The 288358-nt window shown below is 40.6% G+C and overlaps 2 protein-coding genes across 3 annotated transcripts; one reads left to right on the forward strand and one right to left on the reverse strand.

The window, feature by feature from the left end:
- Positions 1-13922: 13922 nt before the first annotated feature.
- ARFGEF3 (ARFGEF family member 3) lies at positions 13923-209276 on the reverse strand. Of its 2 annotated transcripts, XM_068551231.1 has the most exons (34): positions 209086-209276; positions 202061-202112; positions 165398-165479; positions 161225-161356; positions 136286-136354; positions 123932-124054; positions 120585-120627; positions 118378-118456; positions 112074-112178; positions 110540-110873; positions 99249-99361; positions 97586-98496; positions 82344-82510; positions 81097-81262; positions 77113-77220; positions 76547-76762; positions 76274-76384; positions 74370-74520; positions 72219-72536; positions 69772-69905; positions 67274-67419; positions 65494-65673; positions 61347-61491; positions 59285-59407; positions 49589-49692; positions 47679-47823; positions 39320-39448; positions 37102-37278; positions 35405-35519; positions 34547-34649; positions 34177-34308; positions 31866-31987; positions 17383-18601; positions 13923-16006 (listed from the first exon to the last, which is right to left on the reverse strand). In XM_068551231.1, the coding sequence occupies exons 1-34, from the start codon at positions 209168-209170 to the stop codon at positions 15815-15817; spliced, it is 6531 nt and encodes a 2176-aa protein (XP_068407332.1). In that variant the 5' UTR covers positions 209171-209276; the 3' UTR covers positions 13923-15814. The 2 variants fall into 2 exon arrangements, with proteins under 2 accessions (XP_068407332.1, XP_068407333.1); XM_068551232.1 differs by lacking the exon at positions 123932-124054.
- A 41245-nt stretch (positions 209277-250521) lies between these two features.
- PERP (p53 apoptosis effector related to PMP22) lies at positions 250522-267456 on the forward strand. The gene is made up of 3 exons (XM_068551387.1): positions 250522-250807; positions 261811-261951; positions 265957-267456. Exons 1-3 carry the CDS (start codon positions 250618-250620, stop codon positions 266181-266183), a joined length of 558 nt encoding a protein of 185 aa, XP_068407488.1. The 5' UTR covers positions 250522-250617; the 3' UTR covers positions 266184-267456.
- Positions 267457-288358: the final 20902 nt, after the last annotated feature.

Raw genomic sequence — 288358 nt, forward strand, 5'->3', positions numbered from 1 at the left:
CTTGCTGGGTTGAGTATTCTTGGTTGTAGGTTTTTCCCTTTCATCACCTTAAATATATCATGCCACTCCCTTCTGTCCTGCAGCCGGTGGTTTTTTTTTTTGTTTTTTGTTTTTTATAATTTTACATTGTCCTAGATGAATTCTTTTTTTAAAAAAATTAATTAATTAATTAATTAATTTTTGGCTGTGTTGGGTCTTCGTTTCTGTGCGTGGGCTTCCTCTAGTTGCGGCAAGCAGGGGCCACTCTTCATTGCGGTGCGCGGGCCTCTCACTATCATGGCCTCTCTTGTTGCGGAGCACAGGCTCCAGACGCGCAGGCTCAGTAGTTGTGGCTCACAGGCCCAGTTGCTCCACGGCATGTGGGATCTTCCCAGACCAGGGCTCGAACCCGTGTTCTCTGCATTGGCAGGAGGATTCTCAACCACTGCACCACCAGGGAAGCCCAGCCGGTGGGTTTTTAACAAGCTATTCCCTTACCCACTGATCTGTAAGACAAGCTCAAGTATTTCTCATAGTCATCAGTTTCTGTTAAGCCTATGGGGCACAGTTTCAGGATGGGCTCTTTAACCCTATGGGGCATGGTTTCAGTTGTATCATAGAGTTAGCTAGATCACATGTTTCTTGGGAAAATATTTTATTTACATGTGATTTATATATTACTTGCTTACAAAAAGGCTTTAAGGTTGTTCATAAATAAAAACAATATAAAACTAAAGGGCAGCGCTTCCCTGGTGGCGCAGTGGTTAAGAATCCGCCTGCCAGTGCAGGGCACACGGGTTCAAGTCCTGGTTCGGGAAGATCCCACATGCCGCAGAGCAACTGAGCCCGTACACCACAACTACTGACCCTGTGCTCTAGAACCCACGAGGCACAACTGCTGAGCCCGTGTGCCTGGAGCCTGTGCTCCACAACAAGAGAAGCCATTGCAATGAGAAGCCCGTGCACCACAGTGAAGAGTAGCCCCCGCTCACTGCAACTAGAGAAAGCCCGCGTGCAGCAACGAAGACCCAACACAGCCAAAAACAAAAAACAAAAAAACCCTAAAGGGCAGGGAAATGGGTACTTCCAGAGGATAAGAGTGAAATAATTCTTTCCACATGGCTGGAGGTAATGAACTTTGAATCAGACCTGGTCTTGAATTCTGACTATTTTCTAGCTGGGCAGGCTTAGGAAAGTTATCTCAGTATACTTTCCTTGCAATAAAGTGACATGAATTGAAAGGACTTTGTTGAATTGTTGTAAAGAGTAAATAAGCTGAGTTAAGATACGCAGTAAATAACATGGGGCTGGTGGGTTGTTCTTCCATTACTCCTTAGCACACTTCTCTGCATGAGCCTGAATTTAGCTCTGAAGTTAAGGTAAAAACTAAAACAAGTAAGCACCCATTTTTTCTGGAAAAGTCAATAGTTAATGCACGATCAGATAATTGTTATCAAAGACTCTGGTTTTGAATTCTGGAAAAATGGGCCTCATGGTTCTTTATATAAGAAAACAAATGAATAATGTAATGGGCACCTGCTATTAATATAGATTTATGGAAGACAAATTTGGCGATTTCTCATATGAGACCCTTTTTAAAAGCTGCGGGCATGACATTAAATCTTAATTCAGTGAAGGCATTTCTAAAGGAAGCTGAGATAATTTGGTCTAAATACGTTGCTTCTCAGCAGCATAACCTAATGCAGGAATAAAATTAGAAATTCTAAAAGTTGTGGATATTTAAAATGACCTTTTAGTTTGTCTTCAGTATTAGCTCCCTCAAGTTTTCCTTTAGCAAATGCTAGATTGTTGGGTTGAATACAACCATCAGTTGAATTTCATGATGCTTATTTTTATAGCAGATGGGTTTATTCTGTATTTCCCATGGTCATGACACCAGGCCAGCTCTCATCGTGAGGACTAGTGTAACACAACTATTTTGAGAGTACAGGTTTTAAGAAAACGTTTGAAATTTAGGTCTGTGGGTGATCTCAACTGATTGAGGTTGGAGATGCTGCACTGGACAGGGTTTTATCCAGATTGTTAATTTCATTTTCATTTTTACCCCAAGCTATCATGTGATGGAGAGAGCATGGCTTTGTGGTTAGGCTGATCTGGGTTCGATCTAGCTCTGCCAGTTGCTAGCCCTGTGACCTTCAGCAACTTATGCCCCCTTCTATTTTTTGGAGCCTTAACTTTCCACCTGTAAAATGTGATCTGAGAAACTTACCTTGCAGTGTTTGGTGAAATGAGAGGACATATTGTAAGTACGTTGTCTAGCACAGTCTGGGTATTGAGATAGTGAGGACGTGGTTTTGGGGGCTTGTTTGGGTTCCTTGCCATCTGATGCTCCATTCAGACAGGAAATATTCTTTCTATGACAAGCTTAAACATAGAGTAGCAGAGACTCCTGTTCCTCTGGAAAGTTCTGTCCTCTTAGTCTCACCTTTCTTAAGAAAATGCTTACTTCAGTGGTCTATAAATTCATTTTAAAAATGAAAATAACAAAAAAAAAAAAATGAAGAAATGATTAAATAGTCAACACTGGCTGCCCATTATTGGTGTTGTAGGTAAAATTCTCCTAGATTTTTTGCATAGTCTGTTGACTAATAGTATGAGACTGTGATAATAAATGAGTTTGACCATTTATCTACCAGGTTTCCCTAGTAAAGTCATTGCCAATATTAGTTATTGAATATTTTAGAATGAATATTAGCTTAGTAATTAGCAGTCAAATAGGTTCCAGACATCTAAGGGTTGGTATATTCATTTATAGGGTGCCAAAGCTGGATAAGAATTTAAAATTCATTCTTTTGATTTATATGTTACCCATTTCATCTTTAAACATTGTTAGGTCTATTTTTATTTTTGAAATGTTCCTAATTCAAAGCAATTTTAAAATTTATTACATGAGACTAGTATTTTTTTTTTAATTTAATGGGCCAATCCTGACATTAAAACATTGAATTTTTCTGTTGTTAAATGTTAAATATTTTTTCTTACAGTGCTTTAAAAACCAGACCAAGTGGAATTTTTTAAAAAATGTATGAAATTTATGACTACATACAGAACTGTATGTAAACTTTATAGTAGGGAGGTACTTCTTAGTAGGAAAAAATCTGTGCACTGTTCCTCATTTGAATATCTTCAAAGCAGGAGCCTTTGTGAGAATTTACAGGAGCTGCCTTTCAGAATTCTGGTCAGGGAAACTGAGTTGTTTATATTTTACCGGATGTTGGCAATCACTTCACGAGCCATGTCACGTAGGAGATGAGGGAATGAGACTCGGAGAGGTAATTTGCTTACAAACACACTGTGTTGATCTAAGACTGGGAGTTAGGGCTCCTGATTCCCAGGTGATCACAATAGAATATAAGGTGACATGAGAGAAAATGCACCTGTCCCAAACATAACTTGATGAGTTTACCCTAGATTTACAGCCATCCTTCATTATGATAATCCTAGGACAGAATTTCTTTCACTGACTATTGTGCCACAGATTCCTTTGCAGTTTGGGGAGGTCTATGAATCCCTTTTGAGAGTAATGTTAAAGATTTGAAATAACTTTAAATGCATAGACTAAAATACATTTTATTACAAAGGAAACCAATGTAGCTGTCAAAATACTCAATTTTTGAAACAGTAATATATAGGTATTCTTCCCCATTAACACATTAAATGACAAGGTTTAGCAGTGGTTCTGCAGTGGTTCTGACAGCAACTCTAGTGCTTCCCAAATAGAATTTTGAGGGACCTGCAATAGGAAAAGATCTGTGACTTCATGGGTAACAAGTCACTGGGCCTGCCATCATCACTGTGGTTTGTTGCCTACATTACAAATTGAAAGACATGTTAAATTTCAGTTAGAAGTAAGTAAAAATAAGGCTATACTTTTTCCCTTTCTTGTTCAAGAATCCCCTAATTCTTTGCACACCCCAGGTCACAAATCTCTGCTTTAAAGTGAACCTGCCTGGGGGGTTAAATGCTTGAACAACTGCTACCCACTTCTGGGCCTCTACCTACACTATTCTTTTGAGGGACCGAACTTACAGCCTTTTAATTTTAGGTCAGATTATACATCAGATTCTTAGAACTAGATTCTTAGAATAAGACTAAACATAGAATAATTTTTGAAGAGTGATCCATAGGAATCCTGTTGAAAGCTTGTCAAAATGCAGATCCCTGAGGCCTGCATCATTCTTACTGTGAGAATTTCTATGGTAAGGCCTGGACACCTGCAAGTTCAACAGTCAATCAAATGGTTCTTATTTACATTACAATTTGAGACTGTCCAGGGTAGCTGAGCTGGTGCAGGTGTATAAGTCAGAGGTACGGGGAGGCATGTTTTTCATAAAGATTGGGTCACTCAGTAAGCTTTTGTCCTGTTACGTTCCTTATGGAGATTATATAAAGAAATAATATACAGTTCTAAGACTGAATTTGGCTACAATCTACATGGAGTGGGCGATGTCTTTTGCTGGTTAACTAAAACATGAAGTGGGACTAATGCAGCCACTGGCAGAAGGGAGGTGAGATGCCCAAGTTTACCTGGAAGCAACTAGAAGGGAGGCTAGGGAATCAGGTGGAGGACACATTTGGTTTACTTACAGCATCTGGGGCCCCCAGATAGGAGGAACCAAACTCTACTCTGTCAAACTAGCTCACACATCTCAGGGGAGAGAATTTGGGACCTCAGTGGAAGATGATCTGATGAGGCAGCCTTATTCCCAAAGAGGCAGAAACCTTTCTGATGCTGCCAAGGGCCAACGGCATTGGACTTGGGAGGGCTCGTCAAGTGCCAACTCTGTCGGCATTTCCTTGGAAATAAATTTGCATTTGTAGGGGCAGCTGTCTCTGCCTCCCCACCCCCCAATTCCAATTGCCTTGCAAAACTAGACATACCGTGATTTTAGATTATTCACTGCAAAAGCTGGTGTAAATCTCAGTCCACAAAGTCCATGTATCACATTTCAATTTTCTTTATTTTCTTCTAACTCACCTAAAAAGTGTTCTGAGCCTCCATTCTGCCAGGGTGGCTGATCACTGTGTTACTTCTACACCATGAATTGGTGTGTGGAGATCTCTCTGCTACTCTGTGACATACCTAGGGATTGGGACGTTTTTCCCAGGGTATCTGGCCTGACTGCAGCCAAGGAATACCATGCAGGAATGCTTTTTCTTATAGTTTTGCCAGTGCAGGGGTCCTTCCTGACCTGCAGCGTTTCTGCTGTTAAACCTGTTCTTCCTCTTCCTTCCAGCCCTGGGAATTCAGCTCTAATCAAAGAGGAAGGATTTCTTTTCCCTCACGTTTCTACCCTAGAGAGTTTGTCTTCATTCTCCCTTTCCATGAAACCCTTCCCTCAAAACCCACAATTAAACTCTCTCTGTCTCTGTCTCTCTCCGCCCCCCTCCCTCTCCCTCTCTCTCTCTTTTGGAATATAAGAGCCAGAGAATCTCACAAGCAACTTTTTGTCATTCTGCCCCATCATATCCCTATCCCTCTCCTGGAACAGTGAAGCCCAAGCCAATCATCTACTTGAATAGATACTGAACAGATGTCAGCTATGCTTGGTTTTCCAAGAAATCTATTTCTAAATGGTTTTGATCTGAGAGGGATTTGTAATAATATATATTCCTTCTACTTCAAAAATGAATCTATTTTAGGGTTTGAGAAGAATGTTATTTTTGTAATTTATTATTAATTAGAAAATTCATTAATACTTACTGATTTGTTGGCCATCTTAGGAGCAGATGAAAACAAACCGTAGAATATTGAACTTTTAACTCTAAGATAGCTAACAGTATCTTTTCCTTTATAATTGGTAAATTAACTTCAATACTCACTTTTTCAAGTTGAGTTATAATGGAGCCTTCTGCATCACAACATTTAACATCTAATTTATTTTCTTTAAGATTATTCTCTGCTGGAGAGACTGGCAGAAGGATGTTGTTTTACTTCCTTATATCATTTGCATTGGTTATAACAATAGCTCAATATAGCAAATAATATATTGATATAAAGACTAGGAAACCATATTAAAATCAATTAAAGTTCAATATTTGAGTTCTCTGCTCTAAACTGTTGTAAATCTGATCCCTTCATCTTGAAATTAATACTTTTTTTGTGATTTAGAAACTGCTTTTACATTTTTCTGGGATTTTATTATGTTGGTACCATCTCTGAGTTTGGATGAGACCATTAAACTAAATAGTTTGTTTCTCTGACAACAAAACATTTTGTGTAACCAAATTAAGTTAGCAGGGCAGACTCAGGGCACAAATGACTTGATGTGGTAACTAGGAATCTATAAATAAAAACAAACAAGGAAGAGCTTAGAGTGCTCTTCCAAAGGCTCGAGATAATAGGAATGTTGGTCAATATGTGAAAGCCACAATATTGCATTATACTTCAATTTTATTTTCACTTACGTATTGAACCTATCTTTAAGCTGGATGGAAAAGTGAATTTTCTAATGAGTGATATAAAATATTTATCAAAGCTAAATCATAATAGAAGTTTTGATCATAAGCCAAATAGTTGAAGCATATCAAGTCTCTAAAGAAATACATATAGATTTATGTACATATTGTATTTATTGCTGGATATTAATAATGGAAGAATTGGTATTGACCTAGAATTTATTTCCAAAGTGTTCGGCTAAAGAGATCTGCATCTGAGCTGCTGACCTCTTCTTATAAGATTGGCACAAGATGTTAAGCTTTCTGTGCTGTAGTGCATTCATGGATGTGAATGTCAAGGATATGTACGCATTAGATCTCAAGTATAAATCATCTTGCAGAATAGTGGGGCTAGTTATGAAATGGGTTATTCTCTAACAAATAGTAGTTAGCACCTATTAGGCATTAGCATTTACAAAGCACTGCAACATCGGGGCTTTCACGTTATCTTTCACGTTACAGAGCAGGAACCTTGAGCTCTGTATGCAAGTGTTGTCTGGTCTTCCTACTCCCAGGAAGGGGCAAAGCGTAGGATGTGAAGTCAGCTTTTCTGGCTAAGGTCCAAGGCCCTCTCTACGCTGCCACAGCTGTCTCTATGAACATGGCTGGTCCCTTGTTGGTGATGTCCTTATGCAAAGTATGTTAGTGTCTATTTTAGATTTATTTTGTTCATACAATGGAAGGGGCTGAGTCTTAGCAGCACAACTGTGCGATTACCAGAGCGTATGACAGAATGATAGAATCATGATTTAAGGTCATATACACAAATTCCATCCATTTTGTACGGCTTTTATCCCTCTAGTGGCCAAATAGCAGTTTTCCACAATTTGGGTATGATGATTCCTAGGCTTATACTATTAATAGGCTTTTGAAAGAGTCAATTTAAAAACTGCAATCCAATAAGATAATGAAGTTAAAAGCGGTTGTATTTTTCTTTTTAATATTACTTTTAATAACAATATTCCTATTTAGGGATTTGGTTGTTTATGAACAATCAAGGTAATACATTCGTTTAGTTCTTTTAAATGAATAAACTACATCAATATCTACTGATAACATGAATTTGATATCCATTCTTATGAAGAAAAACATCAAAATAATACTGTAAAATAAGCCCTCTCTTTAAAAAGGAAACAATGGTATATATGTAGTAGATATATATAGTAAATATTATGTATAATGTAGTATAATACTGTATATAATATATAATACTATGTTATATATATATTTTTCTTCAAATGTATTTTCTAGGCATTCACCAAATTGTCAAGTGACTATCTCTGTATTATAGAATTGGAAGGGGGAGTTTCTTCAGAGTTATGAAACGCCAAGGAAAGGAACCTAGTTCATTTAGCAGAATTCTGTAAACAGGATATTTACATATTTTGATATATTTATTCAGTGAAGAAAATGGTTTCACGTATCAGATTTTTTTGATGCATTTGAATCTTTATTCTACAACACAAGCAACATAAATACAATATCTTTTAAAATATTTTCTCTTTAGAATTTTCATTTTCACCTCAGATAAAATGTACACAAAATACACTTGCAAGCTTGCTTACAGGAACCTGTTAAACAACACAGATTATATCAAATCAAATAGTTATATCAACATATAAAGGATGGTGGTTTTCATTTTTTTTTTTTAAATAAATGTGACCAAACTGACTAAATAAGAAGGCAAAACAAAAACTGTACTTCCTTGACAAGTCCTTTGGAGTAAACAAAATGCTTCAAGGCTCCTGGTGAATAGGGTTGCGGGGATGAGTTTTGCATTCTATGGATAAAATGGTATACGGACTCAAATCATTATGGCTGTACCAAGCTTCATTTATTTATAATTTTCAGTGAAAACAAGTCTAGTCTTTGGCATAATACAAGAAAGGATAAAAGGACCCTTACCACCCGTTGGCTTTACTTAGAGTGGGAGATGGTATCAGGGGAACCAATTATAATGTAATTTATCTAAGTCTATTCCTCTTAGAACAGCAGGAAAATCATCTTGAATCAGTCTTTTGGCATGATTAGGGCAATAAACTTCTTATTCTTGCCCCCATCCCCACCCATCCACTAAAAACAAATTAAGAAACAAAACCAAACAAAACCAGCCTTTCCCTCTAGGCACCTGCTCCTGCCCCATTCATGCCATACCTGGAAATTCTACCACATAGTTTCAATTGAAGTGAAACCAAAAATATCAAAAAGCATTAATCTTTGTCCAGTTTTACCTATTGTGTGGGAAACCAAGTTTTATTAGAGAGAACCACTTCCAACAAAAATTGGATGAAAGAAGAGAGAGGGAGGAACACAAAGTTGCCTGTACCTAGTCACGAGGCAGCCGTGGTGGCCACTGGTGCCTGGTAGAGCCAGGGCCGTGAGCTTCCCAACTTAAGAGAAAACAAACTTTACATGTCAGTTTAAAAGATTGGCTTTTGGATTCCTCCCTCCCCTTTTTGGCACCAGCTGGTAAAACAAAAATAAATTATTACTAGAGATTAATTTTTAAAATTTAACTCAACATCGGTTATTATTAAAAAAACTAAACGCACACATAATTTCCAAAAATGATTAGGGGAAATGAAACTGCAATAGAAAAGCTTCAATTATTCCTGTCTACAGAGGCAAAGACTTGAATCCTTGACATCATTAACACTGATGTGCTTTCTCATCTCACTAATTCTAGTAAATATAGTCATTACTTTCTACTTTACATAACAGTTTAAATAATGAAAGGATACTTAAACAGAAGTCTTTAGAGAAACTTACTGAATCAATAAAAATTTTGTGTAATTAGTATAGTTTATAGAAGGGAGGTGATTTTGAGATACTCAATTTTTTTTCTCTTGAATTATTACCTCTATGGTCCTTATTTTGTTTAATGGAAAAAGAATTTCCAAAACTAATTAACTGAATAAAGAGTTAAGAGATAAACTAAGGCCCCATCTACATTTAACATGATTTCACTGTATTCCCAAAACATACTGATGCGCTTTTACCTTTTTCTCCTCATTTGGAAGATGAGATAATGAATATGGTCTTGATTGTGTAGATATGTGCACAACACAACATATGTAATGAAAAGTCCTTAAAACAGGCACATGTGCTGCTCAAAAGGGAGTTGGTTCCACTTGCAAATTCCCGTGAAGCCATTTGGTAGACTCTTTACAGATATGTAGGAAATTAAAATATTAATTTACACCAGACAGTTAAGTGAAAGATGAAGGCACATCAAGTAGTATAATATCATCTTGATGTGCTGATATTCTGGTGACTAATGAGGGATATAAAACTACTGGCAAGCGAGCAACTACTCAAAAATTTCTGGAAGCCAGGAGCCAAGGTTGTGATGGAATCAACATGGAAACATCTCACCAAAACTGTATGGACAGAAGAAATTAAAACACTACATACTTTAAAATCACCTTCAGTACAAGTCAAAAAGTCAACAGGATACAAAAGGTCATCCATAGAGTTAATGTTTCTAAATACAAAGACGAGAAGCTTACATTGATCTCACGGTTCCATAGAACTTATACATTCATTGTCTTCTACCTTGTAAAAATCAATTGTTGGCATAATAGACCTGGAAACTGGGAAGACTGAACAGCAATGCTGTAGAGAATCCAATTCCAAGTTGTCTGCCCAAGGTGAAGTTCAGTTTTTCTCTAGTGCTTGATAAGTCAGGCTGACCTTAAAGGGAGTAGTTAGAAATTTTTTCCAGGTATTGGTCCTCAAAGTGTGGTCCCCAGACCAGCAGCACTGGCCTCATCTGGGAACTTGTTAGAAATGCAGATTTCTAGGCCTACTGAATCAGATACTCTGGGCTCCGGACCAGCAATCTGTGCCTTAACAAGACCTCCAGGTGACTCTGATATGTGCTGAAGTTTGACAACTACTGTTCTAACGTCAAAAGATACTAGACGACCACTACTTGAACTTCCAGGATAGGAATTAACAGTACAAACACTTTTTGGTAGTTGAAAAGGCTAGAAGGACTGTAATTGGATGGAATTCAGCAGAAGTTGACTGCAGTTGTGTCACTAAGATGGCCAGCTAGCTAGTCTCTCCTCCCTAGACCCCCCTTGCATTATCACACAAAGATAGAGGGGAAAGGTTTTGGATGGTGCTAGCAGTGTGGTAGTGGGTTGTTCTTCAATTGATAAGTACTTCCCCTCTTTACAAGGAAATTAGGCATTGTTCTCAAGTAAGTTTCTCCTACATTATCCCAGGGGATGATTTTTTTTTTTAGTCTATCTTCCCTGAAGTAATAATTGTATTTTGGAAATCTAAATGGTGTTTTAATCCAAAACCTTAATTAAGTTATTAGTTACTTCCACATCAAATACAAATATTACAATACAGCCAGAGGAAAGGGATCTCACGAAAGACAGAGACAAAGTTTTCTAGATTGCTGAACTCGTGAAGGAGAACACATTTTTTTTTGGATGAGGCATAATTATAAATGACTTCTTTACCCAATTTCATAATTCTTGCCATAAACAAGCTCATATATTCAATAAAAAGTGCTTAAAAATAGTCTTTTGCTTTTTTAAGGCCACACTAAATCTTCCTAAATGGTACCCAAGCAGATGTAAGTTCTGTCATTCACTTAATGCATTATGTTGGATTTTTCCTTCTGCCTGTTTCCTTGTCCACAAAGCAAGTAGAAATATTTAGGTGTCATGGCACATGGTTACTATAGATACTGACCTGATGCCCTCAGTACCTGAATCTTTAAGCAATCTTGTCTGACCAGTTGCTTCTTCTTCAGAGAATGTGCATTTTGAAAAATGGTCATTTATTTTGCATATTCCCAAAGTTTGATGATGACCTACAATTTAGTCCTATATACTTCCAGGGGAAGCAAGTAGAGAGGCACTGTTGGCTGCAGGGCACTTTATTCTGAGTGATTAAATGGTAATTGGTAAAGGTCAACAAATTGTTCCTGTCATTCCAGACACAGACTGTCATGTTTTTCCACATAATAGCTGGCCATGGACAATATTATTCCATCATTTCCACCTAATTTGGTGAGTTTCCTAAATTACCACTGAGGATCTGCTTTAAGACTAAAGTTTAGATTTTGTTTTCTTTATTTTCAAACATAAAAATATTATGTTATATATGACCTTACTATGCCTAAACACTATCTTTTTCTTTTAACCCTACTGAAAAATCCCCATAACATTATAGATAGGGACATCAATGTAATATCTTCAACTCATTTTAACTGTTTAATTCCTTGAAACACTGAAGTGTTTACACTGGGCACTTAGACATGGTGTGGTAGAGAGCGCCTGGCCTTTGAATTCAGGAACATCTCTTTTGCAACCAACTTTGCCATTTACGGGTTATCTTGGGCAAGTTTCTGAACCTCTCTGGGTCTGCATCCTCATCTGAAAAAATGAGGACAACAATACCTGTTTCACAATGTTATTGTGGGAATTAAATATGGTAAGTAGGTAAAGGTCCACATTCTCAGAGGCACTCAGTGATGTCACCTTCCCCCCCTGCTGTTTGTAACCTCTTGCTATTGTTATCAGCTCCAAACAGAGGTCTTCATTTTGCTTAGTTTGATAGGACTGACACAAATGGATTTTTCTTTCTGAGAAAGAAAACTTTCCTACATAAGCAATACTATGATGTATTTGGGGAAGTCAAAAATATCTATTATATAATTGCATTACCTTCTTATAGTTAAGGCTATTTGACTGTCTCAACTGACTGTATAAGCCCTCTCCTTGGAACAACAAGAACAGCAACAACAAAGCCTAGTGATCGCTGTACCAAGAAGTTTCAATTTAAAGGTACTTTGGAATTATGATAACATTTTGTCATGTTTGATTAGTCTGAGCTGTTTTATATGTTAGCATCTGTCTTGGTCAGTCATTAAATAGCCTAAAAGTGGTAAAAGTTGCCCTAGTTTTGTATTGATGGAGAAGGCAGGAAAATAATCATAAGGGGAGAGATGACAAGAGGGTGTAAAGAGACAGCCTAAGCATCTGTCAAGGCTGATCAGGAGATGCAAGAGGTGAGAGATCCTATGAACAATTTATTAGCCCTCCATCAAATCTAAGTCCTCCTATGGCAAGGAGAAATCTGTTGCAGAGCGTGGTGTACTTGGCTGGGCTATTCAGTCAGGAATTCTTTTGCACTTTGAGTTTTCTAGGGTGCTTCCTCACTTTGGAAAAGATGAACACTTTACCAAAACATTAGAAAAAGAATAAATCTCAACCAGAGGGTAACACACTTTTGGCAGTAAATACAGGCAACTAAAAGCAATAAAAATCTTATTCTGCTTAGGTCTGAAAATATATGGTAATAGCTATTGTAACTACAAAGGCTTGTCTTGACCCTGGTCTTTCAGAGACCATGGGAGGGAATGAAAGAAGAGATGGGGAAAGGCAGAAACGGACACACCAGGAAGAGTGAGGGACTGATGGGGCAGTGTGGGGAGGGACCACTCATCTACTAAGGGTTTTTACATATGTCCCTTTCTTCTCCACCCCTGGGAAGATTTGACTGACTTCGCTATGGCCTGAAGTGTACTATTCCTCGGAGATTATTTGCATCAAGCAATGTCCTTTTTGAAAACTGCAAATACCTCTGAGAAGTATTACTGTGACTTAGCTAATTTTCCAGCTGAAATCTGACATGGATGTGATGCACAGAGTGTGTTGGGAATGGAGGTGGGTTGAAGACTGCTGTGGGCCGGAGGGGTGGTCTACAGAAAAGATGACGGGAAGGGACCAAAACCCTCTGACAAAATTGTAGGTAAAGAATGATGTACATCCTCTTATCTTTTATTCTTGGGACCCATAATTAGGCTGGTACTAGAGCAGTGTTTGAATACAGAATGGGGTAAACTTGTTTTCATAAGCTAGCCATGAATCCCACAATAGAGAATCTGTCAAGACAATGAATTCTGACTTCTAAACTGTTAACAACTTCCAGGACACGACCTTCATAAATTGAGACTGGCTTCCTTTGAATTTTTATACTTTATAAAAAGTTGCTAGAGGGCTTCCCTGGTGGCACAGTGGTTGAGAATCTGCCTGCCAATGTGGGGGACACGGGTTCGAGCCCTGGTCTGGGAGGATCCCACGTGCCGTGGAGCGGCTGGGCCCGTGAGCCACAACTACTGAGCCTGCGCGTCTGGAGCCGTGCTCCGCAACAAGAGAGGCCGCGATAGTGAGAGGCCCACGCACTGCGATGAAGAGAGGCTCCCGCTTGCCGCAACTGGGGAGAGCCCTCACACAGAAACGAAGACCCAACACAGCCATAAATAAATGAATAAAAAATTAAAAAAAAAAAAAAGTTGCTAGATATAAACATTTTGTAATTACTCTGATTTGATAATACTCTGCTTTGCTGAAGCTCCCCCCACCCCCGTAAATTGTGGAATACTCACAGGCTCAAAAGGAAATGAACCTTAGATGAGCTACAAAAAGAAACAAAACAACAATGGTGTACTGCTTTTGTTTAAAAAAAAAAAAAAAAAAAAAAAGGATCTACCCAACTTTCAATTCTACTTACAAAATATAAAAAATCTAAAGTATAGAACCAACTCATTGCTACCCCAACGATTCATTGCTTGTTAACATCAAATTGTTGATCTGTTTCTAAACTTGCATTATTGTCTAATGAGCAAAAACCGAAGGCAAAGAGTGTTTCGTGGAACTGGAAAAACATCTTCTGAATTCTGTGGTGCTCCGGATGGCATAGCGAATGATAAGGTTCTTTCTTTTAGATTGCCTAAATAAATCAGGGAACCCTGTCTTCCTCTTAACCTTGTAGATAGTTATATATTCCCAAGGAAGACAAAGTTTACAAATACCAGCACTGAATAAAGCTGTCAGTTTTAAATCCTTACTTCCACACTTAAGAATTGATGTTTCAGGGATAATATTTTCAATTACGAACAATTTTTAGGAGCTGGGAAAATTAAAACGTATGTCTTAGCAACTGACTCTTTAGAATGTGTGTGAGTGGGCTTGACTGAGGAGTTTCAGTCATTATTATAATTTAATAAATATTAAATATACTGTAAATAATAAGATAAAGATTCCAAATTAATTTTCTAGTAATAATTAGGAAAATAAATATCTGCTTAAAATATGCCTGAATTAAAAGACCTCAAACAGACGGCAAATCTACTTGCCAGAGAGGAGAAATATTTTAAACTGAAAAACTTTATTTCCTAAACTTCATTCTGTGTCCTTTTCTCCTGTAGTTTTATTTTCTTCTGAGACTAGAGTGTGTATGAACGACACCATAATTTCATACGATTGTTGTCTAATATTTTCAGATTTAAAATGATTTCATCATCACCTCCTTTCCCACCCCTTCCAGCTGTCTCCCTAACCCCACACTTCCTGCTCCCTTCCCTGAGAAGTCTGTTTATTGGACGGTGAATTCTTGAGTTCCTTTCTTCCAAGGGTGTTGATATAAAATGAGTTGTTTTGTTTTCTTAAAGACAAAATGTTATACCTTATGTTCAGATAATTGTGGAGCATAGAAATGTGTGTGCAACAAGGAACTAAGGCACCATTTTTTCTTTCCCTTTTCATTTTTGCGTTGGGAACAAAAGCAAAGACTATTGGGACAGTCAGGGTGGCCGGTCTTAAGTCATTTGGCACTATCTGTATCAGCCAATACCACTGAGTACTATGTGTCAAAGGCTGCCATGCCACAGACTTAAAATCCTGCCATGAAAGAATTTCCTTCCTTTAGAAGTAGGGAAGTGAAGGCACAATAGTACCTTACATAAGGAAGTTGGCAAATACCAACCAGAAAATCTTGACAACTTAGGAACAATTTTGAAATGTTCTGGAATATTTTACAGAGTTACAGAGGAAGTAAGTCATCCCTTTCTTGATTATGACACCCAAGAATACATTTCTCCAACTGTTTTCTTCCCTGCCGAACTCATAATCGTAATATAAATCTTCCTCCAATTAATCATGTCTGGTACTAGATGTCTATGTGTACATCAGCTTGACTTAACCAGCAGATATTTCTTCAGCTATTGCATTTTTTAAAATGATGGATCAATGTAATGTTTTCAAAGGAGTGGCCCTTAAAAGTGACTCATTTGGGGATAATATTGCAGGCAAAAGCATTGGGAAATAAGATTTAGAAATGTGTCAAGGAATGTAGAGCCTTCTGAAATTATGTGCAAATTTAGAGTTTCACTTGTGTCATCCAGATACAACCTTAGTATCCAGAATGGCCCCGATGCTGATTAGTTAGGGAGCAACTGGGTGTTCTCTGAGTCACTGGGGCTGGTGGGGAGGAAAATGCTATCAGCTGGATTGGCAGACATACTCTAAACCCTCCTAGTGTATTTCCTTGGGAATGGAATGTGAGTCTTCTACACAATGATGTCATAGACACGGCCCACTCTGCCGAGCCATTCTCTCACAGCCTGGCGAACTCTGATGTCAGTCACGTGACAGGTCAGCTGGCTGATGCATGGGAACACTGCTGGCTGGAGCGCTGTGAAGGTCTGGTCTGGAAGGATCTGAATCTGATTGAGAACTGTTAGCACCATGTTGGTCCATGCCTAAGAGAAAGGAATTAAGAGAATTAGCAGTTTTCTCCAGTGGTTTCATTTGTACTGTTAAGTGTGGCTAATATGCAAATGAGTTTTCTCAGGCTTTAGGCTTCAATAAATGTAGTCTTTACTAATTTAATGCACTTATAATGAAACATCAGTTTAAGTTCCTATATATATATATATATATATATATATATATATATATGAAAGGACTAGCAGAGACTCATTTCACATTAGGAATACATTATTTCCAACTTTTACAAAATACAAAAATCTTACTCCTCAGATTTTTAAAAACTCTCTTGCCTTCTCAGGATGAGATTTTCACAGGCCATATGACATTTTTAGTCAGCAGTCTCTCTAATGTCTAGAAAACTTGGAATAGGTCTACCTTAATTTAGGGTAACTTTTGAAATCATAAGCAAATCTCCAAGACATGAAAAAGCAATTAAGATTTGTTATTTGTCAAGAAGGTCATCTGTTAAAGAATAACCTTACATCTCAGTTTGACTGGATACTTTTACAAATACAGTCTAAGATGACTTTTGTGGATTCTGAACTATGAAGTTTAGTTCTATGTTCAAGATACATCAGAGGAAAAAAGTATCTTGCAAGATTCATACTAATTCCAAATTTATGTTCATTCTAAGAATACATTCCTGTATAGGTCCATAGAATCCTAGGGCCCAAGAGCTCCTATCTTACTATGCCTGCAACAGGAATCTACAACTTAAAATAAACATCCAGATTACTTTTAAAGGGCTCTCCACGAGTTTAGATCCCTCTATCTTTCTTTTCCCATCTCATCTTTTCTTAAATTGAATGAAACAGTGCCCCTCTTCTTTACTTCTCAAGCTCATTTTTGGGAGGTACCATAGAATTGCAAATATTAATTATATAAAGGAATAGGAACACTCTGAAAATGAGAATTTTTATGTGCTCAGGATGGGCTAGAAAAACAATTCATTGGAATAACCACATAATATGCACTTTGCCTTTTCCCTTTACATAATTCTTCATAACTACAGAATTGCTTCAGGGCTATCTTCAAATGATTAACTGGCATTGAGTCCTGGGTTTAAGTCCATCCATTTTCTAAGCTTTGGCGTCATCTTATTTACACAGGTGGGTTCCTAATTCTCAGTAGTATCTGTTATAACCCATAAAAACAATTCCTGAAATTATATGAGAATACAATTTCAGTTTCACAAGGATACACTGATGGATCCTATGTCTTAGGGGCAGGCAGTCCCCTGACTTTGGAGGCTCATAACGTGTCTGAGTGCTCCCTGAGGGGCACAGGTGCGTCACTGGTACCCAGCTTCCCTCCTGCATGGCCGGCTGTGGACCTCTGCATCCTCCGGCGGGGGGCGGGTACCCACCTGGATCTGGGCTTCGGCGTCCCTTGCGGAGACACTGCGGGAGCTGCCGGTGGAGCCCGAGCGGGGCCTCTTCTCCTGGCGCAGCAGCTCGGGGCCAGCGCTGAAGGAGTGCCGCATCTGCCCCTGGTCCATCAGGTGCTGGGGCCGCTGGAGCAGCGGGGAGCCTTGGCCCCTGGGCCCCAGTGGCTCTCCCTTCTTCTCCACCTTGACCTCTTTGGGGAAGGCGGGCAGGTTATGCTGTTGTTTCCTCTTCTTGTACTCGGTCATCAGCTTTGAGATGGTCTTGTCGGCCGCCATGGTGTAGATTTTGTTGCCGGCGTTCTCCCACCACTCCTTCTTGCGGCTGGGGTCCTTCTTCTCCACCCTGGGGCTCGGGGGCAGCAGCAGCATTTCCCCGCTGGTCCCCCTCAGGCTCAGCGGCTCGCCCGCGTGATCCCGGCTCTGACTGCGGTCATCCTCGGAAGGCGTGTCTTTCCCCGAGAAGCCCCCAGTGGACGGGGTGGATGACTCAGATTGGAAGGAGGGAAGGATGAAGAAAGGGTCGCTCTTGAAGATCGGTGCCTCCTCCATACTGTTTTCCAGGTCCAAGTGCATCTGGATGTAGTTATTACACAGCTCCATGCACAGCTTGTGAAGCCTCTTGACCAGCCACACCCAGTCGGCGTTGCTGACGGGCTGGACACTGAGTGAGGGCATCCGAGCCCTCCACTGCCTCTTCTCCTTGCCTCTAGGGGGGCTCACCTGGGCGGTCTCCTCAAAAATGTCTTCATCTTCTGATGAACACTGCTGGGAGGAATCTGTGCTCCTCTCATCGTCCTCAAAAAGGACCTTCTTCACTTGCTCAGCAGTGATGGTTTCTTGGTTGCTGAGAACAGCACAGACCAGCGCATGGAAATAAATGTTAAAACTCATGGCAGACTGGCGGTAGAGGTTGGCAGCGCCCCCGATGCCAGACACTTTCTTCAGCAGGCACTTCAACCCAGGGCTGGTGTCAAACTCTCTGGCCGTCCTGTAGGAGTCCAACAGCAGGTCAAAGATGACGGCCAAGTTCTGCATGGAGATGTATCTGAGGAAGCCAGCCAGCTTGGTTTCTGGCACTTGGATCTTCTCCTCCCCAGGAGAGGGGCCTTTGACAAACTCTTCTAACAAGATATCATATAAGTTCTGGAGTAACACTTGATGGGATAGTAGACTCACCACAATTTCCCTGAAGGAAACACTTCAAATGAAAAGAAAGGCATTGATTAGTAGCCAGTTGCCTTATATGAGTTACCTTAAAGCAATTCAGACCTTACACAAACAGAATGACTAGGCAAAATTACAAACTAAACTACTTGTATTTTAATGTCTTTCTTCAAAAAGGACAAATTTCTTGGGGCATTACAAGATGACAATTTTAATCATGATTAATGGAATTCCTGACACTTTTAAAATCTGGGAGCTATAGAATTAATATTATGATATTGAGTTAACGATTCTCAACAAGACTTAGGAAACAAATAGAACAATTTTATAAAAAAATTTTTAACGTAGGCACAATTATGGTATATGACCTGTTCTCTTTCGTAGTTATGAGTAATAAAACAAATCAAGAAAGTAACAATTTCTGTTGTTATAGTAATTTTAATTGGCCTTTTTCCTACCCTTTGCCATTCTTCCTTAAACCCAAAGCTTTTACTATTTTTTTTTTAAAGTGATGGCTGAGGAATTTTTAATAAACGGAAAAATTAAAATATAATAATTAACATTATGCTTGGACATTTGAGTTCATTTTGTTTCCCCAGTTTCACTTTTTCCTGCATATCTAGGAATGAAGTCTTTATTTCACTAAGATAGGCTTAAAAGCTTAAAATCTCTCTTCTGCTAGTTATCTAGGGAATCCAAGAAATAGCTAATTGCAAGATTCCATGTTATTCTTTTCTCTAACTGGTTGCATCATTTTATCTTGTGCAAGGATAGCCTCTGAAAGTACAAAGTCAGGATGTGACAGCACGTTGTATAACATACCCAGACAAAGGCAATATTCCATATAGGCTTGGGGGAAGAGAGAGGAAGAAGGAAGTATTTACTGGTCTGCACATTCCAGATATAGGAATTCTGACTACAACTGTCAAGTGTGTCAACTCTGCTAAGACACCTAGCTATGAGAATACCTGGAGAGATTTTTTTTTAAATTTAGAGTATAGTTGATTAACAATGTTGTGTTAGTTTCAGGTGTACAGAGAGTGATTCAGTTATACATATACACGTATCTATTCTTTTTCAAATTCTTTTCCCATTTAGGTTATTACAGAGTGTTGAGCAGAGTTCCTTCCCTGTGTTACACAGTAGGTCCTTGTTGGTTATCTATTTTAAATATAGCAGTGTGTACCAGTCAATCCCAAATTCCCAATCTATCCCTCCCCTCCATACTTCCCCTCTGGTAACCATAAGTTCGTTCACTAAATCTGTGAGTCTGTCTCTGCTTTGTAAGTAAGTTCGTTTGTATCATTTTTTCTGGATTCCGCATATAAGCGACATCATATGATATTTGTCTTTGTCTGACTTACGTCACTTAGTATGATAATCTCCAGGTCCATCCATGTTGCTGCAAATGGCATTATTTCATTCTTTTTAATGGCTGAGTAATATTCCATTGTATATATGTACCACATCTTCTTTATCCACTCATCTGTCAATGCACAGATGAACGTTTCCATGTCTTGGCTATTGTAAACAGCGCTGCAATGAACAAGGGGGTGCATGTATCCTTTCGAACCATTTTTCCCTGGATATATGCCCAGGAGTGGGATTGCTGGATCATATGGTAGCTCTGTTTTCAGTTTCTTAAGGAACCTCCATACTGTTCTCCATAGTGGCTGTACCAATTCACATTCCCACCAACAGTGTAGGAGGGTTCCCTTTTCTCTACACCCTCTCCAGCATTTATTGTTTGTAGACTTTTTGATAATGGCCATTCTGACGGGTGTGAGGTGATATCTCACTGTAGTCTTGATTTGCATTTCTCTAATAATTAGAGATCTTGAGCATCTTTTCATGTGCTTCCTGGCCATCTGTATGTCTTCTTTGGAGAAATGTCTATTTAGGTGTTCTGCCCATTTTATGATTGGGTTGGTTTTTTCAATATTGAGTCGCATGAGCTGTTTGTAAATTTTGGAGATTAATCCCCTTGTTGGTCGCATTGTTTGCAAATATTTTCTCCCATTCTGTGGGTTGTCCTTTTGTTTTGTTTATGGTTTCCTTTGCTGTGCAAAATCTTTTGAGTTTAATTAGGTCCCAGTTGTTTATTTTTGATTTCATTTCCATTATTGTAGGAGACGGAATGAAAAAGATATTGCTGCAATTTATGGCAAAGAGTGTTCTGCCTATATCTTCCTCTAAGAGTTTTATAATATCTGGTCTTAGATTTAGGTCTTTAATCCATTTTGAGTTTATTTTTGTGTATGGTGTTAAAGAATGTTCTAATTTCATTTTTTTTACATGTAGCTGTCCAGTTTCCCCAGCACCATTTTTTGAAGAGATTGTCTTTTCTCAATTATATAGTCTTGCCTCCTTTGTTGTAGATTAATTGACTATAGTTGTGTGGGCTTGTTTCTGGGCTTTCTATCCTGTTCCGTTGATCTATATTTCTGTTTTTGTGCCAGTACCATACTGTTTTGATGACTGTAGCTCTGTAGTATAGTCTGAAGTCTGGGAGCCTGATTCCTCCAGCTCTGTTTATCTTTCTCAAGATTGCTTTGGGGCTTCCCTGGTGGTGCAGTGGTTAAGAATCCGCCTGCCAATGCAGGGGACACAGGTTCGAGCCCTGGTCTGGGAAGATCCCACATGCCATGGAGCAACTAAGCCTGTGTGCCACAACTACTGAGCCTGCGCTCTAGGGCCCGCAAGCCACAACTACTGAAGCCCACGTGCCTAGAGCCTGTGCTCTGCAATGAGAAGCCACCGCAATGAGAAGCCTGTGCACCGCAACGAAGAGTAGTCCCCGCTCTCAGCAACTAGAGAAAACCCGCGTGCAGCAGCGAAGACGCAATGCAGCCAAAAATTGAATAAATGAATAAATTAAAAAGATTGCTTTGGCTATTCAGGGTCTCTTGTGTGTCTATACAAATTTTAAATGTTTTTGTTCTAGTCCTATGAAAAATGCCATTGGTAATCTGATAGGGATTGCACTGAATCTGTAGATTGCCTTGGGTAGTATAGTCATTTTGACACTATTGATTCTTCCAATCCAAGAACATGGTATATCTTTCCATCTGTTTGTGTCATCTTCAATTTCTTTCATCAGTGTCATAGTTTTCAGAGTACAGGTCCTTTGCCTTCTTAGGTAGGTTTATTCCTAGGTATTTTATTCTTTTTGATGTGATGGTAAGTGGGATTGTTTCTTTAATTTCTCTTTCTGACCTTTCATTGTTAGTGTACAGAAATGCATCAGATTTCTCTGTATTTATTTTGTATCCTGCAACTTTACCAATTTCATTGATGAGCTCTAGTAGTTTTCTGGTATCATCTTTAGGATTTTCTATGTATAGTATCATGTTATCTGCAATCAGTGGCAGTTTTACTTCTTTTTTCCAATTTGGATTCCCTTTATTTCTTTTTCTTCTCTGATTGCTGTGGCTAGGACTTCCAAAATTATGTTGAATAAAAGTGAGGAGAGTGGACATCCTTGTCCTGATCTTACAGGAAATGCTTTCAGTTTTTCACTGTTGGGTATGATTTTAGCTGTAGGTTCGTCATATATGGCCTTTATTATGTTGAGGTATGTTCCCTCTATGCCCACTTTCTGGAGATTTTTAAAATCATAAATGGGTATTGAATTTTGTCAAAAGCTTTTTCTGCATCTATTGAGATGATCATGTAGTTTTTATTCTTCAATTTGTTGATGTGGTGTATCACACTGATTGATTTGCTGATATTGAAAAACCCTTGTATCCCTGGGATAAATCCCACTTGATCATGGTGTATGATCCTTTTAATGTATTGTTGGATTTGGTGTGCTAGTATTTTGTGGAGGATTTTTGCATCTACGTTCATCAGTGATATTGGCCTTCAATTTTCTTTCTTTTGTTTTTGTTGTATCTTTGTCTGGTTTTTGTATCAGGGTGATGGTGGCCTCTTAGAATGAGTTTGGGAGTGTTCCTTCCTCCGCAATTTTTGGGAAGAGTTTGAGAACGATGGGTGTTAGCTCTTCTATAAATGTTTGGTAGAATTCACCTGTGAAGCCATCTGGTCCTGGTATTTTGTTGGGAATTTTTTAATCACAGTTTTAATTTCAGTACTTGTGATTGGTCTTTTCATATTTTCTATTTCTTCCTTGTTCAGTCTTGGGAGATTGTACCTTTATAAGAATTTGTCCATTTCTTCCAGGTTGTCCATTTTATTTGCATATAGTTGCTTATAATAGTCTCTTATGGTCCTTTGTATTTCTGTGGTATCCGTTGTAACTTCTCCTTTTTCATTTCTAATTTTATTGACTTGAGCTCTCTTCCCTCTTTTTCTTGATGAGTCTGGCTAAAGGTTTATCAAATTTTTTTATCTTCTCAAAGAACCAGCTTTTAGTTTCATTGATCTTTTTATTGTTTTCTTTGTATCTCATTTATTTCTGCTCTGATGTTTATGATGTCTTTCCTTCTACTAACTTTGGGGTTTTTTTGTTCTTGTTTCTCTAGTTGCTTTAGGTGTAAGGTTAGGTTGTTTATTTGAGATTTTTCTTGTTTCCTGAGGTAAGATTGTATTGCTATAAACTTCCCTGTTAGAACTTGTTTTGCTGTGTCCCATAGGTTTTAGATTATAATGCTTTCATTTTCATTCTTCTCTAGGTCTTTTTTGATTTCCTCTTTGATTTCTTCAGTGATCCATTCGTTGTTTAGTAGCATATTGTTTAGCCTCTATGTGTTTGTGTTTTTTACAGTTTTTTTCTTGTAGTGGATTTCTAATCTCATAGTGTTGTGGTCGGAAAAGATGCTTGATATGACTTCAATTTTCTTAAATTTACCAAGGCTCACTTTGTGGCCCAGCATGTGATCAATCCTGGAGAATGTTCCATGTGCACTTGAAAAGAATGTGTATTCTGTTGCTTTTGGTTGGAATGCTGTATATAAATATCAGTTAAATCCTTGTGGTTTAATGTGTCATTTAAAGCCTGTGTTCCCTTATTTATGTTCTGTCTGGATGATCTGTCCATTGATGTAAGTGGGATGTTAAAGTCCCCCACTATTATTATGTTACTGTTGATTTCTCTTTTATGGCTGTTAGGAGCACCTCAATATATAAGGCAGATACTATGTTGGATGCATATATATTTGCCATTGTTATATGTTCTTCTTGGATTGATCCCTTGATCATTATGTAGTGTCCTTCTTTGTTTCTTGTAACAATCTTTAAAGTCCATTTTGCCTTATATAAATATTGCTACTCCAGCTTTCTTTTGATTTCCATTTGCACAGAATACATTTTGCCATTCACTCACTTTCAGTCTCTATGTGGTCCTAGATCTGAAGTGGGTCTCCTGTAGACAGCGTATATACAGGTGTTGTTTTTGTATCCATTCAGCCAGTCTGTGTCTTTTGGTTGGAGCATTTAATCCTTTTACATTTAAAGTAATTATCGATATGTATATTCTTATTGCCATTTTAATTGTTTTGAATTTGTTTTTGTAGGTGCTTTTTCTTCCCTTCCTCTTTTGTTCTCTTCTCTTGTGATCTGATGACTAACTTCAGTGTTGTGTTTGGATTACTTTTTCTTTTTTGTGTGTGTATCTATTGTAGATTTTTGGTTTGCAGTTACCATGAGGTTTTTGATATAGAAGTCTATATAAAAGCAAGATTGTTTTAAGTTGCCATTCTTTTAATTTCAAGTGCATTTCCAATATCCTGCATTTGTGATCTCCTCTTCTCACAACTGCTGGTTTTCATATCAGATTTGTGTGCAGATTATTTCCTATTTTTACGGTATGTTTGCCTTTACCAGTGAACTTTTCCATTCATAATTTTCTTGTTTCTAGTTGTGGCTTTTTCTTTTCTGCTTAGAGAAGTTCCTTTAGCATTTGTTGCAGAGCTGGTCTGGTGGTGCTGAATTCTCTTAGCTTTTGCTTGTCTGTAAAGCTTTTGATTTCTCTGCCAAATCTGAATGAGAGCCTTGCTGGGTAGAATATTCTTGGTTGTAGGTTTTTCCCTTCCATCACTTTAAATATATAATCCCACTCCCTTCTGCCCTGCAGAGTTTCTGCTGAGAAATCAGCTGATAACCTTATGGGAATTCCCTTGTAGGTTGTTTCTTTTCCCTTGTTGCTTTTAATATTTTTTCTTTATCTTTAATTTTTGTCAGTTTGATTACTATGTGTCTCAGTGTGTTCCTCCTTGGGTTTATCCTGCCTGGGACTCTGCACTTTTTGGACTTGGGTGACTGTTTCTTTTCCCATGTTAGGGAAGTTTTTAGCTTATCTCTTCACATATTTTCTTAGGTCCTTTCTCTTCTCCTTCTGGGGCCCCTATAATGTGAATGTTGGTGCATTTAACGTTGACCCAGAGGTCTCTTAGGCTGTCCTCCTTTCTTTTCATTCTTTTTTCTTTATTCTGTTCCACAGCAGTGATTTCCATCATTCTGTATTCCAGCTCACTTACCTGTTCTTCTGCCTCAGTTATTCTACTATTGATTCCTTCTAGTGTATTTTTCATTTCAGTTATTATATTGTTTGTTTGTTTGTTTGTTCTTTAGTTCTTCTAGGTCTTTGTTTCTTGTATCTACTCGATCTGTGCCTCTATTCTTTTTTCAAGATCTTGGATCATCTTTACTATCATTACTCTGAATTCTTTTTTAGGCAGATTGACTAGCTCCACTTCACTTAGTTGTTCTTCTGGGGTTTTATCTTGTTCTTTCATCTGGGACATATTCCTCTGCCTTATCATTTTGTCTGACTTTCTGTGATTGCAGTTTCCATTCCACAGGCTGCAGGGTTGTAGTCCTTCTTGCTTCTGCAGTCTTCCCCCTGGTGGATGAGGCTGTCTAAGAGACCTGTGCAGGCTTCCTGGTGGGAGGGACTGGTACCTGTCCACTGGTGGGTGGAGCTGGATCTTTTCCCTCTGGTGGGCAGGGCCATGTCAGGGAGTGTGTTTATCGGGCAGCTATTTATTCAGGAAGACTTTAAGCAGCCTGCCTGCTGATGGGTGGGGCTGTGTTCCTTCCCTGTTGGTTGTTTGGCCTGAGGCATCCCAGCACTGGAGCCTACAGGCTGTTGGGTGGGGCCAGGTCTTGGTGAGAAAATGGCAGCCTCCAAGAGTGCTCACGCCAATGAATATTCACCAGAACTGCCGCCACCAGTGTCCTTGTCCCTGCAGTGAGCCACAGCCGCCACCCCCCCCCCCCCGCCACAACCTCTGCAGGAGACCCTCCGATACTAGCAGGTAAGTCTGGCCAGTCTCTTATGAGGTCTCTGCTTTTTTCCCTGGGTACTGTGCATGAGACCCTGTGTGCGCCCTCCAAGAGTGGAGTTTCTGTCTCCCCCAGTCCTGTGGAATTCCTGCGATCAAACCCCGCTGGCCTTCAAAGCCAGATTCTCTGGGGGCTCCTCCTCCTGTTGCCAGACCCCCAGGCTGGGGAGCCTGATGTGGGCCTCAGAACTTTTACTCCTATGGGAGAACTTCTGTGGTATAATTGTTTTTCAGTTTGTGGGCTGCCCACCCAGTGTGTATGGGATTTGATTTTATCACGATTGTGGCCCTCCTACTGTCTCACTGTGGCTTCTTCTTTGTCTTTGGATGTAGGGTGTCTTTTTTGGTAGGTTCCAGCATTTGTTTGTCAGTGGTTGTTCAGCAGTTAGTTGTGATTTTGGTTTTTCCATAAGAAGGGGTGAGCTCATGTCCTTCTACTCCACCATCTTCAAACCCAAAGCTTTTAGAATCTTATTGAAGTTGGTTTATAGGCACCAAACCAGTTTTCCAGGATTAAAAATGTTAATGCTTTAGGTACATATGTATAAAAGCTTTAGTGCTTCCAGTGTGTGAGACGGAGAAGGTCTAAACACTGAAAAGTTTTTTAACTTTAGAGGTATTTATTATGGGGCTAATATTTTCAAAGAAAGAAATTAAAGAAATTGATAATTTAATTTGCAGCCTTCTAAAACAAACCTAGGAGAGAAAACAGCATTCACTCAGCACAGGCTAATTCCTTTCTGCATCCTTTTCTGCCAGCACAGACGTGGGACTTGTTTGTGGGCCTTGGATGCGCATTTGGGGGAGGTGGGAGAGGGTGAATGCTCCCTAGACATCTGGCCAGATCTCCTGGTTGAGAAGCAGGTGCAACCCACCAGTCATGACAACTTCCTAATCAGGGCACAGCCCCGATAAGGCAACATTAGAAGTGAATGCTCACATTTTGGTGATTCGGCCCCTTTTGTTTGGCTGGATTCCTGTACTAAGAAAACATTCTCAATTCCAATTTCAACATTTTAATCCACCAATGTGGTTTTGGGTTTATGGTTTCCCATTCTTTTCACTGCTCTTAGAATTTCATGAAAATAGCTTATGCCATGATGTTGCAAACTAATTCCCATAACTGGATAATGACAAAATTACAACTCATTCATACTACTGATTTCAGAAGTCCAACTGTTACATTAATACTTTAAAAAAATTTTTTTATCGGAGTATAGTTGATTTACAATGTCATGTTAGTTTCAGGTGTACAGCAAAGTGCATCAGTTACTATATCTCATACATATTACATATATACCTATATCTCCTTTTAAGATTCTTTTCCCATATAGGTCATTACAGAGTATTGAGTTCCCTGTGCTATACAGTAGGTTCTTATTAGTTAGTTATCTATTTTATATATAGTAGTGTGTATATGTCAATCCCAATCTCCCAATTTCTCTCTCCCCCTCCCTTTCCCCCCTGGTAACCATTAGTTTGTTTTCTACATCTGTGACTCTATTTCTGTTTTGTAAATAAGTTCATTTGTACCATTTTTTAAGATCATGAATTTAAAAATTACTTTTATAACTAGCAGGAAAAATATTTTAACTAGCAAAAAAGAACAAAAATCCTCCCATACATTTTTTTAAAGGTTGACCTTGACCTTTGTGTAGTGGTATCTCAAAGAAAACATCGTACTTTCAGCAAAAATGGAATAGGTACAAAGAGCTGTCACTCACAAACAGTAACCCCTTCTAACATATCACTTAAGCAACTTTTTTGTGGTAAATTATATATAACCTGATGTTACCATTTTAACCATTTTTAAAAGTTCAATTCAGTAGCATTAAGTACATGCACAATGTTGTGTAACCATCACCACTATCTATTTCTAGAACTTTTTCATCAGCACAAACAGAAACTCTGAACCCATTAAATGGTAACTCCCCAACCCCTCCCAATTCCCCCACCATAGAAGTAACTTTTGATAAGTTACTTGAGGTATTAGGAGACCTAACTATGCACTCTTTTGAAGAAGCAGGCTGTGAAAGCCACCCATTTGGTCTAGCGCTTCACGTCCACAACTACAGGACCCTAACTAAGAAGGGAACTCCTGTCACTTATCACTGGGCTGGCCTCCCCACTATACCATAAACCTTCAAGGGACAGGGCAGTGCTTTACTCATCTTCTTGTCCCAGGGCAAATGTATGCTGAGAGAAGCATTCAAAACAAACCAAAACAACAAAAACCAGATTAGTTCTGAGTGCAGGTGCCTGGAAGAAATGGTCTCCTTGAGCAGTGGCTCTGACACTTCAACCCCATCCTGCTGGCAGCCTGGACTCCTAAAGTAGGAAGCACAACCAGGGGGTGACTTCTGAAGGTTTAAGCAGCCTAGCCCAGGAGGATTTTTTCTATTACCTCCCCTGAGAAATGGAAAGCCTTTTACCAGCAAACACCTAAAGAGAGGGCCAATCAAAGCATCTTGTCAACCAAGGTTATTCCCTTTGATGTTTTAAGATATAAAATTGCTAACTGAGCATGTAAAAAAGGACAGAAAATCCCCTTTAGGTTCAAGCCAAATAATGCAGCAATAAGAAAACATAGGGAAAGAAGCAGCAATACTGAGGAGATCAAACTTTCAGAAATATATTGAAAAAGTGAAGTAACTGCTTATAGATCTGCAACTCTTCACCATAATCTGACAGGAGACGAGAAAGATCTGGAGCAAACAAAAATCAACAGATAATTTGATGTACCCTTTTCAATTTGTTGTACCCTTTTCTCAGCACACCCTTTAAGATGGGGACCTTGAAGTGGAGAAACTTACACCTTCCCTTCCTGCTTCCGATGCAAAGTGCATAGGCAAGGAAGCCTCCAGACGAGATAATTGAGTTAATTGCTTAACAACTGGCTGACTTAAAACATGCTAATGTCGGTATCAGAGGTAAACAGATTCATAGTTTAAAGTACATCGTAAAGCTCTAACTAAGATTATGTGGCTTGCTTGGGCTGTCAATGTCAAAGTGACCTAAAAACAAACCCAGTCCATTCTCTAGTAAGTCTGTGTCTTTATTCCTGTCTTGCCCCTAGGTTCTTCATGACCTTTTTTTTTTTTTTTTTCTTAGATTCCATATATATGTGTTAGCATACGGTATTTGTTTTTCTCTTTCTGACTTACTTCACTCTGTATGACAGACTCTAGGTCCATCCACCTCACTACAAATGACTCAATTTCGTTTCTTTTTATGGCTGAGTAATATTCCATTGTATATATGTGCCACATCTTCTTTATCCATTCATCTGTTGATGGACACTTAGGTTGCTTCCATGTCCTGGCTACTGTAAATAGAGCTGCAATGAACATTTTGGTACATGACTCTTTTTGAATTGTGGTTTTCTCAGGGTATATGCCCAGTAGTGGGATTGCTGGGTCGTATGGTAGTTCTATTTTTAGTTTTTTAAGGAACCTCCATACTGTTCTCCATAGTGGCTGTACCAATTTACATTCCCACCAATAATGCAAGAGGGTTCCCTTTTCTCCACACGCTCTCCAGCATTTATTGTTTGTAGATTTTTTGATGATGGTCATTCTGACTGGTGTGAGGTGATACCTCATTGTAGTTTTGATTTGCATTTCTCTAATGGTTAGTGATGTTGAGCATTCTTTCATGTGTTTGTTGGCAGTCCGTATATCTTCTTTGGAGAAATGCCTATTTAGGTCTTCTGCCCATTTTTGGATTGGGTTGTTTGTTTTTTTGATATTGAGCTGCTTGTAAATTTTTGAGATTAATCCTTTGTCAGTTGTTTCATTTGCAAATATTTTCTCCCATTCTGAGGGTTGCCTTTTGGTCTTGTTTATGGTTTCCTTTGCTGTGCAAAAGCTTTTAAGTTTCATTAGGATATGGGGAGGGAGAAGGGTAAGCTGTGACAAAGTGAGAGAGTGGCATGGACGTATATACACTACCAAACGTAAAATAGCTAGTGGGAAGCAGCCACATAGCACAGGGAGATCAGCTCGGTGCTTTGTGACCACCTAGAGGGGTGGGATAGGGAGGGAGACGCAAGAGGGAAGAGACATGGGGACATATGTATATGTATAGCTGATTCACTTTGTTATAAAGCAGAAACTAACACACCACTGTAAAGCAATTATACTCCAATAAAGATGTTAAAACAAACAAACAAACAAACAAACAAACCCAGATTTCTCTTTACTAAAATGTTGCAATCTGGTTTTAGTTCCAGTCCTTTTTTCCCCATGGGTGATTTTAATGCGGACCTCTGAGGACGCACCTGACCAGCAGATGCACAAACTTTTCTTATGTCTAACTCATCTTCTCCTACCTTCTGTGCTAAGAATTGCCCCTGCGAATGAGTCAAATCCAACAATGCAAGATACTTAAAGAATTTTAGAGGATGTTTTAAGGCATAGTGGCTTCTACTAAAGAATTTGTGCTTTTCCTGTTTTACAGAATTTCATTGAGGGGGTAATTGTCTATTAAAAGTACTAAGTAAACTGAGGAACCATGGTGATAAATTTTTAAATCTTAATCTTTTAAAACCGTTAAACCAGTAACATAGGAATATTATTAGGTCATCCTATTTTTCCTGTGTTTTATTTATAATGTGAATTCAGCTTATTATTCCTTTCCCCCTTTTTCTCCTTTTACTTCAAAAATTGTTTTAGTAGGAATAATTGGCTGAAGGGACTAGAAATATATAAAAAAAAAAAAGGAAAACAGGTAAGAAAAGAACTGCAATTTGAAAGTAGATCAACGCTTAAAGCTGTGGAAAGGAGTGCACAATCATTGGTATGCAGAATAGATAAAACTGCCCAACACTTTTGAGTGATCGGCAGTGGGGGGAAGCAGGGCACGGAATTGGGAGGAATACGGGGGATATTGGTAAAGTTCTACTTCTGAAGTGCAGTGGCAGGTTCATAGTTATTTCACTTTTTATTCATGCTTGATAACCTTTGAACCTTCCACATAGTCTTCTGTATGTACCACACACACTTGACTAAAAAAAATTAGTACCTGGAAATTTCACCCAAATGGGTATATTAATCAAACTGCTATGCTACCTGGTAACTTTTGGAAAAATCACACTCTCTCCCTAAAATGGAAATGGGAAAGGACACAGGCATTGTGCTCAGCTAGACCTGGTTTTGATTCCAGCTCTCCTGATTCGCAGTCACCCTGAATGTTTCCTCATGCACCAGTGGAAGTGGATTACCTACTCCCTGTACTTCATCTATTGCACTCAAATACTTATCATCATTACTATTAGTGTGTCAGAAGTTTTAAAATGGGGAACTTTCAGTCACTGGCTTCATCTTCAACTCTAGGAACAATGTTTTTTTGGCAGGATGATAGTACTTAAAAAGAGCAAGTTTCCTGTGGCATGCACTGAGCTTTCTGTATCCTAACAGCTGTACTGCTCATGAGAAGTTAATGATGTATTTCTCACTGAAACAATATGAATCACGCCTCATATTATTTTTTTTAAAAAGGATTATGATATGTATGATGCTATAGATACAGTGAGTTGTGTCCCCCCCAAATTCATACATGGAAGTCCTAATCCATAGTATCACAGAATGTATACTTGGAAAAAGGGTCTTTAAAGAAATAACTGGGTTAAGGAGGGCATTAGGATGGGCCTTAATCCAGTATGACTGGTGTCCTCCTAAGAGAAAGAAATTTGCACAAAGACATATACAGAGGAAAGACCATGCAAAGACACAGGGAACAGACATTCATCTAGAAGCCAAGGAGGGAGGCCTCAGAAGAAACCAACATGGCTGACACCCTGATCTTGGACTTCTAGGCTCCGGAACTGTGAGAAATTAAATTCCTGTTGTTTAAGCCACCCAGTCTGTGTACTTTGTTATGGCAGCCCTAGCAAAGGAACACATGTGAAATGTGGGAAATTTGGTTAAAATGCTAACAACTTTTTGCTAAGTGACTCCACAACTGTTATCAGTATTCTTGGCTGAAGCTTGAGTTACAATGAGCAAGAGCTGGGAATAAATGAACTTTCCTATTTATAAGCGCTTGGCTGCTTACCTTTTCTTGGTGTGTCCGTTTGGCTTCTCATCAGGAGGCAGTTCAATAATGAGCTGACAGGACTGAGCATGATCAAAGTTGTTTGGAGTCTTTGGGGAGCTCTGGGTGTCCAACATAAACACCTGCACGCGTATACAAAGGTACAGGTCAGAGCACCACCATCCTCGACCGGCCTCCGCCAGGGATCAGCTGGATGGCCTTCGGCAAGTGGCTCGCTCTTTCTACTCATTTTTTCACGTTTAAAATGAGGTTGGTAATGATTTCCTACTGGTATGTTTGTTGAGAGAATTAAATGAATTAATATGTGTGTATTGACATATGCAAAGCATTAGAACAGAAGAGTAAATACTCAATAAAAGTTAGCTGCTGGCACGAATAGTAATGACACTACTGCTTCTGCCACGTGACAAGTCATTACACTCCAAATAGCAAGGACTGACATTTAATGTTAAGAGTAAATAAAAAGGGGCTATGTTTGTAAGAGGTCTCCTCTGCTTTAGACGTCTGTTTGGTACATATTCTAAACCATGCAGGAACAGGAAACTAATTGGGACTTCTCCTGTCAGGGCTGCTGCTGTGGCCATACTGCTCTATTAACAGACAATGGGAGAGGTGACTTTGAAAACAGTAGCCACTTCTCGGATTCCGATCCAAATGATTTCATTTGACATTATTTAATATACCTTCACTACTTCCCTTTGGAAACCTGAGTATTCTTAAGGAATTTTTTCTTTCCAAATCTTGTTAAATTATCAGATAATTGAATACTGGGTTATCTGAAGAGTAAATATGGGAGAAGGTTTGGGACTGAAGAAGAAAGTAATATGAAGAAATGAAAGATTCACTGTTTTCTGCTGTTCTTCTCCATTAACTATTTCAGAACAGGATTCCATTTTCATATTCTTGCTGTGGGTGGGAAGACTGCTGGATGCACATGGAAAAATGCCTCATCTAGTCAGCTGTGAAGGCTTTCTACTTAGAGAAGCCACCCCTTCAGAGGAGGACCACCCTCTTGCCTTCTCTGTTATGGTTCCTGGCCAGAACCCGTGTCCTGGGATGTTAGGAATGTGCTCAGCAGATGTGAGTAGTTGAAGGTGGGAGGTTCTTGTCCCACTCTCTGAGGAGAGCTGGGGAAAGCGCTTCAGAAGCCAGACCTGGCAGGAAACTTCTCAACTAATATGGTGAACGTGACTGAGTTCTTTTTGTTGATAGGGCATCCTGGGTTATCAGTGTGCTAAGGGGAAATTCTATTAAGAATTAAAATAGATTTTGTAGAGAAAGGGAGCCTTTGAAGATAAACCCCAACTCACTTTATTTTCCTGTGCATATTTCTGACAGTGCATATATACATTTATAAAAATTGTTTAATATTTTAAACACATACACATATGTATATGCAAACATCTTCTGCATATGAAACACAATTCAACTATGTCTGTCTGTTGCTGTTAAATGAGAGTGTTTAGCCAGCTAATCAGTGGTGGTTGGGAATTTAGTCCATTTTTGTTTTTCCCCTATTATGAATAGCACTGTTATGAACATATGTGAATTAAGGGACAGTGCTGATAAAAGCCCCATGCAGGGTTTCTTAGAGACAGATTGACAGGTCACTTAAGTGTCTGAGGACATAGCTGTAGCTCAAGCTAAAGCTGTAAGGACTTCTGTAATTTAGTGATTCATTGACTCAACAAATATTTAATAAGTGCCTTCTATCTGCCCTGCTCTAGGACTACCAATATACAGAATATGTTCTCTGCTCCTGACTCATCAGCTTACAACCAACTTTTGTGACTTCTGCCATGTGTCAGAAGAAAAAGTCATTGGTACATGGTGATTCCTGCACAGATAACTAATCTGTAAAATTAAGATGTACTTAACATTCAACTCAAATTTATTACACAACTTGTAAATGTTAAGCTCTTTGCTGTGTATGGGAGATATAGGAAAAAAAATAAGTTTACCATTTTTAGGCACTCATAGTCTAGCATTAACAATAGTATTTCAGTAACTATTTATAACATAAGTAGTGCAAGTCAAGTTATGTATGGAGTGCAGTGGCCGGGTGGAAAAGGACCCTATTTGATCAGGGTACTGGAGGATGCAACAAGCTAGAAATGGTGAGAGGACCATAACGCTGTTGACTAGGTTCAAGTGATTTCTGGAAAAGAACAGCACTGGCCAGAGCTCAGAGCCAGGACGTCTATGTCCCTAAAGGAATGAAAGGCAGTGTGGTGATGCACGGCCTTCAGAAACGACCCCTAGCAATATCTCAAGCTGCCAGAGCCCCTGGGATCAAAAACCCCACCCTTACCTGCTGAGCCATGGCTCGGATGCGCCAGTACTCGGCCTCAGCACTGGGGGAGGAGGAGGGGGCCGCCACCCTCACCTGGCAGCCTTCCCCGCTGAAGCTCTCGGTGCCGCTGTGGAAGCAGCCCAGCAGATCCTGGGGAGAAACACAGCAGTCGTTCGCTGGGTGCAGCTGAGCTCATGGCTCCAGGCCCTGTCTTTGATCTGACATTGTCACTGTGTCTGGGACAAAGTGCTGAGCCAGCTACCTTGTTCCCACCAAGTGACACCGCCTGCTACAAGGAGGGAGGCGGAATCCAGGCGACCCAACTTGAGGAGCACCAGGGAGCTGAGGAAGGCTGGAGGTGCCCTGGTCTCTCCTCCGAGTGACTTACCTTCACCGGCTTGAGCGTGGCCGAGAAGGCGTCCTGCAGGGCACAGCAAGCCAGCCTCCACATCTCCTCCGTGAACACGGGGCCCGCTGTCACGAGGACGTACCTGCCAGGAGAAAAAAGGAAAGAAGTCTTGAATTCATATATTTTATTGTCACAAAAGGTAGGTAGGTCCTTCCGGACGCGTGCCTAGATTTAGTCTATAGTTCCCTTACAAGTCTTGCTGTCTTTTGTCACAAAATGTCCTAACCCACTTAATGTAAAAAAAAATCAATGGATTCCCACTACAATAGGCCGATGTTTAAACTTAGGCTTGCATGTATATATTCTATACTAATTTTTCCCATTCCAGCCCAATTTGCCACTACTCCTCTACACATAACAAGATAAAACCCTCTTGTCACTTGTAACTCTTATCTCCATGTATGTGTTCATGCTGTTCTTCTGCTTACAAAGTCGCCACCTATCGGAAGCTAACCCACCTTGGGAGATCTGACCAAGTATCATTACTACAGAAGGTCTTGCTGACTGCTCTACTCCCCAGGCGTCTCGTCCTTTCGTGGCATTTATAGTTCCTCCTGCCTATTATCACTTTTCCCATGACTCTCTTTGTTCTGTCCTTTAGAACAGGTTGTACGCTCCCTGCGGGTTGGGACCTTGGTCACATCACTTTCTGGGCAGCAGAGCTCCCTATATAATGACTTACACAGTAAAGATTTGCTGACTGGATGAAATGAAGAGTTAGTAGCACAGTCATTTTTATTTATAAGAAGTAGATTGCTACCATCAAAGAATTTAATTCCCCTGGATTTCATCATAAAAACTCCAGTTTTGTGGAGAGCCAGGGAACCTTTATGTCACCTGATACAGGAGCAGCCCACTCGGGAGATGGTTTCTGTGGGCTTGGCCACACACGCCACCAGCAACTCAAAGAGGTCCTTCAGCATGGTGTTGATCATGCTCTCATACCTGATGTCTGCAGGAAAATCAAAGCAAGATGGCACTCAGTGGTATCGCAAAGGAACGGGCTGGGTGGCATCTATACTACAGCAAAAGAGGCAAGGCTAAATGATACAAAAAATATACAAGTATCTGGGAAATAGAACAGTGAGAAAAATGGCCATAACAATAACAACAAAAATAAAACACTCATTACAACAAAAATTATCTTGGTTTTACCTAATTTTAGCTTGTCTCATCCATTTCTAGATATATCAAGATGAAATATGCATGTGGCTCACCTTAATGTGTTGATGTACACTTTTCAAAGTATATAATTCATCTGCTTAAGCAAAATAGAACATATACTATTATATAGCCTGAATACTAGCTAGTAAAAAAATTTAATTCTTAAAGGGAAAGATAAAACAAACATTCCTTATGGCTGATCGTTGAATTAGATTGAATTAAATGCTCTTAGTAAACAAAAAACCTTCTCATACCAACTACCACTTCTTGAACCTTTTCAGTTTGGCTTCAGTCTGCATGCTGTCCCCAGACTAAAGAAAATAAGATCTCCCAAAATCACATTCTGTTTGCCCAGTTCAAGGAATACGCCAGTATTCTTTTCCACAAAGTTCTTGTGATGCCACAGAACCAATTCTCAGTGGAATCCTCAAGGGTCCTGAGCTGTGCAAAGCCAGGACCTGGGCAGAAACTCCACCACTAGGGATGCAGTTAGCGCCTGCACATGGAAATACTCATTTTTCTTCTTTCTCGATCGGTGTGTTTTTTGCAGGACAAATTGTCCTTACTAAGCTTAGTGGAGACCCCCATTTCTTAACTTTGCTTTTTGACTCTTCCTTGGGGTCAGGTTCTCATGAGTTTCTCTAACCTCGCCAACAAGGGAGCCTCTGACCTCACCTCTTCCTTTAAACTTCTGTACGTCTTTCCCTTTTCTTTATAACCTTTAGGGCTAGCAGCAAGATTCCTCCTGCTCCCAAATTTCCAGATCTTTCCATGGCAAGAATCTATTTCACAAATGCTGCTCCACTGGTACCACAGCTGACATACAGCTCCCTCTCCGTCTGCTGACTTCAGCATACTATCCAACCCACACTTCCAAATCTTTTTCAAAGTGCCACAGATATTAAGACCCCTCTCTTCCCCCCTAGTCTGTTAAGTAACCTCTTGACCATAATTTGAGCCTTTTCTAAAACCCTGCCTCTTCCATTTAACCTCCCCAGATGCAGCAGGACAATAGGATACACTCTCTCCCTTACCCCCAGCCTAGAGGGGTATTTCTTCTTTTTTTATTTATTATATACTTGAACTTGCCTCCCCTCTCCTAATGCACAGATATCCTAGACCTCATCAGGTGTTTTATTTTTAGTCACACATGTATTTTAAGCATTCTGTTTGATAATTTTGTAGAGGACACAGGGGTACCAATTTTCTTCTTGACAACCTACTATTAGAAGGCTGGCACTAACCATGTAATTCTATTTTAATAATTCCCAGAACAAAAATCATGCACTGGTATTTACTAAGCACTTCTAGACAACGATGCTGTCTACTAAACAACTACTCAGCATGAGCTGCTCTGGCACCTTAGATACCTGAGTGGATGAAGCTCTGAATGTGCTCCACCACCAGCTCACAGGACAGACCGATGGCATGCTTGAAGTTAGCAGACGCCACGTCCCAGTAAGAATGGTCGTTATGGCTACGGCGAAGCCAAAGGGACATCACAGGAAGGAGAAGGTGAACAACTGCATAGATGCCAAACCCTGGTCCTGAAAAAGAAAGGTCAGCATCAGAATTGTGATCTTAGCACCTCCCCTGCAACAAAAGGGCAGCGCCGAGTGACGGCAGAGAGCTTCCCATCTCTTTCGCGGGAGCTCCCCATTCTGAGAAGGAACAAAGAAAAAGAATTTACCACTGATTGGGAAATATATGGTCTTTGGTGACATTTTTCTTTTTTGTTTCTGCATGATTTTAATTACGTAAGTAATACATAAATATACTCATTAAAAATTCAAACAATACTGATAAAGCTAAAGTATCACTTGATCACTTCCTTAGTCCCCATAAACATACAAATACATATACACATATAAGAAAAAGTTCACCCTTTGAACTGTAAGTATATTTATTTATATGAAACTAAGAGTACATATATTTATATGAAACAAAGAGAAATATATATATATATATATTTTATTACTTTTATATAAATGGGATAAGGTAAACCTTGGTCTGCATGTTGATTTTTTGCCCATAACAGTTACAAGTTTAGAGATCATTCTGTGTCAGCAAATTTAGATATTCCTCATTTTTATTACCACATACTATTCCAAACTATTCAAACTGTATATGCATTAGTTTGTACTTATCCATGTACTTATCCATTCCCTTACTGATGGAAATTTAAGATGTTTCTATATTTTGCTTTATGAACAACACTGTAATAAAAATATTTGTGGAAATGTTGATGGATTTTTAAAATACTGATTACAAAAGCAAGGTATCCCTTTCATAATAAACACAGAAAACACATGAGAATATGAAGAAGAAGAAAATAATATTTTGATGTATTTCCTTCTAGTACTTTTTGAATGTATTATGTTTGGATGTATGTGTATATTTATAAATGCTTCTCAAAAAGTTGAGATTGTACTCCACGCTATATATATTTTAACATAATGCCCTATAAACAATTATTGATGTCATTAAATATTATTCACAGATATTCATTTTAATGCCTGTAGACATTTACATGCTTTTACCATAACTTATTTAACCCATTTAGGGTGTTCATAATTATTTTGGTATTCAAGATGCTTCATCAAACATCATTATACATAGAATGTTATCTTCATTACTGTTAATTTCCTTTGGTTTCTAGGAGTAGAATTATTGGGCTAAAACGCTCTTCATACACACTTAGTAGTAGAAAATGATACTGACCAATAAAACAGATTTAGAAATAGTGGCATATAATTAATTCTATAAGATACCTGCTTATTCTTGGATAGAAAGTCTTTAAATTTTTAATGTGTAGGAGTAGCTATAATGGTGTTCCTGAAAAAAATTCTGATATAAACTTTGCTATGGATCTTAAAACAGTATCACTTATCAAGTCTTCATCAGTTTATATTGAATACAAAACTCCTCTTATTACTCGAGAATTAAACTAGTGGTTTCATTTGTGGTTCTGATTCTGTTAGTGAAAACTAAAATTTCTATAAAAAATTTCTTAGATCTTGGGAAAATTTGGATGAGTAAGTGTGCATGCTAACCTTGACTAATTCAGAACAAGAAATAAATTCCCAAGGGCCATTTCCTGTACTATCAGGAACTCACTAGATGTCTTCCCAAATATAATCACCTATGACCCTTATACAAGTAAGATGTTGCTGTCTTCATACATTTGAGTGGTTGGTTCATGTCAGTGGTAGACCTGTTAAGCCCTACTGACAGCCCTGGGGCCAAGAGTATATGAGACCCAGCCACAGAGGAAGGCTGTAACCACAGAACAGAGCAAAGCCAACTGGTTCAAGGGGACATTGATACCACAGCCTTGGCCTGAATATAGTGGGGTTCTACACATTCACCTACCTGGCCACCACCCATTATTTATAAATGGGCTGGTGGGAAACCCATAAACAATACAAGGACATGTCTTAAATGTTCAACAAATATATATAGAGAGAGCATCTATTATGCTCTCTGGGGTTACATCAGTGAAATAGACACTCATACAGATACCTTCCTGAAAAAAGTTATATCTATAACAAACTCCCTCGAAAGACAGACAGACATAGAAATATTTACCAGGTGTTTTGGTAACATCTCTCAACAGCTCAAAGAGCAAATCTAAGGTCGGGGGTTGGTGCTGACGTGGACAGTTAGACACAGCTGCTGTGAGCTGCTCCAGCAGGATGATCCAGACTTCTATCAGACCTGGAAACCAAAAGCAGACCTCTGTGAAATTCGGTCAAACATAATACAGAATCATCACAAGACCAAACTAAACACTATATATAAAAGGCTTCTGAAAACTACCAAGCGCTATATGGATGTAAGGCATCACCCTGTAAGGTAGCCCTCAGTGCCTATAAGCATGGATAAATTATGATTTACATGTTTTGACAAAGTCAAAGAAAAAAAAATACTGTTCAAGTGTCTTCCTTATTCCCCTTCAGGAAGAAGGTGATGTGGTATGTAAATTCTACTATATGAAATAATTGTTAGATTCATTGGGAGTTGATGATAGCAAAGTAATAATATCCTTTTAGTTCCATCACTTTAATCCTTTTCAAAAAAAATATTATAAATATATATAACAAAAATTTGCCATTTTAACCATTTCTACATGTGTAATTCAGTGGTATTAATTACACATATGATGTTGTGCAACCACCATTACTATTAATTTCCAAAACTTTTTCATTACCTCAAAGAGAAACTATAACCAGTAAGCAACAACTCTGCATTCTCCCCATCACTCCAGCACCTGGTAACCTGTGTCTGGCTTATTTCACTTAGCATAATGTTTTCAAGGTACATCCATGTTGTAGCATGTATCATAACTTCATTCCTTTTTATGGATGAATTATATTCCATTGTATGTATATACCACAGTTTGTTTATTGAGGTACAAAAGTATCTAGAGTAGAATATACAAAATAGCTCACTCTATATCTTATTTTAATACTTCTAATTTTCCAGCAAAAGAAAACTGTATGAGAAGATGCAATGTTGAAATATTCCCATTAAAAAAAAACCTACTTCCCCAATTTTGAATATCCCCATTAATAGGAGCCAAAACCAAAGTCATGGACAATAAATATAAGAAAACCAGGTGACAAGAAATTCTCATGAACCTCAAAATATAAGTGGGGGTGGATAGTATAGTATATGCATGGGAAAGAAAAACATGTTATACACTACTGTAAGGGGAGCAACCAATAAAATCCAAGTGGAAAACTCTACGTGACAAAGAACCTCACTTCTTTAACAAATAAATTGCAAAGACGTAAAAGAGAGTTGGAGAGGAAAATCTATAGATTGACAAGGACTTAAGAGATGGAGCAGCCAAACATGTAGTGTAGATCTTACATGAATCTTGAAAATTAACTGATATGTATAAGAAAACTGGCAAATTGGCTATAAGCTAAAAATAGCTGAAGCGGCCTCAGACGTGAATCCGGGCCTGTCAAGCCCAGGTGGAGCCCCAAGCACTCTAGGCAGCACAGGTGGTGCAAATGGCCTGGCTCTGACCCTGAGGACACCAGGCTGCCCTGTGTACCTGAGGCCACTGCCCTGCCCCTCCTGTGGCTCCGGGTCCCCATTGCCACACACCAGCCAGGCGGTTCCAGGGATTTGGATGTCCATGTCTTTGGGTGACCATTACTTCGCCTGCCACATGCTTGCGGGATCTTGGTTCCCAGGCCAGAGGTCAGGCCCGAGCTCCTGTGGTGGGAGCTCCAAGTCCAAACAGCTGGACTAACAGAGAACCTCAGACCCCAGGGAATATCAATTGGAGTAAGGCTTCGCAGAGGTCCTCATCTCAGCACCAAGACCCAGCTCTATCCAACTGCCTGCAAACTCCAGTGCTGGATGTCTCAGGCCAAACAACCAATAAGACAGGAATACAGAAGCACCCATCAAAAAAAAAAAAAAAAATTAAATGACAAAAAAATATGTTACAGATGAAGAAGCAAGGTAAAAACCTACAAGACCAAATAAATGAAGATGAAATAGGCAAACTACCTGAAAAAGAATTCAGAGTAATGATAGTAAAGATGATCCAAAATCTTAGAAACAGATGGAGAAAATACAAGAAACATTTAACAAGGATCTAGAAGAACTAAAGAGCAACCAAACAGTGGTGAACAACACAGTTACTGAAATTAAAAATAACCTAGAAGGAATCCGTAACAGAATAACTGGGGCAGAAGAACAGATAAGTGAGCTGGAAGATAAAATGGTGGAAATAAGTGCCAGGGAGCAGAATAAAGAAAAAAGAATGGAAAGAATTGAGGACAGTCTCAGAGACCTCTGGGGCAATATTAAATGCACCAACATTCAAATTATAGGGGTTCCAGAAGAAGAGGAGAAAAAGAAAGGGTCTGAGAAAATATTTGAAGAGATTATAGTTGATAACTTCCCTCACATGGGAAAGGAAATAGTCAATCAAGTCCAGGAAGCACAGAAAGTACCATACAGGATAAACCCAAAGAGAAACATGCCGAGACACATATTAAACTATCAAGAATTAAATACAAAGAAAAATATTAAAAGCAGTGAGGGAAAAGCAACAAATAACATACAAGGGAATCTCCATAAGGTTAACAGCTGATCTTTCAGCAGAAACTCTGCAAGCCAGAGGGAGTGACAGGACATATTTAAAGTGATGAAAGGGAAAAACCTACAACCAAGATTACTCTACCCAGCAAGGATCTCATTCAGATTCAATGGAGAAATTAAAACCTTTACAGATAAGCAAAAGTTAAGAGAATTCAGCACCACCAAAGCACCTTTACAACAAATGCTAGAGGAACTTCTCTAGGCAGGAAACACAAGAGAAGGAAAAGACCTACAATAACAAACCCAAAACAATTAAGGAAATGGTAATAGGAACATACATATCAATAACTACCTTAAATGTAAATGGATTAAATGCTTCAACCAAAAGACTGGTTGAATGGATACTAAAACAAGACCCATATACATGCTGTCTACAGGAGACCCATTTGAAACCTAGGGCCAGGTACAGACTGAAAGTGAGGGGATGGAAAAAGATATTCCATGCAAATGGAAATCAAAAGAAAGCTGGAGTAGCAATTCTCATATCAGACAAAATAGACTTTAAAATAAAGACTATTACAAGGGACAAAGAAGGACACTACATAATGATCAAGGGATCAATCCAAGAAGATATAACAATTGTAAATATTTATGCACCCAAAATAGGAGCACCTCAACACATAAGGCAAATGCTAACAGCCATAAAAGGGGAAATCGAAAGTAACACAATCATAGTAGGGGACTTTAACACCCCACTTTCACCAATGGACAGATCATCCAAAATGAAAATAAATAAGGAAACACAAGCTTTAAATGACACATTAAACAAGATGGACTTAATTGATATTTATAGGACATTCCATCCAAAAACAACAGAATACACTTTCTTCTCAAGTGCTCATGGAACATTCTCCAGGATAGACCATATCTTGGGTTACAGATCAAGCCTCGGTAAATTTAAGAAAATTGAAATCATATCAAGTATCTTTTCCAACCACAACGCTATGAGACCAGATATCAAATACAGGAAAAAATCTGTAAAAAATACAAACACATGGAGGCTAAACAATACACTACTAATTACCAAGAGATCACTGAAGAAATCAAACAGGTAATCAAAAAATACCTAGAAACAAATGACAATGAAAACACAACGACCCAAAACCTATGGGATGCACCAAAAGCAGTACTAAGAGGGAAGTTTATAGCAATACAATCCTACCTCAAGAAAGAAGAAAAATCTCAAACAACCTAACCTTACACCTAAAGCAATTAGAGAAAGAAGAACACAAAAAACCCCAAAGTTAGCAGAAGGAATGAACTCATAAAGATCAGATCAGAAATAAATGAAAAAGAAATGAAGGAAACAATAGCAAAGATCAATAAAACTAAAAGCTGCTTCTTTGAGAAGATAAACAAAATTGATAAACCATTAGCCAGACTCATCAAGAAAAAAAGTGAGAAGACTCAAATCAACAGAATTAGAAATGAAAAAGGAGAGGTAACAACCGACACTGCAGAAATACAGAGGATCATGAGAGATTACTACAAGCAACTCTATGCCAATAAAATGGACAACGTGGAAGAAATGGACAAATTCTTAGAAAAGCACAACTTTTCAAGACTGAACCAGGAAGAAATAGAAAATATAAACAGAGCAATTACAAGCACTGAAATTGAAAGTGTGATTAAAAATCTTCCAACAAACAAAAGCCCAGGACCAGATGGCTTCACAGATGAATTCCATCAAACATTTAGAGAAGAGCTAACACCTATCCTTCTCAAACTCTTCCAAAATATAGCAGAGGGAAGAACACTCCCAAACTCATTCTATGAGGCCACCATCACCCTGATACCAAAACCAGACAAAGATGTCACAAAAAAAGAAAACTACAGGCTGATATCTCTTGGTGAACACTGATGCAAAAATCCTCAGCAAAATACTAGCAAACAGAATCCAACAGCACATTAAAAGGATCATACACCATGATCAAGTGGGATTTATCCCAGGGATGCAAGGATTCTTCAATATACGTAAATCAATCAATGTGATACACCATATGAACAAATTGAAGGATAAAAACTATGATAATCTCAAGAGATGCAGAAAAAGCTTTTGACAAAATTCAACACCCATTTATGATTAAAAACTCTCCAGAAAGTAGACATAGAGGGAAGCTACCTCAACATGTTAAAGGCCATATATGACAAACCCACAGCCAACATTGTTCTCAGTGGTGAAAAACTGAAACCATTTCCTCTAAGATCAGGAACAAGACAAAGTTGTCCACTCTCACCACTATTCAACATAGTTTTGGAAGTTTTAGCCACAGCTATCAGAGAAGAAAAAGAAATAAAAGGAATCCAAATAGGAAAAGAAGTAAAAATGTCACTGTTTGCAGATGACATGACACTTTACATAGAGAATCCTAAAGATGCTACCAGAAAACTACTAGAGCTAATCAATGAATTTGGTAGAGTAGAAGGATACAAAATTAATGCACAGAAATCTCTTGCATTCCTATATACTAATGATGAAAAATCTGAAAGAGAAATTAAGGAAACACTCCCATTTACCATTGCAACAAAAAGAATAAAATACCTAGGTATAAACCTATCTAATGAGACAAAAGACCTGTATGCAGAAAACTAGAAGACACTGATGAAAGATATTAAAGATGACACAAACAGATGGAGAGGTATACTATGTTCTTGGATTGGAAGAATCAACATTGTGAAAATGACTATACTACCCAAAGCAATGTACAGATTCAATGCAATCCCTATCAAATTACCAATGGCATTTTTCACAGAACTAGAAAAAATATTTCACAATTTGTATGGAAACACAAAAGACCCCGAATAGCCAAAACAATCTTGAGAAAGAAAAAAGGAGCTGGAGGAATCAGGCTCCCTGACTTCAGACTATACTACAGAGCTACAGTAATCAAGACAGTATGGTACTGGCACAAAAACAGAAATATAGGTCAATGGAACAGGATAGATAGCCCAAAGATAAACCCATGCACGTATGGTCACCTTATCTTTGATAAAGGAGGCAAGAATATACAATGGAGAAAAGACAGCCTCTTTAATAACTGGTGTTGGGAAAAATGGACAGCTACATGTCAAAGAATGAAAGTAGAACACTTCCTAACATCATACACAAAAATACACTCAAAATGGATTAAAGACCTAAATGTAAGGCCAGACACTATAAAACTCTTAGAGGAAAACATAGGCAGAACACTCTATGACATAAATCACAGCAGGATCCTTTGTGACCCACCTCCTAGAGAAATGGAAATAAAAACAAAAATAAACAAATGGGACCTAATGAAACTTAAAAGCTTTTGCACAGCAAAGGAAACTATAAATAAGACGAAAAGACAGCCCTCAGAATGGGAGAAAATATTTGCAAACGAAGCAACTGACAAAGCATTAATCTCCAAAATATACAAGCAGCTCATGCAGCTTAATATTAAAAAAACAAACCACCCAATCCAAAAATGGGCAGAAGACCTAAATAGACATTTCTCCAAAGAAGATATACAGACTGCCAACAAACACATGAAAGGATGCTCAACATCACTAATCATTAGAGAAATGCAAATCAAAACTACAATGAGATGTCACCTCACACTGGTCAGAGTGGCCATCATCAAAAAATCTACAAACAATAATGCTGGAGAGGGTGTGGAGAAAAGGGAACCCTCCTGCACTGTTGGTGGGAATGTAAATTGATACAGCCACTATGGAGAACAGTATGGAGGCTCCTTAAAAAACGAAAAATAGAACTAACATATGACCCAGCAATCCCACTATTGGGCACATACCCTGAAAACCATAATTCAAAAAGAGTCATGTACCACAATGTTCATTGCAGCACTATTTACAATAGCCAGGATATGGAAGCAACCTAAGTGTCCATTGAGAGATGAATGGATAAAGAAGTTGTGGCACATATATACAATGGAATATTACTCAGCCATAAAAAGAAACGAAATTGAGTTATTTGTAGTGAGGTAGATGGACCTAGAGACTGTCATACAGAGTGAAGTAAGTCAGAAGGAGAAAAAACAAATACTGTATGCTAACACATATATATGGAATCTAAAAAAAAAAAAAAAGGTTCTGAAGAACCTACGGGCAGGACAGGAATAAAGATGCAAATGTAGAGAATGGACATGAGGACACGGGGAGGCGGAAGGGTAAGTTGGGCCGAAGTGAGAGAGTATCACTGACATATATGCACTACCAAATGTAAAACAGATAGCTAGTGGCAAGCAGCTGCACAGCACAGGGAGATCAGCTCAGTGCTTTGCAACCACCTAGAGGGGTGGGATAGGGAGGGTGGGAGGGAGACGCAAGAGGGAGAGGATATGGTGATATACATATGCATATAGCTGATTCACTTTGTTATACAGCAGAAACTAACACAACACTTTAAAGCAATTATACTCCAATAAAGATGTTAAAAAAAAAAGTTGAAGCTGGGTGATAGGTACATGAAGGTTCATTATACCATTCTGTCTAGTTTTATATGTGTTTGAAATTTCCATAAGAAAATGGAAAAGCAATTATTTGCCTTCAGAAACCAGAGGAATAATATCTAAGTATATTAGCGATGAGAAGTAATTTTTAATACTAACTTAAAGCTTTTACTTTTATTCTTTTCTCTGATCTAGCTATGTTTCATATATAATTATAACTTTAAAGCCCTCAATGAATTTATACTGTGGGAAACCTCAGATGGGCTGCCTAGAAAAAAAATGGATTAACGATTTGCACAAATGGGCAGGGAATGCTCACTGTTACATATACAAACTGTTTACAAATGTTTTAAAGACTGTATTATAGACAAGCAATATTAGCTTCTGCTTTTAACTGTCTGGGTTGGAGGTTTAAGATGCTATGTAAAAATTCCTATCTAATCATTAAAAATGAAACCTCTATTAGGCAACATCTAGCCAATTTCCAATATTTAATCGTTCTCTACAGTAGATATTTATTCTTTCCTATATTTTTTCCTAAAAACTAATCTGAATTTGTAAGGTTTTACTGTTTATAATCCCTATGGAAAACTGGAAAATTTCTAGATATCCCCGTGAGTTTGTGTCTGAAAAATAAAATAGAAGAACAATTAAAAACGAACAAAAAAGCAAATTAAGAAACCTTCCCCAGAAAGTCCTTTTGCAAGGGTTTGAAACACCTATGCTCAGACATTAGACTTCTTTCAGGATATCATTTCCATTTTTCAGTCTAGAAACAGGACAGGGTCATCTGAATTAGAAGACAGCAAATGTGAACATGAGTGAACCAATCTGAAAATTATCCAAAGTTACTAGATTGAAGTCGAATTCACAGGAAATTACACAGGAACTAATTTGAAACACATTCTTTTAATGAGCCTTCAGCTTCACCAGTCACAAACAGATTCTGTCTTCAGTAATGGCTTAATTTCCCCAGTCTCTTACCAGATAGTCCTACAGGAAGTAATTATATAATGATTGTGTTTCCTAGATGGTATTAAAGACAATTACCAGCCAATTTAAGTATCAATGCACCAAAAGCAACCACAGTCTAATTTGCTACATTCAAAAGAATTTGGAGTTAAAAACTACATTTAGTGGAATCTGAAAATCTACACTGGTTTTAGATGGAGGTATCCATCTAAAAAGCATTGGTTTGGAGGCATTGATGTAAAATGTTTTCGGAGAGTCCATGGAAACTTTAGGTAGGCTTGTTCTGTTAGAATTATAAATAATAACAACATAAATAGATGCTCATTCATGATCTGTAAACTACTGAATTCATGGCTTAGGCTTTTGGGAATACAAACATAGCAAATAACCTGGTTAGGCCCAATCAATTAACTTACCAGTGTCATCATCAAAGTCAGACAAGACTGACTCAATTCCATCCTCACTGCTTGCCGACTGCTCCTGAAGTCTTCGGGGCAAGCTAGCGAGTCGCCCACTAAGGAATATTGGCTTCAAGGGCATTTTGTAGATTTTGGCCAACAACTAAATTAAAAATACCAAATTGCAATTATATATTGGAAAAAGCTGCACTCTATTAAATGACAACAAAACTATATACCGGAAGAGAAGGTGGAGAGAAAACCAGAAAAGCTCCCACTGTAGCAAAGTTTTAAATTTGCTTGTGATTTGGATTCATAAGGCAGTTCACAAGAGGCATTTATCCCATGAAGCAGCTGAAACAGCATTCAGTGGCAACAAAAAGGTAGAGGAAAAGATTCTGTGGATACCTTTTCAGCATCTTAATTGCATAGGAGTTTTATAGACTTTTATAAACCTGTGAAGGGAACCATAAACATGTCAAGAATTTTTGCCTAAGAGAGAGTGTTCTATGGGGATCATTGGGAAGAGAGTCTGTAGGCAAACGAGATACCAGACTCTGATTTCCCTTCCCCTGACTCAACATCAAGGAAACGGGGGTGGGGTGGGGGGGGGAGAGGGAGGGCACATGGGGGATGGAGGAATCCGAGGGCAGGGTGGGTGCCATGAAGGCATGAGAAGCAGAGCTAACAGGCTGCTCGGGCTCTTAACTCCCCTCTCACTGCTACAGCCCAGCCCGCCGGGATCTGTTACTGGGACAGACTCCCAAGGAGCCTTGTACCTTCACGAATTAGAATTGTGCCTGCTGTGCCCCTACTGTTTCAGAAATTAGGGAAACAGCTGGGAGCGAGACAGACAGAAATCCTGCCCTGTGCGTCTTACAGACATACTCTTTTCACAAATAATAAATAAAATTTCTGACAGAAACGTTACAGGAAAAATTAGACAGGCGGTCCTAGAAAGAGCGACCTAGGTGTGTGGGGAGTGCTGGCAGGGAGTTGGTAGATACCTAAGCCCTCGTCTCTCTGAGGAGATGATGTCTCAGATGAGATCTGGACCATAAGGCGTGTCGTACAGAGATCTGAGGAGAGAAACTTCCAGGCCGAGGGAACAGCAAGAGCCCTGAGCAGTAACAAGTAGGGTGTGTTTGAGGGACAGAAAGGGAGCGCGGCGAACACAGTGAGTGAGGGGGGAAAGGTGGCGGGGTCCGGTCATGTGGGCCTTGTGGAAGCGGCTGGAGGAGGAAATCAGGGCTGTGCATCCTTTCTAAAGCCCTGGGGCTTAACGCTGTCAGTGCTATCACCAAGGGAGAGTGAGGAACAGATAGACAACAGGACGCCAGGGACACAACCTTAGAAGACAGGAGAAGAGCTACGGAGAGGGGGTGTCGCTGAAGCCCAGGGAGAAAGGGCTTTGAGAAGGGACCATCATCTTGTTCCACGGGCGTGTGACACGGTAACGACAGAGAGTCACTGGACTTCGCATAAGGAAGGTCACTGTTCACACTGATAAACGATGTTTCATTGGATTTTTTTTTTTTTTTTTTTACTAGATCTTGACTGCATACGACCCTCTTACTTTTTCTAATGTCTCTTTTCACTGTGTGCAGCCCACTGTCCATGTTTTCGTACCATCGGGAGGATTTCCTGTGACCTCTTAGCCTGACACAGATATAGAGATTATGGTAGTTCATGTATCGCGGAGTATGAATGAGACGTTTCAGAGATCTCAAAACCCAATTGTGTGTTTTAGTACATTTTCATTACTTTCTTTCTCTCCTTTGTAGAAGTGGGGGGACAAAAATTTATACTCCAAATCTAAGCCCCAATCTCCTCAGAGACAGCAGAAAGTACTTCTCTCGGGCGTCCACAAAATACCTCCATGCATGTTTTGTAAGCATCTTCTGAGGTGGGTTTCGGGGCCTGCGTACCTGAGAACAGCGCCTGAGGTAATCCAGGGCAGGGAGGCACAGGTCTGGGGACGTGGCTCCGGGTCCTGGGACACAGTCTCCGATTTCTTTACAGTCCACCTCCCCTGGGGGCAGCAGGGGAGACAGAGACAAATATTGTTTATCCCCTTATAACAGAAGACCTACTTAGTCATACAGCATGCGTTCCCCAAACGTTTACTAACATAGAAAAGGAAAAATTACTCCAAATTGTACAACCCTTTCACTCAAATTTCCCCCTACATGTGTACATGTTAAACACATTTGGGATCATGCTGTACATCTTACCTTGTTGAAATTATTCTGTTCTGTAACTCCCCTTTTCACTAAACAATGACCACTTTTTCCATATCCTGCGACAGTACTTTCAGTGGTTGGATGGTGGTTTTTTGTACCTGGACACAATGCAATTTTTCTAATTCACTTCCCTGGGCCCTGCTGTTGATGGTGTGACTCTGAAGCTTTGATGACAGGATGATCCTCGAGACCAGCCATGTGCTGGGCAGAAAGGAAGCACTAGGGCCCTCTCTGTTTGGAAAAGGACCTCCTTCGTTGCCAGGACTCAGCACTAAACAGTGATGATAAAGGAAGACTCTGGGAAGATCTGAAACATCTGGGGTTTGGGGATGGAGACTACTAAATTGAACTGAAATGACTTCTATTTTGTGTGTATATATCTAGAAATTTAACAGATCTCTAGAGGGCATCTAGATAGTCTATAGGCATACAGTAGTTGGAAATTATCATTTTTCTTCTCATGTAAGAATCTACTTCTATACTTTTAATAAAATTATTCCGCAGTACTGTAATTGTTTCTAACTGTCTACAATTGTAGCAACCGGCACCCTTACCTGTGGGTAAACAGACATAATTACTAGGTATTAGTTAAAATTTAGGAGACAAAGAGGCATGTTTCTCCTTAAGAAAGAAAAGATAACCATTTGTATATTTTAGATCAGGGACTGGTAAACTTTTTTTTATACAGGGTCAGACAGTAAATATTTTAGGCTTTGCAGGTCACACTCTCTTTGTTGCAACTTCTCAACTCTGTCACGATAGCACAAAAACAACCACAGACAAATGACCAGGGCTGTGTTCCAATAAAACTTTACTTCTAAAAACTCTGAGTGGGGGGCATTGGCCTGTGGGCCATAGTTTGCCAACCCCTGGTTTAGATTAACACACCTTAGAGTATAAAAACACAGAGCAGTTCAAATTCATGTTGACATAACCAAGTGGGAATAAAAAATAAATCCATTTCCTATCCTGTTAATCACAGTGTTCCAAGTTTTTTACGGAGGCTGCTGTCACACATCAAAGTCTGTGCACGGGGCGGCCCCTGGAGGCGGGCAGGACACAGCCAGCGTGGCTGTGCCCACTGACCCCAAGCCACAGACAAGTAACTCCACCTTATAATTCACAGAAAAAAATGGAATCTTTCTGTTTTAAATATCCTCAGATGCGCACTGATAATTCTGCATCTCCATTTTCAGGCCCCAGCTCCCTCGCTGAGATAAGATCTCAAATTTCTAACATTTCTACCGTGAAAATTTCTAACATCTCCACTTGAATATTTCATAGAAACTCAACATGTCCCAGTGTCCAAAGATAGAATTCATTATTGTTCCTCTCCTCCACTCCTTTTGGATATCCTAATTCTGGGAAACATCAGTCCTGGCAAGGAACTTGGGGAGTCAACCTCAGTTCCACCCTCTCTTAGGCCCCACACCAGAGCAGTCCAAGCCCTCCGGATCCCACCTCTACAATATCCTGAGCTCCATCCTCTCTGCTCTCTCCCAAACTCCTGCACACTGGTCTCTGCCCGTAGCCTCTTGTCCTTACCCACAGGGGCACATGCCTGCTAGTTTAGTTTCTAAGGTCACATGTGATACACCACTCGGTGGCTTCAAAACCTTCCCTGCACGTTCTCGATTTCCCGGTGTGGCATGCAGGGCCCTTTAGAGCCTGGCCCCTTCCTCTCTTTCCAACTCATCACCCAGGATCCCTCCTTTGTGGTACCTCCAACGTACCCTACTCTTAGAAAAGTAAACCTACAGGAGCTCACACCACAAAGTTCAAATGTCACTTTCCCTTTGAAGTCTGCATGGCCCTACTACCAAGCACCCCATCTCAGCTGCTTGTTCATTTCAGTTTAAATGGCTTTTTTTTTTTTCTAGCCTCTATGAAAATATTCATCTTCCTGAACTGTGACTATTGATTTGTGTGTCTGTTTCCCAGAAGAGGCTGAGAGGCTCTCATAGGCAGGAAGCATGTTATATTCATCTGTGTATCCCCATAGTATGTACAGGTCACCATGCCCCCGTAGCAGGCCCTCGACTGTTCACCAAACAATAGAATACCAATAATAATGGTTCTTAAATAAAATATAGGGTTGTGGAATAATGGAAAATACATATGTTGGTCTCCACCTCTGGCTCCTGGCACAGAGCTCCTAAAACCCTAATTTCCCAAATGATAAGACTACTAGGAGCATCTTTGGTGCTAATATTTGATCTTCAACTCTAGTTCCTGATGCAGAGCTCCTAAATCCCTTGGAATTTCCTGGTGATAGAGTCTTTTGTTCTAGTGAGGCAAAGCTTGGTAAGCTCCTGGACGGGGGCTGGTCACCAGAAAGACCATAGGAAGAAGAGGGGGGTTGGAAATTGAGTTAATGATTGATCATGGCCACATGATGAAGCCTCCATAAGAAATCCCCAGAGTATGGCGTTCAGAGAGCTTCTGGGTTGGTGAACACATCTACATGCTGGGAAGAGGGTGTACCCCCAACTCCATGAGGGCAGAAGCTCCTGAGCTTGGGACCCTCCTGGACCTCAACTTATATAATCTCTTGATCTGGCTGTTTATCTGTATCCTTTATCATATCTATTATTATATAATAAGCTGATAAATGTAAGCATTTCCCTGAGTTCTGTGAGCTGTTCTAATGAATCACTGAATCCAAAGGATGGGGGGGGGGTCATGGGAACCTCTGATTTGTAGCCAAGTTAAACAGAAGTTGTGGGTAACTTGGGGACCTTCTACTTGTAATTGTCATTTGAAATGGCGGGGGGCAGTCTCATAGGACTGAGCCCTTCACATGTGGGGTCTGCTGGTCTAACTCTGGTTGGGGTCAGAATTGAATTGACAATAGGACACCCAGCTGATATCACAGAGAACTGCCTGGTGTGGGAACAAAGCCCACACATCTGGTGTCAGAACTCTTGTGAATGAGGTAGTAGTTGAGAGAGTAAAGGAGAAATACAGGAGGAAAGTTTTTTCTAAACAAGGACTGGATTTTTTACTATCTAAGGCAGAGATTCATTACTTTAAGGTATTCTTATGATTAAGATACTAAACTGTTTGGCTTCTATTTAACGTAGAGCAGAGTTTAAAAAGAATAAAATATTACTCTGTCTTTCAAAAGAAACCTTCCTCTGAAGCCCAGTATGTAAAGTGGATAAGTGAGGGGCTTTCATGGTTGCCCCTCAGCTCAGCCCTCTATTTCCCAGGGTATACAGAAGCATAGAATGGGTGTAGGTAAGAATAGAATATAACAAGGATGGTCTGTGGATCAGACTTGTGGCCTCCAGCCTCTGTCTTGAAACTTGCATTTTATTCCTGCTCCAAAATAAGGGGAACATGAATGAAGTCACCTAGCTTCTCTGTGTCCTATTTTCTTTTACAAAGAAATTGTCAGTTATTTTGCAAGAATACAAAAGAATATTATGAACCTTATATTTTCTTTTTTTAAAAGGTTCTCAAGGCTCCAGGTCTCAGAGCACACCAGGGTGAAACTCAAAACTTGAAGGCTTGACCAGAGCCTCCCATCAAGCCTCTTAGATAGCCTCAACCACCAGAGGACAGACAACAGAAGCAAGAAAAACTACAATCCTGCAGCCTGTGGACCAAAAACCACAGTTACAGAAAGATAGAGAAGATGAAAAGGCAGAGGGCTATGTACCAGATGAAGGAACAAGAAAAAACCCCAGAAAAACAACTAAATGAAGTGGAGATAGGCAACCTTCCAGAAAAAGATTTCAGAATAATGATAGTGAAGATGATCCAGGACCTCGGAATAAGAATGGAGGCAAAGATTGAGAAGATGCAAGAAATGATTAACAAAGACCTAGAAGAATTAAAGAACAAACAAACAGAGATGACCAATACAATAACTGAAATGAAAACTACACTAGAAGGAATCAATAGCAGAATAACTGAGGCAGAAGAACGGATAAGTGACCTGGAAGACAGAATGGTGGAATTCACTGCTGCGGAACAGACTAAAGAAAAAAGAATGAAAAGAAATGAAGACAGCCTAAGAGACCTCTGGGACAACATTAAACGCAACAACATTCGCATTATAGGGGTCCCAGAAGGAGAAGAGAGAGAGAAAGGACCAGAGAAAATATGTGAAGAGATTATAGTCGAAAACTTCCCTAACATGGGAAAGGAAATAGCCACCCAAGTCCAGGAAGCGCAGAGAGTCCCATACAGAATAAACCCAAGGAGAAACACGCCGAGACACATAGTAATCAAAGTGGCAAAAATTAAAGACAAAGAAAAATTATTGAAAGCAGCAAGGGAAAAACGACAAATAACATACAAGGGAACTCCCATAAGGTTAACAGCTGATTTCTCAGCAGAAACTCTGCAAGCCAGAAGGGAGTGGCATGATATACTTAAAGTGATGAAAGGGAAGAACCTACAACCAAGATTACTCTACCCGGCAAGGATCTCATTTAGATTTGATGGAGAAATCAAAAGCTTTACAGACAAGCAAAAGCTAAGAGAATTCAGCACCACCAAACCAGCTCTACAACAAATGCTAAAGGAACTTCTCTAAGTGGGAAACACAAGAGAAGTAAAGGACCTACAAAAACAAACCCAAAACAATTAAGAAAATTGTCATAGGAACATACATATCGATAATTACCTTAAACGTGAATGGATTAAATGCCCCAACCAAAAGACATAGACTGGCTGAATGGATACAAAAACAAGACCCATATATATGCTGTCTACAAGAGACCCACTTTAGACCTAGGGACACATACAGACTGAAAGTGAGGGGATGGAAAAAGATATTCCATGCAAAAGGAAATCAAAAGAAAGCTGGAGTAGCTATACTCATATCAGATAAAATAGACTTTAAAATAAAGAATGTTACAAGAGACAAGGAAGGACACTACATAATGATCCAGGGATCAATCCAAGAAGAAGATATAACAATTATAAATATATATGCACCCAACATAGGAGCACCTCAATACATAAGGCAACTGCTAACAGCTATAAAAGAGGAAATCGACAGTAACACTATAATAGTGGGGGACTTTAACACTTCACTTACACCAATGGACAGATCATCCAAAATGAAAATAAATAAGGAAACAGAAGCTTTAAATGACACAATAGACCAGATAGATTTAATTGATATATATATAGGACATTCCATCCAAAAACAGCAGATTACACGTTCTTCTCAAGTGCGCACGGAACATTCTCCAGGATAGATCACATCTTGGGTCACAAATCAAGCCTCAGTAAATTTAAGAAAATTGAAATCATATCAAGCATCTTTTCTGACCACAACGCGATGAGATTAGAAATGAATTACAGGGAAAAAAACGTAAAAAAGACAAACACATGGAGGCTAAACAATACATTACTAAATTACCAAGAGATCACTGAAGAAATCAAAGAGCAAATAAAAAAATACCTAGAGACAAATGACAATGAAAACACGACGACCCAAAACCTATGGGATGCAGCAAAAGCGGTTCTAAGAGGGAAGTTTATAGCTATACAAGCCTACCTCAAGAAACAAGAAAAATCTCAAGTAAACAATCTAACCTTACACCTAAAGAAACTAGAGAAAGAAGAACAAACAAAACCCAAAGTTAGCAGAAGGAAAGAAATCATAAAGATCAGAGCAGAAATAAATGAAATAGAAACAAAGAAAACAATAGCAAAGATCAATAAAACTAAAAGTTGGTTCTTTGAGAAGATAAACAAAATTGATAAGCCATTAGCCAGACTCATCAAGAAAAAGAGGGAGAGGACTCAAATCAATAAAATCAGAAATGAAAAAGGAGAAGTTACAACAGACACCGCAGAAATACAAAGCATCCTAAGAGACTACTACAAGCAACTTTATGCCAATAAAATGGACAACCTGGAAGAAATGGACAAATTCTTAGAAAGGTATAACCTTCCAAGACTGAATCAGGAAGAAACAGAAAATATGAACAGACCAATCACAAGTAATGAAATTGAAACTGTGATTAAAAATCTTCCAACAAACAAAAGTCCAGGACCAGATGGCTTCACAGGTGAATTCTATCAAACATTTAGAGAAGAGCTAACACCCATCCTTCTCAAACTCTTCCAAAAAATTGCAGAGGAAGGAACACTCCCAAACTCATTCTATGAGGCCACCATCACCCTGATACCAAAACCAGACAAAGACACTACAAAAAAAGAAAATTACAGACCAATATCACTGAGGAATATAGATGCAAAAATCCTCAACAAAATACTAGCAAACAGAATCCAACAACACATTAAAAGGATCATACACCACGATCAAGTGGGATTTATCCCAGGGATGCAAGGATTCTTCAATATACGCAAATCAATCAATGTGATACACCATATTAACAAATTGAAGAATAAAAACCATATGATCATCTCAATAGATGCAGAAAAAGCTTTTGACAAAATTCAACACCCATTTCTGATAAAAACTCTCCAGAAAGTGGGCATAGAGGGAACCTACTTCAACATAATAAAGGCCATATATGACAAACCCACAGCAAACATCATTCTCAATGGTGAAAAACTGAAAGCATTTCCTCTAAGATCAGGAACGAGACAAGGATGTCCACTCTCACCACTATTATTCAACATAGTTCTGGAAGTCCTAGCCACGGCAATCAGAGAAGAAAAAGAAATAAAAGGAATACAAATTGGAAAAGAAGAAGTAAAACTGTCACTGTTTGTGGATGACATGATACTATACATAGAGAATCCTAAAACTGCCACCAGAAAACTGCTAGAGCTAATTAATGAATATGGTAAAGTTGCAGGATACAAAATTAATGCACAGAAATCTCTTGCATTCCTATACACTAATGATGAAAAATCTGAAAGAGAAATTATGGAAACACTCCCATTTACCATTGCAACAAAAAGAATAAAATACCTAGGAATAAACCTACCTAGGGAGACAAAAGACCTGTATGCAGAAAACTATAAGACACTGATGAAAGAAATTAAAGATGATACCAACAGATGGAGAGATATACCATGTTCTTGGCTTGGAAGAATCAACATTGTGAAAATGAGTATACTACCCAAAGCAATCTACAGATTCAATGCAATCCCTATCAAATTACCAATGGCATTTTTTACGGAGCTAGAACAAATCATCTTAAAATTTGTATGGAGACACAAAAGACCCCGAATAGCCAAAGCAGTCTTGAGGCAAAAAAATGGAGCTGGAGGAATCAGACTCCCTGACTTCAGACTATACTACAAAGCTACAGTAATCAAGACAATATGGTACTGGCACAAAAACAGAAACATAGATCAATGGAACAAGATAGAAAGCCCAGAGATTAACCCACGCACCTATGGTCAACTAATCTATGACAAAGGAGGCAAAGATATACAATGGAGAAAAGACAGTCTCTTCAATAAGTGGTGCTGGGAAAACTGGACAGCTACATGTAAAAGAATGAAATTAGAATACTCCCTAACATCATACACAAAAATACACTCAAAATGGATTAGAGACCTAAATATAAGACTGGACACTATAAAACTCTTAGAGGAAAACATAGGAAGAACACTCTTTGACATAAATCACAGCAAGATCTTTTTTGATCCACCTCCTAGAGTAATGGAAATAAAAACAAAAATAAACAAGTGGGACCTAATGAAACTTCAAAGCTTTTGCACAGCAAAGGAAACCATAAACAAGACGAAAAGACAACCCTCAGAATGGGAGAAAATATTTGCAAATGAATCAATGGACAAAGGATTAATCTCCAAAATATATAAACAGCTCATTCAGCTCAATATCAAAGAAACAAACACCCCAATCCAAAAATGGGCAGAAGACCTAAACAGACATTTCTCCAAAGAAGACATACAGACGGCCACGAAGCACATGAAAAGATGCTCAACATCACTAATTATTAGAGAAATGCAAATCAAAACTACAATGAGGTATCACCTCACTCCTGTTAGAATGGGCATCATCAGAAAATCTACAAACAATAAATGCTGGAGAGGGTGTGGAGAAAAGGGAACCCTCTTGCACTGTTGGTGGGAATGTAAATTGATACAGCCACTATGGAGAACAATATGGAGGTTCCTTAAAAAACTAAAAATAGAATTACCATATGACCCAGCAATCCCACTACTGGGCATATACCCAGAGAAAACCGTAATTCAAAAAGACATATGCACCCGAATGTTCATTGCGGCACTATTTACAATAGCCAGGTCACGGAAGCAACCTAAATGCCCATCAGCAGACGAATGGATAAAGAAGTTGTGGTACATATATACAATGGAATATTACTCAGCCATAAAAAGGAACAAAATTGAGTCATTTGTTGAGACGTGGATGGATCTAGAGACTGTCATACAGAGTGAAGTAAGTCAGAAAGAGAAAAACAAATATCGTATATTAATGCATGTATGTGGAACCTAGAAAAATGGTACAGATGAGCCAGTTTGCAGGGCAGAAGTTGAGACACAGATGTAGAGAAGGGACATATGGACACCAAGGGGGGAAAACTGCGGTGGGGTGGGGATGGTGGTGTGCTGAATTGGGCGATTGGGATTGACATGTATACACTGATGTGTATAAAATTGATGCCTAATAAGAACCTGCAGTATAAAAAAACAAACAATACAACTAATACTAAACTTTTATTGGGTTATTTGTATGGAAATATGTTAATATAAATGTTTCAGACATTACATAAAAAAAAAAAAAAACAAAAAACTTGAAGGCTTAAGTTCCTTCTAAACTTTGGGTTTAACTAACTGCCACTCCCTTCCATTTCACCCCAGATAAACACGTGTTATACAAACATCTGATCCAGCAGGTTATGCTGTATAGCAAGACTCTACTGTGTTAAAGTATTTCTAAATTAAGCATAAAATCAGCTAGGTAGTTCCTAAAACACACGAAGTCTCAAAGAAGGGTGACTTCTACACCTTCAAAATACGTTTTGTAATCAGTAAGGTCTGGGGGAAGGCATTCTAAATTTTTGCTTAACAGCTGGGAACTCAAACTCTAATTAGGCTAATAGACTAATTAATAGACTTCTAATTATGTGACACTGAGGACAGTAGTTTCCTGTGTGAGGGTAATTACTGAACATAATATTGAATATTTTAAGATTCAAAAAGAAGTTGGAGTAAAATAATATATGAAGACATGTTTCATTATAAAATTATTCCATGAACACAATGAAAAGTATCAACCCTGGACAGGGTCAAAGCCGCGTTTACAGTAAGCTTTGTGCGTCTGAGCGCACAGCATAGCGCCATCTGCCCCTATACCAGGATGCCTGCTTGCCTGCTGCAGCCAGATCACACAGAGCCATCCAGGAGAGGGTCCCCAGCTGTCAGGAGGCAGGAAAGGAGGGCTCCACTTACCCAGTCCTTTGACAAACTTCATAAGGCACATGATGTAACTAGTGGCCGCATTAGCAAAGACCTGGATGTTGTCAGTATTGAGAAAAGCTTCAAATACATCAAACACCGGAGCCTGGCCTTTTCCTGAGGGAGGAAGATTATAGAGTTTTAAGAAAGTTAAGGCTCTACCCTTCAGGTTGCCCATACTCCCAGCACCTTCCACAGAGCCTTAGAAAAGGTCTGTTGGAGAAAAGCCTGGGCCTTTTGACTGGATAACTGGCTTGGCTCCCATGCTGTCCTTCTCAGCTTTGCCTGCAGAGGGAACTGTAGGAAGGCTATGAAGAGAGCTCGGTAGAGGGACCAGGGCAAAGCCGGCTGAACCCAGGGCTGAGGCAATGTGTAGGTCTACATAGGGTGATTAAATATGTGGTCTTTTGGAATTCTCCTCCACACATAATTATAGGGAAGGGAAGGTTTAGATAAACCCCTGATGGCATATACTAATTTATTCATACCTGAGCCGAAAAGAGTTAACATAGAAGGCTTAAGGCTGCTATCCTTAGAAAGGCCTGCTTGCACAGTGGGTCCTGGGCTGGAGTCTGGGAAGCTGGCTCTCAGAATATTCCCAAGCAACAGTTAACTGGATGGTTCACTGTGACTGGATGGTTGGTGCAAACAACGTGGTTTGATCTGAACCTCTGCTTTTTTTCAGGCAGTATGGATTTTGGAATATGCTAGGCAGAGGGTACCTAAGTGACCAGCCCTTAGCTGGGTCTCTAGTGGGCTTCCCTGGGCAGAAAGACCTACACACTGCCCTATGGTCATACATGTTGCTGCATTTTCCCTGCTGGAGGAAGAGTGTGCCCTGTGGGACCCCCTCATGGGATGGTGAGAGCTCAGGGAAGCCTGTGCAGGGATTCTGTGTTTTCCCCTTAGGATCTGGCTTGTCCTTACCATGTTGCCATAATAAATCTTGGCTGTTAGCCATGTAATAAATCTGAGCTATGTAATAAATCTTAGCATAACTACATGCTGAGTCCCAGGAGTCCTTCTGATGGGTCTCTAAGTGCAGGGGTAGTCTTGGGGACCCCTGACACAACACCTCTGGTCACCGGGCCTGCTGTATGGCTGCCCATCTATTTCCAGCCAGACCTGATCTCCCTAATTCGAATTCCCTGTTATTTGGATACTTTTTTGCTTCTTCCTAGCCAAGTGGATAACATTTTTCTTTTGGCTTTACAAAAGAACTCAACACAGATACATATAAGTGAAACAACGGAAGTCTCTCGGCCTTTTGTCCAATCTGTCACTGAGAGCTGGGCCTGATAACGCTCAGTGTTCTTGGTTTGCTGGCAGAACTCAGAACTTGTGTTCCTGATACACCAGCTCATTTCCTGCTGCTAAAACAGCTGAATGCCAGTCTTCCCTATTATCCAACTTCTTTTTTTAAAAATTTATTTATTTTTGGCTGTGTTGGGTCTTCGTTGCTGCACGGGGGCTTTCTCCAGTCATGGTGAGCAGGGGCTACTCTTCGCTGAGGTGTGCGGGCTTCTCATTGCCGTGGCTTCTCTTGTTGTGGAGCACGGGCTCTAGGCACGGGCTTCAGTAGTTGTGGCGCACGGGCTTCAGTAGTTGTGGCACACGGGCTTAGTTGCTCCATGGCATGTGGGATCTTCCTGGACCAGGGCTCGAACCCATGTCCCCTGCACTGGCAGGCGGATTCTTAACCACTGCGCCACCAGGGAAGCCCTATCTGACTTCTTTTGATAGCATGAAGCTTGGCATAAAGAACTAATGCTCCATAGCCAGAATCATCCACACGTTCTTCCCATTATCATCACTCCTATTCAACATAGTACCAGAAGTCCTAGCTGGAGCAATTAGGCAAGAGTAGAAATAAAATACATCCAAACTGGAAAGGAAGAAGCAACACTGCCTCTTTTTGACGACGATGTGACCGTGTATACAGAAAATCTTAAAGATTCCACCAAAAAGATTCCACTCAAAAACCTTAGAGCTATAATAATTACGGTTTAGAACTACTAAACAAGTTTCAGGGTATGAAATCAACACACGGGCTTACCCATGGAGTAGTCACTGACCAGGTACTCCTTCCCCTCAGACTTGTCCCCACTGCGCACTGTTTCCAGGGCACTGAACAAGGGCCTCCATCCCGACTGGATTTGGGTGGAACACACTTCAACCAGCTCACCGATGGATGTGACGACCTGCAGAGGCAAAGGAGGTGGCATTTAACGCCTTTTCCATCTGAGAAGCAGGCGAATTTCTGGGAAGAATGATGTGCTTCTCTGCTCCCTATTTCTGGGTTAATTTTAGTGAAGGATAAAAATCAGAACCTAGAAAAACTCACTGAGAAGTCTTCTAAATAAGCAGCCGTATCACGTTAATTTGCATTTTACTAATGACTAATGTTGCTAAGAGTTTTCACAAGCCATTTTTAAATATTTTGGTGTTTTTGAAGTTAGGTTTTTGTCTTCTCATTATTGTCTTTTTTTATTGCGTTATTAAGAGTTCTTTGTGCATTCCAAATGTAAGCCCTTCCTGAGATACATGATTTGCAAATTTTTTTTTCACAGCTTTGGGCTTCTTCTTTTATTTTTATATGGTGTCTTTTGAAGAGCAAAAGTTTTAAATTTTCATGAAGTCCAAATCATCAATTTTTTTCTTTTTATGGATCCTGTTGGTGTCATTTCTAAAGAATCTTTGCATAACCGAAGGCCTCAAAGATGGTCTCCTATGCTTTCTTGTAGAAACATTTATAGTTTTTGCTCTTATTTAAGCCTATGACCCATTTTGAGTTATTTTTTGTGCATGGTAAGAGGAAGGGTGTAAGTTCATTTTTATTGTATATGTTCAAGCACCATTTGCTAAAAGTAATATCCTCTCTACTGAATTGCAATGACATCTTTGTCAAAAATTGACCATACATGTGAGAATTTATTTCTATACTTTCTATTCAGTTCCACTGATCTATAGGTCTACCTGTACACCAATACCACACTGGATTGATGACTGAAGTTTTAAAATCGGGTAATGTAAATTCTCCAAATTCGTTGTTCTTTTTCAAATGTGTTTTCTCTATTCTAGATCCTTTGAACTTGCATATAAATTTGAGAATCTTCCCAATTTCTTCAAAAAAGTCTGCTGATATTTTGATAGGAATTGCACTGGATCTATATATCAACTTGTGGAAATCTGCCATTTAAAAAATACTGTCTTTCAAGCCATGAACATAGCATATGTCATAATTTATTGGAATATTCTTTATTTTTTTCTCAGCAATGTTTTGTAGCTTTCAGTGTACAGGTATTTCACGTCTTTTACTAAATTTATTCCTAAATATTTTGTTTTTAGTGCTCTTGTGAATGGAATTGTTCTCTTAATTTCAATTTTTGATAGCTTACATCTTGAATATAGGAATTCAATTGATTTTAATACATTGTTTTTGTATCCGGCAGCCTTGCTAAACTCACTATTTTTTTTTTTTGGCTGCGCCGCATGGCATGTGGGATCCTAGTTCCCTGGCCAGGGATTGAACCTGCACCCTCTGCATCGGAAGCGCGGAGTCTTAACCACTAGACTGCCAGGGAAGTCTCGAAACACACTATTAATTCTAGTAACTTTTAAAATAAATTCCTTAGGATTTTCTACATATAAGACCGTGTTGTCTAGGAACTAAGACAGTTTTGCTTTTCAAAATTGGATGCCTTTAATTTTTCGGTACAGTGAGTAAAAGTCATAATGTTGAATACAACTGGTAAAGATGGAAATCTTTGCCTTGCTCCTAATTATTGGGAAAAAGCATTCAGTCCTTGACCATTGTGTAGTGTTTGATGTAAGATTCTCAAATACTCCCTTTATCCAATTAGGAAACTCCCTTCTATTCCTCATTTCTTGAAAGTGTTTTATTTAAAATGAGTGATGGATTTTGTAAAATGTTTTCTCTGTGTCTGTTAAGATGACCATAGGGTTTCAATCCTTTATTCTACTAATAAGATACATGACATTAATTGATTTTTGAGCTGTTAAACCAATCTTACACTGATTCTTTCTTCTGCCATCTCAAATCTTGTTGGTAAGCCCATCTAGTGGATTTTTCATTTGTTATTGTCCTTTTCAACTCTAGAATTTGCATTCTTTCAGTTTCCATTTCTCTACTTAGATCCCCTATTTTTGAGTCATTGTCATCATATTTTCCTTTAATTCTTTGAACCTATTTATGATAGCTGCTTAAAGTCTCTGTTCCCTAATCCAACATCCCAAGCCAGAGCCAGGACCCAGTGAATAGAACCCTCTTCCCACCATGTGCACCAGACTTCTTTGGCTAAATACTTTGTAATTTCTACCACGAGGGCATCATTGGTAGAGGTCACCAGCTCTTCTAGATCCTGTGTCTGCTTGTCTTCCCACCTCCAAATCTGCATTTTGGATATATATAATCCTGGTTTTAGCTTAATCCAACATCTGGTCTCACTCTAAGTCAGTTTCTATTTATTGTTTTTCCCCCAAGTATACATGACTGTTTCTTATTTCTTTGCATATCTCTTTTTTTTTTTTTTTTTGCTGAACATTGGACATTGTAGATAATATATTGTAGCAATGCTGGATTTATTTTTGAGTATTTATTTATTTATTTAACTAAGTTGCTTGGACTTACAATGTAGAATCTGTCTCTACTCTTCCCATGGCATGAGGCACCAATAATGTCTCTACTAAATTTCTTTATTTTGATTTTTCAGCCTGACTTCCTAGTGCTGTCCACGTGTCTGCATAGGTTAGTTGTCACTTGATGAAGTAGGCAGAGATTCTGCTCAAATACCTTGAGCCTTTAAGGCTTCCAATCTGTGTGTGCAGGCTGGGGAGAATATACAAAGTTCAGCCAGTTCCTAAGTCTCTCTGGTCTTTTACTTTCTGATGGGATCTGTACGGTCTATCCTATATATGCCCACATTTCAGTCAGCTAGAGATGCATGACGGACGTACCTAGTCCTTCTATGAAATCTCTGGCTTCCAGAGTCCCACGTTACATTTCTTACTGGTTCACCACTGCAGCCTTAGGCTAGCAAAGTTGTAGTATTATTCTATTGCTCATTTCCTAATGAATTCACCACTTTTAGTTGACAGACCAATGGTCTTTTTTCCTCTTCTTCAAACCAAGTCTGTCTCTTAGCACAGAAAAGCTGATTTTCCCAGTCAGCCCCACACTGGTCAAATTACTATTCTTGCCAACAGCTTGTGAGTTAAGTGATGACTTCCATCTTCAGCAAGAAGGTCACAGACTCCCACTGTTCTTAACCGAAGTTCTGGCAAGAACTATTTTTCACCATAAATGCTACTCAATTTGTTCTCTGCCCTTGGTCAACTGCAAGAGTCCTGAAATGGTTGCTTTTGACAATTTTTTTCTTTTCGTATACTTGATTTTTGTGGAGAGGATTCACTAACTTCTTCATGCCACCATAGTCAAAATTCCTCCTGTCCTAAATCTTTCTAAACATTGTTCAGAACTTAATAAGCATAGTTATTTTAAAGTCAGTCTCTGATAACTCCAATATCTGGATTCCTGGTGGGGAGTTAGGGACAGTGTGTGTGTCTATTTTTATTATTTTATTTCTGTATTCATGACATTCTATTTCCTAATGAGCCAATTATTTTAGATTGAATGCAGACATTCAGCTTCACCTGATGGCCAATTCCCTCATGGCCAATCCAGTCTCAGAGCTCTGCTTACTTCTTTGGGCTTCCCATTGTTACTTAGTTTTGGGCATCGTACTATTCCTTACTTTCTTGCCAGTGTGTACATGATATTTAAAATAAAAATTTTAACCCTTGTTTAACATTTTTAGTAGATTTCAGAGACAGAGAATCTGTCTGTGTTCCTAGCCCACCATCATGCTACGTAAATATGAAGTCTCTAGCTAGTTTCTTTACCATCTGTCTCTCCGTAGAGAATATGATAGTGGTTACGGGTATAGGCTAGGTATGAGAGTATAGACTATTACAGCTAGATTGCCTGGTTCAAATCCCAGTTCCACCAATCACTCATCACGAATCCTTAGCTAAATTGCTTAACCTCTTCTTGTCACAGATTCCATATAGGCTTATTGGAAAGATTAAATATGCAGCACTCACAGAACAGTCCTGCCAGTGCCCTCAACAAGAGCCAGCAGGCTATGGCAATGATGGCAGCACTGCTACCGTGACACACTGACCTGGTCTTGGACATCCTCGTCACACAACTCCAGCTGCATGATACGCTCAAAAGGTCGGAAGAGTGCTTCATTAAAGTGAAAATGAGGTGGCTCACTCCAGTCAGTGAGAACCTCCGTCAGTATATCATGGATGAAGGAAACTGCCTTCTGAGACACATGTCTTTCCTTATGGCAGGCAGCCTGCAAAATTCAGAGAGTCAAACACCCTCAGGACTTCAAGCAACTAAGAATCTGGTTTCTGAAGGTCTTCCTAACACACCTTACTGTAGGGAGGTGGAAGCAGCAATTCTGCTAAAGTAAAAGATTTCAAGGGATAAATATCAATGAACAGCACACAAAATTACATTTTAAATAATTTAACCAACTGATCAGACACATCTCCAATCTCACTTTGAAGTTTCTGGAAAAATAAGAGTTTCTAATAATTTCTTCTTCTTTTTTCCTGTAACGTGACAGTTTTCTTGGGTGGTATAGAACATGCTGACTAAAGACACTGGAACCTAGTCTGGAAACCACCCATGGTCTCACTGTTAGCCATGCCCCAAACATATGAAGATCAGATGCGACATTTGTCCCTCAGGGATGTGGGATGATGGCACCAATACAGCTTTAATTGGCTCACATCTTTGTATCCGTGTCCTTTAGTGGTCCTCTCCCACACTGACCCTGGGCTTGGATGTGTGACTTGCTTTGGATAATGGAACAATAGCAAATATTGCATAAGTAGAGAATTGAAAAGCAATTCTGATTTGGAGTTTGCCCTCTTGCTTTCCTTTGGAATCCTAAGAATGCCATGTGACTGAGCCAGGGCTAGTCTGCTGGAGGAGGAGAGACCACATAGAGAGGACCATCATCTGCCCAGGCTTACCAGTCATGAACCAGCTGGCCCCAGTCTTTGCAGAGGCTGACCACAAGTGAACACATTAAGGCCAGCTGAGATTAGCCAAGCCTGGCCCAGGCTAGAAGAGCCGCACAGCTCAGCTCGAATTTCTGACCCAGAGAATCATGAGCTCAATAAAGTTATTGTTTTAAGTCACTAGGCTTTGGGGGTGGTTTATTATAGTATCATACATACCTGATATACTGTTTCTCCATAACTATTTTTTACCCCCTTTCCTTACTAGAATGTTCTCAGGTTAGTAAATTTACTTCCCAAAAATACTTTATTTTATGACATAGCTCTACCAAGTAAGTGCTAAAGGACTATTTGGAATAGTTATCACTGTGAAACAGGGCAACAATTTCCCCATCATCTTAGAAGTAGCCAGTCATCATGTATTGAGGTGCTTAGATGGAGTTACCATATAATTTATCATATGGACTGCTTTCTTTTGGAGAGTCAAAGGGGTCCTAGTTAATTTTGTTGGGAAAACCAGGATTTATGGTTCCCCTACTTAGAAGGCACTGCCCAGAATATGTTTAGCTATTAGAAAAGAGAGCCTTGCAGGAACAAAAGACATTGTTATATTCATGTATAAAAATGAAACTCCAGACTTAGGTTGATAGCAGACCATGAAGTATAAGAAACCGGCAGTGTGAGGTGTCTACGTGAGTCACATAGTTTTAAAGAAAGAGGGTCAGAGTGATACCAGGGCAGTGCTGCCCTTGGGGCAATTCTTCAGGTGCCATAAGGTATAATCAGAGAACAAAGATGCTTACAACCAGGTGATGGGAACCTTACTGCTGTGGCCACAGTGCCCTTTGTCCCATGCTGACTGGAGACCCCTGTGCTCTCTCTGCTGCAGGAGGCCCCTGGGCTTCCCACTTTCCAGGTGCTCACCTCCACCAGGTGCGGCGCCACAAGACTCCAGCAGCGCATCACGTGGAGCAGGGGCCTCGATTTGCTCCGCACGATCCTCAGCATGGCGTCCCCGAGGCGGAACAGGTGGAGGGCGCTTTTTCGGTCTTGGGTGGATTTCACTTCTCCTACAGGAAGGTAAGACCATGAAAGCCATCAATCCAAAACTCAGAAATAGTTTGACCTGTTCAAGCATGGAGAGAGGATGAAAATCAAAGAGCTGTACTCGGATCAGTGGGATTATTCGGTATGAATTTGCCAAGACAGGAAAGGAGCGTGGATTCAAGAAAGAACAGGTGATTCACTTAACAAAGCCAGGGCCCACCTCTCCTGTTCACTGTAGCATCCCTGACATTTACACTTGTCAGGCAAACAATGCCTGTTGATAAGGAGGAATGATGTCGTGGTTAAGTAGAAGGGCCAGGGAATCGGCTGCCTAGGCCCAAATCCTGGCTCCATCATGTAGTAGTTGGGTTACGATGGACCAGAAGTTTACCTCTCTAATCCACACTTTCTCATTGTAAAAGTGGGGATGATAGTACCTACTTCTTAGTTACTTCAAGGATGAAATGTGATAATGCTCATAAAGTACTTAGCACAGGGCCTGGCATAGACTGCCTACCACACACACTTAGTTATATTGTTACTGTTGTTATCATTCCCATCCACTTGGTCAATGCTTAGTGGTACCTCTGAAGCCCTTGCCAAGCAGGTCAGGCCCCTTTGCACCCAATAACATGTGATCTAACCTCTGTCTTGCTTCCGTACAATCCTTGCCTACTCGGATCTCTTGCTACTTCTCTGCCACTGTCACCTTAGTCTTCTCCACTCTCTTTTTGCTCATGTGCTCCTGCTTCTCTCATACACCTACAAGATACTGATCACGGTCAGCCTCTTCCAACCAGAATGTGCCTTTCTAAGTAGTCTTGCCGTATCAAATAAACTTCAAAATGACAGCAACAAAAATCATTGACATTTACTGATTGTTTACTCTGCATCAGACATTGTGTTGGTTCTTTGTGTCTTTAATCACTTTTATTTTTATTGAAGTATAGTTGATATACAATGTGTTAATTCCTGCTGTACAGCAAAATGATTGAGTTATACACATATATACATTCTTTGTTATAGTCTTTTCCATTATGGATTATCATAGGATATTGAATATAGTTCCCTGTGCTATACAGTAGGACTTTGCTCTTTATCCATCCTATATATAATAGTTTGCATCTGCTAATCCCAAACTCCCACTCCATCCCTCTCCCACCCCCCACCTTGGCAACCACAAGTCTGTTCTCTATGTCTGTAATCACTTTAATTTTAAAAGCAACCCTTAAGAAGTAAATGTAACTACTGCCATGTACGGATTAGAACACTGAAGATCAGAAAGGTGAACCAACTTGCCTAAAATGACGCAGCTGGTAAGTAGTGAAGGCAGCATTTTAACTTGGATCTGATTGATTCCAAAGCCAATGCTTCCTTGCCCTAGGTCTGCTGCCTCTTCCTGACCCTCACTGCTCATGGTTTTTTGTAAGCTCAGAGTCTGCTGACTTCTCCATGCAGAAGACTTTGAAAGTGGTCCCTGGGCTCAGAGATGCTCTGGCAGTTGGCTGGATCTGGGAAGTTGGCTTTATACAGCTAAGGTTTTAAAGTCTATTAAAAACTCACGGGAATGGACTATGGTTCTCAAATTAGAATCTGCAGTAAGAATCAAAATTCCTGATGATGGAAGGACCTCGGAGGTTGTGCACTTCAACCTGCCACCAGTGCGATCCTGGCACACGGCTCTGTGACTCTGCCCTGGGGACAGGGTACTCACTGTTACAGCACAACAACCCTGGCTGCTGATGGACAGCTGCGTTTGTGAGCAACCTGCCACCCACTTGGGACGCTTGGGTGATTCAGTACAACTCTACCCCCTCTTCCACGCGTTGGCCTTCAAGAGGGCCTTCATCTGGCCTCATCCGTGAAGACAGCGATACTGACCCGCTGTTAAAGGGATATGCCCGGAGAGCAGTTTTTCTAAGAGTGGCCTGAGGCTTCTGTCAAGCCTTCCATTTTTCTCTCCCAGGCCCTTCTGAAATTAGAAGCTGCTTCTGCAAGCAGGCTGGACTAAGGCGGGTGTGTGCTTTGTGATATGGAGAGGAGTTCCTACCCTCATGTGAAGCTATCTGCACCCTGAGTAGCCACACCGTTTCTACATCACAAGATTTAGCAGAACACAGTCCGGCTCCAGCGGTAATACCCGCAACAACGGTGGCAGCAACATTTCCATTCACAAAGAATGATACCCCGCCCAAACTGCCAACCCCCATCCGCCACGATCATGCCTCAACACCAGATGACAAATTTTCACTCGAGCCAAGGTGACTGTGTATGAAGGGAATGTGGGTTCAAGTCTTCAGGCAGGCTGTTGGTATCAGAGATCTGGGCTGTTTCCTGTTAACCTCATGGCACGGTTTCTGCCGGGAAAGAATTACCTGGCATTGCCAGTGAGTAATCAACCGTTTCTGTGACGGAATGGAAAAGCTGGAACTGCGATGCTTTCTTCAGTTGGTAAAGAAAACCTCCCAGAGCCATGAGGTTCAACTTATCTGTAGCATCTTCAAAGAGCCTGGATGAAACAAAAAGACTTGTTACTTAGAAACAATTCAGCAAAGTCTTTATGGCAGAATGATTATGGTAATTTTCTTAGATGTGATTAATGAAAATGTGTAAACACTGTAAAGAAATGTACAGTACTATTATATCTCTTATTACTGAGTGCAAGTCTACTCTAAGATTCTAATCTGAAGGGTACAGACCATATTTAAAAAAATAATCTTTGTAGCCCCATGGCCTAGCTCAGCTGAGATGGGCACTCATAAAACATTTGGCAAGAAGTTGAAAGATGGCAAAGCATCACTCCCAGAAACTGAAACACTGGGAATGGAATTCTTACAATTAGCTTCAATCTCATAAGCTATGTTAAAGAAAAAACTCAGCAAATTAATCAAGGCTTTTGTTGGGCTACAATTGGCGAGTTTAATGCTGGGCTTGGCTCTGAGGAGGGTTCAGAAGCAGAGTAAACCTTATCTGTAAGCCCCCCAGGGGCAGGGACTGACCTTCTTACCCTTCTGACTCATACACCCAGAGCCCTGGACGTGGTGAAGCTCAAGTATGTACTGGAATAACGAATATTCCTTAACATAAAGGACTTTGCAGGTTCTTTTTGTTTTCCACTCTGTTGGGCACAGACATTTCTAGAAGGATTAGGGAGAAGGAGGTAAGCACAGGTAGCAGGGCTTAGAGGAGGGTCAGAGGCTCACTGGAACTTGGAATGTTGGGATCAAACACCGGTTTATGTGGCACATGAGGAATGAGGCGAGCCAACCTCCCTCTGCTCTGGGGTCATCCTGATGCCTGCCCTCCAAATCCGTGGTGACCCCAGAAGAGCAAGCAGCCCTATGGGGTGCCATGTTCTGGGTAAGGGAGAGTGTCTCCAATAGGAACTGAATAACAAAGCCCTCGTGAAGGGATACTACAAGGCACACAAGTTTTAAGATGGGAATCAGTGGATTAATCATTCACAAATTATCTAAACAAATATATTTTTCTTGTGTTTTCTAATTTCAATTTCAACACCATTTGGTTTCTGGATCCCATTAATCATTTCTTCTTCCTCTTTCCTAGTAGGAAAAGAGTGGTGAATAGTATATCCCATCTGACACCTGTATGCCACTTTCCAGCTTCCCAAACACTTTCACAGCCACCTTGTTGGATAGACAGGAAAAAGGGATTATTGTACCAGGTTGGTAGCTGAAGAAACTGAATCTCAGTGCAACTATTCACACAGACTCAACCCTGCAGCTGGCTGGTGTCAAAGCCAGGAGTGAACTCGAGTCTTCTGAGCCCAGCCAGTGACGCTCCCCCCACATCTCTACGCCCTTGCGGTCCGTCCTCCCACGTGAACTTCACTGCGCCTGTACTGGGTCGGCTGGGGCACAGCTGCCAGGTGTGGAAGAGTGAAGTGGGATGGTCTCCAGGTGAAGGTGACCAAAGCACTTTCCGCATCAAGAAGGGCCACCTCAATTCAGAAAAGCAGATAACAGGAAAGAGGGGGCTCATTCTTGTCTAGTTTCATGTGCAGCCACAGGAACAAGCAGCCAAATAATCACAATATATTATCATTTGTACATAGCTCACAAATAATAGTACCTTATTGTAATTTTGCACAGGCAGAAAGAAAAACCTTTTTGAAGACAAATTGGGACAACTGTTGATTTTAGCCTTATTATACTAGGGGAACAAATGGTATACATTAGTCTTGCAATAAATTCTTAAATGTTTTAAGATTGCATTTTCTCTAATAAATATGCATATTTTTTTCTAAAAAAAGAAGGAGGACCACCTAACAGTTGGAATTACTGCTGATTCCTCCCTCTACATCTTAATGTGACTTCTGGGTATCAATTTAGATCACACTCCTGGGTGCAGGATTTTAAAATATTACCATAAAAATAGCAAATGTTTACTATTTGCCAAGCTCTGTCCTAACTACTTCCCAGCGAACTAATTAATTTAACCTTATGGCTAGCCTGTGAGAGTTATGATACTTTATGGCCCTATTCTACGATGAGAAAGCAGGGCCTGTGGAAGTTGCCTGTGGTCATAGAGTAAGTGCAGAGCCTTCGCCCCGGGCTGCCTGACCCCGCCCCCGAGCCTCCAGCCTCAGTCACTAGACAAAAGAGTTCATTGTGAGTGTGCAGTGTGATGGCAGACAGAGACGTACTTGAAAAAAATTACAAGAGGCTTCAATGACTGGCTAACAAATCAAGTTGTCCTGGGAATGATTTTGAGAGCAGAAGAGAAGCATGTGGTGTGGCCAGCAGATGATGGGTGCTCTTTGGGGGGCAGCCCCCCGGGGCGTGGTGGGAACAGCGCGCACCTGTCGGCCTGGGTGGAGAGCGTGAGCACGACCTTGGCGGCACTGCTGCCCGTCATGAGGCTGCCCCCACGGAAGTCGGAGGCTCGGCCTCGGCTGCCTTCCCGGACGAGTTCCTGGATGGAGAGGGGCTGGATGACGGGGGCCGCGCTCAGGGAGCTCCCCTGCTCCAGGCTCTGCTCTTGGGGTGAGCCCTCGCTCTCCGGGTCCCCGAGGAGTCCGCCTCTGGGGGCCTTCTGAGGCTGGCTGATGGTCAGCGGGGGCTGAGAGGTGCCGTCGCTGAAGTGGGTATGCTCCAACGTGCCCACATACTCGCACACCCTGGAGAGAGTCACACACAGCAGCCGTTGAAAGTTGCAGCTCAGCCGGGCCTGCTCTGGCGACCCCACAGTGAGATACAAAGGAGCTCAGCCAGCCTTACAGTCCTCCTGAATTGTCCCCCTTCCTCTGGTGATAGCCACCTCTCTCCCCCTCGCGCTCCACTCCCACTCCCTCTCTTCCCGCTATACAGACTTTTATTTGAGTTGGACCAGACAGCCTGGAGGTGGGGTAAGGATTTCTCGGTGAAAGTCTGGGAACAGAGCTCTGTTTATCCAGGTACATCCTGTCCAGCGTGCTGGCTTATCAGGATTTTGGCTGTTTGCGTGAGTTTTCCCAAAGGGTCCTCTTCCCTCTCTCTCGTGCTCTAGTCAGGACTCAGAAAACACCTCCTTAACTTTGAGATCCCAGAATGAGTGCGCATATGGCGGACTGGCCCTCTGGCCACAATGGGCCCTCACTCAGGGGTTCCATCCAGCCATGTCCCACTGGGTCCTGGGTCGTAACCACTACTGGGGCAGGGGGTGGGGTAGTCACCTAATCACGGTAAACTCAGAGAAGAGTCACAACATATGGTACAGCTGCCAGCTTCCAAACTGTTCCCAATAGGACCTGGGACTAGAGACCCCCTCATCCCAGAATAAGTCCAGTTACTAGGAAAGACTATCCTGGATAATCCACTCTGATGTTCCATAATCAGGCCATTTTTTGACTCCATAGAAATTACTTGGGTGCAATTTAAGTCTTTCTCTTTTTCTCTTGCCTGTGAAAGCAATGGAGAGTAGCGGGTCACCAGCCTCCACATTAAAACCCATTGTGCTCCAGGCCGATTCATGCTGGCCCTTTCACATGTCCCTCTCAAGATGAGTTTTTCAACCCTAGAATGATCTTTGAAAGTCGACCAACACTCACTCAAGGCTGTATTTGCTCTGAGGATGATAAACAGAACCGAGATCTGGCCAGTGCTCTGGGCAAGATCTGGATGCCTGAGCCCCGCTGCGGCCACCATCCTGCTCCCGACCGTCCCTCCACCGCTCGGCCAGAACTGAGCTTGTAGAGGATGGGGTGTGTGCTGAGGAGATGGGTAAGAAAGCCACAGCCTCCCTGTGCCTGCTGCGGGTAGACAGTGGTCCTTCCTTTGTCCGAGGTCCACCCGACCGCCAGTGCCAGGGAAGGCAGGCTTTTCTTCTAGATCGTGGGAGGACTGTGGAGCTCTTGCTTTGTTTTTATTTTACAGGTGCTGTGAACCGTGTAACTGATTGGGAGGTTCTTTTTACTTTGATACTACAAAGCTAAGAGCCAAACTTTTGGCTGTCTTTGACACAATGTACTATTCTATTTTTTCCTTTGTCTAGCTAAATTAAAAGTAGGCAAACTGTACTTATTACGTGTCCATGTAAGCTAACAAAAATCCTTCTTTCAATAAAAAGGACATTAATAAACATACAGCCATGTTATGTTGCTGACACATGACCAGCTTTTAGATCTGCCTAGTATTCACCTAACTTATGTGGTCTTTTACCAGCCTCTAGTTAAGAATCAGTTTTTCTTCCCTGGGATAATGTTATCTGCCTCTCACAGACAATGTCAATGATAGTTCACAGTTTCCTAAATTCAGTTCTGTCACTCTGTTCTCTGAGACATACATTCAGTTGGGCCCTTATTCCCTCTTGTCTTTTTAACCTCTCATTTGGGGCTTTTCCAAACTCCGTGAATTACTGTGATCTGTTTACGTGCTGGCAGGTGCAGGGTTCTACCCCTTCCCCACGGCAGGCCCCCTCCCCCCACCCCGGCAGGCGGTGCCAGGCCTGCGGGGGTGGGGATCCGGTCACACACCTGAACACGTGTGGCCAGCAGTCCGGGTTGTGACTGCCCATCTCCAGGCTGACACTGAGGATGGCGTCCATGCACAGGACGTGGGCTGCGTGCAGCCATACCCCCTGCAGCTTCCCGATCTGCTCCAGTTTCTGCTCCACTTTTAGCTTCACTGCGTCAGAAAGACATTCGCTAGAATAACAGTCCAAGTAAGGGAGACAGAAGGCGAGGGAGAAAGGAGGGAAAGGAAAGAATGTGCTCTTGGGCAAGGGCAAGAGGAAACAGGAGATGTCACTGGATGTCACTGGCAGCGAGCTCTTCAATGGCAGGTCCCCGAGGCTCATCATGCAAACTACCCAGCTCACAGGCCCACAGACATTGGTGACCCCAGCCCCGGGGTTTCAGAAGTCCATGGATTCTGAGCTGGTAGGTACAGTTCCTCTGGGCCCACCCCTGGGATCTGGGTCAGTCACAGCAGTGAGGATGGGCTTCAAGGGCCAATCCCAGCTAAAGCCATCTGTGCCCAGACCCATCCTCTGCCCCTGTGTACTCATATTGATAATAAGAAAGAATCCCTGGCCTTCCCAAGTCCTCTCTGAGGTTTATTTAATGTTAGGTGTTCATGATGATCGTGTAAAACAACATATGTATGTACACACTCAGCGCCATGATGACCGCTTTATAACTGAAAATTCCCATATCATTTCACTCCCTGAGTTTATGTTTATACTTGTGATCTTCAAATAATACCTTTTAAATTGTAGATGATGAATGAGAAAGGATGCAGAAGGTGACTTAAGATGTCAATTACGCAAAACGCCAAGGCAAGGCCAAACGACAGCATCCTGCATGAACTGAGGTGTCCAGTCACTGGAAGATGGGTCTAGTGGGGAAACTGAGCAATGGTCCAGAACCCAGAAACACAGCACGCTCACTACAGAGGAATCCGAACCATGCTCCTACTGTGAAGGGCAAACTGATGTTTAGCAAAGCATCATTTGTCTCACGGATGGGATACTGATTTTATTTTTTATTTGTCTATAATTCAAATACTAGCTCTGGTTTAATAGTTTTTGAAGAACTTTAAATTTAAGTATTTTTATGTAACTTATAGTTGTACATTTTAAGTAAAAGTGTGATACCCTTTTGCAGTTAACACTGGGGATGTGTAAGAGTTGCTTTGTTTTCATATGATTCTCTCTATTACTCAAGTTTAAGGAACACCAACCTAACCTGTTTTTCTCAGCTAAAAATGTGCTGACTCTTTCTGTGACTACCTATTTTATATACCTGATACATTGTTAGCACAAGTTGGACCAAGCTTCCAATTTTTCCTTGTTTGCTGTCTGCCATTTATCTTCCATTGCTATTAGAAAGGCCATTCTCTTTCCTTATATCTAGATAACCATCCACTTCATTGACTGACTAATTTTAACAAGTTAAAAATCAACCCTTTCCCAAGTTCACAAAGCTCAGGTTTTTCTCTGACAAGAGCAAAGTCTTCCTGAGCCTCCTCTCAGGGATTCCTCCATCGGTTTGATTCCTCCCTTCAGAACCCTGGCCATTCTATCTTTCCCACTGTAGCCTGAGGGGTCCTCAAATGTGCACCCTGGGAAGCTTCAAAGCCAGTGGCCAGAGGACGCCACAGGTGTGAATAGCTGAGCCAGGTGGGCCTCTGGCTAGCAGCCAAGTGCACTTTCCTAGTCACCAGGAGCCAGTATGTCTCTTGTGTCCAGAGGGACCTATTGTGAGCAGCCTGGAGGGTCAGCCATGTAAAACTGACCCAAGCCTGTTATCCAGCGGGATCTCATCACCAGTGGTATACAATACGCCGTGTATCACACATGCAACAGGGATAAGTGTGTCTGCGGGCATGTGCAAACCTCACACAGGCACCAGGTGGATTCTAGCCCTTCTGCTGTTACCTTGTGCTATGGCATCACCGGGTTCCTGGATTTCCCTTTCCTCTTTCTCTTCCTGGACACAGGAGGCAGCTGCCATCTGGGCGAGGGCTGACGCACAGTTGGCTGCAACTCCTTTAGAGGAAACAAACAATTACCCCTTAACTGAGTCTATTCTCTAACCACTCACCTGGCAGAAGCACTTCTAAAAGACTTGGTGTCCACTAGGGCCGTTCCTAATGTGTTCCTCGGGAACACCCCTTGGGCCACGGGTCAGGGATACCACGTCCACCATACCTAGAGCACAGCTCAGCCGCGCTGCTTTCCGCAGCCCATTGAGGCTCATGCAGATGGCATCGCGTTCTTTTTGGTTCTGTTCTTTGATGCCTTCAGCTCCCAGAATGAAGGCCAGCCCTTTGGAGCTCCCCGCCATTCGGCCAGTCAGGGGGGTTGATAAAGTGTCGATCAAGTTCTTCCAGCAGCCAACCAGAATGTAGCGAGCGAACGCCACACCTAGAACGTGAAGGGCTGTGGGTCACCTTCCGGAGATAAAACAACCTGGCAATGAATGGCCTGGGATTCTCTGACCATCACATTAGCATTATCGAGCCGTGTGCAATTCTACTACAGGAAATACAATGGAAAGGGTTATATCGTATCGTATTGCATTACACTTTGTGCTTATAAATAATGAATGTTGCATCAGCAGCTGGATGATGCTAGTAACGTCCATCAAGTATTTTTCTGCCAAGATGAAATCTTAATTCATTTACGTCAGTACAGAAAGCTACCACATCATAATTTAATTGCTGGTAACACATGCGATGGATGTATATTCATAAACTCAAGACCCAAGTCACTACCTGCCACCGTGGAGTCATCAATTCTCCTGCCCTGGGTGAAAGGAGACTCCATAGAAGCTGAGGTCATCAGCTGCCCTCCAATTGCACTGCTCTCTAAGCCATCGATATCTGTCAAGGAAAAAGGGCAAGGTTTTTTTCTTTCTTTTTAAAGAACACTCCAGTCAAAAACAAACGGCTACCACGATATTCATTTTCTTCCCAACAAATAGTCATGGGATCTGTTATGTACCAAGTATGTAGCAACCTTTTATCAGAATATTAAAATTTTTGTTTTATCCATTCAGTACAGTTTTCTTTCATTGCTAGAGCATTCTTCTGTTAGGCTGATGCATTTTTTTATTTGAGAAAATAAATTCTGATACCTCTGTTGCTAGAAAATCTATTGATTTAGAATATTTTGATCTTTGCATACTCGCTTTTATTCAAAATCGTGGCATTATTCCCACATTTTATATGTACAGGTTACTCCAACATGGATCCGTTTTTCAGAGCTTCCTCAAAAGAATTAAGAGGAGGATAAGCCTCTTTGGTCAGATAATCATATAATCTGATTGGAAAGCACAATACCTTACTAATAATACCTTACAATTTTCAAAGCGTTTTCACGTAACATTTTTTTCATTAGATCTTCCCAACAACTCCAAGTACGTAGGCAGGGTAGGTATTATTTTTCCTTATTTCACAGAGAAAGAAATAAGTATTCAAAGTAGGTAAATCGCCCAAGTCATGAGGCTGGCAAAGGAAGGAATTAGACTTAGTATTCACGTCTTCTGACACCCATCCAGGCCTCCTTCCATGACACCAAACTTCAGCTCAATATGGGATTCTAATTCACCTTGTTTAAATTTTTGTTAAAATATACTCTCATCTACAGAATTAGTTCAATGAACCATTCCTTAACATGCTGGTAAGAAGAGACTGGCCTGGCTTGAGAGGGCTGGGCTTCGATTCAGCCTTGCCTCTGAATTAAGTAGTCTTGTAGCCTTGGGCCAGTATGCCATTCTCTGGGCCCCAAATTCCTCAGTAAAAAGGAAGTAACCATTGGAGGAGTGACCATGGAGTAGAAGCATATGCATTTGAATGCAACTAACATAGGTGAATGCACCACACAGAGGGGACGGGAGAAGAGGGTAACATAAGCTTATTCCCTGACTTTAGAACTTCACCTTCACCCCAATAGGTTGAGACTTGCATGGTGTTTGAAAATTATTTCATTATATCTTTGATTCTTACAGTAACTCCAGGAAGTCTAGAGACTTCTGGTAACACACCTCTTTGAAAGTTGCTCAGAGAATGGATCGTAAAAGTTCTCACCTCAGTGAGAAAAAAATCTGTAACTATGAGAGGTGATTGATGTTAACTAAACTTACTGTGATGGTCATTTTACAATATATGCATATATCAAATCATTATGTTGTACACCTGGGATTAATATGTCAATTACCTCTCAGTAAAACTGGGTGTGGGAGGGAAGGCAGGGAGAAATCTATAGGACTACTACAGTGGGAACAGAGCAGTTTCACTGAAATTAATTTGACTTATGGTCAAATGGTCTAATGACATTTGCCAGAAATTGCCATGTACCAAAGTTTTGTTTCCTATGTGCTAGGTAAAGGACTGACGAATTCAAGTAACACAAAGCTTATCTAAGTGCTAAAATTCCACACTCTGTAGAATACTTTGACATGACATGACATGAGGAATGGCCACAGGTAGTAGTACAGTGTTGATGACCAGGTTACTGCTATTGCTTTTCCTTGCACATAATGAAAAGATTAGATGGACGTTTCCAAGCTCTAGGTTAATTGCTGCTCAAATTCACTTGTCATTTCACACCTGAAATTTGCTACAAAGAATCACAGAACGTAATTCTGTCGAATTCTTATGAAAAGTCTCTGTTTTTCTATCATTAATCTAAAGTTAGATAACTTCCCTATGGATGAAGCAATTGAACTTACTGTTCCATTATAAAAGAGATGGCTGATTAACAGTGATGACTGATGAATATGGCTCCTGTGAATAGCCTGTTATTTGTTCAATTTTTAAAATTAATTAATTAATTAATTAATTTATGGCTGCATTGGGTCTTCATTGCTGTGTGCAGGCTTTCTCTAGTTGCCGCGAGTGGGCTTCTCATTGCAGTGGCTTCTCTTGTTGCGGAGCATGGGATCTAGGTGCATGGGCTTCAGTAGTTGTGGCTCGTGGGCTCTAGAGCACAGGCTCAGTAGTTGTGGCGCACGGGCTTAGTTGCTCCGCGGCACGTGGGATCTTCCCAGACCAGGGCTCGAACCCAGGTCCGCTGCATTGGCAGGTGGATTCTTAACTACTGCGCCACCAGGGAAGTCCCTATTTGTTCATTTTTACATCTACTGTATGACTCCTTGTATTAAGATTCAGGGAGGAAATTCAGAGATTAATTTTGGCAGAAACTATGGTATTGAAATTAAAGCTGGCATGTTTAAGATCTTCATCTAAATTCCAAGGCACTTAGAAGCTCTGGACAGTACCTTTAATCTCAATCTGAAGCCAGTTTGTGCAGAGAGATGGAAATCAAGCAGTGCTTATAGGTAGACTGAATAAATGTCTCATAAATGTCTTCATAAATATGAATTCCTATTTTTCAAATGGATGCAAATATTATCATGATTAATAAAATACTAACTGGTCACTTGTCTGGTGATGATGGTCCGCAAGGCTTGGGACCCAGTCTTGCTTCCCCCAATTCCATCCTAGTTCTGGAACCAACGCTCCAAATGCCAGACAATGACCAAGACGCTGCCTGCTATGGATAGACCTCACTGTATGTCTTGACTCCCTGCCTGATTTCTAAATAGTGCCTTCCCCCAAATTCCTCAGTGTTGATCTCCACCTGCCAGTAGTTCACTCTGCCACCGTTGTAAGAGTGGCAACCACAGGCAATATAACATATCCTTTGGGACAACACAGTCTGCCTCCCAGCTGGACTGCCCCAGGTTCCTGCCAGTGTGCCCCGTCCGGTGCAAAGCCGTGTGGAGCTGTGTGAGGACATACACACCACAGAGAGGGCAGGGAAGGTGTCCATGTAGGGCCGTGCTCTACTTATCACATCAGTGGGAGCCATGAAAAGATCACTCAGACAGAAACCAGTCTGGGAACTCAGATTAAATTTATTAAGGCTCCTGATGACCAGTCCAAACTTTTGAGCACTCCCCGATCTTGACCTGACATTGTAGTTATGCCATGCAAAGCCATGAGTGGCTGCTTTTGCCAAAATGTTGCCTTATGACCACACCCCATACTTCTCTTTATGTTCTCATATGATATTTCCAATAGTTAAATAGGATTTTAAAAACTCGAGACACTAAAGAAAAGATGCTGGGCAAGCTATTTTACATTCTTTCTTTTTTTTTTTGGCCATGTTGCGTGGCTGGTGGGATCTTATTCCCCCGACCAGGGATTGAACCCGGGCCCCCCTGCAGTGGAAGTGCAGAGTCCTAACGCCAGGCAATTCCCTTGCATTCTTTTTCACTCTGGTACAGCTGGGAAGGGAAGGGAGGACCTCTGATATGGACAAGAAATGGGGATTAAGCCAAGTTTAAAATCAATCATTTTACATTACTGGCAAATTCTCAGAAGCACTGAATGATACAGGGTATCTATGAGCGTGTGAGAGTTTCCAGGAATAATTCTGGGCTTTGTGCCCAGACAGTACTTCATATCCCCAGAAGAGGTCTACAGTTTTATCCCAACAGACATAGGTGCTAAATAATTCCTAATCTAATGGGGCACAGTGAGCCTGCAGAGTCCCATGTGGAAAAAGGACAGAAAGTTCTTATGAGGTGAACTCATGACACTTCTCTGGAACTGTCAACAACTGCCAGGGAGGCTTTGTGGGTGCTGTTTCAAAGTCTGCTTGAAACACTACTGCTTCCCTGAAAGGGGCTTTGAAGCGCCGGCCCTCCCCACCCCACCGAGTGCCACGGAGCCGTGCAGGGAGCCACTGACCGGTCAGCATGGTGATGAGGGGAAGGCTGTTGTCCTCGGGGCTGCCCCAGTAGCCGGCTTCTCCGAGCATGTTCCTGTCGAGAACCTGGTGGTAAAGTTCTTCGATCCAGGCCTGGGAGAAGACCATCAGCACCCCGCTGGTCTGCACCTGCTTCATGAACTCTTTCTGCAGAGAAGATCACATGAGAAGGTGACCAAATACGATCCATTGCAAACAAACAGGCTCTCATGTTCCTCTGCCGCCTCTTCACGTCCCGAGTCACTGAGTCACCGTTTATGGGAAAACACAACCTTGTCGACTGGGGGACAGAGGGTGGCGAGGGAAGCAGAAACTGCAATGGAAAAGTCCCAAACTTCATGAAGGTCCTTTCATTTATGTAATCTTTTTAAGAAACCCTGTAGGAGGAGTAGGGATACTACATTTTATATTTGTGCTCTCTGACATGTGGGAGGATTGGAAAATGCACAGAAATGTTTCACAGAGCACCTCCTTCTTAGTGTCCCATCAGCAGCAGAGGTGGCATGTCCTCCCCGAAGGACATACGTGTCTCAAGAGATACTTGACTTACACTCATGAAGCCACCGCTTACCCTCGGAAACATACAATTTGTCAATCATTTATCAAACAAATGACTGCGGATCCCTTAATGTCGCTCCGTGGATTTAGGCTCTCGACCTGGTCCCAGGGTCCGCCACGGAGGGGTCTGCTCACGCCAGGGAGCCAACCACGGAAGAATACTCATCACTGTCATCACCTCACGGGAGGTGTTTTGTTATCGACATTAGTGAGCTTAGCCCTGGGTCCGAGTGGGTCTCGGTATATTTTGGAACTCAGTGAAGGGTTTTTGTAACAGCATGCCTGCATTTTCTGCAAAGGGGACCATTCTCTGCACATCTCCTGCTGTTACTTAACATGCTGATTACGTTTTTGAATATGTCTTACACACGTGTGTTTAATGCCACTGGATGAAGTTACTGGGCCACTGGCAGGCAGCCCTTTGCAGGCACACGGGGTTCTTTACTCCTGGAGCTAGGTGGGTAGCTCTGCGGCTCACCGCGTGTGCAAATTGCACAACGGTTCCTGGGCGTCGCGTCCGTCCACCCTCCACAGCCCCGCGGGCATCACCCATTCCAGATCAGTGTGAGATAGAACACACCGGCCATCCCTCTCGTGGCAATGACGCTCGGGTGTCAGCCCAGAGGCTGCCGCTGGTCCTCGGCGTGGCGGGGCGGAGATGCACACTCACCATGGTGCCTGGCGCCAGGGCGGGCCGCTTCCGGTAGTAGTCGCCGTGGGAGAGCTTCAGGTTGAGCAGCAGGGCGCAGTGCGCGGCCGAGTACAGGCTGTCCGCGTTCATCAGCATCTGCAAGCCCAGGCTGCTGTTCCCGTCGAATCCCGGGGAGTGCATCATGCCTGCGGAGAGAATCCAGAGACCTCAAACGCCACGCCTGGCAAGACCCGCTTAACGTCTGGCTTACCGCTTACGGAGAGTCACGAACCAATCCCAGGGAAGGAGCACCTCATAGGGTACTTCTGTAAAGCAACGACAGCCAGCAAGGAATAGCGCTAGGGCAGAGACGCGCCCTAGACTGGTGGGGAAGAGCATGCACTCTGGAGTGAACCTACTTGGGAAAATCTTCTTTGTTACTCACCGGGTGCTTTGGTAAAATCACTTAAAGCCTTCTCTACCTAGAAATAGGCAGAATAATTGATTGCCTCTGTCTCCTGCTCAAACTCTCCAAATGCCTTCCCATCACAATGTAAAAAAACCCCACCCCACCCCTCCCCTCAGCCACCCCAACCTGTCTGTTGTTCCTTGACCTCACCAAGCCTGGACGTGCCTCAGGGCCTTTGCATTTTTGCCTCTCCCCAGAATCGTCTCCCAAGATCTCTGGATGACTAGCTGCCTCGAATCTTTTTTTAAAATTAATTGATTAATTTATTTATTTTATTTTTGGCTGTGTTGGGTCTTTGTTGCTGTGCACGGGCTTTCTCTAGTAGTGGCGAGATGGGGCTACTCTTCGTTGTGGTGCGCGGGCTTCAGTAGTTGTGGCACGCAGGCTCAGTAGGTGTGGCTTGTGGGCTCTAGAGCACAGGCTCAGTACTTTTGGCACTGCTCCGCGGCATGTGGGATCTTCCCAGACCAGGGCTCGAACCCAGGTCCCCTGCTTTGGCAGGTAGAGTCTTAACGACTGCACCACCAGGGAAGCCCTGCCTCGATTCTTCTAGGGCTCTGCTCAGGTGTCAGCTTTTCACAGACTTTCCCCTTTAATTCCATCTAAAATAGCATCCCTCGTAACTACAACCATCCTCTGCAATATTCCTCCTCACCATGCATTTTTCTTCATTGCCTTAATGGCATTTATTAATATATATATATTTGTTTATTGTCTGCCATTACTACTATTATGTAAGACCTATAAGAGAGTGGAACTTTGTTCACTAGAGAACCTCAGTGCCGAGAACACTGCCTGGTACATAGTAGATCCTTTAAAATTACTTGCTGAGTGAATAAGAATAAATGAAAAAGTTTGCTATGGCAACTAGACGCAATACACATTTAAGATGCTTAGTGCAGTAACTCATAAGTATAAACTTTTCTAAAAGTAATAATGTTCCTCAAAAAGCTGAACATGGAATTACCATATGACCCAGCAATTCTGCACTCTTAGGAGTGTACCCAGAAGAACTGAAAACCGGAATTTGAACAGATACTTGTATGCCAGTGTTCACTGCAGCAACTAAAACAACAGTATAATTAAAAAAAAAAAAAAAAAAACCTTTGAATTGGGCACTTTAACTGGGTGCATTGCATGGTATGTGAATTATATCTCAATAAAAGCTGTTAATAACCAGAGGGCAGACAGCAGAAGCAAGAAAAACTACAATCCTGCAGCCTGTGGAACAAAAACCACATTCACAGAAAGACAGACAAGATGAAAAGGCAGATGGCTATATATCAGATGAAGGAGCAAGAAAAAACCCCAGATAAACAACTAAATGAAGTGGAGATAGGCAACCTTCCAGAAAAAGATTTCAGAATAATGATAGTGAAGATGATCCAGGACCTCGGAATAAGAATGGAGGCAAAGATTGAGAAGATGCAAGAAATGATTAACAAAGACCTAGAAGAATTAAAGGACAAACAAACAGAGATGACCAATACAATAACTGAAATGAAAACTACACTAGAAGGAATCAATAGCAGAATAACTGGGGCAGAAGAACGGATAAGTGACCTGGAAGACAGAATGGTGGAATTCACTGCTGTGGAACACATTAAAGAAAAAAGAATAAAAGAAATGAAGACAGCCTAAGAGACCTCTGGGACAACATTAAACGCAACAACATTCGCATTATAGGTGTCCCAGAAGGAGAAGAGAGGGAGAAAGGACCAGAGAAAATATTTGAAGAGATTATAGTCGAAAACTTCCCTAACATGGGAAAGGAAATAGCCACTCAAGTCCAGGAAGCGCAGAGAGTCCCATACAGGATAAACCCAAGGAGAAACACGCTGAGACACATAGTAATCAAATTGGCAAAAATTAAAGACAAAGAAAAATTATTGAAAGCAGCAAGGGGAAAACGACAAATACCATACAAGGGAACGCCCATAAGCTTAACAGCTGATTTCTCAGCAGAAACTCTACAAGCCAGAAGGGAGTGGCATGATATACTTAAAGTGATGAAAGGGAAGAACCTACAACCAAGATTACTCTACCCGGCAAGGATCTCATTTAGATTTGATGAAGAAATCCAAAGCTTTACAGACAAGCAAAAGCTAAGAGAATTCAGCACCACCAAACCAGCCCTACAACAAATGCTAAAGGAACTTCTCTAAGTGGGAAACACAAGAGAAGAAAAGGACCTACAGAAACAAACCCAAAACAATTAAGAAAATGGTCATAGGAACATACGTATCGATAATTACCTTAAACGTGAATGGATTAAATGCTCCAACCAAAAGACACAGGCTCGCTGAATGGATACAAAAACAAGACCCATATATATGCTGTCTACAAGAGACCCACTTTAGACCTAGGGACACATACAGACTGAAAGTGAGGGGATGGAAAAAGAGATTCCATGCAAATGGAAATCAAAAGAAAGCTGGAGTAGCTATACTCATATCAGATAAAATAGACTTTAAAATAAAGAATGTTACAAGAGACAAGGAAGGACACTACATAATGATCCAGGGATCAATCCAAGAAGAAGATATAACAATTATAAATATATATGCACCCAACATAGGAGCACCTCAATACATAAGGCAACTGCTAACAGCTATAAAAGAGGAAATCGACAGTAACACAGTAATAGTGGGGGACTTTGACACCTCACTTACACCAATGGACAGATCATCCAAAATGAAAATAAATAAGGAAACAGAAGCTTTAAATGACACAATAGACCAGATAGATTTAATTGATATTTATAGGACATTCCATCCAAAAACAGCAGATTACACTTTCTTCTCAAGTGCACATGGAACATTCTCCAGGATAGATCACATCTTGGGTCACAAATCAAACCTCAGTAAATTTAAGAAAATTGAAATCATATCAAGCATCTTTTCTGACCACAACGCTATGAGATTAGAAATGAATTACAGGGAAAAAAACGTAAAAAACACAAACACATGGAGGCTAAACAATACATTACTAAATTACCAAGAGATCACTGAAGAAATCAAAGAGGAAATCAAAAAATACCCAGAGACAAATTACAATGAAAACACGATGACCCAAAACCTATGGGATGCAGCAAAAGCAGTTCTAAGAGGGAAGTTTATAGCTATACAAGCCTACCTCAAGAAACAAGAAAAATCTCAAGTAAACAATCTAACCTTACACCTAAAGAAACTAGAGAAAGAAGAACAAACAAAACCCAAAGTTAGCAGAAGGAAAGAAAGCATAAAGATCAGAGCAGAAATAAATGAAATAGAAACAAAGAAAACAATAGCAAAGATCAATAAAACTAAAAGCTGGTTCTTTGAGAAGATAAACAAAATTGATAAGCCATTAGCCAGACTCATCAAGAAAAAGAGGGAGAGGACTCAAATCAATAAAATCAGAAATGAAAAAGGAGAAGTTACAACAGACACCGCAGAAATACAAAGCATCCTAAGAGACTACTACAAGCAACTCTATGCCAATAAAATGGACAACCTGGAAGAAATGGACAAATTCTTAGAAAGGTATAACCTTCCAAGACTGAACCAGGAAGAAACAGAAAATATGAACAGACCAACCACAAGTAAACTGTGATCATTATGTAGTGAAATTGAAACCGTGACTAAAAATCTTCCAACAAACAAAAGTCCCGGACCAGATGGCTTCACAGGTGAATTCTATCAAACATTTAGAGAAGAGCTAACACCCATCCTTCTCAAACTCTTTCAAAATATAGCAGAGGGAGGAACACTCCCAAACTCATTCTATGAGGCCACCATCACCCTGATACCAAAACCAGACAAAGATGTCACAAAAAAAGAAAACTACAGGCTGATATCTCTTGGTGAACACTGATGCAAAAATCCTCAACAAAATACTAGCAAACAGAATCCAACAACACATTAAAAGGATCATACACCACGATCAAGTGGGATTTATCCCAGGGATGCAAGGATTCTTCAATATATGCAAATCAATCAATGTGATACATCATATTAACAAATTGAAGAATAAAAACCATATGATCATTTCAATAGATGCAGAAAAAGCTTTTGACAAAATTCAACACCCATTTATGATAAAAACTCTCCAGAAAGTGGGCATAGAGGGAACCTACCTTAACATAATAAAGGCCATATACGACAAACCCACAGCAAACATCCTTCTCAATGGTGAAAAACTGAAAGCACTTCCTCTAAGATCAGGAATGAGACAAGGATGTCCACTGTCACCACTATTATACAACATAGTCTTGGAAGTCCTAGCCACAGCAATCAGAGAAGAAAAAGAAATAAAAGGAATAAAAATTGGAAAAGAAGAAGTAAAACTGTCACTGTTTGCAGATGACATGATACTATACATAGAGAATCCTAAAACTGCCACCAGAAAACTACTAGAGCTAATTAATGAATTTGGTAAAGTTGCAGGATACAAAATTAATGCACAGAAATCTCTTGCATTCCTATACACTAATGATGAAAAATCCAAAAGAGAAATTAAGGAAACACTCCCATTTACCATTGCAACAAAAAGAATAAAATACATAGGAATAAACCTACCTACGGAGACAAAAGACCTATATGCAGAAAACTATAAGACACTGATGAAAGAAATTAAAGATGATACCAACAGATGGAGAGATATACCATGTTCTTGGATTGGAAGAATCAATATTGTGAAAATGACTATACTACCCAAAGCACTCTACAGATTCAATGCAATCCCTATCAAATTACCAATGGCATTTTTTACGGAACTAGAACAAATCATCTTAAAATTTGTATGGAGACACAAAAGACCCCAAATAGCCAAAGCAGTCTTGAGGGAAAAAAACGGAGCTGGAGGAATCAGACTCCCTGACTTCAGACTATACTACAAAGCAACAGTAATGAAGACAATATGGTACTGGCACAAAAACAGAAACATAGATCAATGGAACAAGATAGAAAGCCCAGAGATAAACCCACACACAACTATGGTCAACTAATCTATGACAAAGGAGGCAAAGATATACAATGGAGAAAAGACAGCCTCTTCAATAAGTGGTGCTGGGAAAACTAGACAGCTACATGTAAAAGAATGAAATTAGAATACTCCCTAACACCATACACAAAAATAAACTCAAAATGGATTAGAGACCTAAATGTAAGACTGGACACTCTAAACCTCTTAGAGGAAAACATAGGAAGAACACTCTTTGACATAAATCACAGCAAGATCTTTTTTGATCCACCTCCTAGAGTAATGGAAATAAAAACAAAAATAAACAAGTGGGACCTAATGAAACTTCAAAGCTTTTGCACAGCAAAGGAAACCATAAACAAGACGAAAAGACAACCCTCAGAATGGGAGAAAATATTTGCAAATGAATCAACAAAGGATTAGTCTCCAAAATATATAAACAGCTCATTCAGCTCAATATTAAAGAAACAAACAACCCAATCCAAAAATGGGCAGAAGACCTAAACAGACATTTCTCCAAAGAAGACATACAGACGGCCACGAAGCACATGAAAAGATGCTCAACATCACTAATTATTAGAGAAATGCAAATCAAAACTACAATGAGGTATCACCTCATACCAGTGGGAATGGGCATCATCAGAAAATCTACAAACAACAAATGCTGGAGAGGGTGTGGAGAAAAGGGAACCCTCTTGCACTGTTGGTGGGAATGTAAATTGATACAGCCACTATGGAGAACAGTATGGAGGTTCCTTAAAAAACTAAAAATAGAATTACCATATGATCCAGCAATCCCACTACTGGGCATATACCCAGAGAAAACCATAATTCAAAAAGACACATGCACCCCAATGTTCATTGCAGCAGTATTTACAGTAGCCAGGTCATGGAAGCAACCTAAATGCCCATCAGCAGACGAATGGATAAAGAAGTTGTGGTACATAGGTACAATGGAATATTACTCAGCCATAAAAAGGAACGAAATTGAGTCATTTGTTGAGACGTGGATGGATCTAGAGACTGTCATACAGAGTGAAGTAAGTCAGAAAGAGAAAAACAAATATCGTATATTAACGCATGTATGTGGAACCTAGAAAAATGGTACAGATGAACCGGGTTGCAGAGCAGAAGTTGAGACACAGATGTAGAGAACAAACGTATGGACACCAAGGGGGGAAAACTGCGGTGGGGTGGGGATGGTGGTGTGCTGAATTGGGCGATTGGGATTGACATGTATACACTGATGTGTATAAAATTGATGACTGATTAAATAAATAAATTAAATAAATAAATAAATAAATAAAAGCTGTTAATGAGGAAACAGTTTCAAAATATACATAAAAAAATAGTTATTGGTTTCCCCCCAGCTATTGTTTTGAAACATTCTTTTATATTTCATAGTATGGTTTTCACTTTGAAAGGCTCCTGTTTTTTTTCATAAATTAACTAAAAACAAAAACCAGTGATACCTCATGCTCTAAAGATGGCCTCATTCAGCCAGAGAGAGTTGATGCCTAGTTCAAACTTTCACAGACAGCTTGGGGTGACAAAAATTACCCAAGCCTGCTTCTCCTAATCTGGTCCTATGTCCGCCCCAGTGCTACACTTGTTCCTACAAACACTCTGAGGCTGGATGTAGGGATGTTGGTGAAACAGCCCATCCTGAATATGTGCATGCAAACGACACGCACCTATATACTCTTCAGAGCATGTCTAAAATTATCCTTTAATCAAAAATGTGCCTCTTAAAAAAAAAAAATGTGCCTCTTACATGAAGTGCAAAAATTCTCAAAAATTAAAAAAAAAAAAAATTCTCAAAAATTATCGGTCAAATAAGTAGGAAATACAAATGTCTAACTGGAATGGTTACTTATATATCTGTGAACTTCTTAATGAATATGCTGGTAAGAAGATAAGAATCAGAAGAAGCTTTCAAAGCTGAGAAAACGTTAAGACCTCTGCTCTATTTGAGAACAGTGTAAACATTCTTTGGTGGGAGTAAGTATGTCTATTATCCCAACGAAACCACCAAGGCAGGCAAAGATTAGGCATTCCCTTTGCCTTCCGTATAGAGTTCGGTGAGAACTTTGCAGCTGCCTTACGAGATTCTTTTACTGAGAGTACTTTGGAATCATGGGCTGAGGGGCATTTATAAAAGGAAGGTCGAGTTGAGAGTGGGTTTTTAAATGAAATCCTTGGTCAGGACACGGGCAGTGTGTCTTGGCCCTGATGGTCCATAGGAATACTCTACCCTCTTAAGGTCCTGGTGCGTTGGTTCCAGTTCTCTGGAGTAGATTAAGCACAAGAGCAGTCTTCTTCCACAGTACACAGAAAGCAGCACGCAGTGTTGCTGGGTATTTAACTACCCTGGATCACAGGTGAAAGGAATATTGGGGTCTATGAACCAGGGGGGAAAAAAGAAAGAATCCGCAAGTGGCTTTGATCTTAGACATCAGTAATAATTTCTCTTAAAATTTGAAACCAACTATTTACCTTGGAATATGTTTTGGAACCTGAGCACATGCTCAGATGCTGAAAGTGAAAAAAGCTAATGTATCTGCTGGCATGAAGACCCAAATCATTAGCAGAGGTGTGACAAAGCCCTGGAAGTCACCGCTGGTGGCTATGCCGAGTTCTGAAATAATTTGTTAGACGTGTTAGGAGCAATCTGTTGGTACTGGCGTATATCTCTATGCAGATTAATTTCTTACAAAGAACTGGCAAATTTGACAATAAAACAAAAGAAGGTATAATCTATTAATTTAAGGAAGATAATTTTCTTGATTTACCAGATGTAGTTCACTGGTGATATTAATAATGCAAATAACATGATAGGTGCAATTTATTAAATGCTTTCTATTTTCCAGGACCAATCTCTTCTCATACATTATTTCATTTGATATATAATATATATCTATATATATATATATATAAATTTGATATATTATATATCAGATGCCCCACTTTATTTTACCAGTGAGGAAAGTAACTTGAAAATGTTAAGTAGGGCTTCCCTGGTGGCACAGTGGTTGAGAATCTGCCTGCCAATGCAGGGGACACGGGTTCGAGCCCTGGTCTGGGAAGATCCCACATGCCACGGAGCAACTAGGCCCGTGAGCCACAACTACTGAGCCTGTGCGTCTGGAGCCTGTGCTCCGCAACAAGAGAGGCCGCGATAGTGAGAGGCCCGCGCACCGCGATGAAAAGTGGCCCCCGCTTGCCGCAACTAGAGAAAGCCCTCGCACAGAAACGAAGACCCAACACAGCCAAAAATAAATATAAAAATAAATAAATTAATTAAAAAAGAAAATGTTAAGTAATTTGCCCAAAGTTACACAGCTAGAAATTGGCAAAGGTCTTTTGTGCCCAAACTCCAGGCTTTTTGCACTCTGCCACACTGTACTTGCTTCTAATGTTGGGAAAAGATCCCAATCTATCATGTTCCTAACAGATCCTCTATTTTCATTCATCCTTCTGATTGGTCTCATTGAAGTGTTATTGAATTTGGGGTGACAAATTATAGTAACTATGACCTTTAACATATTCTGGCTATTTGGTTTTTTTTCTACTTATCTGTAACTCAAGTTCATTCTCTGTCTATGATTAAGATGTCCTTTACTGTCAGCAACAGGAGGATGGATCACTTGCTTGACTGGTTACCAGTGCAAGACTGGATACAAGATTAGCATAAAATGACCTTGAAAAGTACCTTCCATGTCTAAGATAATTTAATGTTTCTTTTTAAAGTAAACATTAAATACTTGATGTAAAACATTTAACAGTACTGAAGAGTATAAACAATATAAACAATAACCCTGCTTCTCCCAAGCCCCAATGAGGCCCCTCCCAAAAAGACTCACTTTCTTCTGTGTATTATGTGGAAATACAATCACAGACAAGATCATATGACATACATTATACTGCAACTAGGTGTTTTCTAAACAATATACCTTAGACATCTCTTGATATTGGCACTTACAGATCTGCCTCATTCTTTTTTAATAACTGTGCATATACCACTGCATGATTGTATTGTGATTTATTTAATTAATGTTTTATTGGTAGACACTGATATTTTTTCAATTATGAAAAAGGATGAAATGATGAAATAACACTTCCGTAAGAATATCTGTGGGATATGTTCCTAAAAGCAGAATAAATACATATATTAAGTTTGATAGATGTAGCCAAAATATCTTCCAAAGACAAGACGGGCCCGAGTCCCAGAACATCACAGAGCACTGGACGGCCTACCTGAGACTCAATGTAGGGGGAAGTTAATGAATCTTTCTTTCTTAAGTAATTAGTTGAGTTTCCTACTCTATGCAAACAAACCTAATCCTAACTGGTAGAGGCGAGGTTTTCTACCTGTATTTTACCTTCTGTTTTCCACAAAGGTACTGAGATAAATCTGCATTATCACCTTTTGGGGTGTTTAAATCATAGGGCCAAAACCTGAAGCTGGCAACAACATACTTGCCTTCTGGTTCTATATTCACAAAGTCAGAGCTTCTTCCAGAGGCTATGGTCCATTTCCGGAAGGTGATGGGAGGAGGAAGCAATGAGGAAGAGAAGGGAGATGCCCTGGCTGGGCAGGGGATGGAGGTCTGCGGCTCCCTGCTACCTGGCAGCACCTGGAGGGTTGGCAGGACCCCGGAGGAGGACACAGGATGTGCATGGGGGCCCCCAGCCTTGCCAGAACATTCCAGGCCCCACCCTGGCAGGGAGGTAGAAAAATCACGGGACCTCCCAGAAAGGCTGTGAAGTGGGACAACGGGGGCACACTGGTGACGTGAGAGGTGAGGGGCCTCCCTATCCAGATCCCACATAAGCTCCCACTTCTAGTTTTACCCTGGCATGGGGACCTGAGGGCTAGCAAAGATCAAATGTCTGACCAGTTAGGCAGGCTGGAGGTCTGGAGGCAGATTTGTTTTAATTTAAATAAATAGATATTTCTTGCACAATTGAGATTCATACTAGCTCTACTACCTTTTACGAAATTTGGTACTTCATAAATATCAGGTTGCTTGCAATAAGCCTCACACTTGGTCACAGTCAGTCTCAAGATCCTCACCAAACACCACCAGTCTAAGGAACAGCAATCCCAAAGCCACATGCCCGTGCCCCTCTGTCAATGGCTGTGGGAGGTTGGCTCTTGCTTTCTGGTCCCCAAGGAGCACCTTACACAGATGCCACTTTGCTCTATGCAGAATCAGACGCATTGCGGCAGCTATCACAGCTCACATCCAATACCATCTCTATAAAACACATGTTTGTCTGAAGGTTTTCAAACTTCCCCACCAGAAGAAACTTTAATTGCTTTCGAAGAAAAAGCTCCCCTGAATCATGTGGAATTCAGGAGGCTCATTTCAACTGTATGTTAGCTGTTGGGAGGACAGGAGCCCCTGAGAAATACCAAGTGAGGCTGACCTTAGCCAGGAGGGCAGACCCTGCTAACAAGTCAGGGACAAATGCTCGATGGGAGTTTTGGGGAAAATAAGGTTTGAAGCTTTTGACAGAGAAGTTAATAATGAGTAAAATATCTGGGTTATGACTCTGGGAGACTCTTTCTCTTCTCCCCTTCTCCTGTTTTGGCTTTCATAACTTTCTCTTGGGTGAACAAAGGAAATCTGCCATCCCCTTGTCTCACAGGTACAGATGTTTCTCTTTCACTCATCTTTCATCTTGGAGGTGACATGTGCAAGGGAGGGAGAGCTCTGCCTCAGGCCAGACGTGGACCCAGCATCCAGTCGCTTCGGCTGACCCACAGCGACAGTCAGTGTGAGCCACTAAACCACTAAACCATAGTGGTAACTGAAGAGAATCAGCTCATTGGCAGCAGGACCACAGAGTGACGGGTCTGTAATTCAGATACAGAGACCAACTCCTAACTGGTAAAAGCGCTGTGGAGGTCACCAGAATCAAAAAGACAAATGACTAACAATTTGGTTAGAGACAATCACTAAAAACTGCATTTGGAAACAACCGAAAGATTTTGAAGTCTCTTTTCAATGTATTGATTTCTACATGTAAAAATTAGTGTCACAGCATGTTGGGTCTGACGGGACATTTTATAGACCTCTAAAAGTTGAGCAGTTTGCAACATTGATGGGGCCACATTCTGGTCACATAAAACATTCACAAAAGTGCTGTTGTGCACGTGCTACAAATAAGTATTGATTTGAAAGACACAAAAACACAAATGTGAGGCTTTGCTTCAAATTTTGTAAAAAGACTTTGCTAGGATTATGTTTCCTAATTCTCACAGGAAATGAGGCAGGCCCTTTGGAAGTCATTCTTTACCACTGTGACAACTCATTTAATCTGGAATTACTAGGGGATGTTGTTTGTAAACATGAATTTATCTGAGAGCTGAATCTTACATACTTAAATGCTGAAACTTCTGCCGCCGAGTTATTTTGTATGGATAATTTTAACTTTAAATAGAAGGGCCTAAATATAATTTTACCATTTCTTGATGACTCAAGGCCATCATTACTGCAACCAGGGGCAGTGCTGTGATCTGATACACAGCTGTTTTGGGGGATCACTGATGGGTGCCAGACTCTCTGCCTTGGCACCAGGCACATCAAGCTGGTCAGAGCAGGCTGCCAAGCTCCTCCCTGCAAGAATGCTTCCAGCTGGGAAGAGGCACAGGATCAGAGGCCCTACCAAACTCCTTCCAACTCAGGCTTTACCCTTGATTCTTTCAGCATATGAACTATTCATAGCTTTAGGAACCAAAAAGCAAGTTCATCAATCTACAGTCAATAAATATTTATTGAGGATAAATCATGCATATCTTGCACCCTTAGGACATAGCACAGTAAAGTTTCTCTATAAATGTTGACTGAAGAAGCACTTGCGTGTGTGTGTGTGTGTGTGTGTGTGTGTGTGTGAGAGAGAGAGAGAGAGAGAGAGAGGGAGGGAGGGAGGGAGGGAAAGAAACAAAAAAGACATACACAAAATACATACACTGGGAATGTTCAATAAAAGATTATAAAATCTAATGATGGTGGTATAAAAGATATTAGGGAGAAATATAATTTTTAAGAAGAGTATTTATACATTTTTCTAATTTTTCAATGAAACATGATTTTTTGGTGTGTGTGTATATTCCCTCACACAAATCAAATATCCAAACTCTATTTTTTGTATCTAATTCCAAAAAGAAAAATATTGAGAAAAAATGTTGGGTAGCCTTAAAAATTGGTATTTTCATGCCTTAAAAAGAATCACAGTGCAGTTAGGAAAGTTGAGAAATTATATGCATCTCTTCTAACCACTAGGTAGGTCAGAGAGTTACTGAGCAGTCCAGGATTAGAGGTGCTGTATCTCTGCTGGTGCTTGCTGCTACAGTATTGGATCATTCTCATATTAAAAAATGTTCTTCCTTAAATATACCTGGATCAAAGTGTTTTTTTTTGTCCTTTTGACAAAGAACAATCTGATCAGCTTCTTAAAGATACCTAAGCTCCCTTTTAACAACACAGCAGTCCCTTCTACCAAGTTCCAGGAACTGGGCTAGAATTTTTTTTTGTATTTGTGTGTGATGTGTTATTTGTTAGAAGATCAAAAATGGGGTAGACAAATGTAGGAAGTATCACGACAAACACATGTTCAAAGCTCAGTGGTGGGGGGCTTCCCTGGTGGCGCAGTGGTTGAGAATCCGCCTGCCAATGCAGGGGACACGGGTTCGAGCCCTGGTCTGGGAAGATCTCACATGCCGCGGAGCAACTAAGCCCGTGTGCCACAACTACTGAGCTTGCGCGTCTGGAGCCTGTGCTCCACAACAAGAGAGGCTGCGATAGTGAGAGGCCCGCGCACCGCGATGAAGAGTGGGCCCCGCTTGCCGCAACTAGAGAAAGCCCTCGCACAGAAACGAAGACCCAACACAGCCAAAAAATAAATAAATAAATAAGTGAAATTATTAAAAAAAAAAAAAAACTCAGTGGTGGAAGAGCAAGCGGTGATCTTGGCTTTTGACGGTTCTATGTTGGTCCTCAGGGTCAGTCCTTTCTAGTCCTGAGCACAGGCCCAGGGAGGTCCATGCACCTCAATATCCTGTGGTCAAGAGACCCTTGAATTTCAGGGGAAGGCACAGTTGATCACCCTGGGGTCAGGCAATCAATTATTCCTGCCATAAAGTTTTTGCATCCATTAATTGCTTTCTTTCTGTAGCGCTGTGAGATAATAGAAAATATATACATTGGTCTCTGCCCCCAGTTCCTGGCACAGAGCTCCTAAAACCCTTGTGGTTTCCTAAGTGATAAGAACACTAGGAGCATCTCTTGTTCTAATATGTGTCTTTGATCTCAACCATGACCCAGGACTCCTAAAACTCTTGTAAATTCCTAAGCAATAAGAACACGAAGAGCACCTTTTGTTTTAAAGATGTTTTGTTTTAAAGTTTTGAGGCGACTCTGGGTGGGCTCCTGGATGACTCCTCGATGGGAGTAAAGAATTTTTGGTTCCACCCCCATCACCCCATCGTCGAGAAAGGGGCGAGGTGCTGAAAATGGAGTTAATAACTGATCATGCCTGCATGAGGAAGCCTCCATAAAATCCCAATAGTAGGGGCTTCAGGAAGATTCCAGGTTGCTGGACACATCCACACCGGGAGGGTGACACACCCCAACTCTATGGGGACAGAAGCTCTTGCGCTCAGGACCCTCCCAGACCTCACCCTACGTATCTCTTCATCTGGCCGTTCATCTGTATCCTTTATCATATCCTTTTGTAAACTGGTAAATAAAAGTGAGTGTTTCCCTGAGTTCTGTGAGCTATTCTAGCAAATTAAGCAAACCTAAGGAGGGGGTCATGGGAACCTCTGATTTATAGCCAGTCTGTCAGAAGCACAGGTAACTTGTGTTACCTGGCCTTGCAGCTGGTGTCTGTAGTGGGGGTAGCAGGTAGGTAGCGTCAGAACTGAGTTAAATTGTAGGACACCCAGCTGGTGTCAGAGGCTTGCTTGTTGTTTTGGGGGAAAACTTCCACACATTTGATGACCAGAAGCATCAGAAGTACAGTGTTCTGTGCGACCCATAAAAGAGGGAAGAAACACAACAGGAAAGAACTGGGGTTTTCCCTACATAGAAAGGAAAAAGCTGGGTTCTCCCTTTATGAGTACCTTTCAAGAAAACAATCTTTAAATTAATTATTCCCTGTGTGAAATGCTGCTACCCTGTATTCTTTATCTCCTTCCTCCACCAAAATCCTAGGTGACGATCTTCTGCCCTTCAATAAAACTAGTATAACTCTTTGGTATACTTTGGCCAAGATGCCCACGGCACTCCTGTTTAAATTACGGTCTGGGTCACAGTGTTGACATTTGACAGACAGGAAGGGTCTGAGATTGGAGAATGTGATGTTGCCATAGTATACTGGAGTATCACACACACACCGTTTGAAGTTCAAGAACAGCCTGCATCTGCTCCAAGACCTCATTTGAAATAATTTACATGTCAATAAACCAAAAGTGCAGTGCTCTATGATTTGTAGACATCAAGGCGTAGAAGCGTAGGAAGAATTCAGTGTTTTGAGAATCACAGATTGTCATTTTGTTTCAGTCAGCAGCAGCTTTCTAGAATGCAGTTACCTCTTACCCTTTACTCTGCACCATACAACTTTATCAACCTCACAGTGTATTCCAGCCATCAACTGCTGTGCGCTTCAAACAAACCACCACCAGTAAGTTACGTTCCTTTGCTCTCTTTAAATATAAGAAACCCAAAGACTCATTAAGATGCTCTGAGCACTTCAAACTTCACGCACGCTGGTAACGGCCCCTTAAGCAAGATGTTCTGAATATTCTTGTTGACTATGTAGCAAAAAATGATTTACACACCTGAGCAGAAGGTGGAGGCAAAGTTCTGGAGGGCCGCGTCCACCTCTTCCACGCTGGGCAGGGCCAGGAGGCGCGGCAGGAGGCTCTCCAGGGATTGCACGAACAGCCGGGCGCTGTGCTGATCGGCTTCCTGGTTCTTCAGTAGCTTGAGAGACAGAGCCGCAGCCCGCAGGGACCTGTGGCCCAGGCAGTCCCGGGGGGTCTGCTCCTCGTCAACTAGAGAACAGTTGTCGGACCCGATGTCCGACACATCAGACCTCCCCGAGTCCTTTTCTGCTGCCATCGAGTACTGATCACAGGAATCAAATTCTGTCCGAGAGAGGTCTTGGTCGTCTACGCTGAAATTGCTCTCACTGTACCTGGATCCGTAGGACCTCATCCTGCAGTCAACGGACAGGAAGTTAGTTATATCGGGGTAGGCAACCATGTGGCTCCTCTGAACCACATCTGGCTGGTCCGCGGCTTCTGGTTCTGACACTTTACTCAGAGTCTCCTTGCCCTCCTGGATGGCTGGCGACTTGAGGCCATTCTTGTGGTTTTCGGGGTGGTCCTCGGGTGTGGTCTGACCCAACTCTCCTTCCAAAGTGGTTTGACCCGTGTCCGTGGTAACGCTAATGCTGATGTCAGGGCTCCGCTCGTTCCCCGACTCCCAGGGCGTGTGTTCCGAGGACAGGACTCGCCGCTGCCAGCGGAAGTCAGCCTCGTTGATCTCCATGGAGTCTCGGCTCGACTCGGCCCCGTCCTTCAGCTCCTCCAGGCGCAGAAGCAGCAGCTGGACCTGACTTTCGCTCAAGCCCTTGCCCTGGCTGAGCTCTTCTAAGGCCCCAAGCAAGGTGCAGACGCAGGACACGGCAGCATAGCAGGCTTCGATGCCACCCTTGATGCACGCCTCGGTCATGCCATCCATGATGCTGAAAGCGTTCAAAGGAGAAGACGGCGTCAATACACGAAACATAGAAAAATGCTCCAAAATGAGTAAGAATTGTTAGACTGGTGAACAGTCTAGTATTCAAAACAGATACTGTAATTTACATGAAATCTGGGCAAAAAAATAAAATGAACAATAAGTGAAACAAACATGCTAAGGCTGGAAAGTGGCCCACCTTGAAACACACTCTCAGTTGGCTGGTTTATTTGAGTACAAATAAAGATTGTGGATGGGAATTTATAATCTTCACAAGGACAGGCACAGAATCATCTCACTTTTGTATTATGTTCAGTTTTCCAAAGAGAAGACATTTATAATGGCTATGGGATAATATGGACCTTCCTCTATAAAAGAACTGTATTTCTGAAGAGATGCATGTGACTACAACTATTACAAATCAGATAAGATTCCATTTCCTAGAGGGGCTATATGTAAAGGAATCATATAGCTACAGTACTGTAAATCAAACAGTTTTTCCCTAAAATAACCCCTTGAAGAATTTTTGGACATTTCATTTGGTACACTTTTTTCTTGAAGTCAATACGAAAATATGGGAAGTTATATGATTCTAATAAATTGAGATGAGACTTCTCCTATGGCCTGCAGGTACATTATTAGTCTCATTTCATATAATATAGATTCAAACAATTTCAGGGATTTGGAAACAACGTTAAGAATATTCAGAGAAGCAGTCTTCACCAATCAATACAGACCCAAAATGAGAATGCATCTTACAGTTTGAGAAGATCCAGATGAGACTTTCTTTTTGAAATTGATCTTTTTTTGGATTCGGGTTCAGTGGAGCTGGGTCCTGCCAAATCACAGAGACGCTGAGGGCTCCCAAGTAGCTTTAAGAATAAGGAAAAAAGAATAACAGAAAAGTGAATATCATTAAAAAAAGCGAAAGAACCATGAGATCAAAATAAACATGTACATTCTCTATTGCATGATACAGTCTAAGGAGAAACACAACTATTTGGAATTCAAATCTTAATAAATCTGACCTAGGTGTTCTTGACTTGGAATGTACATTGGGTTCCTGGCTCCCCAGTTCAGGACTGGCTTAGACAAAGAGTATCCCCTGAGGGATTGTTTCAAAATTTTTTATAGCACAGAACCAAAAAGCACCTGCATCTATGTTCTTTAGTAAGACTGGCCTGTAATTTAACTTTCTGATCCTCTCCCTGTCTTATTTTGCTATCAAATTGGCTAGCTTCAAAAACTGGGTTGAGAAACCAGTTCCCTTTCTATTCCCTGGAAAAGTTCATGTATTATTAGAACTAACCCATTCTTCGAATGTTGGTATAACTTGTTTCTAAAGCTGTATGGGGCCACTAATTTTTTTTTCTTAATGGAAAGATTTTAACTACTGATTCAATTTCTTTAAAGATGATAGGACTACTTAGGTCCTCAATTTCTTTTTGAACCAATTTTTTAAAGGTTGTGTTATTTCCTAGGGATTTATCTATTTTACCTAAGTTTTCAAATTTACTGGCCTAAAGGTGCCTTACAAGATATCTTCCTTAATTTCTTTAATATTTGCAACATCTATGGTTATATGCTTTTTTTTTTTTTTTTTTTTTTTTTACCATTCTTACTTCTATTTATTTGTTTTTACCTATTCTAGAATTTTCAACTGCTTTTGCCAGGAGTTCTTCGATTTCCTTAGTCTTTTCAGAGTCCTGGTGTTTTTCACTTTATTAATTCACTATATTACATTTGTTTTTTATCACATCAGTACTTACTGCTTTTATGCTTATTTTTCCTCCTTTCTACTTTTTTGAATTTAATCTTCTCTTCCTTTCCAAACTACCTAAGTTGGAGAATTAGAACATTAACTTTAGGCTTTCTGTTTTTTGATGTAAGTCATCGAAACTATAAATATCCTTCTATGCACTGTTTTGGCTGTATCTCACAAGTCTTCATGTATAGAATTTTCATAATTTTTCAGTTCAAACTAATTTTTATTTCCATATGGTAGGCGTCTGTACAGAAAATTTCAATTTGAGACTAAGAAAGACTGATTAATTAAGTATATTGAAGCAGACATCCTACTGCTATGTCCATTATTTTCAAAGTGACTTACACTTGCAAGAAAATGTATATCAAGTAGAAAAAGTTACATGTTTTTCTCTTTCCATATTTCTTTCTTCTGCCAGAAATTGGGAACCTCTGCTCTCTTGGAGGCACAAAGATGAAGCTTCCACTTTTTTTCTTTGACATCAAAAAAGGAGTGATAATGCCAGAGGTCAAGGCAGTCTCTCTGTTTCTCTCCCCCTCTCTCCCTCTGCCTGCCTGCCAGGCCTGCAGCCAAGTGAAGTGGCTACGCCTCTGGGCCTCTAGCTGTCCCATCTCTTGTTAGAAGCACAAGTGCATTTCAGGGCCACAGGAGTGGGAAATCTCACTTTCTCTTGGGATCCCATTACATTCCCTAATCCAACTTTACCAGTAATAAATTAGATGACATATTTGAATTCTCACGTTAATCTTGTGTTTATTTCTCAGGTGCTTCAGAACCTGGAGCAAAAGGAGACTGAGTGGTCAGGCTTCTGAGTACTCTCAACAAATACTTAAAGAAAAGCAAGACATGTTTAACCTCAGCTTCTTCCGGTGGGAATGAGGAACGTGGTGTCAGGGGCTAGGGTGTCACAGGTCTGATAAAGACTAGGGCTTCCTTCTAAAGCCGAAACGTGGGAGAAAGAAAAGGAAGCAAGGTGTTCTTTTTGATGATGGAATGTTTTGGGGGGGAAAGTAGAAGCAAAAAAGAAAATGTACTTTGAAAAGCAAAATGTCCTGTATGCCTTTGATTAATAGGCACAGAACACACATGGCGGAGTGACAAATTAGAGAGAGAACAGGGAAATAACACACCAGGCGTTCAAACTCCAAAAGGGTAAACAAACATGCTGGGCGCCAGTGGTTTTCTCTGTGTGCATAAGCCCTGCACATCTTGGTTTCTAGGTTACCAACCTTCCCAAACTATTGGTATCGCCACAGTAAGTGGAGGCAATGCTTCTGAGAACAACGTGGCCCACGTGAGTCTGCCATGCTCCACGGGGCAGCACGGCCTGGACGTGCTCCCCTGGTGTCACTTCCAGCCTCGCCCTGCAAACTGACCTTGGGAAGCTAGCAAATCTATGAAAAGGGGAAACCACAACTAATTTCCTTGGCAGTACTGAAGAAGTTGTTATTGAAAGTACACTGAGAACTACACACCTTGTAGGCAAAGTATTTACTTGGCATTCGGCTATCAAGTGGCTCTACTGTGGGCAATAATCACTCCAGTGCCTGCCAACTCTGAGGGGGAAAGAAGGGGTGCTGCTGCTTCAAAACACCCTCTTGGCAGATATTCTGTCTTCAGGTTTCTCCGTCATTCAGTCAAAATGTACACTTATTCTCATTCAAGCACTGTAGTGTTAGGTACCGGGGGAAACACACAAAAACAATGTATACAAAACTATATTTAGGGAGACAAGAAGCTTGTTCCACATTGTACTGTGAAGCAGTCAGTGTGATGAGACATATAATCAATGGCTAAATGGTGGGATGGGATTTACAAAAGAGTGAAATCAATGGCCTGAGGAAGCAGAGCCATAAAGAAAGAGGATTTTAACAGAGAGGCAGCTGTAATTAGAACATCTGGGTTTATGTTTTAGTCATACTGCTCACAAGGACTCTGGGCAAGTAAACCTCTCCTCATGTAGCCTCAGTTTCCCCATCTGGAAAATGGGCATAATATTATATCCCTAAAGGAGTTTGTAAATAAGCTAATATGAAGAGCCAGCAGTGTCTGCCTAGCTTATTGTGATCAACCACGTAAATGGGTGAAGTGGAAGTGTGGCCAACGGGCATAGAACAGGGGGAGCTAGAATAGAAGCAGGAAAGTAGAAATTGAACAAAGCAGGGTCAGTTAGATGGAATGAGGGTCCATCCTGGGAAATGACGGGACATGAGAATGATGACAGATCTGGAAACAGGGCAGAGTATTTCAGACTTGATGGGAGAGGCAATAGGCACCATTAAAGAGTGGGAAATTAACAGTGGCGATTTACGAACATAAGTCCAGGAAAATAAAAGGAAGAAACAAAGACAGGCAGGAGACAAGGAAACCAGGTCGAATGGTGCACTGCTTCAGGCAGGAGGTGATGAGGACCAGCTGTTTTCAGCCTTTGCATGTTTTTCTCTTCCTCAGGGTAGCAATAAGTTTACCAGATATTTGTTTATCACTTTAGAGACTCACAAAGTACTTATACAAACTTTACTGCACTTTGAACTGGCAATCTTTGGAATACTGCCACTATGTACAGAAAATAAAATGGTAAGTTCACAGTTAAAGGATTTAGCTACTATAACCTAGCTGATAAGTGAAAGAGAGAGGATTCATACCTTGACTCAGACCCAGTTTCATTAAAGGGGTAGCTGAACAGTGCTAGGAAAGGAGTTGCCAGAATCATCTGCATTGTAATATGAAAATCAAGTCCAGTGAGAAGTGTGTGTAGGGAAGACCATAGGCTTAGGGTCAGATGGAGATCTGCACTCTTTCTCTTTCTTTTGACCCTGGGCAAATCATTTGACCCCTTGAAGTCTTCGTTTCTTTGTGGAAGGGTAAACTCCTTTTCCCTGGCTTCATGTTTCTATGTGCTGGAACCTCCAGTGGAATAAAATTCTGGGTATTCTCCCTTTCACTTCTTCCCCGTGGAGGGAGAGTGGCTGATCTGACTGGTGAATTTAGAAGAGATGAGCATGTGTGGTGGCCCCTGCCACTCTCCTCTTCCTGGAGATCCGCCTATTCAAAGAAAGCCCACCCCTGCTCCTCCAGGCTACAAGTTTCATAGGGGAGGGGCAGGTTCCTGGGGGAGGGCTGTCTGGGTGGTGCCAAAGTCATCCAGTCTCTTTGGGTTCCAAAGCTGTATTGTGTTCACCAACCTAGCAGTGATCAGATATCAAAACTGACCCTTTGATCTCATTGCCTGAAGCTCTGTTGGGGAAAAGTAGTGTTCGTCATTGGTATACCACCAGACAAAGTTATTCTGAATATTAAAGATAATGTATGTGAAATGCCTGGCATTAAGTAGGTAAGAAAAGATGGTCATTATTACTGTGGGCTCAGAGATTTTCTTAATCAGTAATTAAACCTGGATTGCTCCTTCATTTCTGGAAACGCTGGGCAAGAACTTTCTATTATTGATTAGAGTCAAATATCAGGAAAACAACATCAACAAGCAATTCAAATTAAGCTTTTTAGAAACTGGTGAGTAGCAAATATTGCTCAAGGGAATTTGGGGGATTTTTTTGGTGTTAGGTACCAAAAACCAGTGTGATTTGACCTTCATGAATAAGTTCACAGGTACAAAAATGTTGATCACTTTCCTCTTTGGTTGAGAAGAAAGCAGAGAAATCCTTGTTTGAAGTATCTTCAAAATAAATCCAATTCCTCCTCAAAACCATGAAGTAGCACACTGGGACAGCTATTTAGGCTGGATGACTTTTGCCTCATGATGTATGGGAGAAATAAGGCGTAAGAATAAATGGGGAACAGGATCCCTTTTAGCAATCAGAGATGGGTAAAGCTCTTTTTGGGATAATGTACAACCTGAGTATAAAATCATTTTGAAATCCAATTCTGGCAAAAGTGAATAAACATATACATCTGTGGGGGTTTCCGGAGTTTGGAGAAAAAGCTACAAAGATAAAGTACACCAGCAGCGGTATACTGATGCCCTATAATCAAAGTCTACATTTTTGTCAGCACTTAAAAAATTTACAAGAATCTATACACTGATTGGTTCAAGATGCCAGAGTAGAAGGACGTGCTCTCACACCCTCTTGCGACAACACTGGAATCACAACTAAATGCTGAACAATAATCGACAAGAAGACACTGGAACTCACCAAAAATGATACCCCACATCCAAAGACAAAGGAGAAGCCACAATGAGATGGCAGGAGGCGCGCAATCACAATAAAATCAAATCCCATAAATGCTGGGTGGGTGACTCACAAACTGGAGAACAATTATACCACAGAAGTCCACCCACTGGAGTGAAGGTTCTAAGCCCCACATAAGGCTTCCGAAGCTGGGGGTCTGGCAATGGGAGGAGGAACTCCTAGAGAATCAGACTTTGAAGGCTAGCAGGATTTGACTGCAGGACTTCGACAGGACTGGGAGAAACAGAGACTCCACTCTTGGAGGGCACACACAAAGTAGTCTGTGCATCGGGACCCGGGAGAAGGAGCAGTAACCCCATAGGAAACTGAACCAGACCTACCTGCTAGTGTTGGAGGGTCTCCTGCAGAGGCGGGGGGTGGCTGTGTCTCACCGTGAGGACAAGGACACTGGCAGCAGAAGTTCTGGGAAGTACTCCTTGGTGAGAGCCTTCCCAGAGTCCGCCATTAGCCCCACCAAAGAGCCCAGGTAGGCTCCAGTGTTCGGTTGCCTCAGGCCAAACAACCAACAGGGAGGGAACCCAGCCCCACCCATCAGCAGTCAAGCAGATTAAAGTTCTACTGAGCTCTGTCCACCAGAGCAACAGCCAGCTCTACCCACCACCAGTCCCTCCCATCAGGAAACTTGCACAAGCCTCTTAGATAGCCTCATCCACCAGAGGGCAGACAGCAGAAGCAAGAAGAACTACAATCCTGCAGCCTGTGGAACAAAAACCACATTCACAGAAAGACAGACAAAATGAAAAGGCACAGGGCTATGTACCATATGAAGGAACAAGATAAAACCCCAGAAAAACAACTAAATGAAATGGAGATAGGCAACCTTCCAGAAAAAGAATTCAGAATAATGATAGTGATGATGATCCAGGACCTCAGAAAAAGAATGGAGGCAAAGATCGAGAAGATGCAAACATGTTTCACAAAGACCTAGAAGAATTAAAGAACAAACAAACAGAGAAGAACAATACAATAACTGAAATGAAAACTACACTAGAAGGAATCAATAGCAGAATAACTGAGGCAGAAGAACGGATAAGTGACCTGGAAGACAGAATGGTGGAATTCACTGCTGCGGAACACATTAAAGAAAAAAGAATAAAAGAAATGAAGACAGCCTAAGAGACCTCTGGGACAACATTAAACGCAACAACATTCACATTATAGGGGTCCCAGAAGGAGAGGAGAGAGAGAAAGGACCCGAGAAAACATTTGAAGAGATTATAGTCAAAAACTTCCCTAACATGGGAAAGGAAATAGCCACCCAAGTCCAGGAAGTGCAGAGAGTCCCATACAGAATAAACCCAAGGAGAAACACACCGAGACACACAGTAATCAACTTGGCAAAAATTAAAGACAAAGAAAAATTATTGAAAGCAGCAAGGGAAAAACGATAAATAACATACAAGGGAAAGCCCATAAGGTTAACAGCTGATTTCTCAGCAGAAACTCTACAAGCCAGAAGGAAGAGGCATGATTTACTTAAAGTGATGAAAGGGAAGAACCTAGAACCAAGATTACTCTACCCGGCAAGGATCTCATTGGATCCTTGAGAGATCCTCAAGGATCTCTCATTCAATGGAGAAATCCAAAGCTTTACAGACAAGCAAAAGCTAAGAGAATTCAGCACCACCAAACCAGCCCTACACCAAATGCTAAAGGAACTTCGCTAAGTGGGAAACACAAGAGAAGAAAAGGACCTACAAAAACAAACCCAAAACAATTAGCAAAATGGTCACAGGAACATACACATGGATAATTACTGTAAACGTGAATGGATTAAATGCTCCAACCAAAAGACACAGGCTTGCTGAATGGATACAAAAACAAGACCCATATATATGCGGTCTACAAGAGACCCACCTCAGACCTAGGGACACATACAGACTGAAAGTGAGGGGATGGAAAAAGATATTCCATGCAAATGGAAATCAAAAGAAAGCTGGAGTAGCAATTCTCATATCAGATAAAAGAGACTTTAAAATAAAGAATGTTACAAGAGACAAGGAAGGACACTACATAACGATCAAGGGATCAATCCAAGAAGAAGATATAACAATTATAAATATATATGCACCCAACATAGGAGCACCTCAATACATAAGGCAACTCTGCTAACAGCTATAAAAGAGGAAATCGATGGTAACACAATAATAGTGGGGGACTTTAACACCTCACTTACACCAATGGACAGATCTTCCAGACAGAAAATTACTAAGGAAACACAAGCTTTAAATGACACAATAGACCAGATAGATTTAACTGATATTTATAGGACATTCCATCTAAAAACAGCAGATTACAATTTCTTCTCAAGTACACAAGGAACATTCTCCAGGATGGATCACATCTTGGGTCACAAATCAAGCCTCAGTAAATTTAAGAAAATTTAAATCATATCAGGCATCTTTTCTGACCACAACACTATGTCTTTTTCCACAGTGAAAAAAACGTAAAAAACACAAACACATGGAGGCTAAACAATACGTTGCTAAATAACCAAGAGATCACTGAAGAAATCAAAGAGGAAATCAAAAAACCCTAGAGACAACTGACAATGAAAACACGATGACCCAAAACCTATGGGATGCGCAAAAGCAGTTCTAAGAGGGAAGTTTATAGCTATACAAGCTTACCTCAAGAAACAAGAAAAATCTCAAATAAACAATCTAACGTTACACCTAAAGGAACTACAGAAAGAAGAACAAACAAAACCCAAAGTTGGGAGAAGGAAAGAAATCAGAAAGATCAGAGCAGAAATAAATGAAATAGAAACAAAGAAAACAATTGCAAATATCAATACAAATAAAAGCTGGTTCTTTGAGAAGATAAACAAAATTGATAAACCATTAGCCAGACTCATCAAGAAAAAGAGGGAGAGGACTCAAATCAATAAAATCAGAAATGAAAAAGGAGAAGTTACAACAGACACCGCAGAAATACAAAGCATCCTAAGAGACTACTACAAGCAACTCTATGCCAATAAAATGGACAACCTGGAAGAAATGGAAGAATTCTTAGAAAGGTATGACCTTCCAGGACTGAACCAGGAAGAAACAGAAAATATGAACAGACCAATCACAAGCATGAAATTGAAACTGTGATTAAAAATAGTCCAACAAACAAAAGTCCAGGACCAGATGGCTTCACAGGTGAATTCTATCAAACATTTAGAGAAGAGCTAACACCCATCCTTCTCAAACTCTTCCAAAAAACTGCAGAGGAAGGAACACCCCCAAACTCATTCTATGAGGCCACCATCACCCTGATACCAAAACCAGACAAAGACACTACAAAAAAAGAAAATTACAGACCAATATCACTGAGGAATATAGATGCAAAAATCCTCAACAGAGTACTGGCAAACAGAATCCAGCAACACATTAAAAGGATCATATACCATGATCAAGTGGGATTTATTCCAGGGATGCAAGGATTCTTTAATATACGCAAATCAATCAATGTGATACACCATATTAACAAATTGAAGAAGAAAAACCATATGATCATCTCAATAGATGCAGAAAAAGCTTTTGACAAAATTCAACACCCATTTATGATAAAAACTCTCCAGAGAGTGGGCGTAGAGTGAACCTACCTCAACATAATAAAGGCCATATACGACAAACCCACAGCAAACATCATTCTCAATGGTGAAAAACTGAAAGCATTTCCTCTAAGATCAGGAACAAGACAAGGATGTCCACTCTCACCACTATTATTCAACATAGTTTTGGAAGTCCTAGCCACAGCAATCAGAGAAGAAAAAGAAATAAAAGGAACACAAATTGGAAAAGAAGAAGTAAAACTGTCACTGTTTGCAGATGGCATGATACTATACATAGAGAATCCAAAAGATGCCACTAGAAAACTACTAGAGCTAATCAATGAATTTGGTAAAGTTGCAGGATACAAAATTAATGCACAGAAATCTCTTGCATTCCTATATACTAATGATGAAAAATCCAAAAGAGAAATTAAGGAAACACTCCCATTTACCATTGCAACAAAAAGAATAAAATACCTAGGAATAAACCTACCTAGGGAGACAAAAGACCTATATGCAGAAAACTATAAGACACTGATGAAAGAAATTAAAGATGATACCAACAGATGGAGAGATATACCATGTTCTTGGATTGGAAGAATGAATATTGTGAAAATGACTATACTGCCCAAAGCAATCTACAGATTCAATGCAATCCCTATCAAATTACCAAAGGCATTTGTTACAGAACTAGAACAAAAAATCCTAAAATTTGTATGGAGACACAAAAGACCCCAAATAGCCAAAGCAGTCTTAAGGGAAAAAAGCAGAGCTGGAGGAATCAGACTCCCTGACTTCAGACTATACTACAAAGCTACAGTAATGAAGACAATATGGTACTGGCACAAAAACAGAAATATAGATCAATGGAACAGGATAGAAAGCCCAGAGATAAACCCACGCACCTGTGGTCAACTAATCTATGACAAAGGAGGCAAGGATACACAATGGAGAAAAGACAGTCTCTTCAATAAGTGGTGCTGGGAAAACTGGACAGCTACATGTAAAAGATTGAAATTAGAACATTCCCTAACACCATACACAAAAATAAACTCAAAATGGATTAGAGACCTAAATGTAAGACCAGACACTATAACACTCTTAGAGGAAAACATAGGAAGATCACTCTTTGACATAAATCACAGCAAGATCTTTTTTGATCCACCTCCTAGAGTAATGGAAATAAAAGAAAAATAAACAAATGGGACCTAATGAAACTTCAAAGCTTTTGCACAGCAAAGGAAACCATAAACAAGACGAAAAGACAACCCTCAGAATGGGAGAAAATATTCGCAAATGAAGCAACGGACAAAGGATTAATCTCCAAAATATATAAACAGCTCATGCAGCTCAGTATTATAAAAACATACAACCCAATCCAAAAATGCACAGAAGACCTAAATAGACATTTCTCCAAAGAATACATACAGATGGCCAAGAAGCAGATGAAAAGCTGCTCAACATCACTAATTATTAGAGAAATGCAAATCAAAACTACAATGAGGTATCACCTCACACCAGTGGGAATGGGCATCATCAGAAAATCTACAAACAACAAATGCTGGAGAGGGTGTGGAGAAAAGGGAACCCTCTTGCACTGTTGGTGGGAATGTAAATTGATACAGCCACTATGGAGAACAGTAAGGAGGTTCCTTAAAAAACTAAAAATAGAACTACCATATGACCCAGCAACCCCACTACTGGGCATATACCCAGAGAAAACCATAATTCAAAAAGACACATGCACCCCAATGTTCATTGCAGCACTATTTACAATAGCCAGGTCATGGAAGCAACCTAAATGCCCATCAACAGATGAATGGATAAAGAAGATGTGGTAATAGATACAATGGAATATTACTCAGCCATAGAAAGGAACGAAATTGGGTCATTTGTAGAGACGTGGATGGAGCTAGAGACTGTCATACAGAGTGAAGTAAGTCAGAAAGAGAAAAACAAATATCGTATATTAACGCATATATGTGGAACCTAGAAAAATGGTACAGATGAACCGGTTTGCAGGGCAGAAATAGAGACACAGATGTAGAGAACAAATGTATGGACACCCAGGGGGGAAAGCGGCGGGGGGTGTGGGTGGTGGTGGGATGAATTGGGAGATTGGGATTGACATGTATACACTGATGTGTATAAAATGGATGACTAATAAGAACCTGCTGTATAAAAAAATAAATAAAATTTAAAAAAACCCAAAAAACAAATAATATATACATCTGCACAGACAGTACCTGAGGGAGCAAAATGAAAGCTCAGCCTGGGGTCCAGTCAGATGCATGTAGTTAAAATTATCACATGGCTTTGCTTCAGTGAGCACTTATCAACACCGCCTTATCCCAACTCCCAACACATGCACACACCGCCCCCAGTGCTAAAGATACCATTTGTTACTGGATACTGTACAGAAGCAATTAAGTTCCAGCAGGCGATTGACAAACATTTTCTAAGTACTTCCTTTGTGCAAGACACGGTGCTCAGCCCCTCTTGGCAGACCTGGTGGCATCCTTCACTGCCTCCCTACCTCTTTCATTATTTTGATGGCTTCCACCCGGTGCTGGGGTGGGGGATAAAGCAGCACGCGGTGATAGAGCGACTGCAGCACGGGCTTCATGGAGTCCACTGACCCCACCAGCCGGACCAGCTCAGCTGCGATGTAATAGATGGTCCGAGCCACGGGCCCACTGAGGGCTGGTGCGGTGGAGGAGCAGCCTGACCCCCGGCCGTGGTCAGAAACCCCTGGGGATGCAGAGTCCGATTCGATGCTGGTACTCGTGTTGCTGCTATGAGCAGAGGTGATGGTTTTGTCATGAATTGGATTCCCCAGGATCACGATGAGAGCAGGGCAAAGATTTTTCCTGAGAAGAGACGAGAAGAAAGAAAAGTTTCCCTACAAGCCGAATGATAAAATATGAATACTATCCGGAGGGTAAATACCAGGTGCCTTAAAAATGACACATAGGGCTTCCCTGGTGACGCGGTGGTTGAGAATCCGCCTGCCAATGCAGGGACGCGGGTTTGAGCCCTGGTCTGGGAGGATCCCACATGCCATGGAGCAACTGGGCCCGTGAGCCACAACTACTGAGCCTGCGCGTCTGGAGCCTGTGCTCCGCAACAAGAGAGGCCACGATGGTGAGAGGCCCGTGCACCGCGATGAAGAGTGGCCCCCGCTTGCCGCAACTGGAGAAAGCCCTCGCACAGAAACGAAGACCCAACACAGCCAAAAATAAAAATTAATTAATTAATTAATTAATTAAAAAAAATGACACATAAGAGTTGGGCTCTTTACTGCTCCTTCTTCTGGCTACCTTCTGCCCCAGCGTTCCCTGACTCTCCATCACTCCTGCAGATATCAACAGAATACTTTGCCTTATAATTCAAGCTGGGGTTAACTACATAAAATATCAAGAGAAGCATGAGAAATCATCTTATGTGAGGAAAATGGACTCAAAATGCTAACTGACTTAGTTATAAAGTTTCATTTTACTATAAATAACAAAGTTATTTATACTCCTCATTTGGGAAGTTAATTTAAAATTCTGACACATATCATATACATAGCATTCGACTTTCTCCCTGTCAATAAGCCCAGGAACCCAGAGCAACTAGCTGGCTGCCTGAGGGCCCTGTCACTTGTGTGAATCTCTATGATTAAGAGACTAGTATTTAGGTTGAGATGGAGAAAGTACCAGGGTGAGGCTGAGAATAAGGTCCAATTTTGGCGAAGGTGAATTGCCTCGCCTGTGCAACTCTCCGGTGCCTTTATATGATTTAGAACATAGGCTCTCATGATCCTATGACATAAACAAAATGCAAGAGCGCCTTGGGAGGCATAGTTTGTTACAATAATTATCACTTTCTCTCCCCTTTCTCTCTGTAGCTTCGTCTGGTGCATATAAGCAAAGCGATCTCCTTACTTTCCCTCTAATCCGTTTACACATAGATGAAATGACCGGTGAGGCATGGATGCCCTGGGAAGGGACCCACAGACCCAGCTAGAGGGAGCGAGCCCCGCAGGTCGGTGTGGAGCAGGGGTCAGCATCACGATGAGCACTCACCAGATGAGGTCCGTGAAGCCTCTGTGCAGCTGCATGGAGGAGGAGGAGCTGCTGAGCACGGACAGAACGCACTCCAGGTACAGAAGCTGCAGCTGCTGACCGTCACTGCAGAGGGACAGAACCAACATACAAATGCACACAAAGTAAAGGTAAAATTAAAGAGGTGACGTGTGGAAAACACTTGGGAAAATGTTAGGTATCATACATAGGGTGTTAATTTTTGGGTAGGGGGCGTTGGTAGTGTTATGGGTTGACTTGTGCCCCCCCCTTTCATATGCTGAGGTCCTAACCCCTGGCACCTCAGAAATGGTCTTATTTGGAGTTGGGACCTTACACAGGTAACCAAGTTAAAGTGAAGTTATATGGGTAGATCCTAATCCAATACGACTGGTGTCCTTATAAAACAGGGAAATTAGGACACAGAGATACACATGGAAGGAAGACAATGTGAAGAGACATGCAGAGAAGACGGTCGCCTACAAGCCAAAAAGTGAGGCCTCCCAGCCCTGAGAAGGAACCAACTCTGCTGACATCATGATCTCCAATCTCCAGCCTCCAGAAGCGCGAGACAATACATTTCTGTTGTTAAAGCCGCTCAGTTTGTGGTACTTTGTTATGGCGGCCCCAACAAACTAATACAGTTAGGATGATTTTTCTGTAATAAACTTTACTTTTTAGAACAGTTTTAGATTTACAGAAAAACTGAATATGGTATGGAAAGTGACCATATTTTACCCACCCCTGCACATTGTTTATCCGGGTAAAGATGTTATTAACATCTTACCATTAATGAACAAATTAACAGCTACCATTAATGAACAAATATTGATATATTGACTAAAGTCCAGTTTATTCCAGAAATATTAATTTTTAATGTTTAATTGTCTAAATATGTTTCATATGTTTTATTGTACCATGATATCTTTTAGATGATTAATGCTTTACTAACTTGCATTTGGCTTTTCTTCTTTATTTTTTTGAAAACAGCATGTTTTTTCAACAGACAAATTATTTTTCTCATAATTATTACTATGGGGTTCCTCAATAGAACCAGATTAAAAAAAAAACAGATAAATTGATGGGATGCACATTTTTATACCTGGATTAAGTTTTCTGCCTAATCCACCAGAAAGTATTAAAATCCAGGTGGGTGGTCTTTCTGACCAATCACTTGACTCATTATTAAGAAAAATAATTATTAAATGCCCTTATTGAAAAATGTCTCTATCTTTCAAACTGTCAGTCGAACGTCACAAAACTAAAATAACTATAAACAATAAAGAGTCTCAGTTTCTGAAATCACTGGAAATAAACCCAGAGAAAAGCTACAAGCAGTCAAGTTTCCTATGAGTACATATCAGCAAAGCGTGCTGCAGCAATATGGCAACCCAAAGGCATCAGACTTGGTGACAGAGAGAGCTCATTGCCAAGGAAACTGGCCTGGGAGTCTCCTTGGAGACTGAATGCAGCAGCTTTTCTGTGGGCTGCTGCAGTCTGGAAAAATGAGTACTCGTGGCCTGGCACGAGTCATGTCATTAGAGGAGCACCTTCCAGGCATGCCCCTCACTAGATACACACGTGTGTGTGCACCGTGTGTACATTTCATATTTGTCTGACTACAGACAGACGAATCTGTGAGATGCACAGGGCAGAAAGGAGCCTAGAAACTAGCCAACTCTTTCAACACACACTAGGGAACATCTGCCTACTTAGGAGGGCTGTGAGTCGCTTTGTCTGGCCTTTTGTTGGAACAGGTTGAGCATCTGCTGGTCTCACTCTCCGCTCGTCTCTGGACTTCCTCCCGGGCCCACGATCCACAGAGAACAACTCTCGTGGGTGGCCCAGTGGTCCGTGAAGGAGCAGCAGTGCAGCCCTGGCAGGGTTACTGTGACAGCAACCTGGCAGCACATCCTCCATTTCTGGAGTTCTTAAAATTTTGTTTCGCTTTGAACTATTTTGATTTTGCCTCCCTGAGAAACAGATTCAAATTTAGTTAGAAAAAGGAGGGAGGGAGTTAACTGCATAAAGAGTGGAATGGAATTAGAATACACAGTATGAAGGCTCAGCCTCGCCTCATTGATTCCAAGATGCCTCAGTATAGATTCCTCTCCGACATTCTGTACTGAGAAGAGAGGGAAGTGGGGAGAGGGTGGTGGGAAACCAACAGGCAGAGAATGAAAAAATATCTTTCTAATCCTAATTATCCTTCCAAAAATTCTTGGATTTAAACAGCATCATATAACTCAACTTGCCTAATATAGAGCTCTATTAATACCGCATCTCCGAGGCATGTGAGTTAACCTGTGTGCCTGAATGCATTTTCTGATTTCTCCTGAGAGACTGAACATATCATGAGTACATACCCCTACAGAGCTAAAGACCTGTGAGGTATATCGGCATTGATTTTGGGAATGGATGTTGGGTGGGAAGTAATGATCGCGGTGTGATTTCAGAGGAAGAACCTACTTAGAAGGTAGGAGAGGTGTCAAGTTTAGCCAATGCAAATAAAAGGAGTTAAAGTAGTAAAATCAGAAGAAACTATATAGATGTGAAAATTTAAGGAGAATTAACAGAACCACCAGAGCGAGAGCAGCCAAGGGCACGGTATTATCTGACCAGGGGGTGTTAAACGTCTCCCAGTGAAGCTGCACTAAGCCTGCTGCACCCCAGCTTCTGCAGTAATAGAACACCCATCTTAGGGCAATGGAACCATGATGGGAAAGGCCATAATCAAACAAGGAGAAGAGTCTCCAGAGGCAGAATTATGATAAGGAAATTGCTTTGAAAAAACAAGCAAGACTATGAGAATCCTATAAAAATCATTAAGCTCTATAACAATATGCCTAAAGCCATCTTTGATCCAACGTCCAATGAGAAATCCTAGAAAACCATATGCATGTCACATGAGTTATTTTTTTTTCCATTTACAGCCTATCCCTGAATCATATGGTTTAGAAACGTTTTCATTTGTTCAGTGACTGATAGAAATGTATGACCTTTAGCTTCTAATACACATATGTGAGCATTTGTAATGTATGTTTGTGCATTGTATTTTCCCAACAACCTTCAGTCAAATTTCTAATGTAAGAAACTCAGTGTTCCTAAATGTATCACAAACTAGAATTAGCACTGATAATTCTGAAAGCAGACAAGCTATTTTAGAGCTAATATTTATCAAATATTGATTATGTGCTGTGCAGTAAAAAAAAAAAAAAAAATTCCACTTATACCGGTACTTCCTAGAAGATATCGATATGAGTGTCTTTAATAATAATTATACAATAAGCGTAACTTTGGACTGTTTAAGGTAAGCCAAGTTATATGGTTGTCCTACAGGTAGGGGTCCCTGTAGGTGACATTAGAGCCATCCAGGTTTTAAAGAACCATGAACTGAATGAACCCCAGATGCCAGGCAGGTCCTTACTAGACTTTGCTAAAGGCTCTTTCTGGACCAATGAACAGTGGTATCATTTATAGACCTACAGACTTGTTCTAACTTCTCCTGATGGCTATTTTTAAATTATTAATGGCATAATTACCATGAACTATTATTAGCACTTTTGTAGCACTTAAAAATTTTAGATTTTTCCCTTAGCAAACTACTCAGAAAAAAAGGTTAATTTATTAGTTTTCCCTTGTCAGAACAGTAATGAACATAGCCTTTATGTTTTTCAAAATTTCGGTGGTCTTTGTTTTATTCCCCGACAAGGCTAAGACCTGAAGGGGTGGGCCAAGAAGAAGAATCCTTGACAGCTGGCAATAGCCAGCTTGCTAGTTGCTACCAGCCAGCTGTGTGTTCCCCTGGGGAACAGAAACAACTGCACAGAATGTTAACATCAGATGAGGACTCTCCACAATGATGATGTAACAAGATGAAAGCCAATCGACAATCACATCTGAACAGAAATTTTTTTAAAAATCTGTACAATTACAAAAATGACCAAATATTATCCTCCCCTGTAAGTGACTCCTCCTGCTTCTCCAGTGACAACTCTGGCTCCCATCTGGCCCTCTTGTCAGCTAGATGAAAACTAGGATGCTCAATGCTAGAATTGCCCCTTGCTTTCTGACAGTACCCAGTCCTTGAACAGAACCCCCCAATTCCTTTAATCCGCACCAAATTACCTAACTCAGGTTCAAATCCTATAACAATTCCTAACATCCACCCTTTTACTGGATGTCCTATCGTTCCCATAGTGTACAGGCTCCCCTACTGCAGCAAGTTAATAACCCTAATTCTGTTAACCTCAGGTGTTCCTGGTGATCTTGGGTTGGTGGGCACTGACAGTCTTTTAGGTTAATTTTCTCATTCAATCCTTACAAAAACCCTAACATATTTTATATTACTAATATTATATATATTACTATATTATAATGATCATAATGCAAATTAAAAATATTTTGAATAATCATCAAGCATATCAATATTAAAGTTATATTATGAATATAACATTATAATGTTATTTTATTATAAATATTATTATAATATATATTATTAATATAAAATAATGTAACGTGATAATAATAATTAATTATAGGATCAATAAGCTTAGGGTGGTTGAGCTCTTTGCCCAAAGTCAAGAGCTAGTAAGTGGCCTAACAGGGGTTTTAACCCAGGTAATCCAACAAAGATAATGCAGTTGAGCCAATAGTAATTAAACTATGATTGTCTCTCAGGAGAGAACAAGCCAATGAGAAACATTTTCCAGCTCTGATCTAACAGCTGGCTCTGCCAAGATGGAGAGGAACTGGGCAGGGGTGATGAGAAGTTAGCACTGGAAGAGATCTAAACCCCGGGTATGGATGGGTAGAGTGAATATATAACCTATCCCAGCCTAGACACTGTTGAGAGTAAAGGAGGGTGATTGTAATCATACACAACAGGCATAACCTGGGACTGTCCCAAGGAAATCAGGTAGCATGGGGTCCCTAGAGATGGGGTCACCGTAGCTGGTGTTAGAGACTGCAGGTTAGGATGATCATCTGAACCCCAGCCCTACTGCTCCAACTCTCCATGGTCAGGAAGGCGGGACCTGAGTGGGGCACGGGAGCAGCCAGGTACATTCCATGTACATTGCCCCCGAGGGAAAAATAATGCCCATACCTGCAGCCTGCCTAGGGTCCTGGGGTGGGAGAAACTTGAGGGTGGGGTGTGGAAGAAGTTAAGTGCTATTTTGTTTTGGTTTGTACTACCTATGTATTAAATAAGTCTCTTCATTTATTTTTTTTTTCTTCTTCATTTTTTAAGTGCCTGATATAAATTGAGCTTAATTTGGTCAAAATATGCAGGTGACCTGGAGGAATGATAGATAAATTGAAGTAGAGACTATTGGGCAACAACTTTTAAGAGTAGTTTTAAGCCTAGCTTAAAAATAATCCTGAGTTTATGAAGAAACAAAAACAACAACAAATTTCTGCAATGTTTCCAGCAAAGTGAGAGAGCTCATTCATGTCTGCAACTGGACTGTTTCTCGCAGCTCATTACCATATATAAAATTCTACAAGCAAAAGTTTTCTGAATTATCAATTACTCTAGTTACCAGTAAACAATAGTTTAATGTGTCTTTCCCAACTCAGAGGGCACTTCAGAATCCTACCATGTTGTAGAATGTTGCAGTTAATTATAATATGTAGCTGTTAGAGACTTTCAGCTCACCTTGGCAGGTCTGGCCTTTTTATGATTTGGCTTTACTACAGATGCAGAAGTTATCAACTTACTGCATGGAGAGTTGGAGCAGTGGACATCACAAATGAACTAATATCACTGATTAAACTGTCATGCAAATAAATGAAAAGTATATAAAAATCAGAATAACACGTTCTTTTTAAAGATAGGTGTGTGAGCTCACAGGCTCAGGAGATGTTAGAAGAAACAGAAAAGATCACACAGCCCAACCTGGCCATTTAGCAGAGGAGGAAGGTGCAATAGCTGGATGAGAAGGCTCATCTGGAGCCACAGACCAGGGACACGGCAGGTTAGGACTAGCCCTTGTATCAACTAGCTCTTAGCCAACATTTTTTCCACTCACCTCCATGCTCAAGGGATTAACTCTTCTGCAAGGTACTGTTTTCCCTTTTTCTCATCAGAAAATTACATCCTTCAGTAATCGTATTTGGTCATGTGGGCTTGCCCAAGATCACTGAACACATGTCTCAGGAAAGACAGTGAACTGCTCAGTGAATACCAACGGGGTGGCGGGAACCACTGTCCCTATGCTCTGCAACTTTAAGTGATGCTGCAGGCAAAAGTTACTTCAGAAACATTCCGTTAACGAATCAGAGCACCAGTGTTGAAGGCACTTACTTGATGGCAGCTTGGAGCTTCTCACACAGAACAGTGAGCACAGAGACAAGGTCATCACAGAGGGACTCTACTGTTGACCCTTCAAACAAAGGAGGTGACAGGCATTAGACATCGGCAGGGGGCACTACAGGCTTCCTCAACAGTCCTTCCCATCTTCTGCTTTTGATACTTTCAGGACTGGAAAGATGATTTTCAGATGCTGAGCCTTCCTCAGGTCACCAAAAGGGTCACAGAAAAGAATTAAAGGACCGATTATCCCATCAGTCCTTTCCAAAGTAAAACACTCAAGACAGTCCAGGAAGGAAATAATAGACTATTTATTATAAGTAAAATTCATTCACACTTAACAAAAAAGATTTGGTTAATTTAAGGAACAACACAATTGATAACAATTTTCTCAATATTTAGGCCAGCAGACTATACATGTATCCCTTATTCTGACCTCTTGAATTTCTGGGTCTCCTGAGCCGACTTGAGCTGTATCCCAGAGAGATAAAATATGGTGGCATGGAAGAAAGATGGGCTTTTCATACTAGGAAACTAGGGAAAGGAGGCAAAATAAGTTAGTCTCCATCTTCACCTATTTTAGCTACTTGTCCAGCATCCTCAGGGTACATGGCCTTCATTGTTAAAGGAGCAACAGCCAAGGTCAGAAAAAATTTTCCTTTCAAACATGTTTGTGTCCAGAACCTAGCAACAAAACTCCCACAGAAGCACTGAAGTGTACTGGAAAAAGGCTGAAATTTGGAATCTGTTCAAGTACTGGTCCACAGTTTGCTGACTGTGTGAGCTTGGGTAAGCTTCAGTTTGGCCTTCGGCAAGATGCGATAAATAATAACGAAGTCCCAGCACTGTTGGGCCAAGTGAAGTAACAAGTGGAAGCATTTGCTTTTTTTTTTTAAAATAAAAACCTGTGGAGAGCTATACAAATGTGCCCAAGTGTTTGATGGATGTATATAATGAATGAATGAATGACCATGAGGTCAGAGAATATGGAGAAAATAATGGCAAGAGTGTAAGAAGGAAAATAAAAATAAAATTGGAGGAGGGCAAGGGAATGAGAAATGGCTGATCCTCAGAATTTAATATTTTAAATGCAGGAACAAAATGAGAAATGATAAAGTACAATGATAAAAGATAGTTTAAAATAAATAAAACCCATAAGTAGTATTGAAACTCAATTTTAGGTAAATTTCAAATGAGTCTATCAATTTTTTTACTGATATAGATTTTAAAGATGCATCCTTAACCGAGAGGACTTTGACCTCTTTTTTTAGTTTATAAAATCATCCTACATTAAAGGAAGACATTATGGGAACTGCAATAGCCAAAAGAGGAAGAGACTGGTGGAAAATCTTGGAGCATACCACTGAGAGCTTCAAAAGGTGAAAGGATGTTGCAGCCCAAGAATGCAGGAAGATGTGACTAAAACAACATGCTCATGTGATGCTTTAGAAAATGACTTAAAGCAGTCATTTTTCTTTCATTTATTCTTTTTCTCCTAACTGTGGCTGTTTAGCTACTTCTTTCTCTCCGTTTCATTCCCTGTCTTTTTCATCTTCTCTCTGCCCCGCCCCCCCCTTTCCCCATTCTTAACCGGCAAAAATATCAAAAAGCAGATTTTTTTCAACATTTAAAAAATTACTGAATAAAATTCAAAATAAAAATTATATTTCAATCAGATAATTTGAATTTTTCATATCTCTTTCAGAAAACAATACCATCAAACATTTTTAAGAAGTCAAAGTGCTTGTCTACTGTACGTGGACCTTTATTTTTTCCTGTCCTGTGGGTCAGAATGAAAGTTCCTTACCTTGATTTCATCTGCTACTGAAACTGGGCTGTCTGTCCTTCCCTTGAGGTGACTCATTTTTCATATCAAAAACTCGGTGTTTCACAAATATCCTTCAGGTGAAATAATGAACCTGATTTCATGAAGAGTGATGTAACTACAAGAACTAGCTTCCAGCAGGAAGGTGTGTGAAGAGTTAATTTCCCTGACACAGCTGGAGCAGGGACAAGTATGGTTGGCAGAGGGTGTAGGAACAGAAGGAAACAACGGCTGACTAAAGCTAAGCAGAGCCTCCAAGGAGAATGGGGAACTAACCCGAGAGCTTTTACTCAGTGTTACATCCCCACGCCAAGCACGCAGTAGGTGTTCTTACACCGGCTTTTTAAACTGAATGTGCAAAAATCAAATCCAATACCTTGACTCCTGAATTCCTGCGGGACATCCGGGTTTTCAATTATCTAGTAAGGGAGACACACACAGGACAATTAGGAGATTCAGGCAAGAAAAATCCCGACTGTTCAACAACGGAAAGTTCTAGGAAACAAAGTGTCATCTGAGTGCTCTGGGCTCTGCTAACTTACCTAGGCGCACCCTCCGGCTCTTGATAGCGTTTCATTACTCATGGTACTTATGAAAAGGCTATGATGTCTGAACTGAGTTATCAGTTCCAAAAATAGTTCATTCAAGAGTCCACAACCCCCTGGAAGTTTAAGCCCCACGGTGCACTTGATCATTCCAGGATGCTGCAGGGCTATGACCTGAGGCAATACCTGCCTAAACAGGTGCGTTCTCTTTGCACAAAAAACAATTTGTCCCCAGGTCACAGACTGCACTCTGACTGGCACCTAATGAATACAGATTCTTAATCGTAAGAAGAATCAGGTTCCTGGACTTCAACATACAGGTCCAAGATGACTGTGGGTCAGAAGCACCAGATTCCTAATTGATGGGGGAGTGTATTAACTTCTGACTGTCTGACCAGACCGACCCTCTAGGCCATCTCTAGGTAGATCTAGAACTATCAGGGTAGAGACAGAACCTGGAGGGAAGGGAGAAGAGGAAGGAGAAGACATTTACTGGTAGTAAGATTATTTCCCGTGGTAGGGATAATTCAGTGACTACTGAGCTGCGAGCAGGAAGGCAACCCTTCAAGTCTCCCCACCTCTTAGCATTGGGAGATAAACAGAAGGCATTTCCATGCCAATTAACTATCAGATATAAATACCATAGCACTGATCATTTTTAAACTTGTTACAGGCATGTATTTCTACTCTTCTCTGTTCATAAATTTGCAAGCTCAGCAACTTCTACAGTGTTTTGGGAAATGCTATGTTAGTGCCTACAGCTCAGCACATGGATAAATATTAAGTTCAGAACAACATTTTCTGGAGGAAATCCATCTGAATCATTTTTATGGATAGGAGAACCACTACCACCTACCCCCCAAATATTTACATGTGGAATTTTTTTCTTTTTAAAATGAGTAACAACAATTTAACAATGGCTTTTATCATCGAAATAATTCAATAATAAAGCTCGATAATAACTCAGGGTTTCTGAGGCTACAAAATCAAACTGAGTAATCTGCCTTGGGAGTAGGGGTGGGGAGGGGCTAGACATTAAGTTGAAGATAGATTTCGTGCTAAGCTTTTGGCATTCTAGATTTATTTTCTTTCCACTGTATTTAAGTCTTTCTAATTCTGAGATGGCCCGTGATGTCTTTCCAGTGATGGGTCATGCTAAGCACTATACACATCTTCTGCAAGTAATGCTAAGTGCCCCATGGGAGAACATGCAGCCTACTTAGCGTGAGTCTCACCAATCCTAGGGACCACTCCCCTTTAATAGCTTTTTAAAAAATAACCATTCTTAGGTGGCAAAACTTATGTCTCCCTCTACTAAACATCGTAAGTGCTTCAAATATTAGCATCCTGAGAATCATGTTTTTCTGGGACACAAAAACATCTCCAGGGATCTCATGAGTAATAGAAAGGAAATTAACAGGAAACACTAATTTTCTATCTCGTTTGGGATCTTGCCTCCGGATGGGGTGAGTCCAGATGGTCAGTGATGAGGGGGACCAGAAGGTTGACTAGCCACACAGTACTTAGGACAGAGGCAGACAACCCTCTAGTTTTATCCAGACCTCTACAACTATACCTGTCACCACTGTTACAGAAGAGCAAGATAAGCTAAAAAGCTGAGTCGTTTTACTTAAAACCCCAAATTCTCCTACTTAAAAATTTAAAAATATAACGAAATAAACTATCATAATTGAAATCACTTTGAAACTACAAAGTTTCATTTAAATGCTTCATCTTAAAACATTAGTGTTATAGTATTTCCCATCATGTTGCCATTTAGCAAGGATGGAACATATACTAGATCATATACTAGTATCAGGACTCTCAACATCTTAGCTTTGTTTCCATTAAGAAACTTTTTTCTCTTAATGCTTTCTGCTTATAGATTTGAATTTCTTTTAAACTAATATATCTATACCATCATATGCAAAACCTTAGTATAAATGAAATAGTTTTTAACAAAGAGTAAGCTAATATAATAAAAATATCTCAAGTTTAAATGATTTTTAATAAAAACTTGGGCTTTAGATATAGCAAACAGAGAAGAAAATCAGTATTGGTTTTTTTCAGATTAGTGGATTTAAAAAAAACAAAAAACAAAAAAACACTGGCTGCCAGACTGCATATTAATAACCTGGATTGGGAGTCAGTGAGGAGACTAGGGCTTTTGTTCTGGCTCTTTCACTGATATGCTCATTAATTTTAGATTTCAATTTCATCTCTCTGGGCTTCATCTTCCCCAGCTGTTTTTCTGAGGAATAAAAGAACTTGACCAGATAATCTCTAAGGTTTCACTCAATGCCATGATTTTCTAAAAATTAGAAAAGAATTGAAGTTAAAAATTAGAAATGAACTCTTCATTTCTGTAAAATTAATTTCTGAGATATTTTGGATTGCCATTGAGATTTCCTATTCTAAAAAATAACTAATAAAGTGTTCATTTCAGAATACTTCTTGCAGATTTTAAAAGAAGTTTAATCTGAATTATTAGAGGCATTTTTTTTTTTTTTTAAAAAAACACCAATTTTGAAGAGGAATCATCTCCTCAATTAACATTCCCAGGAGATAACATATACAAGAAGCTGATTACATTTACATTTTTCCCAGGAATGCTCATTTTAGACAATCTGCTCAAGTTTAGAGCAAAAAGCTTGAGTGGGCTTTGATGACAGAGAGAAGACAAATTCAGCTTTTCCCTGATGGCACCAGCAGGTGAAGGAAACCTCCTGCCCCAGCCTTTTATTTCACAAACAGAAACATATGCACCAAGCCTCAAAGCATGTAATTAATTAACTGCTAGTAATTTTTCTTAATTCTGAATTTACTTCTGTTTGTTAATACATCACAATATTTTTATATAAAATTGTTCAATCTGAGATGTTTAAAACATGATTTTAAAAGAAAAGTGAATTTTAAATTAATGACTAAAAAAATGACCGAAACCATAAGGAAAAATAACTCTCCAAGCTTTGGAGTGAAACAGGCAAAGATACATTTAAAGAGTTTAATTTATATAAATAAATGTTCTTCTGAACCAAGCCAGCCCTTCCTAATGTTTCAGTAGGAAGCAGCCCTGGCAGGGGGAGGGGAAGGCATACAGGACGTGGGACACTTAGCATGCGGTTACACAGAGACACTGGCAAGACCGGAATGAACGTGTGGGTACCGAGAGGCTCACCGTATTCTCCTGCCTTTGTCGTAACTGTAAAGTCAAGTCACTCAGCATTTGACTGAGAGTTGCCCGCACAGCAGTGTTTATACTACGCTGGTGACAGCTACATATGTATGTTTCAATGCACACCTGGTAAAGAAATAAGACAGCAACATACACGATCTGTAGATATCAGTTCATTACCAACATGCTTTGGAGTTAATTGGAGAGGATGTTAAATCTCTCTTAAATAGAAAGTCAGCCTGATTTAAGACTAGTTGTCAATGAGTACTACTAAATATGTATTTTAAATCCCTGGGAATTTGTTTTTAATCATATAGGAAAAGTAATCTTTCCCTAAAGATTAGCACTCTTAGAAGCTTATTATTCTGAGCATCACAAAAGAATGCAAATTAGTGATTTTTAGATATGCCAAATAATTCTACCTAGAACAAACTCAGGTGGCTAGAAATTAATCAGGAAAACTTCTCTCCATGGCAAAACAGGAACAGAATTTAACTCCTGAGTTATGAAGTGTGGGGAAAGGGTTAATGAAACCCTTTCTCCTCTATAAACAAGTTTGACCTTGGATTAAGTCTCCAGCTGTGTTCTTTTGGAAACCTGATAAAAGTGGGACAGTTAGCTGTGTTACTAGGCAGCATGGCTTAGGGTAAAAATGTCCCCCGATTACTAAGCTGCATCTGAATTCGGAGAACTGTGAACGAACTATAAAAACCTGGTGAGAAGTTTCCCTGGGTGACTGTTGTCATTGATCACACCCTCTGGGACCTCTGCCAGCTGAGCTCATGCAGTTGTTACAGATTATTGGTTCCTACATAGTTGAAACCTGGGGATGCTAAGCCAAGGTGACTCTGTACCCACAAAGGTGGCTCTCATCTTCTTGCTCCTAAGCTGACATCTGAGAGCCAGCAACTAGCCTCTGGACTGCAGCAAGGACTCCTGTGAAAGATAAATGCCTGCCGTTGCCCTACTTCTGTTTCCTGTCCTATATCCTGCTAAGTGAACATAACGCCAGTTGTGGTCTAGTTGGTCTTGTGAGTCTGAATGTCTAGCTGAACATGAGAAGACTCCCTGATGGCTGCTGCATGGAGAAGTCCCAATTTGGAAAAAAAAAAAAAAAATCTCTCATTTGATGGTGATGTTGATGTTAAATGGCATGACTTTTCAGATTTTACTGCCTCTAGTTCTTTCGGAAGCTATAGGAATGGGCATTGACAATAAATGCATGCTTTAAATTTGCCCACTTTTTCCTCTCCATAAGGTATGTTATCCTTTCCATTTTCCAAGCATATTTAGTCCCACAAAAAGAAAAAAAAGGGGGATTTAATGTACCTAAATTATTTTTCTAGGAGTAACTCCAAGACTATCTACAACGAAAATACAGGGTTCTCACCCAAATGGCAAATTTAATTTGATGATTGATAACTGAAACAAGAGAGAAACTAAATGTTAACCTTTGTTGCTGCTACTGCTTAAGCTAGACCTTTCTGCCGGGCCTCATTATAATAACCTTTTTGGTAAAATTAACTAGGTAAAAGTAAATATTTTCTAACAGTTTAATTTATCTCCTATTGAATGCTTAATATTCCAAACGAGCATTGAAAACTCAACAGTGTATTTGAAAGTTGGCTTCGATTAATTCATTTTAAGTTAAAAAATAAGAGCAAGTTCCAAAATATTTGTTTTTCAAACTACCATTTAGGGTATATCAGTTTTAAATTCATTTTCTTAAACAATCATGGATTATAATGGACCTGAAGGTACAATTTATACATACTTAGAAAAAAACATGTTTTAATCTTGAAAGGCTTTTACTTTTGCATGTGATGAAATAGTTTAAAAACTGTGAAAATACATCTGAGTGAGGTATTTCACTTTGATGAAATCAAATTCTCCACAGTGTAATTAGGCACACTCGTACTATTTATACCTTAGGATTTAACAGTTTTCTTTAAATTTTATACTCTCCCAAGAAACCTTTATAACTGTTGATCTTTAAGATCTCTAAGCTCTGACATTATAAATTTAAGGGGGAATTTTAAGCCTTAGACGCACTAAAGATGAAGAGTAGCTATCTGGAGAGCTAAACTATACACTTAACATAAACATGATTTTCCTGAATACTGAGAGCCATCTATATCCTCCCTTAAAAAACTCTATCAGTCCCTTTAGACCCAAGAAAGAAAGCACACATGAAGAACTGGATTTGAAGCAACACAAACAGTGCTGTAAACAGATGAACTTCACAAGTAACAAATGTATTTCTTTGAGTGTTAATGTTACCACCATTTTTAATGTTAAGGTGCTATTACTACATGTACAACACTGGAAATGACTTATTGCAAGAGGCGTTTTATTAAGGGAAAAGATAGGCATGTTTAGTCTGCTTAAAAAAAAAAGATTAATCTAAGGAGCTCATTCTACTAAAGTTGGGAGTATAAATACTGAATATGACAAAAGGGTATCCTTTTAAATATAAAAATGATCATGTATCTGATAATATCACTTTCTTTAGGTACTCAGAAAGAAATGCTTTATCAGTTATCCTGACATCTTCTAAAGAATAGTTTCTTTAACTCGCTATATTAATAATAAATTGGTAAATCCGAAAGGTTTGCAGAACTATGTTTCCCCTTATAAACCTGACCATTGTAATTCGAGACCAGTCATTTTTCACTTTGTGAATGTTTTTCTTCCTATACCTCGGGGCAGCGCTAAGATGAGCACATTGAATCAGAGAAGCTCGGAGAACACCATGTCCAAAGTCAGGCTGAGTTTCTGGAAAAGGAGCTCATCAGTTTCTTCTTTTCATATATCCTGTATCAGTTCTGTCTCCCCATGCCCTTTGCTTTCGTGGTGCAGAACTGACACTTAAAAAGCCTCAGTCCTGCACCTCTGCCAGAGGCTCAAAGGGCAAGTCAAATACCTTGTGAAAAGCCACAGGCCCCTGATCGCCAGGGAATGCATGAAGACACAGGGCAGTGAGGAGTTTCGTAAGGGACATTTTGATCATTTCATGCATTTGTGGACATCTAGCTTTATGGCATGCTAGACACAACTGAGGGCAAAAACATACATCGTTAATGAAGCAAAACAGACCCCAAAAGCAGAAGGAACAAGAACAAGAAAACACAAGTTTGCAAGCCATACATAAGCAATACAAGTTTTGTATCACCGAGTCAGTAGACTGATAAATAACAGTACTAGGTTACAACCACGGTGTAATCACTATTATTAAATATGAAGCAGCACAGTGGAATGTAGCAGATATTCAATATACATTAACCAAAGTGATAATAAATTTTAAAGAAGCTGCCACAGTAGAAGTTTGCTTAGCTTTACAAAGTACGTATGACCTTCACTTTGTTGAACTGTGCATTTACCTTCTCTTCCCTATCTGAATGGGGTTAGTGGCATAGCTTTGTTAAAACAGTGCATGGTACTGACTAATGAGTTCTATAAAGAGAAGAGCTAGTATGTTTCCAACTGGAAGATTTTTACGGAGATGACAATTTATGGTGATAAAAATAGAAAGGATCAGAGATTAAGTAAGCTACAAGAAAGCAGAAATGTCTCTTATATGAATGCTTGCTGATCACATTAGAACCAAAGGAAATTTTGATGATCACTTTAAGTCTGAACTCTGTTATATCATGACGACAGCTCAGTGGCTCTGCCGTTCCCAGGGCAACAGCAGTAACAGGTGGGTATGTGACAGGAGGCACCTCATCAAATGGGTCCTGTTGATGCAAACACACAGGCACACACACATACATACACACAGACAGAGTGAACTGAAGTTGTTTTATTATTCCTAAGAAATACCTGTGTAAGTAAATCTGATCCCATGCTTGGGTAGGGAAATTTGCTGGTCTTCCTTTTGGATCTCAACTTACAAGGAAATTCTTAAAGTGCCCAGGCATTTACGGAAAACTGATTGTGACTTCCTTCTTCCTCCTCCATGTTCTTCCTGGCTTCAGCTGGCATATTAAAATGGCTTAAGACCCCTCAAATGGCTTAAGACCCTTCTGCTTTGTCTACACAGGGTCTACCAAACTCTAGCCTCTGTCCAGTGAACCAACCCGGAATGAAGTAGAGGCGATCTCTGCATTGCTCAATGTGTCTTCTAACTCCAACTAAGTTCTTCAAGAACCATGCAAGTCAGAGGTTAAAGGAAAGTGGAGAATGTCTTGCAAAGGACTAGTTCCCTCAAAGCCTATCTGGCAGTAAGTAGCCAAAGAACAGACACCTTAGAGGAGTCAAACCAGAGTCAGTAAAGAGACTGGCCCACGAGGAAGGAAGGAAAGAAAGAGTTTCTGGAAGGAAAAGTGGAGAAGCTCCTTAGAATGGGGTTTCCTCAATCCAGTAGCCAGCTGGTTTAATGGGCCAGCTTCCTTGCTCGGTTTTCTTGCCAGGAGGTGGGGCTACCCCTCCCAGTCTTAAAGAGAACAAGACAAATAAGATGCTTCCAGGATAAATGGACCAAGTAAGTCATCTGTGTACTTTTTTTCCGGGTTATATCTGGAGACTATCTGCTCCTTAATTGTAAAATATTTTATTTGAGGTATGGCTCAGAAATAATGCTTCCACATTAGAGTAAAAAAAAAAAAAAAAAGATCACTGAATATTTAAAGAGAAGTCAGCCCAATTAAAATAATACTTTAGTGACACCTAGAACCATTACATCAGAATCTTTGGCAGCAGGTCTTGAGCTTCAGTGTTTTTTAAGTTCCCTGGCATAACAAGTGGAACTATTGCTAAACTCTATATCCTCTGATGATAACGTAATGTTCAGAAAAGATAAACTGAGTATCAATATGTAAAGATACCCAAGAAAGTGGCATATGCCTGATGGTCACTTGAATCTACGGTCACAAAAAAAGTAAAATGCATCAATACTTCTGCTTTACATGTAAAACCACCATACAGCCATTCTCTAACTAAATGCCCTGGTAAAGGTCCAAAGTGGATAAGAATCCAAAGAATTTCAGTCAGTTGCTATATTAATATGGCAAGATTTCACTAACATTTTCTAAGACTGAGGGTAGCCAGGAAGCAATAGTATAGCATAGTGGTTAACAGCACATATTTGAAATATAAAAAGGCTAGATTTGAATATCTAAAAAAAAATTTTTCAATATTGTTTTTTATTTATAAACAAATCAATATAAAATAAGTCTAGATGGCAGTGGGGGGAGCTTACTTACCAAGGAAGCATGCGGAAAGTGGAGTGGGTGCAATCAGACTCCAGCCTGGAGACCCCTCCCTCCCATCCACCTTAGGGCTTTCCTGGCCTAAAATCACTGGGCAAGCAAATTAACCTCCCTTTCTCTGGGATTCTTTATATAGCTTGGTTATGGTAAAGATTAAAAGAGAATGTGTGGAAAATACAATACTTGTTGACACGCCCTAGGAACTCAACCATCAGTAGCTACCATTATTAACCACTGTTTTGGAATTGAGGGATGGAGGATGGATGGAGTAAAAAAGGGAGGTTCCTGAAAGTAAAAATCTTAAAGAAAAAAAAAAATAGTCTTTGAGAGAGACTCTGCTTGAACTTGATAACATGCTACAGGATCAAAGACTGGAAGTTTCCCATGACTAAGATCAAACCAGCAAATACACATTTACAAACAAGGCTTTCTCACTTAGAAAAATCCCATAGAGCAGCCTTCAGCAGGCATGAGAATATGCTCCAATCTTACCAATGAAACAATATCATTAATCATCTTCAAATCAGCTTCACAGAGCTTCTTGTTATGGCACTACCTCTTCCTTTAACCCCAAGGCCTTGGTGATTTTTACTTCGACAGCTTTTTCCTACGTTAAGGTAACTATCCTCGGAACACTCAACACATCTGCTAATTTGTGCATAATAGTAGGAGAAATACTAAGGGTCCAGCTTTCAACCAATGAAGAGAATTTTGTATCCATACAGAGATTTAGTAATGATAATTCATGAAATTAAACAGAAAACACATGTTGGATATTTCATAACTGTCCAATTCTAAATTCGGTTGATATTTCTTATTCCTCCTGCATCACAGAAGACCCTATTCTGAAAAACTGTCATTATTGCAGTTTAATTAAGCAAGTTAAAGTTGGACACACAAATGAAGGCTGCCCTCTTATTTACATTTTCAGTGCTTAATGATCCTTTTATAGTTTCAGCAGTACCTTGGGAAAACAGACTCATTTTTCATACTCAAGCACACATCCCATTTCCTGATCAACAGGTTCCAGGGTAAACACTATTCTTGAGTAACAGTCAATGCAGACAGAGTAAGAAAGAAGAGAGTGTGTGGATTCTCTCCCAACATTTCCACAGGGGTTTTAAATGATTTACTTTAAGGTATTTTTATAAATTGTTTCCCTAGCTATATCAAAAGTGACAATAGGAGAAAAGATTTTTTTTCTTGAAGTTAAAGACTTATTTTTATGAGAAATTCAGCCACAACCAAGAAAGCTTCCAGGAGCTAAGTGGTAGTTTTAGGCTGAAATGTCCTGGTTTAAAAATAGAGATGCAGATTTTTCAAAGGCTAAATTAGCAGGTGGAAAGCACTTGAGAACATGCAAAAACCTGCAAAATCATTGGGTTTCACTATGTCTACAGAATACCATTATTTTTGTGGCAGTATAACTCTCTTTTGTAGTTAATGCTTCCTGTTGATGAAAAAGTATTTCTTAAGCAACTTCTGTGGTGAAAAACCAAAAGGTTCTAAGCTATTTTGCAAATTTGAGGAAATATAAAATGTAGGCAATGTAAGAAAAATACTTATACCTATCATGTGTATCTGAAGTAAACAATGATTTCAAATAAGTCTACTACTATCCTTCCTTAAATTACCCATACATAATGCACTTAATAATCTAACAGCTGTAACTACTGATCCATAGGCTTATATTTATAAATTGTTCTTATGCTTTTCATATAAATAGATCTACTCCATGCTCGTCTTATGCCAGATTACATAAATATGGATTCGGGGAGGAGGTATATATTTTTTTGTCTTCAATTCTTGTACATTTTATTTATTTATTTATATATTTTAAACATCTTTATTGGAGTATAATTGCTTTACAATGGTGTGTTAGTTTCTGCTTTATAACAAAGTGAGCCAGTTATACATATACATATGTTTCCATATCTCTTCCCTCTTGCATCTCCCTCCCTCCCACCCTCCCTATCCCACCCCTCTAGGTGGTCACAAAGCACTGAGCTGATCTCCCTGTGCTATGCGGCTGCTTCCCACTAGCTATCTATTTTACATTTGGTAGTGTATATACGTCCATGCCACTCTCTCACCCTGTCACATCTCACCCCTCCCCCTCCCCATATCCTCAAGTCCATTCTCTAGTAGGTCTGTGTCTTTATTCCCGTCTTGCCACTAGGTTCTTCATGACCTTTTTTTTTTTTTTCCTTAGATTCCATATACATGTGTTAGCATACTGTATTTGTTTTTCTCTTTCTGACTTACTTCACTCTGTATGACAGACTCTAACTCCATCCACCTCATTACAAATACCTCCATTTCATTTCTTTTTATGGCTGAGTAATATTCCATTGTATATATGTGCCACATATTTTCAAAGGTTGACAGTGGGCCTTATTGGCGGAAACACATACTCAGAAGGAACAGTGGGATAGCTCTGTGGCAGTTTAAACCGTTAAAGCGTTTTAAGAAATATGTTTGCTATATATCAAGCAATGACAAATGGGAAGGAGAAGACGTGGAGATGATTTGGCAGGAGAAGATGATGAAAGACAAGGGAAATTAGAAGAATCAAAATCTTGCACTTCTTAGGGGCCACCATTGAGAGGATTCTGCTGCTGTGTGGGCGTCCCTGCTTCGTGGAGGGGGCTCGATTAGCCATGGCAAAGAGGCACGGCAGACCTTGCCTGGGATTTAGGTCTATAAACCCAGCAGAACACTATCTTTAGATCTCATTTTAATGAGATTATACCAATATCCACTTGTGGCAGTGCTTCTCAAACTCTAATACGCTTATGCATCCCACGGGGTATCTTATTACAAGGCAGATTCTTATTCAGAGGTCTGGGTTGGGGCCCGAGGACCTGCATTTCTAACAAGCTCCCAGGTGCTGCCATGCATCTGCCGAGTGGACCACACTTGAGGCTTTAGAGCATCACAGCTCCTTTCAATATGGTTTTACAACACAGCTTGTTGGAGAGAACAGTAACGATCAGAGCAGTGATGTTCAACTTGACTTCTGCAGTGGAATCAACCGGAGGCCTTTACAAAATTTGTTTGCCCAGGTCCCTCCAAGACCAAAAAACTCAGAATTTCTAGGGCAACCCTAGGCATCTTATTTTTGCTAATACTTCCCAGGTGATTCGAATATGCAGCCTTTGAAGAGAACCACCAACATAAATGTAGGGCCTCCGATGCTTTGCAACTGTAAGTATCCCATACGTAAGAGAGTTCGTTTCAGGAGGGTAAAGAGAAGTCAAAGTTTAATCGAGTAACTACTGAAAACAGTCAGCCTTATACAGGAACCTATGCAAGCTTGTATAAGCCTGTCTCTAATTCTGATCTTTAATCATTGTTGGTAGTGAACTGAGGCATGCTATTCTCTTAAGAAAAAGATCTATTTTAAAGATAAAAGGCAAGATTAGTTCAACTTCAACACCGTGTCTGCAGGGTGCTCACGCCTGGGAATGGTCTGGATGAGGGGAAGGGTAGCCCCTTTGAGAATTACCACTGATTTCCACGGGGCAAGTGTAAGGGCCCCTGTGAGTGTCCCTTCCACAACCAAACTACGACAGCACGTGCTACAGGGTATAAAGACCAAAAGCTCAGTCATACCGACCAGGCTTGCTTCCTGGTTCTATCACTTCCTAGCTGTGTGGCTAGTACAACAGTACTGTCGTGCAGGTTATATGATCTAATACAGGGAACGTTCTGAGAACGGTGCCTGGCAGAGAGCTAAATATGTACTAAAGGTAGCCATGTAACGTTGTCTTAGCCATGTAATATGTACTTATCTCTTGCCACCCAGAGGGATGTTATGTTTTCAAGCCTCCTCAGAATGATCAACTCTGAGAGGGAATGGCCACAGAGAGCCCAGAGCTCTAGCTAATGCCTGGTGGAAGTACTCTGTGTTGCAGCCAAGCCTGATGGATAAAAGATCCACTATTCCCAGCAGGAGAGCACTTTCCAGGGTGTTTTTATCACTGGCTTTTTGATCGGTGCCACTGGATAGAGTGAGCCCCTGGTGCTGGCATCTGCATGCTCGTCCTGCTCCTAGATCACTCTGCTTCTCTCAGCAGACTGGCGTGTAGATGTCCTTACCCATGGACTGGCCAGCTGCAAGAGTTGGATTCTTACTCCCTTGAACCTGGTGTCCACGCCAGGTCCAGGCTAGCACAGAGGAGTGATTCTGCACTCTGCCATTTATCAAAAGCACTTTGAAGTGGTGACCACTGTGGTCCTTACAAAGCAGTCTCCATCCCCCCTGCTCTGCTGGAGAATCTGATGTTTCCAGTCACCAGAAAAGAGTGGGGCGTCTAAGTGAGGGCTGGGGGAACCTGCAACCTCAACTGTTAAGTTCCACCACGGACAGGGAGGTGGTAGGACCTTCTTGTGGATCTATAGGAGAGGCGGGGCCTAAAAACATCTTCTGGGAGCCTGCGCACTGTCAAGGGAAGGCCCCCGCTACCAAATACAGGATGAAAAGTTTATATTTAAGATCTTTGCCAAGTCCTTCCTTCAGAGGAATGCAGTCCGAAGCCTCCATCCTGAACAATAAGTCAAAGCTAGCATTGGAAGTAACGCATCTTTCCGTGATGGTCTGACCCCTGCTTCATGACCTTCATGCTGACATTCTGCTGGGAACTCTTCCAACTAGGGGATCTCAGTGGGCTGCAGGAGGAGCAAGAAGGGGAAGCAAGCTTGCTACTGTTGTCTCAGGAAGCTAGCCCAGTTGATGACCCGTCCCTTCAGGGTCCTGGCCGTGTCAACATTATCTAGTGGAAGCCTGGACGTCGTCATCAATCTGCCGCTCCAGGAGAGCAGCAGCTAACCTTGACCCAGCATTTACTATGCGGCTGCCTGCACTGAAAGCTTTTTACATGGATTCTCTTTCTTGTCTAATCAGCACAACCACACTAAGAGATAGCGAGATAGGTGCTGTTAGCACTGCTTTTACACAGAGAACAAACACAAGCCCAGGGAGGTATCTAAGGCAACACCACTGGGAGGTGGTAAAGCCAGGATTTACACCCAACCAGTGCAACTCAAGAGCCCACGCTGTCACCACCAAGCTCAAACGCCTTTATCTTTATATCACTCTTGGGCTGAGATTTTTAAAAGAAAAAAAAAAAAAAATTTTTTTTTTCCTTTATAGGTTCTGGTAGAGACCACTGTGTTTTGATGTTTCATCCTATCTAGACAGGTCTGCCAACTCTCTACTCTGGCTTCCAGATCCCCTCTGAAATCACCCTTGACTTGGGTGGCCCATGGCAGTGTGTATCTGCTGTTCGGGAATTACAACTCGAATCTTTCAGATCCTCATTCAAAAACTCATCCCTGTGAGATGATAAAGACCTCCCCCTCTCAAAGGGAGCCTGGGAATCCCTGGTGGGCTCCCCAGTCCTGAGGGTCCTACAACAACCCATCCCCTTCCCCATACCCCTCCTGGGCAGGGGTCGAGCTAGGCAGTGGCTGGGCAGTGACACGCTGCATTTCCCTTCTCGTCCCTTCACATGGCAAAGAAATAACAAGCCTCTTACATACCAGTCCTGTTTCTTGCTCTGATCAAAACTACATTTGTCACTTTGAAAGCAAACCGGCATGAGGTATCTAAAATAGTCAAACTCATAGAAACAGAGAGTAGAATGGTGGTTGCACGGTGGGGGGAGGAGGAGGGGGAAATGGAGAGTTAATATTCAATGGGTATAAAGTTTCAGTTATGCAAGATGAATAAGTTCTAGAGATCTGCTATACAACACTGCACTATGGTTAACACTACTGAATTGTATACTTAAAAAGTCTGTTAAGATCTCATGTTGTGCTCTTACCATAGTTAATAAAAAAAAAAAAAGCAAACCTACCAATGATAAGATCACTCACAAATATCTCTTAAGATTCAACTAAAAATACTGATAGCTATTCTATTTCTTTACTTATATAGAGTGAAACATACAAATGTGGTAAAGAAAAGTGTTCTTTCTACCTACATAAATATGCATTTGAGAACTGATTTATGTTGTAGTGAGGGGTCAGCTGTCTGTTTTTCTTTTGACTGACACATAAAAATGTTCTATGTGCAAAAAAATAATTTCCTCTCAATTTTCACTCTTCGATGCCACATAATACCATAAAAGCACATGTATCAGCCAATATAAATACTACTCATGATAATGTTAACTATGTATGATGATGGATATGTTAATTAGCTTGACTGTGGTGACTATCTCACAATGTATACGCATACCGAAACATCGAACATTTTATTTGTTGGTTATACCTCAATAATGATGAGAAAAAGAAGAAAAAAGAAAACATGCCCAAAGTGCTAAGCGTCTACCTGGTATACTCAATAAATGGTAATCATTAGTGTTAAAAAAAAAAAAAAATACCCATGACTGCTGATAGTTAGGCTTTCTTTCTCTCTATAATTTCAGAATTCAGAATATCATTGGCTCCTTGAGGTCTACATGTGTACTTTTGTCAAAACATACAAATCCTGAAGATAACTCTTTTCAAGAAGTGGCAGGAAATTCACTCTAAGCGTAGTAAAGTACAGCTTTGGAATGATGCTGTTTCCAGAATGTCTGAATGCCAGACATTCAGGAAAGCAAGTTTTCTGTTGGACAGACTCCTGGGAGTGCTGAAGGTACACATTACTCTAGGCGGCAATACAGATGGAAAAGAGAAGGCTTTCCAATGATCGTTACAAAATGCATTCATCAGGGTTTAGGAGACGGGGATGCAATTTAATCAATAAACATCTCCCCTAAATCTCACACTTGGTTTCTTAAAAACCATTAAAAAAAAAAAATCAAATTCTTTTCAGTCAGTCTTAGGAAAAATAGTAAGTGCAATACCTAGGTGTAGCAGCGTCGGGAGAACCGGTACTGTTATTTCCATGGTTAAAGCCTCAAGTCAAGCAAACCAAAGCATGCAGAGCACCGACTAAGGATGGTGGCCCACATAGCCTGCTTCCCACAGATCAACTCCATAGTGGAAATTCCCCACAATAATGATCAGAGAAGGGCTCACCCCACTGCTGCGGCTTGGCTCCACCCCAGCATTTATCCCAGGTGGGGGTAAAGCAGCTGTGAGCAGACAGCACACACAAGCAGCACTCGAGGGTCTGGGGAAAACGGGTACTCACCTCCGCGATCTTCAGCACTGCGCTCCCATTCAGGTCAAAGGTTGGGGTGTAGGTTATGCAGAGTAAAACCTTTAACAGCCAGGAGGCAGAAGAGGAAGGAAGAGAGAAGGAAGTAAAAATTTAGAAATAAATTTCCATTTTACATGTTATTAGTGCAGTCCTGTTTTTTATGACTCTTTCGCTCTTTGCTTTTCATATGTTTCTTTCCATCCCACCCACTGCTCTCTAATTAGTGACCACACATTGCCCAATAAAATAGAGACTAATACTTGTAAAAGGAAGAAGCATTGTAAGCCTGGCCAGAGATGGCTTTCTTCAACAACTCCAGGTCTGTCCAGTAATAAAGAAAACCAAATGGCCAGGCTCACTGCTAGGTCCTGTACATGAATTACCTAGAGTGATATTTTTAGTAAGTGTCATTATTACTGTCCTCATTTTACTGATAAGGAAACTGAAGCTCTGAACGATTAAATAAGCTGCCAAAGTCACACAGGTACCAGTTGTGGAGCTGAGATCTGAACCCAAGTAATCTGACTCCATGCCCTGACTGACCATGCAATACTGTCTCTACATCTTCCTAGACTCGAGAGTCACTGTATTTTTCTGTTTCTGTCGCCTTCCCAGATCCACATGGGATTAGACATTCTTTTATGGGCACTTTCTTCTTTCCTTCTTTATTTCCCCCAGAACCCTGCCTGGGGCTTATTTATTAGTTCCAGGTTCCCCTTATTCTCCAAGTTACATAGACAGTGAGTCGATGACATTTACAAGATCTTTAAAGACCACTAAAAATCCCACTTTCTACTTGTAGAGCTATTAGGGAATAGATCAATAAAAGCCCAGGGCATTTTAAGAATTGCTTCTAATTTTATAGATAAAAGGCTAGATGCTCCCCTGTCCATTTGGCTTCTGATGCTGCAAATTATCTCGCCGGTGGTCCCAGACATGAAATTGCCGATGTCTGCTCCTTGATCCCCAAACCCAACAGCCATGTCCTGCCTGCAGCTTGGCCTGTCAGTGGCAGCCTCAGAGGATGTTTCTCACCTGGTTCTGCCTAACTAGTGAAAGAGCACTGAAGCCTAGCAAATTTACCTAATACAGGATATACACCTGATCAGCACACCAAAAAGTGTAACTGTCCCATGGAACAAGGAACCTCTCCTAATCTCTCAAGTCTTAGTTACCAGCCAGGCCAGCCCTAGGAACAGTCACGCCTTTCGAGAAAGCAAACAGGTAGGTAATTAAAGAAGGAAAAAAGGATTCTTGCCAATTTTAGGCACAAGGTTAGATAAATTCACTGTGGGTCTGCTCCTCAATTTTTTGCTCCTTAAGGCACCTGAGAGCCAAGCGTTGACTCCAGATAAAAATCGTCTGAATGCCATGCTGGCCGAGAGGGGGGACTGTGGGAACTACTGCCCCATGGCTTCATGGGAAAAGGCTTTCTTTTGTTTGATGACTATCTTTGAGGGTCAGAGTCTGGTATGCAAGGGGGGATGAGAGCTGAGGACAACAGTGTTGCCAGGTCCTAATTTCGCCTGGGGAGGGGCCATGTCTTCTAATGCCTCTGTACTTGATGGTACCTCTGCCTGACACCCTCCTACCCTGGGATCCTCCTAGGCTTGTTCCTCACGTGGCTCATCTGTTGGCTTCTTGGTGGTCTCAACTCAAATGTCGCCCCTCAGAGAGGCCTGCAGCCCTCCCTGAACACACTCTCTGAAATGGCCTCTCTCACAGCTCCTTGTTTCACTTGCTTCAGAGCAAGCACCAGTCTCATAAATTACTGGTTTGTTTATTTACTTATTTATAATCTTCTCATTAGACTCTAACATCCACTGAGCATATGAAAGGCCCTCAGGCTTTCTCATATGAGGCTTTCTTACTTTGATTTCTTGCTACCTTGCACAGCTTCTCTTTCTTATTTATTTTTTCTATGTCGTGTTTCACGGCAGGTGGGTGGAGGGTATGAGAGAGTGGCTGGTGGAGGTGGTGGTCTGGGGAGGTGAGGTGGCCCATCTTGGCTCTTGGTTTTTTAAGTCATTACAATAAAGGCTGGCAACTGGCAAGACCTTACAATATGAGACTAATGATGGCAAATTTTTGTCTGAACTGGCTAATTAATAATGTTACTTATAGGACCAATGATCGACTTCCTGCCTTCCATCACTCTGTGCATTCATACAAGGTGTGCAAGGGTAAGAAAGAGGTTTTCAAAAGCCAACCCAGTTCTCTGCGAGCAAGAGCTGCTTTATGCAACAGAGGCTGGAGGAAGTGGGAGCCGTGTCTACGGTGAGGTCTTCGGGAACGGCACTGAGTTGGCATATTTGCTAATCAAGCTTCTCAGGGGAACAGAGGAGGCTGAACTCTCTCTGCCACAGGGAAGCCAGCAAGTGTAGAGGGAGGCCTCTTACAACAGTCTGAAGGAAGCTGAAGATCCCTGCACCCAACTGATGCTGATGCTGTTCAAAAGATCATTGAAGGGCTTCCCTGGTGGCGCAGTGGTTGAGAGTCTGCCTGCCAATGCAGGGGACACGGGTTCGAGCCCAAGTCTGGGAAGATCCCACATGCCGCGGAGCAACTAAGCCCGTGAGCCACAATTGCTGAGCCTGCGCGTCTGGAGCCTGTGCTCCGCAACGAGAGAGGTCGCGATGGTGGGAGGCCCGCGCACCGCGATGAAGAGTGGCCCCCACTTGCCGCAACTGGAGAAAGCCCTCGCACAGAAACGAAGACCCAACATAGCCATAAATAAATAAATAAAATAAAATAAATAAAATTTAAAAAGATCATTGAAAAAAGGCTCTCCACACCTAATGTCTGGCCACTAATATCCAAAGACTCACTGAGCTCTATGCAAAAACTAAAAACAAGAAAAAATACTGAAAGTGAAGCATAATAATGAGGCTGGCTCCTTAAGCTCACACAGCTTGTTTTTCTGGAAGCAGAGCAGGTTTTAACTCCAGAGCTGATGGTGCCCATGGCCCCCCCATGACTCCCAAGACATATAAAGGGCCCCCAGTTTCTAGCAAGGATGGTGCAGCAGACAGAAGTGACTTATTGAAAATGATACATGGAAAAACGGTGCCCAAAGCCTGGCAAGCACTAATTCACTGGATTCAAACACAGACCGGCTGTAGGAAACTTACGGTGACAGCAAATTAATTTCAAGTGCCTGACTTCCACTGCATAATGAAAGAGTAAGAAGTTTAGACTGGTATTCTGAGCACGTTGGCCTCAAGGAAAACAGGAGCACCTAAATATTGAGGATAATTCCATTAAAAATACATCCCTCACAGGGTCATTAAAGCATACTGACTACATTATCACTGAATAGCAAGAACTTGAGTAACAGGCAGCGTCTTGCAATCTAGATGGTTGGTGCTGCCTCCATAAATAAGCCAAGAGGATGGGGAAAGTAGGTGCAAAACCTTCCACAAAAAGGGCACGATCATTACAGAGGCTAATAAAAATCGCAATTATGAAAAAACAATAACTGAATAGCTACTATATACAAGAAACAACCCTGCAATTAAAAATGTATATGGAAACACTGGATAAAACAGATTAGACTGGAAAGGAGAAAGAGAAGCTGATTTATTGCAACCATTGGGCCCAAGTGATAAGAATCTGAAAAATGTAGCCACATTAGGAACACAGAGAGACAGATGTGGATAGATAATCATGACAAGTGCAAGATCACAGGTATGAGCTTCTGATCAGGAAAACCCCGGATGAATCCTCTCCCAAGGCAAGGGCATCTTATCGTCATGATTGGGGTTTCTCCATCAGGCTCATTCTGCCCTGTGATCGCAATCACGACAGAGCAGGGGCTGTGATGTCAGGGCTAAAACACAAGTGTTTCAGTAACGTGACTGTGGCATGTGATTTAGTATTTAATTGCTGTGACTTTGCCTACATCCTCTAGCCCCTTATCTTTAAAATTCCCATCCCACCTCACAAGGATATTTAGAGGAAAAATTAATTAAATGACTTTAAAAAAAAAAAAAAAAAAGAAAAGAGGGGCTTTCCTGGTGGTGCAGTGGTTAAGAATCCACCTGCCAATGCAGGGGACACAGGTTCGAGCCCTGGTCTGGGAAGATCCCACATGCCGCGGAGCAACTAAGCCCGTGCGCCACAACTACTGAGCCCACGTGCCACGACCACTGAAGCCTGCGCGCCTAGAGCCCGTGCCCCGCAACAAGAGAAGCCACTGCAATGCGAAGCCCACACACTGCAACGAAGAGTAGCCCTCACTCGTCACAACTAGAGAAAGCCCGCGCACAGCAACAAAGACCCGGTGCAGCCAAAAATAAATAAATAAATTAATTAATTTTTAAAATAAAGAGTACACACAGTACACATATCTCTAGGCTATCTTCTCATAGAGATTAAACAAGCCTCCATTTGATGTCACTCACGGCAGCCACTCCAGTGTAAATAGTCAGATGCATTTTAAGTAAAAAAAAAAAAAAAAAAAAAAAAAATCAATCAGATCATCCGCATTCAAAAGCATAAATCTTTCCAAGTCTTCATCCTACTATGTATCACTGCCCCCAATTCCTACTGTCTAAAGCCCTCGTCATTCTGACCCAGCTCCACTTCCTCTCTCCTTGGTGTTCTCCCTTTCAGGCCCCAAATCAATTCAAGGCATTATTCGCCAAGGTTCTAATTGCTGTGGGGTCACAAATACAAAGCAAGCACCATCTTTACCATTACAAACTCACCGTCTATTGGAGAAATGAATACTTGTACGACTATACTTCATGGCTGACTATAGTGAGTGCTACTGCAACCGTGAGGTATATAATAATTTTTAAGGTCAGAAGACATCTCAACTTCGGAGAGCAGAGAACTCACAGATCAGATAATGTGTGAGCAAAGCACTGATACAGGAGAGAAAAGGGAGGGACAGATGTACCAAGCAAAGGAAATGTTGTGAGTAAAGGCATGAAGTGTGAAGGCAGAGGCTGGAGATGATGGTAAAAAGGTTGGCTGGAACCTTATTACACATCACCTTAAATGCCCCATGTTAAGTCTTTTGCACAGATTAGTTTAGGGCTGGTTAGGGCAACAAATCACAACTAAAACTAGATGTAGGGATTTCCCTGGTGGTCCAGTGGTTAAGACGCCAAGCTCCCAAAGCAGGGGGCACGGGTTTGATCCCTGGTCAGGGAACTAAGACCTTGCATTCCACACGGCACAGCCTAAACAAACAGACAAACAAATAAAAACTAGATGTACTGAGGCAAACTGCAAATCAGAGCAATAAAGCAGACAATATGTTGTAGATGAATTAAAGACAGAGCCTGCTCATTCCAGTGGCAATGAACTGACTGGGGTGCATTGGTGAAGGGATGAAGGGAATTCACAAATAGAAGGCAATGGTCACCCATATATGAAATCTGGGTGTCATCAACCACTGTTCTCTCCCCACCTACGCCCTACCATTCTAGTCAACCTGGTTGAAATCTCTCATATACCCCTCCCTATTCCCATATATTTCATAAAGCTTTGTATTAGATAATAAAGTAACATGTTTTAGAGAACAAAGATATACCTTGTTCAAAATCCGTCACATAAAATATTACTCTACAGACGTGAATTAATCCCAGAATGGGCAGAAAACGCAAAAGGCTTATTCCATAGCATTTATTGGAGCAGTTTAGATATACTACTTAAATCTGGGTGCCCTCTCCACCGCCCACTAGATTTATGAGCACCTTGGTAGTAAGGTCTAACTTTTTGATGCCCACCATGTTTATAGTGCCTTGCCAGGCTCTGGGAGGTGTGGTGAGTCCCAGCCCACGCTCAATCCCCCCTATGCATTGTCCACATGAGTAATCAACTACACAGAGTTTCAGTGGGACTGTGCATCTGTGTTCCTAGCCATTATTGTAAAATGTGTAGGCAATGTGATAAGACAGGCCGGTGACACAGAAGGAAATTGTCCTGGGAATCTGAATGTCAGATCCAGGTGGTGTGACTGGCTAAAGGCAGTTTTTGCAGCCTTATGGGTAATAATACTAGAGTTTCAGATGACCTGGTTAGGGTAATCAGAATTTAGTGAGCCCCCATTCAGGATGTCCAGCTATTTGGCAGGCCCTCAGGCAGGACAGGGAGAAAAACATCTCTACCAACCAGAGGGCACCTCCCGTGAGACTTATAGAACATCTGTTACTCTCTGCTGAGAACCTATATTTTTTGCAGTCAACACAGTAACTGGTAACTTATGTAAGGTTTCTGAGTCAAGGAGCTCATTTCTGCTAAAGTTCCAAATGAGTCCTCTACAGGACCGTTTGCAGGGGGGTGAAGGAGTAAAGAAATGATTCCTAAGCTTACTGGATAGCAACTGCACTCCCACTTTACCTCTCCTTTGTGCTGCATTACTCAGGTTGCCATTCATTCATTCATTCCACAAATACTTACTGAGGTGTGACGAGGGGTCAGGCCTAGTGCTAGGTGTTGGGCATACAGGAGGAACGAAAAAAGATACCCTGATCCCTGCGCTCCGTAAAGCTAACAACTGGTTTCGAAGACAGTCACAAAACAAGGGATTACAATAAGTTCCGATGAGCATATGACTGGGAAAATGCACTGGACTCTGAAAGCATATCAGGGTCTAACACACAGTACACTTGTAACGTTATACTCATCCTTTTTTTTTCTTTTTTGGCTGCACCTCGCGGCCTGTGGGATCTCAGTTCCCCAACCAGGGAGTGAACCCGTGCCCCCTGCATTGGAAGGTGGAGTCTTAACCACTGGACCACCGGGGAAGTCCCTATACTCATCTTTAATGGAACTCTAAATTTATAGAGTAACACATATAATTAAGGAGTGAAAAACCCAGGGAGGAAGACGAGGGGACCATCAAGAAGTGAGCTAATCTGTGGCAGTCAACCTACCCTAAGGCACACTGGGGACACGGAGGCATGCTGAATGAACAGGAATCTTCTTTTCCTTAAACTATTAAAATATACATTAGTGCTTAGTTTACACATAAGAGCTTCCTGAGGTCACTGGAGTTTCATTTTTCCAAATATCAGATGCTATTTATAAATCAAACCAAATAATCTACTATAGCTCAAAAAAGTAACTCAAAATTTGAGTACAGCCCACAGGGGCTTTGTCTTTCCCTTATTTGAAGAGGAGCAAACTCTCTGGAAATCCTTGATGCCAGGCGCCATTTCAAACCCCAGCTCTGGTTCTGGCTGAAATTTTCGCTTTGTTACTTAATGCACATTCCCTTCTGGCCTCTCATGTATATTGGCTTGAAGATTCATAAACTTAAATGTATTTGCATAATTCCTTTTCTTGAGAAACAGCCCAGTTCTTTTTTTTTTTTTTTTTTTTACTCCGTTAAATTCGGCAAAAACAAGGATGGAAAATTCAGTGACAAGGACAGAAATACTGAGACACCAAATGCCTTTCTCTTGCGTGCAGGGCTTGCCCCCCTCCTGGGAGTACAGCCTTATGATTACGTACTGCTGAAAGTGTACCTCGGCCATGAAACAGAAATAGATGCTTCCCCTCATGGTCCACCTATAAACAACAAAGCAGGCTCAGTCTTCTGCAGACAGCAGAAGGGCAGAATACACATCTTTAGAGTTTGGGGGGTGCAGTATCACAAAGTCAACAGAGAATTTCAGAGGCCATCTTCCTATGGTCTAAATTTAAAATGTGAATGGCCAAAGATAAGCATTTTTTTCTTGTCTTGATCAAAGTTGCTCAACCTCAGAAATACCGACAGTTTTGGACCAAATAATTCTCTTCGTGGGAGATTGTCCTGTGTATTATAGGATGTTTAACAGCGTCCCTGGCCCCTATACCCTCTAGATGGCAGTGGCTCTCCCTCCCCCAGTTGTGACAACCAAAAACGTCTCTAGACATTGTCAAGTATTCCCTGGGGGACAAAATGCTCACCTGTTGAGAACCACTCTTAGGTCATTTATACCCCATGGCTTGTGGATATAACTGAGAATCTCTACATCACCCTGCTTCCAAAAGCCTCAGAGCTAGAATGCAGGACTTCCAGAGAGGACCTGGGGTGAGCCACTGATCCTTCACCGGGCTTCAGAGATCCTGAATTGAAGGTAACAACAAGGTTGTTGTTGAGCCACACCCCAATCTTTATTTTGATCCAAAGAAAATGAATCAAATTATTTTAGTGCATGAAACGCCTACCACTTGTGACTTAAATTGATTTACATTAGGCTGAGGTGACAGATAATTACAGAAACCACTTTCTGTCTCAACTTGCCCAAATTCTGGCAAATAGCTATTCTGAGAGGTTTTTTTAGTCAGTAGAAGATTTTTCTAGAGCTCATGAGTCCCCAGTTTGGAAAACACTGCAAATTACTTATTGGTTTATGGTCATGTCTCAGGTTCTTTCCTGGCCTTTATTTGTTGCCACTAGTAATAAGTTTAATATTCAACATATACATCAGATGTGCCCTTAGCACCTAATTCTAGGAAATATTACACCAGTGATATCCGTAGAAAAAATATGTAAATATTAAATTATAATGAACTTGAACTTAGCTAATTCGCTTGAACAAATAATCCAATCGTTCTTATTCTTCTTATCTTCTCCCTCTAAACTCTCTTCCTTGGCAAACTCTCATAACTCTTACCTCTAACTAGAAGGCTCACAAATGCATTTCTAGAGCCAATATTTCTCCCAAGTTTCAAACCTTAATTTCAGCTTATAAACATCAGAAATGATATATGCAATTTCATGAAAATCACATAAACCACACTAAGTCTCCAACATGGTAAACAGCTAATGCTTCTTCCTGCTCTAAAATTCTTAATTATGCAACCATTAAAATTATCTGTGAGGGGATAAATATAGCCGTGTGGGAAATGCTTATAATCTAAAGTTAAATGAAAAGCAAAAAATAAAATCATATATACACAGTGAATATAACTGTAAACACATAAATCGATATGATTAGAAACGCATATACAGAAGTCAGTCACAGTGACGAAATCTACAATGAACGTTTTCTATTTTGGAAAGCCTGTAATGTGAAACTCCTTGTATTTATTCTTTTAAAATATTGTAATTCTTTGATATCTGACAATATGAACTCACCATCTCTCTCCTAAGTTAGCCCCTTAAAATCCATCATTCAGCCAGAAACTCCAGCTCCAAGCCTTGAAATCATCTTGGATTTTCCCCTTCTCACCTACTCACTGCCTATGCCACCGCCAATCACCAGCTACTGCAAATCCCCTCAGCGTGCTCAGCTGCACTTTTCTGCACTCAGCTGCGGGGCACCCCTCCTGTCCCCTCCAACCTGGCTCTCACAATAAGCCATCTCGCCAGTGCCTCCGACTTGGCTCTGCTGATTCTCCAAGCATCCTGCAAAACCCTTTCCCCTTCCCCCCACCTTCAACACCTAACACCCAGCTCTGAACATGTCACTTTCTTGCTACTCTGAAGACCCCCCAATCTCTACAGACTCCCGGCTACTTACTTACTCCGACCAGGCCCTCTAGAATCTGCTTCAACCTCCCCTTCAGGCTCATCGACCATTATCCCTCACTAATCCGGGTTTCCACCCTGTGCTTTTCCATCTCCAAGACTTTTCCTCTACCAAGAATGCCCAGCCTCCCTCCCAATATATATATAATGAACTGAATTCCAAACACCTTTCAAAGTCCAACTCAAAAGGTATCCCCTCCTTGAAATGCTGATCTGCCCAGTTGAATGTGGGTTTTCCTTCTGAATTTTCCCATTGAACTTTTCTTCTGCTACAACATATACAACTATCTTGAATTATGGTAATTGTGCCCATCTTTATCTTTTTCCTATTAGATTATAAATCCTTGTCTTGGTTTTGCTTTTAATACTATAGTTTTATGTACTGTTGGTAATGTAAATATATTCACAGACAATGAAATAAAGTAAAAAAAAAAAAATTAAAAAGTCCAATGAATTATCTTTTCTAGTTTAACTGCAACAAAGTTATTTTGACCTAATCTCACAGTTAGATTTTTAAGAAGTTGATTTCATCAGTGTGTTCCGGATAACACCCTTACACCTCCTTCTCTCTTTCCCTCTGAGAGTCTCCACAGAATGGGTGCCTCACCTCAGATCGTCTGCCTATATACGCATGAGGCTTTTGATAGTTTTATACTCAATGCTTAGAGAAATGACCAACAAAGCCCCTTAAGACAGTTTATAAAGGGCTAAAGACAACTTGATTCTCTATATGTTAAATATTTAATAATTATAAAACTCTTCTAGAATATCCAAATCATATGAACTCTGCCTAGTAGGACAAAATAGGAACTTATTTGCACAGATAAATGGTGGGATGTTTTCTGTAGACCATGGGATCACGGCTATTGGTTAGGACCCTAAATATATCTAGGTGGATAACAGATATATAATAATTTACAAAATTCTTCTTTTAAGCAAGGAAGCTACAATTCAACAATAGTAAATATGATGAGGTCCCTTTTCAGGAATCAGAAATATATATGGTTTCTTTTCTTTACTCCCTTCCTTTACTATAGAAGAAAATTACCCTGTTATAGGCTGTATAGGAAGGGGCTATAGAGGAAGAAAAGAGACAAGAAGAAACACATAAAGCAATGGTACTTGTAATGTTCTGGTTCATAATTTGAGTGAGTTCAGAGGTGTTCATTTTATTATCATGCTACACATATTCTTTTCTAATAACTAACAAAAATGAAAGCTAACACCAACCCTATGCCATGCACTGTTCTAGACACTTCTTTTATATTAACTCATTTAAGAGTCACTGTAACAATAATATTAATATTATTTGCATTTTACAGATCAGAAAATTGAGGCAGATAAATAGCTTTCCCAAGGTCACCAGGCATTCTAGCTTGAGAAGCTGTGCTCTTACCACTCTGCTACCAGGTATTTTGAAAAGAAGAAAAGTAACAAGAAGTTTAAAAACAATAGAGTCCAAAGACTGTTTCATAGGACAGTTACACAAAGCCATTCTTTCTCCCAGACACACTTGGCCACTTAAAAGGTTCCTCAATGAATTCCTATCTACTCTAAGAGATTTCTAGTCTCTCATTATGTTTCACTCTTTTTCAGAAGCCATATTACTCACATTTGCCTTGCAGTTAAACAAGGATGCACAGTTTTCTTCTAAAACCACACATCCAAAAAGCAGATCAACTCCCAGCCTTGTTACAATGTCTTTCCAGAAGAACACAAATGATTGAAAAAGCAACTCTGCTACCAACAACTGTGTAAGCCCAGCCAGGTAACTGAACCACTCCAGCTTCAATTTACCTATAAAAAGAAGGATCTGATTATGTATGAGGTTACTTTAATTCTAAAGTGTGAATACATGTTGATCTTTCTCATCTTTGAACTCAGATTATTATTTATAATCACAACTTTGGCTTCTTTTGTCAATTATCCTGGTGGGCCACTGGAAACCACCACATGTGTTTCCCTCTCTCCATTCGTCAGTAACTAAATTAGCAAGCAATTAGTAAGCCATACGCCAGATGCTCTGTTAGGCACCAAAGGGATAAAAACAATACTAACAATATGTAATTAGTTTTCACTTCCTAACTAGTGAAATTTTCCACTCTGCCTGAGTTGAGTTTAGGACTAACTAGTTGGAGAAATTATGATATGCAGTTTCCTTGAATAAGCCACAGCAGGCAGTCCTTGGCCTTGGCTAACCTCATACCTCTCTGAATGCATCATCAGCCCTTCCCTCCAAGGAAAGTGCAGTAAAAAAAAAAAAAAAGCAGCAGGTGGTGGAGGGGATGGTGCACCAGCTGCCTCTAACTGAGGGAAAGAAACCAGACTATGATTCTCACATGATAAGTGACGGTGGCTGACGCCAGCTCTCTCTCAGCACTATCCCCGTCTTTTTCAAGGATAGAATTCTGGGCACATGGCTGCCCAAAATAAAGACTACACTTTCCAGCCTTCCTTACAACTGTTGCCATATGACTGAGCCCTGGCCAATGGGAGAGAAGCAGAAGTGTCCTGCATCACCTTCCTCCTGCCAGTTGGCTGGAATGTAGACATTTTGGCAGGAAACGGGAGCCCTTGTGTTTCACAAGCTGGAGAAACATAATCCAAGATACAAGAGTCTCTGATAATGGAGTTCAGCCAATACTGGCCTAAGGTAGTGCAAAAGAAAAACAAATTTCTGCCTTGTTTCAGCTGAAATGAATCCTAACTAATACAGCCTTCCTTTCTTCCCTTTCTCCAACCCTATCCTTGCCTACCTGATTCTTCCTTATGCTTTCGATCTTATTTGTTTTAAAAATGTCACTTCTTAAGAGTAGCCTTCTCTGTCCTCTTCATCTGCCCTCCAGCAGGGTCTATTACAAACACACTTTTCTAAATTTTTCTTTCCTTATATTTATCACAGTTTACGTGTATTTATCTATTTCATTGACTTCTATCTCCATCACTAGCCTCCAAAGATTCTTTTTTTGTTTGTTTTTGTTTTCTTCACCATAGGATCTTCTGTGCCTAGCACAGTGCCTGACAGGAAGAGATCAAGTATTTGCAGAGTAAATGATTGAAAAAATTGGAGGATCTCCCCACTCTAGGAATTCTAGAACATCCACAGTAAATACCGCAGGACTCTGCATTTATACTTGCTTTAACAAAAATCATGGGGAAAAGTTTAAAAATACTTAGCAGAGTTGCTCTCAAATGTATTCAAAGGGCATGGCATTGAAAATGGTGGTGCTTGCTTTAAAAAAAGGGAAATTAATAGATAAGATGAAAATAGCTTCATCTAAACAGATAATGCATAAAGTATTTAATGGAAAATCACTTTTCTCAGTTTTCAATTGTTTGCTTCTGACTTTTTCATATATTTTTATTGTCTGTCTAATGCAGCCATACCAAAGGGTAAAGAAGCCTGGGAGGAAAACTTAGAATTTTCTCTATATGTGTACAAAGGAAAAAGATGATCAACATTTGATCTTCGCAGCAGGAAGAGGGAGGGCTATTTGAGAACCATTTAGTTCACAGAACCACGTTTTAGATACTTCCCCGCATTAAGTATGGAAATAATATGTAAGCATGCAGCTAACCTCCAATAATGGTACATTCTAAACTAAACATTTTTCATCAAACACTAGATTTTTTGTTCATACCAGAGATTGCTGCAAATCTTCTAAGTTGGTAGCTTTAGACTAAGAAGGGATCTCTCCTTGCTTATGAGAAGGCAGGACAATTCAACCATTTCCCCTTCAAATTTTACTAATGATCATTCCTTCCATAAGGCACTCTAGAAGATCAAATGCCCAGAATTAGGGATATAAAAACTAACCATTTGAGTAAATGGTCCAAATATAAGACTCTGCTATTAAAACATTACTGAGAGGAGATTTAGAAATGGTCCTTCCATTTGGCCTGTTTCTTACTCTCAGACCGAGGCAGTGACTGCCATGCTGGTACCCTGTAGGACCAGGTTCTAAATGGAAATCCCAAAGCTTAGGTCTAGCAGCCCTACAGATAGCAAGCTCTTTCTCCACTAGTCTCTCCCCTTTACATTTTCTATAGATGTTTGGTTGGCTTTTGTTATAAAATATAAAAATACCTCAATGATATTCTCTTCCTTCCCCCAACTCTATCACACACACACACACACACCCAGAGCCATGAGCTAATTTGATGGGAAAGAGACTTGGATTCTTTCTTTATATTTGAATCTAGCTCACAGAACTAGTGAGCGAATACACTGTCATGGAAGGACACAGAAAACACACAGGACTTTGAGCCACTCCTAGCTTTGCCCCTTATTAGCCTGTAACTGATCTTTTCTATTCAATCATCTGTAAAATGTGGATAGTAATGACAGCCATCTACGTCTTTCAGGATAGACTTAGAAGACAAGGTAACCTACTGTTTAAGAAAACAGGTTTGAGCCTAGGCTGAATTACAATTCAAATACTGGTCCTGCCATTTCACTAGCTGTGTGATCTTAGTGTGAATGTATTTAACAGTGTCTAATGAATAATAAATGTTAAATAATTGGTCTCTGTCATTTCTCCTTTGAAAATGTAAAGCATTCCACCAATATTCAATTCTATTATCTAAAGACTCACATAAAATAGGACGTCCAATAACAGAACGCTCATCAAATGCTTGCTCAGTATCCAGCGTCATATTTTTTCTTACCAACAAAGCCGGCTGTGCTCCCCAGACAGGATGCTCACATCTCTCACACGCTTACAGAGGCAGAAGGCCAGCCGCAATCCCCTCCTTTCTTTGAAGAGTCAGCCAGCTGTATCAGTTAATAACCTCACTAAAGATTATCCATCAGAAAGAAGGGGAAAAAAGTCCTAACTGCTCTAGTCAGAGGTGTCATTAGTTATGTACCTGGCTCCTATGAAGTCTGCATGGTATTTACAGAAATGGCACACACCATGGGAAAAATGTTACCAAAGCGAACAAGTATTTAACCTAAATATTAAGTGGCTCCCTGCCGTCTACTAATCCATTTGAAAGGTAATGCATCTTCAGAGAAACCTTCTTCCTCATTATCTACAGTTCTGACACTCTACTTGCTCAGCGGTAAAATTTTTATTTGGGTTCCACAGACGTTTCATTAAATCAAAGTTGTCTTTTCTCCCCTTCCCGTTAGATAGCATAACTAAGTGCTCTAACCTCATCCTTATTTAATCTGTCAGACACAAGTATCATTGACATTTTTTAACCCTCCAATTGAAATTCTAGGGCCTTCTTTCTTAATGAGAACACTACCATCAGAATCTTGGGTTTCATTATTAGCTACTTTCTGTTTAATCTCAGGGAAATCTCTAAAAGAGGGAACCATGTTATTTTCTCCCCAGGAATTTAATGCAATTGCTACAACACTTCTAAGAATATGACATGGCTCAATTTCTCATGTTTATAAACACTAGCAGATAGCAATATGTGAGTAAAATGTACGATACAGCTTTTTGAAAAACAGTACTTAGGATTTGTCATAAAAATGTACTATGCCATGGTTGGAGAGACATAAATAAAAACTGCAGGGTGTGGCTTTATCTCTCCTGAATAGTATACTCAGACCAACATTTGAAAATGCCTACCATATAACATTTTAAAAGATTTTCCTACAATATATTTCTATAAAATGACTAGAGAATTTTTACAAGAAATATCTAGTTTAGATAATTTATTATCAGAATGAGTTACATAGAAGCACCAAGAATAAATTAATATACCCTTCATATATAATGGGAATCCAGTCTTTCTCTCTGAGGACTCATCCAATTCATATTCTCTCTGTCTCTCAATCTATATATATATTATGCGTGTATGTGTGTGTGTGTGTGTGTGTGTGTGTGTGTGTAATTTCTGGGAGAAAGAGTGGTAAAAGCATTTTAATGTGGTAATGATATTATTAGCAAAACAAGGACTTATTTTAAAGTTTTTACTTCGATCATGACAAGCATTACAAAATTACAAGATAAGAGGGTGCACACATCTGAAGATGACTAAAGTTGGTATACAAATTCCTCATGCATGGAGAAAGGGTATAAAACTTATTTCTAAGCCCCGTATGCTATACGTTGTGTATATCTTTATACCCAAATGAGTAATTTAAATCTCAGAAATCGGAAATAATCATGGAGCCCTCAATTGTGGGCTATCACAGTCAGACCACCATCTCCAAAGTTTCATCTGATGTTAATAATAATATTACTGGAGAGAGAGCTTGAAGATGGCGGAAGAGTAAGACACGGAGATCACCTTCCTCCCCACAAATACATGAGAAATACATCCACATGTGGAACAGCTCCTACAGAACACCTACTGAACGCTGGCAGAAGACCTCAGACCTCCCAAAAGGCAAGAAACTCCCCACGTACTTGGGTAGGGCAAAAGAAAAAAGAAATAACAGAGACAAAAGAATAGGGACGGGACCTGCACCAGTGGGAGGGAGCTGTGAAGGAGGAAAGGTTTCCACACACTAGGAAGCCCCTTCGCGGGCGGAGACTGCGGGTGGCGGAGGGGGGAAGCTTCGGAGCCACGGAGGAGAGCGCAGCCACAGGGGTGCGGAGGGCAAAGCGGAGAGATGCCCGCACAGAGGAGCGGTGCCGAGCAGCGCTCACCAGCCCGAGAGGCTTGTCTGCTCCCCTGCCGGGGTGGGCGGGGGCTGGGAGCTGAGGCTCGGGCTTCGGTCGGATCCCAGGGAGAGGACTAGGGTTGGCGGCGTGAACACAGCCTGAAGGGGGCTAGTGCGCCACAGCTACCTGGGAGGGAGTCTGGGAAAAGGTCTAGACCTGCCGAAGAGGCAAGAGACTTTTTCTTGCCTCTTTGTTTCCTGGTGAGCGAGGAGAGGGGATTAAGAGCGCCGCTTAAAGGAGCTCCAGAGACAGGCGCGAGCCGTGGCTATCAGCGCGGACCCCAGAGACGGGCATGAGACACTAAGGCTGCTGCTGCCGCCACCAAGAAGCCTGTGTGCAAGCACAGGTCACTATCCACGCCTCCTGTCCCGGGAGCCTGTGCAGCCCACCACTGCCAGGGTCCCATGATCCAGGGACAACTTCCCCGGGAGAACCAGGCTGGTGCAATGTCACGCAGGCCTCTGCCGCCGCAGGCTCGCCCTGCATCCGTACCCCTCCCTCCCCACGGCCTGAGTGAGCCAGAGCCCCCGAAGCAGCTGCTCCTTTAACCCCATCCTGTGTGAGCGAAGAACAGACGCCCTCAGGCGACCTACACGCAGAGTCGGGTCCAAATCCAACGCTGAACCCCGGGAGCTGTGCGAACAAAGAAGAGAAAGGGAAATCTCTCCCAGCAGCCTCAGGAGCAGCGGATTAAATCTCCACAAGCAACTTGATGTACCCTGCATCTCTGGAACACCTGAATAGACAACGAATCATCCCAAATTGAGGAGGTGGACTTTGGGAGCAGGATATATTAATTTTTCCCCTTTTCCTTTTTTTGTGAGTGTATATGGATATGCTTCTGCGTGTGATTTTGCCTGTATAGCTTTGCTTTTACCATTTGTTCTAGGGTTCTGTCTGTCTTTCTTTTATCACTTAAAAAATTTTCTTTCTTAATAATTATTTTTTATTTTAATAACTTTATTTTATTTTACTTTATTTCATTTTATTTTATTTTATTGTCTTCTTTCTTTCTTTCTTTTTTTCCTCCCTTTTATTCTGAGCCACGTGGAGGACAGGCTCTTGGTGCTCCAGCCAGGCATCAGGGCTGTACCACTGAGGTGGGAGAGCCAAGTTGAGGACACTGGTCCACAAGAGACCTCCCAGCTCCACGTATTATCAAAGGGCGAAAATCTCCCAGAGGTCTCCATCTCAATGCCAAGACCCAGCTCCACTCACCGACCAGCAAGCTACAGTGCTGGACACCCTATGCCAAACAACTAGCAAGACAGGAACACAACCCCACTCATTAGTACAGAGGTTGCCTAAAATCATAATAAGGCCACAGACACCCCAAAACACACCACCAGATGTGGACCTGCCCACCAGAAAGGCAAGATCCAGCCTCATCCACCAGAACACAGGCACTAATCCCCTCCACCAGGAAGCCTACACAACCCACTGAACCAACCTTAGCCACTGGGGACAGACACCAAAAACAACAGGAACTACGAACCTGCAGCCTGCAAAAAGGAGACCCCAAACACAGTAAGTTAAGCAAAATGAGAAGACAGAGAAACACACAGCAGATGAAGGAGCGAGGCAAAAACCCACCAGACCTAACAAATGAGGAGGAAACAGGCAGCCTACCTGAAAAAGAATTCAGAATAATGATAGTAAAGATGATCCAAAATCTTGGAAACAGAATGGAGAAAATACAAGAAACATTTAATAAGAACCTAGAAGAACTAAAGAGCAAACAAACAGTGATGAACAACACAACAAATGAAATTAAAAATTCTCTAGAAGTGATCAATAGCAGAATAACTGAGGCAGAAGAACGGATAAATGACCTGGAAGATAAAATAGTGGAAATAACTACTGCAGAGCAGAATAAAGAAAAAAGAATGAAAAGAATTGAGGACAGTCTCAGAGACCTCTGGGACAACATTAAACGTACCAACATTCGAATTATAGGGGTCCCAGAAGAAGAGAAAAAGGGACTGAGAAAATATATGAAGACATTATAGTTGAAAACTTCCCTAATATGGGAAAGGAAATAGTTAATCAAGTCCAGGAAGCACAGAGTCCCCCATACAGGGTAAATCCAAGCAGAAACACGCCAAGACACATATTAATCAAACTATCAAAAACTAAATACAAAGAACAAATATTAAAAGCAGCAAGCTAAAAACAACAAATAACACATAAGGGAATCCCCATAAGGTTAAGAGCTGATCTTTCAGCAGAAACTCTGCAAGCCAGAAGGGAGTGGCAGGACATATTTAAAGTGATGGAGAAAAACCTACAACCAAGATTACTCTACCCAGCAAGTATCTCATTCAGATTTGATGGAGAAATTAAAACCTTTACAGACAAGCAAAAGCTAAGAGAATTCAGCACCACCAAACCAGCTTTACAACAAATGCTAAAGGAACTTCTCTAGGCAGGAAACACAAGAGAAGGAAAAGACCTACAATAATAAACCCAAAACAATTAAGAAAATGGTAATAGGAACATACATATCGATAATTACCTTGAATGTAAATGGATTAAATGCTCCAACCAAAAGACATAGATTGGCTGAATGGATACAAAAACAAAACCCGTATATATGCTGTCTCCAGGAGACCCACTTCAGACCTAGGGACACATACAGACTGAAAGTGAGGGGGTGGAAAAAGATATTCCATGCAAATGGAAATCAAAAGAAAGCTGGAGTAGCAATTCTCATATCACACAAAATAGACTTTAAAACAAAGACTATTACAAGAGACAAAGAAGGACACTACATAATCATCAAGGGATCAATCCAAGAAGAAGATATAACAAATGTAAATATTTATGCACCCAACATAGGAGCACCTCAATACATAAGGCAAATACTAATAGCCATAAAAGGGGAAATTGACAGTAACACAATCATAGTAGGGGACTTTAACACCCCACTTTCACCAATGGACAGATCATCCAAGATGAAAATAAATAGGGACACACAAGCTTTAAATGATACATTAAACAAGATGGACTTAGTTGATATTTATAGGACATTCCATCCAAAAACAGAATACACATTCTTCTCAAGTGCTCATGGAACATTCTCCAGGATAGATCATATCTTGGGTCACAAATCGAGCCTTGGTAAATTTAAGAAAATTGAAATAGTATCAAGTATCTTTTCCGACCACAACACTATGAGATTAGATATCAATTACAGGAAAAAAATCTGAAAGAAATACAAACACATGGAGGCTAAACAACACACTACTTAATAACCAAGAGACCACTGAAGAAATCAAAGAGGAAATCAAAAAATACCTAGAAACAAATGACAATGAACACACGACGACCCAAAACCTACGGGATGCAGCAAAAGCACTTCTAAGAGGGAAATTTATAGCAATACAATCCTACCTTAAGAAACAAGAAACATCTCAAATAAACAACCTAACCTTACACCTAAAGCAATTAGAGAAAGAAGAGCAAAAAAACCCCAAAGTTAGCAGAAGGAAAGAAATCATAGAGATCAGATCAGAAATAAATGAAAAAGAAATGAAGGAAACGATAGCAAAGATCAATAAAACTAAAAGCTGGTTCTTTGAGAAGACAAACAAAATTGATAAACCATTAGCCAGACTCATCAAGAAAAAAAGGGAGAAGACTCAAATCAATAGAATTAGAAATGAAAGAGGAGAAGTAACAAATGATACTGCAGAAATACAAAGGATCATGAGCGATTACTACAAGCAACTATATGCCAATAAAATGGACAACCTGGAAGAAATGGACAAATTCTTAGAAATGCGCAACCTTCCGAGACTGAACCAGGAAGAAACAGAAAATATGAACAGACCAATCACAAGCACTGAAATTGAAACTGTGATTAAAAATCTTCCAACAAACAAAAGCCCAGGACCAGATGGCTTGACAGGCAAATTCTATCAAACATTTAGAGAAGAGCTAACACCTATCCTTCTCAAACTCTTCCAAAATATAGCAGAGGGAGGAACACTCCCAAACTCATTCTACAAGGCCACCATCACCCTGATGCCAAAACCAGACAAAGATGTCACAAAGAAAGAAAACTACAGGCCAATATCACTGATGAACATAGATGCAAAAATCCTCAACAAAATACTAGCAAACAGAATCCAACAGCACGTTAAAAGGATCATACACTATGATCAAGCGGGGTTTATCCCAGGAATGCAAGGATTCTTCAGTATATGCAAATCAATCAACGTGATACACCATATTAACAAATTGAAGGAGAAAAACCATATGATCATCTCAATAGATGCAGAGAAAGCTTTCGACAAAATTCAACACCCATTTATGATAAAAACCCTCCAGAAAGTAGGCATAGAGGGAACTTTCCTCAACATAATAAAGGCCATATATGACAAACCCACAGCCGACATCGTCCTCAATGGTGAAAAACTGAAACCGTTTCCCTTAAGATAAGGAACAAGACAAGGTTGCCCACTCTCACCACTATTATTCAGCACAGTTTTGGAAGTTTTAGCCACAGCGCCACAGCAATCAGAGAAGGAAAAGAAAAAGGAATCCAAATTGGAAAAGAAGAAATAAAGCTGTCACTGTTTGCAGAGGACATGATACTATATATAGAGAATCCTAAAGATGCTACCAGAAAACTACTAGAGCTAATCAATGAATTTGGTAAAGTAGCAGGATACAAAATTAATGCACAGAAATCTCTTGCATTCCTATACACTAATGATGAAAAATCTGAAAGTGAAATTAAGAAAACACTCCCATTTACCAATGCAATAAAAAGAATAAAATATCTAGGAATAAACTTACCTAAGGAGACAAAAGACCTGTATGCAGAAGATTATAAGACACTGATGAAAGAAAATTGATGATGATACAAATAGATGGAGAGATACACCATGTTCTTGGATTGGAAGAATCAACATTGTGAAAATGACTCTACTACCCAAAGCAATCTACAGATTCAATGCAATCCCTATCAAACTACCACTGGCATTTTTCACAGAACTAGAACAAAACATTTCACAATTTGTATGGAAACAAAAAAGACCCCAAATAGCCAAAGCAATCTTGAGAAAGAAAAACGGAGCTGGAGGAATCAGGCTCCCTGGCTTCAGACTATACTACAAAGCTACAGTAATCAAGACAGTATGGTACTGGCACAGAAACAGAAATATAGATCAATGGAACAGGACAGAAAGCCCAGAGATAAACCCATGCACATATGGTCACCTTATCTTTGATAAAGGAGGCAAGAATATACAGTGGAGAAAAGACAGTCTCTTCAATAAGTGGTGCTGGGAAAACTGGACAGCTACATGTAAAAGAATGAAATTAGAACACTCCCTAACACCATACACAAAAATAAACTCAAAATGGATTAAAGACCTAAATGTAAGGCCAGACACCATCAAACTCATAGAGGAAAACATAGGCAGAACACTCTATGACATAAATTACAGCAAGATCCTTTTTGACCCACCTCCTAGAGAAATGGAAATAAAAACAAAAATAAACACATGGGACCTAATGAAACTTAAAAGCTTTTGCACAGCAAAGGAAACCATAAACAAGACGAAAAGACAACCCTCAGAATGGGAGAAAATATTTGCAAATGAAGCAACTGACAAAGGATTAATCTCCAAAATTTACAAGCAGCTCATGTAGCTCAATATTAAAAAAAACAAACAACCCAATCCAAAAATGGTCAGAAGACCTAAATCGACATTTCTCCAAAGAAGATATACAGATTGCCAACAGACACATGAAAGAATGCTCAACATCATTAATCATTAGAGAAATGCAAATCAAAACCACAATGACATATCACCTCACACAGGTCAGAGTGGCCATCATCAAAAAATCTACAAACAATAAATGCTGGAGAGGGTGTGGAGAAAAGGGAACACTCTTGCACTGTTGGTGGGAATGTAAATTGATACAGCCACTATGGAGAACAGTATGGAGGTTCCTTAAAAAACTAAAAATAGAACTACCATATGACCCAGCAATCCCACTACAGGGCATATGCTCTGAGAAAACTATAATTCAAAAAGAGTCATGTACCAAAATGTTCACTGCAGCTCTATTTACAATAGCCAGGACATGGAAGTAACCTAAGTGTCCATCAATGGATGAATGGATAAAGAAGATGTGGCACATATATACAATGGAATATTACTCAGCCATAAAAAGAAATGAAACTGAGTTATTTGTAATGAGGTGGATGGACCTAGATACTGTCATACAGAATGAAGTAAGTCAGAAAGAGAAAAACAAATACCCTATGCTAACACATATATATGGAATCAAAAAAAAAAAATGGTCATGAAGAACCTAGGGGCAAGACGGGAATAAAGACGCAGACCTACTAGAGAATGGACTTGAGGATACGGGGAGGGGGAAGGGTAAGCTGGGACAAAGTGAGAGAGTGGCATGGACTTATATACACTACCAAATGTAAAACAGATAGCTAGTGGGAAGCAGCCGCATAGCACAGGGAGATCAGCTCGGTGCTCTGTGACCACACAGAGGGGTGGGATAGGGAGGGTGGGGGGGAAGGAGATGCAAGAGGGAAGAGATATGGGGACATATGTATATGTATAACTGATTCACTTTGTTATAAAGCAGAAACAAACACACCACTGTAAAGCAATTATACTCCAATGAAGATGTTAAAAATAATAATAATATTACTGTAAAGTACAGTTATCTCATCATTAATTTTCTAGCTGCTTGGCCAAAAATGTTTGTCTAAAATAGAAGTATACTACAAAACAACTAGCTTAAGGCTAGGTTTATTGTGAATTGAAATATGTTTTCCCAATACCAACAACATTTAAATTTTTAAAAACAATAGCATGTACCAAAGGCCCTTATCTTTTAAAAAATTTTTGGATATCTAATTATGAAGAATGGCAGCCCAGATTATTTTTTTTCTTTTTTTCTGACAATGTCTGATCTATTCCCAGATATTAACTACAAGTACCACAGTCTAGTATGGTATCATTAGAAAGTCCATTAAGACAGGCTTTCCAGGATTTCCAGCAGAGCTAACATGTGTCAACTGCTGTCCTCAGGAAGGTTAGCAGAAGGCACCACTGGGCTGGAATTAGAAAGCAAGTATAAGTTTTTAAAACAGGTGTTTCTGTTGACATAACCATTAAACATCCTGTTCCTCCATAGCTCCTAGAAGAATAGGTACTTTCTCATTTTAATTTTTAATACAAATTCCTGTTTTCCATGAAAAGCTGTATTCCTGGGAGAATTTCCAGAATAATATGAAATCTGTAAGGTGTGTCTCTTAGTATGACATCAACGCTCACCCTCCAGTATTTGGAGACCTTTTAGTGGAAGAAGGATCAACAGGCTAGACTTGAAAGTCGTAAAAGCGATGAACATGGCAGTTGGCCTTGCCTCTCTCAATGGTGGCACAGAGGTAGCAGAAAAGTAAAACAAATCTAAGAGGCAGTTACTCTTCGGTTCCTAGGAATGCACAGCTGCCCAGTGTTTGTCAAAGGATAAAGCAAAACTGGACATTCCAGAATCAAAGAGAGTTAAAGTCCATGAGAGCTTAAAGATCAGCTAGTTCAGAGATTCTCAGTGTTTACTGTGTATAACAATATTCCTAGACCCACCCACTGAGATTATGACTCAGCAGCAGTACATAGTGGTAGCAGAAGTAGTAGGAATAGAAGTAGTAATGTACAACACTTCTAAAGCACTTGCTTTGGGCCAGATGCTGTGCTAAATTCCTTACAACTATCACCTTACTTAATCCTCACAATAGTCCTATTGGGTAGGTGCTTCTATTTCCCTCATTCTCCAGATGAGGAGACCAAAGCATAGAGTGGTTCAGGAATCTGTCCAAGGAAATCCAACTAGGAAGTGAGTAAGTATTCAAACCCAGACAGGCTGGCTTCAAAGTCTGAGCTCTTAATCACTACAGTAAATTACCTACCAACAGGGCTAGGGGGAGACCCAGGGCATTAAGACAATGTCATGATTGAAGTTGATCTTTTCTCTTCTCAATGGAGAAACTGAAAGCCGGAAAAGTGACATCTCTTATCGAAGATAAAAATCCTTCAGTGCATTTCCAGGAAGAAATCAACCATTATATGACACCAACTACTCTTACACATTTCTCTACACACACTCCTCTAGGGAGGAAATGGACAGATGACGTGATCAAAAGCCACCTCATGGGTTCCAGCTGTGTTACTCTGACCAAGGTGCTGTTCTGGGATAGAGATTTCCATCCTTTTCTGCCCAACTCACTGTTCACTCACAGGAGGGAAAAAAGGGGAAAAAGGGATGGGAGAGATGCCATCCCATGTGGGAGATAAGGTTCACATAATTTGAGGATGGAAATAAAGCTTTGATTCTGATATGGCTCCCAAGGATGGTCTCCCTTCCCTTAAACTGACTATTCTAAAACCTTAGTATATGTCAAAACATCATTAGGTCTTTGCTTTGTTTTACCATATACAGGCAGGCAGAATGCCTAGAATGATCAGATCTACCCCAAGCTGCAACTACTCACATACATTCTCTCAAAGGGTCACAAAAACATTTCCTAACAACATTTGATATGCAAGATCAGGCCAAAAATCTTACGGATTTATTGAAATCGTACCTTTTTACTTACGTTGAACAGAAATGATTGTTGTCATTTCTGTTCAACGATCAAGGTTATTCTAGGGCACCCTAAGCAAGGATAATAACCATATATTCTAAATGACCACCACACAGAGGCATTTTCAGGATGACAGTGAGGGCGGGAGCATCAGCGTTTGTTCCCGTCCCAGTGACGCAAACTGGGAGCCGCGTCCAACCCACCTTCATCACTTCCACCTGCAGGTCTTCGTGGAGGGAAGGCGTCACTTTCACGGTGTTCAGGATCTGATTGAGCAGCTGCTTCTCATCAGAGTCCGTTTCCATGGATACAAACCTCTCTTCCGCCAGAAGCTTCTGTAAAGAGGCACAAGGCAGTGATCACAGATAGGCTTTCCCCTGCCGCCTTATTCTGTTGTAGCTTAGCATGTACTGAGGATAACGTTTCTTACTCTAGCTGGAGGCCATTAGGAGAAGCGGCTGCTATGTGCCATTAAAAAGAAAAATGCACCAAGCCTTTGGTAAACGGTTTTTGGCAAAGGCTTTTTCTTGCTATTAGGTAATTCACTCAATTTTATGAAGTGCAGTTCTAACGTGGTGGCCAAATAGGTCATTTGGTTGGTGGGGACGGAGGACGAATGTGCCAAGGGGAATGTAGCCCCTCACAACATTCACGTTTACACTTGTTTTTCTTTTTTTTTTAAATTTTTTAATCTGTTTATTTTTGGCTGTGTTGGGTCTTCGTTGCTGTGTGCAGGCTTTCTCTAGTTGTGGTGAGCGGGGGCTACTCTTCATTGCAGTGCTCGGGCTTCTCACTGCGGTAGCTTCTCTTGTTGTGGAGCACGGACTCTAGGCACATGGGCTCAGTAGTTGTGGCTCGTGGGCTCTAGAGCACAGGCTCAGTAGTTGTGGCACATGGGCTTAGTTGCTCCGCCGCATGTGGGATCTTCCCAGAGCAGGGCTTGAACCCGTGTCCCCTGCAGTGGCAGGCGGATTCTTAACCACTGCACCACCAGGGAAGCCCAACACTTGCCCGTTCTGAATGTAGCTTTGTCACAGGAAAGGAGAAGGTCCTGGAGACGAGTTAATTTTTCAAATATTTACCTTTGTACTTCCTAATGTGAGTTGTCATTTACCCAGGAATTATTCATGAATCTACAAATCTTAATACCATTCCATCAGAAAATCAATCCCACAAAAACCTACACAAGAAGACAGTCATTTTCATGAGGTTTCCCAGAAGTCATTACATCTCGCAGGATAGCTCTCCTCTATTTGAGAACAATTCTTACTTTTCATAAAATTCTTTCTGAGGTTGTACCAAAACCCCACTGCCTAGCACCTCTATGCCCTCATCTGTCCCTGGATTCACGGAGATTAAGCTTTTAAAACATCTCAAGTCAGCTATGAAGTCCACCTAAATCTCTTCTTCTCCACACTAAACCTCCTCGGGCGCCATCGGATGTTCTCTGCGTGATACGGCTTCACAGACACTCTCCTCCTTAACATGTGGCCTCTAGTGTGCATGTAACACTTCAAGGGTGGTCTGCTGGTACAGACGGAAGCACCCAAGAGTGCATATGAAGGCAAATGTATGGACTTTGGGTGATTATGATGAGTCAGTGTAGGTTCATCCTTGGTTAAAAAAAAAAGTACCATTCTGGGAGTGATGTTGATGCTGTGGGAGGCTATGCATGTGTGCGGGGAGGGAGTATATGGGAAATTTCTGCACCTTCCTCTCAATTTTACTCTAAACCTAAAACTGCTCTAAAATAAGTCTTTGAAAAATAATAATAATAAAAAGATGGCAGAGGGGAAAGAAAGAAGTGCGGTCTCTGGTGGCACCATTGCTCTCCTATTCCAAACCTGGAATTGCTTACCTCTATAATTCTAGTTGTGTAAGATAATTAAATCTGTTTATTGCCTAAAACCAAACAAAAAACAGTAATGCAGAAGTTTAATCACATTCTCAGATCAAATTAGCTTAGTTCTAAGTCACGGCACATTCTGTGCTGACTCACCCAGAAACTTCTCATTCGCAAAGGCTGCAGTTAAGCTGTTCTTCCCTATTCTGTCCTGGGGCAATTGATTTTTGAGACCCCAGTGTAGGATGGATTTTATATTTATCCCTATTAAATTTGTCCTTGTCCGATGCAGCATAGGGTTGCAGCCATGAAGAATTTTTGGAATTCTGATTCATCCAGGGTAATGACTCCCTCTTCTAGCTGAATGTCACTGCAGATCCAGAAAACAAGTATTTTAAACCTTCTTAGGACTCCCTGAATTTGTCTATACAGCTATACCTCATTTTATTGCACTTAGCTTTACTCCACTTGACAGGTATTGTGTTTTTTATAAATTGAAGGTTTGTGGCAACCGTGTGTCAATCGAGTCTATTGGCCCCATTTTTTCAATAGCATTTGCCCACGTCGTGTCTCTATGTCACATTTTGGTAATTCTGGTAATATTTTAAACCCTTTCATTATTACTGTATTTGTTGCGATGATCTGTGATCAGTGATCTTTGCTGTTACTGCTACAGCTGACTGAAGGCTCAAATGATGTTGGCATTCTTTATCCATAAGGTATTTTTTAATTAAGGTATGTACATTTTTTTAGACATAATGCTATTGCACACTTAAGAGACTACAGTATAGTGTAAACATAACTTCTATATACACTGGAAAATCAAAACCTTCATGTGGCTCACTCTAATATTTGCTTTATTATGGTGGTCTGGAACTGAACCCACAATATCTCTGAGGTATTCTCTCAAAAGAGATTTTTGACTCTCATGTAATGTATGTAGGGCAGCCCAGAGTTAGTTTATATACAAACCTGGTTTTACTTAAAGTGATAAAGACTAGAAAGCTCTTAAAAAATGCCTTAAGTTAATGGGAGGTCACAAGGGATGCTGAGAGGAAGACTCCCTGCCCCCCAGATCAGTGAAGTTCCCACGATTATTGAAAACATGATACTATAACTTAAGAGTGTTTGAGGGTTAAAAAAAAAAAAAAGTAACTAAATGGAAAATCTATATACTACTAAAGAAAAGGGAACATAAGTGGCAGGTCAAAACAAACTCCCATTCATTTTTTTTTTTAATTAATTAATTTAGTTTTGGCTGCGTTGGGTCTTCGTCGCTGCGCAAGGGCATTCTCTAGTTGCAGCAAGCAGGGGCTACTCTTCATTGCGGTGCGTGGGCTTCTCATTGCAGTGGCTTCTCTTGTTGCGGAGCACGGGCTCTAGGCGTGTGGGCTTCAGTAGTTGTGGCACGTGGGCTCAGTAGTTGTGCCTTGTGGGCTCTAGAGCACGGGCTCAGTAGTTGTGGCGCACGGGCTTAGTTGCTCCGTGGCATGTGGGATTTTCCCAGACCAGGGCTCGAACTTGTGTTCCCTGCATTGGCAGGCGGATTCTTAACCACTGCGCCCCCAGGGAAGTCCCCCATTCATTTTTAAAGTTGGCCCAGTTACTTTGGAGAAGAGTTTTTAATAACATTGTTTAAAATTTTTTTAAATGTTTAAGAATTTCTAATGCTATTGCATATTGAGATATACATCCTCTAATTCCAATCTTCTAGGGAAAAAAGAGTTGTAATTTTCTTACTCTTTCATATTTATTTCTCTAAAGGTATTAGAGACCTCTCTGAACTTAAAGAGTTAACGATGAAACAGTAATGTGAGAAGACATCCAACAAATGCCACCAATACCCGGTCATGCTGAAAGAATACCCCGTAGGCTTGCACTCCACAGTGCTTGTCATTCACATACCAAACCACTTAAGAAGTCAATGTGTCTATACAGCCAACAACTTTGCACCTTTGGAATTAGACCTATTATGTACGGTGTAAAACAAAATGAACAAATGTTCAGAGAAGGAAATGCATTTGTGCAATTTGGCTTTTCTGACTAGACAAAATTTCTTTTTTCTTCCCAATCTTGTTCTGGAAACAAAACACATTAATCCATTCACCAACTTAACTGTAGAACAGAAAACAAAACAAACTCTTTCCCGCTTACCATCATTGCTCCTGACACAGACCCAGAGAACTTGAATGCATATAAGATTTGAGTTGGTATAGAACTGGAAGCATCTCTCTTGGGAGCCCTTACTCTGTTAAAAGTTTGGTGTCACAAAAAATATTTCATTTCTGTGTGGGCTTAGCTGAGTCTCCATGAGTCAGTGTCTGAACAACAAATGCTTAGCAAGATAATGCTGTACACAGAGAAATGCTGGTAAATACAAGAAAATCCTGCTATCCTCTCTGGTTATTATCCAGTTCAATCAAATTTTTGTCTGGGTCTTTAAACAGCTAGTATTTAGAACGTTAACTATTTGCTCTTTCAATGCCAAAGTGGTCTGTCAATTTCTGTCATCCTGTTGCACTCAGAGTCATACCTGTATCCCTGCCAAGGCATGTTGGGCCAGCTTCACATTCTTGGATTCCAAAGCCAATTGGAGAGGCAGCAGGCATTTCTCCCTGGCAAACACATAAATAAGGACAACATGTGAGCTCAGCGATGCTGGCAGTCAAGTAATCCAAGCCTTATGTACACCCACCCCCAAATGCCGCCACACACGTACACAAAACTATGATCAATAATGAAACTGCACATGGATGTTAAAAAAAACACAGCAAAAAAAAAAAAAAAGCTGTGCAGAAATCATAGCATATCCTGGGAATTCCCTGGAGGTCCAGTGGTTAGGACTCCACATTTCCACTGCAGGGGGTTCGATCCCTGGTTGGGAAACTAAGATTCCTCAAGCCGTGCTGTGCGACCAAAGGAAAAAAAAAAAATCATAGCATATCAGCAGCTCACCTTCTTAGGATGGCTACAGAGAAAACATACACAAGGACTCTCAAACAATTGTTTTGGTGAACTAATCATCACATGGAAGTCCCTTACCAGTCCAAGAACACGCCTTGCTCTTTCTAGAAGTAATATAATTGCCTGTATTCAGTACACCTGGGGTGTATAACTCTAGAAAACACTGTTTATTTAGATTTCTATGCCTTGCTCATTCCTCTCCCCCACCTGGCAAGTGAGGGCATCACCACCACTACTCTGCCTCATGGATATAAACTGAAATTTGATGCACTTGTCAATTTCTCCCCCAATTCAAATTGTTCAATAATCACTTATAATTTATGAATTCGCCCTTTAGTCTCCATCAGGGAGACCTAAATTTTGTGATGGATTCTTTTTATTTTTTAATTTATTTTATTTTTGGCTGCGTTGGGCCTTCGTTGCTGTGCAGGCTTTCTCTAGTTGTGGCGAGAGGGGGCTACTCTTCATTGTGGTGCACGGGCTTCTCATTGCAGTGGCTTCTCTTGTCACGGAGCACAGGCCCTAGGTGGGAGGGCTTCAGTAGTTGCAGCACGCAGGCTCAGCAGTTTCCACACGCAGGCCCTAGAGCACGCGGGCTTCAGTAGTTGTGGCACATGGGCTCAGTAGTTGTGGCTCACGGGCTCTAGAGCACAGGCTCAGTAGTTGTGGCACACGGGCTTAGTCGCTCCACAGCGTGTGGAATCTTCCTGGACCAGGGATCGAACCCATTTCCCCTGCATTGGCAGGCGGATTCTTAACCACTGCGCCACCAGGGAAGTCCCTGTGATGGATTTTTTTTTTTTAACATCTTTATTGGAGTATAATTGCTTTACAGTGGTGTGTTAGTTTCTGCTGTAGAACAAAGTGAATCAGCCATACATATACATATATCCCCATATCTCCTCCCTCTTGCATCTCCCTCCCACCCTCCCTATCCCACCCCTCTAGGTGGTCACAAAGCACCGAGCTGATCTCCCTGTGCTGTGCTATGCGGCTGCTTCCCACTAGCTATCTATTTTACATTTGGTAGTGTATATAAGTCCATGCCACTCTCTCACTTCGTCCCAGCTTACCCTTCCCCCTCCCCGTGCCTCAAGTCCATTCTCTATGTCTGCATCTTTATTCCTGTCCTGCCCCCAGGTTCTTCAGAACCATTTTTTTTTTTTAGATTCCATATAAACATGTTTCCAAGACAGAAATACAAACAAACCATCAACAGCTTTGATCCATGAGAAGTATCTGGCGTCAAGTGAAAGACAAAAAAAATGGCTTGAGAACTATTTGTATATTTTGAAGCTTAAGAAAAAAATAACTCGGTCCTAAAATATGTTAGGAATAAACCAAAAGGGCTACAAAGAGAAATCTATTTTTCTGTAAGAAGCATTCACTCTAAATAATTAAACAATAGATCAAGAATTTTAATCAACCCATTATTTCCCCACAGAGTTACACTGGCACAACAAATGAAATGTCACTTAGTTTTACCAGGTTCCTCCACCCTGACTTAAACCAGAGCAGCCCCATTTTTATCTGTTTTATACTTTCAGCATAAACTGAAAGATTCATTGACTTCAGAGAGTATGAAAGCCACAGGGTAAGACTACGGGAGGAATAAGGGTCACTGTTGCAGAACACAGTGAAACAAAGTTAATTATAGCTCTGATTTCTTCCTGCCCACCCTGCAGCTTTTCCATGGAATCCTCCATCAGCAGCTCCATGACAGATTGAGAGAGAGTTCCAGACACTCCCCCTAACGCCGGCCACAAAGAAAAAAAACAGACTATCAGAAAGAGCATTAAGCCCTCCTAATCCTTCTCACTATCCCCAAGTTACAATACCCCACTTTTATATGAAAATTGATTCACACTACGGCCATTTTTCATTAGTACATCCTTTGACAGGTGGATAAATTACCCAACTGTGTTACTTCCAGTTGGGTGGCTATAATTTTGTTGCTGTTACGGTTATCATCAGCTTCTCTCAGTTATAAGGCAAACACTGCTATGCAGTCAGTTAAAGCAGGAATAGCTAATTTTCCCAATTTTGTTTCTTTTATTTAATCATAACCAGTTTACAAGCTTGGAAAAATTAATTGGAAGGGTGAAAGTCAAGTGAGAATGAGCAATAATGGGCTGATGGAGGAATTAACAGAAGAGCCATAGAACGTCATCTGGAAACCGTTGAAACAATCAAATTTCCACCAGGCTTAATTCACTGTGAAAGAACTTTCATCTCCAGTTTTTGGAGTCAGATCTGCCAATGAGGGCATGGTAGCAGTGGGCAAGTGTGGAGGTCCCAAACTCTTAACAGTCTCATAGCCTGGGCCAGTGAAAGTCTCTGTCGAGTGGTTGTGTGCTGAAAATGCACAAGTATTACACATTTCTCATCAAAGGCACCAAACAAGAGTGGATGCCACATTCAGCAGCAACAAGGACCTTCCTGGAATGCTGAACCCCCTGACCCTTAGGGAGCAGCATTATGTTTGCAGATAAACAACAGCACGCCCATATTGCTCTGCCATCGACAGTATCAGTCCTTGAGATCCTCATTCCACTCTCTTACCTACTTCTACATTCACACAATTTCTATTGCAGACCGGAAACAGATTGCTGACAAATGCCAGGACTACCAGGTCCCACCACGATTCCTGGGGACATCATTGAACTGTTCCCCGTGCCAGGCATAGTCACCAGGAAGGACTGGAAGATGTAATTGGTTCAGCTGGGTTTTGGTTCAATTGCAAGGTATCACCATTTAGTGGAAGGACTATGGGCTGTGGAATCGCACAGACCTGGATTCAAACCCTAACAATTATAAATTGTTCAATCTCAGTTAATATACTTAACTCTGTTGAATCTTAGCTTCCTGGACTTCCCTGGTGGCGCAGTTGTTAAGAATCTGCCTGCCAATGCAGGGGACACGGGTTTGATCCCTGGGCTGGGAAGATCCCACATGCTGCGGAGCAACTAAGCCCGTGTGCCACAACTACTGAGCTTGCACTCTAGAGCCGGCAAGCCACAACTACTGAGCCCGTGTGCCACAACTACTGAAGCCTGTGTGCCTACAGCCCATGCTCCGCAACAAGAGAAGCCACCGCACCGCAACGAAGAGTAGCCCCAGCTCGCCACAACTAGAGAAAGCCTGCGCGCAACAACGAAGACCCCATGCAGCCAAATAAATAAATAAATAAATATTAAAAAAAAAAATCTTAGCTTCCCAATCCATAGCAAGAGCATCTTAAGACCAATCCTGCAGGGTTATAGAAAAGAGTACAGAAAATATGTATCAGGGGTTGGAAAACTTTTTCCATAAAGAGGTAGATAAAAAATATTTTAGGCTTTGAAGACCATACGGCCTCTGTGCTCAACGCTGCTATAGCACAAAAGCAGTCAGAGACAACATGTAAATCAATAAGCATGGCTACATTCCAATAAAACTTTATTTACAGGACTTCCCTGGTGGCACAGTGGTTAAGAATCCGCCTGCCAGTGCAGCAGACACGAGTTCAAGCCCTGGTCCAAGAAGATCCCACATGCCGTGGAGCAACTAAGCCCATGCGCCACAACTACTGAGCCGGCGCTCTAGAGCCCATGAGCCACAACTACTGAGCCCACGTGCCACAACTACTGAAGCCCGCGTGCCTAGAGCCTGTGCTCCGCAACAAGAGAAGCCACCACAATGAGAAGCCCGCGCTCAGCAACAAAGACCCAACACAACCAAAACTAAATACATGAATAAATAAATTTATTAAAAAACAACGGAAAACTTTATTTACAAAAACAGGCAACAGGCCAGATTTGGCCTACAGGCTAGTTGCCCAGCCCTGATATAGACAAAGGCCCAGCAAAGACCATGATTTTCAGTATAGGATAAGAAGGTCTATCTCATCTTGTCATAGTATCCAGAAAGATTTTGCAAAGGACATAGAGCATATGTCCTGGGAGGGTCTTAGCAAGACAGATTTCTCTTAGAAAAATCAGTGCTTTGAGGAAGCAGACTGACAGACTTCATCTGGGTACTAAACCAAGGCACTCCATCCATCCAACTATCCATCCAACCAACATTTGAGTGCCTGCTGTATGCAAGGCACCGTCATGGATGCTTGGAAAGACCCAACAAGGAACAAGACAGAACAGGTACTTGCTTTCATTTTATTCATGGGATGAAAAGCAGAATAAAAATTACTTGTTATTTCGCTATTTAGTCTACCAGTCACTGTAACCTTAAAATAGGCATTCTTACCCTTGTTCTACATTTGAGAAAATGGAGATTCAGAGAGGGTTCACAGCCTGCCCAACGTTACATGGCTAAAATCTATCGGAGACAATTCAAACGGAAATCTGTCTCACTCCCAAGACCAAGTTTCTTCCAACACCCTTTGGTGTCAAAAGATCAGAGCAAAGCTAGGATAGTTCTGTTTCTTAAGCTTTTTTGGATCATGAACACAAAAAGATCCTCTTCCTAGAGGAGCATACAAGTAATTTCAGGGGATTCACAGGCCCCCCCAAGCCCTAACTCCACATAGATCCCAAGTTAAGAGCCCCTGCCTTCTGGAGAAAGGACCTGCCCAACACGGCAGAAACTTCCGTGTCTGTGTAAGAGAAGTGGGCCATGTTCCCTGGCTGAGCTCAGGGTTCCACTAGGATGAAAAGCTTTGAAGTGATGTTACACTGAGCCCTAAAGCAGAGAGGTGGCTGTGTGTGTGTGTGTGTGCGTGTGCGTGTGCGTGTGTGTGTGTGTGTGTGTAGGAGGTGAGAGGGATGACTAACCCTCCTCAGGATCCAAGGCCTCTCAGCGCCTCAGCCCCAGCAGTCCCCGAGATGAGTGTCATGAGCCTCAGATCACGACTTCGACAGGAAACGAACACACGCGGGGCACACTGATTTCACTGCTTGCTCTGTGGTACCATAAAAACCCTGCTGCCTTAATTTTTTAAAGTGATTTTAATAAAAGAGAATAACAGGCCTGTTAATTGAGTCTCAGGATGAAATTTATAATGAAGATGCAACGTGGCACACACTCAGTCCCCTCTGCACAGACCATCTTGGAATAAATCACCTTTTGATCTTGCTAGATGATGCCTAATTGGGGAAAGGGCATACCAAAACCAACATTCAGTTACATGAAGTGATTATTTTTTATGCACGAGCATGTGCAAGATCACTCTTGCCTAATTAAATATGGACAGTGGCCCCAGGTTTCATGCCCTGGCATGTCATTATTTCTTAAAGAAGAATAATTAGCAGCTCTGCACATGCACAAGGAAGACATTATCCCATGACAGTGTCTGGTTGTGTCAAGGAGACTGAGTCTCTCTCCTTAACTGTGTTGTCATGGTTCACAGACCAGCTTTATTGGGCTGGCAGATAACAATGGACAAAGGGAAATTAAAGTGGGTGAATACGGGAACAGATAGGATTTACCAAAAATTACCTTTCAATAATGAGCACAAAAATGAACTTCATGTAAAACCAAACCTGTTTCTGAATTTTAGGTTGCTTCCTCTTTGATGCACTACATGGGATGGAGCACAAAGATACCTTAGATTTCTGAGGTCTGCTTATACTGTATACTTCTAGGATTCTATGATCTAAGCCATTTATTCAGTTACTGTCTGGATTCCTTCACATAATAACCATGGCTCTGATTGAATATCAGTGGCCTGTATGTCCCAAGTACCATGTTCACACCGTCATATTTACTATTTTATTATGTAGAGATTTAACTGTTGACAGAACAAACTAAGAGAGACTAGATTACCTGTCCAAGGCCACATGTTTGTAAATGACAGAGCTGTGATTTAAAGTTAGACCATCTGTCTTTAAAACCCCTGTTCTCTGGCCTCCGCCAGCCGACAGCTCCCCACCAACTGTGGCACATGGCACCCTGCTTTACAAACAGCAATCCAGATGTCCACCCGTTTAAAAGAATGGGGACAGACATCAAATAAGTAATGTAAATTATCTTACTGTGAGGGTCATTCATGAAGCAATGTGTTACATTTGACAGTTGGAATGTAGTTATGAATGCAGTTATGGAAAGGTATATACCGTTTGGATGAGTGGGATAAATGTGGCTTTGGATCTAGCTGCTGGGTTCAGCCATCACTTTTCCTAGTAATCATGACCTCTCCTAGTTTGAGTACAGAAGGTTTTGCAACCCCTTGTTGTGACACTTGGGATATTATTTGTGTTTATAAATACCGATGCTTTAAACAGTTTGCATCAACACTGATGAATTTTCATTGACTAAGCTTTCGCCAGAGCCAATTCACTGAGCCAATTGGAACTGAATTGTTTCCTTAATTGATTTTCTCTGCAGTGCAGTTAAAATGTTTCCATTTTACTTCTATTTTCACTCCTATTTTTATGAAATTATCTTCATCAGTAACCTCTATATTTCGCAACAAAGATTAGATTCATCCTTCAGGAACTGTTCTAGGTCCTAGGGATACAACTGTGAACAACATAAAATCCCATTTCTCCTGCAGGATTTCGAGATGTCTTAGCAAGCCTATTGCGATTATTAAGTAGAACATACGAAACTTCCATTTTCTGTACATCGGAAAGGGTTGAATATCCATAATTTTACATGATTCACTCTTTTAAAAAGAATCCTAAATAGATAACCAACAAGGTCCTACTGTACAGCACAGGGAACTATACCCAATATCTTGTAATAACCTGTAAGGAAAAAGAATCTGAGAAAGGATATACATATATATGTATAACTGAATCACTTTGCTGTGTACCTGAAACTAACACGACATTGTAAATCAACTATATTTCAATAAAAATTTTTTAGAAAAGAATCCTAAATAATACAATATGGTTATGCTCATATTTTCCCTCAAAATATACTTTTATTATATTTCATTATAAAAGGCATACATGTACATTACAAAATCCAAACAATACAGAGAGACACACAACAATGAAAATTAATTAGGGCACTACCTAAGAAAAGAGCTGGGCTGAATGCTGACCATGGGTATGTCCAGAGAGTGGCATGGGGGATCTTTCATTTTCTTTCTATCTGTATTAATTTTCATATAATAACTCTAGAGTATACTGATATAATCTGAAGAAAATATTCATAAAGCCACAAAGTCACTGGACTCCTCACAAGTTAACATCACAGCATTTTCTTCTCCTGTTCAGCTCAAATATGTGAGTGAATCTGCACATACACAGAGAAAATATTAAACATGGAACTCACTTTCTTCCTGGCACTTACATCAACAGTCCAAGTGTTCTTTTTAGCAATTATATGTACACTTCTTGTTTATAAAGTAAACCTCCATTTACCTGATGGGCCTCACTATGCTAATAGGTTTTTGTAATGAGAGGACAACTGCAGACAATTTAGTAGGTTATCAATCACCTGAAAATTTTTAAATACTATCTAGATTTTTATCTGGCTATTTGACATGTCTAATTAAAAAATAAGCTGTAAAAGAATAGAAAGCAACAAAAATATGAAAACATTTTTGTATATTATTGTAATAGGGAAATGGGTTTATCTTCTTCATTTTAATATTCCTGCAATATTTAAAAAATATAAAACATAATAGGTCAAGAAGATAATTTATAAGAGTAAATTTTTATTCATTTTGAAAAAAAATTTTTTCCAATGACTTATTGAGACATGTAAGTTACAAATAACATTGCAGAAGTTTAAAGTGTACAACAAAATGATTTGATATATGTATATATTGCAAAATAACGACCCCAATAAGTTTAGTTAACAAGAATCACCTCACATAGTTACAATTTTTTTTCTTGTGATGAGAACTTTGAAGATCTATTCTCTTAGCAACTTTCAAATATATAATGTAGTATTGTTATAGTCACCATGGTGTATATTATATCCCCATAGCTTATATATCTTTGAAAAAAATTAAAGGTGGCTTGGTATTTTCACCTGCAATCTAGAATTATCAATACTACTACTTCTACCAAAAGATATAAATTCTACGTAATCGGGGGAAAAACACTAAAGATTTTCTTTTTTTTCCCCCTAGAGGAAAAAAAGGAGAAAATAAAGTCCATATTAATCATAAGGAGGTTGTTCTTGATTTTTTTTTTAACAACTACTGAGCATCTATTATGTCTGGGGCCCTGCACATGGCACTGAGTAAAGAACAGAGGGAAACAGATATCATTCCTTTTCAAGATAGGGGCAAGTGTAAATGTGTACATTCACCTTCTAAATGGATGAATGAGTAAACAAACGAACAAAGAAATAAGCGGAAAATGCCTAAGAAGTGTAACATAAAGGCCACTTAAAGATTGGTTGAGCTTATAAATATAAACAAGTCTGGTAAAAGGGCTTCCCTGGTGGCGCAGTGGTTGAGAATCTGCCTGCCAATGCAGGGGACACGGGTTCGAGCCCTGGTCTGGGAAGATCCCACATGCTGCGGAGCAACTGGGCCCGTGAGCCACAACTACTGAGCCTGCGCATCTGGAGCCTGTGCTCCGCAACGAGAGAGGCCGCGATAGTGAGAGGCCTGCGCACCGTGATGAACAGTGGCCCCCGCTCGCCGCAACTAGAGAAAGCCCTCGCACAGAAACGAAGACCCAACACAGCCAAAAATAAATAAATAAATTTATTAAAAAAGAAACAAGTCCGGTAAAAAAAAAAAAAAGACCAAAGCAAGTGACATTCCCATTCCATTGGATACAACACTCTGTGTTGGACACAACATAACTGGCTTTTCTCTTTGGATGGAGTGTTCTGTCGCTTTCAACCAGAGGATTACTAACTGATACAAGGGAGAGCAACAGTGGATGTCACAGAAGTGTCAATTGTTAAAGCCTTAGCGTGCCACACACCAGGCTAAGGGCCTAGGCACACAATTTCATCTAAGCTGCACACCAACCCAACGAGGAAGGACGAATGTTACCGACATTTACTGATGAGGGAAGTGAAAGGGAGAGAGGACCAGTCACTCCTGGACAAGGGCTGGAGCAGCGCTGGACCCCTGAACTCAAGCTCCTTAACAGCATGTGACGTGAATGGTTACCATTTGTCACTCTCACACCTGTTCCAAGACCTGGTTAAGCATTTCACACACAGCAAGCCTGTGAAGCACCCTTCACAAAGAAACTCCTTTCTGTCCATGGTCAATCCATCCTTATACTTCCTCACTTTATCTCCCACATCAATCATTCATGTGTGAACTTTTACATTTTTCCACTTATAAACCCCTCCTCACCTCCATCAACACACTTATCAGTTCCTCATATAACCACTTCCTGTGGCACCATGGAAAGATTTTACTCTTTAATTCTGTCATCAAAAACAATTTGTCAATGTATCTCAAGAGCTTAAAAATATTAGTATGCTCTGACCTAGGATTTTCTATTGTATGAACCTTTTCTAAAGAAATCATCAGAGATACAGCAAAGTTTCAGGTGCAGAGATTTATCTGTAGTTTCATTTATAATGTAAATAATGTTAAATAAATTCTGGTACATCTCTGAAATGGAATAACGTACAATAATTTAAAGTATCTTGAAAAGTTTTTATTAACACAGGAAAATGCTTTGAAAATGTTATGTCGAAGAAATTTAAAATGAGAATACAATGTAGAAAATATACCATACCATGGTCCTACACTTGAATTAAAAAGTTATATACACACACAAGTGAGTGGAGGAGAAAGGGACTGAGGCTGGAAAGAAATTCCTCAAAACCCCTCTGGAATATATCTCAGTCTTTTGGGAACATGGATGGTTTTGGTTTTATTATTTACATGTTTCAACATTTAAAAATCTTTCAATAATAAAATATATTACCTTTAGAAATAGAGAAGAAGTGACGCTAGCCCGTATGTGCATAAACACACGCCCCCTTTCCTTCAAAGCTCTGGCCTAGCATCCTCAAAGGCTGTGTTTCCAGTAACGGCTTCAATCTAATCCTTCCTGAATTTCCTCTGTGCTAACTTCATCTCTTCATCAAGTCACTACCCTTCCCACTTTATCAAAAGCTGGGCAATATTCCTGGAATAGTTTCTCTTTCCCCAAAGACATTTCCTTAGCATCTTTCAAACACTTACTGAATTCTTTCTTCTCCCCAAAACCTTTGTGGCTGAAAATAGGCTTGCTTATGACCCTCAAGTATTGATATAATTACCATAGTCACAAGTATCTAAAATCAGTATGCTTAAATTAATTTTGCTTCTTTCTATGGCATGTTTTCTTCCAATCAAGCTTTCAGGTTTACAGTGTGAATATGCTAACAGAATGAAACATGCCTATGGGAATTGCCCTGCCCTGCCCTGGAACATGGAACCACAGGCATTTTGTTAATTAATGATTTTTTTCATGATGAAAATGCTCTGAAAGGCAATCTAGAGGCAAGACTCTGCCCAGAATCTCTGTCGCAGAGGGGCAAGTAGGGAGAAACCACTAGAACAAATAAGATTTCTAACTCGAATACTCAAATCTTAGGGAAGAAGAGAAAATGAGCCATACCACAACATCATCTTTTTTATGTGCCGATAACTTTATGCAAATGGTAGTTACCTCTTGCAAAACAGTAAGTCTATGCAATAAACATCATTCAGAAACGCCTATATAACCAAAAACAGGTAACTTAAAAAACAAAAACTAGGGGGCTTCCCTGGTGGCGCAGTGGTTGAGAATCTGCCTGCCAATGCAGGGGACACGGGTTCAAGCCCTGGTCTGGGAAGATCCCACATGCCGCGGAGCAACTGGGCCTGTGAGCCTCAATTACTGAGCCTGCGCGTCTGGAGCCTGTGCTCCGCAACAAGAGAGGCCGCGATAGTGAGAGGCCCGCGCACCGCGATGAAGAGTGGCCCCCGCTCGCCGCAACTAGAGAAAGCCCTCGCACAGAAACGAAGACCCAACACAGCCAAAAATAAAAAAATAAATTAATTAATTAATTTAAAAAAACAAAAAAAAACAAAAACTAATCCCTTTGAGACAAAACTGTGATTTCTTTAAATTCTATTCAGAACTCACTGGCCTATTAAAGCTCACCAATAATGTGTATACATTTATTATAATGACTTCTCACCACTTAAATGTCACGACAGCAAAACGGTAGGATTAAATGTCAAGTTACATTTTTCTGTGAGATAGAAATTTCCAGTTATGATGTCAAAACGCCTGTAAAACCAGTCTATTAGCAAATCAACACAAATGTCAGAACCAAAATTTGTATTCCTCAATGACTAATAATCTTTGAGAAGTATGTAAGATGTTCAGTAATAAAAAGATATTTTATTTTAATATTTATGTAGGCTACTAGACATCCAGGCTCTGTATGAAGCATTAGGCATAATGATGAATGAGACAAAGCTCCTGCCCACAAGGAACCCACTGTCTAAGGGAGATAACACAGGTACAAAGTAATAGGCACTTGTATTAAGGTATACACAACCACAGAAGTATATAATAGGGGCAGGAGAGATCCTATCTAGAAAAATTCAAATGTCTTCATGCACGAGGTGATACTCATTTGGCCCTGAAAAAGGAGGGGACAGTATGGGACTTGGTCAGCCAGGTGAGGAAGAGGGAAAGGACATACCCAGCTGAGACTGTGAGTGCAAAGGCAGAGTGGATTCATGGAACAGCTCAAGTACAATTATGACCCAATAAGTCATGGTGGGAAGACTGGTGAGAAATGAGTTTGACAAAGTAGATTTGAACCAGGTTTTGAAGGGTCTCGCATGCGACGCCAGAGAGACTGGTCTTTAGCCAATTGAAAATAAAGAGCTAATAAAAGATTTTTAATCAAGGGAATAAGGTGATCTCAGACATTTTCTATACAAAATGGAACTCTGGCTACAATGTGGAAAATGGATAAAAAGTACAAATATCATGGAAAAAATTTTGGAGTCAAACTAATCTGGTTCAAACTTAGGCTCTGCCAATTACAACTTGTGCACTAAGTTTTCAACCTCTTCAAGTCTCATTTTATTCATCTCAAAATACAGAAGTAACATTACCTACCTTGAGAAGCACTGTGATGATTAGATAAGAAGCTACATTAGAAACATTGCTGATTGCCAGCCTAACCTTCTCAGCACTCCTGAAGACGCCTCGGCCAACCCCCTTCTCTTCCAACCCCTGGCTCTGTCCTGCCCCAGGAGAGGTCTAGTGGGCACAGGTATGGACATCCCAGACTACAGGCAAATCTCAGACCACAACCCATGCAAACAGCTGCCCTGTGGCCAGGCCTCAAGCCTAGAGATGCACATTCCCAAAGACAGAGGTGGGGAAAGGGCCCACATGCTGTTTCTAGAATGAGGCTCAGCATAATCTAAGTAGGGAACTCTTAAGTCTCAAGTACTCAGAGCATGAGCTGAGGGTGCAGGGTGGGCTCTGGGTGGGAATGTTCCCTTCGCCCCGAGGAGAAGGAGAACGGGGCCTCTACCACATGAGCCCAGGGCAGGGTCCCACCTCACCCAGGGCTTAGGGTGGTATGATTCTGCCTAACATCTTGTACACCCAACAAATGATTGTTGTCATGGTACTTTTTCTTACTGGTCACACTGTCTTGTTATTATAGTTTTCTTGTTGATATTATTTACTGGCAGCGGAAAGACCTGGAAGAAGGAACTGCCCTCTGCTATAGGGGCGTAGTCCTGAAAGTACAATGTACTTGGGCCTGTATTAAAAAATGGAAAGGAGGAAACAGAACCTAGAGATAGCACAGAAGTAGAGTAGAGAGGACCTACTGGAAGAACAGTTTTGAGGAAGGAAGTGGGAATGATAATAACTAAAGTTTTGTAATATTTTGAGTTCAAGATTCCTTTGGGCATCCAAGTACTAACAAATAGAAAACTGGATGTACCTATCTGGAGCTCAGAAAAAATGTAGACAGTAGCCATCTAAAAGTGGTAGCTGAAACCTTGGAAGTGGATGAAACTTCCAAGGAAAAGAGATGTAAAACAGAAGGACAGAGCTTAGAAAAATCCCTCCAGTCAGTGAGTGGAGAAAAGAAATGATGCCAGCAAAGGAAAAGTCAAAGGAACCTGTGATGCTCAAGAAGATGGCAGAAAGAAGGCTGCCTTCAAGATATGTCCATACAGTATTAACACCAATCGGTCACTGAGTGCCCACTCAGTGCCAGGCATTATGACTTGGCGTATATACATGATCTCATTTAATTTAGTACTTACAGCACTATGTTAATAGGTAATTATTTCCATGCCATCAATGAGCTAACAGGCTCAGAGATAGTAAGTAAATTGTGCCATGTCACATAACTACTGTAAAGCATTAGATGCCGTTATAAGCTGAACCCTACTGTTAAAACTTAGGAAAAACTAGGAACACTTTGGTCTCTGTTGTAGAGAAGAAGGTATGGAAAGGAAGAGAAGTGATGAGCCCATCCAATGGAAGAGGCTGTGAACAAGGAACTTTCCCATTATGTTACCTCGTTTAATCCTCATGAGAAATGGGGCAGTGGACATTATCAAGCCCATCTTACAGTCCAAGACACGGAGGCTCCCAGAGCCAAGTAGCCATGGACAGAGCTGGTAGATGGATGAGTCCAGATTCAAATGTAAGGACTGTGTGACACAAAAGCCTACACTCTTTCCATAGCAACATGTTGCCTCTCCATCATTAGGGAACAGGAACTAAAAGGGGAAGGGAAAGGCATCTACAACGTGGAAACAAACACAGACCTTCCTGGAAATTAACCAAAGTAATAAAAAATATTAATCATCCAGTTGTCTTATGTTCTCCCCTAAAACAACCCAGCAGCACATGAAAGCCAGTGCAATAATCCCCACTTCTCTCAGGACAAGTACCATCAAGAATTGTTTCTGTCTGAGTAAAGATGCGCTTTGGCAAGGATGTGGAGAAAAGGGAACCCTGTGCACTGTTAGTGGGAATATAAATTGGTGCAGCAACTATGGAAAACAGTAGGGAGATTCCTCAAAAAATTAAATATGGAATTACCATATGGTCCAGCAATCCCTCGTCTGGGTATATACTCAAATGAAATCAGTATCTAAAAGAAATATCCACATTCCCATGTTCATTGCTGCTTTATTCACAATAGCCAAGTTATGGAAACAACTTAAGTGTTCATCAGCAGATGAATGGATAAAGAAAAGGTGATATCTATCTAGCTACAGATAGAACCACACACAATGGAATATTATTCAGCCATAAACAGGAAGGAAATCCTGCCATTTGCAACAACATTGGTGAATCTACAAGACACTGTGCTAAATGAAATAAGCCAGAGGCAGAAATACAAATACTGCATGAGCACACACACTTATATGTGAAATCTAAAAAAAAAGTCAAACTCAGAGAAAGAGGGAGTAGAATGGTGGTTGCCAAAGGCTGGAGGGCGGGGGAATAGGGAGACGCTGGTCACAGGGTACAAACTTTCAGTTATGAGATGGATTAGTTCTGGGGATCTGATGAACAGCTTAGTGACTACAGTCAGTAATACTGTACTGTATGTATACTTGAATCTTGTATACTTGAATCTTGCTAAGAGAGTAGATCTTAAGTGTTCTCACGATACACACACACACTAACTATGTGAGGTGTTGGATGTGTTGATTAACTTGATTATGGTAATCATTTCACAATGTATACATATATCAAATCAATACACTGTACACCTTAAATATATACAATCTTATTTGTCAATTACACCTCAATAAAGCTGACGGGGGCAGAATGAAACCTTTTATATTTTGAAGTTACAGTCTCTATCCCCTGTTTAAAGCGCTGCAGCTCTTTTCTCCACAGGCATCGAAAATCACTTTCAGCCATCCACGTACACAGATGACTCCCTTTAAGCAATTCATTTTGACAATAAGCATCAGGCAGAGAACAGTAATGTTAAATTTTATTTTCCCATAAGCAGCAACTTCTCCCAGCAATAATATGTTTGTGGTATTTCAACAACTGAATATCCCAACACATTCAGCCCTGCAAGCACTTTTTAAAAAAATAGGTCTTGGGTGAACACTAAAAAAGGTTAGTTTGGTTCCTTATTAGCTGCCTGCTTTAAACACATTATAGACTCTATACTTTCCCTCTCCCAGCCTGTACAGTCAGCTGAATAAGACCTACATTAATCTGCCACTCAACAGGTATGTCTGGCCTCACCTGATGTGAAGACAAGACTGGGACTAAATTTATTTTTAAAGGTTGGGTTTGTTATTGGCATTATAGTGCCAAATTGAAAGTTGCAGTTTTCAGACTGTGGCAAGGTATCTTTCAGCCTGTTTTAAACTGCCTTAAACATGCTCACCCTGTAGGCAGTTTTATTTACCATACATCAGCCATGGGCTACTTTATTCCTCTCAAGGTAATATCATATCTATTCTATAACTGCATGACCTTCCTAAATGCAACATGCACTGGAAGAAAAACAAATGCCCAGTATTTTTTTATGCACTGAAGGGAAGAAACAGTAGCAGACTGTCCTCTTAGTGAAATTTTTAAAGACCAGAAGACAGGAAACCAAGACAGTAAGAGCAGCCTGACACCAATCCCAATCCAGGGCATGACAATGGGACTGCAAAGGACTGAGCTGTGACTAAACAGGAGGGCCGTCCAGATCCTCCTTCCCATGGGCGTTCACATAAGTCTTCCTGGTGTTATTATTCTTGGCACGCTTACCCATCAGAGGTCACAAAGAACAAATGCAACACAGCCATTCACAACAGTCTTGGCTCTAAATGCCTGAAATCCAAATAGAGACTCAGTGAGTTTGCAAAACTACATATCCCACAAAATCAGTGGAAACAAGCTAAGGTCCTCAAGGCTGATAAAGATGTTCATATGGCAGAAAGGGAAATTTGTCAATGAATTTATCAAGTATTCACATATTTTAAACACTATAACTATGATTCTGCTATAATTACTATTTTTATCGGTAAAATCCCACTATATAGACTCTTCTAGCTAAAGAAAAGAATCTCTCCTTTTCCAAGGTAATGAAAGGACCCCCATTCAGAAAACGGAGAGTAACTGACTCGACCACGTAAACACACTTCCAGCTGCACAAGATGCCCTGTTACTAGGGTGACCTGACCCGCTGTCTATATCACAGCAGGAACATGCTGAACAGGATCAAAATGACCAGGAACCCTGCAGCTGAAAGACAGGGTCAAATCAACCCGGGAAGTAAACATTCAGACTCAAGTTTATGGGCCCTTACTCATCACCACTCTCACAGGCACAGTGGGTGGCTGTCCTCTCTCCCTGGGGACAAAGAAGGACCCAATGTCCCTATGCAGGCTGAGTTCCACCCAGTCATCCCCGGAGACATTTCTGCTGGCATGCCAAGGCAGCCGGACCTGCCCAAATGAAAGCTCAGGGTGTCTGAGCAGGGAGCGCCCCTGCTCTGGTGTAAGTGTGAAGGCCATAGGGAAGATCACAGTATCGTGGGGGGCAATGAAGTCTGTTAACTCTGGCCCAACCTGGAGATTTATGATTTCGTTTTGGCCAACAAACACAGGGTATAATCCTGGGCATGTTGCTGAGCTCTCTCTGGGACGTCGCTTCTACTCACAAGAAACTGGGAAGGGTCTGCCCTTCCCAGCCCCCTTCAAAAGGATGAGAAGGATAAACTGAGTAGGAGATATGAAACGGCTTTGAAAGCAAACACTTTATAGAAGTATCAGGGAGGTGTACTGGGAGAGGTGTACTGCGGAGAGTGAACTCTAAGGAAACCCTCTTTCGTCCTGGCTCAGACACCTGCCTTCTTTTCAAGTCTCAGCTGTCTTATCTGCAAGATGGGGATCTCTCTATCACCTCTTCAAATTCTAAAAGCCTCTACTTCTCTGAAATGTGTGGTTGGCAGTGTTAGCAGCCTTCTCCTTAGCAACTAGATTCCAACTTTGTTTTGACTGACAGTATGGTCAGCCTCAACTGGTAGATCAAGATTGGTCTAAGCCTTTCCGGAGAATCCTGTTTTCTACTTTTAAGCCTCCCCTGTGGCTCTGAACAACCTTTTGCTTTCCTGATATAAAGGACTAGACCTGTTTAGCTGGCACTGTCCTTCTGCCTTCAGTTTTGTTGCCTTCTGTCTTGGATTAGGATGTGATGACTGGAGCTGCAACAGCCTTTTTGTGATATGAAGAGCCAACTATAATGGAAGGCCAACAGAATCCTGGACATACCAGTGCTGAAGGCCTAACTCCAGACTGCATATTATATGAGGGAAATAAGCCCTATCTCGTTTAAACTTCTGTTAGACTTTCCACTACTTACCACTGAAGGCATTCATAACCTATACACTGTGATAAAGCCTATTCCTAGAGAGGAGCCAGTATCCAAATAATTGCGTATATGCCTTCTCTCTCGATACATTTTTCCAAAGGGGAAAGGGGAAATGAAGGAATAGATAGGGACAACGTTCATTCCTATTCTAACACATCTAAATGACAGGTATTCAGCAAACATGCATCAAAGGCATAGAATATATTAGTTAAATGAACAATTTTCAAGTCAGACCTGTATTTGAACCTCTATCACATATTAGCTGTGCAACTTCAAGCAAATGGTTTTATCACTCCAATCTGTTTTATCACTAAAATATAGGTTATATTAGAACCTATTGTACTTGTTGTAAAATTTAATAAAGACAATGCATAAAGTCATTAGTACAATTCCTGGCATAGATCAATTCTCCATAATTGGAAGCCTTCAGTATTGTGGGGGGCAGGCACATTATATAGACCAGGGTCCCTGAGTATAAAGACGACGGAGTTTGGGGTCTAACTCGCGGAGCACACGAGTAAATCAGTTATTTGTGGCAGTGGGACAAGGCTATGATATCCACCTGTGTGCCCAGGGTGTGGGAGAGAAGCTTGGCCCCATCTCCAAGGCCCCAGGCCTTGTAAATGCCACAGATGTTTCAGCTCTCCTATCCCACCAGTTACCAAATACTCAATTTAGAATTTCAACTTGACCTGCAGAAGAAATAAAAAGGACAACAAAATGGCCAAACGACAGCCAGAAAAGAGGAAAAAGATCCCATCAATAGATCTTCAGGTTACAGCTGCCACATTCACCTGGGCTATCCTCCTGCCCCTGTGTCCCTGAGGGTCACGGGATTCCTTTAGGGAGAGTGTGTTGGGGAGGGTGCTTTCAGCTGCAAGTGATAGGAAATCCAACTCCCTAAGAGGCTTAAACAAGGAGGCAGGCTGGCTCCAGGCTGAGGTAAGTACATGCTCTCAAGGCACAGCCAAGAACCCAGGTTCTTTCCATCTTTCTACTAATCCACCCTCGATTTGTCAGCTTTATCCCCTGGCTGGGTGGGATAAAGAGACAGAGACACAGAGACAAAGCAGCTGTAGTTACTACAAGCATCATTCAAATGTGACAAGTTTCAGAGGAAGAAAGAAATTCACCTTGACAGGACTGAGACAGCATCCGTCTCACACTCCATTCTGATACACGGGATGCAGGGCAAGCCCATGGCCACACCAGACAGTCCAGCCTGCAATGGGGCAGCCCCCTCTGAAGCACACGGCTGATAACAGAGGCAGTTCCTGATACCCAATCAGGCCTGTTGGGGGTAGGGGGTGGTTAGGCAACCAGAGGTTTCTGTTCCACAGAAAAATGATGGTTCCAGTTCCCTATTTCAGATGCCAGAATTTATTTTAAAGAACATTTACAAGGGCCACAGTGCAGTTTTCCAGATCTTGCCAACTTGGACTGATTTGTTTGTAATTCCCAAGGGCCAATTAGGCCTCTTTGTATTCTTGGAAATCAGAAATAACACTTAAATCCGGATTCTTATCTGCTTCTTTGTTCCCAGAACTTTGTTTTCCACTCTAAAATCACACTTTGAAACTCAGGACTGGAAAAAACAAAACAAAACAAAACAAAAAACCCTTAATCCTGCTACAAACTGCCAAAACACCGCGAGCCTATTTTATCAGAGGGAAGTTTCTCTTGTGATTTGTTGTATATTCTGCAAAGTAATGTCTTATTTGATATCTTACGTAATCTTCATAAGACCTCAATAAGGAGGACATTGTTTGCAGGACTGTGATGGGGCAATTTCCACGGCTAGTGGCTCTAAAAAGAATCCAGGGGCAGTTCCACAGGCCTGTGAGGCAGGAGAACAGAGAGCCACCTCCCTCCAAAGCGTAACCGCATGCTTGCTGTGCAAGCCTAAAGCTTTGGGGGCCAAGGCAAGGTCCTGAGAAGGTAGGGCTGAGAGCAGCTCCTGTTCTCAGGTACGAGGAAGAGCTGGTGACTCCAAAGAATGAATGATTTGAGATTCTGGCTTCTGAAATGGGGAGAAATGGTTCTCAAAGTATAGCCTAGACACCTGAGATCTTGTCAGAAGGTCCGTAAGTTCAAAACTTTTCATTCTCAATCTCTTAGGAGTATACAGTGGAGTTTATCAAAAAAGAATATTCACAATTATTTGAAAAGGTGATTAAAATTACCCTCCTGTTTTAAACCATTTACCTGTTGAAGCTGGATTTGCTTTATCTACGTCAACCAAAGCAACAGATTGTAACAGACTGAATGGAGAAGCAGAGCTGAGGATCCAGCTGTTTTCTATTAAGCCAGATAGTAAAGAGACTGGCAAAATGTAAAATTTGTCTTGAAAGCAGTTACTTTTCACTAAAAAAAAAAGCCTTTACAGGGCTTCCCTGGTGGCGCAGTGGTTAAGAATCTGCCTGCCAATGCAGGGGACATGGGTTCGAGCCCTGGTCCGGGAAGATCCCACATGCCGCAGAGCAACTAAGCCCGTGCGCCACAACTACTGAGCCTGCGCTCTGGAGCCCACGAGCCACAACTACTGAGCCCACGTGCGGCAACTACCGAAGCCCGGGCGCCTAGAGCCCGTGTTCCCCAACTAGAGAAGCCACCGCAATGAGAAGCCGGCGCACTGCAACGAAGAGTAGCCCCCGCTCACTGCAACTAGAGAAAGCCAGCGCACAGCAATGAAGACACAATGCAGCTAAAAATAAAATAAAACGAAAAAAAATTGTTTAAGTCTTTATATTAATATGTAATGGGCTTATTTTTAATGAATTATTTTAAAATTTCTATTTTAATGTCTAATATGGTAAATATAATCCAAAAAATTCTTAAAAAGTTCTTTGAGGTTCTCAGTAGTTTTTAAAAGCGTCAAAGGCCTTGAGACCAAAATGTCTGAGAACTGCTGCATTAATGTAACGAATGAATTGAAACCGAGCAGGACCCCGTGGGGCTCCTGGGCATGGAAGCCTTTCTGTCCCCCATTTCTTGTTTGTAGGCAAAAGACTCCAGCCTCCATGACCTTCCAAGAGTTTCAAAGGGGTGATTCCAATAGTTGCTAATCACGGAAGGGAGGGGATGCAGAGACAAGGTAGGAGCAGTCAAGAAACAATAGTGCAGCCTTGGGGCAGGGTCCTGGTTCCGCCCCAAGGGATACACATAACAATATCTTTGAATTCTCTACAGAACTAAAACCCTCAACAAATGGAAGGTGTTAGCATTCTTCATTCCAGAGAAGACCACCTGAGGCCAGAGTAAAGGAACCAGAGAAGTTTATCAAGAGACCACTTGAGACCAGATTAAAGGAACCAGAGAAGCTCACTAGGAGGGACCACCTGAGGTCAGATTAAAGGAACCAGAGAAGTTTATCAAGAGACCACTTGAGACCAGATTAAAAGAACTGGAGAAGCTCACTAGGAGAGACCACCTGAGGCCAGATTAAAGGAGTGCAGACCCTGCACACACCCTAATATTATCAGCAACCCCGCCTTTGAACCTTTGCTATAAAACTCCTCACCAAATCCAAGTTGGGACAGACAGTTTTTGGGGGGCACGAGCCCACTGTGTCCCCCTTTGCCTGGCAAAGCAATAAAGCTATTCTTTCCTACTTCACCCAAAATTCTGTCTCCGAGATTTCGATTCAGCACCAGCGCACAGAGGCCGAGTTTTCAGCAGAACAGGTAAAGAAAATGTGCGATTTTCTGCACCCAATTCCAACGGGGGAGTCCCCACCACCACCAAGCAACTCTCCAACATCAGTGGGGTGTCCTACAGTTCAACTCAAAACAGTCTACCCGGAGACAGCATCAAATTCCACAGTTAAGTCCCACAAGACTCACCCCCCCCACCCCCGCTTCAGATGCCAATCACGAGTTTAGGTTGTCACCTGTGCTTCAGACCGACCTGTCACAGAGTGGATGTTCTCAGCACACCCTCCCTAGATTGGATTAATTTGCTAGAGCGGTTCGGAGAATTCAGAAACATTTTACTTACTGGATTAGCGGTTTATTATATAAGGACATAACTCAGGAACAGCCAGATGGAAGAGATGCAGAGGGCAAGGTGTGTGGGAAGGAGCTTCCCTGCTCTCTCCAAAGTGCTCCACTCTCTGCAAATCTCCACAAGGAAGCTCTCAGAATTCTGGAGGCTTCATGACGTAGGCACGATCGATTAAATCATTGGCTCTAGGCTACTGAACTCAATCTCCAGCCCCTCTCCCCTCCGCAGAGGTCCAGGAGTGGGGCTGAAAGCACCAACCTTCCAATCATGTGGTTGGCTCCACCCGCAACCAGCCCCCACCCTTAGGTGTTTTCCAAAGTCACCTCATTAACCTCGTTAACGTAACAAAAAACACCTCTATCGCTCTAGTCACTTAAGAAATTCCAAGAGTTTTAGGAGTTCTGGTGCCAGAAATGGGATGAAGACCAAATACTGCTGACCCTTGAACACCTCGGGGGTCAGGGGTGGCGACCACCTGCAGTAGAAAATCCAAGTATAAGTTTACAGGCAGCCTTCCTCATCCTTGGTTCTGTGGATTCAACCAACCTGGGATCGTGTGGTACTGTAGTATGCATTAAGTGAAAAAAATCTGTGTATGAGGACAGGACCCTCACAGTTCAAACGTGTGTCGTTCAAGGGCCAACTGTATATGTATTCAATATTTATTATAAATCACAATATCACAGTGATTTAAATGTGTGTGTGTATATATATATACATACACATACACAAACACACACACACAATGGAAAATTACTCAGCTCTAAAAGGAAGGAAATCCTGCCATTTACAATAACATGGATGAGCCTTGAGGGCATTATGCTAAGTGAAATAAGTCAGAAAAAGACAGATACTGTACGATCTTATATGTGGAATCTAAAAAACCAAACACATAAAAATGGAGTAGACGGACTGGTGGTTGCCGCAGACACAGTGTCGGGGGATGGGTGAAAGAGGTCAAAGGGTACAAACTTCCAGTTATAAGATGAATAAGTTCTGGCCATCTAATGTACAGAATGGTGACTCTAGTTAATAATAATGTTATTGTATACCTGAAAATTGCTAAGAGAGTAAATCTTAAAAGTTCTCACCACGCACACAAACTATGTGAGGTAATGGATGCGTTAACTAACCTTATTGTGGTGATCATTTCACAATATATACTTAAATCATCACATTTTATACCTTAAATTTACACAACGTTATATGTCAATTATACCTCAATAAAGCTGGAAAAAAATGTATATATATATGCCAGTGACACAGAGGGTCCTGAGACAAACCCTGTGGGCTAGAAGCTGCTTTCTCACTAGGATGCTGAGGAAATATGTAGATGTGGGAGGGAAAACAGAGGCCCTTCCCCTGCCCAGGAGGCAGCAGGCCGGCATGGTGAGCCCTTGCTAGGGAGAGCTGGTCCGCACCTGTGGCCTGCAATGTGGTCCCTGCAGATCTGTCTGCTTTACATCTACTGCTCGGTCAGTGATCACAGGGGGAAAACAGAGGCACCTACCTTCACCAGTGCCCATCCTTCCGTGTCCATATCCACTCACAGAAGCGGACAGGCAAAATGACTAGCTCAGGGTCCCAATGGCCCCTCGTGGGAGAACCAGGACTTGCACCCAGGACCTAATGTATTACGATTATGTTTACCTTCCCCTCAGCAAGCGGTGGGCTCTTAAGAGATTTTCTGTTTTGTTTCCCACTGTGTTCCCAGCACATAGAACTTTGCTTGCTCGGCCCTGACTCCAAACCCAGGACACCTGTTCACCCCAGCCACTGCCTCTTCCCCCAGAGCCCAGATTCCCCTCGCACTGTCCTCCTACTACCGATCAGGGCTCCAGATGCCGCCAACAGAGATGTGGACATTCAGGACCCAGAGCTGCAAGGCAATCAGCGCGAACAAATATTTATAAAGGCGTCCACTGTACTGAATGCTTGGGCGCGCACACCTTAAACTAACAATCGCTTTCTTTCTTAATCAAATACCCTACTGACTTCAAATTACATCTATATTTTTACTATCTCTGAAACACATGCATGCTCCCCTCCCCCGTTTCAGCAAATATCATGTTACTGGCCTTATCGTCCACATCCAGCTTTATTTCAGAGACAGAGATGGAGTGAAAATCCTGTAGGGTCCGCAGCCCTCCGCGGCCCAAGCTGGGCGGCCTCTGTGCTCAGGCCCCTCCCTCTGCCCTCTCCCCATGACTCAGCTCCTGCACAGCTGGACCCAGTTTCCCGGCTTCTCTACCAACCTCTCTGAAATAAGCACACAAAACCCCTTTTGTTTTTGAAGGACTTTCCTCCCAGCTGGTAAATACAGAAAAACAAAATGGGGCTTACAAAACAAAGCCAGCAATGGGGAGAGGAAAAAAAAAATCTTTGAAATGCAACAGTTCTCTGGATGTCACTAAATTAAAAATGAGCCTAGGTCTGCCCCCATTCAAAATACAACCTATTCTAGATATATTCCTTTAGTTTAGGCCTAAAAATGAGTTCTGCCGTAAGTCTTCTCTTGGTAATTCTGCAGGTTTCCTCATCTTAACCACCCCTAAAGAAAGCACCTTAGTTGCTACTTAGATTCTTCCCTCCATCACGTAAGCAGAAACCTGGAGCGGTAAGGGTTCGTTTTTGAATCACATAATTACCCAGGCTTCCCAGTGTGTATTCACATCAATCCCAGACTAACATCTCTTTCATCTGAAGTCTCCTTTTGCCTTTCAGACAGGAGAAGTCAATTTAGGTCATTTCCTGGCAAAGTCACATCTACACATTAATCTCGAAAGCTCTAATAATTCGTGGCTCGCCCCTCATCTGCATATAGGACACTCCCTCTTTTAAAAGCTCTAGCTCATTGGAGATTGCACTTAAAGTTGTTTTCAATACAAAGTGGTCTCATTGATATTCCCACATTGGTAAGTTGTACTCATGAGTGAGCAGTGACTAACTATAGCCAATTTCCCAAGAGTTCTTTACAATCATGGTGTTTCGTCAAATAATTTGTTGCAGGAAGTTTAGTTTTATACATCTCAGCTTTTCACATAAATTACAAATCAGAAAACAGAAACTTCTGTGTTAAGTCAATAATGGGAGAGGTAATACTCTGTAATGGGTTAAGAAGGTGAACTTTGACTCCAAGTCCTGACTGTCCCAGACTGGTTCAAGGAGTCTTTCCATCTCAGGGCTTCCCCCCACCTCACAGGAGAGCAGGCAGGATGGAGACCAGCATGTGTAACACCTAAGAGTCCCTGGCACATAATAAAGGTTGAAAAATGTTGACTTAGTAGAACGTCCCAAATTTAGTTGGGAACGTGTGAATCACAGGCAATTAAGCATGCCAAGAAGCATCATATTAACAGCACTGAACTATAAAACAGATAAAGGGAGAGCTCCTGTGTCAAATTAATTGGACTTAGCTTGAAAAATATATATCAGGGCATTATGTAATTACATAATCCTACTGAGTTATAAACAGTTCAACTACACATAAATATGCAGTAAAATACAAATATGAATATGAAATAGTTTATAAACAAAGATGTCCGAAGAAACTAAATACGATTCTAGTCTCTGTACCATCCCCAGTAGAAAGCTTCTAGCGGGTGAAAAAGAGAGATTCAAATACCTCACTGAGCCATTTACATCACTGAATCGATAAGCTCAGGTCCCTACCCATCTCTTGGAATCCATTTTTATAACCCGTCAATGTAAACAATTTCTCAGAGTCATACTTCGAAATTAAAGCAGGAAATCTGGACCTAAATTGCCTGTAAGACACCGTTTAATTATAAAAAGCACACACAGACTAACCCACACAGCAAAAATCCTACCTTCATTCCACTCAAAAGGAATGAAAACCCAAGAAAGAAAACTCATGATTGGACTGTTAGACTTTTTCAAAATTGAGTATGTTTCCTTCTAACACTTCCCTTTAGAGCTAAGTGCCAAAAAATAAAGACATCAACTACTTGTTACAAAGGAAGGATGAGTGGTCATGGCTGGTTTTGAACATTAATATGTTACTCACATCCCAAAATATCACTCAAGCCCAATAACCTCTATATCCCAGCTTGGGTAGGTTATGCACGTCTCTAACTGACTGCATCATTTAAAGTGCTTTTAGGTCCAGGGCTATTAACAAGGAGAAGCTTTATAATTGAGAGTTAATTGTAAGTCTTCCTTATCAAAGGGGTTAGAACACAAAAACCATTAGAATTGGCTTTACAGGCTGGCAGATACACAGAAGCGGCTGTTTGTAAGTTAGGAAACAGTATATAGTATTGTCACTTATACTATGTTAAAAGGTGACAGGAATACTCTTGTTTCCACAGCAATAGGGAAAGGAAAAAGAGAAACTAGATCTTCGGGGCACCTTGATTTCTAACGTGGATTTCAGCAGCCCCACTGTTAAAGGGTGGGCTTACAGGCTATTCCACAGGCCACTTTCTCCCTGCAGACTGGTTTTTGTGGCTAACACAGAAATGTCATTCTGCTCACCTGTTTAGGGGAAGCCGGATCTCAGGGAGCTGGAACAGTTCAGGTCGGCTTCGTGGAAGGCCCTTGGTCACTTAAATGATTCCCACTGACCCCGGGCAAGATTGACAGCTCCCTCCATTTTTCCTTTCATGGCTCCGTGGGATAAAGACTTCTCTAAGACTGGGCCAGGCTTAGACTAACCAAAGTGTCTAAAGCCTTCTATATGTATATTTTTTTCTGGTGCAGAACCAGAAAAAGATCAAGAGAGCCAAAACTTACTTACATTTGCACGCCTCTGCAAATAGAAGTCAGCCGTGCTATGGAGGAAAGCTGGAAACCACCAAGAGAGGAGACCTCAAGATGAGTTTAAATCCAGGAGAAGCACAGATGTTTGCAATTTACCTGGAATAACGTGGAAGCCTCATCAGAAGCACCTGTCCTGCATTTATGCTAACATCCTCCCTTCAGTTAGCATAAGCTGAAGGACCTGGGAATTCTGCACTGGCATCCTTTGCCTCCTCCTCTCGACAGCAGGAGGTAGCAAGGGGAGCCCAGCACTTCTCATGACATAAGAAAAGTGGAAACAACAAATGATGACATCCAAACTGCCTGCCAAAACCCACTGCTCCATTTTAAATCACACACAGTCCTTCCCAGTGGATGTGGAGACACTTATTTCTTCAATTAAAAAACAAACAAAAGGACTTCCCTGGTGGGGCAGTCGCCTGCCCATGCAGGGTACACGGGTTCGAGCCCTGGTCCGGGAAGATTCCACATGCTGTGGAGTAACTAAGCCCGTGTGCCACAACTAAGTGTGCCTGTACTCTAGAGCCCGCGAGCCACAACTACTGAGCCCGCGAGTCACAACTACTGAGCCCACGTGCCAAAACTACTGAAGCCCGCGTGCCTAGAGCCTGTGCTCCGCAACAAGAGAAGCCACTGCAATGAGAAGCCCGCCCACTGCAAGGAAGAGTAGCCCCCGCTCACTGCAACTAGAGAAAGCCCACGTGCAGCAACAAAGAGCTAACGCAGCCGAAAGTAAAAAATAAATTAAAAAAAAAAATATTTGCACAACCTGTAGAAGTTGCCCCAGGGTTCAAAGCACAGAACTAAAGCACTAAAATAGATAAAAGCAGCAGAAAAGCAATTAAAACCATACAAAGAATAGGAAGCTATTATGGATGGTTCTCTCCAAGTATAAATGCTACTGAATGTGTTCTCACCCTACATGAAAGCTCAGCAGGTCCCCAGATCAAAATAAGGAGGAACATGTCAACATCTGGGCTGAAAAAAGTGTCTGGACCAGGAAGGCAAAATGAAGCTGGGTAGAGGCTCAGCCAGGGTGGGGATGGGAAGGGGTGGGGGACATATAAGGACAAATGGGAAGGAAGCTGTTAGTCTTTCTGGGAACTGCAACTGGCAGAAGAAAAGTAATTAGGCTGAGGATGACTCTGAAGAATCATGGAGAAGGCAAGCAAAATGGCAGCTGAGCCATGGCTGGAGTAATATGTGGGATTGTTCCCAAAGGGCACTGAGAAATGCCAACAAGAGGTTTGCTGCCAATGGCTGCCTTTTAACAAAATTGCTCAAGGATTCCCTTGACGGTTTTATCTCATCTGGACCAGTCCTGTTGTAAGTTACTTGGGCTTAGAGAAAGGGAAAATCCTGGATTGGAGAGGGATGGAGGTGGAGATTCTTGAGTTCTTTAGAACAGAAATACTCCAAGTCAAATTCATGCTGGGGGCGGTGTACGGCAGGCTGCGTGCTTCTTCCAGGTGGGCCAAGGACTCTTCATGGGAACCCAATGAGAGCTGAACCTCTTGTATATTCAATGTCCTTTGATACAGAATAGTAATCAGGGTCTTGATAACTATCACCAACCCTCAACCTCAATCTAATAATACACATTAGACTAGTCAGGGCTTTGGTTGAGTAGAGAGTAAGGGGTTTAAGACTATGTTAGCTGAGGTCAATGGATTGGGTGTTGGGTTTCCGGTCTACTCTTTGGGACCTACCATTTTGGCAAGTGAGATATTAGAGGTTCTGTCGCCAAAGTTGAGATTCCCATTCTGGCACAGATTCTTCCAAACAGTATGTTTTCCAAGAATCTAGGTGATGAGGACACAGGTTCCCTGAGATGCACAATGCAGAGTCCGGAGAGGCACTGAACTAGGGGGTGAAAAGATGAATAATTTATATATATGAACTCCTTGAGGATAAGGTCTCAGAACAGACTCCCTAAACAACTGCCAACCTGATTGATAAATGCCATGACAGAGTCATGTGAAGAGTACAGTGAGGGTATGAAGGAGAGAAGGATCACTTTCACCAACCGTAGCTCAGTCTTCAAGGATAAGTAGGAAGAGGAAGTGAGAAAGATTGCATGCTATGAGACACACAGTGGACAATTTTGATGAAGAGAGCAGCTCAGAAAACATCCCCCTATAATTTTAGTGTCCCATATAAAGGGGAGCATTGGATTGCTAACTACAGACCTCCAGACCCGCTGTCTTGGTCTTGGCATGCAAAAGGAAGAGGACTTGTAACAAGTATGCTCTACTTCAACATATGAGATGGCCCCCAAAGGAGGAGGGGCAGAGATTGGGAAATGCCCTCTGTAAAACCCTAGTACATGTGCAAGAGGGTATCCTGGAGTGGGGGGGTCTTACTAAACATGTCCTTGGTCATGGGAAAGAGCTTGTTTCTCTGATGGTGCATGCCACTGAGGTGCCATTCAAAGCAGGACAGGACCACAGTCTGTAGAACCCGGAGGAGGCAGAATAGAGCTTGACTTGAATGTGGCTGGCCTCAGCAGCTGCGAGAACTTTCTGACAGAATGGGGAGTGCGGGGCCAGAACTAGGGTGAGGGAGTTGGCCTTGGGTACAAAATTTAAGGGAGCACTAAAAACTCAGTCCTCAAGATAAATAACATTTTAAGGTCACATTTTAAAAACTCAAAATTCATGCAAAAATTCTATGATGAGCAAAACATAACAATTTTGAGACAAGATCTGGCATGTACTTGCATAACTCAGCCTCACTCACCTCACCCTGGTCCCAGTCCTGGGAAAGTGAGCCTCTTGGAAATCTGGCAGGGAAGATGGAGCAGTACATACAAGAGCAGGCAGCTCAGCCATGATGTCCAAAGTGGTCGAGGCCAAACGTCTGTGGGCCTTGGCACGGGCTGAAAAGCACCCTCCTTGCAGATCTACACAGAGCCATGTGAGGGTGTCCAGACCCAATGCTCCAGGATTTCGAGTTTCTTTTTTTTTTTTTTAACATCTTTATTGGAGTGTAATTGCTTTACAATGGTGTGTTAGTTTCTGCTGTATAACAAAGTGAATCAGCTATACGTATACATATATCTCCATATCTCCTCCCTCTTGTGTCTCCCTCCCACCCTCCCTAGCCCACCCCTCTAGGTGGACACAAAGCACCGAGCTGATCTCCCTGTGCTATGCGGCTGCTTCCCACTAGCTATCGATTTTACATTTGGTAGTGTATATATGTCCATGCCACTCTCTCACTTCGTCCCAGCTTACCCTTCCCCCTCCCCGTGTCCTCAAGTCCATTCTCTACGTCTGTGTCTTTATTCCTGTCCTGCCCCTAGGTTCTTCAGAACCATTTTTTTTTTTCTTTTTTTAGATTCCATATATATGTGTTAGCATACGGTATTTGTTTTTCTCTTTCTGACTTACTTCACTCTGTATGACAGTCTAGGCAGGATTTCGAGTTTCAAATCCACTAGAGAAGACAGCAGGCAGGGCATTCTGGCCCAGATGCCAGCAGAGAAGCTGACCACTTCCAACCAAGACTCAGAAGCAGAAGAACACTGCAGGAGTCCATTAGAAAGGGAAGAACATTCCCTGGGAGTGCGCCAGCAGGTCAAGAATGACCTAAAAGAGCCAATGACTGCAAACAACAACGGTACTGAACGGTCCACAGAAATGGCATAAGCCCTTTTCCTACTAACATATACGGTTAGATAAAAATATAAGCTTTTCAACACTTCAGAGAGAAAAATGATCAGACAGATGTAGGTATCATCATAATCAAGCCATCACAAAGACAGTGGGGCACGGAGGGGGAAGACCAATGCATCAACTTGCATGAAGCTAAACATTACAGAAGTTATGGTACCTCCAGGTGGGCTTAAGCCTGGTGATGGCCTCACAAAACAGACATCAGCCCTAAATATTCATAACAAAGACCAGAGCAGCCCTGAAAATTCCATAAATGATCAGGTTATTTTGGTTATATTTACTTGATTCTCAAAACCACAGGGAAAAAGCAAGAGGTGTAGGGGGTGAGAGGAAGTAGAAAAACGGGAAGAGAAAACATTTAATATTGTTAACTACTAATAGTTCTTGATCAGCAGCTTCCAGGACTTATTTCTTACTTGGTTGAGAGACCAGCAGCCAACAACAATAGAGTCAGTAACTATTAGCAGTACCTTGACTTGGGCAGAGACATTTTACCAAGTGTGTCACTGTGAGTGATCAACCTAAGCTGCCTTTTGCTAGTCACACAAGGAGGCCAAGGAGATGGTAACCCCAACCTGAGTGACAGCCTGAGCTCTGGAAGGCCTCTTTCTTGAGTGTGGGCACACCGCGATGGCCCACCAACTCACAGGTCTTATTCAACCCCGTGAAGTTGTGTAAGATCTGAAGTATAAGAAGAGGGGAAAGGGGAGCAAAGACAGTGAGGGTCCAGTCTCCACATGGAGGAAGATAAGGATGCTTAAATCTCACCCCCAAGATCGAAAGCAAGACTATGGGCAGGAAGGTGGAAAGATTTTCATATAACTCTCTACTAACAAACTCAGGAAATATTCCACAGGGCGGGTTCCCTGGCCCTTCCTCCGTCCCTGACATTGCATCTCACTGGGCACTCTGCGTGAATCCCCATCCTGGTTGCTAAGCCTGCTCACCGTACCAACAACGAGAGTGGGCATTTGCTCAGTGAAAGAGCCCGGGGCAGAAATAAGCAATGCCTCTGACCACTCCTTCATTCCAGCTAAAACTTTTTTCTGTGGGTTTCTCCCCTTCAGTGCCCTATGCATGACCAACTCCACTCACCAGGGTCACTAAAATCATTCACGTGACATCTAGACTTTTGTTTTCACAAGAAGTCCCCAGAGCAATCAATGGCAAAAAATAAAAATAAAAGATAATACAACCATAGTTCTTTCAAGGTTTCAATTTTCTTCTGGTTTGAGCTATCACGACTAATGCACACAATTGATCAGAACAGTATTAGTAATTATCTACCAGAATGTTAACATATTTAACTTGAAAAGCAGTCAATTAATGGCAAAAGAAAAAAACAAGAAAATCAGCACAGCAAAAGTATTTGATGCACAGCAAAGGAAACCATAAACAAAACGAAAAGAAAAGCCAGAATGGGAGAAAATATTTGCAAACAAAGCAACTGACAAGGGATTAATTTCCAAAATATGCAAACAGCTCATGCAGCTCAATATCAAAAAAAAAAAAAAAGACAACCCAATCAAAAAATGGGTAGAAGATCTAAACAGACATTTCTCCAAAGAAGACACACAGATGGCCAGAGACACATGAAAAGATGGTCAACATCACTAATTATTAGAAAAATTGCAAATCAAAACTATAATGAGGTATCACCACCTCACACGGGTCAGAATGGCCATCATCAAAAAATCTACAAATAGTAATCTCTGGAGAGGGTGTGGAGAAAGGAGACCCTCCTACACTGTTGGTGGGAATGTAAATTGGTACAGCCACTATGGAGAACAGTATGGAGGTTCCTTAAAAAACTAAAAATAGAGCTACCATATGATCCTGCAATCCCATTCCTGGGCATATACCTGGAGAAAAACATAATTCAAAAAGATATTATACTTGTACCCCAATGTTCATTGCAGCACTATTTACAATAGCCAGGACATGGAAGCAACCTAAATGTCCATCAACAGATGAATGGATAAAGAAGATGTGGTACATATATACTATGGAATATTATTCAGCCATAAAAAAAGAACAAAATAATGCCATTTGCAGCGACATGGATGGACCTAGAGATTGTCATATTCAATGAAGTTAAGTCAGACAGAGAAAGACAAATATCATATGATATCACTTATGGAGTCTAAAAAAAGGGTATAAATGAACTTATTTACAAAACAGAAATAGAGTCACAGATAGAGAGAACAAATTTATGGTTACTAAGGGGGAAAGGGGGAAGAGAAGGATAAATTGGGAGATTGGGATTGACATATACACACTACTATATATAAAATAGATAACTAATAAGAACCTACTGTATAGTACAGGGAACTCTACTCAATACTGTGTAATGACCTATATGGGAAAAGAATCTAAACAAGAGTGGATATATGTATACGTATAACTGATTCACTTTGCTGTACAGCAGAAACTAACACACCATCATGAATCAGCTGTACTCCAATAAAAATCAGTGAAAAAAAATTTTTTTTAACATCTTTATTGGAGTATAATTGCTTTACCATGGTGTGTTAGTTTCTGCTTTATAACAAAGTGAATCAGCTATACGTATACAAATATCCCCATATCTCTTCCCTCTTGCGTCTCCCTCCCTCCCAGCAAAAAAAATTTTTTTCTTAATTTTTAAAGAGTATTTGAGATTTGATTTAGTCCTCATAGCTCTTTTCAAAACCTGAAGCAACAAACAAAATCTGCAAATAATCACTTCTATGTGATTATGTAACAGAAATGGACACAATCTGAATACAAAATCAGAATGCCAAGAAATAGTTTATGAACCTGGCTTCTTTCTCGTATACTAAATATCACTGAAGAAAAAACTCATTAAAATAGAAATATAACTGAAGAAAAAAAAATTAACATATCCACATTCTTTCTTATAAGCAAATATTTAGAGTGCCTAATTAAAAATGTTTTTTAGATTTATTGTGCTCAAACAGTAGAAAGATGCCATGTTAAACATAATACTGGACAGAGTAAGTGCCGTGTGGGTTTAAACATGCCTGGAAGATGAATCAAAAGATTAAAGGGAAACTGATTCACAACAGAGGGGGAAAGTCCACTATGGAGTATGTTGTCATTATATCGCTTCCCTGACATCAAATGAAATAGACAATCAGACTTGATTCAATAGCTTGTTTTTGTTCTAATTATGGCTTATTCCTATACCCTAAAAAAGGCTTTGAAGGGCTCCCAACTGTTACAAATCACAGCCAGACTGAAACCTCCCGATACGCGTAAAATTCTCCAATAAATTTATAATTGGTGCCTCTTAACAGTGTTTTCCAGCTACGTTTGTCTTCATTCTTCTCCCTCGGAATATAAAACTGAGTGGAAGGCTTAAATCTGCTATGTGTCATTCATACATTCAGTTCTCTGTACAAGAATGCCTGACAGACTTTGTTGCACGTCTGGAATACAATAACGCACATTCCTCTGTATACAGGATGACATCACCAGCTTTTTATCATTCGGACAAATACTCTGAATCATATTTCTAATAATGGTGAAGATATGTAAACACACACACACACACACATATATATATATATTCATATTCATCCACGGTTCCTCATCCAGCATCTTTCCCACCAATTTTGTCATTACCTCTTATGGTTGAACAAGATGGCCAGCTGGCTCTGGGCTAAAGCTCAAGACCATGGACAAAAGTAACGCTCAGTGGCTAAACGGGATCAAACGTGGCCCATTAACACTGTATTTTCTCCAACTCATTTGGTCACACACACACCTAGAGTTGGAAAATGCCAGTTGTCTTCTGATGAACATTCCCAGGCACTGTAGGAGCCTCTTCTGGTATCATCATCACCTTCTTGCCCCTAACCCTGAAGGCAAACCTTATCACAGACCCAAAGCCACAGAAAGTCTCACTGTAGTTTCAACAACCCTTTGGATAGAGAAACAACCTTTAGAGCAGTGTCATCAAATGTTTTCACTCAGGGCTTCCCTGGTGGCGCAGTGGTTGAGAATCTGCCTGCCAAAGCAGGGGACACGGGTTCGAGCCCTGGTCTGGGAAGATCCCACATGCCGCGGAGCGACTAGGCCTGTGAGCCACAATTGCTGAGCCTGCGCGTCTGGAGCCTGTGCTCCGCAACAAGAGAGGCCGCGATAGTGAGAGGCCCGCGCACCGCGATGAAGAGTGGCCCCCGCTTGCCGCAACTGGAGAGGGCCCTCGCACAGAAACGAAGACCCAACATGGCCAAAAATAAATAAATAAATAAAATTTAAAAAAAAAAATGTTTTCACTCTTACAGCCACTAAGAAAATTTTAAAATTCCATTTTTCACGCATTTTAAGTTGACATGTAAATTTCTCAACCATAATTTTAATTAACTGTAAAGGCTGTAATTCTGGCATATTGGAATTAGTAAAATTTTAATTAAAACATATCACTCATTTCAAGGTATCTAATGAAATCCAAATACCACACCAATTTGAAAACCACCTTCATCCATCAAAAAATACGTGAACAAACTCTTCTTTTAGAGTAAAAAAGGCTGTATCGTTCTCTTGTCTCCTGGAACTTGTATTTCCACTTTACCCCCACCCCCAACCAGAGAATTTTCTCTTGATATAACATGCTTTAACACTTGATTTTATTAATCTCCCTATTATATTTCTCTGTAACAAAAATGTGTATAAAGTGATTTTTAAAAATTTCCTGTGGCTATAAGGCTTAAAAGTGTTCCATTTTCTTCTGATGCAAATGACTGATCCAAACAACATTAATAATTATAAGAATGTTAATATAGTTAACATGGAAATTACAATTTTATTGGAAATGTATTTCTAAAGAAATGGACAGGGCTTGTTTATTTTTCTCAACTAGTTCATATATCTATAGATGAATATTCTCTATTGCTATAAGAAGGTGGGGTTTAACATCAATTCCACACCTTTTTTCCCACGTTTAAAGACGTAAGCAATAAGAAAGCTTTTTTATATAAGAAAGGAATGAAGGAGATTTATCATCAAAAAATCTTTTTGTCTATTATCTCATAACTAGATTAGGTCCGCCTTCAATTTTGTTGAAAGCCAAGAAGTAAAAACTAACCTGCAAAAAGATGTGTGCCCTGATCACTTTATTCATCCCCTTTATCAACACAGACACTAATATTTTCACAGTCCTTTGTTGGTAGGAAGAGGGTTTTGCACCCCAGAAAAACACACCACAGTCAGATTCAGGATGGGATGGGTAACAGCTGTCCTTTGTCAGGCAGGAGAAGGTTAAGAAGTGAAATGGAAAAGGAGACGTGGCAAAATCAGTTCTGAAGCAAATAATTTTAAGACAGGGTACCTACAGAAATTGGGAAATCGTCTCCTTTAAACCATCCATGCCTTCGTATCTCTTGGAGTGTTTTCACATGGATACCCCAGCTGGAATATACCTCCTCTGGGCAAGAATGTTGCTGCCAGACATTCTACCCATTTAGAAGCTTTATACCCACAAAAGTACACTTGGTTTGATTAACACATGAATTATCTTACAATATATCAGCCTGTAGCAGACACTACAGGAGAAGTAATACATTTTTAAAAAAGACAGAAACATAATTCTTGTTCAATCTACTTGAAAAGAGAGAAAATACCTAATAAATCAGTGTCCTGACAATATAGAAACTATATGCAACAAAAGATTGTTTTTAATAATCTCAAAGAAATATCTGGAAATGATCCAAATGTCTAACAATAAGAAAACTGTGAAATAATTCATGTTGCAGCAGCCATACAATGGACACATATGCAATATTTTAATTTGAAGAACATATATTGACATTAGAAAATGTTCTTCATATGGTGCTGACCGAAAACACAAGCAGGAAACAAACTTGTAAATAAAACTTCATATTAATTTGTATGTGTGCTGGGGGGAAAGTCTATTAAGAAAATCTATTAAACCGTTTTCAGTGGTTACCCTTAGGTGGTGTAATTATGGGTAACTTTCTTATTTGCTCTTTCCCAATTTCCACAAAAAGCATGTATTTCTCTCATGATGGTGGAGGGGGGTGGGGAGTGGGAAGAGTTGAGGAAGCGGGGAGATAGCTTCACTGTCTCAGGACTGCTGTTGATGCCTATAGAGTTTGTGAGATGGTGTCCAACCAAGGGGCCAGTGAGAGCTTAAATCCAACCCACATGGTGCAGGGCTGCTCTCCCACTAAGGGAGCGCCATTTCCCAACTCACAGTGGAAGATTCTGTCCACCGTCCACATCCTCACTTAGATTTCGGTCATTTCTCTCCTTGACCAATTTTATCCTTTCATCCCTGACTTCCACAGCTGGTTCCTTTGGATTACTGACTTCACTCACTCCAGGACAGGTAGAAATCAGTGCAATCAGCTTCCCATCATGCTAACCTCATGAAATATCCCAGTTCACTGATGCAAAAAGCCACCAGTCAGCAAGTAAAATGCTATAAACCAGTGAGGTTTTCTGGCCCTTCAGGAAAGCACAGCGGGTAATTTTTACTTCCCCTATATTATACAACTCCAGTCTCCTTACCTCAGCAAGTGTGGAGGGATCTTGACAATGGTATCCACACTATCCAGGGTTTCTGCAAAGGGAAAATTACAAAGTTAAAAATAAATATGTAAAGACTGAGAATTTAAATTGTATACAAATTTCACTGTTAGTTTCTTTTTTCCCCCCTGGAAATTCCTATAATTATAAATTAGTCAATTCTCAATCATCTGCATGCAAATCATCCATACTTAAAAATCCTTTTCCTTTGCTAGCCCACAAGACTTCCTCTCAGAGCTTAAAGATTAGGACGCATTTCGCTTAGAGACAGAATAAATAGTTAAATTCCTAACCTGAAACAGAGTGCCAATTTAATCTAGTTACAACTGGCTAAAAATGCTATATTCTTGCAATAACGATAGAGAAAGGAAAGCTATTTTCTTGAAAATACCGTTTTAATACCCTTAAATAATAACTTATACTTGTGAGAGACTTTCAAGTTCACAAAGCACTTTATGCAACAGTTCATCTCACACACATTTATGACACGGCAGATGAAACTTTCTAAAAATCATACTATAGTTAAGGATTCTGACTGAGAGGCTCACCCCCAAGTCTCATAACTCTGACCTGGATGTCCAGTACTTTACCATTGTTGTGGATTATTCACCCTCTTGCTGCCTCCAGTTGTTGAGATAATGAAACATTCACTATTCTCTTCAAAAATAAAAACTGTTCTATTTCAATAGCTCCAACAATCCTGCACCCAATTCCAATGTGTGTGTGTGTGTATGTGTGTGTGTGTGTACACGTGCGCACGTGTCAGGGTTGGGGGGGGATGGTTTTCCCACACCAACAAGCAATTCCCTGACAGCAGCTGGGTGTCCTCCAATTTAACTCAACTCTGACACGAACTGGAGAGAGCATCAGATCCCACAGATTTGGGCTCAATCCTACAAGCCTGTAACACCCCCCCCCCCCCGCAACCCCACCTTCAGATGCTAATCTCAAGTCCGGTTGTCACATGGGCTTCTGACCAACTGGCCAGTAATTAAAGTTTCCAACAACCCCCTCCTTGGGTTTAATTAATTTGCTAGAATGGCTCACAGAACTCAGAGGAACTTTCACCTAGTAGATTACTGGTATGTTACAGAAGGATATAACTCAGGAACAGCCAGATGCTAGAGATGCATGTGGCAAGCTGTGGAGAAAGGGCAGAGAGAGTCCGTGCTCTCTGGGTGTACCACTCTCGCCAAATGTTCCTGTGTTCATCCGCCGGTAAGTGCTCCAAACCCCATCCTTTTGGGGGTTTTACGGAGGCTTCATTACATAGGCATGACTGATTGGCCATTGGTGTATGAACTCAGTCTTCAGCTCCTCTTCCCTCTGTGGAGGTCAGGGGGGCCCTCTGTGGAGGTCAGGGGGGCCCTCTGTGGAGGTCAGGGGGATGGGACTGAAAAGGATGGTTTTCCTGGCAGCCAGCCCCCATCCGTAGGTGTGGTCCAACAATCACTTCATTAACCTAACAAATGACTCTATAGCTCTCTTCACTTGGGAAATTCCAAGGGTTTTAGGAGCTCTGAGCCAGAAACAGGGACCAAGACCAATATATATATTTCTTATTATAAATCACAACATCACACACTCCAACCGGTCTCCAGTTTTTCTGTTCAAACTCTTGCCTTCTCTCTTCACCGTTTAGAGTCAACAAGCCCTGTCAATCTGAACGATTTTTATTGGGGAAGGAGAAACATCTCTCCCCACCCTGCTAACAGATCAGAGGGAACAGTGGACACCAAATGTATCCCTGAGACTCAGGACTAAGAACAGGCCAAAACATGACGATAGCATCTGGGCCCACTGTGGTCCATGGGGCAGAACAGTGGATGTAAGCCAGACAGTTAGCAAAATAGAAAGACGGATCAGGAGGGTCGGTGATGCTGCGGCCACTAGGCCAAGGGAGGAAGTAGAAGGACTGAAGTCAGTTCTTAAGATGAGACAGGATAATGAGAAAACAAAACCCTGAGATGCAGATGCAGGGAGTGAGTCTGCATCTCATGGCTGAGCCCAGGCCAGCAGTCGGCAGGGCAGAGCCAGTGCCCAGGACAACTTGACGCTGCTTCCCAAGAAGAGGGTCTGACGCTGAACAACAATATCGCTGTGGTTTTCCTCATCACACAGAAGAGTTTATATTCAACTCAGGATGTGCAACAGTGCCCAACTCTACAAGCGCTAACAGAGAGCTAGAGGAAAGGGAAAAGAGAAAGGCAGTCACAGAGCAGCCATAATGAGCCCATCCTGTTCCAGAAGGGACGCCGGGTAGGAAGCTGCATCGGGGGTTGCATGTCAGAGCACAGGTGAAGCCCAGGGATGTAAATGTGGGCATCGCATTCTCAGAAACTGAACTGAAGCTGTGGCTCTGAAAGTGTTCAACTCCAGTCGGGCTGCGAGTCAGAGACGAGAGCTCATGGCTCATTCTTGTGAAACGCAAACTTTTAGGCTGGGGAGGAGCTGGAGCTGCAAAGGAGACGGAGCAGCGCAAGAGGTACGATCGAAACAGACGGGGTGCGGGCATGAGGCCAAGGTCAAGTGGGGGCCCAATGTGGCTGAGAGGACTGGTAAGAGGGATGTGAGAATGGTCTGCTAGACTGAGGTCTGGGTACCTTATTCTTCAGTTGGTGGAAGAACAGAGGAGAAAGTCAGATCGCAGTGAGTTGAAAAGTGAGCAGGAAGTGAGGATGTGGACACAATCACCACATTCACTTTTTTTTTATTATTAATTTTTATTGGAGTATAGTTGCTTTACAACAACTGTACTCTACTTCTACTGTACGGCAAAATGAATCAGCGATACATGTACATATGTCCCCTCTTTTTTGGATTTCCTTCCCATTTAGGTCACCACAGTGCATTAAGTAGAGTTCCCTGTGCTATACAGTATGTTTAGTTACATTCACTTTTTAAGAAGTTTAGCTGTGAAGGTAACAGATGCTGTGGCTGGAAGGAAAAGCGGATGGAAAGATAGACGGAAGGATGGTGGTTAGATAGACCATCCTTCTTCTCTTACTCGGTATTCAGGCCTCTAATTTTCTTTCTCTTCTCCGTTTTCCAAATCCATTCTACAGCAGCTCCCTGATATGTGCAAACACCTAAAGTTTCTAAAAGGGACATGGTCCAGTTCTAATGTTCTGCCATTCTAGTTCATCCTGCCATTCCCAGCTCCCAAGACTCCAGGATTGCCAGTGCTTGAAGGAGAATGCTATTCTTTCAGGCTCTCCACACGCTGACCCAGTCCCTTGTTCTTTTCTATTCTTTAGTCAGACCATTTCCTCACTGACAAGAAAAATATCTAACCTAGATAGCTTAAAATAGAGAAAAAGTACATACATGTTCCTTGCCCGTTATTATGCAGCCATTAAGAAAACTGATTTTCAGAGACATATTAATAATAAAGTAGAAGAAAAGCTGAAGTTAAAAAACAAGTAACAATCTGCCATATATGTATAACCCTTTGCAAAAGGGAAATACTCCAAAATGTGATTAGTGTTTTCTCTGGGTGGTGACATTATGGGTGATTTTAATTTTTTCTTTATAGTGTTCGAATATTTTTCAATATTCTAAAATGAGCATATATAACCAGAAAACAAGACGAATATCACTTAAAACCCAAATAAGACATTAACATGTTGATTTATTTATGTACTGAACATGTGCCTCTCATATTGTAGGTGCAGAAGCCACAGACAAGCATAAGCAACAGTCCCTATGCTCAAGAAGCTCACGTCTACACTGTAGACATTTGTTGCTTTGGTTGACTGGCGTCCACTCCGCTGCCTCTGAAGCAGCAAACCCTAATTTTGCTTTGAGGAAGCCATCCTTCCCTGACTCTGGGATTTCACTGGGCTTTGTAGCCAGCTAGCCCAGAGGACTGGTTCAAGGATACGTACTCAATCCATCAGGACAAAGAGAGAACTGTGACACCAAGGACTGGGTGGGAGTGACTGGAAGAGCCCCACTCTCTTGAGATGATCCCATGATAGGCCTAGTGGGAAATGACCCCTTTCTCCTGTAAAGGCCTAAATGTGGAGATGCTCTCTCTCTCTCTTCTATGACAGTTTTAATGGGAGATGACTCCTCTCTCCTGTGATGGTCTAAATGTCTTTCTCCTATAATAGTCCAAGTGGGAGATGAGCTCTTTCTTCTGAGATGGAATAAGTGTGAAGATGACCCCTCTCTCCAATGGTACTTTTGATAAGAGATGACTCTTTCCTGGGATGGTCTAAATGTCATGGTGACCTCTCTTCCCTATAATGGCCCAAGTGTAAGATGACCCGTCTCTCCCATGATGGTCTAAGTCAGAGACGATCCCTCTCTCCTGAGATGGTCTAAGTGTGCTGATTCATGAACCCAAAGCTGTGGAGACTCATGCTGAGTGCTCAAAATCCCAAAAGAGCAGAGCGAGGTCCTTGAAACAGCATCTAATTCCTGAATCAAACTCAACCCACAGCTGGCCTTCCAAGGGGTATTTAGTTCATAGAGTGAATACATGCTATTTTGCTTCAGTCTGCTTGAATCAGTTTTTTTGGTCTCCTGAATCCAGTATATTTCTCAGTCATCCTGCCCCTAAAAGAGGAGCTTTGTGCATAACCCACTATAATCCCCAGCAGCAGGTGCTATAAGAGGGTCCTGAGAGCAGGGCTCAGAGCCCAGAGGAGCAACTGATTCGACGGCAGAGCTCCGGGGAGGCTTCGTATGTGAGCTGGGCCTTGGGATTCTGGAAAGGGAAGCTGCGGCAGAAGGATTAGCACGAGCCCAGGCAGAGAAGTGGGCAGCACACGGCATGTACAAGAAAGTACGTGGCTTACTGGGGACCGACGAACCCTTGCTATGGGGGCGATGGGAAAGAAGGCTGGGGCTAGATTCCAAAGAGCATTCTAAGGAATTCACACTTTACTCTAAAAAAAAAAAGTATGGGGGTTGAGGAGCGAAAAGCATTTTATAGCAAAAAAAAAAAAAAAAAAAAAGATGGAACAGTGGAAAATGGATTGGAGTGGGAAAGAGAACAGGAAACCATACCTTCATGTCTTTGTTTCTGCCTCATGCACCCTCCAACATACACTTCCAACAAACTAATTATAGGGAGAGAGCATTTTATTCATCTTTCTATCCCCACTGCTCAGTACAGAGGAGGATAGAAGAAGAAGAGAAGAAACCCACAGCTTACCCATTCTCCAAGCCCAATTTACTTCAAAAGCCCCACCAGCTCACACCAATCCCCCCAACACACCCCTGACCCCACATTCATCCCCTCTTCTTTGATCTCTTTTCCTGGTTTACTCATTCCAACCTGCACAATGAATTCCTCGCACTGTTATTTAAGTGTTTCATGAGCTCCCATCTCCTCTTGCTCACTAAGAACAGCCACTGGGAAAAGAATCACATCTACTCTTCCAGGCAGGCTGGACTCCAGGCTCTGCTCAGATCATCTACCTGCCTCAGCTCTGGGCTTTGAGGTCACTTCAAGGACCTAAACTAGGCAACACTGTACTTTAACTTAACAAGATGTTGAGTATCAAAATTAAAATTAAAAATACTAGATTCCTCTCCTCCTCCCTGTTATCTAAATCTGCTTAACTTACAGCAAAATAATCACAAGTACAAGGAATAGCATGTTTAGAGTGCAGTCAGCCCTGCTTTATTATGTTACCCAGCCATCTGTGACCCTTCATTAGAGGCATTTGAGAATCTACCCTGATCACTCTGCTGAATGACAATGGCAATGCAAAAATAGTACTGTGGCTTTAAGAGCCTTGCTTCTCACTTATGTACCTGGTCCATTTTTTTTTCTCTCTAACAGTAGACAAATGGTCAAGTTCTGATTCTGCCTATAAGATAAACTTCCTAGACAACATTCTAGGGAATTTTGTGATGATAGGCAGACATAAAAAAAACGATGTGGCTGTGATTGTACACACACGCTCAAACATACGTGAATTCAGACCTTCTAAATATTAACCGAGTCACCACCTAAAGCACCATCAGAATTCTCCATTTAGTGGAAAACCTGCTAATAGCCCTTCTCTATCTCTTTTCAGGCTGTACCACAGTACAGTGTCATGACAAGTGCTGATGGCTCTTTGGTTGAGAGAGAAAGGGATTCAATTTTATGTTTTAATTAAGTGGCAACTGAGGAATCGCATGCAGGCTTGGGCAAGGCCAGAGGCCAAGAGAGCTGCCCTGGTTTCTCCTTTGCCTTTCCTTTTTCTTCTCCTAAAGCATCACTGTCACCTAAGTATGCTCCTGATCGCTCTGCATTCCCACCCAGACAATTTTGATTGCCCACGTTCTTGCCTAATTGGAATGTCATTCAGTTTTCTCCGAGGTTGAGTTCTACAACCTGAGTCTGATGGGAAACACAAATTTGCTACGTGGAACTTCTTTCAATGCTTGCACAGCTCACAAATCTAAAATCCCACCTGTCTGAAGGGCAGACGACAACAGAATTGCAGAGGTAACACCATCCCACCCGTATGTTATTCTTCATGTAGAATAACCATGAAAGCTAATACTTAACAAGCTGGCCTCTATCAGGAAAATCAAATTAAATAAGCTATTCCTTCCCGGTTACACTCGCCAAGGTTTTGAGATCGGGGTTGATGGTTCAACTTCCCTTTTGCCCACAGGCGCTTCGGAATCAGGCCCCTGGATTCCCACCGGCTTGCGGTCCTGACTCGGAGATGGGTGACCACCGTCCGCCGTGCTGGGGATCTGAAGAAAGGGGCCGCCCGGAGGGGAGGACGGCGTTTCCCCGATAAGGTTTGGAAGAAGATAAAAAGACCAGAGGGGAGGCGGATGGATGTCAACGCCCGAACCCAAATTCGCATATCACACATCAGTTTACCGAGGCAACTCTGGCAATTGCGCGAAATGCTTCGGTCACAGATGCTCAGCGAAACCCCCCCACACGCAGAGGGGCCATTGCACCCAGCCCGCGCGACCCTCCGGCGGCGGCGAGCAGGACCCACCGGCAGGTGCCCTACGCCCCGCGCCCCGCTCGGCGCGCTTACCCAGGGCCCAGGTGCAGCTCTCTTTGATGGCTTTGTACTTGCTCCCGGACGCTTCCTTCTGCAGCTTCCTTAGGATCTCTTCCATCTTGACCTTCGCCGGGGGCCGGCCGCAGACAGCAAGGGGAGCGCACGCGAGGCCCGGCGGGGACGCCGCCGCCACCGCAACTCGGCCCTGGGCGCCTAGGCGGCCACTGCGCTCGCCCCGCTCCGACCCCGCGCGGCGGCTGATGAATCACGCCCGCTCCATGCCGCCGCCACGTCAGGCCCGGAGCCCCGCCCGCCGCCCCGCCCGCCCGGTCAGGTGCGCCCGGCGCGCGGCGACGGCCACGGCGACGGCGGGCTGGGGATCGGAGGCCGCGACTCGGACCCGGCCCCCGAGGCGGTCCCGGGGGCACGGAGGCCCGCGGAAAGGTGGAGGTGGATGTCCTGGGCTGGCTGGCCGGCTGGGCGTTGGCCGGGCTCGGCCCGAGGGAGCGTCTGGCGGCGGCCGGCAGCGGGCGGGGAGGGGCCTCGTGGCTGCTCCCGCCACACCCCCATCCGGGGCGGGCGGAGTTGGGGCGGCCCGGCCCTGGCTCGCGGAGCTCCCGGCGCCGCGGCGTGGCGCCCTCTGTGTCCCGCGGTCCAGGCGCTGCTCCCTCGTTAGTGATGAGCAGCTCTTCTGGGCCGCCCTCTGTGCCAGGCTCGGTGCCAGGCCCGGGCGCTACCGGGGAATAGACTGTGATTCTGCCCAACCGTGGATTCTACACCATCTCACGTGTGTATATGTGTGTGTGTGCGTGTGTGTGTGTGTGTGTGTGTGTGTGATGAACATCCTCATTATACACAGGTTAAGGTACTTCCCAAAGCAACAAGATTTGGACTCGAAACACTCTTGCATCCAAAACCCCTTTTAAAAATCTCTCTTTCTTCCTTTTCCCTTCCTCTGTTGACCTGAATTGTTTTCCTCTGAAGAAAAATAAAGGCGGGGGCGGGCGGGGGAGTGGCGCACAAGGGCTACCTGACTTGGGTAGAGGTGGGAGAGGTGGACAGAGAAAGCTTCCGCAGTGAAGAACCTTCAGGCTGAACTTGGGAGGCGGACGTGGGGGACCGGATGGGGAAGGCAGTGTGAGGCAGGGCCTCTACTCTTGGGAGAGCACCTGTGTTTCAGGAACTTCAAGTCGGGTTCAGCGATGGGAGCCCTAGGATGGTTGCTGCAGGAAGGAGGGAGAGGAAAGCAGGAGTCTTATTTGGCTCTCATTTTTTTCCCTGTTGTGAAAGCTGTGGTTGGGAACTAAGAAAGGATTTTAAGCATTTTTGTTGTTCTTTAGAAATTTAACTGTAGTGGTAGTGAGGAAGTTAAATTTCAGAGGAGTAGACTGGCAGCTGGGAAAAGAGTAAGAAGTTTCTGCAGTAATCTAGAAATAAGTTAAGCCAATGATAGATGGAAAGGAACAGAGGAAAATATAGCAAGAGATATTTAAGGTGTCAAAGCAGTAGGATTTACTGACTGATTGGGGTAGTAACATATGGGATAACTTCCAGGTTTCTTGTTTGGGAAAATGGGAGGATGGTGGCCCCATCCTCCAAGTTAAAGAAGAGAGGAAGAGAAAGGTTTGGAATCCAGGGGTTATATGAGTTCAGTTTTGAACACGTTTGGGGTGAAATGGTAATGAGATACCATAGGGTGTTTTATTTATGGGCAGGAACTCAGGACAGGGCTCTGTGATAGAAATGAGGATCTGAAACCATCAAGTATTGAGAATTGTTGATGTCTAGGATTTGGCAAAGGTTGCTGGGAGGCAGTGGATCAAACGGGAAGAGCAGGAGGCCAGAGAGGAAGTTGGGGGCATCTTACCCTCAAATGATGGGCAGAGGAGCAAGTGCCCACAGAGGAGGTTGAGAAGGAGCAGTTAGAAACCCGCAGTGCGGGAGGGCAGCCAGGAGAGGGAGTGTCACAGGAGGGTGTCCAACAGACGGGGGTGTTAAGACTGCTGCTTAAGCCCTCTTGGTAGTGAGGAGGCAAAACTTGCAAAGTCTAGCCCCCTAGGGACCCTTCTACTCACATCCACACACCTTATGAAACCATCATTTGAAGAAAGGTTTCCAGTGCTAAAAAAAAAAAAAAAAAAAAAAAAAAAGTTAAGGGGCTTCCCTGGTGTCGCAGTGGTTGAGAATCTGCCTGCCAATGCAGGGCACACGGGTTCGAGCCCTGGTCTGGGAAAATCCCACATGCCGCGGAGCAACTAGGCCCGTGAGCCACAACTACTGAGCCTGCGCGTCTGGAGCCTGTGCTCCGCAACAAGAGAGGCCGCGATAGTGAAAGGCCCGCACACAGCGATGAAGAGTGGCCCCCGCTTGCTGCAACTAGAGAAAGCCCTCGCACAGAAACGAAGACCCAACACAGCCATAAATAAATAAATAAATGAATAAAATTTAAAAAAAAAAAAGCTTTTACAAAGTATTAAAAAAAACAGATGCACACTTTAAAACAATAGGCAATACTATGAAGTCAGTTCACAGAGGAATAAATACAAATGACACAACCTATGAAAAGTGTTCAAGCAACTGCTAATCAAAAGAGCACAAAATCTTTCAATAAAAGGTGATTTTCTTTTTAATAAAATTGGCTAAGAGATTTAAAATACTATTGCCTGGTGTTAGTAAGGAGCTGGCCAATTAGGTCCTCTCATGTTATGGGTGCTGGTGGAAGGGTAACTTGGTTCCCATTCCTGGAGGGATTCTGAATGTGTATGTAGCAGAGGTATGGCTCCAACCCAGCAATCCCACTTTTAGAAATTCATCTTAAGCAAGTGATTATGGAAGCGGATAAAGGTTTTGTGATTTTTTTTCCACAAGGATTTCAGTGTGTCATTCAATTATCTTTAAAAATTGAAAACTATCTAAATGTCCAGCAACAGAGAAATGGATGAATAATTTATGATGTATGTATCCATAAAGCAGCAAAGTATATAGCCTTTAAGAATAATGCAGGAGAGGAATATTGAATGACATGAAAAGCAGTTTCTATAGTTAAATGAAATAGAAGGTTGTAAAATGCTATGTACTTCTTTGCACTAAATGAGCCCCATTTTATTATTTAAATATTTGATATGGATGTACGTATGTTTTAAAATACGTACATATATATAAATGGAAAATAAACATAAACTATTAACAGTGTTTATCTCTGATGGGGTTATAGGTGAGTTTATTTTTTCCTTGAACATTTTTACTTTTATGATTGCAAATTATTTTTTTTAAGTGGTGGGAGGTCAATGGCCACAGAAAGGACAAAGATAAACACAGCAAAGGATTAAATGGATGTGAGAGTTTAGTCAGGAAGCCTGCCCCAGAAGAATAATGAGGGCAGAATCTGGTTGCAGTGGATTAAGAGCAGGTAGAAACACATGTCTAAATAACCCACTCAAGATGTTGGCTGTGAAGGAAAGTAACAGTAGAATAGTTAAAAGACTTTTTTTTTTAAAATGTCAACTCACGGCAGAAAATGTCCTGAGTCCACCCAGTATACACATAGGTACATGTATAGCTAGATTAAAAAACTGAAACAAAAATTTTATTTCTAAAACAATACTTACTGTTAAATAAAATAGACTTACTATTAAATATGATTTTTAGGCATTGTTGCAGGCACGCTTACCCGTTTGGAAATTCAATCCAGGTTGGAGACATGAACACAATGCTACATGCATGACACAGGTGCTTTGTGCTTTGATGTCTGTTTCTTTCCACTGTTTTTAGTTATGTTGGTTAAAAACTCTGGTTCACACACAAATAAGTGGTGTGGATGCTATTAATAACGGTATACTCTACTTAGCGACTGAAATTGCAAATTTCAGTGAAGTCTTCTTTAATCTTAATCTAAAATGGTGACAAATTTATAATCATTCTTCAAGATATTTGAATAACAAAGTATTAGTAATTAGTTTCCTTCTTTGGGCATCAACTTTAACTCAAATATGCATCCGGGATTTTAAAAAACAAATGGATCTTTTACTTAAATGCTTTTCCTTGATATTTCAAATTTCTTTTTTGGAAACGTTTGAAGTTTCAAACAAATAATTGCAATATTATTAGTATCTTTCATTTTATTCCATTCAAAATGTTTTCATTAATAATGTTCTCTTCCTGTGTTGCAAAATGTTGAGGACATATAGTAACCAAAGTGATTGCTTAAAATGTATTTTGTAACTGTTGGATATAGTCAACATCTTGAAATATATTTTTACTTTTTCCCTATAGATCCAAATTCAGTTAATTTAAAATGTCAAAAAAATCTAGTTATATGTGCCAATTTTGTTACTGAAACATCATCTCCAAAAATGTTAGCCAAAGGAGATTGCTTTTAAACAGAAAAATGTGAATCCCGTTTTTTTAGTTCATATAACTTAGTCAGTATTTTCCTTATAACAATCAATTACTCCAGTATGATATAACACATGCACATATTAGTTAATGGAAAGGCTAACAAAGATCCACCAATACAGTGGTTTACAGAACACAGACTTTTATTTCTCACTTAAATTAAGTCCTGAGTTGGTGGTGCAGGTTGATACAGAAGTTCCAGGAGATCATTCAAGGATCATGTACCTTACATTTTACTCCTCTACCATCCCAGAGCAAGTTGTTCTCATCTGTGTGACCAAGGGTGGGTCCTAGGCAGGTTGTGTTCTAGTTTACAGGAAGAGGAAGAGAGAGTAAATGAGTCCAGGTCTCAGATGTAGATGTCACACAAATCCATTTTCCTATATTCCATTGGTGAAGACAGTTGCAGAGACACACCTGGGTACAATATAGTCTATCTGGGCCCCCAGGACCCCTGCCACAGTTCTGTTCCTGTGACAGAGAGAGGAGGATTTGGTGGGTGACAGCTAATCTCAGCCACACCTTGAATTTCTGAAGAAAGCACATCAAAAGTGCTTTCTCTTAATGAAATCAAACAACTATGATTTGTTTTCAAGAGATTCAGTAGAGACTCAGTAGAATTCTTAAGATGCCAAATCCTTACAATGTGTGAAACGGTAATTCCAAATAGTAAAGTAGATGGCAATTTCTAATAATATTTTAAATTACTTTGTTATGTTTCCTGGTCATATTTACTTCTGAATCACTTGCAATTCTATTACAATTTACCAGTTTAATTTATGTTTTCCAAATAATATATTTTTCTAATTTTATCAAGTTACTTAAAACAGTTATGGGTTAGGTTAAATTTAAACAACACAATAAATCCTTTATAAAAATTGTCTTGTCATATATATTTGGCGTAAACTGAAAGTATATTAGTGCTCTCATTTAGTAGAATCACATAACCTATGTCTGCTCACATTGGCCTAATAAGTATTAATTCTATTCTGTATGTTCTATAGAACCACAAATGTGTTTAGGAGAATGTGTTATCACTTAGAAGTATATTTTTAAATTTCTCAGCTGATTTATCATCAAGAATCATATTCACCATGTCCATGTATGCCGAGAATAGTTTTTTCAGTAACTATGTGAGTAATTTTCTCTCTCACCACACATATGCAACTAAATATGATAGTAATACTTTTTCATTAACTGACCTGAAATAATGTTGACAAATTTATGTCTTTTTTTCTTTCTTTGAAAATATTTGAGGGCCTTACCAACCAGTTTGGCTTGTATTTCCAAGTTTATATGTGTGTGTACAAATTTAAGCTTTCATTTGCAAAAATATTACAAATAATAAAGTTTCAGTGGTGTTGAGCATTTGACAAACTATATTTAATCTTTATTAAGAAGGCTTGAATTTATTTTTTTGATTAAGCTCAAATTTTAAAATTTATTGATTAAAAGAAACATTTTTCCCAATGTTTTTTCACTGTTTGTTGGTCCAAATCTGGCAGTTCAACCAGAACATCCTTCTGTGCTTTTTACATCATCATTCTCATTTCTTCTAATAGTAAAATAAACTATTTTAAGAATAGCTTATACAGGTTTGATTAAAGTGTACAATTGTCGCAAAGCCAAAAAATGCCTAACAATTACACCTAATCCAAAAAAACGCATAACCAAAACTTGATGGGAAGTCTTGCCAATAGTGGATAAATTCTTCTAAACTTCATTTCATGATTAACTGTAAATTACACTGACACACATTAAACTATAAAACATTAACTTCCTGATACCATTATGGTCAAATCCAGAAAATCAAATGAGATACCAGTGAACAGAAGAGTGAATGCCTGGCTGACTCCCAGCCAATGCGTATAGTCATTACATCCCTTCTACCAGCTGTCACTCAACTCAGGTTTCCCCAGTACTTGCTGCAATGTGGATAGCACCACTTAAAATATACAAACACATGGCATTCTGATATTGAAGGTGCCACATTACTTTACTTCTGAAAAGAATATTATCTGATGAAACAGACTAATTGATTTCACAATCCACTAATGGGTAGAGAACTGAAATTTGAAAAACACCAGACCAGCAAGAGATTTGATGGAAAGCATATTATACAGAAAAAAGACATGAAGCCAGAAGTTGAAGAGCTCGGAGGCAGCCAGCCTAATGGGTGAAACAAGTGTCCTAAGAATATAGGGAAGATGGTATTTAGAGTACAGACAGAGTCGTTGGTCCAGTTAGGGGATGAAGGGCAATCTTCAGACAAGGAGGGGAAGCCAGGAGACTGAGTTTTGATAGTGTTTAGTTTGTTGATGTGGGGACAGGAATTCGTGGGAGCTACACCTGATAGCTTCTGCTTTTCTTGTGAATTAGGAAGACATTTATTGAGTGTAGGAGGAGAAGTGAATAGACAGAGGACCAAAAGTTTGGAAAAGGGAAAGAGACATGAGCATAGAAGACTTCCTTGAAGTATTGAGAGCCTTAGTAGCTCCCTGTCTATGAACATTTAGGAAGCAGTCCCAATTCAGCAAAATTTCCAAGTGTGGTAATACCTAGTGAATTTGCTATTGTCTCAAATGCTGATCACAAAGGTTGATGGTGCTAAATCCATATTTCCAGCTCAAATCTCCCTTCCAAACTTATTTTACCTGATATTCAAATCATTGATCTTTTCACTTACTCTGATGCCTAACTCACAGTATATTAATGAGACTTGTTTGCAACATCATTTAACCCAAATATGCACTGGTATAATCTAAAAGTAAAATAACCTTATTTTTGGGTTAAATTCAATTTTGTATTAAATTCAGCCTAGGAAAATAGCATTTAATTTGAAGATGGTTTATAAAATCATTTGTGATCTTGAGCATTTAAAAAAGTAAATGATTTTTTACTAGAGTAATGCAAAACTACAATGAGGTATCACCTCACACTGGTCAGAATGGCCATCATCAAAAAATCTACAAACAATAAATGCTGGAGAGGGTATGGAGAAAAGGGAACCCTCTTGCACTGTTGGTGGGAATGTAAATTGATACAGCCACTGTGAAGAACAGTATGGAGGTTCCTTAAAAAACTAAAAATAGAACTACCATACGACCCAGCAATCCCACTACTGGGCATATACCCTGAGAAAACCATAATTCAAAAAGAATCATGTACCACAATGTTCATTGCAGCTATATTTACAATAGCCAGGACATGGAAGCAACTTAAGTGTCCATCGACAGATGAATGGATAAAGAAGATGTGGCACATATACACAGTGGAATGTTACTCAACCATAAAAGGAAACAAAATTGAGTTATTTGTAGTGAGGTGGATGGACCTAGAGACTGTCATACAGAGTGAAGTAAGTCAGAAAGAGAAAAACAAATACCGTATGCTAACACATATATATGGAATCTAAAAAAAAAAAAAAAAAAAAAAATGTTCTGAAGAACCTAGGGGCAGGACACGAATAAAGACACAGGCGTAGAGAATGGACTTGAGGACACAGGGAGGGGGAAGGGTAAGCTGGGACGAAGTGAGGGAGTGGCATGGACATATATACACTACCAAATGTAAAATAGATAGCTAGTGGGAAGCAGCCACATAGCACAGGGAGATCAGCTCGGTGCTTTGTGACCACCTAGAGGGATGGGTTAGGGAGGGTGGGAGGGAGATGCAAGAGGGAGGAGATATGGAGATATATGTATATGTATAGCTGATTCACTTTGTTATAAAGCAGAAACTAACACACCATTGTAAAGCAATTATACTCCAATAAAGATGTTTTTAAAAAGTAAATGATTTTTTAATACATTTTAAGTAATTTGTATAATATATAGTGTACCCTTGTATAAGGATAAAAATTAAATACCCAAAATAGATAATATTAATAATTATTAACATCGAAAAATGATTCCTTTATTTGCAAAACAGTTTTCTATTTTAGTAATAATTAGTATGTACTTCAATGTGATACATTTGGACTTTTGCTTCTGGCTATGATAACAGCAGCTTATATTGGAACAAACTTACTGTTGAAAGCAATTGTAAAACTGTATTTAAAAAATTAAAAGCATCGTTTGAAGGCATCAAAAGGAACCAAGACTGCCAGGACTTGAAGGGCCAAGATCCTAGAGTGAAGGGGAATGCACAAAAGTGAGCCAGATGTTTACAGTTACTTTTTCCCCTTGGAGCACTTGCTAGTTCACATCATAGCACATAGAGGCCAAGCTGAAAATGGTAATCTAGAGATGTGAGAGTTCTCAAGGTATGGGATGACAAAAATTGTAGTTCTGGGTTATTAAGGCAATTAGAACTTGAGGAAAAAAGGTGGTAGGGAAAGGGGAATCACACAAACTTAAGGCTACATAAAATTATACATAACGTTATAAACAATAAAGTAAATAACCCCAAAAAGCTTGACATCTGCTCATTAATAAAATTTTAAAGAACAGCCTTTCTCATAGTCGTGATAAATCTGTGTGTGTAGATGTGTATATGTATGTGCAAATATTGGTATATTTTATGCAAATGAGGTAACATTATACATGTTCTTATACATTCTGCTTCTTTTCACTCAATGTTTTGTCACAGACAAGTCTTCCTTTTTAATGGCTGCTTATTATTCGTGTTGTATGACTCAATCTATATTGTTGGCTCCAGCTTTTACTATTATAAAGATGACTTCAATGAACATTTAGTTATTACATTGCTTCCCTACCTCCCTACATACCTTCCTAGAGTAAACTCCTAGAAGTGGAAGTGCTGAGTCAAAAAGTATACACAGTAAAAGGGTCTGACAACTTATTGCCAGAATATGATCAAGGTACACAGATATTTGCTTCCACAAACAGTGCAGGAAAGAACCAGTATTGCTATTCTTCAGCATCACAATGTATTGAAAATTCCTCAGAAGGTTAGAGAAAGAGCCCTACATCATATTATGGAAGCATTTATTATTCCTCAACAATGTGTCCATTTGAGATTCTGATTCCGAAGCAAGCACCAAAAAGAAGGACGGGACATAGACCCGAGATAAGAATGCTCCAGTCACCACTTCTATTCAACTGTATACTGACTAAAGATCTCAGGCAGCGCAATGAAACAAGAAAAAAAGTACAAGAATTAGAAAAGGAATAAATGAAAACGTCATTATTTGTAGGTGATATAATTATTTACAAGGAGAATCTAAAAGAATCTACAGATAAATTTTCAGAATTAATAAGGGTTTAGCAAGATTTCTAGATGTAGTATTAATATAAAAAGACAATTGCATTTCTATTCACGAGCAAAAACCAAAAAAAAAATTTAGTAGCATAAAATAATATAAAGCATCTAGGAATAAATATAAGATAATGTGTGCAAGTCCTTTGTTCAGAATACTCCAAGTCTTTACTGAAGAATTTTAAGGAGATCCAAGAAAATGGAGAGATACACCTCATTTGTATAAAGAAGATGAAATATTGGGTAATAAGCAATTCCAGTGAAATTCCCAACAGGTGTTTTCATGGAGCAGAAATGGATGACTTTAAAATTCATTTGGCCCCTCTGTCATAAATTAATTGAGCATACATGTGTTGGTTTATTTCTGGGCTCTTTACTGTGTTCCACTGATCTATGTGTCTGTTTTTATGCCAATACCATACTGTTTTAATTACTATAGCTTTCAATATAGCTAAAGTAATATAGCCAAGAATGTACAATGGGGTACATATGGTCTCTTCAATAAATGGGTTGGGAAAACTGAACAGTGACATGCAAAAGAATGAAACTCGACCACTATCTTACACCATACACAAAAATTAACTAAAAACAAATTAGAGATTTGACATAAGACCTGAAGCCATGAAACTCCTAGAAGAAAACATAGGCAATAAGCTCCTTAATGTAGGTCTTGGCAATGATTTTTTGAATCTGACACCAAAAGCAAAAGCAACAAAAGCAAAAATAAACAAGTAGGACTACATCAAACTAAAAAGCTTCTACCCAGCAAAGGAAACTATCAACCAAGTGAAAAGGCAACCTACTGAATGGGAGAAAATATTTGCAAATTATACATCTGTTAAGGGGTTAACATTAAAAATATACAAAAGCTCATACAACTCAATTGCAAAAAAATTCAATTAAAAAGTTGGCAGAAGACCTGGATAAACGTTTTTCCAAAGAAAACACACAGATGGCTAACAGGTACATGAAAAGATGCTGAACATCATTGATCATCAGGAAAATGCAAATCAAAACCACAATGAGGTATCACTTGACACCTTTTAGAATGGCTATTATCAAAAAGACAAGAAATAATAAGTGTTGATGAGGATGTGGAGAAAACGGAATGCTTATGCACTGTTGGTGGGAATGTAAATTGGTGCAGCCACTATGGAAAACATTTTGGACATTCCTCAAAAATTAAAAAATAAAACTACCATACAGTGCAGCAATTCCACTTCTTGGTAGTTGTCTAAAGAAAATAAAAACACTAACTCAAAAAGATATATGAACTGCCATGTTCACTGCAACATTATTTACAATAGGCAAGATATGGAAGCAACTTAAGTGTCCACTAGTGGGTGAATGGATAAAGAAGATGTGGTATATATACATAATGGAATATTTTTCAGCCATAAAAAAGAATGAAACTTGCCATCTGTGATAATACAGATGGACCTCAAGGGCATTACACTAAGTAAAATAAGTCAGACAGAGAAAGACAAATACCATATGATCTCACTCACATATATGTGCAATCTTAAAAAAAAAACCCCAAAACAAAAACTACCAAGCTCATAGATACAGAGAACAGATTGGTGGTTGCCAGAGGTGGGGGGTGGGAGTGGGGTGGGAGAAATGTGTGAAAATTTTTAAAAAATAAAAATGAGTTTAAAAAAGAAAGTAAAGGGACTTTGTAAGATCTTATGATCAAATTAAAGGAAAAGGTTTTAAGTTTAATTAGATATGCATATTGCTATAAAAACCAATATCAAAAAGAAATCAGTCTTGAGATTAGGAAGCAAGATGGTGGAGTAGAAGCATGTGCTCTCACTCCCTCTTGGGAGAACACCAGAATCACAACTAGCTGCTGGACAATCATCGACAGGAAGACACTGGAACTCACCAAAAAAAGCTACCCCACATCCAAAGACAAAGGAGAAGCCACAATGAGATGGTAGGAGGGGTGCAATCACAGTAAAATCAAATCCCATAACTGCTGGGTGGATGACTCACAGACTGGAGAACACTTATACCACAGAAGTCCACCCACTGGAGTGAAGGTTCTGAGCCCCACGTCAGGTTCCCAACCTGGGGGTCCGGCAACGGGAGGAGGAAATCCTAGAGAATCAGACTTTGAAGGCTAGTGGGATTTGACTGCAAGACTTCAACAGGACTGAGGGAAAGAGAGGCTCCACTCTTGGAAGGCACACACAAAGCAGTGTGCGCATCAGGACCCAGGGGAAGGAGCAGTGACCCCAGGAGAGACTGAACCAGACCTACCTGCTAGTGTTGGAGGGTCTCCTGCAGAGGCAGGCGGTGGCTGTGGCTCACTGTGGGGACAAGGACACTGGAAACAGAAGTTCTGGGAAGTAGTCCTTGGCATGAGCCCTCCCAGAGTCCGCCATTAGCCCCACTAAAGAACCCAGGTAGGCTCCAGTGTTGGGTTGCCTCAGGCCAAACAACCAACAGGGAGGGAACCCAGCCCCACAAATTAGCAGTCAAGTGGATTAAAGTTTTACTGAGTTCTGCCCACCAGAGCAACATTCAGCTCTACCCACAACCAGTTCCTCCCATCAGGAAACTTACACAAGCCTCTTAGATAACATCAACCACCAGAGGGCAGACAGCAGACGCAAGAAGAACTACAATCCTGCAGCCTGTGGAACAAAAACCACATTCACAGAAAGACAGACAAGATAAAAAGGCAGAGGGCTATGTACCAGATGAAGGAACAAGATAGAACCCCAGAAAAACAACTAAATGAAGTGGAGATACGCAACCTTCCAGAAAAAGAATTCAGAACAATGATAGTGAAGATGATCCAGGACCTTGGGAAAAGAATGCAGGGAAAGATCGAGAAGATGCAAGAAATGATCAACAAAGACCTAGAAGAATTAAAGAACAAACAAACAGAGAGGAACAATACAATAACTGAAGTGAAAACTACACTAGAAGGAATCAATAGCAGAATAACTGAGGCAGAAGAACAGATAAGTGACCTGGAAGACAGAATGGTGGAATTCACTGCTGTGGAACAGAATAAAGAAAAAAGAATGAAAAGAAATGAAGACAGCCTGAGACCTCTGGGACAACATTAAACGCAACAACATTCGCATTATAGGGGTCCCAGAAGGAGAAGAGAGAGAGAAAGGACCTGAGAAAATATTTGAAGAGATTATAGTCGAAAACTTCCCTAACATGGGAAAGGAAATAGCCACCCAAGTCCAGGAAGCTCAGAGAGTACCTTACAGGATAAACCCAAGGAGAAACATGCCGAGACACATAGTAATCAAATTGGCAAAAATTAAAGACAAAGAAAAATTACTGAAAGCAGCAAGGGAAAAATGACAAATAACATACAAGGGAACTCCCATAAGGTTAACAGCTGACTTCTCAGCAGAAACTCTGCAAGCCTGAAGGGAGTGGCATGATATACTTAAAGTGATGAAAGGGAAGAACCTACAACCAAGATTACTCTACCCAGCAAGGATCTCATTCAGATTTGATGGAGAAATCAAAAGCTTTACAGACAAGCAAAAGCTAAGAGAATTCAGCACCACCAAACCAGCTCTACAGCAAATGCTAAAGGAACTTCTCTAAGTGAGAAACACAAGAGAAGAAAGGGACCTACAAAAACAAACCCAAAACAATTAAGAAAATGGTCATAGGAACATACATATTGATAATTACCTTAAACATGAATGGATTAAATGCTCCAACCAAAAGACACAGGCTCACTGAATGGATACAAAAACAAGACCCATATATATGCTATCTACAAGGGACCCACTTCAGACCTAGGGACACATACAGACTGAAAGTGAGAGGATGGAAAAAGATATTCCATGCAAATGGAAATCAAAAGAAAGCTGGAGTAGCTATACTCATATCAGATAAAATAGACTTTAAAATAAAGAATGTTACAAGAGACAAGGAAGGACACTACATAATGATCAAGGGATCAATCCAAGAAGAAGATATAACAATTATAAATATATATGCACTCAACATAGGAGCACCTCAATACATAAGGCAACTGCTAACAGCTATAAAAGAGGAAATCGACAGTAACACAATAATAGTGGGGAACTTTGACACCTCACTTACACCAATGGACAGATCATCGAAAATGAAAATAAATAAGGAAACAGAAGCTTTAAATGACACAATAGACCAGATAGATTTAATTAATATTTATAAGACATTCCATCCAAAAACAGCAGATTACACTTTCTTCTCAAGTGTGCATGGAATATTCTCCAGGAGAGATCACATCTTGGGTCACAAATCAAGCCTCAGTAAATTTAAGAAAATTGAAATCATACCAAGCATCTTTTCTGACCACAATGCTATGAGATTAGAAATGAATTACAGGGAAAAAACGTAAAAAACACAAACACATGGAGGCTAAACAATGCGTTACTAAATAACCAAGAGATCACTGAAGAAGTCAAAGAGGAAATCAAAAAATACCTAAAGACAAATGACAATGAAAACACGACAATCCAAAACCTATGGGATGCAGGAAAAGCAGTTCTAAGAGGGAATTTTATAGCTCTACAAGCCTACCTCAAGAAACAAGAAAAATCTCAAACAAACAATCTAACCCTACACTTAAAAGAACTAAAGAAAGAAGAACAAACAAAACCCAAAGTTAGCAGAAGGAAAGAAATCATAAAGATCAGAGCAGGAATAAATGAAATAGAAACAAAGAAAACAATAGCAAAGATCAATAAAACTAAAAGATGGTTCTTTGAGAATATAAGCAAAATTGATAAGCCATTAGCCAGACTCATCAAGAAAAAGAGGGAGAGGACTCAAATCAATAAAATTAGAAATGAAAATGGAGAAGTTACAATAGACACCAGAGAAATACAAAGCATCCTAAGAGACTACTACAAGCAACTATATGCCAATAAAATGGACAACCTGGAAGAAATGGAAAAATTCTTAGAAAGGTATAACCTTCCAAGGCTGAACCAGGAAGAAACAGAAAATATGAACAGACCAATCACAAGTAATGAAATTGAAACTTTGATTAAAAATCTTCCAACACACAGAAGTCCAGGACCAGATGGCTTCACAGGTGAATTCTATCAAACATTTAGAGAAGAGCTAACACCCATCCTTCTCAAAATCTTCTATAAACTTGCGGAGGGAGGAACACTCCCAAACTCATTCTATGAGGCCACCATCACCCTGATACCAAAACCAGACAAAGATACTACAAAAAAAGAAAATTACAGACCAATATCACTGAGGAATATAGATGCAAAAATCCTCAACAAAATACTAGCAAACAGAATCCAACAACACATTAAAAGGATCATACACCACGATCAAGTGGGATTTATCCCAGGGATGCAAGGATTCTTCAATATACGTAAATCAATCAATGTGATAAACCATATTTACAAATTGAAATAAAAAACATATGATCATCTCAATAGATGCAGAAAAAGCTTTTGACAAAATTCAACACCCATTTATGATAAAAACTCTCCAGAAAGTGGGCATAGAGGGAACCTACCTCAACATAATAAAGGCCATATACGACAAACCCACAGCAAACATCATTCTCAATGGTGAAAAACTGAAAGCATTTCCTCTAAGATCAGGAACGAGACAAGGATGTCCACTCTCACCACTATTATTCAACATAGTTTTGGAGGTCCTGGCCATGGCAATCAGAGAAGAAAAAGAAATTAAAGGAATACAAATTGGAAAAGAAGAAGTAAAACTGTCACTGTTTGCAAATGACATAATACTATACATAGAGAATCCTAAAGATGCCACCAGAAAACTACTAGAGCTAATCAATGAATTTGGTAAAGCAGCAGGATACAAAATTAATGTACAGAAATCTCTTGCATTCCTATACAGTAATGATGAAAAATGTGAAAGAGAAACTAAGGAAACACTCCCATTTACCACTGCAACAAAAAGAATAAAATACCTAGGAATAAACCTACCTAGGGAGACAAAAGACCTGTATGCAGAAAACTATAAGACATTGATGAAAGAAATTAAAGATGTTACCAACAGATGGAGAGATATACCATGTTCTTGGATTGGAAGAATCAATATTGTGAAAATGACTGTACTACCCAAAGCAATCTACAGATTCAATGCAATCCCTATCAAATTACCAATGGCATTTTTTTACGGAACTAGCACAAAAAATCTTAAAATTTGTATGGAGACACAAAAGACCCCAAATAGCCAAAGCAATCTTGAGGGGGAAAAAACGGAGCTGGAGGCATCAGACTCCCAGACTTCAGACTATACTACAAAGCTACAGTAATCAAGACAATATGGTACTGGCACAAAAACAGAAACATAGATCAATGGAACAAGATAGAAAGCCCAGAGATAAACCCACATACCTATGGTTAACTAATCTATGACAAAGGAGGCAAGGATATACAGTGGAGAAAAGACAGTCTCTTCAATAAGTGGTGCTGGGAAAACTGGACAGCTACATGTAAAAAATGAAATTAGAACACTTCCTAACACCATACACAAAAATAAACTCAAAATGGATTAGAGACCTAAATGTAAGACTGGACACTATAAAACTCTTAGAGGAAAACACAGCAAGAACACTCTTTGACATAAATCACAGCAAGATGTTTTTTGATCCACCTCCTAGAGTAATGGAAATAAAAAGAAAAATAAACAAATGGGACCTAATGAAACTTCAAAGCTTTTGCACAGTGAAGGAAACCATAAACAAGACGAAAAGACAGCCCTCAGAATGGGAGAAAATATTTGCAAACGAATCAACAGATAAAGGATTAATCTCCAAAATATATAAACAGCTCATGCAGTTCAATATTAAAAACACAAACAACCCAATCCAAAAATGGGCAGAAGACCTAAATAGACATTTCTCCAAAGAAGACATACAGATGGCCAAGAAGCACATGAATAGCTGCTCAACATGAACTAATTATTAGAGAAATGCAAGTCAAAATTACAATGAGTTATCACCTCATACCAGTTAGAATGGGCATCATCAGAAAATCTACAGACAACAAATGCTGGAGAGGGTGTGGAGAAAAGGGAACCCTCTTGCACTGTTGTTGGGAATGTAAATTGATACAGCCACTATGGAGAACAGTATGGAGGTTCCTTAAAAAACTAAAAATAGAATTACCATATGATCCAGCAATCCCACTACTGGGCATATACCCAGAGAAAACCATAGTTCAAAAAGACACAAGCACCCCAACGTTCATTGCAGCACTATTTACAATAGCCAGGTCATGGAAGCAACCTAAATGCCCATCAACAGACGAATGGATAAAGAATTGTGGTACATATATACAATGGAATATTACTCAGCCATAAAAAGAAACGGAATTGGGTCATTTGTAGAGACGTGGATGGAGCTAGAGACTGTCATACAGAGTGAAGTAAGTCAAAAAGAGAAAAAACAAATATCGTATATTAACCCATATATGTGGAACCTAGAAAAATGGTACAGATGAACTGGTTTGCAGGGCAGAAATAGAGACATAGCTGTAGAGAACAAATGTATGGACCCAAAGGGGGGATAGCGGCGGGGGTGTGGGGGTGGTGGTGTGATGAATTGGGTGATTGTGATTGACATGTATACACTGATGTGTATAAAGTTGCTGACTAATAAGGAACTGCTGTATAAAAAAATAAGTAAAATAAAATTCAAAAAAATATTAAATCTACAAAAAACCGTTCTGTGATTTTGATAGACATTGTATTAAACCTGTAGATCAGTTTAGAGAGAATTGACATCTTTATTATGTTGAGTCTTTCCATCCATGAAGACAGTGTATCTCTGCACTTATTGATTTCTTTCATCAGCAGTTTATATTTTTTTAGGATATAGATTCTGAACATGTAAATTTTAAAATTTCTTTGAAGGAATTATAAATGGTATTATGTTTTTATTGTCAGTTTTCACTTGTTCATTGTTAGTGTATAGAAATGAGGTTGATTTTTCTGTGTTGATTTTGTCCTGTGCCTTTGCTGACTCATTCATTAGTACTAGGTTTTTGGTTTTTTTTTAGTAGATCTCTTGAATTTTCTATGTAGACAACCATGTTATCTGCAAATAGAATTTTACTTTTTTCTTTCTAATATATATGCCTTTTATTTATGTTTCTTGCCTTATTGCAGTGGCTAGAACTCCTAGTATGATGCTAAATAAGAGTGGTAGGAGTGGACTTCCTTGTCTTGGAGTATAATGTGGAATTACCACTTCTGTTTGGGCCAGTTTACCTTTCTGCTTTTCAATATCATTGCCTTGATTATCAGCTGGTGTTATATAATCTTTGCTTTAATCATCAAATATAATTTAGAAAATTTATATAAAAGGATAGTCTATTGTAATTTCCTATATTTCTGCTCTTTGTATTCTACATTCTTCCTTCTGATGTTCCAAAGTTCCTTCTTCTATCATTTCCTTTCTGTTTGAAGAGCTTCTTTTAGCTAGTCGTTAAGATGAGGGCTGTTGGTAACAGATTCTTTTAGTTTTCCTTATCTGAAAATGTTTTTATTTTCCTTTTTTTCCTAAAGGGTAGTTTTTCTGTATATAGAATTTTCAATTGACAGTTCTTTTAACAATTGAAGTATATTGTGCCACTTCTTTCTGGTCTCCATGGTTTCAGATGATTAATCCAGTTATTCAAATTGTTGTTCTTTCTTACATAATGTGTTATTCTGGCTGTTTTCAAGATATTTTCCCTTGTCTTTTGTTTTCAAGAGTTTAATTGGGTGTGTCTTGGAATGGATTTCTTTGGGCTTACTCTTTTTGGGGTTAGCTCAGCTTCTTGAACCTGTAGATTCATATCTTCCACCAAATTTGAGAAGTTTTTAGATATTATTTCTTAAAATACTCTTTCAGCTCCACTTTCTTTCTCCCTTTCTTCTGGAATTCTGAGAAATGACCTTACCTGGGATGTCTTCTGTTTCTAGGTGAGGAGTCAGGAAACACTGGATCTGAGTGTCTTCCTTCTGTTGGTGAAGGAACACAAGATACTCTTCCTGTGGCATTGTTCCTCCAGTCCTAGGGTCCCAAACTAGTTTTCTTTCTTTTTTACCACCTTTATGAGTTCTCCTTTGGTGTCTCATTATTTTCATAGTCTGTAGTTGTGCTTAGCAGATAGGAGTAGGGAAAAATGGGTCAAAGCCATTTTGTCCAAGCTGGAAGTTCCTTGTATATGTTTATCTTTTATATTTCTTTATACAAAAATTCATTTTGAGTTTTAGTTACCAGAATTTATTTTTAAAGCCTTATATACATGATGAACAAGATAAGCTTATGTTATTTTGGTAAGTTTTGATAAATTTAGATATTTTAATATGTGGACACAAGTCCAAGATGAACACTTGTATATCAGAGTATATAATGATTATCCAACAAAGTGTATTCTTTATCATGTGTTAAAAAAAAACATGTGCTCAAGTTCATTTTTAGGCCCATTTTCTTCTCATATAATGTAAATCTTTCATAGCTACAGTGATAGAATTTAAAACCGCTTTCTTAAGAGCTGAGTGATAACAATTTGACATCCTTTTTGATAACAAGGGAGTATGCAAGTGTCCATACACAAAATGGATAATTGTGTTAAGTTACTATATTTTTCACATTTGTATTTTAAACATGGGTGTCAATGCTCTGAAAAATAAGTTACTAATAATTGAAATGATTAGTGATGATTCAGAAGAAAATGTTTCCTGACAAAGCCATACTCTTAAAATTCTGTGTACATGTGAGAAAGGCATTGTACAAAGAAACTTATTAGCAAACACATTTTTTAAAATGGAAACTAATATTTGTACACTAATATAAAAACAAACACAGAGAGATCTAATTTATAGTTTCTAGTTTCTATTTCCTTCCCTTATGATACAGTTCATGCCCTAAAAATTTACAAGCTATTATAGTTTCTGAAAAGAAAGAAATCTAAATGATATTGAAAACACGAATCACTTTTTCCTAATCCCTTCATTTTTGCGATATGGCTGCATTTCATATAAAGGAGAATCATCTTGTTATTAATTATACTGCAGTTAATTAAAGAAACTGGAATATTGGCACTACTGGGAGACATAGCATTCAATTGTTTAAAAAATATTTTTTTAAGCACAAAACTTTCTCTACAAATAAACTCAGATTATAACTCAGAAAGAAGAAAGCAGCCATTTACCCTGTTGCAGACCTCCAGACACCTCCTTAGAACTTCTGGGACACCAGGGATTTTTGGAGCCCATTTTTCAGACGAGGAAAAATGAGACTCAAAACAAGGGACTTTACTGAAATCTCATAGCTAACCACAAGGCATCATCGGTTGAAACATAATGTCAATACACATGCTACCTCTGGGTCTTTTTTAGTGATTTCCTTTTGGTGGGATCTTTCTTTTAAACCTTACATCTATCTCCAATAAAAAAGAACAGCCAAAAATTTATGGTAACTCCATGAATATTTAATATAATTCTGTGTTACAAGATTTTATAACTAAATTATCTTCATTCATTCATTCAAAAAAAAAAGAAAAAGAAAAGAAATCAGTCTTAAAACCCATAACACTTTTGATGATTCTTGTTTCCCCTTTATGTTGCTACCATTCTCTTAGCCTGATTCTGTTGTTATTTGTGATGAATGTAGGAAAGACCCCTGGAGTTAAAGGGAGCTTTGGTAAATGTGCAGGCAAAAGAGACTTTAAATGTTCCACTGGAAAGTTATTCTCACCTCATAACAAAACTTAAAAAGTATTATTTTCTGAGACTCTAAGTTGTTTAATTCAAGAATCACAGTTTAACTTTTGTGGGAGATGAGAGAAGAAAGACCAAAAATGTATTGAGCAACTCCTAGGTATTAGGAATTTTTACAAATATTTCTTTTAAAAAATGGGTTGTGCATAAAAAGTAAAAAAGTAAAATAAAATTCATTTGAAAAAGCAAAGGTCAAGAAGAGATAAACCGTTGTTGAGGAAGAAGAAATAAGCAGGGGACATGACTTACCAGAAATCAAGACTTATCCAGCTATAAGAAATGACCGGGGAGGGGGAGCGGGGTGCTTCCCTGGTGGTGCGGTGGTTAAGAATCTGCCTGCCAATGCAGGGGACATGGGTTAGAGCCCTCGTCTGGGAAGATCTCACATGCTGCAGAGCAACTAAGCCCGTGCACCACAACTACTGAGCCTGCACTCTAGGGTCCACGAGCAACAACTACCTGAGCCCGTGGGCCACAATTACTGAAGCCCGCGCTGCTAGAGCTGGTGCTCCGCAACAAGAGAAGCCACCGCAATGAGAAGCCCGCGCACTGCAACGAAGAGCAGCCCACGCTTGCCGCAATTAGAGAAAGCCCGCGCGCAGCAACGAAGACCCAACGCATCCAAAAACAAACAAATAAATAAATAAATTTTATAAAAAAGAAAAAAAAAGAAATGAGGGGGAAATCTCAGAAGAGTGCTCAAGAGGTTTCAAAATCGTGACTCAGCAGTAGCTACAGAAGTGTTCACGCTATTATTCTTTGAACTGTACATGTTATAGTCCCTCTTTTATATGTAAGTTCCCCCTCTTAATAAAGTGAAGGGGCAGGGAACAGTTTAGAATTCATTCCTGCAGTGATATGATGGCAGTGGCACCCAGCATCTGGTGGCAATAGTGGAGATGGAACCAGGTAGGCCGTGGCTGGCTAGCCTACCCCTCACCTGGAGACTTGACCTTGCCACTGTATCCCACATTGCTTGGTCTCCTTTAGAGCTGTCCTGTTTTCTGAGCTTCATTCTGCAGCCTTTCCCTGAAAATTCTGTGAACTACCAAATATCCTTTCAAAAAACTGTTTTTCTGCTTAAGTTTATCAGAGTTGTTTGTTGCTGTTGACAGTCAAGGAAGAAATATGGTCATTGCCATATGGGAAGTAAACAGTGCTTATCGAAGCACATAGCAGGGGCACCTAATCAAGACTTGGGGTTGGGAGCCTTCCCACAGGTAGCACCATCTAAGCTTTGACCTGAACGTGAGTAGAAGAGAACCAGGTGACCAGAGGGGAGATCAAGGGTTCCAGGTTCCTCATGTTCTGCCTCTCCCGACGCCTCCTCTTCCAAGTGGTTTGTTTTAGTGATGGCTCCTGCCTCACTGCTCCTGCCAGGTCTCTTCTTCAAACACTTTAGGCAAGCTCCATTTTATTGTATCTCTTTGTTTGATATCATTGATTACTTTGTCCTTGAAACACACTCCTTTGCTGGATTCTGTGAAACCACATTCCCCTTGTTGTCTTTTTTTTTTATTCTAATTGCACTTTCTAACTGTACTTGCGTTTTCTCTACTGGTTCTCATTAGAGAGAACCAGTTCTCAACCCTAGCTCTCTTTTTCTCACGGTTCTTTCTCTCGGTCTCTCTCTTTCTCCCTCCCTCTTTTCTGCCTCTCCTATCTCTCCCTCCCACCCTCCACAGGCTCTCACACCCACTCTTGGAGCTTTTGACACTATCACTGTGCTGATCTCACTCCAGCTCGGCCATCTCTTCCAAGTGCGAGTAATTTAAGAGCCAAGAAGGAAGTAACCATGCCTGTTTTGCTCACTGTTGAATGCCAATGCCTAACTTGGTGCCTGGCACATAGCTGTTATTCGATAACAATACATGAATGTTTGAGTGAACAATTTTACTTACATTACTCCAGGTGTCTGGAAACACCTATCTTTATGTTTCTATTCGACGTTCTGGCTTACATTTAAACCTTAACTGTCCATTTACTAAGGGAACAAATAAACTATTTCATATCTTCTTGGAAGTAGGTATACCTTTAGATAAAGGATTGCATTTTGTTAGCAAGCTCTGAGAGACTCACCAAGTCAATAATTTAGCGGTTGGGAGAGAAGTAATTTTCTCTTGGGACTTAGGAGCGGATTCAAGAACCAAACAAAATGGACTTCACCGCTCTAATCTCAAATGGTCGCATCTACGGCTGGGTATAGAAGTCAGGGGAACTGGGAAAGAGAATTAGAATCAACCAGATATATCTGACCTGTGGGAGCTTGGGTAGCAATGTTCTACTCCTTGACTACAACTCTGTGGGGCGTGGTTTAGAGTCTAGGAGTCCAGGACACACAGGGAGATGGTGGCTGGTGGAGCTGTCTGGCTGGCGGGGTAGGATAGATGCTGAAAGTGAAGAACCCTCCTCCTGGGCCTGCTTTTTTGGAGAAGAAACTTTTGGTCCCAGAAGTAGAAAGGCATGAAAATTGCCTTTTGGGCAGTAAAACTACACAGGGATCTTCTCTAGAGCTCTACTGTGATCTGCCTTTGTCACAGCTGGAAGTTTATACTGCAAAAATGTTCTTTTTTTTTTTTTCTTTATTTTGTGGCTGCCCCACGCGGCTTGAGGGGACCTTAGTTCCCGGACCAGGGATGGAACCTGGGCCACAGCAGTGAAAGCGCCAAGTCCTAACCATTAGACCACCAGGGAATTCCCAAAAATGTTCTGTTTTAACAAACCCTGAAGAGATTTTTGATGAAATCCAGAAGTGAGGAAGGCTGAATGTTTCTTCTCCGCAATTCAGGTTATTTATTTATTTTTGATTTAGGGGGAACAATATGTATATGTTTTACAAGCACAGGTCATGCCCCCCTCAGAAGCTTAGGGGTTTTGACACACAAACAAATGTAGAAGAGAATTGACAAGCCATGTATTTGAAGGGGAAAGAAATTCTGCTTGCCTTTATGGCTGGTAGATCTGTTCAGTTAGCTGCAGGCATGCCCAGAAAGGAGCACTTCCCTTTTTATCTTTACAGTTGGACTGGGCTTTAATATTAAAGATAAAATGTGCATTTGATTTAATATTTTATCATTTAGATAATATTTTATCATTTTAAAAGATGAACTTTAAATGTTCATCTTACAGGTAATCCCAACTTATGAAAGGTATATAACCTGAAAATTATTTTGTTAAGTCTATGATTATAAATGGTGGCTATATTCTTAGCCAAACTCACAAAATCTTATTTAATCCATCATAGGGATCACATATTCCTGGGTGTAGTTCTTAGTATTCCCAGAAGAAGAGACTGGACCACCACCTCACACTCTAAATTCTAAGCCCTGACAATGTTGAGTCTTGAGACGCTGAAGCCCTGATGATTTTGTCAATGGGAAGAATGGGTGGAGGTGCCACTGTCTGGAGAGGCCCCAAACAAGGGCTCCTACTGGTCTCCACAGAAACGGGAGGAAAGGGCTCCATGAATCAGGTGTCACCAACAGGGGAGGTTCTTGGAGAAGAGGATATCAGTGATAGGAGAGGAACTGTGGGCACGTGGGAGTGGTCATTCAGTTGTATTATTGAGTCAAGTGTTTATAAGTCAGGGGATATTTGTACATATAATAGTTTCTAGACATTTCATTCTAGTTATTCTAATTGGAAATGTTAATTCATTCAACAAGTACTATATTAAGTCTACAGATGCAAAGATAAGAAGGCATGGGTGATCTTCAAAACCACCTGTGGTATATATACCACTTCCCTCAAATATTAGCATTTGATAGGTGTTGTAGAGCAGATGATTTGACTATAAAGACTTTGGTAAATACTTGATCTGGAAAAATGGGAGAGCCCTAGACTGTTTATTGGAAAGTGATCCATGTGTATTGAATACACGAAAAAAATGACAAAGTTAACATTTGTCATGAAAATTCAATTTCTTGACCTTCTTATACAAAGTTATCCATATCTTCACTGAAGTCAGCTCTTTTTTTCCACCTTTACAGAGAAGATTTAAAAAATATGGATTCCTGAGATGAAGATCTGATTGACTGGTAACTATAATGAAATCTTCTGTGATGTCCGTAGCTTAATTTCAAAAATTAAAAGGCAATAAACAGATTGATAATGTTTAGACTTCATAAAAATGTTAATTTCTATAGAAAATAATAAACAAAATTAAAATGTAAATGACCAAAAATAGTACGATGAATTGAGAAAAATATTTGCAATGTATATGAGAAAGATTTAATATCCCTAGTAAGGGGGTGTTATATGGTAAGAGTAACATTAGAGAAAATTGGGCAATAGGAGGTCATGTAAGATGAAATACAAATGACCAATAAACCTATGGAAAGGTATTCAAGCTACATACATATTCATAAATGAACACATAAAATGGTAAGACCTGACATCCTTGCCTTTTTCTTCCTCTTAGGGGTAATACATTCAGTCTTTCACCATTACTTATGATGTTAGGTGAAGGGTTTTTGTAGATGCCCTTTGTTGGGTTGAGGAAGTTCCCTTCTGTTCCTAATATTCTTAAAGGTTTTATCATAAATGATGATTCTATTTTTTCCAATTCTTTTTTCATTTAATGAAATAATCATATATATATTTTTTCTTTTTAGCTTTTAATATGGGAAATTACATTGACTGCTCTTCAAATGTTAATCCAAACTTGCATTCTTGGGATAAACCTGATTTGATCATGATGTATCATCCTATTTATGTATTGTCCAATTCAATTTGTTAATATTTTGTTTAAGGTTTTTGTGTCTCTATACCTAAAGGATATTAGTCTGTAGTTTTCTCTTCATATAATGTCTTCTCTGGCTTTGGTATCAGAGTAATGCTGGCCTCATAAAATGAGTTGGAAAGCATTCCTTCTTTCTAGAAAAGTTTATATAGAATTGGTATTATTTCTTCTTTGGTTGAATTCACCATTAACTTTTTCTGGGCCTGGTCTTCTTTTTGTGGGAGAATTTGTAACTATAATTTCTTTAATAAATATGGGGGCTATTCAGATGGTTTCTTCTTGAGTGAACTTTAGTTAACTTATGTTTTTCAATGAATTCCATTTAAATCAATTCATATAAATTGATTATATTCTTTATATCACTGATTTTTTGTAACAGCTTTATCGAGATTCATGTACCATGCACTTCATTCATTTAATGTGTAAAATTTATTGATTTTTCATTTATTCAGAGAGTTATGCAATTGTCAACTACAATCATTTTTAAAAATATTTATTCCACTGTCTAGGAGGCAGAAATATGGGTGGAACTGCTCAGCTCTTCTCTACTTTCTGCCTCCTCCCCGTGGCAAGAGGATGACCTAAGTGGTTGGTACATTTTTGAAAAGGGACTGATTGTTTTGGCTTAGCCTCTTCTGGGCTTCTGTTCCCTTTGGACCCAGTCCCTCTGCAGCACACATACATTCTCAGTGCATCTGTGTGGCAAGGCCTGAGGTGGCCCAGGTGGGCCACTGACTTAAGTGACAGATATACAAGGAGGCCCATTGTTACAGCACTTACAAGTTACCTTCACTAGCCCATCTTCTATCAGTAATCAAACCCATATTTTGCTTTCCATCTATCTGATTCCAGCATTGATCACTCACTTACTTCCAAACTCAGAAAGGGATAAAAGTTGGGTTGTTTATTGGTCTTTTGCAATTTCCAGCTAGAATGAGTGAGAAAAGTCAGAAGGAAAATTCAGCTGGGGTTTGGGGGCAAGGAGGCATACTTTGAAAACGACTAACTTTGTTGAATAAACTTATTTTACAGAAAAGACTTCTAAGGCACAATGATGTTAGAGAAGTTTTAGTTTACATGGTTAGTTACTGGAGAGTCTGAGTGAGAACCCAGGAATCCTGACTTTCTGAATCAAAGCTTTTACCCTGGGAAGCTCTGTTATTGTCATCTCTCAAATATTAATATGCTTGGGATTCAAAGTTTATATAAATTCACCTGTGCGCAGCTGTGTTTCCTTCAAAAAATTTTGGAGAAGAAATTACAGCCACACATAATAAAACAGGAAAGGCCTTATGAAATGACATGGTGTCTTTTTTCTTAGGTATCTTTGAAACTGTCTTAACATAATCCTCTACAAACTTAATTCTGAAAACCAGGACTTAATCCATATATAGAAAAAAATGATTAGAAGTTCCTCAAACCTGATCTGTTTTTCCTGGAGTCACATAAATATGTGTCAGAATAAGCTATTACAATGACCTTACAAGAAGTTAAATCAACTGTGGTTTTGTGAACGCTTTCATTCCATACAGTAAAGAAAATATCTTTTGCAATCTGGGATAAAATACAGAGAAACCGTTTCAAAGGTTGAAGGAAAGTACACTCTACTTCATTCAGTAAGCTGTGCAAAGTGCAACGTTCTGTAAAGACACACGCTGTTGAGTACAAAATTATTGTACTATTTCAGATGGTGACTGCTACTGTTCTTGCCCCTTGGGAGCCAGGCAAGGGTGGAAATCCCTGCTTCTGCAGTCTGTAGCAGCTGAGAGCTGCCACCCCATCGCAGAGCAAAGGAACTCTTCCCAGGAGCTGCGCGGCTCCTTGCTCCCCAGCTGTACTTTTGACAGCCCCTTTCTCAGGCGCATGCGCGCAGTGCAGACGCCCCCTAGCGCTGGCTCTTTAATTTGCCCTACTGTGGTCCTGCATCTCCCTCTCAATTCGTTCTCCAGTGCCCTCTCCCCTCCTTAGCCCCTACACCCCATCTTCGCACCTCTCTGGTCACACACTTGGTCCCTCTGACTTCTCTCTGAATCCCCATCAGTGGTCTGGGTATGTATTTCCCCCAACGCATTCCTGGACCCCGGCCTTCCAGGGGCCCCTATTAAAGAGGCGATTTTCCCTGCCTCCCTCAATAAGGACTTCCAATAGTATGAGATCCCTTGAACCTCAGGCTCTCTTTCTCTTCCGCTCTGTATTAGGCCGTGAGGGCTTTCTCCTTCTAAGTGAGATAAACTTTCTTCTAAGTGAGATAAAGTGCCCAAGCAGATAGTAACCAATCCCAGCTGACCTCTGAGGAGGTCTTGGGATGAAATGAATTCATGAGAACTGAAGCCCCTCTTCTATTAAAACAACCTTGAGTAGGGAGACCAGCGGGAGGCTGGACCTAATATTTCACACACTTTTTCTTCTATTGGCTTCTCCCATTCGGAAGTCTCTGGAAATCTACTTTGCCTGGTTCTCCATGGTAGGCGATAAGGTCCCCATTTGCCCAGGACTTGGTTTTAGCATTGAAAGTCCCCTTTCCCTGGGGATCCAGGTGAGCCAGGATGTTTGCACCCTCTCCCTGTAAGATGCCCTTCCTTGTGACAGAGCAGATGGTTCCCTCCGGGTAGAAACTCTTCCTAGAAGTGCTCTAGGTCCCCAGAGACAGAGGGAGACGATTAATTCCCTCAGGGGCATTCCCATTCTCTCTCCACAAGAATCACATGGAATTCTTGGTAAGTATACACCCAGACCTACTGTTAGTGACCATATGGTCTGGTTTGCCAAGGCCATTTCCTGTTGGCCCAGCATAACATTTGGAAGATAAATTTGACACACTCTCCCTTCCTACAGAAACATTTTCTATAGGCATGAAGCCTAGAAAGTTGTGATTTTAATAAGCACCCAACTGATTCTTATTATTTTCAAAGTCTATGGTTAGTATAGAATCTACTGTATCAGTATTTGGCTTACCAGGGCAGAGTAATAATTTTTCGAAAAACAAGGGACCCACACTTGCCTAAACAGGAGCAATGTGAATATCATGAGACTGTGGCTTTAGTTAGAGCTTAAATGTATTGTTCCCAGTAGGTTTTATTCTACTACAGCAGGATTTATTATTATTCTGATGGTGCAAATCTGCAGAGCATATAGATACAGGTATAGATATATCCTCACATCTTGTTTTCTTTTTCTCTAATAATCCCTTTCATCTCAAAACACAGATTCCCACAAAATGAATACAGTTGAAATTATTTATCTCTGTGTCATCACCCTACCATAAGCACCATCCCTTAAATAATTCGCTTTCTGTTGTGTCTTAATGCTGAAGAAGCTATGAACTTTCCAATATAGTCATACTCCAGCATCATATTAGCTTTAGGAAATCATTAGTCCAGGAAACAAATTGTCCTGTCATGTATGACCAGTTCACTCCATGGTTCATGCCTGAATCCTGAGTAATCATAAGTGTCTTCTTAGCAGCATTTTTAAATGAAAGAAACAGATACAGGGATTTTAAATCATTTTTATCTGTTACATGTTTGTGAATTCTCCCATCATTTATAATTAGTGGGCAGAGCAGACAGCAAAAACTACGCATCAGGGGATGTAATCATAAAACACCGCTCCCCCTAAAGCAGAAATGTTCTAAATTGGAAACTTATTTATTGAAGGTTTTTTTTTTACTCTGCTGGAATACATTGCAAGAAATTAATACATTAGATAAAAGGATATTTCCACATCAGGAAGTTCAAAAGATTAAGATGCTACTGAAATGTAAGTTAAAGGAATTCATAAACGTTTCAGAAAACATTACAGTAGAATTATTACTGTAATTTGAGAAAGGCAGGCTCTGCAATAAAGTGAGATTCATTACAAAGCCAAAATTATTTTTTAAACCCCTGACATATTTAGATAGAATTTTCACGCCAAGTCAAATAATTATGAAATTAAAACATTGCTTGAAGGAATGCTTGGAATTTTATGCTAATGAGGACTTAACTTTAGAGGCTTGTTTTTCTTTGTGAAGATGTTATGTTTTATGGCTTTCTTCCAAGCTCTCAATGTGTATAAGTGTGACAAAATTCCTATAAGAAGCTGAGGTAAGAGGAACTTGTAAATACTTATTCAAATGTTCCATTTACTCATCTATTTATTCATTCAGCAAGTATCTTTTGAGTGACTGTCTGTGCCAGATGCTGGGCTGTGCAGCATAGGGGGACACAGACAAGGTCTTTCTGTCTTCATGGAACCATCTTCTAATGGGGAAGATAGTCAACAAGCAATGAATAAATGAACAAGGACATTTCAGACTGCACAGTAAGAGGTTAGCTTAACAGGCCCAGGTTGTTCAAACCCTGCATGTTCCAAAGAAAGTCCTGTTTTCAGGGGGAGTGGCCTTTGACCATCTCCCGGGAGATAACCTCTGAGTCCTTGCAATGTCCTGCCTGATAAGAGTGTTTTCAGATGCCTGAGGCCTTGGCCATGCTGTGTCAGTTTGACCTCTGCAGAGAGGTGAGCTGGAAACTGAGTAGTAAGTCAGCCACGTGGGCACTGCAAGTCTATGTGACTGACACTCAATAAAAACCCTGGACACAAAGGCTCAGGAGCACTTCCCTAATTGGCAACAGTGCACCCGTGTTGTCACACATTGTTACTGGGAGAATGAAGGGCATCTTCATGTGACTCTGCTGGAAGCGGAGCTGGAAACATGCATCCAGTTTCTCCTGGACTTCACCCATGCACCTTTTTCCTTTGCTGATTTTGTTCTGTATCCTTTCACTTTAATAAACCACAACCTTGAGTATAATAGCTATTCTGAGCCCTGTGATTCCTTGTAGTGAATTACTGAGTCTGAGCCTGGTCTCGGGGACCCTCTACACACAAACCATATTAAATGAAATAAACAGCGTGATGTGTTAGATTAATGGGGTGGGCGTGGGGTGCCTAGTTAAGATGGGAAATGAATTAAAGCCTGAGGGATAAGAGGGTGGTGAGCATGGAAAGAGCTTAAGGAGGTGTGCTCCAGGCGGAGGGAAGTGTAACTGCAAAGGCTTTGGGACAGTGACGTGCTGGGCATGTTGGAGGGACAGTAAGGACGCCAAGAGCCTGGGGAGCAGAGGCAACGTGGCAGCAGGTGGGGTTGGCAAGAGTAGCAAGGGCCAGATCATGCAAGGCTTTTAGGTCTCAGAAAGGAGTTTGGATTTTGTTGGAAGCAAATGAGTCTTGACTGGGTGAGGTTACACCCAGTTCTGTTGCCTTTTTTTTTTTTTTTTTACTACATCAGTAACGAGGCAAGTGAAGTCATTTTATGAAGGGGCTCAGTCAGGTTGCAGCCTCACTTACAGCCACCCCTGTGTATCCCTGGGTTCTACATCTGCAGATACGGGGGGCTGATTTCACTGCACCACTTTACATAAGAGACTTGAGCATCCGCGGGTTTTGGCATCTGTGGGGTTCCTGGAACCAAGTCTCCTTGGATAATGAGGGACTACTGTAAATCTTACAAGAAACAACCAGCAAACAGCACTGAAAGGGCAGGGGTCTTCGGGCACTGAATACGAATTCAGATAAGGGAGAGGTTACTCCTTCTCCATATCTTCTGCTCTGAGTAGCACTTACCCTAATTTCAGTGCTATGCAGAATCTTAATTTTAAATCACTAAGAAATACAAATGTCCAATATACATGTTCCAACTCACTTAAAATAAGCTGAAAATCAAATCAAGGAGATGCCTATTTTTTCCCTTATCGGACTGGCAAAAATGACGACATTTATAAAACACGATGTTGGCAAGCATTTGTCAGAACTCCATGTGCTTTTAGTGGAAATAAAAATGGGTGCCACCATTTGGGAGGGCAATTTGTTAATATCAGTCAGTTTGCAATGTCATCTTTGATCCATTATTTCCACTGATAGAGATTTATCCCAAGGAAATATTTGCAGAAATACACAAGGGGACGTTTGTTGTGGCAGAAAGCTGGTAACAACCTAAATAACCATCAATAGGAGAATGGTTGACTTAACTGTGGTTACTTTATACCATGGAATTATGATGCATAATGAAAAGCGAATAAGGTAAAACAGTGTCTGCAAGTATTGAAAAAATTGTTGCGCAAGCCAAACTTTATGACCATGTCACACCATTTCCCATTTTTATCTCTATCCATATGATGATCCAATTTATTTGGTGGTTATATTTCCTGAAATCAAGAGTGATGGAGGGCTCCCCTGGTGGTGCAGTGGTTAAGAATCCACCTGCGAATGCAGGGCACACGGGTTCAAGCCCTGGTCCGGGAAGATCCCACATGCCGCAGAGCAACTAAGCCCGTGCGCCACAACTACTGAGGCCACATGCCACAACTACAGAAGCCCACGCACCTAGAGCCTGTGCTCTGCAACAAGAGAAGCCACCACAATGAGAAGTCTGCGCACTACAAGGAAGAATAGCCCCTGCTTGCCGCAACTAGAGAAAGCCCGCGTGCAGCAACGAAGACCCAACGCAGCCAAAAATTAAAAAAAAAAAAAAAAGAGAGTAATGGAGGCTGGTAGATTAAGTAGTCATTGTAGGAATACAGAACAGTATAAACCTTCCCTTGGAGGTTTTTAAGGTTGGTTTGGGAGATGACATGGACACCCGTGTAGAGGCAGCAACCAAGACCAAGCGGGCTCTGAAAAGTCATCATGGGCTGGGCTGAGGTGACCTCACCTAGTGGGTCAAACATAAGCAGGAAAAAACTCACAGAAAACTCCAAATAAAACAAAATGTCCATTTCAGAAACAGAGTGAAATGTGGAAATTTTAAATATAGAAAGTCTTCTAAACATTGATGGTCCCTTCAATTTGTTAAAGTAACAAGTCTGTGAATTTTTAATACAACTCTGATATGCCTTCAGTTTGCTAAAGAAGCAAGTCTGTGTAATTTTTAATAAAACCTTACTCAGCCTAGGTCTGTGCTTTCTCATCCTCTTCCCTATCTTGCAAGTGTATTTTTTAAAAGTGCATTTTGAGAGCATGTATTACACATTTAGGTCTTAGCTGAATATTTATAGGAAAATGTCCAGGCTGACTTGCATTTTAGTGATCTCCCAGGAGCACAATAATCTCCTTTGTACTGGGGGGGGGGGGGGGGTCGGGGGGAGGAGGGGGAGGGAGAGGGAGGGGGAGAGAGAGAGAGAGCGTGAGAGCAAGCATACTCTCGAATTGGTTTGGAGAGCGAACTAGAGTCTTAAAATATATACTGACAACTGGCTATGCTCTACAGATTTCAAGTGTGCGCCAATAAATTTAAGAATATGCACACTAAAACTGCTTTTCAGGAGTTAATTGTGCAGGCTCTGCAGCAAAATGTCTGGGCTTGACGCCCAGCTCTGCCACTTACTGTGTTATCTGGGGAAAGTCATTAACCTCTCTGTGCCTCAGTTTCCTCATCTGTAGAAGAAGTGATAGTTGTACATTGCTCATGATATTGTGAGGATAAGAGAAATGAATGGGTCTTTAAAACGGGGACTGGCACATAGTAAGTGCTAGAGAAGGGTTAGGTGCTATTATTATTATTTGCACAGTGGTGCTGAGGTCTTAGACTAAGAAGGTTGGTCTGGCCTTGTCCTAGCTCTAACAGCAAGCTGCCGAGCAATCTTTTTTCTTTTTAATTTATTTATTTAATTAATTTATTTTTGGCTGCGTTGGGTCTCTGTTGCTGTGCGCGGGCTTTCTCTAGTTGTGGTGAGCGGGGGCTACTCTTCGTTGCAGTGTGCAGGATTCTTATTGTGGTGGCTTCTCTTGTTGCGGAGCATGGGCTCTAGGCGCCCGGGCTTCAGGAGTTGTGGCTCACGGGCTCTGGAGCTCAGGCTCAGTAGTTGTGGCGCACGGGCTTAGTTGCTCCGTGGCATGTGGGATCTTCCCGGACCAGGGCTCGAACCCGTGTCCCCTGCATTGGCAGGCGGATCCTTAACCTCTGTGCCACCAGGGAAGTCCCAAATGGGCATAACAGCTTTTAACTCATAGATCGTTGTGAGAATTTAAAGAGATATGACTTGTATGATAACTTGGTGGAGCTCTTGGAACGTAGCAATTTTAAGCGAATGTTAGTTGTTCCAACTCAGTGGAAGGCTGTCAACAAGTCCCTTTTGGAATGTTGGTACACTAGTCCCAGGGAAGGGCTTAGAATAGGAATTGAGTTATAATCAGGCACAGAGAACAAACAGACCTGAAACAAGCCTTATGTCCCACTCTTAATAATTGTGCTGGGACTTCCCTGGTGGTGCAGTGGTTAAGAATCCACCTGCGAATGCAGGGGACACGGGTTCAAGCCCTGGTCCGGGAAGATCCCACGTGCCGTGGAGCAACTAAGCCCGTGCGCCACAACTACTGAGCCTGCACTCTAGAGCCAGCAAGCCACAACTACTGAGCCTGTGTGCCACAACTACTGAGGCCCGCCTGCCTAGAGCTCGTGCTCCGCAACAAGAGAAGCCACCGCAATGAGAAGCATGCGCACCGCAACGGAGAGTAGCCCCCGCTCGCCACAACTAGAGAAGGCCCGTGAGTAGCAACGAAGACCCAACGCAGCCAAATATAAATAAATAAAATAAAAAAAACACACACATCCATTTAAAAAAAAAAAAAATTGTGCTGACTGCTCCAGGGCCATCGGTGATTCACACTGCACTCTGCTCCTACAGCCCCAGGCACAGTCCTGCCCTAGGACAGCACCCAGTGCTGGATTCAGCAGCACCACTTGGTGCAAGTATCTTCTGCAAAGCCCAAGTACTGAGTATGTGATGGGGCCATGGCCTCTCCACATCTCTAGACTATTTCCTGGCACAGTGCAGTGTGTATGAGTGGAACTCAATGGGTATTTCCTGGAGGAATAAATATAATATTCAGTATTATACAGAAATGTAAAGATCCAAACAGAGAAAATAATCAAAGGTAGCGGAGGTAGGACAAATCAGGAGGTTATGGAAATTGTAAACAGAAAAGCCACTTGGCAAGGTGTATCAAGAACTTCCAAATATTCGTATTTTTACCTAGCAAATAAAAAACAGGACACCAAGTTATATTTAGAGTTTGATCCTCATTTTGTAAAAATCCAAAAATATGTAATCCATATAATGTATATGTGTGATATGTGTGTGTCCATACAGAAAAAAAGAGAAATAGAAAGAAGAGATATATCAAAATATTTTGAGGTAAGGGAGGAGCCAGGATATATAAGAGTTTTTGCAAGCAAGCAAACAAACAAAAAAAACCAAACAATCAGGTAATTAAACGTCAAAAGATTACTGCTAATTAAAGAAAAACCAGACATCTCAAGTTAATGAATTCAGTGCTTTTCTGTGTATGGGAAGAGTCTAGGCCTAATGAAATCATTCCTTTGATGTGCACCTTAACTATCTAGGGCCATTATCCTGTTTTTCTCTATCTTGAATCCTCTCAGGGTGCACTTTGGGTGAGGGTGGCTTCAGTGGCTGATGGGGTGATGGCAGCAACATCCTTTGTTTACTGTTGCGACTCCTCCCTTACCTCTTTCTAACAGTCCCTCAGAGCGATCTTAGAGGCTGCACCTCAGGCTTACATCCTCAGTAATGCCCCAAGTAAAACATAACTCTCAGCTTTTAGGTTGTGCATTTTTTTTTTCAGTCGACACTGGATACCTAAAAACATTTTTAAAATTTGAGGATTAATTATTGATTTTAGGGTTTTCATATTTAATTTTATATGAGGAAAATGATTGATATTGGAATTTTCATTTTCTTATGAGGAAAATTATTTACCGAGCAATATAGAGGTACTGAAAAATCTAAAGTATTTTTGGAACAGTTTCAGATTTACAGAAAAATTGCAACAGTACAGATTTCCCATAAACTCCTACCGATTTCCTCTGTCATTAACATTTTACATCAGTATGGTACGCGTGTTACATTTAATGAATCAATATGGATATAGTGTATTAACTGAAGTAATAGAATCATCCTGAAAATCATACTATGTGACTATTAGTTTCTCTATGGTCATTTAGTCAATTTTGTCTTGCAAATGCTATACTGAATAACAATGTTCTACTGCCATCTACTGTTCTGAATAATTTTTTTTTCAATTTGATTCTTAGCATTTTTTCATTTATCTATACTTTCATAGCCTTTTAGAGCTATAAGTTTCCCTACAGTTCATTTTTTTAACCACCTCAATAAATAAGTGAATATATTGAGGCTCAGAGAGACCAAGGCTCACAGGTAGCTATTGACATAGCCATTCATCCATTTATGTATTCATCAAACAATCACTTAACACTTGTATTAGAAGAGGTGCTGGGGATACAAGGCAAATAGGAGAATGGTCACTTTCCTCAAGAATCTCACCGTCTAATGGGGACAAGAAAAAGATGATTATAAAACAGTGTGATTACTACATATGCTTCAAGTCTTCTGGGAGCACAGGGAAAGAACACACAGTTACCTTAGATCAGAGGCGGGAAGGTAGGGAATATGCCAAGATTCAGGGCCATCTTGTTGGAAGACATGTGGTCTGAAGCAGATCTTAAAAGAGCAGCAGGAACTAAATGGGTGAATAGGGTGGGGATTGGGAAGACAGGTATTCCAGAAATAACATCAGAAAGGCAAAAATAGTCTACTGTATGTGAGAAATTTAAAAAAAGAGCAGAAAGTGTAAAAGAAGCAGAGGTGACAGATGAAGCTGGAGAGGCTCACAGGGGTCAGACCATGGAGGAATTTGTGTGTCACTTTTGGAAATCTCCTTCTTGATCACAGAGGTGATGGAGTAGCAGTGAAGGGGGCCTGGAGGAGAGTGTCAGGGTCAGGTTCATGTGTAGCTGCATCATGTTAGTAGTCCTGTGGAAGACGGATTAGGGAGGGTGGGGCATGTCCAGAGCTGGAAACAGGGAGAGCAGTGAGGAGGCAGCGTGGCAGTAAAGACAAATGAAGCAGAGCAGGAGGGGCAGGGATGGAGCAGAGAGTCTGCATTGCAGAAATATTTGGGAGGTAAAGTAGGTGGCAAAGCTTTCAATACTGCATATATACTGGATAAACAAGAAAGAGTCAAGGATGATCTTGGAGTTTTAATTTTGGTAACCAAGGTGATGGGGGTGCTACAGAAAGAAGCTAATGGTTTAGGGAAGAGAGGGCCATTTGAACTCTGCACGGGTTGAGGTTAAATCGTCTGAGGGAGAATCCAGGTGGTGCCATCTTGCTGGAAGTTGGTCTAAAGGTTTGAAGCACAGAGGAAAAGTATGGACTGGAGATATATATTTTCAAGTCATGAGTATGTAGGTAGGGGTTGAAATCATGAAAGTGGATGATGTAACTCAAAGCAAATGTACAGAAGGAACAGAAGAGTGGTGCAAGGAAAGAAGCCCAGAGAACCCAACCCTGGATGAAGGAAGGGGGCACAGGAAGACTAGCACATTAAGGAGACAGGGAAGGGGTGGATGGAAAGATGCAATGGAGAACTAGCATGAAAGAAAAAAAATCTCTGACAGCTAGTAGTTGGCCTGGCAACCAATAGCTAGGCTATGACAATCCAATGCCGAGCATAACTAATTTCACAGACTATTAACACCAGACAAGGTTACTCTGTAATTGTGGTAGAACAAGACAAAATCAAGACCACTCCATAATTAGATTTGAATGCAGAAAAAACAAAAACACCATGCAATTCTTCCTGACATAATGTAACTCAGAACAAAACACCCACTTCCTTGAATCCTCTTCAAAATCACCCAATGTAAGCCTAAATCTTATTACTAGCCCCCCAACACCCTCTCACTGAGACATCCTCATGGTGTACAACCTCCCTAGCTGCAGTGAGTCAGTAAATCTAACTTTATTTGAATATCAGTGTGTTCCTGGTGGTCTTTGGCACTGGAATTTAACACCTTTATAGAAGCCAAGAGAGTAGAAAGCTTCATGGAGGGAGATATTAAAGTATCTAGTGCCACAAAGAGGCCAATGATATCCATTGAATTTGACAAATAGCTTACTGGTGACCTTTGTGAGAGCAGTTTTAGTAGGATATTGGGAGTAGATGCAGTGGTGTGCTCTTACTAGCTTGAGATAGGTGATTATATATATTCTTCCTAACTCTGTGTTCACATCAAATTGGTAGCTGGAAATCAGCCATGGGAGAGTAGCTACCCCATAGAAATTGGCAAATACTATATATCAAGGATTTTTTTTTTTCTTCAGAGAGTTGCTTGTTAAACTGGCCATCACATCACTAGGTAGAAGGGAAATTACAGTTGGCTGAGGAAGGAAAATGGAGAGAGAGAGTAGCGATAATTAAAAGGTTGCATAAACCAGGGAGAAGAGATTGGATGAGGATTAGAGGGGAAATACAGGGTCAGCAAGAACCAGAACTCAGACTACCTGATTTTCTGTTCAGTGCTTGTTTTACTAGCACCTCTTTACCGCACTGCTGTCAATTTGGTTTACTAGTGAGAACGTGACAACTTACACGAGGGTCATTTCACTACAGCTTGGGAGAGAACTGGCAGTGGTTTGGATGTTTTTGAGGGCAAGGAGAGGAGAGAAAGAAGGAAACTTCTGGAGGAATATCTCCCAAAATCTAATGCGTGGCTGTTATAAACAGTACTGTCTCTGGTGTCAAACTGGGTGGCGTGAGGCTTTGCCACTCAGGGACTGTGTGGGCTTGAGCAAGCTGCTCAACTTCTTTGTGCCCCAGTCTTCTCATCTATATGCAGGCGATAGCGGTACACACCTCATAGGGTGGGTGTGAAACACTTACTGGCACATAGCAAACTCCCAGCAAATGGGAGTTAGCTATTATTATTACTGTTACTTTTTCTGGACAGGAGGGTAAACCAACTAAAAATTTTCACTTTAAAATGATATATTTATGTATTTTTGTTTATAACACTCATTGCTTTTATAACCATAAAACCCCCAGATTTATAAAAATAGAAACGTTTTTCAGGAACAATTTACGTTGTTGAGTGTTCTGCAATCCATATGTTATCCAATAGGGGGTGATATTTAACCATCTACTGTCCACCATAATCCATCATTTCAGGAATATGGCTGGATGAATGATTGCACTGTCTATGGTAATGATTTACTGTTAATATTCACACATAGAATTTGCCCCTTACAAACATGAAAAGCCCCATTTCCAACCTTATTAAAATGGAAAACCTATGTGAAAATCATCATCATCATAATCATCATCACCACCAACACTTCTGTTGCAGCTTACTATGTGTGGGCATTATCCTGAGCATTTTACATATATTAGCTCTTTTGATACTTATTACAATGCTGTGGGGTGGGCACCATCCATTCTACAGATGAGGAGACTGAGGCACAGAGAAGTTAAGTGGCCCAACGTCACACAACTAGTATGAGAAAGGATCTGAACCTGAGCTATCTGGTTCCACAGTCTAGGAATCATGTGTGAGGTACGTTATTGTTGGAATCCAACCACCGTCAATTTGGGGCTCTTCCAGAAATTATGAAGAGTTACTTTCCTTGCTTTCACTTCAGCATTAATGAGCTCTATTCCTCAAATCTACTGAAACAAGACAAAGAAATCATGTCTAGTCCAAAATTATCTGAAGATGTTAAGACACCAATGAAACTCTCAATTTGTTTGAAATCACTTTGCCCGTGATCAGTACTTTATTTGATTTGTAAGAATATGATTTTTCCTCACAAATATATTATACAGCTAATAAAACAAATATTTTCATTACTTTTGAAAACTGAGAGCATTTTCTTCACACAGTCTGCACCGTATGCAGTTAACTCTTGGCAGAATACCCCCTCGTGCTACTTTTTAAAAAAATAATTAATTAATTAATTAATTTTTGGGGCTGTGTTGGGTCTTCGTTGCTGCACGCAGGTTTTCTCTAGTTGCGGGCAGCAGGGGCTACTCTTCGCTGCGGTGTGTGGGCTTCTCATCGCGGTGGCTTCTCTTGTTGCGGAGAATGGGCTCTAGGCACGCAGGCTTCCGGAGTTGCAGCGCGTGAGCTCAGTAGTCGTGGCTCACGGGCTCTGGAGCGCAGGTTCAGTAGTTGTGACGCATGGGCTTAGTTGCTCTGCGGCATGTGAGATCTTCCCGGACCAGGGCTCGAACACGTGTCCCCTGCATTGGCAGGCAGATTCTTAACCACTGCACCACCAGGGAAGCCCCTTTGTGCTACTTTTGAAAGTGAAAATTTTTGCCTTTAATGAAAATATGTGCAGCTGGTTTATGTAAAATGAAGGCTGGGGAAATTATTTCAGGTGGTTTCAGACACTAACTTTCTCAGTAATTTTATTTTATTCGTCCTCAAAAATTGCCAGAGAACTGCATAACACAAAATACAGTATTTTGTTTCTATTGAGAATACCAAACTGAAATACAGGAGACTAAATTTTAAACACTGCTAAATATTTCCCACTTCTTTCATTTTAAATTAATGGAAAAAGTAAGGGATTCACATCTGAGAAATGCAAATCAAACCCACAGTGAGATATTTCCTCATACGTGTCAGAATGGCTATCAACAAAAAGACCACAGATAACAAATGTTTGTGAGGATGTGCAGAAAAGGGAACCCTCCTACACTGTTGGTGGAAAAGTAAATTGGTGCAGCCATTATGGAAAACAGTATGGAGGTTCCTCAAGAAACTAAAAATAGAACTATCATATGAGCCAGCAATTCCACTCCTGGGAATATATCTGAAGAAAAGGAAAACACTAATTCAAAAAGATACATGCACCCCAATGTTCACTGCAGCATTATTTACAATATCCAAGATATGAAAGCAACATAGTGTCCATCAACAGATGAATGAATAAAGATGTGGTGTGTGTGTGTGTATATATATATATATATATATATATATATATATATATATATATATAAAAATATTAATAAAGAATGAAATTTTGCCATTTGTAACAACATGGATGAACTTGGAGGGTATTATGCTTAGTGAAATAGGTCAGAGAAAGACAAAGACTATATAACTTATATGTGGAATCTAAAAAAATAAAACGAATGAATAAAACAAAACAGAAAGACTCACAGATATAGAGAACAAACTAGTGGTTACCAGTGGGAAGAGGGAAAGGGGAGGGGCAAGATAGGGGTAGTGGATTAAGAGGTACAAACTTCTATGTATAAAATAAATAAGCTACAAGGATATATTGTACAGCACAGGGAATATAGCCAATATTTCATAATAATTTTAAATGGAATATAATCTATAAATATACTGAATCACTATGCTGTACACCTGAAACTAACAGAATATGGTAAATCTTCAATTAAATAAAAAGGAAAAGTGATTCAGAATAAATCTTTGGAAGTACAAGGTAAGATATGACCCTCATTGGGTATTCTTCATGATTTGCCCAAGGCCATGGCGGTGCGGACACTGAGAACTTGTTTCTCCTCAGTACCACTCCCAGCTGCCACCTCACCCTCCACCCACACCTGAGGAGTCATGGTGGTGACAGAAGTAGGGCCAGGACACAGGAGGTGGGGCTTTAGGTGCTGGTTGCATGCTGACATGACATATGGTTTTTATTTGGAGAAACCTCAAAATAGGAAATGAAAAGGGTAGATGCAGCGGGGTCTAAATAGGTAAGAGATTTGTGGTAGGGAGTGGCCTGTGGCAAAGAGGACCTGAATTTACCTGGAGAAGCCGGGTGAAGCGCTCCTCGGACGGAAATGAGCATCTGTTAATCTCAGTGTGTTCACTCATAAAATGTTTATTGTGTCCCCCTTAAGACCCAGACACAGTGCTGGGCACCGGGGATACACAGATTAATAAAACATGGTCTCTCTGTCAAAGAGTTGGCACCCGAGTGGGGAAGGCGGGGATGTAAGCAGTGAAGAGTCTGAAGCAGCCATGGTACAAGGTACAAAGGTGGAGCCCAGCAGGAATCGCCCAGCCCTGCCGGGGAGGGTCAGGGACCGGCTCCTGGGCTCGCTACACGCGCTCAGAGTGCGGCAATGACCCCTGTCCAATGTGTGCACTCGTCTCAAATGGCTCGAAACTTAAATATCGTATTGTTGAAAATCAGACCTTGATCCGACTTCAGGGGTTAAATATTCAACTGGTGATGCGCAGATTAAAATGTGCACACGTTGAAGCACTGAGAAGAAAAGCATTGGATGCGAGAGGACCAAGTGAGAGGCAAACGAGGCAGTGGGTCCCCGCGGCTCCAGGTCTCTCCGGGCAGAGTAAGCTCACACACACCCAGTGTAACCCGAGCCCGGCCCCTCCTCCCCCGCGCGCGCCCGGGCCGGCCGGGCAGGTCAGGGCGGTGCGCTCTGAGTCACCGGAATCTAGGTGGGGCGGGCGTCTCGCGCCCGCGGCCAGCCCCGAGCCGCGTCCTCCAGGAGCCGCCTCCCCGCGGCCTCCTCCCTTTTGTCGCGCTGCCGCCGCTCGAGGGTCACTCTCCGCCGGCGTCCGAGCCCCGCGCGCTCCTCTCCTCTCCGCCACCACCGTCGAGATGCTGGGCTGCGGCCTGGCCTGCGGGCGCTGCAGGTGGATCCTGCCCTTGCTCCTGTTCTGCGCCATCGTTTTCGACATCATCGCGTTGGCCGGCCGCGGATGGCTGAAGTCGGACAATGACAGCCAGGAGTCCTCGCTGTGGTCGCGGTGTACCTCACCGGGCACCTGCGACAGCCTCATGGAGTATGGTGAGTGCCTCCGCCTCCGTGAAGTCCTCCGGGCGGCTGCTGGGCGAGCGCCGGCGCCCTGGGAGTGCGGAAGTCGCCCTATGAGAATGGACTAAACAGGGTCGAGAAGGGACTGAACAGGGTCGGGGGTAATGGGTGATTCAACAAAAATCTCTTTAGAGCCTAGGTTCATACGTCCGAGCCGAACAAAATAAAGGCAGTAGCAGCTTTCAGTGGCCAAAACCAGGCTCGACACTGGAAGAAAATGGCCCTAGTTCAAACTACATTTATTCGTAGGGTCTGTCGGTACAGCCAAAGATGATTTCAGCCATTTGAAAAGGGTTTGATGAGTAAATATAATGAACAAAGTATATTTTCTTGGAGACCTACTGAAATTTCTTGCCATTTCGCCACCTATTTTATATTTTAAAATATGAAATATGCCTTATATTTTAAAATGTAAGTATTTAAAATGCGTACCTTCCCTAATGTTGCTGTATTATTCGTTTAACTTGAACTAAGTGAAAGCAGCCCTTGTTCCTTTAAAAAAGCCCTTTAAGTCAAAGTTTCAGCAGTGACGATTTCAGTAGGTACTGCAGTGTTTAATGCTTCAGGCTAGTTCTTGTTGGAGTGTCTTTTTGGCTTAGGCCAGGCATTGTTTAGAAAACTTTATTTTAATCTGATATGAAATCTAAAAAGCAAACACATCTTCTACACCAGCGAAATGAAGCAGAGTTGACAATTTAATATATTGCAGATAGAGTATTTTATTTTTCCAGCATGCAGGAAGCCTCAGGGACTACCTGTTATTATTACGCGGGACTGGAGAGGAGCTCGCTCTGGGCTGGTACCACCCCCTGCTTTCTCGTAGACGGGAAGAACAGCCGGGGTCTATCGTCATTAGGATTGTGTGAGGGGTCCGGGAGAGGAGGGTTTAAGTATGAGAATAATCAGAAGCTTAAAGCCAACTACTACTGAATGGAGCCTTACCAACTGAGTTTAATAGTTTAAAACTGAGAAAGAAGGCTACCCTGCTTTTTTTCCCCATTCTCTGCTAGGATCTTTGACTTGTCCCGCACCTCCAAAGTGGCCCAGGGCTTCAAACCAAACTCTGTTTATTTCTGGGACCCTGTATCAGGGGCTTGGTGCTTTATCTTATCTACTGCGGAATTATTTGGAAGTTCTCCCCAAAAATTTACCCCCCAAAGGAGGCATGGTTCTCCTTAGCAGGTAATAAAATGTAAAGACTAAATGGAATTCTTACTTTCCTTAAAGTCTGTTTTTCCTCTCTTAAAGCACAAACAACACACCTGCCAGGGTTTGTATTACCCCAAGTCTTTTAGGTTTTCGAAGGGAATTAATTTCTTTGAAATAATATGTCTCTATCTTCAGGTTAAAATGCAACAGAGTTCAGTATCTTGTAGGGGATTTAATAGACTTGCTTAAAACAGGTGTGTTTTTAAACAGACTTTGATAATTGTATCTCACTGCAAAGACTAATACAGACCCAAAGAATATTCAGCGATCCTGTGCATATGAATTAAGAAGGTTAGTGTGCCGGCGGGGAGAAGGGTGCAGGCAGAGCCTAGATCAGCACTATTGCTGGGACATGATCTATCCTGCACAGCTCTGGCTGTGACCACAGCCCTCTTGTGAAAAACGCACAACGCAGTTTTTATTTTTCTTGATTTGCAGGATGAACTCACCTTCCTAGGGTGTGGCTCTTCTAACCTCAGGCTGATAGAGTGCTTTGATATAGAAGGGAGTAAGCAGGTTTTGTTTGTTTTCTAATTTTTCTAATTTTTTAATTAGACAGGAGTCTAAAGCATTAACTTCTTTTAATTGTAGAGAAAAGACGGATCCAGTGTACAGTTGATGTTTCAATTTGATATAGAAATTGGTCTTTAGAAAAGTTCGGTTTTCCAAGTGAGTCTTGAGGAATCTAGTACTGCCTTTGTGATGCAGCAAGACTGATTTTCATAAGTGGTCGGTGGCTTTCACATTCCAATTTGGTTATTCCGGTGACCTTTGCAAAGATAATCAAGTGCCAAGAACGTGTTAGACGCGGCTTTTGCTCAAGCCCTAGAATCAAATCATGAATCTAGCACCCACTGTCATTAGGTGACCTTGGGAAGAAGAAAACAGCTATGAATTCACCAGGAGAGGTCCATCCCAGGCTATTGAAGTCAAAAATGAGTTGGAGTGATTATTATACTTCCACTCCGTCTCCTGCCATGGACAGTTGGCTAGTTTTGCCTCACAGGTGTAGACATTGTGTATTCCTATCCCATAGGTTGATTATCTAGGCGTCTCTGAACTTTTGAGATTTTCAGATAGCTGCAGTTAGGCCTTGCCAAAAACAATACTTTCACATGAGGTCATATTTTATCTAAAATACAGTAAGCAGTTTACACATACTCCCACGTATGTACAAACACAACAAGGAGTAAGGTTGATGGCTCTAATTAAAATGATATCTCAATATTGAGAATTAACTGTGTATATCCACTTTTTAAAAAATTCTTGCTATGTGCTAGAAAATAAACCTTGTGATTTACCACTGTAAACTACAGTATTAAGAAAGTATACCTGTTTATTACAAAGTGCTTCACTATCTCTTTTATTTGCTGACATTTGTAACAATATGTTCATTTTGCTGGCAGGTATCGGCAATAATACTAAATAATAGAGACTTTTTTTTATAAAGGTAAATAGTTCCATAAAATTATGTAAAAAGCAGAATGTTATATTCTTCACTGTCATTAACTTTTTTTTAAAGAATTTCAGATTACCATATCACCTCATTTTTCCTCATCAATGAATCAAATTAAACACTGAATATTTTCTTTTACATAATAGTAACAACTAAATAAATACAAATTCTTGTTTGAATTTTTAAAACAGTCATGGTTTCTAGTCCTCAAAATTGAAAAAGAAAAATCTAGATTTAAACATTGAAATGATCATTCAAATTTCATATATAAAGAAAATGCAAAGTTAGGACTTCCCTGGTGGCACAGTGGTTAAGAATCCGCCTGCCAATGCAGGAGACACGGGTTCGAGCCCTGGTCTGGGAAGATCCCACATGCCGCGGAGCAACTAAGCCCGTGGGCCACAGCTACTGAAGCCTGCGTGCCTAGAGCCCGTGCTCCGCAACAAGAGAAGCCACGGCAATGAGAAGCCCGCGTACTGCAACTAGAGAGAAAGCCTGCGCACAGCAACGAAGACCCAACGCAGCCAAAAATAAATAAATAAATAAATAAATAAAAGAAAATGCTAAATTAAATTTGAATCCATGTTCACAGATAGTATTTTTGCACTCCTGGCACCTTCTTTTACAGTTTTAAGAAAGAGTACATCAGGAGGATATTTTCAGCATCAGAGTTGTAGATTTCAAGTCCTAAGCAAGCTCCGACTTGTCAGGGTAGAGACTAATGAAGATAAGTTTATGCATAAATTACAGGGACAGCTGAGATGAATTTATGCTCCAAGAATGACGGCGGGGAGTCAGTGTGGCAGCATTGGAGAGCCTTTGCCTTGGATCTGAACTCAGAAGTGCAGAGCCTCATTTTTACCAAAGATACCACATTGATTGTTTTTTACATGAAATCAGCCTTGGATAAGTCAAAGAATCAGGTTAATACAGGAAATATTTTTAGATCATCTAGCCCTATGGTTCTTAAATGTACGAGAAATGAGAAAAATATCAATAAGTGTGAAGTTAATAGTTTTACATTAGCCTAAATTCAACTTAAAGGATTTCATTTTGAGATTATGTTCTTGTGGCTTTTTTGCAGAGGGGCAGGGTCAGGTATTCAAATGCTCTTATTTTATGAAATTAGGCATTAGTAGATAGATTAATCTTTGCGGGCATGTGTTCACATTCGCACATAGTAAAACGTTGGACACTCTCAATTGATTTTCATAATTAAAAAAATATATATGTTGATTTATAAAATCTAGACGTCTAGGAACCAGTGATCTTGACCATTTTACTCCACATTTGCTGCGCTTAGCACTACCAGAGAGCCTCAATTCCTGATTTGTCTTTTCTCCTTGTAAATGGCCAGAGACTCCTAGACTATTAGAACTAGGAGGGATGAATAGTGCACCTACTCAAGCTTTCTCCAAAGCCCACCTATCAGCATCACCCGTGGCTGATCTGAACTTCTTCTCTTTGTTCAGCAACTTAACTCAATTTTCTCCACGATGCTATTTGTTTAAAAGTACCTCTCTTACACTGACAAGAGGTGAAATGTGCTTCTCTGTAAATTCTTCTTTCCAGCCTTCTTCCAACGGACAGATTTTCAAACATTTGAGGGTAGATTCCAAATTTGCTGCTAGTTATCTTGTCTGAGTTCACACAGAATTTCCTGTATTTTCCCATCTTCCCGTGTAGGATGGTTTCCCCACTCAGACTTTAAAGAAGGCCATAAAGGGGTAAAGTTCCATAAAAACCAATGGGAAAGGGTTATCATCTGGCTCAGTTTCAGGGGAAAATGTAGAGCATGTAAAGAATCTCACACCTACTGTGGAATTTCTCCCCAGAGACCCCGGCATCATTCTTCCTTTAAGCCATTTCTTTCCTGCCTTCCAAACCATCTGCAGAATCATTCTTCCTGTGTCGATTTTTTTGGAGGCTTTTCTGAGTCATCCTCCAGATTTTTGCTACTTGTGTGTTACAGACCAGCAGTATCAGCATTATCTGGGAGGTTACTGGCTACTCAGCATCTCAGGCCCCACCTACTGAATTGGAATCTGTATTTTAACAAGGTCCCCAGGTGATTTGTAAGCACTTTTTTTTTTTTTATAAAGAGGCTCCAAATTTCACTCTGTATTGTTAAGGAATATTTAAAGGTCAATTTTTTTTTAAATTTATTTATTTTATGTATTTATTTTTGGCTGTGTTGGGTCTTCGTTTCTGTGCAAGGGCCTTCTCTAGATGTGGCGAACGGGGGCCACTCTTCATCGCGGTGTGCAGGCCTCTCACTGTCGCGGCCTCTCTTGTTGTGGAGCACAGGCTCCAGACGCGCAGGCTCAGTAGTTGTGGCTCACGGGCCTAGTCGCTCCGCGGCATGTGGGATCTTCCCAGACCAGGGCTCGAACCCGCGTCCCCTGCATTGGCAGGCAGACTCTCAACCACTGCGCCACCAGGGAAGCCCTGTAAGCGCTTTTAAGTTTCAGAAGCACTGGCCTGTATTACTGCAGATCTCCTCATTGAATACGCAACAGTCTTTTTGAATATATCATCCACCCATGTTTATATTTATTTGTAGATAGCATCTTTTTTTTTTTGAACGTGGAGTATATATATATATATATTTTTATTGGAGTATAATTGCTTTACAATGGTGTGTTAGTTTCTGCTTTATAACAAAGTGAATCAGCTATACATATACATATATCCCCATATATCCTCCCTCTTGCATCTCCCTCCCACCCTCACTATCCCACCCCTCTAGGTGGTCACAAGATAGCATCTTTTTTATTTTTTCAATTATGGTCTTGTCCCATTTTCAGTTCTGCTTGTGTATGACATAAAGAACTTTATAGAAACAATAGGAAGGAATCTGACAAAATCTTGTATTCACTGGGTAGGGCTTTCTGTATTGTTCATAGATGAATCCTTTGTTCTGGAAAGGAACCATCCTCTAGTTGGGTGACAATTTGGAATCTGCAGGGCACTGAGTAAGGGGCTAGGCCACAGACTGTTTTGGTCAATGTTTGGTGCCCACACGTAAAACTACTGAAGAATGCAGCAAATCCATTAAAAGAAATACTAATTTGGGGTGAAAAAGTAATGACAGTCTCCAAAATATCACCCACGATATAGCAGTAGTGCTCTCCTTGTCTTAAAATAAAAGTTTATTTATTTTTTCTTTTCACAAACTTAACTTTGATTTATGGTTTCTAGCTTGATATTCAAGGTATTTATTTATTTTTACTTTTATTGCTCTTTTCTTATCAGTTGATTTTGCTGGTCTTTTCCCAGCTGTATTTGCCTTGTAACATCATGTTTTAGTATATAATCTCTGGAAAAACGTATAGCATTATCCCTCATACAAAAAACTTAAAAACATTTTTTAGAAAAAACTCGGAATTTCATTAGTAACCAGTGAATGGTTTCCATGTTGTTGACTTAATGTTGAATCTTTGCAAGCAATAGCAAAATCTGATAAGCCATTCATTACCTAAATGGATCTTTAATGAATCTTATCTAAAAGTGGATTTATAATGTTGCTGGTTTCTTTGATAACATAAATTTCTTCAAGTGGTACTTAGAAAATAAACTTAGGACAGAATAAATTTTATATATATATATATATATATATATATATATATATATATATATGAAACACCAAATTTATCTTCCCTTAAGGAAACAAAACAAACAAACAACATTCCTGCACAGAAACTCTGTTTACCTGGAGTGCAGCATGCATTTGTGGTCTCAATTCAGAGAAAGATAATTGACAATGAGAATCCTTCCCCAATCCCCCCCCCACACACACACATATTCTGCTTATTGGAATTTAATGATTGTATTTAATTGAATTTAATGATTGGCAGTAACCATGAAAAAAATCTATAGAAATGAGACTATAATTGACAGCAGGTCACATACTGAAAGTTACATGCTCCTTTTTGGCAGTGCTGCAATCTGTTTTTAAAAGGAGATTAATCATCTATCTTAGTTGTTCTCAGATTTTAGTATGGATGTAAGAAATACCAGTAAAATGCAGATTAAGAAAGGCAGAAATTGGGCTTCCCTGGTGGCGCAGTGGTTGAGAATCTGCCTGCCAATGCAGGGGACGCGGGTTCGAGCCCTGGTCTGGGAGGATCCCACATGCCGCGGAGCGACTGGGCCCGTGAGCCACAATTGCTGAGCCTGCGCGTCTGGAGCCTGTGCTCCGCAACAAGAGAGGCCGTGATAGTGAGAGGCCCGCGCACCGCGATGAAGAGTGGCCCCTGCTTGCCACAACTAGAGAAAGCCCTCACACAGAAACGAAGACCCAACACAGCCATAAATAAATAAATAAATAAAAATAAAAATAAAAAAAAGAAAGGCAGAAATTTAGTGTATAAAATATTAATGAAGGACAGACTTGTCTTCAGAATAGATGAAGATGGACTCTCTTCAAAGAACTGAGGACCATCTGTTGATGTTGAATCATGAAAGAAGTAGCTTCAAGATAAGTTTTAAAAATTGATGTTTTTCCATTGGGGCTGGTAAATAGGGTACAATTTAGACCAAGGTATAATATAAAAATATAAATATATAGTTCCCAAAGGGTTGGGTAAATTTATAGATATTAGACTCATTCTGGGTGATTAAGAGAGACCAAAGCACATAGCCTACAGATTTCTCTTAAGTTTTCAAAATGTATGTCATGGAGAATTGCCATGTTGTTAGTCTACATGGCTGTTGGTTCCCTTCTCAGGCAGAATATTGGGCTGGGAGGACCTTGCTCAGACCTGGCAGGATCCATCTCATCATCTTACAACAAAATAATCATGGACATGAGACAGCAGATTGCCTTCCTTGTTATCCATCAGTCAGGACCTTCAAAACCATGTCAAGATTTGTATCTTAAATGATAGTTAAGTGAATCAATGTGGGTGTTTCCACTCTCAAGGAGCAGGTTTTACACGTTCTACTTCCAAGGCAGCCTTTCTCCAGACAGACTGTTGCTTAACTTTCCATTTTGATTTTCTTTAGACTCAACATTTTAAATAAGGAAGACGCTAATTGAGTTGATTTAACGTAACATAGGAAAAGTTCTTGAAATGATCTGTTTATATTTACTTTCACCTGTTGGTTTTAGGTTAGGTGAATTGGCTTACTATTTCTTTTATTTAATTCCGTTCAAGTACCTGAAACTAAATGTAAATTACACCTCAGCGGTAATGTCAGCGGAAGCAGTAATAGCAATAATCTAACTTTGTATTAATCTTCCTCAAATAAACAGGTAAAATGATTGATGTTACTCTTTATAGCAACATCATACATCATTTATTTAGCTATACTTTAAAAACCTGAATCTGTGATTGTCAAAGTTTGATTACTAAATATGTTCCCTGTTAGGATGTTTCTCCTGTTTTTATTGAAAACTCACATTCTGCTATACAATTGATCTTCACTGTCTGCATTCCTCTGTATGCTTATATAGCTGTGTTGCCTTTTCATTGAACAGTTTCCAACATGTGAACTCACCTTAAAAGGAAAACTCAGTGTCTGCTTATTGGAATTTAATGATTGTATTTAATTGAATTTAATGATTGGCAGTAGCCATGCAAAAATCTACAGATATGAGACTGTAATTGACAGTGGGTCACATACTGAAAGTTACATGCTCCTTTTTGGCAGTGTTGCAGCTACTTTTATAAGAAGATTAATCATCTCTCTTAGTTGTTCTCAAACTTTAGTATAAATGTAAGAAATACCAGTAAAATGCGGATTCCTTTCCAACTCTGATTCAGTATGTCTGGAGGGATGCATAGGAATCCATACTTTTTATAAGCACCACTGATGATTTTGAGTCAGTGGTTTATGGGCTAGACTTCGAGATGGTCTGATTAATTAATGTTCTTTCCAAAGCATGGTCCCTTTTCTCTGGAAAGTTACCTTACTCGAAGGACAAGACAAAAGTGAGAAAAGAGACTTGCTCAATCTCACATTTTGGCTTTATCCATGTCTATTTTAAAATAAAACATTTCTATTTTACCTTGGTCTTACTGATCTCACAGGAAGACCAAGACGTGGAGGAAAGTAATAAAAATTCTAAACATAAAACTAGGCCCGCTCAGGTTACTGTCATGCCGCCATCCTGGCCAGTGCCACTAAGGGGTAATTTGTGTGAAAACATGGTATTTGAGCATGTAAAAAACATTGAGCATGTGTTGTTTCCTTAATTACCTATTATACCCCAGTCATCCCTGAATCTAGATGAAGATTTGGAGGGAGTGTGGAGGCTAGAGAAGGGAACAGGGGAGCTCAGCCCAGGTTTGTCTCTAACAGTTGAAGATGTAAACATGCAGTGGAGAACTGAGGAAGAGTCTTCATGTGACAGTGTAGAACCTTGAAAACGTCGAATAAAGAGAAAACTTGAGGTACTGGAGAAAGCCATAGGAATACATGAGGACATTTTTGAACAGAGAGGGCTGGAGAATTAATAGCTCCGTGACTTTTTACACAAGAGCTCTCAACCTCACAGTAATCTTGAAAGAAGGCATTTTAGCCTTAGTTAACAGATGAGCAGCCCGACAGTGGCTAACAGGTAATAGAGGCAGGGTATAAACGAGGGCGAGCTGGCTCCCAAGCCCTTGTTCTTTCTGCTGGTCCTTATCTTTGTCTAACATTGACCAGTCCAACGACCCAAAATTAAGTGAGGATATGTTTGCCAGCCAAGCTCGGTTAAAGCTGGAGTAAAACCAGTGCCAAGGTACACGCAGCTCTCCTTTTCAAATGCAATAAAGAGAAATAGGTTAAGGTTGCATGTTCATCCATTAATGAATGAGTGGGTAAACATAATGTGGGCTATCCATACAATAGAATAATTATTGGTCATAAAAAGGAATTCAGTCCTAATCCACGCTGCTCCAACATGGGTGAACCTTGAAAACATTATGCTAAGTGAAAGCGTAAGACAGTCACAAAGGCCACATAGTATATAATTCCGTTTATATGAAATGTCCAGAATAAGCAAATTTATAGAGACAGAAAGTAGACCAGAAGCTGAAGGAAGAGGGGAGGAGGAGGGGACTGCTAACGGACATGGGGTTTCTTTTTGGGGTGATGAAAATTTTGGAATTGTAAGTGGTGATGGTTGCACAACCCTGTGAATAGAGTGAAAACTACTGAATTGTACACTTTAAATGGATGAATTTTCTAGTATGTAAATTATATCTTAAAAAAAAAAAAAAAAAAAAGAGTCCTGTTCTGGATTCAGACAGTCTGGAAATCAAACTTGGCTGCCAGCTGTGTGGCTATGGGCAGGTTATCTGGACTCTCAAAGGCTTAGTATAATCTCACTTCTAAAATAGAAATGATAACAGAGTGTGAACCTTAAAAAGTTATTGTGAGGATTCAGGTTGCTAAGGCATGGCGGGTTCTTAGCCTAGTGCCTGGCACAGAGCGATTACTTCCTACATGTCAGTTACTACCTCTAGAGAGAAGGTTGTGTGGGAAGAGATTTTACAAATCAGTGCAGTTTGAACAATATGAACTATTGGCTGGAATCCTTAGCTTGGGAGTCACGACTCTTCTCTTCTCACAGGGGCGGAGCAGAATGACCCAGGGCTAGAGCTGCCCACGTAGATCTTCAAACCTAGAACTCAATTTCCACCTCATTCTTATTGTTCTTAGGGCCCATGTCAATAATTGGGAATTATTGTGCAATAAATTCTGAATACTTCGCAAGTTAAAATTTAGGCAAAAATTTAGAAATGTTGTTTGCACCTAAACTTGTTATAAAAAGCACAGCTACTTTACAATTAAATTGTTTTATTTTACATCTCTGCCTAGTCATAAGTACTATGAGTTTTCAATAATTATTTTTGCATGGGACCAAGCCTTAATATGGAACAAAGATCCTTTTAAAGGTATTTGAAACAGTTCCTGAAGAGATTGTAATTTGGATTGTTCCATAGTAAAAATGTTGTTTATTGTGGTCATGTTATCGTAGAACTTGAGTGACTCTAAATTTTAAATATACCTGTTTATATGCCAGTTTATTAAATGAGATACAGTTTAATGTAGTTTACTTTTCATTTCGGAGGTATAAACATTTGCCCCAAAACCGAGCGGATAAGGCATTACTGCATATCAGTCTGTTAATGTCCTACCTATGAATTGCCTATTCTTCCCTTAAAATATGGAGATGCTTAAGTATTATCTAAAGAAAAACTGTTCTTCCACCCAAATACAATTAGTAGAAAGAAAAAAAAAACCCCATTGATGCTTTGATAAGTAATTTTTCAGTTTGGCTTGTCTGTCTTACTAATTGGCTGTTTCTTTCTCGTAGAGTGGGGAAAGGCAGCTGCCGCCTTGCTCTTCTGTGGCTTCATCATCCTGGTGATCTGTTTCATCCTCTCTTTCTTTGCCCTCTGCGGATCCCAAATGCTTGTCTTCCTGAGAATGATTGGAGGCCTCCTGGCCCTGGCTGGTAAGACTGTGCGCCAGCAATCCTTTCTTCCTATCTGCAGTGGACATCAATATAATAATGTCCACGCCACAAAGAAGATCTCTGACAATACAGTTCCTGATCTGTTCTCGGAAGATGTGTCACCAAAGGCAGAAGTAACAGAGGAGAGATGTATTTTAAGAGCTGGATCCCTTTTATCCTCTGCCTGAGACAGTGTTCCATGCCCCCCATCCAAGTGAGGAAGGTTGTCACTCTACCTGCTGCTATCTCTTGTAGATGACCCCATGTCCTTGACACCCCTGCCCCGAGGGACCAGGGCTGGAAGTGCAGTGTCTCCATAGTGGTCCCAGGCTGGCCTCCCATGAGCCCCATGCCTGAGGGGACTGGAATGTCCCTGAACCATTGCACTTGTTGAAGGCGTTCTGCAGTCTTAGGATGTGGTGGGTCACAGAAGGGTTTTCTGCAGTGGGATGGGGGATCTGGGCGGGGCCAGACCTGGAACTGCCTCTTTGCAGCTTACAGCCAGGGTTGGGGGATGGGAAACTTAGTGATGCAGCTGGGTGGGGCTCGGAGAGAACATTTATTAAGGGAATATAAGAACTAGGAATCTAGGAGCAAGAATCTAGAGGCAAGAATTATTTGAAATTTTAGGTGGGCACCTGGCAGTAGGGAAGTCTGCCAAAGGAGCAAGACCCCAGCCACAGAGCTGGATTTAGATGCACATCTGGATTTCCTGAGGAGGGGAAAGAAGAAGAAGATGCTGATAAGGGCAAAGCGAGGCAGCCATAGGCCATTTCTCAAGCTACCAACTTAGGCTCATGGAACCAAAGCCGAAATCCAGCCACAGACCTGGGGTATAAATACAAAGTGAGCATTTGGTTTTGGAAACAAGTCAGAAGCCTTGTAACTAGAGGGGTCCGTAGGATCAAGCCTGAGTCTGAGCGGGACCACCGTGCGCAGGGTTCCCTGAGTACAAAGAAGGTGATGGCAGGCTCTAGGGCAGGATAAGTGAGGAGCAAAAAGGCCCTGGCTGGGAGGAAGGAGGCAGCCTCCGAGAACTGGTCAGTGAAGGTTTAACCGTCCCCCGTACATTTAAACATGTCTTTTGATTCAAAATAAAGTTTACTCGAGTGTTCCTCATGTTTCAAACTTTGCTTTTGGAATAATATTTTAGAATCAGAAATGGCTAGGAATCACAAAACATATGAGGAACCTTGTTGAATCCCACCTCCACTTTTATTTGGTGTTTTGTAGTTCAAATTTACAAGACCTTATCAAAGAAACAATTTGATGTAGCTTCCTATCACATGTCTTAGAAGACTAGGTAGATGCCTATACAAATCACCATTAGAAATAACACTATGACATTAACGTTCATTGAAAAATCCTTTAGGACCCATCAATTCCACTTCTAAGTATATATCCAAAAGAACCAAAAGCAGGGATTTGAATAGGTACTTGTACGTCCATGTTCATAGCAGCATTATTCGCAATAGCCAAAAGGTGGAAACAACCCAAGTGTTCATCAGCAGATAAATATATAAACAAAATGTAGTCTATACATACAATGGAATATCATTCAGCCATAAAAAGGAATGAAATTTTGATGTGAGCTACAACATGGACGGACCTTGAAAACATTATGCTGAAAGAAATAAGGTAGATACAGAAGGATGAATATTTTATGATTTCACTTGTATGAAGTACCTGGAATAGGCAAATTCAGAGAGACAGAAAGTCGATTAGAGGTTACCAGCAGCCGAGCGGAGGGGGCAATGGGTACATATTGTGGATGTTGAAAATGTTTTAGGTATGGATAGTGGTGATGATTACACAACATTGTGCATGTATTTAATGCCACTGAATCGAACACTTAGCAAATGGTTAAAATGATAAATATTATGTTGAGTATATTTTGCCAAAATTAAAAGAAATCCTAGTAAAACTCTTCTGTCCACCTTAACATTAAAACATTAAGATCTAGTAATTGCCATCTGTAGCTAACAGGGTTGCAGGAGTTATTGTAAAAAAAACTCGTTCTGTTGAGTTTCGATAGATAAACAGCTGAACTGTCCTGCTTAATCCTGTGTTCTCATTTTACAATTTAATTCTCCTCTTCTCCTTCAGAGTTGGACAAGTGGAATGGGAAATGTTTAATAGAAAAATAAAAAGCCTAGAAATCTCAATATATTTTTAGCAGTAATAATGTTGAATAAGCCCTACTTGATTTTTAAGATATATTTCATAACAATTATTTTTAATTTGATGTATATTATTGGGTTAAAATCAGAATAATTGAACACCAATACAATTTAGATTTTGTAAAAATTGATCCAGACCATTACAAGAACTTTATGTGATGAACCAAAATGGGTAAATAACAATGTTTAACATTTATTACTAGGCATATTAGAGAAAAATGCAGAGAAGTGTTCCTTTTGTGTCATACACAATGATTTGCAGAAAATGACAAACTTAACTAGTGAGAGCTTGTTACTTAAACTAGACAGGAAGTGGGACTTCCCTCGTGGTCCAGTGGGTAAGACTCTGCACTCCCAGTGCAGGGGGCCCGGGTTTGATCCTTGGTGGGGGAACTAGATCCCACATGCATGCCGCAACTAAGAGTTCGCATGTTGCAACTAAGAAGTCCACATGCCACAACTAAGAGTCCGCATGCCACAACTGAAAAAAAAAAAAAAAAAAGATCCTGCATGCTGCAACTAAGACCTGGTGCAGCCAAAATAAATGAATAAATAAATATTTAAAAATAAAGTAGACAGGAACCAGAGAAATATTTAAGATCTGCACCAAGATTGCCCTTCATAAGTTGCCAAAGAAGAACATTTTAAGTTGGGAAATAGAAGCAACAAATCAAGATGTGGAAACATCTACAGCCTTTCTAGTAATTTAAAAAAAAAAAAAAAAGAAAACTAGTTAAGGGTATATCTGTGGAGCTAGTAGAAAAAAATTAAGGTGAAAGAAAAGTGGTGATAAGGACTATTCACTCCCTGACATACTCCTGGGAGCACAGCCAGCTCATCCCTCTTTGTGAAGAGTAGCGTCTGAGTGTCACAGAGCTAAAATCTGCTTATACCCAAAGTCATGGCAATGCACATACTAAATACTAGGTAAAAAATGCATAGCATAGCATAGCATGTATATACTCATTAGAGCTTTATATAATTATGCATGTTCATTGAAAAAGACTACAAAGTAGATTTAATAAATTCCTTTTATTTTTAAGCAATGTAAATTGTTAATACATGATTAATAATGATTGTAATAATGTGACTCATATCAAAGAGTTTAGAAATTTTTTTGACATATGTTTTCCTTCCCGTATCTTCCCTTTCACTTTTTAAAGCACTGTGGTTATTCCCCTCTTTTACTTCTATTCCCCCAGGCTGGAATGCTCTTCTTCCTGCCCTCCATCTCTTCATTTCTATTTATTCTTCAGATTCCTCCTTCCTCTGCAGGCTTTTCTGCTGATTCTCCCATTGATCATTCGCATCATTGATTCATTGTTTTATTTAGTCATTTATTCACTGAATGAATATTCCTCTGTGTCTGTGTGTGCATACACACAGACATATGTATATGTACATATATGTTTTATTTTGCTAACACTGATAATATTAACTTATGTTTGGCACAGGAAAAGCAAAGATGAAAAAGTAGGCTCTCCTCTACCCTCTTGCTTTCTATTGCACACCACAATTCAGCACGTTTTACTTTAGTATATATAATGCTTACATAGGTACATGAATCTCCAATTTTCTGTCTGTATTTCATATACTCAGTATTCTACTCAGTGCCAGGTATCTCTGACACACAATACTCAGTCATCTTTTTTTGGCTTATGATTAACTAGACTCCCCCAGCCCCTTTTATCAGCATTATTTAGGTGGATTTAATACTTATTTTAAGGCAAAAATGTTGTGGAAGAGGAAATAATCTGTTGTTACCATGCATTCATTCATTCATACATTCATACTTTGTATTTTTTTTTTTTTTCCTTCCTTTTAGCTGTGTTCCAGATCATCTGCCTGATAATTTACCCTGTGAAGTACAACCAGACCTTTCACCTTTCTGAAAACAATGGTGTCACTTACATCTATACCTGGGCCTACGGCTTTGGGTGGGCGGCCACGATTATCCTGACTGGCTGTGCCTTCTTCTTCTGTTGCCTCCCCAACTATGCAGATGACCTGCTGGGCAGTGCCAAGCCCAAGTACTTCTACACATCTCCTTAAGGTGGGGAATGAGCTGAAGAACATCACTGCTGCTGAGATGGATTCCAGAGAAAGAAACTGTTTCCCCCGGAATACTTTGAACCTATGTTTGGGGCAGTGTTCATATCATTAAACTATAGACAAAATGCTAAAATACTTTGGGAGAGAATATTTCTTAACTAGTTTTAGAGTTTCATATTCATCTTTTATCTATGATTTGTAGAGTTAAACAAGACTTACTTCTTTTAACTAATTACCTAATTACTAATATGCCAGTGTTTCCTTATATCTAGCCATACCATTTATATTGCATTTGTAAAAGAATATGAGAATGAAACTAACCACATAATTTATAAGGTAAAAATGAGAAGGCTTCAGAGATTTGAGTAATCTGATCAGGTTTCTGTTTTTCCCAGATGGAATGAACTGGGTCTATTAAGGACTAAGGAGAAGAGGAAGATATTGGTAAAAATTGCCAGTGACCAAATATTCTAAAAGAAATGCAAAAAGTAAATATTTTTTCAAGCCTTCAGCTATTTAAAGAAGCAAAATCGTTTCCTAAATGCATATCATTTGTGAGAATTTCTAATTAACATCATGAATAATTGATTTGCGGCTAAGCTTCCCGTTAACTTGATATGGCATCTAGGGAAGTATTCTTTCATGGCCAAAGCCTGTTGCAGTAGTAAGGCCTCCTTAAGTAGTGAAATCTTAAGATGAAATTTTCTCTTTTAAAGTGGTTTGTAGGGTTGGGGTGTGGTAAAGTGCTACTATTAATTCTGCGCTGTTTGGTGTCTATATGTTCTAGACTAGGGTAGACTGGATTAAAAGATGGACTGGTCTAATTCGTAGTAACCTCTAGGTAGGATTAGGTTGTTCAGTAAACCATTAGGAGGGCCATTCCCATCACAAAAGTAACATTAAAACAGCCTAAAGAGAAGAAATGGCTTGAATTTTTCATCTTAGGCTTGACCAGGCTCTAATCATGTAGACACAGCTTCTGATAGATTGCAGCTGTAAGCAAAAACTCAAATACGGTTAAAATCCTGGTTTCCCTTGGTAAACAGATTAAAAATATCTGAGGTAAAACATGCAACAGGAGAATTCAGGGATGTGGGATTTCTCTGAATGGCAAATATGATATATCACATGGATTTTTTTTTTAAATATTTGTACTTAAGTAATGAAAACCAATTCATTTTATGTATCAAATTATTATCTTGTAACTTGTAAAAATAAGCAGTTGCAGTTTTCATTATGAATTTTTCCCAATAAACCAGGTGTTCTAATCTTGTTTCTAGTTTGCAGTTTATTTGGTTTTGCTTCTTAGCCCCCGCTCTCCCCATCCACCGCCAATCTGAGGAAGGGGATTTTTTTTTTTAACATCTTTATTGGAGTATAATTGCTTTACAATGTTCTGCTGGTTTCTGCTGTATAACAAAGTGAATCAGCTATACATATACATATATCTCCATATCCCCTCCCTCTTGCATCTCCCTCCCACCCTCCCTATCCCACCCCTCTAGGTGGTCACAGAGCACCGAGCTGATCTCCCTGTGCTATGCAGCTGCTTCCCACTAGCTACCTGTTTTACATTTGGTAGTGTATATATGTCCATGCCACTCTCTCACTTCGTCCCAGCTTACCCTTCCCCCTCCCCGTGTCCTCAAGTCCATTCTCTATGTCTGCGTCTTTATTCCTGTCCTACCCCTAGTTTCTTCAGAACCATTTTTTTTTTTCTTAGATTCCATATATATGTGTTAGCATACGGTATGTTTTTCTCTTTCTGACTTACTTCACTCTGTATGACACACTCTAGGTCCGTCCACCTCACTACAAATAACTCAATTTCCCTTTTTTTATGGCTGAGTAATATTCCATTGTATATATGTGCCACATCTTCTTTATCCATTCATCTGTCAATGGACACTTAGGTTGCATCCATGTCCTGGCTATTGTAAACAGTGTTGCAATGAACATTGTGGTACATGACTCTTTTTGAATTATGGTTTTCTCAGGGTCTATGCCCAGTAGTGGGATTGCTGGGTCGTATGGTAGTTCTATTTTTAGTTTTTTAAGGAACCTCCATACTGTTCTACATAGTGGCTGTATCAGTTTACATTCCCACCAATAGTGCAAGAGGGTTCCCTTTTCTCCACACCCTCTCCAGCATTTATTGTTTATAGATTCTTTGATGCTGGCCATTCTGACTGGTGTGAGGTGATACCTCACTGTAGTTTTAATTTGCATTTCTCTAATGATTAGTGATGTTGAGCATCCTTTCATGTGTTTGTTGGCAATCTGTATATCTTCTTTGGAGAAATGTCTATTTAGGTCTTCTGCCCATTTTTGGATTGGGTTGTTTGTTTTTTTGATATTGAGCTGCATGAGCTGCTTGTAAATTTTGGAGATTAATCCTTTGTCAGTTGCTTCATTTGCAAGTATTTTCTCCCATTCTGAGGGTTGTCTTTTCGTCTTGTTTATGGTTTCCTTTGCTGTGCAAAAGCTTTTAAGTTTCATTAAGTCCCATTTGTTTACTTTTGTTTTTATTTCCATTCCTCTAAGAGGTGAGTCAAAAAGGATCTTGCTGTGATTTATGTCATAGAGTGTTCTGCCTATGTTTTCCTCTAAGTTTTATAGTGTCTGGCCTTACATTTAGGTCTTTAATCCATTTTGAGTTTATTTTTGTGTATGGTGTTAGGGAGTGTTCTAATTTCATTCCTTTACATGTAGCTGTCTAGTTTTCCCAGCAACACTTATTGAAGAGGCTGTCTTTTCTCCATCGTATATTCTTGCCTCCTTTATCAAAAATAAGGTGACCAGATGTGCATGGGTTTATCTCTGGGCTTTCTATCCTGTTCCATTGATCTATATATCTGTTTTTGTGCCAGTACCATACTGTCTTGAATACTGTAGCTTTCTAGTAGTCTGAAGTCCGGGAGCCTGATTCCTCCACCTCTGTTTTTCTGTCTCAAGATTGCTTTGGCTATTCGGGGTCTTTTATGTTTCCTTACAAATTATGAAAATTTTTTTTCTAGTTCTGTGAAAAATGTCATTGGTAGTTTGATAGGGATTGCATTGACTCTGTAGATTGCTTTGGGTAATATAGTCATTTTCACAATGTTGATTCGGGCAGGGGATTTTTAAAAGATGTTTTGAGTGGGGTAGTAAGAACAGTGGATAAAATGAAAAGTTGCTTTTATCATTTTCAAGTTTTAAGGGTCCTGCTCATTTTAGGTGAGCATAAAAAAAACAATTTTTGAATGAACTTGAATGGATTCTAGTAGTCTACTCCCTGAACTTCTTCCTCCATGACCAATACCCAGGACACAGATATCAAACAGTATTTATCCAGCACTGCCACCAGAGGGAATGGACCAAGAGCTTTCTGGTAGGTCCAGCCACCCGGGAACATTAGTGTGGTTTAGTTGGTGGTTCTCCTATCTTCCGCGGCACAGCTTCCTGCTTGAGATGGGATCTTCTTCCATTCAGGTCATGGGACTGCAAGCAGTCTCTTTACTTCTTTTCCTCTCGTCCATCTTCCATTTGCCGGTTGATAGGTTTTTTTTTCCACGATGGCTCGTAGGTGAATTCTCCTCTGGTGTATATAAATGTGAAGAAGGGTTGCAGAGTAGCATGGTGGGAGAAAGAGGATATTTCTTTTTAGTGCTTCTGTTGGCCAGTTGGTCCTTGGCAGTGACTTTTTCTTCTGTGCGTTTCAAAATTTGAGGTGAACGTTTCTCATCATAAATCCACAAGGATCTGGTCTGGGTGATTGTTTACACCAAAATTAAAACAGGGTTTGAAGTGATCATTAACAATGTTTAAAATGCCATCTTTTAAAATAATTGCATAGCTAATTCAAGAAGATAATGGATATCTAGAGATTCAGAAACTGGGTCTCCCATTAGACATGACAATGACTCAAATACAGGTCCTCTAAAGCAAGCACTTTTGTCTTTGGATTTTTTTCCCTTCCAACTTTCTTCTGCCCCTCCTAAACAAGTAACACACTAGATCCTAATGATGCACATTTAGGAAAAATACAGCTTCCTGGAATCCATGGTCTGTACTAACAGAAACATTTCTACTGGAATGTTTGTGACAAAGACAGAGGAAGCATCATTACTTTGGTTAAAATGTTCCGCTTCTTTCAAGGATAGAGATCCTCCATTCCTTGTTAGTTCATGTTCATTAGGACAGAAACCTTTCTGTCATAAACAGAGCAGGAGAATTCCAGGGAATTCTGGAAAGTAATGGAGAATTTGACTGAGAAGCCATCTGAGGACTAACAATGCATTGCATGAGATTTCCCATGATTAAGCCAAGCTGGTTTCTAGCTCTGTAATTATATTGAGTCCCCAACCTTTAAACAAGCAGTTCTAGGTTCCCAAACAATTATCTCACACTCCCACTGTAAGTAGTCAGATATGCCAAGTGCCATTTAATGTGTCTAGGACTTTGAGGTCTCACACAAAGTAACTATGGAGTGTAATTACTTTTAGCTTCAAAACCATACATTGCAGGGCTGACATTAAAGTTTGATAGGCTTTCCTTTCTTAAGAGAATCAAAACAATGGAAAAATATAGTCATAATAACCTCATTAGGTTGATTTTTGCTACAAACTCCTGCTGTCAGTCCTATTAATATAATAAACAAATGCTGAATCGACTTCTTTTGTTTTCCTAGGAAGACCTGAAAAGGGCATATTTGAATCTCATCCCATTGTTGGCTCTTGCTAGCTATGCAGGAGTTTATAGCTTGAGTGGTTTACCACCCCATGTGTTTCATAACCTCATCTGTAAAATGATTGCAATGATCCTTTTTCCTTCAGAATTCTCTGATTCAGTGTGTTTCTATGTGTAGCTGCTCATTTATTAATTTACTCAAATATTGTTGGGCAAAGGAAAAATGGTAAAGTGATGTTATTTTTTGGTGTGTTTTTTCAAGTTGATTTTCATAACTAGAGACAATGATTAACATCTTTTTAATACTGTGATGGAATTTTTTTCTTTAATTGAAAATTAAAGAATATTCCTTTCATTGGAAGATCTACTAAATAAGTGTATATAGACTCTATCATGAGCATAAGGAACCCTGAAGCCTAGAAGAAAATCTTTATATTCCACGGAGCTTCTGATTCAAGATAGTGGAATGGACTCTTTTAATAATCACTTCTGACCAGGATAGAAAAAAGTGTAGAATAGTAAACAAGTGCCAGAGGAAATAAATCCATAACCAAAGAGGGATGTATCAGCTGACCATAGATTCTGTAAAATTTCTGGAAGATGAAAAATGAGTGACATGGTCAACATAGCACTGGAGCTGCCACCCAGAATAAACTCAAGCTGGCCATCAGGCAAGTAACAGCTGTGCTGCTTGTTAAGTGCCAAAGAAGTGCCAAGCTTGACGTTGGCAGGGAAAAGTAGGACTGGGAAAGGATGAGGGTGTAAATCAGGGGGATTAGTTAGAGGTCTGCCCCATGAGGAGTTTGCCAGTTGGCCTGGCCTCCCATGCCCCCACCAGGCTGCCACCTGAAACTTACAGAGTGAAAGAACCCAAAGATGATGGTCATGCTTCCTAAATAGCATGCTCTAAGTGCTTCCCATGCACTAACCCACGTAAACCTGGCCTAGACCCTCTGATATGAACTTAATGATCTTAATTGTTCAGAGAAGAAATGGAAGCACAGGAATGTGAAGTAATTTTCTCAAGGTCAGACAGCTAGTAAATAACAACGGTAATTATATATACAAAACACATCGTGTTGCGGTACTGTTTGATGCAGTAGGGCACAGTCCAGTAGGTATTGATACCATATGAGGATTCCAGGCTTCCCTCTCCTTCCATCGTGTCTGTATGGGTCTCTCAACCCCTTCTACTTCTCCATACTCCAGGGAGGGTTCTGCCTTGCCTGTGTGTTCTGGGGGGCATTTTATTGTATAATGGAGACGCATGGGGGGCCAGAGTGTAAAGGACTAGGCCCGGGTGAGGGCTGGTTCTTCAGAGAGAATTGGGGGTGAGAGAGGAAGATGAAGGAAATTAATGGGAAAGAGAAAAAGGGAATTAAAAAAATCTTCTAGGATCTCTGCATCTCACTGCACCATGTGTGAGAAACACAGTTCACACTGTGTTGAGTTTTCATGGTTCGACTATCTTCTTTTGGGCACTTCTCTGTGCTTGGACCCTTACTTCCTGAGTCATGACTTCATGAACATCACAGGTAGGAGCCATTTTCCAAATCATCCCAGGAGTGTGGCTGATATTAGGGGGGCCAGTCTTTTTTTTTTTTTTTTTAGGAACTTACTATATTACTGATAGTTTTAGGCTCTTAAATTCTCAAGTCCTATGAACAAATTATAAGACGGATATTATCATCACATTTTTAGATACAAAGACAAACATATTAACAAGTAATAGTAAAATTAGCATACAAAAGAGGGCCTATTTTGACTCTCAAGATAAGACTTTCCTAGAGGGGCCAGTCTTGATGGAGAGGGCATTGTAAAGAAAAACCCTTTCATCTTCTTTCCGAAGCACTAATTTTTAGACTTTCTAAAATGTGCTGCTTCTGATATTACAGATTACTGGTCCTAACTGAAGTACAATTTTTAAAAAACAATAGAGTCATCCATACACTGTATAGAATGCTGTGTATCTTCACTGTTGTAAAAAGGATATTTTGAAATACTTATTACAGAAGAAAACACAGTGAACACATGATATTCACATAGAACATAGAGTATATCAGTATAGATACACATCTCATCCTTTTGGCTTTTGTTACACTGTGAATATTCCTGATCAGAAAAAGAAATGCATGGAAGAAGGGCTCCTTTTCACTTTCCTACATCATCACCCAAGTACTGCCAGGAGAGGAAAGTGAATACATAACCCCCAGTTTTACCTTAAGTTTTTTTTTTTTTTAATTTATTTTTGGTTGCATTGGGTCTTTGTTGCTGCACGCGGGCTTTCTCTAGTTGCGGTGAGGGGGGCTACTCTTCGTTGTGGTATGTGGGCTTCTCACTGCAGTGGCTTCTCTTGTTGCAGAGCACGGGCTCTAGGTGCACGGGCTTCAGTAGTTGTGGCACTCAGACTCAGTAGTTGTGGCTCATGGGCTCTAGAGCGCAGGCTCAGTAGTTGTGGCGCACGGGCTTAGTTGCTCCATGGCATGTGGGATCTTCCTGGACCGGGGCTCGAACCCATGTCCCCTGCATTGGCAGGCAGATTCTTAACCACTGCACCACCAGGGAAGCCCTACCTTAAATTTTTGTACAAATGTTTAATCTGAAATATACATTAAAATATATATTAAAAACATATAATTTTTTTAACCATAAAAATGTTTCAAATCACAAATCAATTAATTACTTAACCCTCCACCTTCAGTCCACAAACTTTCAAATAAAATAGAATGATGTGAGTGAAGCTTGTCCCATTTGGGGAAGACATTGTTTCCTTAGAGGCAATTATCTAAACTCCAACTCCTTGACTTTAATTTAGGTGGAAGATACAAATAAACGTTTTTAATAGTCCTCTAAGACTTCATTCCCTTCTGTAGAAAGAATTCAAAGTATTACCAGTAAAGGGGTTCCCTGGTGGCGCAGTGGTTAAGAATCCACCTGCCAATGCAGGGGACATGGGTTCGAGCCCTGGTCCGGGAAGATCCCACATGCCGTGGAGCAACTAAGCCCGTGCACCACAACAACTGAGCCTGTGCTCTAGAGCCCGTGAGCCACAACCACTGAAGCCCGCGCGCCTAGAGCCCGTGCTCCACAACAGAAGAAGCCACTGCAATAAGAAGCTGGCGCACCGCAATGAAGAATAGCCCCCGCTCGCCACAACTAGAGAAAAGCCCGTGCGCAGCAACAAAGACCCAGTGCAGCCAAAAATAAAATAAATAAATTTACAAAGTATTACCAGTAAAACCATGATAGGAATTCAAACAATTTTGACATCTAAATTAGTCTGAAAAAGCGATGACTTTGAACGAGAATATTCCTACAATTATGCAGTAAGGATGTAATTGAAACTGTGGCCAATGTTTCTTCCAGGGGCAGGAGCAGGTTGCTTAAGAAGCTGGGGTGAAGAGATTCAGTGCCAGCTCTCTCTTTTGAAATCCCTTCTCTTTTCCTTGATCTTTCTGCAACAGTTATTTTTGCAACAGAGCTTTAAAAACAGGTTTCCTGGGGGCAAAAGATGGATTTATCTTATCTCTGTAGAGTGGTTTCAGATTTTAAAATTCCTGAAGACAGACCGGGCTTGGGACCCACTGGTGGATGATCAGAGCCCTTGGCTTTTGGAGATTATTCTTCAGTGAGCTTAGCTTGCCCTGTCATTCTTCCAGTGCATTGTTCCTGGATTTCTCAATTCTGGTAAGTATCTGGGTGTGTTTTCCGGGTGTGGCAGAAATGAGTATAACACACCTGAAGTGTGGGAAGAGAAAGCCAAAAAGGGAAATTAAAAGAGGTTCAGATTCTGTCCCATTAATGATGTTCCACTTTTACTATTCTGTGTTTCGCTGTAAATTTTAACAACGTACTCTCTCCAGCTGCAGAAATAAAGGAAAACTCAGAAGTGTGTGTGTGTGTGTGTGTGTTTAAAGATAGTTCTCTGGTGAAGAAATGGAATCCTGTTGATTTAAATGGCTTAAGGTTGTCTTAGTGATAATAAGTCATCAAATAATCATAATAGACAGTTGTATAATGGTTTGCTCAGCTAGTTTTTCCCATACAAAGATTCAAGGGAACTAACCTGCTAGTATCAACTGTTTTTGAATAAGTTACTTTCAAGAGGGTACTCACTTGGAAACTCTGAATTTAATCATTAAAAGTAAATTGCTGAGTGAGACTTTGAAAGCACGTTTCATGTGCAAATCCTCTGTTTCCCTGTTCTATGCTTTCTCTTCAGCGGATATTTTTAAATTGAAATGCTTCTGTGAAAATTCATATTTTCAAATTACACCTCACTCAATTCCTGGTCAAGCAACATCTCAATACCTAAACCTTTTTTTAGTAACAACAACAAAAAGAAAAACTGGTTTCAGTGCAGATGTAGAAGGTTAATAAACTGAAGCGTGTATAGGAAGCCGGCATTTGCCATGATTAATTTCATGTTGACAGAATTTACCATTGGAATAATTTCCTCTTCTGAAGATGTCTAGTGGGTCAGAAATTGGGTCTCAAGACTAGAGATATCAGTGTGATAAAATGAATTCCTGGCTGACACCAAACAAACACAAACCACTTTTGTAAATCAGCCTCCCGGCCCTCACTCTGGAGGGATCTTCCCAGTAGGGCTGTTACAACTTAGGAAAAGAACAGATGCAGCCTCCCACCAGGAGCAACCTGGGCTGGGTGCCCTCGTGCAGGACACAGCTGCACAGCCCCACCAGGGGCAGCCCTGGCTGTGGGATCAGGGCATCCCAACACCACAGTGGAATAGCCCTCACTCCAAAGAGGAGCCCTGGTACGGATGAAAATTACTACCAGAATAGTTTTAAGAAGTCAGCCATGCCTTCTTCCATCCCCTCTGCACACCTCCCTCCCCAGATGTATCAATAACTTCTATAAGGCTCAGAAACACGGAGGCATCAGGGACTTAGTACCAGGTGAACACACTAAAGGGTAAATTCAACATCTGGAAACATCACCAGTTAAGTTGAAACTGAGTCAAACGATTTGTCTTTTTCTATCCACATGTGCTGCAAACACAGGGACCTCAAGGGAAACTATGCCATATTAAAAAAAAAAAAACAAAAAGAAAAGAAAAGAAAGAAATGCTGCATTGAAGTTCCTCAGCTCAGAATGCTACTTCTGAACCCCCTGACTGAGCAGATTAACAATAAGCTTCTGGCTCTAACTGGCCAATTCCTAGCCCAATTGTCCTGGTGGGGCTCTCTGAGAATCACTGGAAGAGCCGCGACTTTCACACTTGCGTAGATTGGCACTGTCCTTGTCCCACGGCAAAGGTGAGTTGTTACGGGAAAGCCATTTCAAGCAGACAGCCTGCCTTTAGGCTTCCACCGGAGTTGTCTCAATTCAGCCTGTTTGGTACTAAGGGATTTGTGTATAAAACATGCCTAGTTGTTCATGTTCTTTTACTTGACAGTTTTTTGTTCTGAGATTAGAAAACTTTTCAGAATTTATAGCTGTGTAATCTTAGGGCTGCTTTTGGAAATGAACGAAGAATGGGGTGATGTTAAGCACGAGGCAGCCTGTCTTCTGTAGTTTTTCTTTGCACAGGTCATCCATGAGGAGAGCACTGTTTGGGGCCCTATGTTTTGGTGACAGAGCAGCCCAATCTTTTCCTCAACCTGCGCAGTGAGTCATCACAGCATGAGTTAGGACTGGCAGACCCGGTGTAGACAACTTCTACATGTTAAAACACAAAACTTTCAAATTAGGAGTTTGGGATTAACATACACACACTACCATATATAAAATAGATAATCAACAAGGACCTACTGTATAGCACAGGGAAGTATACTCAATATTCTGTAATAGCCTATATGGGAAAAGAATCTGAAAAAGAATGGTTATATGTATGTGTATAACTGAATCACTTTGCTGTACACATGAAATAACACATTGTTAATCAACTATACTCTAATATAAAATAAAAATTAAATTAAAAAAAAACACAGAGCTTTCTCCTGAAACACCTTTTTCACTGAACAAAGAAGTTTGGAAACGTGGACAAAATGAGAATCGTCAAAGAAGCTTCCAAGGCTTATATTCCATGCCAAGCTTACCTGTTCAACACAGGCTTCTCCTTTGCAGGAATTAACTGATACAAATGCTTTTTTTCTTTTGAGTTCTACAAATGCCTTTAAAACTTTCGTAGAAGAAAAGTCACCATATAGAATCATGATTCAATATTCTTAGCACAAGATGAGAGGTTGATTTTCCCTAGAGAAATACATACAAAAAGCTCCAAAAAATATTTGTGTTCCAGATGTTAATAGCTGTTACTAAAAAAGATGCTATAGTCACATAACTGCAATAACATCTACGTTTTATCACTTTCTTACTACGTACCAGGCATTTGTTTGACCTTAACAACAATCCATTTAGGCAGTTACATTATTACCTCAATTTTAGAGTTTGGGATCCAAAGGCTTAGGAGAGGTGAGTGACTCCAAAGTAAATAATGGAGCCGTCATTCAAACCAGGTTGGTTTGATTCCAAAGTCCATTCTTTCAACCATACACAAATATGCTGGGGAAATACAGTGGTAAATGCAGTGTAAAGAATTTTGTCTTGTTTTTTGTTTTTTATTACAATACAAATTTCAGAACTATTAAGGTGCTAAAATGAATTCTAAGTCATCAAGAGGAGCTTTTGACAACAGAACACTTTGTCATGGCACACTGCCTTAGTTTGGATTCCTGAGACAAGGACTGGGGGTAAGTAGTTTATTTGGGAGGTGATCTCAGGAAGTACCAATGAAGGAATGAGCAGAGTAGAAGAGCTTAGGATAAACGACAATCAAGCATGTGTTTATAGTCAGATCACCGACTTGGGGCTCAAGATCGCTGAGGATCTGTGAAGAATGCACCTCAACGTAGTTCTACTGCAGGACAGGGCAGCTGGGCTATTTATCCAATGGCTGCTGTCCTTTATTGTTGATATTTGCTCTGGGGTTGAAATCCCAGCACATTTGAGCTCTCCTGTGTGCAGGCTAAGCAAATTCCCATGGCGCCAGGCAAAGTTCTCAGGCCAAGGGGCGGAGAGACAGACATTTGGGCTGGGAAGCTGTCAGTGAGCAAGGCCACTGTCCTGTAGCTGCGGGGCCAGATGAGTGCCAAGGAGACATGGTGGGACACTCCTGGCTTTGCTCAGGGTATCCCTGCCCCACACTGAGCAGCTCTGATACTGATGCCTCAAGGTATTGAAGGCCATGGTCTCTAAGTAGACTTATAAATGGGAAGATGAGTGAAATGAATTACAGTCCCCATAGCTGCAGCCTTTGCTGAGGCTTTAATCGATATTTTGTAACAGCAACTGTTCCCTTCTGTGATGATCAAGGTCAATTAACACCAGTACAGTAACTGATTATTGGCCTGTTGGTCCACCTACATGAGGAGCCCAAAATAACCCTTGGCAGTAGCTTTAGGTTCAGTGGAACGCCTATTATGTCCCCTGGTCGAAGCACATCCCCACAAAGACGTAGACCTCGAATTCTGCCGACCCTAAAATTCCTATTACAGGGGGCATAAATTCCCCCAAATTAGACACTGGGAGTGAAGGTACAAGGGCCTGACCCCAGCTCTGAAAGGTCTGTGAGCTGCTACCTTAGCTGAGACTATAAAAGGCCGTTTTTATATCTCATCAATCTGGCAGCTTCTGGGAGATTCAGTAAATCGAAAGACCAGTGGATCTCATGGTCATGTGCCCATTGTCACACCTTGGCTCCCTTAGTTTAAAGAAATGTTATACAGGATCTCATGTCAATATCTCGAAAACTCCATAAATCCTTGGATGTTGGGCTTGCAAGGGAACTGCTCACAGGGAAGGGAAACTGAAATAAACATCAACCCTGGTAGGACGAACTACTGCCCCCTTTGGGATGGAAGGGGCTGATGTAATCAACTTGCCTCTAAGTGGGTGGTCTATTTTTTTGAGGGGTGGTTCATTCCACCAACCAGTCTCTCAATCCAATATCCCCAAAGTCCATTCTTATACATGTTCCCTCAGTACCGATTGGGACGTATCAGCCTGGTCCTGCAGCTCTTTTGGTGGATAAGCCATTTCTTCCTGTAGCTTTACTTTCCTTTTCAGGATATTCTAAGACCTTAGCCTAGTCACTGGTGTGGAATCAATGAGGGAAGGAACGATGAGGAGGGCACTAGCATCGTGTGAGGCATCTGCCTCAAGAGAGGCCTTTGTATGGTTCCAGGACGTGGGAGGTTGCTTGCCTCTGCTAAGGGGAAGGGGTCCATTCTGCCAGTCTGGAGCTTTCCACCCAATGTCCGAATCCCAGGTCTTAGAGTCCAACTCTTGTCCTATCAGAGCCTGATTTTTAACATGGAAGACCTCCTAGGACTGTGCTTGCAGCTTCCGTTGTAGGTCTGTTATCCTTAGAGCAAACCCTAGACCTGATTTTCAACACAGTGTTGCCCTACAGATGCAGGAGATAAAGACCTCATCAGATGCTTCCATCGAGGACCTCTGGCTTTCACAATGTGCCACCGCGAGTTGATGGTTGGTTGACCCGAGCTTTTTATTCACTTTCTTCAGTTAACAATTCCATGGTCCTTATCACTGCCACTGCCCCCATAGGTTATCTTTCAAGTGCTACAGAGATCATACAAGCCAGTGCTTCCTCTTCCGTTCCAACCCCACACAGGTAGCATTTCAGTAACTGTGCTCCTCAGGCTGTCAGGAGCTATCACAGCTGCAAACACCACCAACGATGCCGTTCTCGTTATGGTCTGGCTGGAGGGAGCCAATTGTACGCTCCATCCCGAGACCACTTCCCGAGCCACTTGTCTTAGTTTGGTTTTCCCAGAAGGTGAACTTGAAACATTCACCCCATTTACTTCCATTGCTTCTCACAGCCTATAGGATTAAACTGCAACTCAATAGCATGGCTTAGAAAACCCTGCATGATCTGGCTCTGTCTGCTTTCCTAGGCTCATGTTTTGAAAGTCATTCCTCTCCCAGCCACTGCCTTTCCCCATACACACACACACACACACGCACGCACGCACACACACACACACACACACACACAGACACTATCACTGCAGTCTACGTTTTGGTCATAGCCAATTTCTTGCATTTCCCTGATATTTCATTTCTCTCTGAGAGCCTCCTCATTTCCTCTGCCAAGAATGACCTTTCACATACTGACTTTGCCTATCAGAGACATTCCAGGATAACGGAGGTGGTTGTAAGACATTGTGAATGTACTTAATGCCACTGGGTGAGACACTTAAAATGATTAAAATGGTTAAATTTATAAATAAATTATCACCATAAAAATGTATTTACAAAATACAAAGTATGCTGGACCCCTACTCTACCAAAAAATTCCCTTGTGTCATTATTTAGCTAAAGTAGCACAGCTCCTAGGAGACCACCTCCCACAACTGAATTGGCCCTTCTTCTTTCCGGACCTTGTATTTGAGCTGATATCATCTGCTGCTTTCCTATCTGTGATGGTTAATTTTGTGTATCAGCTTGACTGAGCCATGGGGTGACCAAGTCTTTAGCTAAACATGACTCTGGCTGTGTGCGCATTCCTGGATGAGGTTAACATCTGAACCAGTGGACTGAGTAAACCAGGTTGTGTTCTCCAAAGTGGATGGGCCTCATCCAATGTGCTGAAGGCCTGAATAGAACAAAAGGGCTCAGCTGGAGAAAATTTACTATCTTTGCCTGACTGTCTTTAATCTGGGACCCTGATCTTCTCTTGCCTTTGGGCTTGGACTCAGACTAGAACTTATACTATTGGCTCTCTTAATTCTAGGCCTGCAGACTCAGACAGAAACTATACCATTGGCTCTCCTGGGCCTCCAGTTTGCCAGCTGCAGATCTCAGCCTCCATAACTATATGGGCCAATTCCTTATAATAAATTATACACAACTCCTGGTGGTTCTTTTTCTCTGGAGAACCCCAAATAATATACCATCCCTTGCATTCTAGGAAGAATTCTCTTAAAGAAGACACATTCAAAGGCTGGAGAAAGCTCAAAGTAATCCTCCCCCAGGTTTCATCAAACTCCCTTGGACGTAATTCTTTCTATTTCCCCTCTGCCTCCACAGCAACCTGACTCCTATTTTGTCCCCATACCCACCTGGGTGCAGAACTAAACCGTTTTTAATGTTTCTACAAAGCCCTGAAGAGCACCAAGAATTTCATTGATGTTCATGACCTTCCCTGATGATTCGGGGGAGAGCTGGGGATGTGGTCACAGTGAAGAGCATTCAGTCATCTTAACCATTTATCCTTCCCTATCCTCTCTCTTTTGGATTCTCCCCAAAGATCCAAATTCTTCTTTCATATTATCCAGAATTGTATCCCCCTTTCCATGAAGCCCTGACACTAGCTAGCAGCCAAGCCCTGGACCATGTAGGCTCACCACATCATTCTTACTCCATCTCATTGCTTGTCTATGAAGCAAAACAGCACAGTGATTGTGAGTAGTGATGTCAGACATCTTTGCTCATTATTTGCTGTGTGTCATTCAACAAATATTGAATATCTTTAAGACTCAGTTTATTTATCTGTAAATTGGGGATGATTATAATGTTTGTGATGATTAATTGAAAGAATATATGAAAAGAGCCCAGGGCTTCCCTGGTGGCGCAGTGGTTAAGAATCCGCCTGCCAATGCAGGGGACACGGGTTCGAGCCCTCGTCCGGGAAGATCCCACATGCCGCAGAGCAACTAAGCCCGTGTGCCACAACTACTGAGCCTGTGTTCTACAGCCCACGAGCCACAACTACTGAAGCCTGCATGCTTAGACCCCGTGCTCCGCAATGAGCAGCCCGCGCACTGCAACGAAGTGTAGCCCCCGCTCGCCGCAACTGGAGAAAGCCCAAGTGCAGCAACAAAGACCCAACTCAGCCATAAATAAGCAAACAAACAAACAAATAAATGAGCCAGCACAGTGTCTGACACATACCAAGTGTTCAAGAAATTAGAGCTCCTGCCATTTGTAGATAGTGGGGATAGTGTTTTGAAAATTTTTCTAGCATTGTTTTCTCCCATAAACCTTGTTTTACTGTGGCTTTTCCTTAGGTTGAGAATAGGAATCAAGGAGGGGTGGAAATCACAGAGAAATAAAGAGGCTGTGTATAGCATTCACCTCTTCACAGACAGGATATAAAACACCAAAATAAAGAGGTGATTGGTCAGCTCTGAATCTGAGAGCTGACTTTCTTGAGTCTCCTGCGTTGTGAAATTCACCTAATTGGAAGAAAAAAGGAATTTCTATATTCTAAGAGTTCTCCTTACACATCAAGAGCAAAGCAGGAAGGTCTTATTACAAAGTTCTACTTTAAGCCTTAGACAGAGAGAACTTAGTATGTGATTTATGTTAAGTTCCCACTAAACAGAAAGAACAAGAAGGCCTTTTGCTAGAAAAGAGGAATTGTGGGTGGAAGTAGAGGGTAGACAGAGGCAAGTGGTCAGGTTTAAAAGTCCTACTTACCCTCTTAGGATAAAGATCTGGGTTGAGAAGAGGCATCAGGAGGGATAGAAATTGCAGAGAAGTAGAGAGGGAAGCTCAGAGTGAGGATCTCTGTGTGTGCGTGTGTGTGCGTGTGTGTGTGTGTGTGCATGTGCGTGTGTGCGTGCGTGTGTGTGTGTGTGTGGCATTTATCACGTGCCTCACTTTCCACTGAAAACTTCAGAAGAAAGCCATCTCTCTTAGCTTGCCAGGTGGCATGGAAGGGACCCAAATCCTCTCCACCACGCCCCACAAGGTTACCAGGCAGTGCTGAGGGTAGATAAAGGGGCCATCTAATTATCTGGTGTCTTCTGGGGCTAGAAAAATGGCTCACTTTTATTAAGCATGTATTATATTGCAGATACTGTTCTCTGTGACTTTATATGCATTATCTCCTTTCATCTTCCTGACCACCCAACAAGGTAGACAATGCTTTTTCTTGTACCCATTTTATGGATGAAGGAATCAAGGCATACAGAAGTTAAGTAACTTGCCTAGAATCACAGAGCTAGTAAGTGGCAGGGTTGGGACTCAACCTCAGGCTGTCCTATGCTTTCAGCCTCTCTACCACATTGCCATTTAAGGGTATAGGTATTTACAGCACAAGCTAAAGACAAGAAGGGCCATGTCAGCAGCAACTGATGGCCAAGGTCCCTGAGAAACTGCATCCAAGCCTGGCTAGAACCAAGAAGACAGACTACCACTCCAAGGATGGGCCTTTGTTAAGGGAGATAGAAGCAAATGGGGATCAATTAGGGAGATCATGATTCAGCAATTATGAAGACCACTCCTCCCCACAAGCAGGTAAATGCTCCCTGCACCCTGTTGTCTTCCTGGGAAGGGGGAGATGGATGGGAGAGCCTTGAGGAAAGGATGAAACAAAAAAGTGTGAACTTTGGATAACTAAGTATTTGCCTGTAGAGGATTAAGTTCCCCTAAGAGAGACTATTAAACTAGAACAGGCTACTTTACCTTTCACTGTCAAGTTTAATTTCACCTTCCCTCACTCTCCTGCCATTACCAAAACGCAAGCTGAGATCAGTTATGGAAAATACAAGAGCTACATTTGTTTGTGAGGCACACTTGCCTCACTCACTCACAGTGTGTTAATTGATTTTTCTGCATTACGTGTCTGTTGCACATGGTAATCTGCCAACTCCCCAAAGGCGCTGTGCATGTCTTATTTGTTTTTTATTTCGTGGTGCATACAGGTGCAGGTCTGGTGCATACAGGTGTTCATTAGTGCCTCCTGAACAAATGAATGAATGAATCCCTTAGAGTATTTGCCTCTGTAGTCCCACAAAAAGTCACTTTAATCAACTACTGAGTCATTTGTCATCATTGTGGATGGTCTTCATTCACTAAAGAACTGTTTTTTTGTTACCCAGCAACAGCTGTAGCAGGGAATTCCTTGAGAAGTCATGGTTGTTAATTTTTCTGTTGCCTGCGTTATCAGGGGTGTCTTAGTAAATTACTCCCTTATGTTGGGGACTTAGGTTTTTATACAATACCTTTGCTACTATCAATACATGTTATAATAAATATTTTTGTGCATTTGCATTTATCCACTAGATTTCTTTCTTTGAGAACAGATTCTTGGCAGTGGAACTGGTAGGTTATATTTTAATGAGAGCTAGTGTGGTGCTGTAAAAAAGCACAGATTTTGTTATCAAACGCAGGCAACTCTTGAACATCGCAGGGTAGATGGTGGTTAGGGGCACCCACCCTCCTCAGTCAAAAATCTGTGTATAATTTATACTCAGCCCTTTGTAACCACGTTCCTCTGTATCTATAGTTCTGCATCCCAGATTCAACCAACATCAGATTGTGTAGTACTGTAGTATTTACTATTGAAACAAGTGCCCCTATAAGTGGACCCACACAGTTCAAATCCCTGTTGTTGAAGGGTCCTACCTTTTTCACTGGTTACTGGCATGGCCCAAGCAATGGGTTTGACTTCACCGACATTCAGTTTACTTACACACAAAAGGGAAAAATATGTCACTCTCACAGGTTTGCTAAAATGATAAAATGAGGTATTCCAGTACCTGCCATAAAATAAATGCTTGATAAGTGCTTCCCTTCATCCTATAGTTTTGAAATATACTGCCGTATCGCTTCTAAGGTCTTTATGGTGCTAGCAATTCTAGGTGTTATTAAAATTTCCTCTTTGTCATACAGTCATTAAAAAACATATATATATACACACACACGCACACGTGTATGTTTGTATAAAATAATTAGTATGTAATGATTAAAAGATTTCTATAAATGAATTAGAAAAAGAAAATACATAAGAAAAATAGGCAAAGAACATGAATAGGTAATTGAGAATCTGAATGGCAGAAACAGAAAAGATACTTAACTTCATTAATTTTTAGATAAATGATAACCAAACAATGATATGCTATTTCACACCCACTAGACTGGCAAAATCAGAAATCTTAAGTTGAAAATACTTAACTTACTTGAGAGGGTTACTTACACTGCTCATAAACTGCTGGTAAGAGTGGGAATTACCTCAATGATTTGGAAGACCAATGTTGCAATATTAAGAAAAGTTGAAGATATGCATATCCTATGACCAGAAAGTCAATTTCTGGGCTTATTCCCCAGAGAAATACTCAGATATGCACAATAGGAGACAGGTAAAGACACCTCCTTTGAAAGAATTTTTATAATAGCAAAAAAATGGAAACAACCTAGATAACCATCAACTGGGGAATTAACACATTTTAAATAAATAAATGTTAAATGATGGAATACTATACAGCAGTTAAAACTAATGAACTAGGTCTACTGGTATCACAGAGGTGAATTTAAAGAGTTTTATGTGAAAAATGCAGTTGCAGACTAATTCATGCATTATGAAAATATTTACAAAAGATTAAAAACCCACCAAGCATATACTACATTGTTTATGGATATTTTTGTATGTAACAAAAGCATAAAACATCAACTAGAAATATACTCAACAAATTTATGATATAGTTGCCTTTAGGGAGGGTGAAAGGGAATGAAACTGGAGGAGAATGAAAGAGACTTCAATTTGTCTATAGTATTCTATTTCTTTTATATATATATATATATATATATATATATATATATATAAACCTGAAGCTAAAATGACAGAATGTTAGGTTTTTTTAAAAAATTATGGTTGATGGACACAGAAATATATGTATTATGTTCTTTGTATGTCTCTACATACTTAAAATGTTTCCAAATAAGATATGTGTTTCTATAATAGACAAAACTGAAATTTTGTTAAGCAGTTTGCAAACATTCTGCAGCTTTCACCATTTAAAAAATTGTGAGAGCCCTTCCATGACAGCACTGTAAATGCAAGAATATTGGTATCATTTTTTTTTAAACTTAATGTCTATTAACTCGTTCCCAGAAACATTGCAAATATTTTCCCAAGTTTTTTATGTCCTTCTAAAAAACAAGTCAAAATGATACATATGCCGAGTTAAAAAGTCATGGAACACAGAAAGTTTATCATGAAACCAGTAGGCTCCGCCAATTCACTCTTCATTCTTTGTGTCCAGGCTTATGAAGCAACGATGGGAAACTGTTTTAGCTGTTTCTTCTGATATTTATCTCCATCCTTCAAAGTAATGTGCCTTTTTTCCTTAAGTTTTTAATTTTATATTGACTTCTTACTGTGAAAGATACGGATATAACTCTTTTATATCCATCCTAGTCACCCCTACACACACAGATACACACACATGTACAGGTACGTATGCACACATACAGATAATTTCTCTTCCCAGTTTCCCGATGGTCTTATGTCACTATTTTGGTTATATCAATATCCATATTTTATATTATTATGACTATGTAAGGGTAGTCCTCAGCTGCGCCTCAGAGTAAATGATTTTATTCCCTTCTTTTACAACCTTTTGTTTTTATTGGAATTAATTCTTGCCTCATTTTTCGTTTGCTTATAATTTTAGGTTGGAAATAATTTCTCTCAGAATTTGAATGTTATTTTTCTCAGAATTTTGAAGGCATTCCTTCTAGATTCCAGATTGTTCTTGAGAAGTCAGATGGCATTTTGATTTCCAATCCTTTGCTTGTAACTCGTTTTTTCACCTCTAGAAGATTTTAGTATTTTCTCTTTATTTCCACGTTCTGAAATTTATGACGTGTCTTAATGTCAATTTTTTAGAAATAAATTTTATTTATTTATTTATTTATTATTTTTGGCTGCGTTGGGTCTTTGTTGCTGTGCGTGGGCTTTTCTCTAGTTGCGGCGAGCGGGGGCTACTCTTCATTGCGGTGCATGGGTTTCTCATTTGGTGGCTTCTCGTTACACAGCACAGCTCTAGGCATGCGGGCTTCAGTAGTTGTGGTACTCAGACTCAGTAGTTGTGGCTCATGGGCTCTAGAGCGCAGGCTCAGTAGTTGTGGCGTATGGGCTTAGTTGCTCCGCGGCATGTGGGATCTTCCCGGACCAGGGCTCGAACCCGTGTCCCCTGCATTGGCAGGTGGACTCTTAACCACTGTGCCACCAGGGAAGCCCCTTAGTGTCAATTTTATCCCCTTGTAGTGCCTCACTTCTTTGTTCTCTCTTTCTGTAACTCCTATTTGCCATATGTTGGATCTCCTAGTTACATCTTCTAATTCTCTGTGTCTTTCTCTCCATTTTCAAATCTCTTTTCTTTTTGTACTTTCTCTTCCATTTTCTATCTCTTTGTCTTTTTTATGTTTCCTCTGCAGTGATTTTCTCAATATTAGTCTTTCAATCTTTTTGTTGAATCTAAAAGTTTCTCTTCTATCAGATATTCAATTTCCAAGAGCTTTTTCTTATTCTCTAATTATTCCTCGTTTTTAAAAGATTATCATCCTGTCTTATTTTGTGGAAGCAAAATCTCTCATTTTTCCGTAAGACATTAATAATAAGTTTTTGATGTTTACTTACGGTCCTATCCATGTCTCTTTTTTCCTTGAATTCCAGTTTTTGGTAGTTTATGTTTGTATTTTGGTCCCTATTTTTAAATTTTGAGGCTTTTCTTGGATGTTTGATGATCCTTGGTTATTCATTTATATTTCAGAGTAAGACACAAAAAATTCTAGTTTGGAAGCTCCATGTATGTTGATTGGGTTCAACTATGGTCCTCACCATAGGTTAAGGAGGTAAATCTGGTTGTTGCCTAGGAGGACTCCAACTTGCTAATATACTTGTCTTTTCTCTTGGGCTGATCAGTTTTCCTGGAGCAGGATTTTCCTATCTCTTACCTAGAAGGTAGAGCCTGGTTCTTATTATTCTAGAAGCCAGTCGGAGAATTGGCTGGGACTTTCACCATTGAATATGTAGCCTTTAACATAATCTACCTGTTTTCAGCATGTGCCTTATTTTGCCCTCAGCCATGATTTATCCTCAGTACCTCTGGGCCAAAGCTGAGGAGAAGTCACTTAACTAACTGTAGGAGAGAAGCAAAACTGGGCTTCTATATGCTTCTTGTAAAGACTTTAAATCTATCCTCCTGTGTTCAACCCCACCCTGAGTCCTTGCCTTCATAGATACAGTTTGTCTTTAATTCCTAAACTTCTCTTAAGCAGGAATCAGCTTGCTTTTTGTTGGCTTACTTCTCTCCCTTCCCTGTAGGCATTATAAGACTAAAAAGCTCTTAAAAATTTCATCATGTTCTGATGGGAAAATATCAATATATTCTGAAATTTAAAAAGGCAAGCTTAATTTCTGTGATCTTATTTCCCCAAGTATATGTACATATACACATATATAGTAACACACATATATATATATATATATATATATGATATGTTATATAACATCTTATATATGTGTGTGTGTGTGTGTGTGTGTGTGTTTATATAGACAAAGGAAAAGCCATGGAATAATACATATCAATCTTAACAGTAGTTACTTCTGGGAACCAGATTGAGTGGTGTATGACTTTCATTATTTACTTTTTACTCTTTTATTTTTTAAACAAGCATATTTAAACTTTACGATAATTATTATTGATATAGGTAGATGTTCA

This window comes from Eschrichtius robustus, chromosome 9 (assembly GCF_028021215.1).
Source record: "Eschrichtius robustus isolate mEscRob2 chromosome 9, mEscRob2.pri, whole genome shotgun sequence".
Classification (NCBI taxonomy): domain Eukaryota; kingdom Metazoa; phylum Chordata; class Mammalia; order Artiodactyla; family Eschrichtiidae; genus Eschrichtius; species Eschrichtius robustus.

What these genes read in the sequence shown, in the direction of transcription:
- ARFGEF3 (XM_068551231.1), bottom strand. Translation starts at nt 209,170, where the DNA reads ATGGAAGAGATCCTAAGGAAGCTGCAGAAGGAAGCGTCCGGGAGCAAG. An exon ending in GGCTTCACGGACCTCATCTG is followed by an intron (nt 110,874 to 112,073) that starts GTGAGTGCTCAT and finishes GTCTCTTCTCAG; the next exon opens with GAAAAATCTTTGCCCTGCTC. An exon ending in TGGCGCCGCACCTGGTGGAG is followed by an intron (nt 65,674 to 67,273) that starts GTGAGCACCTGG and finishes TGAATTTTGCAG; the next exon opens with GCTGCCTGCCATAAGGAAAG.
- PERP (XM_068551387.1), top strand. Translation starts at nt 250,618, where the DNA reads ATGCTGGGCTGCGGCCTGGCCTGCGGGCGCTGCAGGTGGATCCTGCCC. An exon ending in CGACAGCCTCATGGAGTATG is followed by an intron (nt 250,808 to 261,810) that starts GTGAGTGCCTCC and finishes TCTTTCTCGTAG; the next exon opens with AGTGGGGAAAGGCAGCTGCC. An exon ending in AGGCCTCCTGGCCCTGGCTG is followed by an intron (nt 261,952 to 265,956) that starts GTAAGACTGTGC and finishes CCTTCCTTTTAG; the next exon opens with CTGTGTTCCAGATCATCTGC.